Raw genomic sequence first — 288,358 nt, forward strand, 5'->3', positions numbered from 1 at the left:
TCCTTGTTTCCTCTTTGTCGACATATTTACAATAAACAAAAAACTGCTATAAACCTAAATAACAGTATACAATAACATAAATTCTATGAACTATATTATTATCAACACTATTAACACAAAAAGCAAAGGATAACTAAAGCAATACAAGATTTGTGATATACTGAAAACAATTGTCTTGTTGAAACTAATAAAACACTACAATAAAAACGCCACTATTATTTTCACAAAGTCGCAAATAGACAGTAGACACGTGTAGTAGATGTTTGTGGAACAGGAATATTGCAGTGAACAGCGCGGTGCGCATGCGCGACTGTTTCCCCTCCGCCCCGTCTAAGTACTTCAGCCGCCTTCTCCTGGCGTGACAACAGTAGTATAAAATCACATATAGGCCTAGGCTATATTATTTCATTACTTTATGGTCTTAATTAGAAGAATTAATTTTGAAGAATTTACAAATATGCTGAAATAATTTATGACACCTCTTATAGAAATGTAAAAATATGTATGTACATTTTGAAACAATGGGTATAGCACCACTTGAAAATGTTGAGCACTTTAACAGTAACTTGTAAATTGTTCCATCACGTTGTCTATAGTGTTCATTTAATGTAGCACTTTTAGAATGAACGTGGTTCACATACATAAGAAGAAATGACGATTGAATAAGTCGAAGACATACAGTTTTCTTTAATTTTTAGCAAATGATGAAGTTGAATATATACTGTTACTTCATATCCTAACATAAGTAGAGTTGCCACCATAGATGTAACACCTCCGTAACACCTGAAATGAATATAAAATAAATTAATGTATTGGTAATGATACAAGAATAAAAAGAAATTAGGCTAGACATAACCTCACAAAATTACAAACACATGCTAAAACAAAAAAAAAAAAAACAAAAAAAAAACTTTACGTATTCGTATATAATAAAACTAGATATTCTAGATATAATTTGATTCACACGATAACCACCTCAGCCTATTTCGCAGCAGCCATTAGTTACCAGTTTGAGGTGCATTACCTAATCTCATACTAACCTTGTTAAGTGCTCTTACCTAATTCACTGATAATTACGTAACAATACACAGGTCTAAAATACAGACAAATACACATTAATTACCTAATAAGTACGGCATGAAGGTAATTCATTACTTTTGTCGGTATTTTCTAAAAGAGAAAGGGAAAACAGTAACAACATTATCTTGAATGTTTACATCACGTCGTTCACATTTTCATTAGGCCTATATCAGTAATGCTTAGTAAGTGAAACAATGCATGAAATCATTTTACATTTCGGGTCACATCATTCGAGAGTCGGAAAATGCAATTCGCCACTTTTAACATAGCATTGCTTGTTATATGAGAGAACTTTAACATTTACCTTAACCTATAAATATACGACCTGTTGGTACAGAGTTCTTCACATAGCAAAACACAGACAATTTTCAAATATAACTTAGCTGAACAAACTTCAAATAACATTGTAATATGCTTGGCATATTTGTAATATTCGTACTCAATGAGTACTGCGCAATTAATCGAACTATTTTCACGATGCACAATGCTTTGTAATGGTACTATTCATCATTTCATAGGGCAGAGAGGCGAACCTAGCGGCAGAAATTGTCATGACTCACAGAGACCTACTCTCGATCGTGCTATGCGCCAGCTTGTGTAATCACCAACGAGCTAGATACTATAGAGAGGACAAAGACCTCAGAAAGTTGAAGACAATTGAACATTGGTCCGCCATGTTTCGGTTAGTCAAAACAAAGGGGCGTGGCTCGGATGTTGTAGGAAATGACTGTGAACTGAGCTACATATTAAGACTATGTTAATAAGTAAAAAGTAAAATACACACAAAACTTTACGTTTTATAACAGCTGTAGACCTATGTTTTATTAGTTTCACTAAATATAGCCCAGATATTAAATGACAAGCTATACTCGATGCAACCAAAGCAAAGCACCTAAAGACGGATGAATTTAATCGGCAGAAGAAAAATAAATAATTTTTTGACTTCGTCACAAATTTAATTACCTTACAGCTCTTCTAACCTAATATGAAATTATGTAATTCAGTGCTCACCAGGTGATTTCAAGAGAGACGACGTATGTAACTATTGGAGTAAAAGAGAGGAAAGGTAGTGGCGAAAATTAAAAAAAAAAAAATATCCAGTAATTAAGTTATTGAGAAAAATTCATTTGACATTGGAATTAACACAGAGAACTTTTGAAAACTGCAATTATTAAAACTACAAATAACCTCTTAGCATGCAACATAATAATTAAAGAATGACAATAATAGAAAGTTACTCGTGATCATAACTCACCACATTTATTGAAACGATAAGATACTTACGATTAACATTGTTATCAGAAACAACAGGAGCCACAGCTAGGTACACTTCTTTTCGCGTGATGGAGACATCGTGTGTCTAATATAATTTGAAACAAATATTGTCGCGTGATGGAGACATTGTGTAGTCTAATATAATTTGAAACAAACGTTCTCACACGTGTCTCGCAACTAGGCAGAGGCTTTTGCATCACACACAATTTGTCATTATTTTGAACAATAATGACAAATTGTGTGTGATGCAAGTGCTAACTTTCCTCTTTGTTAACAAAAAGAGCCCTGCGCATTAATAAAAAGAAAATTGGAGTAGGCCCTATAAACACAATAAATACTAAACTCTTGATGGTACAAACTTATTAATAGAGATATTTCGCTTATGCTCAGTCCGTCTTATCTTATAATTCTCTGGGGCAATGGTACCTGTATTGAGAGGGTTTAATTATCCAGCAACGAATATTATGATTTACGGTACACTTCATTTAAATCCGAGGGAATGAGACATTTTTGGAAATTTTAGTCTTAATTATTACTTTTTCATTTATAAATCAGCTTTTTACAAAACCTATAGCGAAATGTTTAAGTTAAATATTCATGTATCTGAAGAATATAATACATGTACAAACTCGTTGCAGTGTACCTTTGATAAGCACTCCTTGCGGAGGATGGCGGTACTATAGACGCCATGTTTTTTAGGGAACGATCCATAGTACTGTTGGCCTCCGCAGGGAGCGCTTATCAGAGGTCTTCAGCCTCTCTATAGTATCTAGCTCGTTGGTAATCACGTAAGCAACGGTGTGAACAGACTCGCAACATCCAGTTGCAACTTTTGCAACGCTCGAGTTGCGCAGCACGAAAAGTAGCTGCAGTACAAAAGTTGCGCAGGAAAAGTAGGTACGTTTGACCGTACCTTGGCTTCTTTTTTTTTTAAGTAGCAGCTGACTGGTAAGGATTCTGCTGTGACAGATCCGGAAGGTAGAAAACCTAACCTATTAAGTAGAATGTTTTCATTATTTCCAACATTTTCACAGTCAGTTAGATACAGCGGAGCAAATGCCTTTAGTAAGTCCATGATAAATAAACTTTGGACTACAAAATTATGTTAAATAATTAAGAAAAGTGTTCCCGGAAACTATAATCCCCTTATGTTGGATCCACTGGAATTCCATTAATCATGTAACTGCATTGTGTTCTAAATTGTTCATGCTGCTCAGCATAGTTATCTTACATTTATTCTTAAATTATTTCTTTGTACTAATTTTAAGACACGCTTTCAAATAATTTACAAATGTGGGAATTGCCATAATTATTCAAAATAGTCTTATTTGCAAGTGTATGTGATTATTTAACAAAATACTTGAATAATGTGCATTTATTTCAGGCAGCATATGTAACTACCAAACAATTTAAGCCTTGTAATGTTTGAAAATATTGAAGGCTAACAGTACTAGAAAATATACTTCTATGAATATCGTATAATAAAAACAAGTAATCAGATTTTAGCGAACACACTTGCTCAGTTTTTATTTAGGGCACACACACACACAATCTTCAAAATATAAACAATATAATATCAGGACTGGCTGGACAGAAACCTGAATACAAATTCTAACGTCACGTTGTTGACATGTAACATCGGTTAGCACAAGTAAACACTAAGAGATAGTTAAAACCGAATAATTATTCATCTTGATTACATAACTTTTAACATTATATCACTTCGGAATACTATGTAGTTTATTGCTTTCGCGTGTTAAATACTAGTCAACAAGGTACCGGTACTGTACCTAGTACTTAACAGGTGAAAACAATAAACTACATATTCCGAATTATTATTATTATTATTATTATTATTATTATTATTATTATTATTATGGGAGGATAATATTAAAATGGATTTGAGGGAGGTGGGATATGATGATAGAGACTGGATTAATCTTGCACAGGATAGGGACCGATGGCGGGCTTATGTGAGGGCGGCAATGAACCTTCAGGTTCCTTAAAAGCCATTTGTAAGTAAGTAAGTAAGTATTATTATTATTATTATTATTATTATTATTATTATTATTATTACTATTATTATTATTATTATCATTATTATTATTAAATTACTTTATTAAGATCTTGCAAAATATTTGAAGAGGCCCCACTTAAGCAACAGTCATGTAATTTAAGTAAAAAAGGTTGAGTTCACTAATAAGCAGGGTGCGAATTAAGATTTCTGATGGGGTGGGGGATGTAATCCTGATAGATAAGACCATACATAAAATTATTATTATTATTATTATTATTATTATTATTATTATTATTATTATTATTATTATGCTCATTCAATATGGCTCAATGCTTGGTCGCACTGAGTTGCTTGTCTTGCATCTTGATTATGCGAATAATTATATCCATGAGCAGGCTTAAGATAAGATGTGTAATTCTTAAGTTATTGATTGTTGTCAGCTTGCCGGTGATGATAATACATCAATATTATTTTATTTGCTTACTTTATACTGTACTTTATGAGGTATACTCGTATTAAAACAATTAGCTCATGTTTTGTGAAGAGGATAGAAGTTATCCCTGGAAGGGATGTTAATATGAATTTATAAGAGGGGGATATCTTACCAACAGCGGATCCATTCCCATCCCCCGTTAATTCGCACCCTGCTAATAATTCCTTAATAAGGGGATGAATTTTTAGACTAAAAAGTAAAGGGCCAGCCAGATCCCCTTGTTGGCAACCTGATTGAGACATGATTGTATCAGAACCAAAAAGTAATGTAGAATGGTGTCAACATCTTAAGGATCTGGTTTCTGTATTTGCAGATGATTCTGGTAAATGTATTCTATCTTCATTAATCTACCTATGCAATTTTCTGTTACATGACAACTTAGATCATGGGATTTGTCCTTATTTTATGGAGCTTTCCTCATTGCGATCAATAAGACCTATTGCCATTGAGAACACTTTCCGAAGATTGATATCCAAAATGGCTTGTGTTAGTATTAAAGAAGAAATTAGTGCATATTTTAGACCGAATCATTTTGGTTTCTTCTCTCCCCGCACGCCACCTGTTTCTCGTGCGTGCCCTCCCTTCTGCCGGACGCGTGTTCGACTCCCAAGGCAGTGAGAACTTTCCAGTGCGGTTGCCACAATATGCTCATTTTGTTGTTTATGTAACTATTGTTAAAATAACGTCCTAGTAAACGAGTTAATTTTAATAGTAGTAATAATAATAATAATAGTAATAATAATAATAATAATAATAATAATAATAATAATAATAATCTTAAATGTCTTGTAAAATATGACATTGTATCACATAGAATTTACTTAAAACTAATAAAATTCATGTCAGTTAAAGTTCTATAAAAGTGCTCATAGCCCTATATTACATTGCATTATATAATGTATATTGTATAATCACTTTAGTAAATAGATCTACAAGTATGAACAAAGATAAGAGAGGAAAGTTATGCCTGATGCAAAACGGTCATGCCATGTCAATTCATCCAAAAAATTCTGAAAATGTCACCCTATGTCAGGAATTTTTATAAAATCGTGTTGAATTGTGCTACAAGCATATATTTGGATAGTTTTAAATTTTGAATGGATTTTGCAGATTAGTTGCAGAGTAGTGACTATTGGAAGTTAGACTTAGGATTGAAAATTGTTACATGTTAACACACAAAAAATGTTCTGTGCATTCTACTGTTTTTGAGCTAGACATTTGATCTTTTGAAATGAAACTGGGTCATTCCACGAAAATGCGACATTTTCACGAAAAATAAAAATCTCACGAATCTCTGCTTGTTATATGTCATTTTTTTCGTTATGATCCGAATTTTTTAAATCTGATAACACTCGTTGTGTAACAACACGTGTGTGGGAGAAAAAGCGCCAAGAAGTCTGTGGTTTAAGAGCGCGAAATTATCTACTAGAAATCACATATTTGAATGCACATTTAAGCCAAATAAATCATTACTTCTGTATGTTAAATGCAATTAATAATGAAGTGCGGACCTTTGTTAATAATTACAATGCATAGAAACCGAAATACAATGATTAGTTCGTGCTTGATTGCAATTATTACAAGGAAAGGTTGAGAGTTCGTGTGTCACGCTCAAATGGACATTTGTTTATATTTCTTCAAAATCATTTAATTTTTTCATGTTTCATAAATGTAAAAGTGAGAAACATCACATAACAATCAACTTCTTATATGGACAACATTTTGATTTATGTACGTATTCTACAAGAAAAACACGTGACACACGTAACACAATGACGGTGACACACGAACAAAAATATTATGTTCGTGTGTCACTAAAGTTTATCCTAAAATCCAGTTATAAATTTTGTTGTTATTGGAAGTCTTTACGTCTAAACATAATTAGTAGTGGTATTTCAAATACTTATTGTTGGTGTAGATAATTGTGTGTGCGTGCATACGCATCTGTGCGTTTTTTTTTCAATATACATAAACTGTAAGTTAAACACTCTTGAAAATATGTGTTCCATAACACTGTTATAAGGGGGAAAGGAACTGGCCACGCTATCCCATTATCTCCTGGCCTAGTTGCCTCATAAGTGGTGCCTTCTTGGTATCACTTGTGAGGTTCACACCTGTCTTTGGACAGACTAAACAACAACTGTTGTAAAAATATAGTGTGTAGGCCTAAAATTCCATGTATGGTGGGTCCCTATCACCACGGCATGGCGCGTCCTCAGGTTGCGGATAGAGGAGACGGCCTCCAGATATGGAGGGTAGCTGCGAATATATTGAATAAGCAGTCGTGGACAGCCGATAAGGGGTGGTCTTCCAGCTTGGGGGTTGGGCGAAGGGCTAACAACCCATCACCGTAAAAAACAGCTTGTTATGAATCCCTACAATAAGCCTCGGAATAGGACTGATTCTCTGGCACGACCACAGCAAAGGAATAAGGTTTTGAGATTTGGCACTTGGAACGTAACTAGTCTTTATAGAACAGGAGGGGTAACATTAGTAGCAAAAGAACTAGCTAGATATAGAATAGACTTTGTGGGAGTACAAGAGGTTAGGTTAGATGGGAATGGCATATCACAAATAGGAGATTACTTGTTGTATTATGGGGAAGGAAACAATAATCACCAATTAGGAACAGGATTCTTTGTTCATAAAAGAATAAAATCAGCAGTAAAAAAAGGTCGAATTTATCAGTGACAGGTTATCATATTTAGTACTTAAGGGTAGATGGTGCGACATCATAGTTATAAATGCTCACTCCCCTACAGAAGAGAAAGACGACCATATAAAGGATAGCTTCTATGAGGAATTGGAACATACTTTTGATCAGTTCCCTAGATTTCACATGAAAATTTTATTGGGGGATTTCAATGCTAAAGTAGGATGGGAGGATATTTTTAGACCAACTATTGGAAAAGAGAACCTGCACGCAATTAGTAATGACAATGGAGTTAGATTAGTCAACTTTGCCACATCGAAAAATTTAATTGTCAAAAGTACAACATTCCCCCATAAGGATATACATAAATATACTTGGACTTCTCCAGATGGATTGACACACAACCAAATAGATCACATCTTGATAGATAAAAGGAGACATACTAGTTTAGTAGATATTCGAACTTTCAGGGGTGCAGACTGTAATTCTGACCATTATTTGGTGATTGGAGAATTAAGAGAAAGATTATCAGTAGCCAAGCGAGTAGAGCAACAAGTTAATATTACTAAATTCAATATTTTGAAATTAAAGGACGAGGAAGCTAAGCAAATTTATCAGGTCGAAATTTCGAATAGGTTTGCCACTTTAGAAAGTTCCGACGAAGTTGAGAAAGAATTAGATGTTAATAGCGTGTGGGAAAATATCAGATATAGTATCAAAATTGCAGCTGAGCAGAGCATAGGTTATTATGAAAATAAGAAAAAGAAACCGTGGTTTGATGAATATTGTTGCATGGTAGTAGAAAGAAGGAAACAGGCAAAATTGAAATTCTTACAGGATCCAGTTGAGGAGAAGAGAGATAATTATTTCAATGAAAGACGGGAAGCAAGTCGTACACTTAGGAATAAAAAGAGAGGTTACTTGAAGGAAAAACAGAATGAGGTAGAAACAAATAGTAAGGATAAAAACATTCGAGATTTATATAAGGGTATAAAGGAATTTAAGAACGGATATCAGCCAAGGGTAAACGTGATCAAGGATGAGAATGGTGACTTGCTTGCAGACTCTCCATCAATCCTAAACAGATGGAAAAAGTATTTTGCGCAACTACTAAATGTACATAGGCCAAATAGAAATGATCGGGACGAAATTGAAATACAAACTGCTGAGCCATTTATACCCGAACCCACGCTTTCAGAAGTCGAAATTGCGATAGAAAATCTGAAAAAGTACAAGTCTCCAGGTATCGATCAAATTCCAGCAGAATTAATACAAGAGGGTGGAAATGCATTATATAGTAAAATTTATAAACTTGTACTTGCTATTTGGGAAAAGGAAATTGTACCAGAACAATGGAAGGAGTCCATAATTGTACCTATTTTTAAAAAGGGGGACAAAACCAACTGTGGTAACTTTCGAGGAATATCACTTTTGTTGACGTCGTACAAAATTTTGTCCAATATTCTTTTGAGAAGATTAACTCCGTACGTAGATGAAATTATTGGGGATCATCAGTGCGGTTTTCGGCGTAATAGATCGACTATTGATCAGATTTTTTGTATTTGACAGATAATGGAGAAAAAATGGGAGTATAAGGGTACAGTACATCAGTTATTTATAGATTTCAAAAAGGCATATGACTCAGTTAAGAGGGAAGTATTATGTGATATTCTTATTGAATTTGGTATTCCCAAGAAACTAGTTCGATTAATTAAAATGTGTCTGAGTGAAACATACAGCAGAGTCCGTATAGGTCAGTTTCTATCTGATCCTTTTCCAATTCACTGTGGGCTAAAGCAGGGAGATGCACTATCACCTTTACTTTTTAACTTCGCTCTAGAATATGCCATTAGGAAAGTTCAGGATAACAGGCAGGGTTTGGAATTGAACGGGTTACATCGGCTTCTTGTCTATGCAGATGACGTGAATATGTTAGGAGAAAATACACAAACGGTTAGGGAAAACACGGAAATTTTACTTGAAGCAAGTAAAGCGATCGGTTTGGAAGTAAATCCCGAAAAGACAAAGTATATGATTATGTCTCGTGACCAGAATATTGTACGAAATGGAAATATAAAAATTGGAGATTTGTCCTTCGAAGAGGTGGAAAAATTCAAATACCTTGGAGCAACAGTAACAAATATAAATGACACTCGGGAGGAAATTAAATGCAGAATAAATATGGGAAATGCGTGTTATTATTCGGTTGAGACGCTCTTATCATCCAGTCTGCTGTCCAAAAATCTGAAAGTTAGAATTTATAAAACAGTTATATTACCGGTTCTTCTGTATGGTTGTGAAACTTGGACTCTCACGTCGAGAGAGGAACATAGGTTAAGGGTGTTTGAGAATAAGATGCTTAGGAAAATATTTGGGGCTAAGCGGGATGAAGTTACAGGACAATGGAGAAAGTTACACAACACAGAACTGCACGCATTGTATTCTCCACCTGACATAATTAGGAACTTAAAATCCAGACGTTTGAGATGGGCAGGGCATGTGGCACGTATGGGCGAATCCAGAAATGCATGTAGTGTTAATTGGGAGACCGGAGGGAAAAATACCTTTAGGGAGGCCGAGACGTAGATGGGAGGATAATATTAAAATGGATTCGAGGGAGGTGGGGTATGATGATAGAGACTGGATTAATCTTGCACAGGATAGGGACTGATGGTGGGCTTATGTGAGGGCGGCAATGAACCTTTGGGTTCCTTAAAAGCCATTTGTAAGTAAGTAAGTAAGGCCTAAAATTAGCATAAGACAATTTATGCCTAAAGTTCGTATAAAATATTTATTATTTTTTTAATTCCTTGAATTAAAAACTTAAAAAAATTGGTTTATGTTAATTTATTTCATATTAAAAACAAGCTTATGCAGTACATTTATATCGTAAACAGGTAGCCACCATACTAGGCCTGAGTATAAATAAATTGGTGTAATTATTTGCACATTAGGTAAATGGTACTAAATTTCTGATATTAATTTAAAATCGTTTTATTTAATAACATTAATTAATTTACCCTAGGTATCATTTAAGAATTCTAAAAGTTAGGCCATTTTAAATTTATGTTAGTTTTCTATTGATATAAATATTAATATATTTTGAACATTTTTTGATAGTATTTTCAAGAATTTAAGATGGGCTGATTACTTGGTTGGGTTTTTTCCGAGGTTTTCTCCAACCATAAGGCGAATGTCAGGTAACCTATGGCGAATTCTCGGCCTCATCTCGCCAAATACCATTTTGCTATCACCAATCCTATTGACACTAAATAACCTAGTGATTGATACAGTGTCGTTAAATGACCAAGTAAAAAAAAAAAGACGTCAAATATAGGCTACATATGAAGTTACAAAATCTTGTGGTGGCGAAGAATTTAAAGTGTCTGTGATGTCCAAGGAAGGAAAGTACTACAAATGGTTGACATATTGGTATATTCGTCACATGACATTACACAGGAAATATCACCACATATCAAGGTCTGTGGACGGTCGGTCGCTATCGCTCTCTAGGTCCCTTCATAACAGCCTTTAAAGAGAAAGTGAAGGCGCTGTAAATCTGTGACGTCACCACGGGAACACACTCCACTGTCATCCCCTTGGCTTGCGCTGCCTTTATTAGTAATTACTGGAATTTTCAAAACGCGGAGTGTGTTTTTGAGTTTGGTATAGACTTTGCTAATGTGCTATTTATAATAGGCCTATATTGTTACTATTATAGAATGCAAAATGCCAAATTGTGTGGTGAGCGAGTGTCAGAATTATAGCAGTGAAACTAAAGGCTCGAGTGTTATTTATCATACGTTTCCCTCTGATCCAAAGCTGCGAAAGATTTGGAGATTAAGTGTTACCGAAAGGATAAATTTAATCTTGAAACTGCGCGTAGATGTTCCGAACATTTCACGTCTGATTTCTATGAGCGTGATTTGAATACCGAGCTTTTAAACATACCAGCAAAGAAAAGAATGAAATTAAATGCCCAACCGTCTCTGATTTTACGAGTGTGCAATGTGAAAAACAGTGAGATAAAGAGTGCTAGAAGTAAACGTGTAGAAGAGAGAACTTGCAGAAAAAGATTTTGTTTGAGGTAAGTGAACAATAATTAGATGCAAAGACAATAGTGCGTCGGGACGTTCCATTGGATGTGTTATATTTCATCTGTTCATTAGAAAATGAGGAACTGAATCTCAAAAAAAAAAAAAGAAAATGAAGAAGTAAGTAAGGAAAATGAAAATCTTAAATTAGACATTGAAAAGTTAGAGTCTAAATTAGAAACATAATTTGACAAAGAAAGTGTTTAAATCACTTAGTAAATGGAAAAGTAAAACATTAGCTAAAGTGTTCACTCCAGGGCAAATAAAAATGCAAAGGAAGCAAAGATGGGAAGAACAAGACATGATCCCTGCATTAGCCGTACAATCATTTGAGATCACAGGTGGGAATTGCTCTACCAAGCGTTGCTACCCTGCAGCGTTGGACAAAAAAATTGCCCTTTTCTCCTGGTATTCTTACACCGTTACTGAAAATTTTAAAAGAACAGGGGTTGTCTTTGAGTCAAATGGATAAGTTATCAATGTTACTGTTTGATGAGATGAATGTCAATGGTGTCATTTGTTAGGATCGTGAGGGTCCTCACAGAAATGCTTAAATTGTAATGATCCGAGGATTGGCAAGTGAGTGGAAGCAGCCCATCTATTATGCTTTCGATAAAACAATGAACAGAGAGCTACTCGAAATTATATCAGAAATTGAAGCGACAGGTTTCAGTGCAATTGCAACTATTTCTGATCTGGGTGGCGACAATGGAAGACTGTGGAATAAGTTACAAATAAATGTAAATCAAACATGCTTTTCAAATCCTGCTTGAGACAAAAAATATTTGGGTTTTTGCAGATTTGCCCCACCTGATTAAGTTGTTAAGGAACCATTTTATTAACAGTGGGTTTCAATTGAATGGCAAATGGCAATGTAGTAGAAAAAAATGTAATTGGATGGATTATTAAATCCAATTCTTCGGAGTTGCAACTTTTCCCGAAATTACATTGGGGTCACATTACTGTGCAAGAGAATAATAGCCAAAGAGTTGCACCTGCCATGGAATTTTTTTCACATTACACTGCTGCTCTGATTAAATATTTGATACCCGAATGTGAAGAAGTACATGAATTTTTTCAACTCATAAATGACTTCACAGATGTAATGAACTCGGGAATTCCGAAAGGTCCTATACACAATAAACTGAAATGTGTCTTCGGGATTAATCACAAGGAACAAGTAGAGATATTAGATAGAATGGAGGAAACAATAAAAGAACTGAGAGTCAGAAGCAAAAATACTCTTCTACCTTTTCAGAATGGCTTCCTTAACTAAAGTAAGAGTTTGAAAGTGTTATATGTCTATAGCAATTTAAAAGAAAAAGGAATTGATTAGGCCTATATAATGACTAGGAAACTCAATCAGGACTCCCTTCAAAACCTGTTTTTCTAAATTCGTGGGATAGGACTTTTTATAATAACCCTCTGCCCGTCGAAGTGAAAAATCGCTTGCGCCTATTAATGTTAGGATGTCGCCTTCCCCACCCTACAAGTGCCCCAGTAGAAGATTCAGGTGAAGTAATAATAACAAAGCAAGTTTTTCAAGATCTCGTGGACATTTCTCATGAAAGCGTGAACGAAATCCCAGAGGAAATAAACCTATTAGAGGTAGATATTGATGATAGAATTGACATTACAGGTCTAATGAAAAGGAAAGAAATAAAAACACTCAGATATGTTGCTGGTTATATTCCTAGAAAATGTAATAACAAAAGTGCAGTTTTGGATGCTAATTCCAGTCAACAAACTCCAGGATGGATAGAGAGCGTTTCATTTGGTGGGCTGGTTTATCTTTCTTCTCAGTGGATGGCAACAATTTTATTGAAGAGTGTAAAGTTATATTTAGAAAATTTCATAAAAAATCAGTCAAAAGAAAAAAGAATGTAAGAGGCTGTTTATTTAGACTTTTGAGGAAAAAGCTTCCAAATGAAGATCCGGAATTATTGAAGTTATTTAGTAGAGCACGGACATCTTTTAGAATTTGTTACCTAAATAGAAGGAAACAGGACATCGCGTCCTTCACAAGATAAGGTGAGTCAGTTTAAATTTTGTGAAACATTCTTAAAATAAACTGTTCTATTTGTAAAATCAGTGTTAAAATTGGGATACTTTCATTCCCTGCTGGTATTGAAATCCCTCCTCAACCACTTCACTGAAATGGGTTAATTTACGAAGTATTTATTTAGCGCTCCTGTATAAAATTAATTATTATTAATTAGTTTTAATGCACACTCTACTCCAGTGTTATTAAGGGAACTTTAATACATTTTGCATGCGTAATGTAAATTCTGTCGTTCACATGTGTAGTTTTTATTTATTGAATAGTACTTTAATATAGGCCCAACTAATATTTTGATTAATTGATGAACTAGTGGACTTACTCGTGTTAAATATGTAATATTTGTCCGGCCGGACAAATATTACATATTTAACACGAGTAAGTCCACTAGTTCATCAATTAATTATATACAAGTGTTAAAAGTGGTGTACGCCAGTTTCAAAATGGATACTATTTTGAGGCTCGGAAACAGAAATTGAAGTGTAAAATAAACTAAATATATTGTACAATGCATATTCGTTAATAACTTTCTTTAAAATTGGATTGAAATATTCTACAAAGGTTAGAGATACAAAAGCAAGTACAATGAAGCATTCATAATAGTTTTTATATTGCTAAGAATTTGGAAAGTAAACCATCACTGAATTAAAAAAAAAAAGAGATATTGTAGTGGGAGTTATAACCCTAAGCCTTTATTCCCCCAGTGCACATGTGGCCCTAACAAATATATAAATATAGATGTTTAAATCACTTGGTTATCGCTAGAAAGTGCAAGCCGAGGATTGAAAATGAGTAGGCCTACAGTATAGTGTTCCTGTGGTGACGTCACAGATTTACAACCGTCTTGACTGTCCCTTTAAATGCTGTTATGAAGGGACCTGTGAGAGTGACAGCGACCGACCGTCCATGGACCTTGACCACATATGGTTGTAAACAACCGTGGATATTTCAATTTAAAAGTGTATTTAGTGTAATCTAGTGCTGTTTTGTTTAATAAGAACTGTAGACATAGTGTATAGTCTTCCACAAGAAGTGATGTATTTATAGTGCATTTAAAACAATTAGTAACCAACATGACAGAAATGTTCGTGTGTCACGTTCGTGTGTCACAACACATTTGCAATATTTTGTTTCTTAATGGCATTGTTAATTTTTTTTAAAGTTCGTGATTTAGCAGTTACATGTACTACACAAGTGTCTTAATTGTTTGGAAAACAATTGAATGCATTTATGTCATTTGGCACTATAGTATGAACATTTTCCATTTTGGTAATAAATCTAGTGGCAAGAAAATGTTCGTGTGTCACACCATACAATATTTAATATTTTTTGCATTATTAATTATTCCTTTTCATTAAGAATTTTTGTTTATATTTGGGAATACTTACGTTAAAAGACAGTAATGTCTTTTTCATGAATTACTAAGTATTTAATTAAATATCCTGTGAAGATCATAGTTAGGTACTTAAAAAATGTTACGTGTGTCACTATGGAATGACGCAACTGTAAAATGACCGTCTTCTGAATTAGATATGTAGTTTGCTAATTTGAGTTCGCGGTTTATGTAGTCAGCCCTCTGTACGTAAAATTTAATTGCGAAAGTTCACAATTTTTTTCTTTCATATTGCCACACCTTCAAATACCATGAAACGTCTATGGAAGAATAATTATGGGCTCATAAGGTTTCCACAGGAAAAAAATTGTTTCAGAAAAATAATGAGTAGTATTGGAATAGCATGTTTTCAGTAGAAGGGAAAATGTTAGTTACTATCGTCATAGTTTCATGTCTGTTGTCATTCTCTTTAAGCAAATTTGAAGATCATTGAATCAGTTGGCAGGACAGCCACTTTCGCTCTGATATTTGTGTACAAGTCAAGGAGTTGGCAAGATTGCCAATTTATCTCTCATATTATTTAGAAGCCAATATGTCAGATGATAGGTGTAAATATATGAAGATTTTCTCATGAAATTTCGGCCAGTGTATGGGACTGGCACCCACCCAGCATTGTGATGCACTTGGGGAGCTACGATAGGTAGCGAAATCTGGTTATGAAAGCCAACTATAACAGCTGGGGGGATCATCGTGCTAACCACATGATACCGCCATCATAGTTGGATGATCGTCCACCTCTGCTTCGGCATGTGGACGTGAGGTCAGCAGATGGCTGGTTAGTCATGATCCTTCATGGGCCATCGTGCCTCATATTATATATATATAAAAATATATATATATATATAAATATATATATATATATATATATGATGTGAAAATTTAATATAACACATTGTAAGTAGGCCTATACAGTATATACACATCAAAAGAAGTTTGGAACCAAACAGACTTTAAGAGCCTTTTCATGTTCCAGTATTAATTAAGTCTGAATAAGGAAACCCGGTGACTACTTTAACCATATATAATAAAATATTAAACAAAAATTACTTTTAACTTTTTTTATTGAGGCATAAATAAACAAAAGAGAAACATAGTACTGTAAGGAGAATAAACTGTCAGTTCAATTGCATGCAATTGGCAATATGGACATTAAAAAAAAAAACGTTTTAGTAATGCGTCATGCCTCCTCTGGTTCTGACAAGTGTCTGGATGTGTCTTGGCATGCTCTCAATCAGGTTATTGAGGCTCTGCTGATCTAGATGATCCCATTCCTGGATCACATCCTCTCTGAGCTCGTGGAGGGTTTGAACAGGTGATTGACGATGGTGAATGGCATTCTTTAGCTGGTCCCAAGCATATTCTATGGGATTTATATCCAGTGAGTAAGCAAGCCATTGCATACGGGTTATTCCAGCAGCCTGAATTCGTTCATTTACATACCTTCCGCGATGTGGCTGGGCATTGTCATCTTGAAAAATAGAATCTTCACCAAAATGTTCTCTATAGGAGATGACAAGACTTAGAGAATCTCTCTCCAATATTTCACTCCAGTCATATTGCCTGTCATAGGCACTAGGGGTGTTTGTAAGCCATGCATTATGCCTGCTCAAAACATGATACTTCCACCTCCCTGCCTGTAGTATTCTACGGGATGGTGGGTGGGTACTGCATAACCAGGTGTTCTCTAGATTCGAACTCTTCTGAATCAGGTCTCAGACAAATCCTTATCTCATCTGTGAATAGCACAGAACCCCACCTCTCTTGCTTCCATCTCTGATGCTCTCTTGCCTATCGAAAATGAGCTGTGCGACGATGGCGGTTGAGTGGAGGTATACACCATGGTTGCCTTGCATGCATGTTCAACCCGTGAAGACAATTTATATTGGTTTGGGTGCTTATGTGCTTCCCAGTGGTCCGAAGGAAAGCACTTCGTAGGTCTGAAATATTCGTTTTTGGCTCCTTATGAACTAGACATCCCAAATATCTATCTTCAGCTTGAGTGGTTACCTTCGGATGACCTTCTCAGAGTCTGTCTGCTACTCCATTTGTATCCAAATAACGCTTCCAGGTCTTTCCACAGCACTATGGCTAACACCAACATGCAGAGCAATCTGCCTATGTATTAGCCCTTCTTCACATAAGGTGATAATGCACACACGATAATTTACTGCTATGTGTTCAGGCATACTAAACTTGTTGTCAGAATGCCTTCAATATCTTTTATTTTAAGGGAAAAACTGTTTAATATTGTATCGTAGAATCAAATTATGCAATGTTATACATAATCCTGCAAAACAATAGTTTATTTATTAAAATTCGTACCATAGCAACATGATTAACTTCAATAGAGTGGAAAGGTATCTATACAATCAGTGGGATAACACAGATTTGTTTTAAAGGAAGAAAATTATATAAGACACTCTTGGTTCCAAACTTTTTTGACTCTCTGAAAACCTATATTTTACAACATATAACAATACATGGTTATTCTGTTAGTAAATACAGAATCACAACTTGTTTGCTCACTTCTAGGTAAATAAGATTGAAGGTAGCAGTTGCCCTTGCATTCTGAGAAACTTTCTTGGGATAGAATGCAGTGGTGGTTTGAAGGTATTGATACACGAAAAACGGGAACTTATGATCTGTCGTAGTCATATCCAGTCCATACCTCTAGATGACTCCGTTATTTGTTCAAAACACACAAATATCTATGCCAATTCGCATTCCATTGAAGGTTATGTTGTGACATTTTCAACATTCACAAGCATCTAATTAATTCAGCCCTATGTAAAATAATGTTGGAAGAAGCAAAGGCATTAAGAGACAGTGGACTAGCTGTGACTCCTGGCGAGAAACTCTGTCTAATGCGTAGAAAACACTTGTGTGAAGTTCGTAGCCCACACTCAACTCAAAACATAACATCGTCTTCTTCTGGTGAAGAAATTTTTTAGTCTACTGATTACTTCAGTTAGACATCTCCCCTATACAATTGCACTCAGTTCCTGGCACAGCTGATCATCAGCAGCACAAACACTTCAAACTAAGATCAGTAGGATTTATGATATTGAATTAGCAACCAAACCAGAACTAGAGACAAAGAAGAGAATGTGCAAGAGAAAGCACAACATTTTGATGAGTTAATGGGGCAAATTAAAAATAAAATTAAACATGTCAACATCCGTAAAGGAATCCAACTACTTACACTAGTACCACTGTCGTGGCCTAGAAATAAAGTTAGTGAAATGTTTGACATTTCTGAGTATATGATATGCCAGGCACCTGCACTTGTGACTGAGAAAGGTATTCTAGCATTGCCCGAACCAAGGAAAGGGAAGAAGTTGTCAGAAGAGACGACCAAGAAAGTGATTGATTTTTACTTGGATGATCAATCAATCTTCTTAATGTATCCAGCTGTTTGCTGACAATATAAAATCCACTATAGTCCACTGTAGTTGATTCAGTTGTTGTTTTTCACGAGAAATGAGGGATGTTTTGATCGGTGTTCATAGATACCTGTTGCTAGTAGCCAGAGTTGGGATGTAGTCAATATATATTGCAGGGCTGTTACTTGGATGATGACAATTCAAGAATAATTCCTAGAATGAAAGACAAAATAAGCATAAGTAAAAGTGTTTATAAGCAAAAACGGTTTGTTTAAAGTAATCTGTCAGAGTTTCTTTCTTTGTTCAAGACAACATTCCCTCACAACAAAATAGATTTATCTAAATTTGCAATCCTCAGACCTAAAGAGAGTATGCTTGCATGATCCTCAGGTACATATGCTGTCTGTGTGTACAATCCACCAGAATGTTCAGTTGCTTCTGGAAAGTATTCATATAAAAGAAACAACAAATCCCAGATGACTTTGATCGTGATGAACCAATTCAGTACAGATAATGGCTAACAACAGATAGAGTAAATATGATTGTTGAAAATAAGCACTTTCTCTGAATTTTGTGATTTACTAATACAGAAAATTGAGAAATTCATTCCACATTCATTTATAGAAAAATAACAGTCTTCTTACTTGAAAATGTTAAAAGGGAGGTTGGATAATGAATCAGCCATCATTTATTGGATTTCAGTGAAAACTACAATTTTGTAATTCAAGACGAGGCCCAAGTATCTCATTGGAACACAGATAGTTGTACACTTCATGCTGCAGTGGTATATTACAAGAAAGATGAAAGACTTTATTCAAAATGCTTGTGCCTAATTTCTGATGACATGGATCATGATGTATCTTTCGTTTACCAAACTCAAAAGATCATAATCAATTTCTTGAAAACAGAGCTCTTTCTCTCTCTTTCACATGTTAAAATTGTAGAAAACTTCTTAGATGGTTGTGCTGCTCAGTATAAGAACTGCAAGAATTTCATTAATATATGTAGGCCTAATCATGAAGCAGACTTTTGTATGAAATGTAAATGGTCATTTTTTGCTACTAGCCATGGAAAATCTTTTGGGATGGAACTGGGGGTACTTTGAAAATGATGGTTACCCAAAGCCAGTTTACAAAGACCATTTAATAACCACTGTATCACAAGTGTTCAACTTTTGTAAGGAGAATCTCAAGGTGATTACTGTGTTTTTTGTAACAAAACAGGAAATGGTTCATGTCCGAAATGATCTCACTGAACGGTTTGAAAATGCAAAAACCATTCCTGAGACATTCTGTATGCATCAATTTGTGTCTCTGTCTACATATGAAATTGGAGCAAAGCGATTAAGTCCTGATATGGACTACAGTGTGATACTTGACATATTTAAATCTGTTGTGAATCACATTTTAAGGTAAATTCGTATATTGCTCGTGTATATGAACCTTTGTGGTATGTAGGTTTTATTGAAAAAGTTAATTGTGAAGAAAGCGATGCTACAGTAAAATTCATGCATCCACATGGGTCCTCTCCGTCATTTTATTGGCCTGAAAATGACAGTTGTGAAGTTCAATTTTCAAACATTTTGTGCCAAATTGATGTCAGCACAGCGACAGGAAGGATCTGTGCTTTAAACCAAGATTCTTACAAGAGAATTGAAGCCAAACTGTCTCAGTCAGGGGAGGCTTTTGGGGCAGTGCCAGTGTGCCATGGCACCACCAATGAAAGAAACACAAAATAATATCCTAGAAAGGAGTTGTAGTTGTTTATTTCTACACATTTTATTCGTATTTCATCTGAATGAACGTACGCACAGATCGGGATGCACTCTTCCAGTGTTTTTCCGAATGTTGGAGTCAGTTTGGTGTGGTATTGTCTACGTCCATATAACACTATACAAAAGGCTACTGAGCCGATTTCAGTTTGACTTAGTAGTTAACATTCTGCCCATTAGAGCGCAGTAATGCAGAAATTTCGCTAGATGACAGGGTTATTGGAGAAGTTAGACAGGGAACCATCAAGCTCAGACTTGCACGAAAACACAAGTTAAAGTTCCGCTCCAAATCTTAATGCAATGTTACCAATACAAAACTAATGCATACAACTTGGACTTTAATATGTAAATTGTTATCCATTTAACTATATTGAATGCAGAGATAGTCAGTCAGTCATGGTTCTTTTTAGAAAGATAAATATTTTTTTCATATCATGTAACACTATTTGTTAATTTTGTGTAATATTTGTTTTATTTTACAGTAACTAAATATCGCTACACTGTTGCTAGTATTGATGCTTTTGTTAACAATACATGAGATCTGTGCAGGACATGAATAAGTGTTATTCAGGCTGCTGCCTTGGATATCGGTCTGTTTAAATAAAATGCAAACGTGTTCATTTATTATCTATATCATTGTTTATTTCGTGTGTTTTTGCTAGTAATTTTACTAGTTATAAAAGTTATTTGTATTTGACTTAACAATACTGAGAAAGTTTTGCATTATCTGTATTTGTAGATTTCGTTATTAGTTTCGGAAATGTTATTGTAACTGTTACTAGGTGCATTATTAACTGCACACCTGTAAAATAGCTGGTTTAATTAATGTTTTATTTAACATAATATAAACGTGAGCTGTGATTATCGCCTTTCACTAGGGTAATTTGCGTGCAACTTTTTTTTTTTTTTTTTTGGCACTACCACCAGACTGCCTCACCAGCTGCCACTGGTCTCAGTTGTAAAAAGAAGTTACATTTTGTTCACATTTTGAGAAATGTACCTTACACTTCTATATTTCTTTGCAAAAAGGTAAGTTATCATTTCCCCATTATAAATTTTTTTCTACAGATATATCACTATGTTCTCATTACTATACATCATTTTCATCATTTTCTAAGGTGTGACACTTTGGAAAAAAAAAAAGTTAATTTCTAATAAACGCAAAAAATAATCCTAAAAAGGGAAAAGGATCATAGTAATTTAAATGTGCGATTTTTATAGTCTCTAATATAGATCTCAGTTACAGAACAAGTTTAACAAAAATCCAATGATTACATTGGAAACTGTGGTATTATTTGTAATCTTTTCAACTCCTGTCATGATACTACATCCATAATAATATTACTATTTTCTGTTTCAATGACTTCACGGATTTCAATACAATTTTAAAGGAAGCCATTCACTGAGGTATGTAACACATATGCAAAGTCTCAGCAAAATTGGAAACAATGGGTGACATGATGAATTGACATGAAATGACCCAAAACATACAATAGATAGGCGTAATGGATTTTTTTAAAGGCAGCTTACTGACTTAAATCACTAGGTCTACGATAACTTATGTTGATAGTTATTCTTAATATTGTTTTTTTTTTAATATCCAAACTTATTATCCTGTATAAATAAATGTTTTTATATGTTTCTTTTTCTGTTTTCGCAGGATCAATAAATATGTCTGCCAGAAGTCTCTCTAAACTAAACAAAGATGAAGTGCAAGCTCTTTTTAATTCTGTAGACACAATATTAACAGACTGTGACGGTAAAATTTTTTCTTAAGAATTAAACAAATACTTTGTAATACTTGTGCATTTTCTTTTCTTTTTCGTCTTGCATGACCAGATCTCAGTGCCAGTAATAACAGTATTGGTGATAATGGGAAACATGCACTATATTTTTTTTAACTTGGGAGGAAAAAGGATTATTGTTTAATCAAAACACTTCCACAACACACTTGAAAACAGGCGTGACATCACAGCACACATTAAGCTCTATGCAGACCCTGTCAACCATGTTTAGTGTATGTTCGCTTTTTGGTTGTACTGTTGACTGCATTCACTTGTTAATTATTCTTGTATGAAAACTTAAATTGATGGTTAATAAGGATTCGGGAAAGCGCAATCTGATAATCTAGGTACCATAAGTATACAGGGTGAATACTAAATGCCATCTTCGAAGACCGGAGCATCGTAGAGGATATTGTGACGATGAAATTCGAGATAAAAAGTCATAGTATGATGATTAGTTATGAAGATAATAGAGGCAATACCCAGAAGTCAAATGGGGTAATAGTAATTACTTTTGATCCATAGCGCATAGTAATTGGAGTTAAACATCAAGAACACAACAATGATGTGATGTGTGCGACATGTACCTGTCCCTGAAATGGTCGGATTTCTTGACTTCAGCATAAGAATTGCGAGGAAAATAGCTGTAGCTGATTTGTCTTCAAGTACTGTACTGTGAGTTCTCTGTATAGTGTCCCAGTTCAAACTGATGTTACAATATATGTCAGTTTCACATTGTGAAGTAAGGTAAGCACGTGATGTTTACCTTGTGCATGTCAAGCAGGCACCAGTTTTCAAAACGTGCCGCGAGACCTACTCATCTGGCATTGAACTAAATCCTAGAAAACCTGTGTGGACGATGCTTGGAGTGACGAAAGTGTAATTTGGAAGTATGGGATATTCGACGAGGACATGTGGAAGCTTAAACCCGTGTATGCATAAGCATTTCCCACGGAAATAATACTTGCCCCACTAGACATTTAGAAAAAATTGCAAGATAAAGTATTGGTTCCTATCTTATTTATGCATATTTTTATGTGGTCTATTATGCCCTGGTCTTCGAAGATGGCATTTACTATTAACCCTGTATTTATTGATGGTAGCTTCATAGAAAAGAATGACTCTTTGTCAGCCGAAATGCAGCATCAAGGCCACAAGGTAAGCATTGTAATTCTGTTCATTATTATAATGTGAGACAATTGTAACAATTGTTTGTTTCTAATTGTAAACAGTTATGATCGAGAAAATTATGGGGCGACAATGTTGTAGGATATGTCCAAGTTAATCATGAAAACAACAAATGTACTGCAAAGTGTAGAACGTGTCCTGAGCAGAGATAACGAGAGTGATGTATTTCTGCACAATGATTCAATACAACAAACATGAACATGAGCTTTTTGTGCACCTTTTCAGTAGTAAATGGTATCACAGTAAGTTTCACTTAATTCGTTAAAATACTGTTGTGTTAACATGCAGTGATTTCGACCAGTGAAATATAACATTTTTGTGTGAATATGACATTTGTGATTTTTCTTCACATTTTAATTATAAAAATAAGATTGCACCACATATCCCATTAAATGAATACAGTTTCGAGGGTAAACTAAATATATGTATGTTTTCCATTGCAAGAAATAATATATAGATCTATGTCTATTTTCATATTTAAAGTTTTGGATGTTTATAACATTGAGTAGTGTTTGTATGGTATGTTAAACAATTCAACACAAGGTTGAAGCACTTATCACCTTGATTTGATGTTCTGCATGGCTGCTTGTTAAAATGTTTTTGGTATAGTTTAAGAAGAGTACTCTCTTTAATGCCATGTTTTGTATTCTTTACCTAAACTAGCGTTGCCAACCAGTTGGAAGTAAAACATGAGTCTTGAGATGTGAAATATATATATTTATAAAAAGGTAGTGATTAAATTCACGATATAGCTTTTATGAAATTGGGTTAATTTCCACCAGAAGTCCAGTAGTCTCTTCATTTTGTCTTTCCTCCCCCCAACCCATTTACACTGATGATTTTAGTAATGTGTTCCTTACCATTCAATCCAAAAATTGTAGCCTTTTTTATAGTCAGTCATTTTATCTAACCTGGTAACTATTTTTAATTCTTGTACAATTTCTTTTAAAGTGAAACATTTAAGCAGAACCCTAATGGATAAAATTGTCTCATTTTATTTTAATACAATGAAGTCACTTGTACCATGGAAACAAAAGTGGAGGCATTTTTTTCACATGGTTCTTCTTGCTCTATTCTGTATTTAATGTGCCTCAATGTTTTCCACACGATAGTGATGGAAATATTAGGTATATGGGTTATATAGATATACATAATATATAAAATAAAATACATTACAATACAATGATAAAGAAAGAACATACTGTATTTTATTACTTCAATTCGAGTATAAACAATACTCTTAATCATTGGGATTTCCTTAAGTCCGTTGTTGCTTTTTTTATTATAATCTGCTGAAGAGAATACTATAATTCTTAATATACAAGGTGATTCATCAGGAATAGTAAATATTTTAGAGGCTGGTGGTTTAGACTATTCTGAATAAAAAAGTTTAGAATTATAAACGTATGCCCAATGGGTATGGAGATACAGCTGTTTAAATGTTGTGTATAACAAGCCTTGCAAATGGTATGAACTAGCCAACCTATTATTCATAATAACAAAACACTAACAGATAGTAGAGATATAGCAAACGCATTTAATAAACACTACTCAAACTCTCACAGATTACATCCCAATATAAAAAAACTGACAAATTTATCAAAAGAGAATTACATAAAAATAATAAAAACAATATTACTAGTACAAAACCTGAAATATTTCATCAAAATTTTACTTCCAAAGAATTAAATATAGCTATACAAAATTTAAAAACCAAGAAATCTCCTGGCCCCGACAACATTCATTCCGAATTTTTTAAACATCTGGGGGTAAAAGCTAAGTCTGTACTTTTATCCATTTTCAATTTATCATGGAACACCTCAATTCCTGCAGCTTGGAAAAAAGCAATCATTGTACCAATTCACAAAAAAGGGAAACCTGCTCATGATGTTAATAGTTATCGACCAATAGCACTGTTAAGCATGATAACAAAAAACATGGAGTCTATGATCTCCAACAGATTAACAAGCCGGCTTTCAACAACTACACTCTACCAATGAACAAGTCATATGCCTTGGCCAAGAAATAAAAGATAGTTTTAACAAGAAAGAAGATACCTTGGCAATATTTATTGACTTTCAGTTAGCATATGACTCTGTTTGGAGAAATAAATTATTACTAAAACTCCAGAAATTAGGTATCTCCAGCAATATGTTCAGATAGATATTAGAATTCCTTAGTCAAAGATTCATTGCCACTAAATTCAATAACTCACTTTCTAGTTACAGACAAACATATCGAGGTCTACCTCAGGGCGCTGTCCTCAGCACAACTTTATTCAATATTTATATAAATGACTTACCCTCCCTATTAGAGGAATCAAACATGAAAACAGCACTATTTGCAGATGATATAGTTTTGTGGACTTCTGGATCTTACAGACATAGAGACAAAATTCAAAATTCTGCTCTTAAAGCTCTAAATCAACTACATGAATGGAATACATCAAATTTGATGACACTCAATTTAAGCAAAAGTAACTACCAAATATTTTCACTTGGTAAAAAAGAAAGAGAATTCAATATCCAATACAATGGCCAACACCTTCCTAGGACTTATGAATCCAAATATCTTGGAGTTATTTTCGATAGTAAGTTAACATGGAGCAACCACTTGAAATACACTTCTGAAAAAGCTCGTAAACGATTCTCCCTTCTAAAAAGACTAGCAGGAAAGAAATGGGGATGCTCTAGGAATACTTTGAACACTACGTACAAAATGTTTATACAGCCAGTGCTGACATACTGCGGAGAAATTTTAATTACTTCATCTTTCATAAACGACATAGAATATGTTAAAAACCAAGCTCTCAGACTCATTACTGGTGGAATCAAAACAACTCCAATAGATTCTATGAGATTCCTCACTAATATTAACAGCATCAAAATGACAATAGAAGAAAAAGCACTGATTCAATATGAAAAACTTATTAGATTACCAGGAAACAATTGGCATTCATACAGTCCTCTCTGTAGATTGAAAACTCAAAAAAGTTTCATATCCATTGTTCAAGAATTAAAACAGAAAATCAATATCCCGAATTTAAAAGAAAACCTACAAATTAAACCAAACCCTTTAACTCTATTAAATATAAAATATAATCTAAATTTAACAGAAGAAATACTAAAATCAGAAGTAAACACTGAAATACTAAAACAGTTGTCTTTAGAGACAATTAATATTAGGTACCCTCCACAAAACTGGCTTCATTTATACACTGACGGATCCTTGCTCTCCAGAGAACAAGGTGCCGGTGCAGGTGTTACGTGCTGTCTCTTCTCACTTTATAAATCTCTTGGGTATGGAACAACAAGTTTTGATGGAGAAATCATTGCAATAAGTGAAAGTCTCAGGAATCTTCTATGCCACATCAATAAATTAAAAAATGCAGTTATATTGTCAGACTCCAAAGCAGCTATTCTATCAATAGTCTCTAAACACACACCTTCATCTCAAACAGCAGAAATAACTAAAATGCTCTCTCAATTATTATCACTCAATAAAAGCATTGTATTTCAATGGATACCATCCCATTGTGGAATCCTGGGAAACGAGAATGCGGATGCTATAGCAAAGAAGGGCAGCACTGCTACTTAGAGACCTGTTACTAAATCTACGTATTACTCTGTGAAGGGATTTATTAAATCTACATACTTAGACTTCAACAAACAAAATTTGATAACACAATCTCAAGGGAAAAAATGGAACTCTCTGCATCAAAATCCACAGTTAATTCCCGATTTACCACGAAAATCGTCTGTAGCTGCATTTAGATTGGCAACAGGCCATGATTGTTTGGCCAAACACCTGCATAGAATTGGAATATATCAGTCCCCTAACTGCCCATTGTGCAACTCAAACCAAGAAATGGATTCGGAACACCTCAAAATCTGTGCTTCAGTGGCTGGCCATAATAATATATTTGAAAAATATTGGAGTGCAAGAGGTCAAATGACTTTATTGTCAAATGCCTGGCATTAGAAAACAACAACAACAAATGGTATGAAGGAACAACAAATAATTACATACTATTGACTACCTTTCCAAGGAATAGTATGTATCGTTCTTCTGAGGTCCTCTGATGGCAGCATAACGGAGCCCCTCTACATTTAAGCCATCAGGTGACATCATCTAAATCTCATATTCCCCAAATGATGTATCAACCATGGCAATCACGTGCATTGGCCAACAAAGTCCCCAGACCTTACTCCTGTCGATTTTTGTCTGTGTGGGTAGATGAAAGATGAAGTACACAAAACAAAGTAAACACAAGGGTCGTTCACATTATAGACAACAAGAGAACTTAGAAGAGGAACACTTACTGTTGTTAACAGAATGTAAAAGTGCATTGAACTGTTGAAATGTATTTACGCCAAGTAAATAAATAATAACTATAACCATTAAGTTTTTGTTGTTCCTTATTGCCACTTGTAATGCTTGTTATCTTTTTATGCATAATATGCATTGACAATTGGGCACATGTTTATATGAAAGTTTTTATCTAGAATAGTCCATACTACTATCCTCTAAAATATTTACTATTCCTCCTGAATCACTCTGTATATAAAAAATTAAAATTGTGAACATGCACTCCACAGTGCTATTCTAAGACATACGAATTAAAATTGAGAATATAACAGCACACTGAATATTCTTTACTGATACTCTTCTAAGAGTATAATACTCTAGTCGTGCTGTTTGAGTGAACTTTTTTTAAATTAAAATTTTATTTATTATTTGGGGAGGGGGGCAGGGTATTTTCCTTTTGTTAAGCATTGAGCTAATGGATTATGTATTACATAAAATTAAAGAATATCGTGACCTGCTGGGTTAATATCTGGTAATCTTGCAGGCTAAGTTACAGGAAAATTCTATTGATAACCAGGGTCGCCAGATTCTCTCATAAATCCAGGAATGGTGATAATACTGCGTACCTTAATGTGACTACACATTTGAATTAATTAAATTTGTAATACAACTGATTTTATTCGTTTCATGTGTTTCAATTTATCACATAGGACCTAAACTTTTAATTTTGCTACATTTTTACTAGATTATTAAATTTCCTTTTAATTATTGATAAACTGTGAAAAGAATGTCACATTACAGCCTGATATAAACAGAAAAAAATGCATGATACAGTGTTTAAATTCCATCAGTAATAAATTAACTTCCAAAGAGAGTAAAAAATATGTGTAGTTTTATTGAAAACAACTTTCTGAATTTACAGGTTGCCATTGACAAGATAAAAAGGGTTTTAATAAAAAAAGTTACAATGTAGCAAATCAGAATACAAACTCAGAGCTGCTGTATACAGCATTTAAGAGATGCTGTTATTTGTAGATCTATAAGAATGAATGGTGGACACATACAACATGTAGGATGACATGGCAATGGGTGGTGATGCAGAAAATCCCATTGTAATATGCCAGTGCCAGAATTAAAAAAATTGTGTAGAAAATGTGAGCAATTAAAGTTACCTCTTACTTTTGAAAAATCCTATATATCTCTGGATACCAATTTTGTAACAAATTCTTGGCAGATCATGTTGAAGTTGGTCAAGATGGCAAGCATACCTCGATAAGTTTCTGTACTCATTCTAGATATTTTGGTATGTTCGAATCATCTTCATTTATGAAAAGACCCTCTCCGCTGAAGCATAATGTCTAGAAAGACGTAGACATAATTCAATCAACTTCTGGACTTGCACATGGAAACCATTTTCTCAGAGAAAATTGAGATGATTTCAAAATAAGAAATGTTATCAAATAATCTGTTTTCATACAGTTCAAGTTCATCTACAACAAGTGATTAACATTTTCTTCAAAATGTTCTCTTTGTGGAGCAGATTTAAGCAATATGTATACATTCCATGCATTTGTATCTTGAGAATAAATATTCCCAGCACTGATTTACTCGACAGAATTTTCATAAAATCACAAGATTACATTGAGAACAGGAGAACTTGGACCATTATCTTCGAGAGAGAAAAGTAAAAACATGACAGCCAGTAGCATACGCAGAATTTTGTCATTATTAAAATTGTTTACAACTTACATTATCGGTATTTTAAATTTTGTGTATTATTATGTTATTATATTACAGTATATTTATTAATATTATTACATATTTATATTAAAAATATAAACTGTCAAATGCACAAAACGTTAAACAAACATTTCACAATAAAATCAGAACTCTAACGAATGGATGAATACCACTCTTAAAATGAGTTTAAAATCGACAATGCATTATATTTAACATCTGCACTGCGGAACTATCAAAACGATCTTTTCAATATGTTTCACAAGTTAAATTTCATATTGATCAGCTTCATTTTATTACAAGGTCGGTACTAGGTGGTAGGTCTCTATACAGGGTGATTCAGACCACCCGTAACATTTATTTCGGAAACTAGTACATTAAAAGTTTCGAGAAAAAAAGTATTTATTACTAAACCACATGTGAACTTTCACTTGAGCTTAATTTCATCAATCAGCTCTAACAGGAAGTAGGGTCAGTGGCGTATCACTTTAAAATTTCAAATGGGAGTCTGGGTGAAATAGGGTACCATTTGATAGCTTCAAAACAAACAACTTTCATAGGAAACGTTTTTATTAATTCTTATTCTTTCAATGAGAAAACATACAAAAAGATAACGTCATCAATATTAAGAAATGTTAAAAGACCAAAGTGTAAACAAGACAATTAATGTTGACATTTTACTGAAAGACTGGACAATTCCATTAATTTTTATAAATGTTCAAACTGTCTGCATTCTGAGCAGCACACATCCGTACTCTTCTTCTAACACTGTCAGTGACTCGTAACACTTCGGCGTGGTCAAGTGACTGGCAGGTCTCCCGGATTCCCTGTTTTATGTCATCTCTTATTGTGGGACAGTCTTGATAAACAATGTTTTTAAATCGTCCCCAAAAATAGACTTAATTGTCAGGTAAAATCCGTCACTTTCATCGCTGTATTCTTTGCATCGATGAAGCAATATTCAAGAGCAATGGCGATGTCAATATCCATAATGGTCGCTACTGTACTGGTCTCAAGTCAGTCCTCTCTGGCTGAGAGAAATGGACAACTAGCATAGGTGAGGTGTCAATGTCTGGTGTGGCATCTTCGGACACCAAATGATTGAACCTTATTTCTTTAAAGTTGTTCTTAATAGTGTCATGTATGCTGACTTCCTGAAGAACATCCTCAACCAACTCTTGGAGGACGTACCACTGGCAACACGAGTAGTAATGTGGCTTCAGCAGGATGGTTGCCCAGCTCATTTCTCTTTGGTGGCACGTGATACAGCCCATCAGCTCTTCACTGGGCGATGGATTGGGAGATGCGGTTCTGTGGCATGGCCAGCACTATCTCCTGACTTGAACCCTTTGGATTTCTATTCTTGGGGATGGTTAAAAAACATCGTTTATCAAGATTGTCCCACAATAAGAGATGACATAAAACAGCGAATCCGGGAGACCTGCCAGTCACTTTACCACGCCGAAGTGTTAGGAGTCACTGACAGTATTAGAAGAAGAGTTACGGGTGTGTGCTGCTCAGAATGGCAGACAGTTTGAACATTTATAAAAATTAATGGAATTGCCCAGCCTTTCAGTAAAATGTCAACATTAATTGTCTTGTTTACATTTTCGTCTTTTAACATTTCTTAATATTGATGGCATTATGTTTTTATACATTTTCTCATTGAAAGAGTAGGAATTGGTAAAAACGTTTCCTATGAAAGTTGTTTCTTTTGAAGAGCTGTATCAACTGGTACCTTATTTGACTCCAACTCCCATTTGAAATTTTAAAGTGATACGCCACTGACCCTACTTCCTGTTATAGCTGATTAATGAAATCAAGCTCAAGTGAAAGTAAATATTTTTTATGGAAAATTTTAATGCACTAGATTCCGAAATAAATGACTTGCGTGTGGTCCGAATCACCCATTGATTTTTCGAATGTTTTCTCATTGAAAGAATAGGAATTAATAAAAACGTTTCCTATGAAAGTTGTTTGTTTTGAAGAGCTCTATCAAATGGTACCCTATTTGACCCAGACTCCCATTTGAAATTTTAAAGCGATACGCCACTGACCCTTCTTCTTGTTAGAGCTGATTGATAAAATTAAGCTCAAGTGAAAGTTCACATGTGGTTTAGTAATAAATATTTTTTTCTCGAAAATTTTATGCATTAGTTTCCGAAATAAATGTTACGGGTGGTCTGAATCACCCTGTATAATAATAATAATAATAATAATAATAATAATAATAATAATTGTTATAATTCGAACTTGCCACAGCACCAAGCACAGGGATTATATTGAGGAAAGGGTAGGAGGACTATGTCTTATATCTATGTAGATTTTATTACTCTCACAGGGAAAAATTAGAGAAGGTAAAACGATTATGGATATAAAAAATACACAAATCTAAATATGTAATTTTTTTAGTTCAAGGGGAGGGGGTTCAAACCCAGTAACCCTCCTCTTTGCATATGCCCCTGACAACATACTGCTTACAAAATTGTTTTAAGATATCGAATGAGTTAAACATGAATGCAACACTGATTCAAATAATGAAACATTATGTAGATATTAAGACTGCCTCTAAAATATAGCCAAAAGTTAACAGACGGATTTGAAGTTAAAAAAAAATATATATATATATAATAGGGATGTTGCCATTCTCCCAATCTGTTTATTATTATAAGAAATAGATGAGAAAATGATAAATACCAGAAACCCCTTTATTCATTTCGTTTTGCATATGATCAAGTAAACATTTTTCAGCAGTATGAAGAAAGTGAATACATAAGATGGAAATTAAATGAAAAATACAACAATTAGGGTCTGTCGATTATAAAATAATGAAGCAAATTACGAGGGGGATCCAGGAAATAACGACCATTTTGTTGTAATAATTAAAAAAAAAAATATTTATTTGAAAAAACAAAGTCTGTTACATAATTGAAGCTTCCTTTACTTCTCTACATAATCACCACCTACATTTAAACATTTGTCGTATCTGTTCACTAGCTTTAGAATTCCCGTGTTATACTCCTCTGCCGCCAGTTCATTAAGCCAGGTGTTCACTGTCTTCTTCAACTCTTCATCACTTCCAAAACGCGTACCACCCAGAAAGTCTTTCAGCTTAGTGAAAAGGTGAAAATCGCTAGGAGCAAGGTCTGGACTATAGGGCGAATGATCAAAGATTTCCCAACCGAATTGAACCAGCAATTCTCGAGTTGAAGCAGCAGTGTGCGGGCGGGCGTTGTCGTGAAGAAGCACAACTCCTCTCGAAAGCATTCCTCGCCTCTTGTTTTGGATGGTTCACCGTAGTTTTCGTAAAGTCTCACAATAATGATTTGCATTGATCGTAGTGCCTTTTGGCATGAAATCCAGCAAAAGAACACCTTTGCGATCCCAAAAGACAGTAGCCATGACTTTTTGTGTTGAGAGTGTGTGTTTGAATTTTCTCGGTTTCTTGGGTGATGAGGGATGATGCCACTGACGTGATTGGCGCTTGGTCTCTGGGGTGTTGTGAGACACCCAGGTCTCATCACCAGTCACAATTTGATCAAGAAAGGCGTCTCCATCTGTGTGATATCGCATCAAGAATGTCAATGCTGAGGCCATTCTCTGAGTTTTGTGTTGGTCACTCAGTTGCCGTGGAACCCATCGTGCACAGATTTTGTGGTAGCCAAGATGTTGCGACACAATTTCACCAAGCAAAGAACGAGAAATGTCAGGAAAGGCAATATGCAATTCGTCGAGTGATGTGCGCTTCTCTTGCAAGATTCTGTCGTTCACTTTAGTCTTCAGGTCTTCTGTGATGAGTGATGGGCGTCCAGGTCGAGTTTCATCGTGGACATTTGTTCGCCCATTGTTGAACATTTCGCACCATTTTCTCACATTTCTTTCATTCATTACAGTATCACCATACACTTCTTTCAATTGCCGGTAAATTTCTGCAGGTTTCAAATGTCGGGCATTCAAAAATCGAATCACACTCCTCACCTCACAGTTGGTGGGATTATCAATCACGTCGTTCATTTTGAAGTAACACAAAATGCACAATGGCGACTTGTTGCAACCAGTACCCACAACATTATGAGAACACATGTTAAGGAAGCCAGTTGACCTTCAAACAAGGAAGGGGAGTCAGCTGCGCAGCGGGTATGCGCGAATGGTCGTTATTTCCTGGATCCCCCTCGTAACATTTGTGTATTAACGCAAAAGCGAACAAAATCATTTTAAATAATGAAGAATGTATAAACACAGTAAAGTAACTAATTAATTTTTTTATGTTTTTATTTTTTTTTTATTTTAGTAGGTTATTTTACGACACTTTATCAACATCTTAGGTTATTTAGCGTCTGAATGAGATGAAGATGATAATGTCGGTGAAATGAGTCGGGGTCCAGCACCGAAAGTTACCCAGCTTTTTGATGTTAAAAAGAAATTAGAATTGAATACAAGATATTGAAATAAGGAAGTAACACATAATCATAAATCCAGAAGTGCTTTAAATTCAAATTTGTAGAGCAAAACAATACTGATAACTAAAAATATAAACATACAAATATATAATACCACAATAAAATAAAAAGATATACTCACATACAGTATGTATTAAAAATTTTACAAATGCAGTTGTGCTGAAAATAAACTGGAGAATTTTCCTGGAAAGATGAAATCATAAATTAAATTAATATAGGAAAAAACAGTATGTTCGGAGAAAACAGTTATATTAGAAGAAACAGGAAACAATAAAGGAGTAGAACAGGTTATTTATTACTGGTGAAGGTAAATGTTTCTAACATACAAAAATTAACTAATAAGTATACCTATAATTCATTTTCCAATTGCATACCTCCTAGACACAAACCAAAAACCTAGTTCAAGCTAATATTTAAAAAAGATTTGACACATTAAAAAATGAACAGTCAGAGTTTATGCAAAGCAATAAGAAATGCTGTAAAGTAATTGGCAAGAAAGAGTGGGAGCTAAATTTAACAGTAATTGAAGTACTGATAACTAATAAATTGTATTGATAATGTTCTGAAATGAGTTTCAGCTGCACTTTGCAGTATTTGTGTTGAATGAGGGAGGGATGAGCAAAAGGGTGGTTATAAGTCAACTTTGGATGGGTGCTAGTCCACCAGGACTGTCTCAGGAGTGCAAATTGATGTAGACACAGGCATAGGGATTTTCGCTTCACAAAAACTTCCAGAATGACTGTGAAGCTTTCAGCTTCCTTATAGTATCAGAGATCTGTAAGGAAGAAATTCCTTCTTCCTGACTTGCTTGGACCTTCATAACTTGACATAAGGCATTCATTTTTTGCTCTCATTAGATTTCAGATGTAATGCAGTACATACATTTTATCTTTCCACACTAGCGAGAATAGAGTGGAAGTGCCAGTGCACAGCACAGCTGTCCACATGCAGCCTGCAGAGCGCTCGATTGAGTCTATAACACACGAGATAAACCGCAGAAAGGACAGTTTTTTACAATTTGAAATTGTGAAAGTGCTAAAAAAATGCTTACCTTTTCATATGTTAAAAATGTTCTCCATTTGCTGCAAGGCAGGCGTTGTTGCATCTAAATACATTTTTATTCGCACGTTGCAGCTCTGTTTTCCGAAATGTTGGCTATTTCTTCCTGTTTTTAGTAATTTTGTAGCATTATGTACTGATATATGACTGACCCGCACTTGTGCTAACTTTGTGAGAGACTTCTATGGCAATTGTTCTAATTGAACACTGATATCATCCAACTTTTCCTCTGTTAGAACATGATGCCTTCGTCTTCTTTTCTTGCCTAATACTGATCCCAGCCACTGACGTAGTTCAGTCGGCTGAGGTGCTTGCCTGCTGATCTGGAATTGAGCTCAGGCGTGAGTTTGATTCTCACTTAGACTGATTACATGGTTGGATTTTTTCAGAGGTTTTTCCCAACCATAAGGCGAATGTCAGGTAATCTGTGGCGAATCCTCGGCCTCATCTCGTCAAATACCATCTTGCTATCACCAATCCCATCAACACTAAAAACCTCGTAGCTGATACAACGTCGTTAAATAACCAAGTAAGCAGTTTTTAATTTATTCACTATTTTATGCACTGTACTCCTTTCATGTGGATCAATTCCAGGAAAATGATACTGAGCAGGTGATTGATTCTTTTCTTTTTCAAATTAAGGCAAATGAAAATTCTTTACTCTGTATTAAATTTTTGAACAAAGACTCAAGCAATAGACACAAACAAAGAAATAATGAAACTCAACATTGCACACAATGAGTCAGCAAGAAGCAGAAACCAGAGAGCTTTACAGGAGATTAAGCAAGGGAAGGTGCGGTTAGCTTTCAGAGAAGACGTCAGGATGTGACAAGGATGAGAGGTAAAGAGATTATGTTTTCGTCATCACAGGGCAGTATTTTATCGTGGATGGGTAGAATTAAGAGCCAAAAAAGTTACAATCTTAGAAGTTGGTGCATGAGCGGCATGAAATAAATAAAATATCAGAAAGGAATTGCAATAAAGTAGTTTGGTGATTTAATGTTGTAAATCGTGTTTAGTGTGATGAAAGTGTGTTTAGGAGAACTTGAGTACCATAGAAATCAGTTAGGAAGTTACAGAACTGAAAAGGATGTTAGGAAATTTAAAACAGTGGCAAGTTAATTAATATAGATATCGGTAGAAGTAAAGAAGTAAATTAAATCTTAGAAAATTATGTAGGGAAGTTCTGAAAGATGATATCAGTGATGGTAGTTACAATTTTTAAATAGTTTATTATGAGTGTTGCTTGAGGTTAAGGAATGGATGATCAAACTAAAGTGAACTTGATACTCATGTCAATATTAGCAATATTGTTATAATGATGTATATTAGAAAGACTATGATTTCTATGAGTAAAACCATGTGAAGTGTTAAATAGGAAATGTTAGTATAATGATTTTAAATAGGCAAATAAAATTTAAGTATGAAATTTTGAAAGAGTAATAATGATCAATACAGTATATTATCGTAAAGTAGAACGAGTAAGATGGGATGTAGAAAGACCGTGATTATATACAAATTTATGTAATAAGAATGGAATGCTAGAGGAATGTAAGTGAAGTGTGGAACTAACAGATGGTAGATATTTAAGATCAATAAAGACAAATTGACTGTTTGGAGTTCAGTTAATAGCGGGAGTAGAAGAGTTATTAGTTAAACAGACTGTTGAGATTGCATACTAATTGTAGGTACAATGCTATAGAAAGTTATGGTGTAACCCGTATACAGAAATGTGGTGATACACCATAACTAGTATAAATGTTGATGACAACACAAACACTGCACACAAAAACAGATGTACTGCTCTGACATTCAACTCATTACTGCACACAACGGACAATTTCAAATTGTAAAAAAACTGTCTTTCCACAGTTTATCTAGCATGTTTAGACTCATAACTGAGCTCTCTGTGGGTCACGTGTGGGCAGCTGTGCTGTGCACACTACTTCTATTAGTGTGGAAAGATAAAATATATGCACTGTATTTTAAAAAAAAACTCATTACTCATTATACCGGTACCTATACAGTTAAATTAAAATTGCCAACAATGTGTAGCCAATTGTAATTGTTTATCAAGTTAAAAAATGTGTAAATCAAACTCGTAATATTTTAATTAGGCCTAAAGATTAAATTTAAATGTTTAAAATGACACTTTTAATGAAATATTTTGAGATAAAAGTATTTGAAACAGTGGAAGACCCGATCATGTCAAGCTAAACTAAACACACATAAATTCCTTTATTAGGACATCTGACTGCCTTTGCAGCTGACCATAAAGGTCAGGAATAAAATGTAACAATAATTATTGCATAATCATCAGTTTAAATTAAAATAATAAAAAGAAAATTACTATGTAATTCATATACTTCTAATTTGGCTCTTCTAAGGGATGATGTAATAGTGGACTGTACCCTGTGATGAACCTCTGATTGAGGTGATAGTTGATATGTATATCGTGGGCTTACAAGGAAAAGGTATTAAGCCCAAAAAGATAGTATTGAGTTAAATCAACTTGAAAGTTTGAATATTTATGAAAGGTATGGTTTTGCATTTAAACTCATTTACTCCTTCTTGTTAAATAATACATGTATTAAGCTACATATTAGCATATTTTGCAGATTGCATTGGTTTTAACATAGCTAGGGCTGAATTGAATGAAACTATATATTCACAGATTTTGAACTTTATGATATACAGAGTGCGTTAAATGATCGATCTTTTTAGAGGCTAAATCACAAGCTTCCTAAGAGTCATCTCCAGAATTATCACTTATCATGTTCACTGTCATCGACAGCAGGTACTGGAACCTTGTCAACTGCAGTGTTGCATATTGGCAGACTGTCGTACTTGCCATGAAACTCTTCAGGAATGATACTTGCTCGACAGACTTTTAGAAGATTATTCTTCTTTGCTGAGCTTATTGGCAATGAATTTGAGTATTTTGCTAGCTGTTGTTTTGGACAAACAAATGGTCGTCCCTCTCCATGAATTTTGATTGCTCTATATTCATCAGAATCCACACTTATATTGCAGAAACCAAGATGTTTCTTTCGTGTAACTGAAAGACTTTACTTTGAACCAATTAACAACATCACCATTCTCATCTTTGGATTTCTTTTTCACCAACATTTTTGCCAAAGTTTACGAATATAATTTTTTTCTGAAAACACTGTATACCAGAAGCAAGGCAATTTTGACGGCTTCTAAACACAAAGGAGGAGGAATCATAAAAACAGTGACCCTCGTCAAGATTCTTACGATTCCTCCTCCATCATGGAGTGCTGCTGATGACTCAATGGAGAATGAATTCTTCTGCCGTCCACTATGTTGAACAAGCCTCCTTTTGCCGCTCTTCAGAAATGGCTTCAGTGCACTTAAATCCATACAAGTTACAATTTAGAGGTTTTAGGAATTTTAGCATCTTGTGATTTTTTTATTTTATATGTCAAGCTATCCCTACGTTAAATTTTTTCACATAGCGTTTCCATTTGTTGGAGTCCTTTCACTCCATCTACTTTCACTTTCTTGAGTTGGTTCCCCAGGTGCCGCACATTTTTCATTGTCTTCTGAATACTCAGAGCCAGGATGGTAATGAGAATCTAAACCTGAAAAATCACTTCCGAAAGCATTATAAATTTTCTCCAACACATCTCGTTCACTTATGACTGATGAGGTTCCTGCTGGTATTTTTTCTCCAACACATCTCGTTCACTTATGACTGATGAGGTTCCTGCTGGTAAATGATCATTTTATTTATTGCATCCTGAATAATAATTTTTGTTATAATAAATTAAATCATGTTTATTCTAGATGTTATGTATTATTTAATTTATTTTGCCTATCTGCAATTCCACACACTTCAAAACGAGTAATTCTATACTTTTGGTTATACCCTTCTCACAGTTCTATTGTGAGATCATATCAAATTTAATTTATTAATCAAACATTTTTAATAAGAGATGGAATATCCACAGTAAAATTTTTAATATTTACTACCTTGTTGTCATTAGGTGGTCTACATTTAGAATTTATTGTTTTGGTATTGTTCTTAATGTTATAATATGTTATTTAAATAGTTTTAATAATGAACCTACTGGCTTCCAAAACAAGATTAACCCATATATGCCCAGAATAATTTTTTGTTTTCAAATTTAATAAAATTGAATTCCTGAGTGCATTAGCATTTATGAACGTGGAATTTTCAGAAATTTTTGTTATCGCATTTCTAGTTCCTGAGATATGATGTGTTGCGAAAACGCATCACCGAGCACATAGGGTATCAATTGCTCACATTGTGTTTTTAATATTATGAATTAATTAAACAAGGCGACATATTTTGACCTAATCTATTTTATTACCATGCACAGAATATATTTTACATGATCTGAGACATTATTTCTCAAAATGAAATTCTTGAAAATATTTAACACTGGAAGCAACAAGATGAAAAGTTTTCATTTTATCTCATTATTTTTGAAAAAAAAAAAAAAATTCTTGGAAATATTTAACATTGAAAGCATCAACATGAAAAATTAACATTTTACATCATTAGAGACATTATTTTTGAAAATTAATTTCCTTGCAAGCAACACCTTGAAAAGTTTATATTATTTACATCGTTAGAAACATTATTTCTGAAAATCAAATTCTTGGAAGCATTTATCATGCAAAGCAACGTCACATTTTAGACATCGTTTAGTTGTCTGAGATTTACAAACAGCACACCTTGTTTTCTTTTGCTGAGTGACTATAATATGGCCCCTTTCATCAAATCGAACACTTGGTGCTACTCTGCTGTTGACAGTAGTCACAGTTAGACTAGGTCTTGAGTTCGGTGTTCCATATTGTCTCTGATAGCCCATTGCAATACTTCTACGAAATGACAGAAGATCCATGTCTTCCATATGACTGACTCTATAGAGAAGTGACACTGACATCTAACTCACAAAAAGAAAGACCACCACCACTTTTTGGGACGTATATTTTTTCGATAGGTACTCACATTTTGATCCATGAGATCAGTCCCATCCATATTTATATTGTAATTTGTGATGGCTGCTAGTTGAGAAATTGTCACATTCTTTTTCTGAGAGCTGGAATATCTTTGAACGTTACTCACTGGCATTACACTGTCACAGTTTGACACAACAGTCACGACAGAATTGTCATTCCAGCGACATATCAGTAATTTAGAACCTTCATCGTACTTCATATCAAAGGAACCTCTCTGTTTTCTTCATATCAGCCAGGTTTGTTAGTGGAAACTTCTGTCCCTGCAAGGCCCATACATATTTCTGTGTATCTATCTACAACGTTCAGTGCATTTCACTAAATGAGGAAAATGAAAATTATGCATACAGTAGGCAACACTGTGAGAGAATAAATCCAGTATTGACGAGGCTATGATACTTTATTTTGGAAGACATGGACTAAAACATTTTATGCGAGGAAAGCCAATTAGGTTTGGCTACAAAGTTCACTTTCTCACATAAGTTCATCTAGAAAGGGCCTCACCTTAGACAAGCTATTGCTCTTGTCAAGTTGTGTGTTGCCAGGTAGATGAAGGTTTCTCATTATTTCATCATATCTATTGCGTCTTATAGCTCTGACTATTGATTCATTTCTTGTGTCACTGCTCTCTTCCCAGTATATTCGATAGCGTGGGACTTCAGTATATCTACTTAGCTACAAAAAGAATCCCAAGGAATGTTTTGAAATTATTTTGGGAAATACTAAATTTATCCCTGCCTTTCTGCACCGCATACGCAACACTTTGGTTTACAATATCAAGTACAATATTTTCATGGAAAAATAATTGAAAAATATCAATTGGCAATAAGTTCTTTTCATGTTGGGATTCGACTCACAATTTTCAATTTCCTCATTTACTTTTGTTTTCAGTTAACAGTAACTTGGTAAATCACTCTTTTTCCATTTTCTTACAATAGTCCCTTTATCTCCTGACAGGCTCTGATATTTCACATATTTCTGCACCTTCTGTCAGCTATTCATTCTGTGCCTGATTTTATATTATTGTATATTTTTCCATATACTGAGGACCACTATCCCTTCAGCCCTCAATTGATGACAATTTAGATTATTTATGTTTCCGTTGAAGTCCTCGTCAGCACTGTCTTCATCGATATCACTTCTAGCTTCCGGTGGAGATATGAAAACATCTATAAAATCTGCCTGAATTTTTCGTTCTCTTCCATGATTGTCATTATTTCATGTGCACTCAGGCCCCTTGAATATAAAACATGAATAGAATAACTATTTCATGCGAAAAATCTAATTCCATAAGTAAATATATATAATTATTTCACTAATCTCAGAAAGACAGTTTTGATATTCCATGTGCCCGGTGTTGCAAAAACGCAACACCAACATTCAGGCATACATTACAGAAGTAATGTTTCATGCAATGTCCAGCTACTTTTACAAGAGTCTTTAGATTCTAATATATACAAGAAAAGATATAATAAAATTATAAAAATAAACAAAAATTACATTCCTTTATGACAGTCTGCAGACATTTCAGCACTTGTAATAATCACTTCTTTTCTTCTCAAGTATTGCGCCATCAATGAATCAGTTACCAAATATTTTCAATAAACCAGGTCTACCAACATCATTATAATAGATAATAAGTGCCATAAACTTAACAAATACTAAAAATCATATTTCACACACGTTTAATAGCAAAGAAGTAAAATGTTGCGAAAACGCATCACCGGGATAATATGGGTTAAAAGAATCATTAAGTACAGCATAAAATAGCAACTTCACCTCAAAATTTTAAAGTAATTACAGTATTTATTTGTTTTGGCTATCATGTATATTTGAAGAAGAATCACTTACTAGCAATCTGCAAAGCTAGGCCCATCTACAATAATTTCCTACCTCTTGTCATATAATTGTTAATGTTTATGACAAAAACATGTAATCGATTTTATTTTTTTATTTTAGTGGGTTATTTTACGACGCCGTATCAACATCTAGGTTATTTGCGTCTGAATGAGATGAAGGTGATAATGCCGGTGAAATGAGTCCGGGGTCCAGCACCAGAAGTTACCCAGCATTTGCTCGTATTGGGTTGAGGGAAAACCCCGGAAAAAACCTCAACCAGGTAACTTGCCCCAACCAGGATTCGAACCCGGGCCACCTGGTTTTGCGGCCAGACACGCTGACCGTTACTCCACAGGTGTGGGGAGCATAGATCACTGTGTACTTGATCAGGTTATGAGCTAAAATCATTCTGCCTATACAGATATTCTGAAAGTGATATTGAGGTGTACAGGCAAAAGGTATTAAGTGCACTTAATATTCTTTTCCTGTCAACATTTTGTTTGTAATGGACTTAATAATTTGTGAAGGTTTGATTACTAAGGAACTATAAGAGTTAAGACCTAATTCGTTTTCCCAGTAGACAGAGCACAATTTGTTGTACCTATTACCATTAATAACTAATTTTTCTCATTTTTGGACTTAACATCTTTTCCTTGTAAGCCCATGATATCTGTTACCAGCCAGTATATCACTTGATGGTATGTGTCGGAGGAAAAAATTGTTTGTATACATCTGATTAGTAGAACAACCCACATTATGCTTTATATTTTTGATAGTTATGCTTTATCATTTTTTAAAATTATGCTTTATTTTAAATTTTTTAAACATAATTAATACGTAATAATGTCTTTTATATCAATAAACTTAAGTCAGATACTGTTTATGTAGGCCTATATCATCAAACTGAATTTTTTTTGTCACTAATGTTAGTTTGCAGGATAGGTATTAAGTTTATAAAAGAATACACTGTAAGCAATTTAGTCATGAAATGAATGAAAATCTAGTCATCCTTGTCACTCGCACTTTCCAGATGAACAACATCCTCTTGAAGTTGATTTTGATTAATTGCAAGTTGTGAGACTGTAGATTTTCTTCTGTCAGACATGATCGTTTAGAATTTAAAATCCAATTGAGAGTAGAAAAGCTTCTCTCAACTGAAGCAGATAATGGAGAAACCATAATTGCCGTCATTGCCAGCTTACCTAAGATAGATATCTTGGTGAAATGTTCCTGCCAGTAGGATAAGGCAGACGTTGAAGACAAATTTTCTCCATGTACCATTGCTACTAGGCCTATGTTGATATTTCTTCCACTGGAACGTCAATGGCAGAGAAACGTTTCAGTTCACCTGAAGTAAAAATCGAAGAAATCTTCTTAGGAACAGCTAATGTTGGATCTAAATTCTGAACTTCTTTTCAGAAATTTAGAGCAGGATGACGTTTTTTCATATATCCTGCTAATGTTTTACACGTTGCACCTGAACTTTGAACCATTTGAAGAACTGTTGCATCTTGATTATCTGATTCCAAAACCTGTATTTGATTGCAGAGTCCATCAGAAATTTTAAATATAGCTCTGAGTTGAAGTCCAAGTTTTTTTATTTTCAACCAGTCGCTTTGTTACAGTAGCATTGTCTTCACCATCTTCCAAATCAGTCCAATGTTTGACTGCATTGAAATTGATGCAATGATATTTTCCTGCCTTCAGCCATGTCCCCCAGCGAGTTATTACAGGAACTGGAGGTAGAACAAATGTTCCTGTTTCTTTTAGGCAGTCCAGCAATCTCTCCCTTCTGGCCGGAGTTTTCACTAAAGCAGCCTTAACAGCTGCAATGAATTCATCAGCAATTTTTAGTGAAAATCTAATCTTTTTAGCACAAAGATGCAATATGTGAGCACAACATGTAGAATGTAAAAGGTGAGGTGCAACTCCAGCCAGTCGCCTCCCAGCAGAAAGCATATGAGGAGCATCGTTTCAAAACATATTAAGTCCCCTAGTGGACGAAATTAAATTTATTTTCTATTTATTTATCTTTCATGCTGTGAAGTCTGATGGTTCCAAGTCGTCATATTTGTAAACTGTGAAACCAGTACTTAAAAATGTTTTTGTGTATTGTTTTGAAAACTTCTCCGGTTTACCAGTAATCCAGTTTTTCGTTGTTCGTGTAAAAAAATTGTAAGTTGCACATAATACGTTTTGAAACGATGCTCCTCATATATGGTGCACTGTCTGATATTAAAACAATAAAATTGCTTCTGTGAACACCAATAAGATCTAGTATATCAAGTATTAGATTTACCATAACATCGGCATTACAGTGTTCAACAATTTTGGTTTTCATTCACAACACCCAGTGGAGCAACAAGAATATTCACCACTAGATAGACAGAATTTCCCTCACATTTTGACTTAGTTTCCTGGAAGTCGTCTTCAGCACACTTTGCAAGTTACCTTCTTAGAGTGGTTTCACTGCATACATGTAGCTGTTGCTATCCACTGACGAAATCGTTGGTTACGAAAGAAATGTGATGGAATACCAGCTTCCACAAGATTTTCATATTATTCTTGGATTTTTCCATATGCTGCCATACTTGAGGTGTCATACTGACACGTATGCTGCTAGGACCACCTGAAGTTGAACCCTGTCCATCACTCTTTTTCTGGGATCTATGCTTAAAACTTTCCACATGTTTCTGCACAATGGATTTTTTTTCGAAATTAATACACTCTGAACATAAGGTACACAAAAGTTTTCTCTTTTCAGCCACAAAATTGTCTGTACGAAACTCACAAACCCTTCGTATCACAGTTATAAATGTTTTTGGCATGCTGATATCAAAATAATTTGAACCCTTCTGATTCAGAGTGTGAACTGGTCATAAAACCGTTAAACTTGTGTAATGTTATTTTATTTGTTGTCCTGTTCCGCACAGAACTACAAATATAACTGTAGTTAAGAATTTAAAATATAACTTAAATTCTGAAGTTTGAAATTTCCATTGTTGAATAACTAGCTTTTCATTGTTAATGTGAATATTTTTAATATTAATTGTTTGTCACAAATTGTTATAAATAGTGCATTGAAGCAGGCAGTTCATTTTCCAAGAATTATGCTCTATTTTAAATATTATGCTTTTACAGTGTGCTTTATTTTAAAAAATTATGCATTATTGTGCTTCTAACATTTGTTTCATCGAGACAGTTTGATAACAAAAATCATGTTTGGGGTAGCAACCATATGTCTAAAGTGTTGTTATGCTTTTTTTGGGTTGCACTACTAATTAGTCTTTATGTATTTAGTCACCGATGTATGCAATGAAAGGAGGAAAGGAACTGGCCAACCTACCCCATTGTCTCCTGGCCTTGTTGCCTTCTTCGTGCCACTTGTGAGGTCCAGACTCTCTTCGGACAACAACAACCTTCTGATGTTGCGAATTTCTTAACATGTCTCCTTTTGAACAATAACCTAAGACATGTCCGAGTGTTTCAATTTCTTCACAACCTGGAAAGTGACAACATAGTGTTTGTAGTTCTTCCTGGCACGGATCTGACTGCAGCAGCATTACAGATCAAATTAAATTGCATTTATCCATTCTGAAGAGGAAAGTCTTTTCCTTTTAAACATCCATTAAGTCATTTTAGAGTATCAATTAATGATAAATATAACACTAACATTGTAGCCTCAGAGATAAGAACTTTAATAATGAAAAGTGTCGTCCATATTTGTATAACTTGGGTCAGAGGGCATACTGGGATAGTTGGAAATGAGAGAGCCGATGAATTGGCAAAGATGGCAGCCAACTCTGATGTGCCACTGTTGTACAATTTATGTCCGATATCATATATCATATATCAAAAAGTAGCCAAAGAACATTATATGCAAGAATGGAACGAAAGATGGGTCAATAGAGATAAGGGAATTCTTACAAAAGAGCTGTATTTTCCGACAGTCTATGATCGTAATAAATGTAAAGTAATAACGACAAATTTCGTACTGACACAGTTTTTGACTGGGCATGGAAAATTAGGAGAATACTTAAATAGATTCCATATTAAAGACGATGCAACTTGCATTTGTGGGGAGGAATCTCAAGATGTCAAACATGTATTATATGATTGTCCAGTCTTTTGCCATGAAAGATACGAGCTTGAGTTGTTACTGAACACTTTAAATTATACATTTACCAAACCGTTAACCAATATACTTACCAACTCCAAATCATATAAGCATTTCATGTCCTTCTTGAATAGAATATTCGTGAAACTGTAAAATGTTAAATTAATCCCGGGGAAAAAAACATCGTATTAGTTCTAATCAACTATAATGAAACTGTAAGTCTTCAATTTCGCATACTATAATATTGTATTATTGGTTTTAATTTTTATTTCAATTAGGCATTTGATTTCTAATTTTGAGCCATTTCTTGTAATACCTGATTATTGCCACTTGTTGCTACTAAATAATGTATTTAATTCGTAAATTTTAAGCCATCTCTTAGTATAGCTATTTATTGCTTCTAAAATAACATGTTTAATAGCTATTATATATATATATATATATATATATATATATATATATATATATATATATATTTTTTTCTTCCTATAACCATTAGATATAAATATAGAGACATGCCTTGAGGCTTTGTGATACGATCCATTCTTTCATTAAGGTGCATTCTTGTACGTAATTCATGTGAATTGTAACCTTGACCACAATTTTGTATTATAATTTATTATTGTTTATTGCTTATAAAATATGTATCTTGATACCAACTATAACCCTAATATATCTCAGGGTGAAATAGGGTTTATTAAATTGGATAATACAAAAAAAAAAAGTCATTTTAGAGTCATCCTGACACACCAGTATTCCTTCTCACTTATGTGCAAGTATGCTCCAAGCATTAAAACCGTTTTGCCATAAATATTTTATAATTTGGCATCTTGAATGTGGGGTGGAATCTTTACAATATATATATTATTCGCAGATTAGATTTCACTATCAAAGTCTCGATAACTGTGAAGAATTTCATTATCTGTGTGCTGTAAGTTCTTGGGACCCAATCCTTTCACATTTCTTGCTACATAAATCAAATCATAGCATGTGGAATATCTACAATTTCTTTCACAGTTAATCTTATAAGTCTATCAGTATCTTTCAGAAATGCGACAGGGCTCTTGTGCAATGACATAGTCTGTAAATTATATACAATTCCTGGCCACAAAAATTTATCAATTATATTAGGTTTTTGGTCAGGTTTTAATAATATGGAGATTGATAAATAATTTAAATCACTTTGCAACTTTCGAATATTTCTATTTGTATTTAGAATGTGATTCCCAGGTACTTTATAACTTCACCATTCCTTAAAAATACTATAGTTTCTCCAGAAGGCAATGTTAAAAATCCTTCTTGAATGTTCTCATTGCCAATATTTATGATTTTACTTTTAGATGGATTAACCTTCAATCTGTGTAAACTGTTAATAGCTAGATTTATTAGTTCCAGAGTGGACTCAGCATTATTTCCAATAACAGTTATGTCTTCTGCAAAAATTAAAGCAGAAATATTTTCCAATTCATTATTAAATTTAAAACCAAATTCTTGTGTTACTTTCTGCTCTGTTAATTTTTTTATTGCATCTACGAGAGCTATTCAGAAATAAACTTCCGATTGGCTACAAAAAAAAAAAAAACACAAGCAATGTTACAAACTATTTATTGCCTGGAAAACGTTCCCGGATAGTGACACTATTTTTCAACATAGTCGCGATATAAATTCAAGCACTTGTCATAACGTGAAACTAGCTTCTGTATTCCTTCTGCATAAAAGGACGCCACCTGTGTACTCAGCAGGTTTTCACTCCGTCCATGAGCTCTTCATTATTGAAGTGCTGAGTGACTAACCAGTTCTTCATCTTGGGAAAGAGGTGGTAGTTGCTCGGAGCCAAGTCTGGACTATAGGGGGGATGTTCGAAAGTTTCCCATGTGTACTTGTCCAATAAAGCCTTTGTAAGAGCAGCAGTATGAGGCCTCACATTGTCATGGAGAAGAATGACACCCTTGGAGAACAATCTGCGTCGTTTGTTTTGGATTGCTCTCTGAAGCTTCTTTAGCATTTCACAATAAATATCTGCTGTTATTATGGTCCCAGGCACCATAAACTCTGTCAACAATACTCCTTTTTGATCCCAAAAAACTGTAGCCATCATCTTTCGGTTCGAAAAAGTTTGTTTGAATGTTTTTGGCTTGTTCGGGGATTGGATGTGCATCCACTGCTTTGACTGTTCTTTGGTCTCAGCATTCACGAACTGTACCATTGTCTCAGCTCCTGTCACGAATCTGTCCAGAAATTGATCACCATCATTGAGGTAACGCTGAAGGAACATTAAGGCTGAGGTCATTCTTTGAGCTTTATGCTGGTCAGTGAGATTTTTCGGCACTCATCGTGCACAAAATTTGTGGAAACCTAACCTTGCCATAACAATTTCATAGAGACTTGCCCTTGAAATTTGTGGGAAATTTTCAGAGAGTTCAGAAATTTTGAAACGATGTCTTTCAATTTGTTGAACAAGTTCATCAATCACAATTGAATGTCGTCCTTGACCTCCCTCATTGTGCACATCTTCATGCTCATTCTTAAATTTTTTGCATCAGTCCCGTATAGCACTGTCATTCATAATGTTGCCATAAACATGACACAATCGACGGTGAATTTCAGCAGTGTTAACTCCTGCGTGAAGAAATCGAATAACTGAACGGACATCACAACTCGCGGGATGAGTAATAATTGCGTCCATTATCAACAGCTGTTTCTCACAGGCTACTGAACAGAAATGAGTGCGTGATGCATGGGAGCATTATTACATCTTTACTCATGACTAATGCGCAAGTGCCATCTTCCTGCAATGATTTAGCAATTCACAATTGACAATTGGAAGTTGATTTCTGAACAGCCCTCGTATAATTCATATTTGGAGACTAATATAACAAATTTGCCAAAATTAAAACAACATTGCTTAGATATATTGAACATTTACCAGAGTCCCAGAAGAAATAAAAATTAAATAAGAATTTCAAGAAGCTCGAAAAAAAATAGATAAAATTCTCATAAAATATAATAGCAATTTAGGAATTAATTTCAGAATTATCCAGATTAACAGTGGAATAACAATTTGTGAAGAGAGACTTGCTTGAACTTCACTGTGAACTCAGGAGCCAAGAGCATGTTTAGCTTGTAATATTGGTACTTTATAGTAATATATAACAACACAGAGATTATAAAATAGATACGAGGTGAAAACAACTTGGTCAGTTGATGGATTGGGCATGAATTGAGTAGATCTATCTACTTTCAATAGGGCTGGCAATGCTACTTATTACCTAAAGAATGTTGAAATTTGTAAGATTAGAGTAGTTTGGTTATAGTAGTCTAAATTCATTACAGATGCAAAAGTGTTGAGTCTCTAATACACTGAAATGATTTATTACAGTTAAAATTTGGAAATTTTAAATGGAATAATAATTTTAACATCCATAACTCATATCAGTTATTGAAATATATCTAAAATACAACTCGGTAACATTATTAATTTTGCTTTGCACAAATCTCCAGTAGGAATACCAGAACAAACACTTAAAATGTATTACTTAATACCTTGTATACTTTAGCTAACCTATTGAATTTTAAGTGGTAAAAATTAATTGTCGGTACTTCATCAACTAGAATAATAAAATTCAGATTCAGTTGCATAAGAACAATGCTACATTAACTCTTATTCCAATAAGATTCTGATTAATTTCATCACAATACTTGATTTTATGAAATTAAAAATAAGTTAATAAATATGAAGAAAATCAATGAATAAACAGAAATATAAACGAAAATATCCTAAAGAGAAAGAGTAAATACAAGATAGTAACAAAATTCGTCACAGACAATCTATGTGCAAAACTTGTTATACCAATTTATTAAAATTAGATATTAAAAAAAAAAAAAAAAACAGAATAAAATAAAATAAATTAGTAAGATAAAATTAATGAACTCAAATTAGATCTATATGATAAATTAAGATTAATCTAAATTTATTCAAACTTTTTCATGCTGTTCTTAACTGTAGCAATATTACTTATATTCATTTTATGGACAAGTAGACCTAATGTTAAGAATCTCATCTTAGTATTTAAATAAACATATCTGTTTTCTGATAATATTAATACACATTTCCTTTTTCTTTCATTTCTTTTTTTTCACCAATTCGTTCTCTCAGCTACTTCTTTCTTCTTTTTGTGTCATAGTACAAGTGTATGAATGTTAATTAAACATGTGTAGTGGGAAAGTCGGTTTCAGAACTTTCAAACTTTCTTTGTAGGTGTTTTGTGGTTGCATATGAAGGCACTTCCTGGATCTCCAGAAGTCTTGAACCAGTTTCGTGAAATGGGAAAGCGTGTGTTCTACATCACTAATAACAATGTCATCACTAGGGAAGACTTTCTTGTAAAGTGTGATAAATTAGGTTTCAAGTCAACCAAAGTTAGTGAATTTATTATTCTAGCCCTCCTTAACACTAATTATTTAAATTGTTGGGTGCATATCTTAAAATTTTGCAAATTCTATGCTTCTGCATGCTTATAAATAACTTATTTGTTTGTGAGCTATGAGTGTGAATAAAACAAAATCTTTTTATTTTATGGCTCTTAGTTTAGTCTTAGGATAGGATACAAATAGAGATGGATTAGATTAGCCTTGAATACATAGTCTTATTGTGTTTATTTCTGTAACTAAGGGCGGAACTAATTGAACAGTTTTAAAATCTTAATTATTTTCAGAAAGTGACTCACAATTCCTTTGCTAGAATGTATGTCAAATAATTTATTTATATCTTCTGAGCTTAATTGTACTATTATTATTATTAAATATCCGCGGAAAAGAACCCTAATTCACCAATTCACTAATTGTACTATTACATGCACTGATTACATGCCTAGCTACAAATAAGGCTTGGGGACACTGTTCATGGTTGAAATGTGTGCACTCAACTGTAATGACCAGCCATCACTGAAAACCATCAAATTATGTTCGGCTTACTAATTTACTTTCAAGTTACTAGTCTTTCAAAATTGAAATATTTTCACTGGCTAGTCTCTCTGTGTTTATGTTAAGAGATATATAATTAAATCCTAAAAACATTTCTTCAAATTTTAGCTCATGGAAGTACAGTATCTCAGATTTATATTTAGCTGTGCTTAACTGACACGTCAGTTGTCTACTCTTCCTAAATAGACAAAAAATCAGTTTCGTTTATAGCATTACAATTTTCTTTATTCGATTAAATTGTTCTGAATGTATCTTTAGATAGTACATAATGGATTTCTAGATGTTCTTCATGAAAGATTCTTCCATGATCAGAAAATTTGAAGTTTCTAGATAATTGCCCTTATTTGACATTTTGCCCTCTGAAAGCTAATTTTTGCCTTCCAAAATAATAAATCACATCAGTCAGTCAGTCAGTTGGTTGGTCAGTCAGTCAGTCAATAAATCAATCAACTATTCTTGGATTTCGCATAACATTTGCATTGTATTTGGGTTGTTTTTGACATGCGTCGTCCTAGCACATGAAACTTCTCAGAATTTTTATGTGAATTTTAGTTCCAGCATGTTTTGTAGCCTTAGTATCAAAGATTTTTTTGTAGTCGTTAGTCCTCCTATTCATTAAATATCAATGATAGGAGTAAAGGATACGTTTCTGTATACACACAGATGCTGTATTTATCGTACCAAATTTTTCGTGATAAATCTAAAGACGAATATACTTTTGTTTGAAGTATTAATAATATGACTGAATAGTTTAATAGAAATAAAACGGAATCAGAATTGTCACAGTTATATATGTCCAGAGATAAGCTAGAATGGTTAGTACTAGCTTTATTGACTTTATCACATCGAAGTTACTTAAAAAGAAAACATGACGTTAATGAATTCGTTTATAACCACTAACACAAGATATAACTCACTACGAAAGCTGAAATGCACATTATAAGAAAAAGTCACTAAACAAAATAGGCTATGTAACTTATTAGTGAAATAGAAATGCACACTTTTCATCTTCTTGATTGATCTGAGCATGCACTCTGCATTGGATAAACATATGCTTACTGGCTACATATAGGGTTGGGAATTGACTTCGAACACTCCTCTTCCACCTATCTTTCCGAATGAACTAAAAAGCTGGGGAGACAGGCTTGTACCAGTACAACTACTGTCTCCAAAGCAACTGGATTAGCTTTGTCTTACAAGGGAGGGATTTCAGTAGGGCACAATGGATTTGGCTGAAAGTGTTAATGTAGACTGACTTGAGGTTCCTGAAAACTATGGTGAAGGTCTCTCGTTTCGGAATTACATATTTTGAAAATACAGCAATTTTAAAAATCTATATTGCATGTCGTTCTTGTATGCAGCTTACCCATAACCTACTCACAGAGAGCACTAGAGGCAAGGTAACTACTTTCTTTCATCTCTGTTAGAAATCTACAAGTGGAATATGTTCACATTTAAGACGAAATGGATAATATTTAGGGTAAACTCACCTGTTATGTTCACACATGATAATGCGGGTTCACCAAGAAATGCTCAGGACACAGCATCATCTTTTCATAATACAGGCATCTTATTATGGCTGCTTCTTACACTTATTGACACGACAGACACTATTTTCCACATGCAACAGTGTTTGAAGTACATTTTTGAAGGAATTTATTTTTCTTCTGTATTGTATACTAATTTTTGTCAAGCATGTACTAACATGTCTTGTAGAAGAGGAGAGCAGAACTGATGATAAACAACTGAATGCAAATGTGAACATATTCCACATCTAGATTTCCAACGGGGATGGAAGAAAGTAGTTTCCTTGTCTGTAGTGCTCTCTGCAAGTAGGTTGTGAGTAGGGGGTGGATGCTGATGAAAAGTCATCTTCTTATTTTTCACATTAGGACAATGCCTATTAATATAGAAATACGTTCCATGTTAACATCAACGTAAAAAAAAAAATAATTTCTTACATTGCATTTTTTTTTAAATTTTTTGGCGTTTTTGAATAGGTCATTTTTATATTTTTTCGGCATTTTTTGGTCATTTTTAATACTTTGAAAAACTTTTAGATCATTTGGAATGCACTTTACTTTCTTCTTTACCGATAGGTCTGTTAAATCATTTTCTAAACAAATAGGTCAGTAGTAATTATCTACTGAATACGTGAATAACAGTGAAGTTTGAATTTTATAGTTTGGAACAGACTCATTCCACTGAAGGCTTCACTTCACACAACGGAAGTAATATAAAATGCTTGACAACAGCTTAGTTTAAGTGAGGGCTTTGAACGCTGCTGTTCTTTTGTCAGTACAAGGGTGACCATGTCTTTAGAATTTATGTTTGGAAGGGGGGAAACTTTCATCATATCCTGGACAGGACATGATTCTGAAGAGATGTTCACTGTAGTAGACAGTATTTTTAACACAAAGATTGCAAGAATGCATGCTGCGCCCACAATTTGTTTTGTCATTCACACTCCCTCATCTGGAAGATCTGGTAACAAAAGTGAAGCGCGGAAGGAGGAGGAGACAGAGAAAGAAGGTACTGACATGGACCACCTCAATTGAAACACATTGTAAACCCTCATTAAAATCTATAGTTTTTCCTTAAAACCTTCATTTTGTTGCATGCTCTTTTCCTTTATCTTAGATAAATTCCAGGAAATTGCCCCTCCTCTCTTCGAGATTTGCAGGCAGTCATTGAAACAAGGTGACTAATTTTTAAGAATTGTGGTACGAATACGGTGAATAATATTTAAATATAATTTTCTTTTAATTTCATATCATTTTTTCATTACTTTAAGAGAATTTTAATGATTATTTTAAGTAGTTTTTTAGGTCATCAACATCCGCCCCCTATTTATGAGCAAGCTGCGCACAAGAATGATATGCAATCCAGATTTTTAAAATTGCTGTATTTTCACAAATATGCAATTCCGAAACTAGAGACCTTGACCATCGTTTTCAGGAACCTTAAATTAGTCTACATTAACACTTTCAGCCAAATTCATTGTGCCCTAATGAAAACCCTCCCTTGGTAGTGGCGTTAAACACTCCAAAAAATTTAAACTCTCATTCAGAATTTTCTTTCTTATTTCGCTACACGAAATGATTTTACAGTCTACTCTGTATTCCTTGACTCTTTGCCACTGGACACAATACAAATAATAAAATGCTAAATATAAGCAATAAAGACTCAAGTGAGAGAACTGATTGTTACACAAAGTAGCTTCTAAATTGCAGGGATTATTCAGTATCTGTGAAATAATATGAGAATTACCAATTAGTAAACAGAAAGATGCTTGGTAGGATGCTGTTAAAAAAGTCACCAGGAACCTAACAACCTCAAATACAAAACCTGCATGATACCTTCATAATGAACCATTCTGTTAATAGCTAGTAATTTTATTTTCATAATATTTTATTAGCCAGTGATCCCTTTACAAAACATTACTCAGATGCACTCAACTATTATATTTTCATATATTAATTCAAAGTGTTTTCCTTAGGATGAAGTTCTTACTACATCATATCTTACTGCATGCTATTTGCAAGATATTGGCTTCAAGAAAAAAGTATACATTGTTGGTACAAGTGGAATTTCAAGAGAACTCAATCTCGTTGGCATAAGGAATATTGGAGTTGGGGTAAGGATATTTCATTCCAGTACAGAAAAACATACCTCATAAAAATGTTGTTTTAATGATTCACATGTGAATAAATGTAATATGATACATTTTTTTTTGGGTGTTAACAGTGTTCTTTCACATATAGGGAATATAGGCCTAGGCCTGAGTTTATGGAGGCAAATTGGTTGTGAAAAACAGCATAATATGATTAACATAAAGCGCATCTTATAAGACGTTCTGAATAGATCGTCCATTTTTTCCTTGAAAATTGTAAGTATGATACCAATATATAGACAACAGATTAAATTTTACATTGGATGGATACACTTAAGTGCGCAGTTTGACACTGAGAGATCATGACTAGGTAAAATTTAATTAGGTATTGTACCTTTTAGAAAAAAAATGACCAGCTGCCATGTGCTAAGTCCCCTTCAGAAGTCTTTGATTGATTCCATGAGAGCCTAGGTTTACATGTGAATGAATTTCCTATGCACAAATCCGCTCTGTTTTTCATTTGTTGTGTTTGTTTGTTGCTTTTCTGTCTGTTTATAGATGATGTGTTATAGTTATTATTTACAAACTGCCCTCCATTGAGGGTAGTCCTTACAGATTCAGTATACTCTAAAAAAATATACATATGTAAACATAAGTAATGAATAATAAAAGAAGAAACAAAGAAAAGGACATCAAAAATTACAATTGCAATAATGTGACATCATGTGATTACTGGGTAATTAGGAATTTACAGGATTTTTTTAAACACTGTTATCACACTGTCATCCCTAAAAAATGTAGGTAAAGCAAATTGCTGTCGAAATTCTTCGAGAAAAGCTGGGATAGTCCCTTGAGCACCTATGAGGAAGCCAAATACCTCAATGTGGATTAAGGAATATTTCAGCTTGAAATAGTTAATTGTAGGCTCATAGATCGACTTCTTCTCAAGGTGGACTTTGGCTGACTGATGACATTCATATTTCAGGATGTATCGTTGGGTCCACAATGATGCCCTGTTTAGTGTCAGCATTGTATGTTAAAATGTCTACTAATCTCGTTAACCCAAAAATATACTCACGGAGTAAATTAGGTACAAAATAAACATTCTTTTCCTAGTTGTGTGAACCATGCACTGCCCGAAGTGGACTTAGACAAATTCACACTACAGAAGATTGGTTATTTTTTGTGTCTAAGGCTGTATACCATCACCACCAACCACTCCCACCATCAATTTGACCTATTCTATGTATTGTGAGACTATGAACCAATATTGAAGGTAAATGATGATGATGTACATATAATTGGGTGACAATTAATGCTTAGTTGTATTTTTATCATAGCTTGAAGAGGAATGGTTAACAATATGTTATTTGATATTTTAGGTTTTCAAGGTGACCATGTCCAGAAGTAGACTTTGGATATTCCATCCTGTGCTGGAACGTAACATCTCCAATGTCTCGACACTAGATACAGGTTCCATCATCAGGTCCAGTTTAGAGTAGCCAAACATAACAGGCTCAACAGATTAGGTGATTCTTCAAATCGTACTAATTTTCTCTGAGAATGGAACCTGCATGTACAGTAGTTCTGAAACGTTGGAGATTGTTAATCTCAAGGACATGATGAAATATCCAAAAGTGTACTTCTAAATATGTTAAATACCTCAATTGCAAAATGATTAATTCGTTGCATAACCCATAAAATAAAATTCTGTTTAAAACTACAAAAGTTGTTGTCCCACTATGATTAGAGTGACCAGATTCACATCAATAAAAAAGAGGACACAAAGCTTCAAAAAGAAGGCCAGTGTTCGAAAAAAAGAAGACAAAAATTATGTATACCTAGATTTAGGCTTAGGCCTACATTATACTTTAAATTACGTCAATATCTATTTTATTACAAAATATTTACAGTACAGATTCAGGCTTATATCATACTTAAAAGTATGTTAATATCTATTTTATTACAAAATAATTATGAAAAAAAAACTTAATCATAATGATTTTACAGTTAGCTACATATGAAAGTCAAGGGAACTATATTATTAAAGGAACAGATAATATCTATTTAGATTCACATTCACACCTCGATCTCTCGATTTACTATCTACCTCTGAGCAACGACCATAACAAGAAAGAGCAAAAAGAGTTATGATCGTTGACAAAGAGTATATTCCGTCAATGCTGCTACTACTTACTTGCCAGATTACTTGAAAAAGACTTCAAATCAGATAATTTCAAAATATCAGGCATACAAGTTACGAAAAGGAGGACATTTCTTGATTTTTTTTAAAAACCCGCTTGGACCCCGGACAAAGGCCTGAAAAGGAGGACATGTCCGGACAAAAGAGAACGTCTGGTCACCCTAATTATGATATGATAATGATAATATGACTATCATGGAATAACGGTGCAGTAAGAAAGACCAAAACTCTGAGAAAATCTGTCCATTGTTGCTTTATTCGCCACAAATCTTACAATATATGCTGGGAATTTGTCTAGGACTTTGCAGCGAGTGAATAATCCTGTGTAATGTTTCTGTTTATGTTTATAGTTAAAATTACTACTTCCCCTATTCTTAAAATAATGTGAAAAATTTTAAGAGTTGACAAAGTACAATATGGTTATACTTTTGAATTACGAATAGCAATACAGTAGGACCTGGGTTATACATAACCCAGTTACACATAGTCCTGATTTGTACGTAATTATTCACAGGTCCTGCCAAAATTACATTTAATTACATATAATTAATTCAGAATTGTAGAATGTAATTCACTTTTGTAAATAGTACCTTTAAAAAATCGAGTTGGAATTACCGTATACGTATTTAGTTCGCTTTGATATGTAATATGGGTATTTTATCTTAAAATCTTTAATAAAAAACACAGAGAATTTAATATGGAAACACACATTGCCTTCATAGACTTCAAAAATCTTTTGATAAAGTTAATCACCATATCTTGTTAAACATACTATTAAATGATAATATACCATACTGCATTGGCCAAAACATATTTCACTTATACAAAGAAACTTAAATTGCAGTAAAAACTGGAGATACTTTATACCTTGGAAGGAAATAAATTCAGGTGGTAGACAAGGTTGTAGACTTCACTTTTGTTCAATATCTATGTAAATGCTATCATCATAGAATTTAAACTGACACAATATAAATATAAGTAAACAAAATAGAAAAGAACTCTGGCTGTTTGATATACTCACATCACCGAAGAGGGAGAAAACAATGTCAGAGGCAAGTAGATTTGTCAGATTATGATCCTTTCTGCAAATTCCATGGAGTCGTCGATGTAGACTTTGTATTTATCTGCATACTGTGATAGCATAAATAGAAATGGGCCTGAATTAAGGCATTTTGCTACAACTCAAAATACTGTAATGAACAGCTTTTTTTAAAATAAAGACATACACAAATATACATGAGCCACAAGAGGATACAGATCAATAATTTACTATGTAACTGTTAATAAAAAGTTAACAAATTTAGTAAAAGATGTAAGAGTACATAGAGGAAGCGATATAAGTTCAGACCATTTTCTTGTTCTTGCCAAAATAGCAATATTAGCTAGATGGAGGAAGGAATATAGAAGACGACAGAACAAAAATGAAGAAGTGTATAAAATATATTTATTACAAGATGAATCCATAAAAAAATCTATATCAACAAAGGCTACAACAATATCTACAAAAATAATCTACATCAACAAAGGCTACAACAATATCTACAAATTACAACAGAAGAAAATGTAAATAATGAATGGAATAATATAATGAAATGCATAAAACAAGCTGCAACTCAAGCTTTCGCAAAAAGAATAAATTTAGGAAGAGAAGACTAAGGATTTGGAATGAGGAAATAGAAGCTACAATAAAAGAAAAACAACAAAGCATATAAACAACATCTACAAAAGAACACAGAAGAAGCCACATTAAGATACAGAGAGAAGCGGAACCATGCTAAAGAAATAATAAGACAAGCACATCAAGTACCCTAGGAACACAACACAAACACAAAAAATACATCACACTAACATACGAAAACAAAAACACACAAGATTGCAACCTCATTCAAGAAATTAAATTACAACATCGCATACAGAACAAATAATACTCTACAAAAACATCTCAACACACAAACAAATACAACCACACAGGCATATACAAACTCAAACGTAACACCTGCAACAACTTCTACTTAGGACAGACAGGAAGATCATTTCAAATACGTTACAAAGAACACATCAAAGTCGTAACAAAATTACAAAACACATCCACATATGCAGAACACGTCACAAATGCTAACCACACCTACAAAGACATCAACACAGACATGGAAATTCTACACATCCAACCAAAAAGCCAGAAACGAAACACACTAGAACAATACAAAATATACAGACACACAAAAACACATCCAAATAAAATTCTCAACACACAACTCAATTTCAGAACACATACACTCTTTGACTCCACATTACATTACACACAAACACATCCCCACAGGAAACAAAACAAAAGGCACGAAGACCAGCAACAACCAGTTCTGAAGAAGGCCCATACAAGGTCGAAACATGTTAACCAGGTATGATAGAATTTAACACGAGAAAGACATATAATACACATTCCGAAGTGATACAATGTTAAAAGTTGTGTAATCAAGATGTATAAAAAATAGAACAAGACAAGAAACAAAGCTAAGTTTTATAAAATAATGGCCACACCTTTCTAACCTATGGAAGTGAATCATGGACTTTTTACCAAGAAAGAACAACAAGGGATACAAACTGTAGAGATGAAATTTTTAAAAAAAGTTGCTCATTACTGGATGAAATACGAAATGAAGATGTAAGAACAGAATTGAACTTATTTTCCGTTAAATGATTGCATACAAGAAAACTAACAACAATGGATACAACATATTGGAAGAATGAAAAACGATAGAATAGTAAAACATATACTATAATATAAAGCAGATGGAGATGAGAAGTGGGAAGACCATGAAAAAGATGGTTGGAGTGAAGCCAGAATAGGCTGCAAGCCTAATTCCTGATAGTGACACGGCCTACTTGATGAAAGGCCACCGTACTGAATATGGCAACGCCGCTACAATGCATTTGTGGGGGCCGACATCTGTCACATTATAGTCTGCTTGAATATAAAATCTTTTAAAATTCTATCATGAAATAAAAGTAGATTCTCAAATTTTGTTGGACATGTATTCATAAAACATTAACCATGTTGTATCAGTGAGCAAATTAAAGACGATTCCAGCATATAGCCTACTTAATATCTCACAAAAATTAAAGAAATAATTCAGTTTTTAATGCCACGTAGGCACGATATTACGCTTCATTATTATTGTCCGAAATAATTTTGTTATGAGCTTTACAAACAATGATAATAATAATAATAATAATAATAATAATAATAATAATAATAATACAAAATTGAGGTAACACAAGTCATTTTTCTTGCAGGTCTGCAGACTGAACTTAAAAACATAACATTAATTAATTTAAAAAAAAGCGTTGTCCGTAATTCTTACATTTTTATTTAATAGGGTTCGGAAACTCATTCAATCCAGAACAGATGGAAAAACTATTTTGGGCAACTACTAAAAAGGTACATAGGCCAAATAGAAATTATTGGGACGAAATTCAAATACAATCTGCTGAGTCATTTATACTCGAACTCACACTTTCTAAAGTCGAAATTGCAATAAAAAACCTGAAAAAGTACAAGTCTTCAGCTATAGATCAAATTCCAGCAGAATTAATACAAGAGGGTGGTAGCGCATTATCTAGCGAAATTTATATGCTTGTATTTGCTATTTTGGAAAAAGAAATTGTACCAGAATAATGAAAGGAGTCCATAATTGTACCTATCTTTATAAAAGGGAAAAGACTTACTGCAGTAACTTTCTAGGAATATCACTCTTGTTGACTTCATACAAAATTTTGTCCAATATTCTTTTTAGAAGATTAACTCTTTACTTAGATCAAATTATTGGGGATCATCAGTGCGGTTTTAGGTGTAATATGTCGACTATAATTGACAACATTTTTTTGTATTCAACAGATATTGGAGAAGAAATGGGAGTATAAGGGTACAGTACATCAATTATTCATAGATTTCAAAAAGGCATACGACTCGGTTAAGAGAGAAGTTTTATATAATATTCTTATTGAATTTGGTATTCCAAAGAAACTAGTTCGATTAATTAAAATGTGTCTCAGTGAAATGTACAGTAGAGTCGGTATAGGCCAGTCTCTATCGGATGCTTTTCCAATTCACTACAGGCTAAAGCAAAGAGATGCACTATCACCTTTACGTTTTAACTTTGCTCCAGATTATGCCATTAGAAAAGTCCAGGATAACAGAGAGGGTTTAGAATTGAACGGGTTACATAAACTGCTTCCTTATGCGGATGACGTGAATATGTTAGAAGAAAATCCACAAACTATTAGAGAAAACACGGAAATTTTACTTGAAGTAAAGAGATAGGTTTGAAAGTAAATCCCGAAAAGACAAAGTATATGATTATGTCTCGTGACCAGATATTACACGAAATGAAAATATAAAAATTGGAAATTTATCCTTCGAAGAGGTGGAAAAATTCAAATATCTTGGAGCAGCAATAACAAATATAAATGACACTCAGGAGAAAATTAAATGCAGAATAAATATGGGAAATTCCTGTTATTATTCGGTTGATTGAGTAGCTTTTGTAATCAGTATGCTCTCAAAATTCTGAAAGTTAGAATTTATATTTTAGGTTTTTACTGGTTGCTCTATACAGTTGTGAAACTTGGACTCTCATTTTGAGAGAGGAACAGAGATTAAGGATGTTTGAGAATAAGGTGCTTAGAAAATTATTTGAGGATAATAGAGATGAAGTTACAAGAGAATGGAGAAAGTTACACAACGTAGAACTGCACTTCATTGTATTTTTCATATAACATAATTAGGAATATTAAATCCATACGTTTGAGATGTGCAGGGCATGTAGTACATATGGACGAATCCAGAAATGCATATAGAGTGTCAATTGGGAGGCCGGAGGGAAAAAGACTTTGGGGAGGCTGAGACATAGATGGGAGGATAATATAAAATGGATTTGAGGGAGGTGGGATGTGATTGTAGAGACTGGATTAATCTTGCACAGGATAGGGACCGATGGCGGGCTTATGTGAGGGCGGCAATGAACCTCCGGGTTCCTTAAAAGCCATTTGTAAGTAAGTGAGAAAGAAAGTAAGAGTTCTGCAATATATCATGAAATTGTACACAATGTTTCTAATTTTCCCTCTTTGTCAGAGCAACTAGTACTTGCAAAATCATTTTAAATTTTGCAGTAGGCCTAACTGTTGAGTAGTATGTTACGACAGATAAAATTTGTTTACAAATATCGAACACTGGTTTCCCACAAGGGCAGACATCTGAAACGAGTGTACTAAGATTGTCATCCTCATGTGATCCTTGTTCCACCAATTTAAACTACACCTACCTTTCGTTAAAATATCAACATGTCTGAAATGACAAAGAATTATGTATGTGAAATTATCTCTACATACATAGCTACTTCAAGTAAAGATTAATATTACTGATGACAGTGATATCTTCTGTAAGCAATATTCCAATCTGTCACAAATCTGAGCCCCCATGTAGCGTTGCCACAATTACAGCGCAGTGGCCTTCCAATCAAATAGGCCGTGGATAGTGGAGGAGGAGGAGGAGGAGGAGGAGGAGGAGGAGGAGGAGGAGGAGGAGGAGGAGGACATTGTTCATCACAATGACATACTTACAAGCCATAGGCAGAACTTGGTTTATAGCTATTTCGTGAAATTGGAGACTTTCATGTCATCATGATAGTTGCCCATCTTCTGTTTTGATCAGAACATTAGCAGAGCATTTTTTACAAAGCCATTTTCTCCTCCTGCAAAAGCTATAATCAGTCTTTGTCCTTTTTATCAATAGATTGTGATCCCTGCTTCGATATGAGATTGCCAACATGAACCAACTGTGGTGAGCATTTAAATAGTCTCATTTAAATATTATATTATGTCTCTATTCTGTTGACGATTTTTTTAATTGCTCGGATGTAATTAGCATACAAGGAAACAATTTCGGGTTTTTTAATAAGAGGTTTATTCTTAACACACATTTCTCCTATTTGAAGGAGAATGAGTTTCCTCAGGCACTCCCTACTACATTTTAAACTTCCACTGTTCTGTAAATTAGCATTCAGTGCTGCCAGAGTTGGCACAGTTTTCTTTATAGTATAATAATCGTGTCTTTTCTTTCTAACAACTACCTTAGCAAAGTAATCAGTCTCCACTTTATTCTATATCTCTTCCTCTTTGAGGTTAAAAATTTGATCTAAACAGTGATTCCTTTAATATTCTCTTCACTCAGCTGATACAAACTCTCGAAGCTCCACTCGTCAATTGTATAAATATTCTAGATTAAACCCTATTTATTACTGCAAGTATTTCGTAACATTATAAATAATTGCCATAGCATCACTTTTCAGTGCTTTGCCAGCAACACTAGGCTTATGATTCATTCTCACACTTTAATTGAGATTGAATTACAAATAAGGAAGTATTAAGTATATAAAAAGAGATAATATATTTTCAGAACTTTGGATTCAAAAGAGTTGAAAGAAAGTTTTAAACAAATGGAAGGAAACTAGACACTACAAAAAAAATGATTTAAGATGAAGATGGTCAAAGGAAATTTTCTATTTATTGCCTAGAGGTTTACTAATAGGAAATGAAAAACTTAGCTTAAACCTGCAATTTATAAATACTTAGAATCATAAAATACAGTACTGTGTAAAAGGTACTTGATGCGAGCAACTCTATAATAGAAATCTCACCATATTTGTGCAGTAAGTGGTCTGTGGCGCAGGTTCTTTTTATCTTGTATACCTATATATATAAGATAAATTGACATTTTTCAGATGACTTAGTACTTTTAGCCTCTACATAAGATGACCTACGTAATTTGTAATAAATAGCAGCTAGATATTCAATGAAAATTTCTATCGATAAATCTAAAGTTATGGCTTTTTACGGAAAAGAACCAATACTAAGCAAAATTTGTATCAGTAATGAAATATTAGAATAAATGAATTCAGTTATCTTGGTTATAAAATATAATTTATTGTAGAATCAGATATACCAGACAAAATTCTTAAATTTAATTTATTTTTTTAAATTTTATTGGGTTATTTTACGACGCTATATCAACATCTCAGGTTATTTAGCGTCTGAATGATATGAAGGTGACAATACCGGTGAAATAAATCCGGGATCCAGCACCGAAAGTTACCCAGCATTTGCTTGTATTGGGTTGAGGGAAAACCCTGGAAAAAATCTCAACCAGGTAACTTGCCCCAACCGGGATTCGAACCCAGGCCACCTAGTTTCGCAGCCAGACGCGCTCTTAAATTTAATAAATCTATGGATTTCATCAACAGCCGTCATTAGTCCAAAGATATACACGCCTCCAACTCTATAAACCTTGGCGAGACCTGTTCTATGTTATGGCAGTGAGGCTTGGACTCTTCAAAGACATGATGAAAATCGAATTACTACCAGTGAAATGAAGTTCATGAGCTGTACAGCAGGTTATATGAAATGGATATATTTAGTTGGTTATTTAACGACGCTGTATCAACTACTATTTAGTGTCGATGAAATTGGTGATACCGGTAGTGAGATGGTATTTGACGAGATGAGGCCGAAGATTCGTCATAGATTACCTGACATTCGCCTTACGGTTGGGGAAAACCTTGAAGAAAACTCAGGCAGGTAATCAGCCCAAGCAGGAATCAAACCCATGCCCGAGTGCAACTCCTCTGGATTGACAAGCAAGTGCTTTAGCCAACTGAGCTATGCCGGTGCCCTATACGAAATGGAACAGGAAAAGAAATGAAGATGTTTTGAACACACTCCAAATGATACCTGTTCTAGATCACATATGTACATCATATCAAACCAATTGGCTCCAACATGTAAAACGAATATCAAACAATAGAATACTCAAAGCAATCCTGAATTGTAATCTAACAGGAAAAGGGTCATTAGAACATCCTAAGAAATGGTGGAATGAAAACTTTGGTAGACCATAACAGTTCAATGGATTACAACCTGCAAGGATGATGATGATGATACAGTAGCACTCAAAAGTATTTTGTAGTTAACGTTTTATGTTGTCAGTACTGTTTGCAAGCAGTTACAACAACGCAAAGCACACAGCTGTGTCATTCAATGAGTAGCGTTATGTTGCTGTGGTTATGTATCTAGGAAACAGACAAGTTCATAGAATACAATATAAATGTATATTCCATTAGCTCATAAGTATTTTTTGGTTTGATTTGGTGGCATGGTATATATTAAATATTGGTGTTTAGGTATTTAGACAGTGCTTGTTTATTTGTACAGACCATTGCAAGCATGCCAAAACAAAAGAAATACTCTGTGGATGTGAGACAAGCTGTTTTAAACATTTTGAAGAAGGGAAAATCGCAGTCTAACATTGCTAAAGATTTTGGTATATCACAACTCAAGTGTGTGGAGTCAATGGCAAAAACAAGAAGGGTCAGTAGACAATAAGGCAAGGACTGGTTGTCCTCGAAAAACAACAGTGTGGGCGGACAGAATGATTTGTAAGCAAGTGGTTGCTGATTCACGAAAATCGACTGGACAAATTAGGGATGATCTAGAGCAGCATCATGAACTGAACCTACAATTCTCTACTGCGAAACGTCGCCTAGTAGCTGGTGATTTAAATGGTAGACGACCATCACGAAAACCACTCATAAATCCAAAAAATAGGAAGGCCAGGTTAGAGTTTGCAAAAATGTTTCAAACACGGAACACTGCAGATTGGTATAAGGTGTTATGGAGTGGTGAGAGTAAATTTAATTTATTTTCTTCTTATACTGTGCAGTATGTATGTCGATCAAAAAACCAAAGAGGCAACAAAAAATACCAGGTAGGCCTACCGAACATTAAGCACTGTGGTGTGGGGATGTTTTTCTAGAAGTGGAGTTGGCCCTCTAGCTCAAATAGAAGGGAATATGGTTCGTTTCATATAAAAGAATATGGCTCCACATGGGAGGACGAATATGCCACGTAATTGTATTTTTCAGCAGGACAGTGATCCAAAACACACTTCCAGCCATTTAAAAAATTCTTCGCAGATTAAAAAATCAAACTTTTGGGTTGGCAAAGCCAGAGTCCGGATCTTAATCCTATTGAACATCTCTGGATGAATTGGATCGGTGTGTTCATTGCAGAAGTTACTCAAATAAGGATCAGTTCTTTGCTGCCTTATTGGAAGAATGGTCATAACTTCCACTCGAGCAATTGCAAAATCTTGTCGATTCAATGTCAAACAGATGTGCTGCTATGATCAAGGCTCGGGGGTATGCAACGAAATACTGATTTTTTTCTCAGAATCCAGACTATTTTTGTTTTATTCTTACATACTTGAACTTACAAATTAATTTTGATCCAGAAGAATTTTCAGTTATTTTTTATTCCGTTTAAACTAAATATATTTTCGTACTAAATGGATTAGAAATACATACTTTTGAATTATTTACTGGCATTTTTTCTATTCAATACCTATCTTTATGTAATTGTAACATATGCTTTCTACAAAACACCTTTGAGTGTTACTGTACGTACTAAAGTTTCATTTTAATTTCATATGATTTGCAAAGACTTTGAATATATTTTAATCATTTCCCACGATACTTAAGGTAAGCTTGGGATACAGGGGACATAAACCATGTGACTGTAAAGATTGCTGCCTCTTCACATCAGTGATCTCAAAGTTACCGTACTTATAAGACAGCAAACTCCCACAGCCCAGGCGAATACAGAGCTGGCATACTCCATCTTTACATGCTAGCTTATCTTCTTTCTCATGGGAATGTTCCAAGCATTTGAAAACAGTTGCAGGCTACTCAGTATCTATCTAGCAATCATGTGTGACAGTAAAAGAAAGAGCTACCAGTACTTGCTAGGAGATAAAGTTAGATTTATAAAATAAGTTTAGGCAAATCCCAATAAAACAAAAACTGAAAGTGCAAGAGGTTTGTATAAACATGTATAATATAAAAAAAATTGATGATTAAGTATCTTGAAGTCTGAGTTCATAATTTAAAAAAAAATTTCGTAGTCAATATATGTAATAATAATAATAATAATAATAATAATAATAATAATAATAATAATAATAATAATAAAGCCGTAAATCCCCAGTGGGGCAAGGCCTCCTGCTTGGGCAGGGGTGGCTCAAGTCTTGACCATCAGAAGAGCGACCTGATGGTGTAGTGAACATATATTAAACATTACAATTAGACAAGTTAAAAGAATCCTTAAGTACTCCCAGCTCTTTATGCTCTGTTAAACTTCTTCCTAGTCATTAAAAAATTATGTTATATTCAAACCTTATTTATGCATAATTCTGAGTTGTGCGTAATTAAAATCATACCTCTTTACTTTCGCACAACCCAGGTTTCACTGTACATATGATCACATTGGATTTGAGTATTGACCTAAGTGAGGGAGAAAGCAATGGTGAATTATTTAAAAGAGGTTAAGATTGGACTTTTTCCGTTGCTGGCGATCACATTTCGAAGATTGACTCTATTTTTGTCTTTAGGTGATACAAAATGGATTAAGAAGGAGTTCCTACTCTTTGGGGCCATTACAAATAGCTAAATCTGCTTGAGTGACCCAATTTGTAACAGCCCCAACCAGTAGGAACCTCTTCTTACTTCATTTTCTGATCACCTGAAGATGAAGATGAAATCAATTTTCGATATGTTATAATTTTATTATTTTATCACCAGGAATGATACAGTTCACTCTTCATCTTTTTTGGATCTCAGTGTTTGTGATTTTTGTGACCTGGAATAATATCCTTAAATCTTTTTTTTTATGTAGCCAGATCCTTTAGTTAATGATGTGGCAACATTGGTGATGAAGGATTTCAAACTTGATCCAGAAGTTGGAGCAGTTATAGTTGGATTCGATGAGCATTTTAGCTACCCAAAAATACTGAAAGCAGCAAGTTACTTAAATCACCCAGATTGCCTCTTCATTGCAACGAACACGGATGAAAGAGGCCCTAGTCGCATCAATGACTGTGTTATTCCTGGTGAGTTTACAGGCAGTCTATTCAATAATTATAAATATTTTTTTTTTATGGAATTATGTATGCAGATTACAGTGAATACAGTACAGCCATCTAGCATAGCTCGCAATAAACTACAACTCAAGAGACAGAAGACATTGAGGTCATCCAAAGAAGAGTTGGATAAATGGTGTGGGAACAGAGGAAAAACAAATTCTTGAGGATGATGGTGAAAACTGTAATTAGGCTTTAGATTATACACCTTTACATTTCCTTGTGAACAACACAAATTCTTGTTGTACAGAACAGATTTACTTCAGATCGTGGCAACAGTTACTTCTCCTCTGTGTTACAAAACCTTTAAAACAAAATATCCTGTATAAACTTTCCTGTGTTAATTGGAACTATGCTGATAATTTATCTTAGTTAATGACTAGTTTCGGCGTAGAAATCGGAAGATGGCTAAAATCAAGCCAAAAACTAGTCATTACCAACAATAAATTAGCAGCATAGTTTCAAGTAAAACAGGAAAGTTGTTTATATAACAAATTTACCGAATCTTTAGTGATAAAATTGTTAAAAATGTGTAATTAAGATGCATGATTAACACAATATCACGTAGGTATTTATGTAATGATAGTTAGATCATAAAACTTTAATGATCCAACAAAGACATATGTTTCTTATAATATGTAGGCCTACATAGTTTCATTATTGGTTTTTTTTTATTTATTCTTCTTTTTTTTTCTGACTTTCTGGTTTAGACACTTTTGTTTTCATTCACTGTTCTAACCATCTTGTTTGTGGTCTTCCCTGATCTCTTCATGCTATTGGTCTGTACGATCGAGCTGCCTTTGGATAACGAGAATTTTACTTTCTTTCAATGCTGCTATTGGCTTATTGAGGCCAATATATTTTTTCTTGTCTGTCAGGGTCCCTGTATTCAACAATGGACGAATTGGAGATAGATTTACTAAACAATTTATAATACATTGCATTTCAAAAGTCACTCACATTTTCTGCTACAGCTAAATGGAAATGTTTTTCGAAAAATGCTCAGACACATGAAACAGTAGTATATTTTAAAAGACACTTTTTCACAAAAAAACAATCATTGTTGTGGAGTTGTGACGTCATCGGAAATATTTTTAAATGACACCCTGCATTTTTGTGTGCACCATCTGAAAGATTTTACTATTCTCCATGGTTATACAAGCTATCAATTATTTTATACAACAAACGTTGCTATGGTAACAAAATAAGTAGTTGGATTTCCTGGTGTTATGGAAGCAGTTTATTCGTAAAAACTAACAGAAAATAACGATGTTATTAAGTGAAAGTGAGAGAATTGAGATTTTAATGATGATTGGATATGGTGTTAGGAAATGTACACAAGATGAAGTATGTGCACTTTTCAATAAAACACACCCAGATCAATCTCCTATTTATCAATCTACTGTGAGTAGAATACAAAACAAATTCAATGAAAATGGACATGTGAGAGATGTCCAAAGATCCGATAGACCATTATCAACTACTGAAGAATTGGAGCTAGACAGTTTGATAACAGTGAAAGATAATTCACATTCTTCACTTACTGAATTACAATCTACATTTGATGTATCGAGAACAACCATCCGGAGACTGTTGCGTCGTAATAAATATCATCCTTATAAAGCACAGCCCTTGCAGGAGCTAATGGAAGATGACAGAGACGGAAGATTACAATTCTGTGAGGCAGTGACCAACCTCTGCGATAGAGACCCCAATTTCGTATCAAACTTGCTTTTCTCTGATGAATCTACATTTTGTCTGAATGAAGAAGTGAATGGACAAAATTGCAGGTACTGGTCAGAATCTAACCCACGCTGGATGGTAGAAACTCACACGCAATTTCCCCAGAAGGTAAAATGTATGATCAGGAATTCTAGGATGCAGAGTTGTGGGGCCCCTACTTTCTAGATGATACACTTAATGGGGACCGGTATTTAGAATTTTTGCGTGAAGAGTTAATACTAGCCCTTGCCGTTTTTCACCCAAACCTCCAGGATTCAGATTTACCTAATGATTTCATCTGGTATCAGCAAGATGGGGCTCCTCCTCGATTATGCTGCTCCTGTATGGCAATATCTGAATGACGTGTTTCCTAACAGATGGGGACGAAAAGGATTTGTAGAGTGGCCTGCAAGATCACCGGATCTTTCCCCTCTTGATTACTTTCTATGAGATTATTTGAAATGTAAGGTATTTGCTACGAAGCCTGCTGATATTAATGAGTTGAAAAGAAGAATATGAGTGGAGTGTAAAAAATACCACCAGCAATCATTGAAAATGTTAAACAGGAATTTGTTCTGCATCTTTCACATCACCAGATCGTAAATGGGCAAAATTTTGAACATTTAATTAATTGAACATTTGCCTGCCTAAAGTTTTCCGTGGTTTTCCTAAGTCACTAAGACAAATGTCGGGATGAGCCCTGAAAGAAATGGCCACGGATCTGCATTCACATCCCCATGACCCCAGTAATTACTCTAAATTTAATAATTATTTTACATCTATGCCCTGTTGTCTATCTCATCCTAATTGAGTCACCATAGAGCCAGTTGGTTGGTCTCTATATTGACATGATTCAACAAGACTAAAGTCATAATTCAATCGATCCCCTACCTAAAAGCCAATTGGCTAGTCTCTTATATTGAGACGACACATCCTGCCTAAGGTATTTCCGTGCTTTTCCTAAGGTGTTAAGACAAATATCGGGATGAGCCCTAAGAGAAATGGGCCACGGACCTATGTGCCCTTCCCTCAAGTTCCCCAATTTCTAACAAAATGACGTAAATACTCTGGTTTAGAATCTGTAAAATACCCATTACATGGGCGAGGTCACTCATCTAGTCGCATTGCGGAAGGACAGAGAACCTTTCAATTTACAGATTTAGAATTCGCGGCATCTCTTCTGATGGCCTTCACCTGCCTTGTCATCAAACAACAGACGACTGAGTCTTCTCATCTCCATTTGCATTGCGAAATGGCAAAGCTCTTTTCAAAGTGCAAGGTTACTCCTGCCATCCGAACAGCAAACAAATGAGTCTTCTCGACTCCACCTGCACTGCGGAATGACAAAGTTCCTTTCAATGTGCAGACTTACACCTACTGCCATTCCTTCCTCGTTCTGTCCTGTGATCACTTTGATCACATTTCCCTCCCCTCGCATATGTGGTACCTAAGATGTTACGTCTAGAGCTCCTTTAGTGGAGCAGTGTAACCTGGAGTGAGACAAGTGGCCAACAGGCTTGGAGCTCATATATTCAGTTTCTTTCAGCTGTGAACCCTTTGCGAGAACGCGTTTTGCGTACCTTTAAAATTTCTCCTCCCACTTCTCTTCTCTCAATTCAATTGCTTCTGTAACACATTTATTTTGTTACCATAGCAACATTTGTTGTATAAAACAATTGATAACTTGTTTAACTATGGAGATTAATAAAATCTTTCAGATGGTATACAGAAAAATACAGGGTATCATTTAAAAATGTTTCTGATGACGTCACAACTTGCACAGCAATGATATCAAGAATGGTTTGTTTTTGTGAAAATTTGTCTTTTCAAATATATTACTGTTTGCAGTTTCTGAGCGTTTTTCGAAAAAACATTTTCATTTAGCTGTAGCAGAAAATATGCGTAACTTTTGAAACACACTGTATAGTAATATGATGATTAATAGGAAAATTGTGGAACAATGGTAAGAGAAATAGAAAAATACTGAGAAAACCTGCCACAATATATTTTCTTTTGTACAAAAAATTGCACATTACTCGCATAGAGATTTGAAACTGGGTCTGTAGCTTAGAAAGTTTATGTTCCTTTCGTGCTGCTTTTTCCTGTTTATTGATATTTATAATCTAGTACAGCAGTTCCCAACCTTTTTCGACTCACGAACCCCTTCCACAACGATCCGACTTGAGTGAACCACTGACTTTTAAATGTACATACAGTAGACATGCATAAAATTTAATTCCAAGCAAAAGGTTTAACCTTAAATTAACTTAACCCTTAACGGTTAAAACCTATATTTACTCTAGTTACGGCTTAAAAGTACCACAACGTGTAGGCCTAGTTGCAATAATAAATACAAGTTTTCATTATAATTACTCACCTCTTCCTTGGAATTCAGTGAGAAGGTTGCACCTGCTTTCCATGGCACAGAGTTTTGAAGTCAGGAACCACAGAAGTTAAATAAAGTCTCAAATCACTTTCAGCACAAAGTCTGTTTCTGTATTTATTTTTTTAATAAGCATGTGAAGAAAACGACTTTTCGCACAAATTTGTAGATGAAAAAGATAATAAAGCTGTTATTCGCTAACACTGGGAACTCCTTTAAACTGAACCAAAAACCAATTAATGACAAAGATTTATAACTTTTCTGTAACTGAAAATCAGTGGAAATTTCAATAAGCTGCTCTTTTTCATCTACGCTTAATGTAAATTCTAGAATTGTTGACTCTTCGAAGGGATTGCGAATCCAGTTGTTGTTATTGGACATATCATGGAAATATTCTCTGAAGGTTTTTCCAAGTCCTTTCAAATGTTCTTTAACCATGTTCTTGACATTTCCGTTCAAAGAAAGATGATTTTCCACCAGGAAGTCGTGAAGGGTATCAAAGCACTCGTTTGATTGCTATTGAAACATGTTTCCCAAAAATTAAGTTTTTTAATGAATGATTCGATACGGTCTTGCACAATATAAACGTTTATTTGAATATACATTTTCTTGAACCCTATTTTATCCGAAAGTACATTAGGGTTATAGTTATAGCCTGAGTTTATATTATTATAATGAGAATTCATTTGACGTGGGTAACCCAGTCTTGCTACTTAAAATTAACACTTACATATACTACAATAATTTGAATTATTTACAAGTTCTTAAATTAATTACATCTTACATATTACATTGACGTGGGTAACCCAGTCTTGCTACTTAAAATTAACACTTATATATACTACAATAATTTGAATTATTTACAAGTTCTTAAATATATTACATATAGACTTACATTGACGTGGGTACAATTGTCTTTAGAGACAATTAATATTAGGTACCCTCAACAAAACTGGCTTCATTTATACACCGACGGATCCTTGATCTCCAGGCAACAAGGTGCCGGTGCAGGTGTCACGTGCTGTCTCTTCTCACGTTATAGATCTCTTGGATATGGAACAACAAGTTTTATGGTGAAATCATTACAATACATGAATGTCTCAGGAATCTTCTATGCCACATCAATAAATTTAGGAATGCAGTTATATTGTCAGACTCCAAAGCAGCTATTCTATCAATAGTCTCTAAACACACACCTTCATCTCAAACAGCAGAAATAACTAAAATGCTCTCTCAATTATTATCACTCAATAAAAGAATTGTATTCCAATGGATACCATCTCATTGTGGAATCCTGGGAAACGAGAATGCGGATGCTTTAGCAAAGAAGGGCAGCACTGCTACTTACAGACCTGTTACTAAATCTACGTATTACTCTGTGAAGAGATTTATTAAATCTACATACTTAGACTTCAACAAACAAAATTTGATAACTCAATCCCAAGGGAAAAAATGGAACTTTCTGCATCAAAATCCACAGTTAATTCCCGATTTATCACGAAAATCGTCTGTAGCTGCATTTAGATTGGCAACAGGCCATGATTGTTCGGCCAAACACCTGCATAGAATTGGAATATATCAGTCCCCTAACTGCCCATTGTGCAACTCAAACCAAGAAATGGATTCGGAACACCTCAAAATCTGTGCTTCAGTGGCTAGTCATGATAATATCTTTGAAAAATATTGGAGTGCAAGAGGTCAAATGACTTTATTGTCAAACGCCTGGCATTAGAAAACAACAACAACAACATTGACGTGGGTAACCCAGTCTTGCTACTTACAATTAACAATTATATATACTATATATATATATATATATATATATACATACAGAGTGTTGTATTTCCCACATGTAGACAATCAAAATAGTTCATTACAACATGTGTCTGGAAATGCTTCATTTCCGAGTTATGGCCTTCACAACATTGAAATTCACCGGAACGTTTCTCTTTCCGCAGGTCGTTGTCATTACAGAAGATGTTCAAAATGTCCACCTCCTGCTTGAATACAGACCTCACATCGATGTCTCATTGAGCTGCGAACACGATCCCAAACTCCAGGAGTATTGCGTATGTCCTCAGAACATGCCACAATTCGATTCCGAAGAGATTCCAAATCAGGCACCGGAGACGAATAAACCAATGATTTTAAATGGCCCCACAAGTAGAAATTGAGAGGGTTCAGATCAGGTGAGCGTGGAGGCCAAGCAATTGGGCCACCTCTACCTATCCATCGATCAGGAAACTTTTGATCCAAGTACCGGCGAGCCATACGACTTAAGTGTGCAGGAGCGCCATCATGCAAGAAGTGAATGTGTTGACGATTGATCAGTTAAGTGTCTTCTAAAACATGAGGTATGGTGTTTTCCAGGAAGTTTGTGTACGCCTGCCCCGTAAGTCAGTTTACAAGTACATGGGGTCCAACTAATCGATCACCAATGATACTGGCCCATATGTTGAGGGAGAACCGCACCTGGTGATGAGATGGAACAGTTGCACGTGGGTTTTCATATGCCCATACATGCTGATTGTGGAAATTTGTTATGCCATCTCGTGTGAACTGTGCTTCATCTGTAAATAATACTAAGGCAGGAAAGTTCGGATTTACACCACACTGCTGCAAGAACCACTGACAGAACCTAACTCTGCTGGTGACAGGGCCTGAGGAACATTGACTTGCAACGCTACCCTTCGTGTGCTGATAGAAGAAGTCATGTTCACAGCCTCCAGAATCTCCTCCTGTACTTCTGGAGTTGTAGATCTTGGTCGTCCCCTTCCCAAACCAGGAGAGTTAAATTTTCCATACTCGCACAGACGGTAATGGAGACGTACAAATGTCTTCCGATCTGGACATTGTCGCTGTGGGTACCTCTCCTGGTACAAATGACGAGCCAGCGCAGCATTGCCGTCCGCCTTACCATACATGAAGTGTATCTCTGCCAGCTCTTGATTTGAATATATGTCGCACAGTCTAACGCCTACACAACACTGAATGTAATCTTCGCCTCGGAATGAACTGTCAGAGTGCCCTCTTAATGTCTCCTTTGACGGCAACGACCTGTGGAAAGAAAAACGATCCGGTGAATTTCAATGTTGTGAAGGCCATAACTCGGAAATAAAGCATTTCTGGACACATGTTGTAATGAACTATTTTGATTGTCTACATGTGAGAAATACATACCTGAAATTATGCCCCGTATTTTTGAAACACCCTGTATATAAACGTTTATATTTGACCCCTGGAGAAATAAGTTAACTGTTAATTTTTGAGAAAATATCTGCCAAATAAGCTGAAGTCTGAAGCCAGATTTCATCTTCCATGCACTTTGCTTGGTGAAAGGCATGACTGGTGAGAAAAACATAAACTTCGTCTTTAAGCTCATACAGTCTGGAAATAGTTATACCTCGAGATAGACATCTAACTTCAGTGTGAGACAATAAACACTTATAAATGCTTTCCATTTCCTCACAAAGCACTGCAAAGATGCGGGAATTTGTAGGGTGAGTCTTAATAAAATTAATTATTTTCACTGCATCGTCCAGCACATATTTCAATCCATCGGACATGCGTTTAGAAACAAGAGCCTGTCTATGAATGTAACAATGTGTCCAAGAAGCTACCGATTTCACCTTGGCAACAAACCCAGCATAGCACCCTGTCGTAGATTTTGCATCATCTGAACAAATGCTACACAGTGAGTCCAGTCTATTGAATTTTCGCGAAAGTATTCGCCAGTTAATTTATATATATCTCCTCTCGTAGTTCTCTCTTTTAAGGGTTTGCAGAATAGTAGCTCCTCTTCTACAGACTCCCCATTAATATAACAGACGAAAAGTAACAAAATGGCTAAACTGGCAACATCAGTCGATTCGTCAAGTTGAATTGCAAAAGAAGGACTGGCACGAACTCTTTCCAAAATGTCATTTTCGACATAATTTGCCATGTCTTTAATCCGGTGGTTGATCGTATTGCCGGACAATGGTACCATATTGACTTTTTTTGTGAAAGATTCTCCAAGCATGCACTGTACATCATTTATACATGGCCACACTAAATCTTCAGCTATCGAATGAGGTTTTCCAGTTTTAGCAATTCTGTAGCTAATGCGGTAAGACGCTTCAAGAGCATTCTCATTGTCACTGTTTGCAGCAGATACAAAAGTAATTAAATCATTTTTCCACTTGTTAGCTTTTCGTGTAAAAAAATCAGCAGATTTGTTTACGTGGCTGGGGTGTTTAGTTTCTAAATGGCATTTAAGTAGAGAAGGTTTCAGACTACTGTTAGCAAGAATGTCGCCACAAACAACACACTGTGGTCTTGGACAGTCCTTGTCACCTATATATGAAAATCTAAACCTATTATAATTATCATTGTACTTTCTTTTATTTACATATGTTCACTTTTGTCGGATTGACACACATCACTAGAAGCTGAATGACCTGTTGACACAACACTAACTTGCGATTTTGTTAAACCCTGTTTCCCTTTCAAACTTCCACTTTTCAACCAGTTATCCATTTTAGTGTGAATGGAAACGATTCTGATACACAACTGATAACTTACTGCATTTGCCACAAGGAAAGAAGAAGTAGACTATTGTTGAAAATACAAAATTAAATATAAGTTTGTTGAAATTCCACATTAACATCTAAAATCAAAGGCCTGACTGCCATGTAACTGTTCCTTAGTCGGGTTGTTCATTCATTCATTCATTTATTTTATTCCATAGATCTTACATGAGCAATGAAGCTTTAAGATGTGGAACATGTCAACATTTTACAATATTACAATTACAATTTTTACAAATTTTTATAGTTTTACAATTTAGTAATTTTCTACAATTTTTACAATTTTGTACAATTTTTTTACATTTTTTTACATTTTTTACATTTTTTTACATTTTTTTACATTTTGGCGAGATGTAGTGAGATGAGATGAGGTCCGAGGATTCGCCAAAATATTACCCGGCATTTGCCTTTTCGGTGGGGGAAACCTCGGAAAAACCCAACCAGGTAATCAAATCAAAGGGGGTAATCAAATCAAAGGGGTTGATGTCAAGGACTCGCCATAGACCATCCGGCTTCAGTCCCACGGCTGGGGAAAACCTCCGAAGAAACCAAAGTCCAAAGGGGGGTCCAACAATGTTGTTAGTATTGTTAGAACACAAAGAAGCTGGCAGACTAAATTTCCATTGTAGCGAAATCAAATGCATTCCTAACGTTGTTACGTAACCAGAGCGGGTAGAAGAGAAAGGGACGTTACTTCCTCTAGTTCAGTGGTTCGTCGCCGAGTGGCGCTAGCCCTGTTTTCAATGCCCAGTTTCAGGATCGCTATTCAAGTGAATGCAAAAGGTTTTTAAAAATAACCCATTAGATAAGAATGTATTGTAGAGTACTTAGTTACAATATTTTACTTCTTTAAAAATGTAATATTACTACATTAACAAATTGTGAGTTATATAACACAACCCTGAATAGTAAATATAATAATTAACCGAAAATTGGAACATTGTGCCGGCTTCAGCCAGAAATACGTAAAAAAAAGTACAGCATCGCAAAACTGAACATTTTTATGGCATTATAAAGTACGCATTGACATGAAATTATAGTTTTTATACACAAGAAAGAATGTAATATAATAAAGGAGATACTTTATTTTCACCAATAGTTTTTATCTACTATTTAGTCATTAGTTGCAGTTGTATCTGGTTTATACATAATTCAGGGGAACAAAAAATATTACGTGCAACTTAGACTCATAAATTAAGCTTCGATATTATATCTATGCTAATGTAAGTTTTGATCTTTTGAAATACCTAGGTTATTTTATGTTTTGTAAAATTAAAACAATTTGGTAGCACTGTATTAAGTAGTTGTATGCTACTTATTGGAGAATAGTAAATTAACGACTTTTCCATGAGATCTATTACTTTCTCATATGCTCGATTAGAAATCTCTTATGATGTGGAAACGTAACAAACAAATGTAATAAACTTGTAAACCAGATTAAGTTCTAGCCTAGATGCAAAGTAGAATTATACTGTACTTTTGTTGCCGAAATAACTTTTACGTTAATTATGACTAAAGTGCTATTATTAAAAATGAAATAATTAATAATTAAACATGCATATTTAATGAAGTAGAAGCTAGGTGCTTGGATTCAATTAGGAGTTCACAATTAGCACTTTAATACAGCACATTTTTTAACCAGCACATAGATTTAAAAATGTTCAGATGTAGAAAGTCTATGGTAATCATCACAAGATAATCATTTTCTAATTCCAAAATGTCGCTCTAGAGGATCCTAGTTAATTTTTTTCTGTCAGAATATTTAAATCTGCTATCCTACAAGAATTAATATATTTCGCTAGTGCTCTGAATTGTCACTCTAAATAATTCAAGGATTCTTTCTTAGGCAAACATGTTCTTTGTATTGTCAATTACGTGTCATATATTTTCTAAAATCGTGTAATGCTAGAATTCTTTGTACAGGGCAGACGAGGGAGTCTTTGAGTTCAGCGTATCTGCAAGGTCGTTCATTCACCTTTGAATTCTTTTGTATTTTCACTTTCCTCAAGCCCATCATAGTTTATGACTCTAAAAAATGTATCGATTTTGAAAAACTCACACTAAACACTGAAATGCTGGTCTGGAGTTCATTCACTGGAAGGAATTACGGTCAATGTAACTAGACATAATTTTGGGCATTCAGATGTGGAATAATGGCACATAAATGCATACAAGTGCGTGATTAGCTGAGGTGTTCTTCTGATTTTCGCATGTCACATCCAATTATTTTTTACTCGGATATTTAACGATGCTGTATCAACTGCTGGATTATTTAGCGTCAATGCAATTGGTCATAGCCAGATGGTATTTGGTAAGGGTATTTTGTTATGAGGAAGGATTGATGTCCTCTTCGTTGGATATTTTCTCTTCTTTTCTTTTTTTAAGATATCGAGGCAAGTTTGGGAAAATATGTGTTATGGCATACGGTTTTGGTCGCCAGTTCTTGCGTGGAAGTCCTACCTCTTTACTGGCAATAATAAATTTATCGGCTCTTACAATCAAAAGTCGCCCTCGGTAGCGCAGTTGGTATAGCGCTGGCTTTCTATGCTCGAGGTTGCGGGTTCGATCCCGGCCGAGATCGATAGCATTTAAGTGTGTTTAAATGCGACAGGCTCAAGTCAGTAGATTTACTGGCATCAAAATTCCGACACACCGGCGAAGCTGATATAACCTCTGCAGTTGCGAGCGTCGTTAAATAAATCATAGTTTTAAAAAAATCACAATCAAAACCGCAGAAAAATGGATATCACAGAATATATAAGAACGAGCATACAGTTTTCTGTGTTCGTGGAATTGCTCTACACCACTTCTGAAAAATAGTCTAGTCTATGGATGGATAAAAGAAACGTCTCTTCCTTACAGATTATACAGTATAATTGGATTTACGTCAAGAACAAAACAATTAGGCTTATTACTACTCGCTCACATAAACGGCACATTAAAAATCACCCGAACACCACAAGAAATATCTTCTTAATTCCATAGCAGAACGAGTTCTACCTGCTCTGTCCATAGTATTAAGAGGAAAACTCCAATCTTAGAACGATTGCCGCGTCAATGTTTCGCTCAGTTGCCGTGGCGACACTAGGGGGTTTAAAAGTCCCATTAGACCCTTGCCGAGTTACCACACTTTCTATTCTGAACGCTCTGACGTAACTGTAAATCAGGCATTCGCGGTAAATATTAATTTATTGTGGAACTAATGTGATAAATTCCTGCTGTTACACATATGTAACAAGGGACTTTATAGGGTTAATTTAATTAAAAAAAAATAATAATGTTATTATAATATATTATAGCCTATATAATAATAATAATAATAATAATAATAATAATAATATAATATATAATAATTGTCATATTATTATTATTATTATTATTATTATTATTATTATTATTATTATTATTATTATTATTATTATTATTATGACAATGCCGCAGAAATGAAGGAACGAATAATAGGCCTAACCTCGAAACCCGCCATTACAGAAAAGTTTTGGCGAACCCCTTGAAATATTTTTCGAACCCCCTGGGGGTTCGCAAACCACAGGTTGGAAAACGATGTTCTAGTACATGAAAGAAAGTCAATATTTTTCATTCTTTGTGAATGGTTTTTACTTTCTCGCTATACAATGTATGAAAGGAAAACTTTGAGATCCTGCAAAACGCAGATTTTGATATTTTCGCAAAAACAGATTTATACGTTTTTCAGTGGCGAAGTTAGTTGTAATTTACTGGGGAGTCTGAGGCTTACCTTAGATCTTTATGTAGACTAACTCCTTACGACGCTCTTTCCTCTTTGCAAATATCTACATCAACAACATGATCCCTGAAACTGATTCTTAGAAAGTTAATTCAATAGAGATTTCTCTATTGCAAGTGTACTCAAGTTGCTTAGTCTAGTGTTTTTCATGAAGTTCCTTAAGAATGTTTTGGTATGTTTTAATGTGCTCATACTTCTTTCACTGGAACATGTTGTCATAGGAAATATGAGGACTAAACGAATTAGACATGTCTCTTCATAAACCTTATCAAGACCATTATCCGAAATATATGACAATAGCATTTGTAGTGGTAGATGTTTGGTTTCATCAGAGTACACGTTCACAAGTTCATTAACTGTAATTGTTCACTCTCAAAAAGTCTCCAAAACTTATTTCTATCTGAATCACTATGTTCACTATAGTATCAATTATGGCCTATAAGTGTTGGTACTGGAAACGATTGTGATGCCATATCACTGTTCAATGTTATGGTGAGGTTGATATTTGTTTACTATATCTTCACTTTGTAGATTTTTCATATTTCATAATATATGGTTTGTTTTATTTCATTGTTGCAAATACGAGTATTTACATTAGATGTACATTTAGCTTGCAGTATTTATAATAAATGATCTGTGAAGCAAAATGTATTGTTATACGAGCACAGCAAGAAGACGAATGTTCGGTCCTCCAATCTCTTAACCAGTCCACCATTAACGGATTCCGCATTCTATTATTCATCATATCAACAATATGCGTAAGAACTTCTTTCAAGTCCTTGAAATGGGTCGCAGTTGTTGCTGTTGCTCTGGAGTGGAAGTTCTATTTTGTTACGCATGCTTGCCAGTGAAACCTGCATCTGTCAGGACTTGTTCTCTTTGATAACTTGCTGAAATACGTACGGACTGCAATGAAGAAATGCACCTTCTTTATTGATTTTGACCCATACAAGAGAACCAAATTTAGTTTATGTCCTTAATAATGAATGAACATTGCAAGTGGATACTCTTGTCTCATGATGCTTTGCACACCTCCTGCAGAACTCGCCATTACAGAAGCTCCATCATAAATCTGACAAATTAAATTCCTATCTACACCCCACTCTCTTTACATGCTCAAAATAACAGTTAATAGTCTGTTGGTACTTTTATCTTTCGAGACATCATAAAACCCCACAAACTTCTCTCTAACGTACAGCTAACACAATAGTGGAATGTTATGTTCATTTGGGACTGACAAGTGTGTGATCTGCCTGAACAGATACGAATTCACAAGTTAAAAGTTCTTTTCGTTTTTCTTCATTTACAACATGAGTTTATTTTGGATAGCACTGGAAGTTCCTTTAAATCCTGAAGTTGATTCCAAATTCTCTAATGAACTGTTCCTCTTGCCCAAGTAATTCAATATAATTGCCTTTATTCACAGAGTCATTACTCTCGCCATGCCCGCGAAAGGAAAGTTCTTGTTTGTCTGTGATGTATTACACCATTAAATTAATCTTCCAGTCACTAGTATATTGCGAGTTACTAACTCATTATGCTTTACAGCTGAAAGGCGTGCCGCTTCTGATAAAGCATGATTAATTCTGCATTTTCCAAGAAAATGAAAATGCTCACTATTCGATATATGTCTTTTCGAAATTTGATGTTTACACGCTCTTCTATGAACATTTTTAATGCAACTTTTGCCACCCTCACAACTTTCACTATCTCATCCAAATGCACACATAACAATATACTTTGCAGTTCATTACACTTGCTCACTTGCTACAACCCAAGGGTTCTCCCTGTTCCACTTTGACTAGAAAGTTCTTGTTTGTCTTCCATCCCTCTGTACAATATTCAGATGTGGTGTAGGTCTCTTACCTTTCAGAGCACATTTTTCCTCTAAGACAATGAATGATACAGGTGTTTTCAATAGCTGAACAACCAAATCATTAATTTCACTCAGTCGTATTAAATCACAAGAGAGAGAGAGTGCGGAAAGATAAACTGTGTATTGTAATTCACAGCCATTCACAAGAAACTGAAGTAGAGTTTAGACTCTGAAAATGTTTGCAGCAGGTGCAGTAACATTGAATAATAGAGGGAAGCGTTGGAGCAGTTGCTTGGCAACACATAGTAAGCTCCTCCCTCTTCACTGCATGTGCTAGTCTGGCATTCTCCAGACTCACACGTCTTGGAAATAACGAATGAATTGAGTCATTCAGGAGCATACAAACACCTGATTTTCGACTATTTAATACGTAATATTTACATCCCACATACAGTATATAACACAACTTATATTATAATGTATTTAGTTTGGGAAGTCTGAGACTCTTAGATACCCTTTCAGCTTCGTCACTGAGTTTTTAGCATACTGGTACTTGATAGGTACCGGTACTGAAAAAGTGGTTTCAGGCACATCATCTGTCTGTCTGTCCTTGGCTAGGTTTGAATCCGTGAATCTCTGATTCCACGACCAGCATTATAACCACAAGACCATCGAGGATGACTCATACAAGGTATAAGCACAGTCTAGTATATACAGTCACGAAACTTGAGTTTATGAGGGTACTAGGTACAATACTGTGCAGGTACTATTTCGCATTGTCTGTAATGAGGCAATAGTAGCGATCCTAGTGGTTAGCAACTATCTATGGATGCATATTTACTACGTATTGAACTTCGTGACTGTATATACTAGACTGTGGTATAAGTCAAATACCTTTTATGTGCAATCCAGAAAATGAAAATGCATCTTCTTATTTGCATGCACGTTAAATAATTTCATTTATGTATAGTTTTTTAATAGTTCAAAAAAATAAACAATACTATAACATAACGTAATAAAAAACTATATTGTTATGAAGTGTATAAAGAGAGTATGTAATTTGTGTATGTGTGCGTGTGTTTTTGTTTATATAAGCGTGCTTTCTTGTTTTCATTGAGTATGTGCTAAGTGCGTGTATTGTTATGGTGTGCGTGCAGATATTCATGTGCGATCGTGAATTTTGTGTGTACTATGAGCACGTCTTTTTGTATGGTTTTTACATATGTGCATGTGTTCTTTAATGTTCGTAAAATTTCATAATTGAGCAGCCGAACAATAAATATATTTGCAGGCTTTGTAAGCATATGTTTGACTTAAGATTTATTGTTTCATTGCGAAAGAATTGTAGTACCTTCATGTAAATATCCTTCGGAGTCACTTCTCACTAAAGAGAAAGAGGTCAGACCTGGAAGACTTTTAAGGGGATAAATGACTGTTGAACAGGTGCCTGCTATTTCAGTTTTCTTGTCCCAGGATTCCATCATTCCTAGAGTATCGTTATATCATATTACGGTCTTCAAATAGTCTCTGTAATAAAAAAAAATATATGTTATATAAATAAATAATTCACACTTACTACACAGAATGTTAACAAATGAATCCCATGGATATGTATTTGGTTTCCTGAATAGAACACTGCAGTAGTTTCTTTTTGCTATTCTACTGGTAACAATAATGAATATGAATTATAGGGAATTGGTGAGATCATGATAATAGAAACGGGATTATGCCAAGAAAACCTGTTTCAACATCATATCGTCTTTGAACCACCACAAATTCTGTTACGGATGATGGAATTTGAACTCGGAGCTCCAGCATTGGCAGGCTGGAAATCTAGTCATTTTGATAGTGGTACTCCAACAACACTTTATATTAATTAATGTTGTTTTACTTTTTCAGGCACAGGCAGCATGGTTGCAGCAATAGAGACTTGTGCTGGTCGGAAACCATTTTTAATTGGGAAGCCAAGTTCATACACAATTGACGCAATAAGAAAGCGATATAATATTGATCCTAAGAAAACTTTGATGATTGGAGACAGGTAACTCCACCCATAGGAGTTTTACCTCTTTTACGGAGAATTTTCAGTGGATAAATAATTTACTATTTTTATCTGTGTAAACACATTTCCTCAAAAATATTGGACAGACTGTATTTATACTAATGATTATTTTTACAATTGATTTAACTATGAAATGCACTGAAATATTTCAGCAGCTTATTAAAATTACATACGTATATGCAAACTTCAGAAATGTGAACATGTTGTGTAAATAATAATAATAATACAGGGAGAGTGACGGAGGATGAGGGAGAGAGTGGGAGATGGAGAGAGAGAGGAGAGGAGGGGAGGGGAGGAGAGAGAGAAAGAGAGGGAGGGCCTGCATGATGGTAGTGATAAAGGAGAAGTGTTGCAATGGTATCCAATGCCATATGAACGTGCTGGAATCTGAACTTAGGTCGATGTTCCAGCTGTTTTGCTTACAATATGTCTAGGTTAAACTGTTGCATTCTTATTTCCCTGCATAGAAACAGTAAAGTTGATAAGAAAAGCACTAAAGCAACATAACAATGACTAAACGCGAAAATATATCTTTATTGAAAAATATAAGGGATGAAATGATTTAGCAGGTCAAAAGTATGTGAAGAAACAGAGAAAATAGTGCTTAATGATAGAGTATGAAATATTAATGGTGGTGATAGAGTAGTGGCAGTGCAAAATGTTGGAAAGACGTTATATACCAATAAATTTTGTTGCATTTGTAATAACAATCAATATAAAGGACCAAAACAAATATGAATTGTGTTATTAGAAGAAAAATATGCAGTTGTTTCTCTAAAGCAGCCAGATTTGTATAATAAATGTCACTGTTCGTTAATAGAAAACCATAAATTTAAGTCACAGAAAGTGTGCACTCAATGCTGGGTCTCTGACATCTTGTCAGCCCACTTGAGGTATGTGGATGTAAAGGGAATAATTGAGTCTGAGCCTGGTAGAGTTCTTGGATAGCTCAGCCGATAGACCATTGGCGCTCACAGCCAAAGGTCGCGGGTTCAATATCTGGACCTGGAACAATTTTTCCCTTGAAATTATTCATATTTCATACTCACTTAAGTAATCTTTATTCCAGGTGTAACACAGACATTCTTATGGGCACCCGATGTGGTTTCAAAACTCTTCTGGTTCTATCTGGTGTTAATACCTTGGAAGACATCATGTACTGGAAGCAGTCCGACAAAAAAGAAGATCACGATTTGGTGCCTGATTATTATATAGACAAACTAGGAGATCTATTGTCACTGTTATCATAGGAAAAAAATGTGATTTTCGTCCTACAGTATTAATACGTTATATCTGAACAAGAAAAAATTATAGTGGGATGTTTTAATAAAATTAATTCATCCTCTCTGTTTGTTTGTTTATAGTATCTCCTATTTTACATTTCTTTGTCAGGTTATCATATTTCACTTGATATACAAACTCCATGGACACAGTGCTTCTTCCGTAACAGGAGTCAGTATGATGCTAGGTCGCCACCTAAGACAATACAGAGCCTTACACAATCATTGGCCAAATACCAGAACTTTTAAATAAGAGAGAAATGACTGGTGATTTTTTGCTTACATCCTTCCATTCAGAAAGGGGATTATTTTATGTGTTGTAAATATACAACAGAACCTCAGCTTTACTTTCACAGAAGACATGTTACAAATTCTTATCATCCTTAACAATCTATCACTTTTGCCAGCGTAGAAACCAATTTTCCTTTTTGCACTGTCAGTAAATGTTTACAGTACGAGTGTTAGAAAGATTTAGGTGCTGTTAATGATCTAGTGACACAGACTAAAAACTGGTATGCAAAGAGACTTTTACTTCCTATAGTCTGGTAAGATAAGTTTTGCTGCATTGTCTCTGAGATTATGTTGCCCATTTATCGCTAGCAGCCAACATATTACACGAAAAATGATCGTGAATTGTTCTGTTCTTTCCCAGTGTACTTGGTACCATTCCACCCTGCATTCTTCTTTCGTCCTTAACACTATTTCCCGTTTCAAAATCTGTAAGTCGGTACAGCACAGAGATTGGCAGGAAGTAAGGAGATTCGACTCTGAGAAGAGGCAAGGAATCTTTCTCTTTACCATAGTTTCCAGAATAACTCTTTGACAAATTAGAACCGAAGACTGTTCTCCTAAAGATAAGTGGCCAAAATGTGATAGTGTTCTTCTAATACAGAGGCTGTGGTAACACAAGAATTCTCTCCTACTTCTGATGAGCCTTTATGGCCAAAATTCCAAATACCTGTACCTTCTTATCCTGCTCTTTCTCCCCAGCCCCTTGTTCTTCTCAATCTTCTCCCTCTTCCTGCTTAACTTCCTCTTTGTTTTTTTGACGTGAAACATCTATGTTCGAGGTACAAAGGAGACAAATTGTAACATTTTGACATGAAAAGTTTACTCTGACTTCACTCATGGTATCATCGAAACAGAACAGTAAAATTAGTTTTTTTTAGTAGACATTATGTAAATAATATTTCCGTCTGTGGCCTATCTATTTCAAAGTATTTTATTGTAATTTATTTCGCTCTACTTCGAGCATCTTCAGGTCTTAACTTTGAACATGAAACAGGTTAATAATTTAATACACAAATAACACGAAAATAATTACATTAGGCATATTTCATATGTTTGGGAGTCAAAATTACAATATGTAATGTCAAAAAAATTAATCTAAACATGTACAAGTTAAAATCAAGGTTAAAATGTCTGGAAATGTTTGTTTACGAATATGTAATACAAGGTTGTTTCCAATCTCTGATAATGAATATGAATGACGTCATGTGCATCAGGAATCACACCGACAGCTGAATTGTGGCGAGAGGTGACAGACCAATAGTGAGTGATTTCATAATCAGAGTGCATAGTGTATCACAGTAGCAATGCCCAAGAAAATCGAGCCTTTTTGGGAAGGGTACATAACAACTCTTTCTGATGCCAAGTACAGTTACGTAAAAATCATAGGAGCCTGCAAAACACGTGGTTTCATTATTTCCAAAAAAGGCATCTTGTGTGTATCTAATTAGTCTGGCAAAACTCAGATGGGAGTAATTTCAGAGTCGAAATAGCAAGCAAATCCACCTCCCGTCACAAGTCGCCGCACTCCACGAGATGATACAAATTAATTCCATTCGAACTTTACCAATCTTATTAAGTACACAGAAGATGTCTTTCTTGGAAATAACGAAGCCTCATTTATTGCAGGCTTCTTTTATTTTCACTTAACTGTACTGGTTATTGGAAAGGGTCGTAATGTATCCCTCCCAAAAAGTTTAGATTTTTTTGGGAATTTCTGCTGTAAGTTGCTGTGCACTCTATGAGATCACTCACTACTGGTCTGTCACCTCGCGCCACAGTTCATCTGTCGTGTGACTCCTGCCGCACATGACGTCATTCAAATTCGTTATCAGAGATCGGAAACAACCTTGTAGTTTTAAATGGATGTTCATAAGTAAATATTTCCAGACATTTTAACTTTGATTTTAACTTATACATTTTCAGATCAATTTTTTTTTTGACATTACATATTGTAATCTTGACTTCCAAACATGGGCAATATGTCATATGAAATATCCTAATGTAATTATTTTCATGTTATTTGTGTATTAAATTATTAACCTGTTTCATGTTCAAACTTAAGACCTGAAGATGCTCAAAGTAGAGTGAAAACGTTTGTCACTATAAATACGTTACAATAAAATACTTTGAAATAGATAGCCACAGACAGAAATATTATTTACACAAGTGTAAAATTTGTACCTTGTGGTTTTCCACACTGTCCTTCTCGCTCCAATCTCTATTTAATGTGCCTCGAGATTTTCCACACAATTGTCATGGAAATATTGGGTATATTGATTATGTATATATATGGATATCAAATAATACAGTCCACACCTGTGGAGTAACGGTCAGCGCATCTGGCCACGAAACCAGGTGGCCCGGGTTCGAATCCCGGTCGGGGCAAGTTACCTGGTTGAGGTTTTTTCCGGGGTTTTCTCTCAACCCAATACGAGCAAATGCTGGGTAACTTTCGGTGGTGGACCCCGGACTCATTTCACCGGCATTATCACCTTCATTTTATTCAAACGCTAAATAACCTAAATGTTGAAAAAGCGTCGTAAAATAACCCATTAAAATAAAAAAAATAAAAAAAAAAAACAAATAATACACCACAGTATTAAAGAACGTACATACTGTACTTTATTACTTCAATTCGAGTATAGCTGTCTCACACAATCATCGAGATTTTCTTAAATCCCCTGTCTTTCTTTTTTTTTTTTTTTTACTATATTCAATTTTATTCGCTTCTTCTTTTTCATTCTTCTCTTGGCTCTCGAGCTCCTCGTCCCCTTGCTTTGTTCTTCTTCTCCTTCCCCTACTCATTCTTCTAGTTTTCCTTTTCTAACTTCTCGTTCTTTTTCTCCACTACCTTGTATGCCTTTTCATTGTTCTCCAATTCCTCCATCTCTTACAAGGAAATCGTCCCAGATCATGGAGCTTGAATTTGATGAAAATGCATATTTAAGCTAATTTTCGTTCATTAAGAAACGTGGTGCTATCACTTTTTCCTCGTTTACGAAATATATTGACTTGAAAATTGTTGCTACTTATGCTGCTTCTTGCGTACACTCGGATCCTCATAGCTCCGTGACACCATATCACAGCTCCTGCATTAATGCTCTAGTTTATTTTCTTTTTCTCTTAAATCACATTAATAGTCTATTTTATTTTTCTCTTAACTCACATTAATAGAATGCTCTTGCTGAAACACAAATTCAATTTTAATTTTAAATGTGTATTAAGTTTGTGATTCACTTTAAATATGATAGTGCAGATTCGAAATGAAGTGGTCGGAACAAAGAGATATTGAACAGTACAGTAGGCTGTTTTTTTATACTTTTCTTTAACATATACACCATTTCCAACATGCAACATTATTGCAATAACGTTATCAAAATTTCTCACATGTTTCTTCATCACATATCCACACCTCTGTCACGCGTATATTAGCATGTCTTTGAGGACAGGTGAATAAAACTGTTGATACACAACAGAATGCAATGTCATTATGAAGTCCCTGTCGTGTAATGTGTCTGGAATCTTTTTACAGATAATTTTATGTTTTAAATGTTCGTCTAGCCTTCAAATTACAATTTTATATTGCCTAAAAAAATACACATCTATGGGTTGCACATATCTTGTATCTTTTGGAGGGATCATTTGTGTTTTAATTGTCTTACCATGTAAAGTATGATTTACTCCTTCAAAAGTAAATATAGTGTCATCTATCTGACCACTCCAGGAATCCAGAAGTGTAGTGTCTTTTTTAACATCTGGGAGAAAAAATATCTTAACTATCTTCTTACGTGATTTTTTTTTTTTTTTGTCAGTTTACCAGAACTACTTGCATCGACCATGACATTAAATGACTTATCTTTGTTTATATTTTAGGTCAAAATTCCCCTTTCGGTTCTTGAAAGCATCGTATGTACAGTCGTGTTCCTAGACTTCCAGCTGCATACTTAAGGAGCCTGGTTGGTTACTGAGCTGGTCACTGGGCAGAAAGTTGGGGTGATCAGAACGAAGCTTGTTTGCACCTGCCAATCAATGTAACTGAACTTACTCTGCTTCTTCCAAATTGTCATTAAAAAACAATAACAATTTGTGAAAGTGCCAGGATGGATTGTATTAGTCTTCAGGATTTCCTAAACATACCTTAGATATTTGGGCACTTTCAGTGCAGAAGGAAATAATTCCACTTTTCTGGAAAGCGTCTTCTGTCATAATAAAACCCTTTCATTAAATCCCATATAGTTTCCTGATGCAAATAGAACATTGATAAAATAATATGTATTAATTGCCAAAAGGTCAGTCTGATAATTACACTGTTCTAAAATCGTTACTTTCTATAAAACATCAATTATTCATTTACAAAGTTATTTATTATTGGTATCCATTTCATACCACCTCATTGTAGTGCCGAGATCAAGACAGCATGAGGCTCTACCTCCATAACCCCCCCCCCCCCCAAGTGCCTTTATGCCATGTGAAAGGGCTGTTTTTTTCCTCTCTTGTACGGAAGAGGGACCCGAAGGCTTACACTGCAGCCTGAAGCTTATTGTGCTGAGGCTACCTTTACCTTTATTAGTATCCATTTCAACTTCTACTTCATCTCACAATAAGATATGGACTTCGATGGTCGGGTTGAGTGTGATTCCAAACGTTGTAAACATTGATTATCCTACCGAAAAACTGTTTTTAGAATTTATATCAGTGCATTATTAAATTTTATACATAAAAATCATAATATTTCGGATCATATATTCACAAACACAAAACCAAACGCATGAACACAATATATTTTTTTGAACCCAAGTGTTTAACGAGCACTGCATTCAACCATAGTACTAATATCGGCCCTACAATTTATAACAAATTAACTCTTAGAAGCCGGAAAACTTATATCACTATTGCACTCAAATGCCTAACAATCAGGGGTTCGTATACCTGCATGTTCGGGTAAATTCGTGTTGAGTTCGTTAGCCGAGCTGTTTAAGTCACACAAGATATGAGGGGCTCACAACCAGAGTGGACCAAGTCTACCAGTGGTCAGTTTGTGGATTAATACAATCTCGGATGAAGAAAACTTAGATTTATTCATTGCCATAACAAACAAAGTCCATAACTCATTTGTTACTCCACAGGGGGCAGCATTTCCTATGGAAGGTGAATGTTGCTAAGCGTGAGCCAGGAACTTTAAGACTCAATATCTCAGAACTATTCCAGATGGACTTGGTCCACTCTGGTTGTGAACCCCTCATATGTCTGGCCAGCATATCCTGCCTAAGATCGCAGGTTCGCATCCCGGCCACTACAGTCAATTGAGCCTGAGGTAAATGATGGGGAGGGCCATGTAAAATAAATCGGTGTAATGGTATGCATGGAAGCTGACGGGGTTTCAGTTGACTGCAGTTGAAATGATCTTGCTCCGTAAAACAAAATTACAAAAAAAAAAAAAAAAAAAATTATTCTTTTAATCAAGTGCAATGTCCTTAATGTTATATAAAATTAAAGAATATCAACGTATTTTATATGTAACATACAATTTATAATATATTATATTACGTCATGACCATAATACTAGCTGGCCACTATAATGGATGCACAGCTTCTAAGGGTTAATAAACGAATGCGTACATCTATTTACGTCCAACAGTTTGAAATTTAAAAATGTATGTAAACAATTTGTATATGTAATGATTAATTTTGAGATATTATTATATTGTTGCATGTACATTTATCATGTATGGAATCCTCCCCTGAGCATGAGAACACTCTCTTTTAGGGGAATGCTACAATGTTGTAAATTTACAATTTCTTTGTATTGCATTTTTCTGGCAATAAACAGTATTATTATTATTATTATTATTATTATTATTATTATTATTATTATTATTATTTGAAATTCAACTTTCACAATCCATTATATGTGTTGAAATGGATAGCAGTAGGCATTTAGCGCATGGAAAGTTCTATGGACTCACAGGATGCATGTGCAGTAATGGCATTTAGGTTGCTGGTAGCTGGAAAAATGAGAGGATCCATTCTACCAGCTACCAGTGGGCTAACACAATCGATCGAAAAGTCTTCGTCTTGCATATCTTCATTGCTTAACGTTTGGACATTCTTTCCAGTCAGGCTACCAACTACCAGCTAGCTCTGTCTTGTACGTACCCTATGGATATGGATGGTGTATGAATGAATGAAAGATGCCATAGATAGCACTACTACTGTATTAATGTGAGTTAAGAGAAAAAATTGACTATAGTATTAATGTGAGAGCTGTGATACGGTATCGCGGAGGTATGAGGATCCGAGTACATGCTGGAAGCAGTAGAAGTAGCAACGATTTTAAAGTCAATATATTTTGTAAACGAGGAAAAAGTGAAATGAACGACTATCACCATGCTTCTTAATGAACGAAAATTAGCTTAAATATGCATTTTCATTAAATTCAAGCTCCAGGACCTCAGACAGTTCCCTTGTTAATTTTCCTTTCTCACATCACCGTAAATTCTTTCCCATTTTCATTTTCTTTCTCCAGCTCTTCATATTCATTGTTCTCCTTTTCTTTTTTCTCATTTTCCTGCTGGTAGTTCACTCTATTTTTTTCCTCCGCGTTCTATATAACCATTTCTTCCTTCTCTTCCACGTTCTCCTCTTCCTCATCTTACTTACTCCTTTCTTCTTCTCCTCCTCTCACCATTTTTCTTTTTGTCATTTTCCTTTCTCTCAATCCTTGTTCCCATTCTCCTTCTCGTCGTTTTTCTCATACTCCTCCTCCTCTTCTTTCTGTATCTACTATTTTTAAACTTTTTCTATCTGCCATTCTCTGTTTCCATCTGCATCTCTCTCTCCTTCTGTCTCCTCTTTCCCCCTGTCTTCCCTCCGTCTTCTCTCACAAGATAAAATTGCAAACAGGAAGTGCTACATTTTCAATGGAACCTGCACGTTTTGGAGAGTAGATTCCAACACACTTTGGTTGTAAGCACAGACGATGAGCCATAAAAAATGGCTTCTTGTTACGTTCCTCGACTATTTCCTACACCAAATATAAAGTGGTTTGCCCATGAAAAGCTTCTTTGCTTCAGCCAGCTAGACTGCTACAATTTCACGTGGCGTTACAATCATCAAATACCAAGATTAATCATTGTCATACGCAAGGAAAAAATATTTAATTATGATACTAAAATACCAATAAGATAAAAAAAATAGTAGTTTAAAATATAATTTTAGAAAAAGTCTCCTCCTTCAGTTATTTTGGTTGTGAAATTAGTAGTGAAAAAGATAGACACGGATAAGAAATTAATAAGTATCAAACAATATGCGAAACTATACATAACACTTTAAGAAAGTGCTACTCTATGGATGTGAAAACTGGGTACCTATGCAGAAAACAATGACCAAACTACAGTGCTGCGAAATGAAGTTTCTGAGAAAAACTAAAGGATGTACGAGAAAGGACATGCTTAAAAATGATGACATCAGAAAAGAACTACAAGTTGAAGAAACTAATTCAAGAATGCAGAGGTATAGATGCAAGTGGATACATGTCGAGAGGATGGAAGATACCAGACTTCTGAAGCAACTTTCCATTATGCCCTCAGAGGAAGAAGTGTTGGAAGGTCAAGAAGAAGATAGACACTATGAAGGCGGAACAGACAACAGCCTAAACCATGAAGAGAAGAAGAAGAAGAAATACCCTATCACTATGGCTGGGTCGATACCACAATTTCTTGATACTCAATACTGATACCTAATTAAAGCTTTGATACACCATACTCAATACAACAAAAGTTGTGTGTTAAGTGTTTATTTGAGAATTACTTTATTACAGTTTTTTCGCCCTCTCGGTTAAGTCCCGTACTGAAAATAGCACAGTTACAATTGTTTGCAGTACTGGGTTATGTGCACTTAATAACTCTTTACTAATACACTATCTCTCTAAATTAAATCCCACTTTAATAACTTTTTTTATTCAAATACTGTTTTACCCTAGGCAATGTTGATGGCTCATATGATGCACAAGGTACCCAGGTTTTATTCCATTAGAGTAACTTGATGTGAGCACTTTGTGTGATGTGACAAATATCAATGTGATAATGCAACTCCTGTCTGACTCTGGATAACATGTCTGATGTCACTAAAGCTGCAGCTTCTTCAATATTTATTCGGAGTTCCTGCACACAGACTCTGTCCTTCATCTAACCTCACAAGAAAAAAATCACATGGGGTTAAATCAGGGTATCGTAGAGGGCATTTCATGAAAGCACTGTCGATGTTTACCGCTTGTCCTATCTGACATTCTAGAAGTGCACAACTGAGATAGTCACAAACTTCACAGTGATAGTGGGGAGGTGCTCCATCTTACTGGTACAGGTAATCATTAGAATCTTCATTTAGTTGCGGCATTAACCAGGACTGGAGCATATTGAGATAGGACATGTCACTGTGGCCTCCACAGTAAAAAGGAAAAAAGGCTCTCCAGTTTGTCATGTGACATGGCACAAAACACATTCAGCTTTGATGAATAACGTTGATGTTCAATGACAGTGTGTGGATTCTCAGTATCCCAAATTCGGCAATTGTGACAAAATTCACCCTTCCACTTACGTGGAATATTGCTGTCTTCCTCCCCAAACTCTTGAAAACTCCAGGCAAAGCGATATCTATCTTCGTTATTGGGTATGAGAGCTTGTGACAAAGTTGCAGTTTATATGGCTTCATATGCAAACGTTTCTGTAGTACCTTTCACACTTCTGGTGCAGTATTCCCAGCTCATGAGAGGCTTTTCACAAAGACTACTGTACAAGCTCAACAAATTTATTGGAAACTGCAGGACCTCCAGTCTTTTTCTGTGGGCGCAAACAACCAATCATGACAAATTGGTAATACCATTTTGTTATCGACTTCCTGGTTGTGCCTTCTTTCCATAGTTAGTTCGAAAAATGTATTCCACTTGCGTAGTATAACCATTTTTATAGAATTGCAGGATGCAAAAAGATTTTTCAGCACCATTAAACGCCATTGTACTGTTGCAGTCAACTAGGTCTAGGAAAATTAAAAAGCTTAACTTAAAAGTTAATGCAAAGTGAAAAAATTCAACACAAGAAAGGTGCTTTCTATGAGATGTCACTAATGAGTTGGCAACTTTGTAGACTGCTTTTGCATTGGTTGTGTCCTAAAATGCTTCATAATTACAGTATGTTATGCATTGGATACATGTCAGTTTCAGTTGTGTGACACAGACAAGTTACATGAGGTCTTAGGATCGCAATCCCTTATTTCCATTTTTGGCCTTTTTTTTTCTTTCACTCGAGGCCTAAGGGATCACTTCCTCTCTTTCTTATACTTTCCTATATCTTTCTCCTATTTTTAGTGCTGGTCTGCTACAGCACTTCAAACTGTTCTATGGCTGGAGGAGGGTATGATTGGTGATCATCACGATCTCCCAGGTAGGTCCAGTGGACCCGTTGACCAACAGCAGGTGCAGTCCTCCAGACATTCTGGGGGTTATGTGTGGATGAAGTAGCCACCAAAATGTTAAAACATGAGTCCACTTCAATCAGCTACAAGTTGCCATTTTGTATATATTGGAGTGTGAGAGGGACAATAATGGTTTTGCTGCCAATCATCCAGCATTAAACAATAACATATTCTTTCACTGATTCACCTACATTTAAACACCTTTCTTGCATATATCTGAATTTTCATATTCAGAGTTTGATATATACAAGAAATTTTTACATATACAAGTCAATAATAGTACATTATGCAACGAGCCTATAATGATAGTAATTAAGACGCGAGGATGTTTATGAAACGAGCGCGAGTTTAATAATTTTCATATGAGCGTCTTAATTACCATTATAGGCAAGTTTCATACGACTTTTTATGCTCGACCATATTTCTAACTTCAAATTATTCATAAGTATTCATGTAATTCTTATGTGACTGGGGAGCAAACTGACCTTGTGAAATCTCGTAAATTGTGAGATGTGCGCAGACGCGAAAGTGTTGATTTTTTCCGGGCAACGAATGTCGACGACCTTGATATAAATTCGAGAGTAAGATAAACGTTAAACTTGATATAACCTTGAAATTGAATTCGACATTGAAAAACGAGGTGACAAATTGAATTTATTTGAATATTATTTACAATTAACGCTAATTATTATAGTAACAGAATATAACCTTCTGCGACAGTATTGGATTTCCAGCCTGCGTGACTTTTTCTAGTTGTCTTTCGATTGCATATCCGAGAATAATCGAAAACCTGAACTTTAATGAATAGGTGTACTTTAATGACATGCATTAAAGGACTGCTACCAGGTGTATAATTACTACATTTCGGCATGGTTGAGCATAAAAGAATATAAATGTATTGGTAATATAAAATTACTGAACTGAACTAAAAACAATTAAAAAGTAGGAGTAGAGATAATTTGATTTTAGGACTCACATACTACACAGTAGAACCTCTATTATCCGTGGTAATGAAGGAGGTGGACTGAATGGCTAATTGAAAAAATCGGATAATCCATAACATAAAATTAAGTGCATAATACTCGTACTGTACATACAGTTTCGAAATATCCTCTGTGGTGTTGTGTTTAACATGCTAGATAGTGAATCAGAAGTTCAATAATTTAAGTTCTGGTTGTTAACGATGAATTTTTAAGGGCCAATCCTTGTGAAGGCTATCTGCGGAAAGATAGGAATAGTACAGGTCTCGTATTGTGGATTTACATACTTTAAACACTTTGTCCTTTTTTATTAAATTGAGCACAGTTGTAATACCAATCCCATATTCTGATGCGTAGGGTTACCATCCGTCCAGCAAAAGGAGGACATGTCCTCTTCTTTAATCATTTTATCCTGTCCGGCAGGCATTTAAAAAAAATTTGAAATGTCCGGCATTTCGCATTTCAACTAGAATTAGTATGAATACTGAATAATGTGCGATATTATGCATAAAATATTTAAACAAATGGTGAAAACCTATGAAAGAATTTAACTGCTTTCAATGGTTGAAGCTGGAATACATAAAAAAAAACATAGAATATGATGGATGACCAATTGACATGCATTGAATTCTTACATTCTAAAAATGTCACTATTTATGATTCTAAGCTATTTTATCAATTTAATTCTGCAATATAGAAAGATACGCCAATCAAGTTAATTTGGATAAAGATTTAAGTTTAGATAAACAAAGGTGCAAATTCTTCAATTCCAATAGTTCTGCGAGCACTGAAACTTTCTCAGAACTCTTAAAAATATATCAGTTCTATTTATTTATCAAAGTCACAATGGAAGTGCTAAGAGAGTATTTTCCCTAAATCTGCTCAATGGACAAAAGAATGAAATGGCATGCTAACGGAGACAGTCAGAGGTATCATCATGGTGAAGTATAATTTCAAGGACATGTCCTGTGAACAGTTCCATAGTTATTTGTTACAAGATATAAATTTGTCTCTTCAGGCTCTTGTGCACAAAGTGGGCTCCACCGATAAGTAGGGTACAGATGTAATACTGATCCAGCAACTAGTGAGAAAACTGACTAAGGTGAGCCATTGTTTTTATCTTTAATTTTGTTTACACCAATTTTTAAAAAGTCCTCCTTTTTTCAGCAATGTCCTCGTATTTTAGATTCCATGTCTTCCTATAGAATTTCTTCTCATGGTGCGAGACGAGTTTCGGTTTCCCTTTTCCCAAAGCGCTCAATTATTTACACTTGTCACTAGATGCGGTCCACTTCATACAACACGATTCAGGGTAAAACCATATTTGACAAAAATAGGGACTTGGGATGTTCTTGAAATCACTGTTTCACAAACACGTTTTCTTTTGACACTTGTGAAAAACATTTCGCATAGAAGTTCCACAGTACGGCCACAGGAACAGTAGGACAAGGATGGAATAGTGTATAAGTTTGCTATAAATTGTGCTGCGAAATTCTTGGTGTCATTTCTTTGAAAGCATATATTTTACACGTTCGGAAAAACACCCACAAGTAACTCTTCCTATTGGCAGGAGTGGCAGCAATATTGTGTAATGGTAAAGGCTTGTAATAACACGTTTCTTTCTGCAGCAAAAGAAAAAAAAAGAGAGAGCAAAAGAAAGACAGTCGGATAATCTGCCGATCAGTTAATAGGGTGACGGATAATCAGGGGTCTACTGTAGTCTGCAATATTAGCCACTCACCTGTGCCACTGATGGATTGCAACTGATGAATAGTCCGAAACCTAATGTCGGCACTGTTCTAAAGTAATTCTTACAATACCTAACCCTTTACATCTATAAACTAGGTGAATTGTAATCCATTATTATATAGTTTATTTAACGACGCTCGCAACTGCCGAGGTTATATCAGTGTCGCCAGTGTGCCGGAATTTTGCCCCACAGAAGTTCTTTTACATGCCAGTAAATCTACTGACATGAACCTTCGTATTTAACCACATTTAAAGACGCTACCAAGGCCGATAATTCTAATCTACTAGTTGGTGTGGCTTTCATCACAATATCGCATTTCGCATTCAAGACATTCCTTTGTTGCCAACAATAAGGGGACCGAAGTTATAATAATAATAATAATAATAATAATAATAATAATAATAATAATAATAATAATAATAATTTATTTAATGTGGCAGAGCTAAGGCCAGTTAGCCTTCTCTTCCGCCCGATCAGACTTCAATTCTGATTGAATACAATAGGCTTACAGTAGTGATTACATTCATATCTAGATCATACAACGACATGAAAGTGAATAATGAAAGTTAAATAAGTAATGTTAGCGGGACAATAATAAACATTGATAAAAAATAGTAACAGTAATAAGAATAATGGTAATAATAATAGTAATAATAATAATAATAATGAGATAATTTAAATATTTATCCTCTAATAATAACCATTAAACATTGAGAAACTTGAAACAACTATTATTGTTAACGAGAATTGTTTGAAAAATATTTCCTTAGTCTATTCTTAAATTGGTTTGATGTCTGACAGTCTCTGACATTACTCGATAGGAAATTCCAAAGTCGAGGAACAGCCACAGTGAAAGAAGATAAGTAGGAGGATGTTCAGTGGGAGGGAATGGATAATATTGAGGAGTGTTGTGATTGTGTGTCTAGATTATGGTGGTGGATAAATTTTGAAAATGAGACGCGAAATAGACAGAAATGAAGAAATGCAATAAATAAAAGAGGAGGGAAAGACAGTGGATTTTCCTATGATCTTCTAGATGGAGCCAGGAAAATTTCGAGGGATGATGTTACGTGATCAGCTCAGCGAATATTGCAGACGAAATGTATGCACATATTATGACCACATTGCAGTCTCTGCGCCAAAGAAATGCTTAGGTCAGTAAACAGAATATCACATTAATCAAAGTGGGGCATCACGAGTGTTTGCACTAAAATCTTTTTCAGGGGAAAAGGGTACAAAGTTCTTCAATCGCCTAAACGAGTGGATTAGTGAGAATACTTTTTTGCAAGTTTCTGCAACTTGAATGTTTCAATTTAAACTTTTATTTATAGGGATGATAGTGGGGGTAAAAACAAACATCTTTTGTAAGTGACAAAACTTTGGCAGATGCGCCGTTTACTATGTACGTAAGTGTTAGTATAATCCATAAGGAACGAGACTAATTGTCGTTTTAGAGGTGGTGTTCAAACTACCGTCCATTGAAGGCATTGCACAACTGGTACTTCGTACTATGAAATATCTGCAATACTCAAAAAGATCAACAATGTTTCGAATAACATGTGCAACTTCAACAACGTGAGCAACTAAGTCTCCTGCCTTATCGATCGGTGTCTCATACACAAGATGTTTATGTCTCTCCACAAAAAGAAATTCACTGGGGTTAGGTCCGGTGATCGGCCCACCTCTGCCAATCCAACAATCGGGGAATGTAGCATTTAAGTGGTTCATGTCAGTAAGCTCGTTTAGAGTGTACTTAACCATCTGTACTGTACAGTACACTACAACAAATGGAAACCATCATGTTGTACTTCCATAAACACAAATGTTTCAACATTGCAGGTATGCTGAGGCACGAGCATGAATAGTAGAATGCAAACATACTTAGGTGTCGTAGCAAGTCTTCGTTGACACTGTGATGACCCTTTTAACTTGTTGCAGACACAGCAGTACAAACAGAACTAACCAGTGTGTGTTGTGACGGAAGTCAAGCCATATACTCTTCAGGCCATCTAGCGGCAAAACAGTGCATCTGCTAAAGTTTTGTCACTTAAAACAGATGTTTGTTTTTACCTCCTCTATCATCCCCGAAACGTTGTAAACGTTATTTTTAACACCCTGTATGTATGTATATATATATATATATATATATATATATATATATACAGTCGGCCTCAGTAACGTACTTGGTATAGTGCTGGCCTTGTATGCTCGAGGTTGCAGGTTCGATCCCGACCCAGGTCGATGGCATTTGTGTTTAAATGCGACAGGCTCATGTCAGTAGATTTACTGGCATGTAAAAGAACTCCTGTGGGACAAAATTCCGGCACACCGGCAACGCTGATATAACCTCTGCAGTTGCTAGTGTCGTTAAATAAACCATAATTTGAATATATATACACCTAAGTTTTTTACTGTTTCATTGAAAAGAATTTCGGTGCCATTCATTTTAATTAGAGACAGATTTGGTATAGAAATAGTGCTTAATAAACGTGAATGACCCACAATTATTGACTGTGACTTTTCTAGATTTAGTTTATGTCCAAATTTGGTCAAGATCATAATTAATTTTAGTTATATTGATACTAACTATAGGAGGACTCAGGTTATTATTCATCCTAGAGATATTTTGCTGTAAGAATGCCATAGCAATGTTTCCTCGAATATGATACAGTTTTCTGGATATGTGGTAGATGTAAGAAAAAACAATAAAAAAGTGAAGGTAGGCTTAGGTTGGTGGAGGTTAGGGATATGGAAATTGAGAAACAGAAGAGGTAACACAGAGAAGGATATTTGCCGCCTTTGCGGCAATGGAAGAAGATACATTCCATATAATATTAGCATGTCAAGAAACAGACAATAGAAGGAAAAATTGGACAGATAAAAATCTTTCGCGTTTTCATAGATATCTAAAAAATATGTAGTACCATTACAATTAATATATGAGAGTTGAAAAATGTAGGTAAATTCTTACTGATTGTAGAGATAAAATGGGAAGAAAAGGTTAAGATCTAGTGATTAAATTGTTTTTTTTTTCCCCCTTATTAGATAGTATTGTGTGGTTTATGAGTATTAAGGTATAGGAGAGTGGTTTTTTAGATAGTATTTGAATGAATGTGTTATGTTTGAAAATTTTTCTTAGTAAATTAGTTTTATTGATATTATTAACGTGAGTTTCCTGTATGTAGAACCAAGGACCCGGGTTCGATCCCTGGCACCAGACCGAATTTTTCTCCTCAAATATTAATTGTCAATATTACAGATATTATTCTGTAGGACAAATTAATAAATCTATAATATGATGAAAATAGCCACGAGACATATGACTTGGCATACGAAACTAAAATTGTAGAGTAAGGCAGACTTGGGAAATATATTTGTTACAGGTCTGTCTTACAGAAATAAGACTGATTAAATAAGTAAAAATGATAGGGATTAATAGTAAATTACGAAGAAGCAGTGAAATGATGGCATGAAAAATTGAACTACCTGGAAAAACATGCCACAACACTATTTTAGTTTATAAATTCCACTTGGGTCCATTGGAGTTTTAATTTGGGTGCTGGAATGAAAAACAATGCACCAGCTTCTTGGCTAATTATAATTATTGATCTGAAACACATTGTACTGACCAGTCAAAGCTCTTAAATTTGTTCACCTTAAAAAAGAACACTGATATGGGAAACCAGTCAGATGTTATGAGGAACTCCTGCAATGATACTACACAAAGCCATAAAGACATTTTAATACACTACCAATGATTGATTCAAACAATAAGAATGCTTGTCATCATTTTATTGTATGGTGGGCGAACTACTGATATTGAAAACTTACAATGTGTTCTGAAATTTAAAACTGTTTCAATATCAATCTACTTGGTGTTATTTACATTGAACACGTCACTGAAACAACAATATCCACAGTTAATTTTACTAACGTATGAACTTATAACTTTAAAATTGCTGGTATATAAAATTAAAACACAATAACAAATGCAGAGGTGATTCATTATAAAGTACAATATCATCTTGAACATTAAAAATTAAGGAAGACACCAAAGCTAATACTGTGTGCTCGATAGTAAAACAATTATGTCTGATATATATGCAAAGATTTCATGTTCGAATTTAGGATTACGTACAGGATTTCAGAAGTCTCAGTTTTTACTCGTGTCAGAAAAATAAGATAACTGGAAAATACACTGAGACAAACTTCATTTAGGTATCATAACCATTGTGCCACCATAACTGAAGAACGTCAGAGCCCAGATCACATATAACAGACTGATCAGCCTTATGAGCTTTGAAGGCAACAACTTTTATCAATTTCACTATGCTGTCATCAGGCGACTGCAGAAGAAGTCACATTATAAATCTCATTTGAACTGCATGAAGCAACTGTACTTCTATGTAGCAGTAGTTATCAATAGACAGTGGTGATCCTGATGGCTGTTCTCTTCCACATATTACCATTTTTAACATGGGGATGGCCAATCTGTTATATATGTGATCAGGAGTCAGGGCTAACACTATAAATTTCTGCGGTTGCTTATTCCTTGGAATGTTTGCTGTAGCATCCTATGAAATCGGTATCATATATACAGCAGTTAATGTTTTCTGCATCACTGACAAATACGCTTGTGAACAAACAGTGAAATGATAGTCTTATAAAGAGGCATAACCCGAGAAAATCTCAACCCACACCACTTTCATCCACCAAAATTTAACCTGGACCTACCAGCATTTGTCCTGAGCCTCTGACATGAAAAAGAAAGGTAGCTTTCACACCGAAGTTGCATGCCACATGTGACGTGCGACATAGATACATGCTGCATACTTACTTCCTTAAAAATGGCTTTTAAGAAACCCAGAGGTTTATTGTCACTCTCACATAGGCCTAAACCCGCAATCAGTCTCTATCCTGAGCAAGATTAATCCAGTTTCTACCATCATATCTCATCTCCCTCAAATCGATTTTAATATTATCCTCCCATCTACGTCTCAGCCTCCCCAAAGGTCTTTTTCCCTCTAGCCTTCCAACTATATGCATTTCTGGATTCGCCCATACATGCTACATGCCCTGCCCATCTCAAACATCTGGAGTTAATGTTCGTAATTATGTCAGGTGAAGAATACAATGCATGCAGTTCTGCATTGTATAACTTTCTCCATTCTCTTGTAACTTCATTCCCTTAGCTCCAAATATTTTCCTAAGCACCTTATTCTCAAACACCCTTAACCTCTATTCCTCTCTCAAAGTGAGAGAAAAACCGGTAATATAATTGTTCTATAAATTCTGACTTTCAGCTTTTTCGAAGGCAGTCTGAATGACAATAGCTTCTCAACCGAATAACAGGCATTTCCCTTTTATTCTGTGTTTAATTTTCTCTCGAATGCCATTTATATTTGTTACTGTTGCTCCAAGATATTAGAATTTTTCCATCGCTTCAAAGAATAAATTTCCAGTTTTTATATTTCAATTTCGAGAAGAACAAAATGGATTCCGGAAAGGTAGATCATGTGCTGATGGATACTTTACTCTAAAAATGATAAGAGAAAAACAAGGAGCGTTTAATAAAGAGACACATTTGGCTTTTATCGATTTTAAAAAGGCTTTTGATAAAGTTAATAGAAAAAATTTATTTGAAATTCTGAAAGAAGATCATGTTCCAAACCAATTAATAAATGCAACCTATAATTTATATCGTGAAAATTTTATTTCAGTATGTAGGCCAACTGGAAACAATCAAACTGTGTGGAAATCAATTAATCAAGGTGTTCGACAAGGTTGTAGCTTATCCTCATTACTATTTATTATATATATGGATCACATGATTAGAAACTGGAAAAGAACAAAACATGGTAATTTGAACATCAGTAGAAATTTACAGTTAGAAAAAATGTTATGTTTTATTTAACAATGCTCGCAACTGCCGAGGTTATATCAGCGTCGCCGGTGTGCCAGAATTTTGTCCTGCAGGAGTTCTTTTACATACCAGTAAATCTACTGACATGAGCCTGTCGCATTTTAAGCACACTTAAATGCCATCGACTGGCCCGGGATCGAACCAGCAACCTTGGGCATAGAAGGCCAGCACTATACCAACTCCGCCAACCAGGCCGACTTTACAGTTAGATATATTACTGTTTGCAGATGATGTAATATCATTAGCAGATTCTGAAGATGACCTTCAACTTTATCTCTTCCAATTACAACTCATTTCTGAGGAATACGGGATGGAAATTTCAATTAATATAACTAAAGTAATGGGATTCATCGGAAAACAACATCTCTGCAGCAAAATTTGCCTTTATAATAAACCTATAGAACAGGTCTCATGTTTTAAATATTTGAATTATCATTTGGGCTATGAACAAGAAAAAGTTATTTCTACAAAACTGAATTAGCTACTTTAACTGTGCAATGAATACCATTAATAACATTTTCAAACCTTCCCTTGTCCAAAAACACACAAGAATTAAAGCCTATAAAACACCGGTGAGACCTGTTCTCATGTATGCAAGTGAAGCTTTGACCATACGTAAATGTGATGAACAATGAATCACTGCCAATGGAATGAAGTTTTTAAGAAGAACTGCTGGCTATACAAGATTAGACAAGAAGAAAAATTTGGATATTTTGAAAGAATTAAATATTGAGAGAAAATTCAAAATTATAGACAGAAATGGAAATCTCATATACTCAGGATGCCTAGAACAAGCATACCACGCCAAGCACTAATTTACTGCCCATTAGGAACAAGATCTTTGGGCCATCCGCTGAAACGATGGAGTGAGACCATAACAGGCTAGGGTTGCCAGATCTCTGAGCGCTGCCCGGAGAAATTGTGTTCGAAATGTTAATAATTAGCAATGTTGTAGTGAAAATTCACTGTTCATCATATAACTTGAAAAGTGAGTGTCGGTGTCAGGCTTACAATGACGCAAGCATGTAACTTTAAAAGTGAGCGTCTGTGATGTTTAGTACGCTTCTCTTTTCGCATATCAGACACTAGTCTCTCACACAACGCCAACAATCACCAACAATGAAAGATGACGTAAATAGATCATTGAAACAGATAATTTTGATATGATAATAATATATTTCAGAAATATGATTTCAATCAACTATTTTCAATTAACTTTTGCCATTGTAGCAATATTTTAACCAAATCTGAATGCACAACAATGGAATAATTCCAAATTTAAAGCTCAATATTCACTTCCTTGATCCTTCACAAGTCAGTTCTTACAGCTTTATAGTGCAGTGCAGTATGTTATGCGAAGTGCGGAAGTTTGTGCGAGTTTTATTTTGGTACTGTGTTGCGTTCACTTTGAATCCAGCAAAAGATACTTTAGTTCTTTTCGTGATGAATGGTTGACGAATGATAAGTATTTTTTTGTACGACTGGCTAGAAAAAAGGAGAGGATGAACTTTCTTGCTTGTGTAAAGTGTGCAAGGTTTCATTTACAGTAAAGTATAATGGCGTTAAAGCTGTTAATAAGCATTTGGAATCAGAGAGGCACAAAGAACATTGCAGAATACAAAGTAGGAATAATTCTATTCTGAAATTTATGCCCCAACGATATTCAATTGAACATGATAAAGTTACAGCAGCTGAGTTGACTTCAACATTTCATGGTGTAAAACATCACCACTCCTACAGTTCACAAGATTGTGGAAATAAGCTTTACTCTTGTGTTTTCAATGACTCTTCAGTAGCGAAAAAAAAAAAAAAGTTGTGTACGAACCAAAAGTGAAGCCCTAGTTACAAGAGTTCTTTTACCATTCTCACAGGAACAGCTTCTGAACGATTTAAAAAATACCCCATTCTAAATTGGTTCATATGCGTCAAATAAAGGTAACAAGAAGCATTTCCCATTAGTGGTGACACATTTTTCTGTAAAACATGGAAAATATAGCGATATTCTAGACTTCTATGAAGACAGTAATGAGAGTGCTGAGGATATTTCAAATAAAATTATATCAATTGTTGCAGAAAATGGTAAGTAACATTGTAGCTTATTCGGCTGACAATGCAGCTATTAACTATGGTAAATACAATTCAGTGTTCAGAAAAATGAAAGACAAAAATCCTAATATAGTAAAGGCTAATAATTGTTGTTGCCATGTACTGCATAATTGTGCCAAATTTGGTTTTAAATTCCGTAAGTATGATGTTGAAGCATTAGTCTTGAATATATATTCCGACTTCTCGTCGTCATGTAAGAATCCCGAGGAACTTAGGTATTTCTGTGAATTTGCTCAACAGGACTATTTTCAGATTTTGCGTCATATTCCAGTTCGATGGTTGTCCCTTCAATTAGCTGTTGAACGCCTTATTAAAATGTGGAGCACTTTGAAAATGTATTATTTGACAAAAGGTGAAGAAGAAACGCATCCTTTAATTTGGAAATTTGTATATTCACAAGAAGATGAAGTAAATGAACATTCATTGTCAGTGGCAGAATGTTTTCTGTATTTTGTTAATTGTACACTTCCAATTTTCTGTGAGGCGATTAAAATATTAGAATATGAAAATAGACTTTCAATGGAAGTGCACAAAATCATGTTGGGAGTAAAATCTCAAGTAGAAAGTCGTAAAAAGGACTCATTTTTCGGTTTTGAAGTGAATATGTCGCTTGTAAGTCTCACAGAGGCCGAAAAACAAACTGTAATGAAAGACTTCACCACTGTGTATGACAGATTGTTGCAGTATCTAGCCAAGTGGTACAATTTTAGTGACAATAACATATTCTCAGTTATATCTGTTCTTGATCTATCTAGCCCATTACTGTTCTCATTTAATGACTCAGTTCGCGTAGCAAAGAAATTGCAAATGACTTTCGAGTTCAACAGAAATGAACTCTACAATGAGTGGTCAATTTTAAAGGAAGTGATAACAATAATGATGCAAGACAAAGATAAAAATCAGTGTTGCAAACTTTAGGTATCTTTATCCGAAAAAGCTATGGCCCCTAAAATAATAATTCGACATGTGCTAGCAATTCCAGTAAATAATGCGTATGTGGAAAGGGTGTTCAGTGTCATGAACTGTTTGTGGACAAATGACAGGAACTGAATGTCAACAGAACTATAGTGAGAGCGGAAATTTGTATTAAAATGAACTTGAGTGTAAGCTGTCAGGAATTTTACAAAATAGCCTTGGAAAACAAGAGACTTCTAGAATCTGCAAGGAGCTCCAAGAAATACAAATTTTAAGGTAGACCTACGTCTATTCCTAATACAGTAAAGATTTGATTATTGCTGAATTTTTAACAGTTTTACATCTTTTTTATGTGAGGCTCTGAAAAAATTAACTAATATGCATTCAAGAGAGCATATTTTTCTGTGCCATGCCTAAAAATTTCACTATGATTGGATTTTATTTAACGAAGAAATAAATTGCTAACGTCTGCAAATCTGGCATTAAAAAAAGGAAGGAAACTTGTTCCCCCCCCCCCTTTTCCAAGATTTCAAATATTAATTAATTCATCAAATGAAATCAGATATTGTTTAATTTTTAACCGATCCTTTAACTTGCAATACAAAATTATTTTTAATAATAATAATAATAATAATAATAATAATAATAATAATAATATGCCCAATAATAGTAATAATAATTAATTTTATAGGCATCGTAAACATCCGGGTTTGGCGATAGTTCAACCTGGCAACCCTATAACAGGCCACCAGGCTTAATACGTGATAGGAAGAAAAAGATATTTCCATTTCGTACTATGTTCTGGTTACGAGACATAATCATATACTTTTGTCTTTTCGGGATTTACTTCCAAACTTCAAACCTATCTCTTTACTTGCTTCAAGTAAAATTCTCGTGTTTTCTCTAATAGTTTTTGGATTTTCTCCCAACATATTCAAGTCATCTGCATAGACACTGCATGCTACTCTTTTTTAAAACTTGCGTAAAAAAGTAAAAGTATTCATACTGAAGTAAAGTGGCAATAACACAGCTTGCAGAACGCAAAATGCAACTCACCATAAAAATCTGGACTTATTTTATACTATGCTACTCGAGATTGCACATCCACTCTGGTGTCGTTTCACTGAAGTTACATGCTGTGTCTCACTAGTGTCTAGAGTCGACAGCAATTCGGAATTCGGTAGTCTGCTAGCATTTGCGTCGAGAGAGACAGAGAGAGTAAGACAGCATACAACATTGTCACATCGTACTTCACACGAACGCGCAATACAAATAGCGCAGGAGAGAATTTAAATTATCAAAAGACAATAATGACCTTAGCCGTTGATTACTGTAAGCATGACACCAAAGAAATCCTCTTTCCTTCACTAACAATATTCTTTGCACAGTTCTCAGTCCCACATCACATGCTTCTGCAGTCGTTTCTTGCGTGTTGGCAACACTGCAGCCAGCATCATGATGGCTGGCAGCATTCTGCTGGTCGCGCGCGCGCGTGCGCACACACACACGCTTACACGGTAAATGTTACTTTTACTTATTCAATGTATAGAAACACTCATACGTGAACAAACGAACTCGAGAAGCACTTGCTACAGACTGATTCTGATTGGTTCTACTGTACAAGCTTGTGATGTCACATACCAGAAATGCCGTCAACTCTAGTCTCTGCACAGATTTCAGCGCATGTTCACTTGTTACCAAGTCATTACCTGTGTGTCCACGATAATATAGGCATGAACAAGATAAAGCCTAGAACAAAGTCGCCAAACAATTTTCCCCTTCATGTCAGTGAAATTTATTTTGTCATTCCCTTTGAGTGTATTTAGAATTTCTTAATAATATTCCCTGAATGCCAGCAGGTGACACATGGAGGGGGCTGGTCTAGGGATGAGGGGGGTTGCCTGTTCGAAACCTGAATATGCAGAGAACCTTAGTGTAGTCAGCTGGTGTAGGTTTGGGAACGCATCTAGCTTGAGGGTTGGCACAATAGATAATGAAAGGTCGCAATGCTGGGTTATAGTACTCCTTTCCCGAAAATTTCATTTCATTCTAAAGGGCCTTAATTTCTTCTCTGATAGTTTGTGCTGTATCCCTTTCTCTAGGGTAATTGGGACATATGCTTTCTATATATAAAATGTTGGTGTACTCGATTTCATCAACTACAAAAGCTGGAAAGAAGCAACTTCCAAGAGCTTAGGGATGTTGCTGCACTCTTTGCCGAACCTTTTACATCTGGTGGGTTTCTAATATTATATTTTGTCTTACAAACCAAATATTTTGTCTTGGAGGATACATAAAGCCTACCTCTTCGTCGAACCCTAAGTAAAATGGTCGAATTTCTCCTTCCACTAATACACTCAGGGACAAAAAAAACCGGACACTTCTATATTTGCTTGTATTTTGTTGCCAATTATTTCAAAATGAAACAAAACCCATTTAAACAAAATGTTTCATTTAGCACCTTATACGACAACATTTGAAAAAAAAAATCTCTGATGAGAAAATTTACAAAAAATTACAAAGGGCGTATAACTATGGCATCATTTGGTCTAACTGTTTTTTCATTTTATGGTGCCTTAAACATTAAAAACTCTTTTTAGTAACGGGTATTACCCCCTCTGGCTTGAATAACTGCATCCACACGTCTTGGCATGCTCTCAATTTGGTTAGCAATGTCTTCTTGAGGAATAAGTTCCCATTCTTCGCCAAGTGCTCGCCTCAACTCTTGTAATGATTCTGGTCTCGGTCATCTATTCTTAACACGCCGTCCCAGCATGTCCCACACGTGTTCAATTGGGTTCATGTCTGGACTCCTTGCTGGTCATGGAAGAACATGGATTCCCACTTCTTGGAGATAATCTCCGACTGCATGGGCAATATGCGGCCGTGTATAATCATGCATTAAAACAAAATTATCGCCTACAAATTGGCCAAATGGCACAACATGATCAGCCAAACATTCATTTATATACCTATTAGCTGTTAGTCTTCCATTTTCAACAAAAACCAACTCTGTACGAGCATCCATACACACTCCTGCCCAAACCATCACTCCACCACCTCCATACGGCACATTTTCGGAAATGCAACACTGTGAAAATCGTTCTCCCCTCCTTCTCCAAACTCTTTCACGTCCATCAGGTGAGCACAGATTGAAACGGGACTCATTGGTGAACAGAACACAGCTCCACTGTCCATTTCTCCAATCCCTGTGATCATTTGCAAAACACAGTCGTTCAACTCGATGCATCCTGAGAAGTCTGGGACCAGTTGCAGGTCTACTTGATATCAACCTCCTTCTAACTGTTTTGGCCGAAATTGGGCGTCCATGCATGTTAACAAATTGCTGGGCTACACTAGTAGCTGGCAGGTTGCGCTCCCTAAGAACCCTCAACACCATATACCTGTCGTCATTTGGATTTGTAGCTCTTGGACGACCCAAACCTGGTCTTCTGGTATATTCTAGGGTCTCTCTATACCGTTTTATGGCATCATGGGTTGTGTTTCTAGCCATATTCATAACATTTGCAGGTTATTTACAAGAAGTCGTCGCTGAACGATTCACATTATTTCCAGTTTAGTTGAATCAACTCATCTAGTGAACGATATAAATCTTTAAAATACTAGGTGTCTCTCTCCCTTGTTACTTGTGGGCCATCCCAAACCCCGACCTCTACCCCTAAGAGCGCCGGTCCTTATATACCCGTCAGTCAAGGCCTTCTGACAAATAAAAGCAATTGACAATAGATATCTCAGTCATGACAACCTCATAAAATATCTTATCAATTGAATAATCGATCTTGCTACGTACAACATAATTATATTATATTATTATATTATTACCCATTTCAGCGAGTACTGACGACCACTGCAAAATACGATAATTTGGTCCAGGGAGTATTCTCTTTTGGCACAAGGATGATTTATGTAACATGTTTCTAAATTATTAGTCTTTTAAATACCGGTACATTCTTTAATAAATCACTGAAAAACAAATGTGAATATAGGAAGTGGAGTGAGTACGAAATTATTATTTCTTGGCGCATCATTTTTACGTAAATAACGAAAAATAAAAAGGGATTATTAGAAAGTAAGTACACTGCGTTTGTCAAATGCGCATCACCATGCTTTCGAAAAGGCACTTTTAAGTGCCCGACACCCCGCTTTTTTTCATCATGTGCTACATGTCGGATCATCATCGGGGCTTGCAGCCCCGATACCCCGCTTTTTTCATCATGTGCTACATGTCGGATCATCATCGGGGCTTGCAGCCCCGACACCCCGCTTTTTTCATCATGTGCTACAAGTCAGATCATCATCGGGGGTTGCAGCCCCGATACCCCGCTTTTTTCATCATGTGCTACATGTCGGATCATCATCGGGGCTTGCAGCCCCGATACCCCGCTTTTTTCATCATGTGCTACACGTCAGATCATCATCGGGGCTTGCAGCCCCGATATCCCGCTTTCTACGTCATGTGTTACACGTCGGATCATCATCGGGGCTTGCAGCCCCGATACCCCGCTTTTTACATCATGTGCTACACATCGGATCATCATCGGGGCTTGGAGCCCCGATACCCTGCTTTTTACATCATGTGCTACACATCGGATCATCATCGGGGCTTGGAGCCCCGATACCCTGCTTTTTACATCATGTGCTACACGTAGGATCATCATCAGGGCTTGCAGCCCCAATACCCCGCTTGCTACGTGCAAAACAATTATATTATATTATTACCCATTTCAGCGAGTACTGACGACCACTGCAAAATACGATAATTTGGTCCAGGGAGCATTCTCTTATGGCACAAGGATGATTTATGTAACATGTTTCTAAATGCTACGTACAACATTATTTTATTATATTATTATTACCCATTTCAGCGAGTACTGACGTCCACTGCAAAATACGACAGTTTGGTCCAGGGAGCATTCTCTTTTGGCACAAGGATGATTTATGTAACATGTTTCTAAATTATTAGTCTTTTAAATACCGGTACATTCTTTAATAAATCACTGAAAAACAAATGTGAATACATAGGATGTGGAGTGAGTACGAAATTATTATTATTTTTTATTTTTTGGCGCATCATTTTTACGTAAATAACGACAAATAAAAACTAACATGCCACATAACATTATTTTAAGAAATACAAGAAACAAGCATGAACAATATTCACCATTCTTAATGATCGGGGGATAGAAAAAAAACCGTATGGAATAAAAATTACATACAAATGTGCGTGTAATAAACAATAAGCAAACCTTCTTCGATTAATAATTCCAAAACAACGTGAATATAGCGTGGATTGTGTAGGAAAATAATTTCTTATAAGTTGCTCCCAATGTGCATCATTGTTAACTTATGAAAACAAATGAAAATTAACATGGCATATAAACACTATTTGAAGAAAGATAGGAGATATTAAGTAATATTCATCGTTCTTAATGATCTTCGGATGGAAAATAACAATGAAATATGTATAAAATAGAAATTACATGCAGGTGAGCATATAAAAAACAGTAAGTAGAATTATTTATTTGATTAATAAGCTTAAATTACTCCAGGTTTAGTGCGTTGTGTAACAATAGACAATGGAATCGTTCACAGAAGTGAACTATAAATGATGTGAATCGTTCAGTGCATCCATCTTGTTGTGTAACAATACCCTAGAAGTGAACTATAAACGATGTGAATCGTTCAGCGACGACTTCTTACAAATAACCCATTTGCAATGTAACGTACACTACGTCCATCATCGTAAAGGGCTACAGCTCGAGCCACATCTTCAGGTCGCATCTTGTTTTAAGACAAATGTTACAACCCCACTTAAACTCAGAAAATGTAAAAATAGAGAAATAACGAATGATAACGATAATGAAGCACAAAATGGTTGAGACAAAATTGTTATAGCTGAGACTCTGAAAGCAAAATTGGAATATTTGGTTGTAATGGCTTGTTTATAAAACAAAAAACAATCAACAATGTATACACGTCTCCATAACAACAGATGGCTACCATAATATTGTATGAGAAGATAATGTTTTGCAAAATACCAGCAAATATTAAAGTGTCCGGTTTTTTTTTGTCCCTGAGAGTATATCAACAAAAGCAATTTCTGAATCTTTCCCCGCTTGTTTGCTACTAGAATCATAATCTAACTGCTCCAAACAAACCTCCCATTCAGAGCTATCACTATCAATTACTTCGTCTTCCTGAAACATTTCTTTTAGTAGTCAACTAATTCTCTTTTCTTGCTCTTCCTAAAACATAAACAATGAAACAAAGAAAACTTCTTGAAAGTCTCCCTTTCCATTCTGCAAAAATTCTAGAACTTCTGAAGACGTAACTGCAGCTGTTGGGGAACTACAAATGCACTGTGAATATCCACATTATCTCTCAAGTATGGATGAATCTGCAGTCTCGATCCTGTCCTCTTCTTCCTCTTCCTTCTTTTTCTAGCAATCACAGAACAAATTAAACCAATAGCTTTGACATCCTGATGGCAACTGAGACTGTTCACAAGGAGCACGCTACGTGAAGGGAAAAATGCGAATACAAAATTCTGAGCTGCACCAACTGATCAGCAGCGTGAATCCACATCGCATGTTGCACATGGCATGAAACTTTGGTGTGAAAACTGCCTAATGCTGTTAACAACTATTCGTGCCTCAACTTTGGAATATGTAGCAATGTATATGTTCTCCCTTTGTTGACACAATCTGTTAAAGTTATACAAAAACTCTCCAAAAATTAGTGTACTGGAATCTTAATGTGAATTCAGGCTTTATCAGATAATTTATGTTATTTAGTATTCCTCAATGAATTATTTCTGAAAATGCTAATAATGTTAAAACAGATTTATGTTTTGGTAGCCATTTCACGTAGAACATACATTTTCTTTTTCTAAAAATAGAGCACTTTATAATTACGAAATATATACCTAATAACGAAATATAATACTTATGAGATGTACTTTCCATTAATTTTTTTTTGCCGTTTTGTAGGTGCACATTATTTTTGTTACCTCTAAAATAAAGATATTTTATATATAAATAGAATTAGAAATGTTTTCTTAAATGTATAACTACATATAATTTACACATTCATTATGGAAGACTTAATATATCTGTATTATTCTTCAAAAGATCTCTCACAATAAAAGTTGTACCGGTATTGAGCTAGAACTCATTCTGACATAAGGGTGTGATGTCTGGGTAATTTAAGAGACGAAACAGGTTAGCATCAGTAAAACATTATCATCATGTATATATCCACGAGGCATACAATAGGTTACACAGTATGGGATCACAAAAGGAATGAAAAAATAATGAACTGAAGATAAACCTGTAATAAAATACCTGTACATAGGAACACAAACCATGTCAATAAAATTAGTAACAGCTTTTGGCGCTGTCCAAGAGGCAGAGAATCAATTAGCTGACCAGCTAGACAATGGATCAAAACCATTACATACCACGTGATTTAACACTCGCCTGGTGGATGATTACATTATTAGTGTTGTTGTTATTCAACTTGGGAAGACGCAACAGGTTCTATTATATCCTAGAAGAGATGATATTTCAAAGTGATCATGAATCTGTTCTCAGTCTATAAAAGATTAAATTTACTACAGTGAAGAATGCTGGCAATGAAAATCATTTTTACATCAGAATAAGTCAGCGAAATACCAATCAGAAGAGTTGAATTTTTTTTACGATTGATAAGAGTCACACATCACTATGCTGTCTTAGACATCACCAACACTACATCATGTAGAGGTTGATCTATACTGCATCAGAATGATGTTGACGCTGATGTATTGGTAATATTATTTGTAGTGATGGTGATTAATGGAGATATGGTAGCAGGAAAAACAATATCCCATAAAAATCTGTTCCATCTTCACATTTGTTCATCACACATTACACTCTAACCCACAAGGATTTAACATGGGTTTGTGGAAAATGTCTATTCCTTCAAGAATTTGGATTCAAGTAAGAATGATGAAGTAATTAAGACTGAAATTTTAACATGGATCATAACATGCTGTGTGCAATTGTTTGGAAGGTTTGTATTTTCAGCAGTGAAAATATAACGATTATATAGCTCTTTTATGTTTTGATTATCAATAGAAGTGGCAGTGCTCGTGTAATGTTTTGGTTATTATCTATAGATACACAAGACGGATCAGATTAAGTAATTGCCTACTCTGTACAGTTTCACCTAAAGTTTAGTGAACACAATCTGTCCTGTATATAAAATGAAGGAAGCAATTTCGTATCGAATTTAACATAATAAACTAATGTAACCTAGTATACCAGTAATGAGTATAATTGATTTGTAATAATATACGATAGTTACCTTACTTAAAATCCATTATTGCAGCCACTCTATGCGAAGTCACCTGATGAGATATTATCATTATTGCTGCAGCTACTATTGTCATTAGCATTAGCATTATGCACTGTTTCAGATTCGCTCCTGAAGTCAACACCCACATAAATTATTATTATTTCTAGTTCTTCTTCAATAAGTATGTCCTTATGCCAATTGCTATTATCAACATTTTTAACATTCACACATGCAAGAGACCAATCATATGGTGTTACTTCGTTGTGTCCTCTCTTAAGAGACTTAGGCTCAGGCTTCCCATATTTTCTGTTTTTCCATATCCCATACCAGTTCAATCAGCAACAGATCAAGTGATAAGGTGGTAGTCTGAGAACTATAAATTCATTGTTCCGAAGAATTCCATCTGCCCTATATATGTGGGTGGAGGTTTTAAGATTTTTGCAATTTCTAATAGTTCTGCTTTTGTCAAATCTTCTGCAAAGTGTATGTCATTTTTCTGAAGCCAGTCTGAATTTCAATTTTGCAGTTACTGTTGGATGGGGCCCTATTTTCTTGAATGGTGTGGTGGGAAGCAGTGTTGAAAACCACAATGGAGCCTTCGGGAAGACATGGAATTAATTTTGTCTGCAACCATTTATTGTAATTATTACCATTCATCTCATCATGATAATTTGCAGATTTTGTCTTCGAATCATAAATTAGTTATGCACCTTTAACAAAGCCCATATTGCCCCCTGTATGCACTATTATCAGCATCTCTCCACGCTAAAATGTAGGCCTATATATCCATGTTTCATCAATGGATAACAGATTTTTTGGGCCTGTTTTCATTTTGACTCAATGCTCTTGAGTATGCCATATGGCATTCTATGAGCACTAAATGGTTCTAAATTTGGTAAATTTGAATCCAAATCATTTATGATATTCCTAAATGTACTGTACTCTCTCTTGAAATTTTCTTATTGTTTTGCAAGTTTTCGAAAAGCTGGAATTTCCTTCTTCATTTGATATGGTTCCTGAAATTTTTTTTAATCGAAAACTTATTGAAATCATCGAGACTAATTTTACATCTTTGTTTGCTATTTTCTCGTCATTGAAATTTTCGATCCTGTTCTGCGTGCTTTCTCAACATCCTTAAGAATGTTATAAATATAATATTTACCTTTTTTAAACATATATTGCTGCTCCTTCAGTTTTCCTTTCTAGCAGAATGCACAGACAGTTTATCTTCTCAAATCCACAGAACTGGATTATACTGTACATATTAATTAATTAATTCATTCATTCAGTGTTCTGCCCAAGGGCAGGTCTTCCACTACAAACCCAGCTTTCTCCAATCTTTTCTATTTTCTGCCTTTCTCTTTGTTTCCTCATGTGATCCATATATCTTAATGTCATCTTATCATCTGATATCTTCTTATGCCCCAAACTCTTCTCCCATTCATCATTCCTTCCAGTGCATCCTTCAGTAGGCAGTTTCTTCTCAGCCAGTGTGACCCAACCAATTCCTTTTCCTCTTTCTGATCGGTTTCAGCATCATTGTTTCTTCACCCACTCTTTCCAACATAGCTTCATTTCTTATTCTGTCTGTCCACTTCACACGTTCCATTCTTCTCTATATCCACATTTCAAATGCTTCTATTCGCTTCTCTTCATTTTCTCGTAATGTCCATGTTTCTGCATCATACAATGCCACACTCCATACAAAGTACTTCACTAGTTATCTTCCTTAGTTCTTTTTCCAGAGGTCAGTAGAAGATGCTCTTTTTTCTATTAAAAGTTTCCTTGGCCATTGTTTTCCTCCTTTTGACTTCCTGGCAGCAGCTCATGTTACTGCTTATAGTACACCCCAAGTATTTGAAGCTCTTGCTCTACTGCCTCATTTAGAATTCCCAAGTTTACTTTCTTTATTTTTCTTCCTATGGCTATTGTCTTCGTCTTATTTACATTTATCTTCATCCATACTGCTCACAGCTGTCATTTAGCTCCAGTAGCATATTCCTTAGTATCATCTCCTCTTCTGCTAACAACGCCATATTATTAGCAAATATTACGTACTTTATTCTTCTTCCTCCTACTATCACTCCTCCCATGTTCTGAAAACAGTTCTTTACCAAATCCTCCAAGTAGATATTGAACAGGGTAGGTGATAAAGGGCATCCTTGACGTACTACTCTCCCAATTTCACTTTCTTCTGACATTTCTTCTCCTATCCTGACTTTGACTCGTGGTTTCATATAAAGATTAATGGACAGTTTTTTTCTTTCCAATCCACACCTATTTTCTTTAGGATCCCCATCAGTTTATTCCAATCCACTCTGTCAAAAGCCTTTTCTAGGTCCACAAATACTACATACAATTCTTTATTCTTCTCTAGGTATAGTTTGCCAATTGTTCATAGCAGTTCAATTGCATCTCTCGTACCTTTCCTCTTCCTGAAGCCAAACTGCTCTTTATCCAACTATCTGCTTACAATCCGATGTGTCATGAAATGAGGAGAACCCTCCGTCATTGAAACTCTTCACTCATACTGTTGTTACAAGCCTAACTTGAAGTTCTAATGCTTATTTTTGCTTGTCCCATACAGTACAACCATCCTTCCAACTTTCTGGACCAACTGGAGTAGTTCCAAAGTCTCCACCGGTAATCAAAATGTAAAAGGACTATACCAGAAGTTTTATGAGTATCATATGAAAGAGAGCACAATATTTTATACACTTCCTAAAAAATGACAATACATTGATTTTTTTAACATAGAGATTACATTTTTTTTTTCATTTTAATAGTATATCAAGCAAATAGATTGACACTTATAGGATTATATATTCCCTTTCTGTTAAAATAGTTTTATTTAGGTTTTTGAAACTGTTATAAACTTGACTAGTGTGCAGCAGCAGCAGCAGCAACAGCAGTAGGCTAATCATATAATCAGTACTTATGCAATCAAATCCTACCATCTCTTTTTTAAATACTACCTAACTGGAGAATATAAAACATATCATATAAAATAACAATACAAATAAAAAATCTAAATTATGTAAACTGAACTAAGAATAAAAGACTTGAGAATAAATACAAATCTCAAAATGTCACTAGAATGTTTTCTGTGCTTATCTTCTATATGATAAAAACCTGTAGGTGTACTCTACAGTCCTCGCCAAGCTCTGAAGGCCTCATTCATGGCTGAACCAAAACATAATAAATCAGACGTTCATGCTTTTTCCTACAACAAACATCTTAACACAGGTACAGTATACAAGTTGTAACAACGTCGTATTTGATATGCTACAGCCATTAATACGCAGCCACCTGCATAAGCATTTACAGCAAGATAAGCTGACCTCTCTTCTCGGGCTAAGACCGTCTAAGTTTGACGAGAATGTTATCTGTACTACTAGTATTATTAGGTTCCACAGTATTAACTTTCAAAGTGTGGTCTTCCTTTCCCAGAGCAGCTATCACTTACAAAGAAGTCTACTTGTAGAATATCAGAGTGATTGAAGTAGACTGGAGTTATCAGCTTTCACTATATTACCATTATAATTTATACACATTTAGGCATTTCAACTGTTTAGAATTAATTTAAACTTTAGAATATTAACAACAACAACATTACTTCTACGATATTCTAGGACTGCATACAATTATCACATATTTTCGTATTGCTACGTCATCTATTTACATGGAAAGCTTACACTACTTAAACACACTACTCTCTAAGGCAGTGGTATCTAATCTATATGCCATAGCGTGCTTTCCACAATTGTTTGGAAAATTGAGTTTTGTGACATTTCATTTCAATGCATGAAGTTAATCTTCTCAACATGTCAAAAGTTCCTTCATTTAAAATATGAAATAAATCAAATAGCAGTATAAAATCATTGTTCTAAAGCAAATTTAAATTGAACAATGGTTCCGGTTGTAATTAAGCAATTTTTGTAATCTATAGTGTGATCTGTTTGTCTTGAAATTATGAGCTATAATTAAACATTGAAAAGCAGTTTTATAAATAACATCATTTTCTCCACTGATATAATTTGTTACCATACTATAGGCCAGGGCTGGGTAGCAAGAGCGGATTTTACTCTCATGGGGAGCCATATGATTTTTCTTCATCCCCTTTCTTCCCTGCCGAACACTGCGCAGCACTGATTCAGTGATGAATGAATATTAAGCATCCCCGTTCAGAGTCTGGATCCACTCCCGATGCCCAGCCCTGCTATAGGCCTATGTTCTGTCTTTCTGAATGCTACAACACATTCTTTTAACTTCAAGTCAAAACATAGTAAACGTCTTGTATATTTTGGAAGACAGTTACTCACATTACATCTCTTAACTATGCTTTTAAACTGAAACACATTTGCAGTCAGTCCTTATTTTACATATCACTCTTTTCACCATTCCATTTTTAATTCTTGTAGTAATATGAGAATAAACGTAAACGATAACAAGATGTACATTGTGAAAATTACATTCAATCAAAATAAGTACAAATACTCATTCACAACTGTTATATTATAAGTGAGTCTGATTATACAGTCAGCCTTTCTTCTAGTTGGAAACTTACAAATATATCACCAACTATATATGATCACTCTTCTTCCTTTCTTTGTACTTTCTAGTATCATTCTTTATTTTTGTCTAAAAAAAAATTGTGCCTCTTTATGGCCTTGTTAAGCAATAAGAAATTTTATTTTAAAATAATTTCAAGAGAAAAAAAGTATTAGACTACATTAATTGTACGAGGGATAGGAAAACTTTCTTCTGTGTGCCATCAGAAAGTATATTTTATGCATATAACTATAGGAACAATAAAGAAGTGATTATATCGAATTTGAAATAATATCTACATTATTTTATTAAACAATGGTAAGTAAAAATTATTTCTGCAAATAAATGGAATCTCTCAGCTTTAAATTAATTTATGTTGTTCTCGATTAAAAACGATACAATTTTTACCTGGCAACAGGTCACAAAAAATAATCTCGCAGGCCATAAATGGCTCACAGGCCTGTGTTTCGCAATCCCTGAATTAGACCATTTGAATATGATATCCTTTCATTAATTTTATTAGACAACAAAATATTAAAAAATGTTGAATATTTAACTCTCTCTATTACTGTTAATCATTCTGTAGGTAAATAACATATACAACTACAAATGAAAATCATTCTGTAGATAAATGATATATACAACTATAAATGAACAATAAGTGATAGTCCTAATACTGAATTATAGTTTTTCGTACGATTCTTATATCATTTCCATTCATTTCATAGATACGCATATTTTTTAATCTGCAAAATATACGGTAGTAGTTTAAATACGAATAATGCATCTAGTTTACGTGCAACTATTGTGGTCAACAACATAATAAATGCTTCATGTCAAGCAAATGGTATATTTAAATAACATTCAAGCATTCCAACTAAAACCAGAAAATGGAAGGAATTTAAACCCTGATAGATAATATATTGATATGGCAAAATGTGTTCCTTCTATAAGATACAACTAATAGTTCATATCAGAACTAAGGCACTTCTTTTCTGAAATTAAACTAATGTCTAGAGAGGCCGCAATGTAAAATTAAAAGTAGATTAATAACAACACGCATAAAATTTGTTATACATGTTCAGAAAACTCGGACTTTATATATACATCAAGCATATCGCACCCCTAGAACAACATTGCCACAACTAAAAAATTGACTGTTTTGAGTTACGTCTATTTTCTGGTTCGTGGAATAGTCCTCTATCACAAACTTAAACCGTCATATTTCTAACTTGCTTCAATCAGAGGCTACGTGAGATAAATCGGTGTTAAAAGCTTTATTAATATCACGAATCAAAACTTTAAAATGCGATTATCTCAAAAGTGACTTTTTTGAGTTGTGGCAGTGTTGTTCTAGGGTTGCGATATATCATATGTGTTTTGAAGCAAGAACCGAACTCTCTTTCATTCAGCAATCCCAAGCTATTCATAACAAACTGTTTTTCTTCTCCAATGATCTGTAAATGGCTAACAGTCAAAAAGATGCATTAAACATAAATTTAAAAAACTTGAAGTATTAACAACTAAGAAGTACAAACAAAGAGTACAAGAGGAAAACAAAGTCACAGTTCTTTTAAGGATATTTCATCTTCTAATAATAATAATAATAGTTTTATTTTCCCTGGCAGAGTTAAGGCCATCAGGCCTTCTCTTCCACTCAACCAGGATAAAATCACATACAAGAACATACATACCGGTATACAAATATTAACTTAAAAATAATAATAAACATAATTAAGTAAAAAAGAGAGATTGAATACATATGCACAATCAGTATTAACTTTAAAATAACAATAATAAAAAAAATATATATATAATAAAAAAATACACTGAATACATAATCACAAACAGGAATATACATCTAGTATACAGTATTAACTTAAAAAAAAAAGAATTAATACGTATGAATATAATCTCACAACTAAAGGAATAGTAGAATTAGTATGATCAGCACAGCACGTGTTACATTGAGACAATCACAATTACCTAGATATAAGTGTTAATGGAAAAATAAAGTAATGACTGTGTAAAATAATAATAATAATAATAATAATAATAATAATAATAGTAATAATAATAATAATAATAATAAATAAAAATGATACCTAAAAACTAATTCTTTGCATTTAAAATATATCTAAACAACCTAATTTTAAACACCTGAGGACTAAGACTACCCCAGATTTCGAGCGGCAGCGAATTCCATGAGCGGGCCATGGCTATTGAGAAAGAACTTGAGTACAGAGATGTCTGATGACGTGGTATTGATAGCAACAGATTGTGCTGTGAACGTGTATTTCGATTATGATGTGAAGCTAGGAGAGTAAACCGAGAGGCAAGGTAGTTGGGTGTGGAATCATGTATAATTCGATATAGCAGGCAGGCAAAGAGAATGTACTAAACGTCTATCTTGCAAGCGGAGCCAGGAGAGTTGTAGAAAATATTCCGATATATGATCATGTCGGCGGATATTGGAAATAAATCGGACGCAGACATTATGTACACATTGAAGTTTTTGAGAAAGTTCAGCACTTAGGTCGCTATATAAAACATCACAATAGCCAAAGTGAGGCATTACAAGAGTCTGTACTAGAATTTGTTTGAGTTTAGTAGGAAGAAAATTTTTCAGGCGTTTCAAAGAATGCATGATAGAAAAAACTTTTCTACAGATATATCTGATTTGCGTATTTCAGTTCATATTACAGTCGAAATAGATGCCGAGGTTTTTTACAGTTGCACTGAAAGGAATTATTTTGTTGTTGAGAGAGACAGGCTGAAGGGTGTTCATATTAATGGAGGACAAAAGCCTTTGCTGCCCCAAGAGAATGGTTTGGGTTTTATCTGGATTGATATTTAGCCCAAATTTCCTTGCCCAATTATTAATTGACAAAAGATCGTCATTGAGGCTCGACAAACGTTCATTAACAGTATCAGGCCGAGAGTGTATATATACTTGAAGGTCGTCCGCATACAAATGATATTGGCAGTGCTCCAGAACTGAAGAAATGTCATTAATATATAGAGTGAAAAGCAGAGGACCTAGTACAGACCCCTGAGGGACACCTGCTCTCATGTGCCGCCAAGAAGAAGAACGATTAATTATCATGATATACACATTGCTGGCGGTCGCGAAGGTAGGAGTCCATCCATGTGACTGCACTCTCAGAAAGATGCATCTGTCTTAGCTTTGAAATCAATATGTCAATGTCGACAGTGTCAAAAGCTTGGCTGAAGTCAATTAGTGTCAATACAGTAATTTCACGTCTGTCTATAGCTTCACGAATGTCTTCAGAGATCTTGAGTAGAGCAGTAGTCGTACTATGGTGATTTCTAAAACCTGATTGACAGGTGTCCAATAGATTGTGTGTACCAAGGTAAGCAGTCAGCTGTTTGTAAACAATGCGTTCTAGGGCCTTTGATAGTGTGGGAAGAATGCTGATTGGTCTATGGTCATTTGCAGTCATTGGTTTGGCGGTTTTAGGGAGTGGATGAACGAGGGCGTATTTCCATTGTTGTGGGTAGGTAGAGGTGATGAGGGAAGCGTTGAAAATGTGAGACAAGGTAGGGAGAATTATATCTAAAATCAAATTTAACATCAAAATATTAATGCGATCTGTGCCTTGAGATTTAGTTTTAATCCTTTGTAATGCTATTTTCACGTCTAGATCAGTGTCATTAGTGAAATAAAATTTGCCGCGGTCTGGGATAGGAGAGGTTGAAAGTTCATCGATGACTTGTTGTTTCAGGTCAATATTGGGATGTGAAGTGGAAGCGGATGTAAAATGGTCATTAAGTACATCTAGGGGAATGCTGATGGGATCCGTTGGCATCTTATTCTGTCCTATTCCCATTTGTCGTAAGTTGTTCCATAGTTCACGTGCATTTGTGGACGGCTCGATTAGGCTATGGGTGTGTCGGAGTTTGGAGTTACGTATCATTGTGTGGTTTGATTTCTAAATTGCTTATATATTTGCCAGTTTTCATCAGTTTTATTGCGTTTAAATTTACGAAAGGCTTCATCTCTTCTACTCATGTGATCACGAATTGATTCTGTGAGCCATGGTGCATGACAGCGCTTCAGACGCTTTGTTTTTGTAGGTGCATGTTTATCGTACAACTGCAATACTAAAGAATTGAAAGTGTCGATTTTTTCATCTACGGTGCGTAAGTTCCAGATAGAACTCCAGGGAAGCTGAATGGCGTCGGCTGTGAGCTTTGTGACATCTATATTTTTTAAGGCTCTATACGTTAAAATTTTAGAGGTTTTTTTTCGGGCACTGCAATGAGTATTCAGCAAAGATTAAATCATGTGCAGATAAACCAGGAACAGGTAACTGTCTATGTTTCAGTATTCTCTGTGGCTGCGATGTTACAATTAAGTCTAGAAGAGTATCTGATGTGCTGGTATGGTGTGTAGGTTGGAGGGGGAGAACAGACATATTACAAGAATGGAACATATTTTTAAGCTGTGTGGCAGAGGTAGAGTTAATAATGAGGTCAGTGTTGAGGTCACCCATAAGAATGACGTGTTCATAGGAAGGTAGAATGTCGATAAGAGCATTTTCAAGATCACAGAGATAACCGATTTTAGGGGCTTTATATATAACACATATCAGACATCTCTGTACGCTAGTTTGAATTTCAATAAAAAGGAATTCTGGACTACCACAGTATTCAGAAGCAGACTGGCATATAACCCTAGGTTGCAGTTCATTTCTAATGTAAGCGGCTACACCTCCACCTCCCTTGCCTACTCTGTCATTTCGAACAAGAGTGTAGCCATCTAACTTCACAAGGGACGACGGTAAGGTTGGCTTCAGCCAGGATTCACTTACTAAAATGACATTAATTTGAAGGGGTGCGAAGATTGAATGGAATTTATGGAAATGACAAAGGATACTCTGACTATTGACGTGAGAGATTTTTAGAGAGGTTGGAAGAGCTGTGAATGACCGTCTCAGCAGGTCCGAGGTTGTTGGGTGTGGGGAAAGTAACGGGTCGCTAGAGCTGGCAGTGTGGTCTAAAGAACTGCTATGTGGGAGGGGAAAGTCAGAGAAGGGATTGCTTGCATCAGGGGTAGTCGGAACATTCCAGTTAACTAAGGCAATGTTGCCAATATAAAAACTAAGAAACAAAGTAACTAAAAGTAGCTGGTTAGTTAGGAAACAACGACTAGTATCTAAAATTAAATTAAAAATTAAAAATTCTTAAAATGCACTTAAATCTAGCATTAATAGTCTAAGAAGATGAAGTAAATTTATCAGTTCTAGTAAGGAATAATACAGAACTAGACCTTGTGTCACGTGTACTCCCGACATCTACATGTTGAGGTCACAGCTGCGGGTCACATGTCTCTTGGTTCCACCGATATTCACTATGATTGTTCCATCTAATGTCCACACGTTGTTCAGTCCGAACTTCATAATTGCCTCCTTCAGGATGTTGTGTCGCATTGCCGTTAGATCTTCTCTCAGCGTCACACCACTGCCTTTGAGCCTCTTCTTATTACTAAACATTTCACTCCTCTTGCGGTATGACACAAACTTAGCAATAATAGACCATGGTCTATTATTGCTAATGTCTCGCCTGCCCACTCGATGGCTTCTGTCAATGTCGTGAGGTTGGACGTCCACACCTATTCTTTGTGCCACCTCCATAACGATCTTGTCAGTGTCCTCTGTCGCTTCCTCCGCCACGCCAAATATTCTCAAGCACTGTCGACGCTGATATTGCTCGAGATCGTCGATTTTGTTCTCAAGCGCCTCAATTTTCTTATCACGAGTCTCTAATGTTGACTTGAGATCACTAATAACTTTGTTGTTGTCCTCAATCGTCTTTTGCAGCTCCGCTACAACTGCGTTGGTAACACTTTCCCTGATGAGGTTGGTAAGGACTTGCAGCATTGCAGCGTCTTGCAAAGATTCCTTCACCACGCGCTTGACACTTTCCTCCAAATCATCAATTTTCATGCTTTTTTTCTGCGACATTATGATTAAGATAACACCGTAACAGCAGAACACAAAATAATGAATGAAAATATAATACTACTAACACTCAGAACACCTACTGTAGAGTTGTAACACGGGAGCGTTCGTGATGCGTCTATTCACTATCCGCCATGACACTTGCCTCTAAGTCTGTATGCAAAATTTATTGCTGTTCCTAATGAAGTAGGAAAGGATGACTGTATCCGTGGTGATAATTCTCCTTTACCAGTTTCGATAAGAAAAACACTAAAGTTTTCAGTGATATATTGAATTAGATGATGACAGCACCCTCATGAGCATTGTGACTGTGACTGTTTTACCCGTGTACTCTTCAAATTTACTGAAATGGTAAAATTTATCAAATTACACCACACATTTTTTTCACTGATTAAATTTCTAACTTATTTACTGTGTTAATCTTCAGGATTTACCTTACTTGACTAGGCTTTGGACAAGAAGCACAAGACTTCGAATCTAGTCAAGCAAGGTAAATCCTAAAGATTAACATAGTAAAGAAGTTAGAAATTTAATCAGTGATATATGTGTGTTAAAAGTGTATATGGAAAAATGAAGAATCACGAAGACAAATTTTTTGTATGAAAAGCAAGAAATATTTATGTGCAATTCTCCCTTGATTATATGAAAATTAATTTAATATTTCTTATCTTAGTATTAAAATGAAGTTTAAAATCTTCAGTTTAGAAAGCATTAGAATAGAAGTTACAATGAATCTGTAACAAATGTTTCTTTTCGAATTTACCATCATTTTTACCATTATGGGAAAAGTACCTTCAACAGAATGATAATGTAATAGAAACTGAAAATCCTTTTGCATACAATATGGTCAAGTAGAAAATAATATAATCAGTATTAAAATAGCAAACAAGATCAATATGTTATGTATACGTTTCTTTAGTGAATTACAGAAAAATCTGAAAAAGATATACAGCATTTTGAATATTAAGATCTGTTGTAAATGTAATTTTAAAATTTATGATTTTTAAATCACCCACAACAACAGATTCACTGTATGTCTTATTTTAGTATGCTAGAATACTCTACTATTTATTAAATAATAAAACTGTATTAGGCCTTTATTAAAATTCTCCAAGGTTCATATCACAAAGTTTAAAAACATTGTTTCAGTCTAAATTCAAGGAATCAGATTTTGTTACAAGAGACCTTATTGAAAATGGATATTTGAAGTATTTATACAATTTACCATTGTTTCTAGGAACATAAAATACTAACTACATAATTTCACAGCATATACCTGGTGGGTTTGATATAATACATAATAATCTAATAATTATAACTGCCAAACTATGTTAACACAATAGAACAGAATGTAACATTATTATTACTATTAAAATGGTAAGTGGAACAAATCTTATTTGCTATACATATGTGAATCATGAAAATATATTATAAAATTAGTGACGTACATAATATTACGTATATTTACGCGGCAGTTGCTGTTAGGCAAAGATAAATATCCCAATTGTCCCTACTTAAGGTGCAGAAGGAAGAGAGAGGTAGAGCTCCCATACTTTATAGCTTCAGCATGAGGTGATGGTCAGCAATGAGCATATGTTTTGTTCACCTTCATTTCTAAAAGTAACTTCGGTCTCCATTCTGAGAGGAGGCTGAGGGTCCATTCTTAAAGGTGAGGCAAACTTATCTCCACTAGGATCATACACATAACCTGCCAGTCTATAACCCAGTCACTCTACCAATGAGCCAACTCTGCTACACTAAATATCTTCCTATGTGCTTTATAAACTTTCTTTAAATTAATTCAATGTCTTACTATTTAAATGGTTATACATTTTGCTGATTGTCAATGTTTGTAATAGAAACATACAATATAATAACATCTTTAAGTTTTCTGGACAGAGACTTGCAAAATGTTGTCTTTCTGTAGTGAGGATGGACAGAACTTGACTGCTGTATGGTAATGTAAATATCAAAGATTAATATGATATATGAATATATTTATTGATCCAACGCATTCAAAGAAATTTCCTGTTTGTTCACAGTTATATATTTGAATTCAGCATAATGCTACAATCAAGAAGATCAAAAGCATTAACTAGGTAATGGGCAAAGTAATAAATTCACTGTCACTTTTTTGCCAATTCTAGTAAGCAGACTTTGACATTAAAATGTCCCCAAAATAGGGTGGTTGTATAAAATTCCACAATACTCGCATTTTTAATTCATCTGTACCGCTATTCCATAATTTTATAAATACATTTTGATGTTTCCAAGCTTTCACTTCTGCTTAGTGGACACATGTAAGTATGTGATGAAATCCTAGTAATTCACGAAAGATTTAGTGAAATCCTTTTATCCGATATTCAAGGCTTCTGTTGAACTGTCCTAAATCAAGAATAATATAAGGACTACTTGCTGAAATCCAACTTCAAGGATGACTGTTTCTCCACTGTCAGTGTAATGTTGTGTGCTGTCTTAGACGCAAACCCAGTCCATCAATTAATGTCATGTCGAGAAAAAGGCCCTGACACGAATTAATGCTCTTCAAGAGCTGTAAGCACCACAGAGCACTAATAGCAACAGTCTCAGATGGGACTAAACTTTGTTGACAAGGTAACTGAATCATACACAGAAGTTGAAGCGGATGTAGTACAGAAATTTAAAGAATGTTTATAAGGTACCATATTTGCTAGTATAATTTGCGCATTCTATTTATTATTTAACAATTATTTTGGATTTTATTCTCACTCTGCGTATTTTACGCTCTAATATTAAGTTTTGCTTTCCATAAGTATTGATTTCATTGTTTTTAATAGGAAGTTGGGCAGTTGGCATCACAACATGAAGTTGCAACAAGAGTGCATCGATCAACTATTAATTAATTATGATCTCATTAATTACAAACTATTGAACAGATTATGGTATATACAACGCATTCATTATGATTACAATAAATTTATTATTGTCAAATTAAGGTTATGAAAACTATTTATTATTACAAAATAGAAACTGAATATATTAGACCTACACCTAATATCACGTACCGGTATATGATTTATTCAAAATTTTCAGGAGAGACATAAAAATGGTTTATTATTCATACATTCTATCTATTTGAACCACTGAAAAACACAATAATCAGTAAGAATATTACATTCTTACTGATTAATGTGCTTTTCAGCAGTTCAAATAGAGTGTATAAATAATAAACAGTTTTTATGTCTCTCCTGAAAATTTTGGAAAAATCACATAGGTGGTATTAGATCTAGGCCATCAATATTCTTGATCAAGCTAAAGAAACTACAATCAAACTTCGAACAAGACCTACATTAATACGTGTTTTTTACACACTCAAATTTTTAGTGGCCAAAAAAAGTAAAACAATTGTGCAAATTACACGAGCAAATACGATATTCGTTCAAGTATAACTATTTGGTCAGTCACTGACATTTATAGATATGGAAGATTAAGTTCCACTCCACATAATAGAATGGTTAGCATGATGACTAGCAGAGTTCAATTTTGAAGTGGCGAGACATCACTGGTAAATTCTGAGGCCTCTCATTCAGAAACAAAGTTTTTTCGTGTGCTATGTATCTGTAATATAGGCTTCCTAGAGATGTTTTCCTTCCGAACGAAGTCATGTTATGGCTTTCTATCATTTTCAAAATTCACTGTCCTACTCCAAGTTTGAATCTGCGAACATCAGAACTAATGGTAAACATGGTGACAACTCTACTACTGAAGACAGCATACAGACATACTCGTATTTGTTTACCATGAAGTGCAGAAGCTGTAAAGTATGAAAAGAAGTGATGGGGGGGATGTTACACTCTGTATATCTACAATTTACATTGTATCACTGTACATATACCAGTAATCACTGTAAAAAAATTATATCACAATAAAACTTGCATAAAACAAATTACATTCATATAAAAAGCAATAACAAGGAATACAATTGCAAATTTTAATTATATTCTCTATCTGAGAATGCATATAAATAACGCACTTAATGATAAAAAAACTTACTCAAGCACTTATATGCACAGAATATAAGAGCAAAATGAATGCCTTTGCACTAAAGATACGGTAATTGATGATGGTATTTGAAACAAAAATATCCAATACAATTTTTTTATTTATCCAAAGGTTTAGAAGAAAATTTACAATTTTTAAAGCACCCACATTTTCAGATATTATACTCGTATAAAAAGCAAATGATTGGGATTTTGAATACTTTTCTTAGACGTGTCTACTGTCATGCCATCTGCTGTTTTTGAGTAACATTCATGCTCCTGTTTAAATAATGCTCGTTTCTATCTTAACAGTTATAAAGTTTTTCTAAACCAGGTCAAAAAATATGAAAACATTAATCTTTTGGTTGTTGAGATTAAATGTGAAAACAGATACCTAATGTATTAAAGCTTTTCGTTTCAAATTCCTATCGCCCCTTAAAGCAAGACACTCAATGCTTTTACTTCCTGTGTATATGTATACTCACACACATACATGTTTACACACACATAAAGTATTTCTGATTTATATTTAAGTGTATTTTTAACTTAGGAAGCAAAACATTATATTATATGACGATACTGACATTTGAACTTTAATATAAAATATAGATGATTCTTTCAAGTTTGTCACATCCATAACCAACAAATTAAAAAACCACTATTTTAGAATAGTAAAGAACTGGTTAAAACAAGTAGATTTTATTGAATTGGACTGTCTAGAAATAACAAACTAGGTAGTAATGCATAGGGAATATAAAATTCCTATGGCATTTCCGCAGATTTTCGTCTATTCACGAGTAATGATGACATTCCCTTCAATGCACTTTTAGGCTGGCTAATAATATCCTCCATACTACTGGTATACAGGCTGTCAATGCAAGATTTAACCAAATGAATGAACTTAAAATACATTTCAGTCAGTGTCTTAAAAAAAAGGCTCATTTTGGAACTTGAACACAGAATCCTGTACTGAAATTCTTTCAATACTGCTCTTTTTGTATAGGAACTCTTGAAATTTATGCTCACTAGTATGGTCAAGTAATAAACGAACTAATTATTATTATTTTAAGTAAATTATATAAAAAAGACCCTTTACTTTAATATATACAATATACTGGTACTTCATGACAATAGGTAGAATAGAGTTTATACTAATAGTGGTGGTGTTGTTGCATTATTATGTTGGTTTGTTACATTGTTGTTATTCTTATATTGCTTCTATTGTATTTTACATTGCTGTTGTTTTACTACTGCTAATATACACAAGATGTACAAGATTTCATACTAAAATAACCTGCAAAATAATGGAACAAAATAGTTTATTTTTCTTTTAAAATGTGTAGAAATTCTTCAAGTTTTATTTTCTGCCTCAGCAAGTCTCAATGTGAGCACCATATGTAGCTCCGCAGACAATAAGACAATATCTTATTTCCTTACAAATGCTGAATTATGTCAGGCATTGTGATCAATGATCCTCTCTTTCGGACGATGCAGGTTACATTTTTTACACATTCCCATTTGAAGAAATGTGTGTGGGTGGTGATAATACACGATTATGCACCAACATGCACCACATTCACTTTCAGGTAACACAAATGTAATTTGCGTGAATTTCATATTCTATTATAGCATGCTGACTTGCCATGGCATAGAAGTGCCCCCTAAGTGGTCAAGAGGGGATGTGGTCGGTGGAGTTGTCTGACAATTTTCCCAGCTAGGTCACATGGACCAGCTAACTAGCAACAGGTGTGGTTCTCCAAACAGTTTGGGGGGTGTGTGAAGGTGATATAATCGCCATAATATAAAAATATCGTGCCTCATTACAACTATTGTATTTTTTCCTACATCACTCTTGATTCCAAGGAAAAGTGCAGTTGCATCCTTTCAATCACTCACAGAGCATGACTGTATGTTAAAACATTTGAAAAAAATAGGAATTTTTTCTTCACCACTTTGTCCATTGTGCAGTTTCCAGGAAGAAATGCATCAGAATCATCTTCAGCAATGTCCAGCCCTTTCCTCTAAACCCAATGTATCTGAGAAATATTGGAGAGCAAGAAAGTTAATGGCTGTATTGCCAAGAACTCAGAATTAGTCAACAGCATTCTACTGTAACAATTAATGCTGTCACTGATATGGAATGTAGCTTCATCTGTGAAAATTAAATGTTCTAAGCAGTCCTGTCATTAGAAATTTATTTAATTTAGCATGTAATTCGCAAATTCGACACTTTCGGAATGAACTTTGATTTTTATCTAATGTTTGAATTGAATCTTGGATGCATACAAACCTATCCTTCTCTCACTTCCTACAAACCCTGACATCACACCCACGGATATGTAGGGATAAATGAAAGACACTGTTTACTCAAAGAAAATATGTGACCTGCATCACTTGAAAGAGAGAATCACCAATGTGATAACAACTCTCAAGCCGGACATGATTTAGTATACTTGGAGGGAAATTAAGTATTGTCTTGATTTCTTCTGATTTCTCAGACCGACATTTTCTGTGGTAGGAAACAAAACTTTGATAGTTTCTACACATTTTGTTGGTTGAGTATGCAATACTGGGCACCTTTATTTCATGACTCCATATTACTGTGATATTATACCATAATCAAGACCGTATTTACACATCGGCCCAGGCCCAGGCCAGCAAATTAGTAAGAGCAGCAGTATTTTGAGAAAAGAAAAGAAATCAAGTGGAACATAAATTTTAACATGCTACTGCGCCTGCTTTAGATAATAGCACATGTTAAATTGTTGTCACATGCCACTTTTTTACAGTTTGACTGCTATATGTCTACGATTTGCTCAAGTTAATTGATGGGGGGCACAAAATTTCTTCAGGCTCATGAGTGTAATACTACCTAAATACAGGACTGGCCATAGTGATCATGATATTATTATTATTATTATTATTATTATTATTATTATTGTTATTATTACTACTATTATTATATCCGAAGACTTGAAGTAAATAAGAATCTAAGTGCCATTTTCATATTTTCTATAAAAATGGACTATTATTTACCTTGAAGCTATTGGCATATAGGTCTAAACATTTCACGATCTATGAAGACCTAATAAAACAATAAAGAATGATATATAGACTTTGATCTTTATTTATGTTACAGGGCTAGGTACATAAATTTTTATTCCAGTAAAAATACAATTTTCACAAATTTGACCCTTACACTTTTATTTACTTCCAAGTCTTCATCTGCATCTCATTCTTACAGAAATATATTCTGCGTCTTTTACAGATTTCGGTAATAACACACTGTAATCATACTGACTCGCAATGTAGTAGATTTTAAGCAGTGGGATTCTTTTGAAGTTTATAAAGGTGCCTATGGTTGAAATTATTACGGGTAGGTAGTACAGGCACTCTAATGACTTTCCACATCCATATAATTTCTTTATTACAATATTTTATACACCAATATCAGAATCTATTGGTCATTAGAGTCTGAATAACTTTAATTCTCATGATTACAATATATTTTGCGCAGAAGATTGGTGTATATCTGTAAATACTATCTTTCTTAATACATTCTGAATTTCTTACATTCTAGACGACATTTTTCTGTCAATTGGTGTATTTTATACTAGTTAAAGTAATGGTAAGCAAGCCCGACTTTGAAACAAGCAGGCCCGGGTTCAAATCCTGGTTGGGACAAGTTACCTGGTTGAGGTTTTTTCCAGGGTTTTCCCTCAACCCATGAGCAAATGCTGGGTAACATTCGGTGCTGGACCCTGGACTCATTTTCCTGACATCATTCAGACACTAGATAACCATAGATGTTGATATAGTGTTGTAAAAAAAAAAGTAGAGCTCTGCTAGTGATTTGTGTTCCTTGTGCTTTGCAGTATCTTGTATAGCTATCTTCCATTTAATTTCTTAAGATGTATTTTCGACATTTATTGATTGATTTTGTTATATCATTGTTCTCATTGTCACCATCACCATCAACACCAATAATAATAATAGTAGTAGTAGTAGTAGTAGTAGTAGTAGTAGTAGTAGTAGTAGTAGTAGTAGTAATAATAATAATAATAATAATAATAATAATAATAATAACAACAATAATAAATTAATTGCACCAATAGTTTACATTGCACCCATAGTTAAACATTAATAATTAAGGATATAATTGTGTTTAGAAACCATTTGTGATGTAAAGAATATTGCATAACATACTTTTCCTATGGCACACTAATTAATTTTGTGCGAGATCATGCGTATTTGCTTGTTCTCCGCACAGAACCAATACACGGTAAGTGTGAAATACCACATTCAGTATTCCCAACGTAACACACATAACAATTTCCCTCTTCTTACCGCTTAAGCGCACATTCATTTTACTGCTTTAGGCTTTTAACATATTATTTGTAGAGACGTTTAACATAGTAATAATTATAAATTGGAAACTTACCATTTCACCTAAATTGCAATGTTAATTATTGTTTTTAAATATTTGCAAAAATTAAGTAAAGTCTACTACTCCACGAAACTTATTGCATTCCTGATACAAGTAACATTAAGGAAGCTGTGAAAAAATCAACAAGATTCCAGATGCCGATGTTATTACTGCAATATGTTATATAAATAATATTGTTGAAATATTAAAATGAAAAATAAATCATTACATAACCTTACCGTTTGTTTTAAGTTCGCATTTATAGACTGGGGGGAAAAAAAGACAGACGTATATCACAGCCTGCTGGAGTATAGTAAACACAGAAAACATTTTATAGCAATAATGTTGAAGAAAGATATTTTGGTTTTCCGAAGTTGCTGTCATTAAACAGAAACCAACATGGAGATTTCATTGCAACTAATTAGAAATTCGTCTTTCAGGTATGTAATAAATGATCTTCGCACAAAATAATGTACGATACACGAGCAGTATGTTTGTTTTCATGTTCTTGGAAATTAAAAAAGCTCAACTACGTTTCGCTTTTTCAATCTTTTCCTCGAACATGAAAACCTCAACATACCGCTCTTGTAACGTATCTTACTATTTAATACACCCAACAACAATGAATAACTAAAATTTAAAAGTTCACATGCGTTAGAAAATAATTAAGGAGGTGAGTAATTTTTTTAATGAAATCCTCAAATGTGATAAAGAGTACCTCAGAATCTCACATTAACCACGACTAGTTTGATACCAACTGCTCTGAAAATGTAGTTTGAAGAAACTGATAATTAATTGAAAGAAAACAATTTCAAAAATGTTCTTTGCATACCAAAATGCGTATTCAACTACGACGATGACAATAATTAAGAGTAAAGGAAATGATTGAATGTGGTGCAAGGGAAACAAAAATATCCCACGAAAAGTTATTTCGAACACTTTGTCTACCACTTGCTGATATACAAAGCTAGGTCTCTGGTGTAGTGTGTTGACTCTCCTAGTTCAGTTAATTGTGTCATATTACTATTACAGTATTATTATTATTATTATTATTATTATTGTATTATATTTATTAACATTCCATGGTATTCGTACATGCTTCACAGCTAGAATATGGAACAAGTCAAAAAACTTAATACTACTATAAAGTCTTAATTTATAGTCACAGTCTAGTTGAAATATATACAGAAGAAATCTACGATATAGTCTACTATACAACAAGAAGTATTAGTATCAATTTCATTAAGAGTTGTTGAATATCATGAATTCACATACAGAATAGAAGGCGTGAGAAATTAGGTACTTCTTTAATTTGGCCCTAAATAATCTTATGTTTTGAGTTTCATTTTTTATATCCATAGGGAGGCTATTAAAATTGTTTACTGTCATATAACGCACTTCTTTTTGATAGCACGATAAACTTGCCGATGGAGTAATAAAGTCATTTTTTGAAGCATATTTATGCTATGAACTGTTGAATTAGTTACAAAGTTTTCACGATTACATATGAGAAAGATTTATTAATGAAAAAATATACTGAAAAAAAAAATATATATATATTTGTAGTTTTTTAAAAATAATCCTACACGATTCGCTAGATTTGGCACCTACTATTATTCTAATTACTCTTTTTTGTAGTAGGAATATACTGTTACTATCTGTGGAATTTCCCCAGAATATTATTCGAAAACTCATTATCAAGGGGAAGCACGCAAATATATTGTTTTTAAGGTATTGATATTTACTATCTTTTGCATAGACTAATAGCAAAACATGCTGAATTTAGTTTGGGGGTAATTTCTTTAATATGATTTTTCCAATTTAACACATTATCGATTTTTAAACCAAGAAATTTGGCTGTTGTTGTTGTTTCTATTAGGGACCTATTGTTAATTATTGTGCTTGTAATTTGCGAGGTTGAATTTGGACAGGATTTAAAATGAATTATGTTAGTTTTGTTACAATTTAATACTAATGTGTTGACTGAGAACCAGTCACATATTTTGAGGAGAATTTCCTTTGGTGAAGATTGGAATGTGTTCGAGTTATTGGCTGTAATTATTATACTTGTGTCATCTGCGAATAAAATAGGATGATCCCTACATCTTTTATTGGGGGGGGGGGGGTAAGATCATTTATGAACACTAGAAAAAATAGAGGACCTAATATTGATCATTGAGAAATTCTATTATTAATAGTTCCCCAAGTCGAGGTAGATTTCATAGTCGTATTTATTTCGACTTTCTGTTTCCTATCTATGAGGTATGAGTGAAACCACTGTTGTGCAACGCCTTTAATTCCATAATAATATAATTTGTCTAGCAACATTTTATGATTTATACAGTCAAATGCTTTAGATAAATTACAGAAAATCCCTCCAGCTTGTACTTTTATATTAACTGCCTACAGAATTTTGTCAGTTACACTAAATGTTGCATTTTCCATGCCTTTATTTTTCCTAAATCCAAACTGTTTTGGCACTAAAATGTTGTATATTTCTAGATGATAATATAATCTTTTTCAAAGATTTTGGAGAAGATTGGTAGAAGTGATATGGGTCTGTAATTTTCTGGAGACGTTGTTTCTCCCATTTTGAAGATAGGAATAACCACTGAATACTTTAAATTCTCGGGGAATATATCATTGAACATTGAATAGTTACATAAATAACTTAGTGGCCTAGTTATAATATATGAACTCGCTTTTAATATTTTGCTTGTTATTTCATCATACCCTGAGGAGCTTTTTCACTTTAGATTTTTAATAATTTCAATTATTTCTTGTTTGTTTGTTGGAAATATTTGAATATTTGGGAATTTTGTCGGAAAATATTGTGTTGAAGAGTCTAAACATTATCTTGGAAGATGTTGAGGTTATCAGTTATTGTAAGAAAACATTTGTCAAATATATTTGCAATTTCATTTGGGTCTGACGTTTTATATTGTTAGATATAAGGATATAGTTTGTTACTTTACTTTTTGATCGTCCACTTTCCTTTTTAATCATGTTCTAAGTTGTTTTGATTTTATTATCAGAGTTTTGTATTGTTATATTAAAGTGTAATTCTTTAGCTTTTTGGATCACTTTGTGTAATATTTTTTAATAATTTTTATAGTGTTGTTTTAAGTTTGTATCATTATTATTTCTGCTCTGTATGTATAAAGATCTCTTGGTTTTGCATAACATTTTAATACCTAGTGCAATCTATCTATTGTTGCATTTTTATACTTTACAGAAAAATTGGATTAAAAGATATTTAGAAATGTTTTATGGAACTCGTTGAATTTACTGTTCATATCACTTTGACTATATACTGATTCCAATGTTTCATTTTTAAGATTTATTTCAAAATTATTTAATGATTTCCTGTTTATATTTCTGAATCTCACTTTAGTTGTTTTTTGATGTGTTAATATTTATATTTAGGAGTTGAGCATCATGATCCGAAAGACCATTGATTATTGGGGTTGTTTGTGATATAGTACCTACCTATTCTTTCTTTTCCGATAAATATGTTGTCTATTGCAGTAGCTGAATCTCCTTGTATTCTGGTCGGAAAATTTACTGTGTAAATTAAATTGAAAGATGCTAGCAATGAATTTAGTTGATCTTTCCTATTGCTTTCTGTTAGATAATCGACATTGATGTCTTTGCAAATAATGCATTCATGTTTCAGTTTCTGTAAGTATTCCAGTGTCTTTTCCAATAAATGAATAAAATTTTCATAGTCTCCAGATGGCGCTCTATATAGACATATCACAATAAAATGTTATGTTTAATTTTCTAATTCAACAATTATTATTATTATTATTATTATTATTATTATTATTACTTTCATATCACGTATTATTATTATTATTATTACTATTATTGTATTTGTTTTTTTTAGTAGGTTATTTTACGATGCTATATCAACATCTTAGGTTATTTAGCGTCTGAATGAAATGAAGGTGATAATGCTGGCGAACTGAGTCTGGGGTCCAGCACCAATAGTTACCCAGCAATTGCTCATATTGGGTTGAGGGAAAAACCACGGAAAAAATCTCAACCAGGTAACTTGGCCCAACCAGGATCGAACCCGGGTTGTATTTGTTGTTGAATATAAGTTTCATTCTTCCTAAATATTACATACATACCAGTAATTAAAAGATTCAATTAGTCATTCAATTTTCATTTCAACAATTCCTTTTCTTTCATTTGGTTTTCTTACTTTTTCCTCACCTTTCTCATTTTTTCACAATTCTTCGATCTCATGTACAGTAGATTATTATAATGTAATGGAATTTAAACATAACAGGTATTTAAGTGAACAAGTTAAAATAGCTAATAAAATTTTCATATCGGAAAATACACATAACACACATCTGATGTCAATTTTATGGCTACTGGCGTCTCCTCACCACAGGAAGCCAGAGTTCGATCTGAGCTGTGAGATATGTGGTGGAGAAAGAGGTTGTGGGGTAAGTTTTTTCCAAGTATTTTCATTCTCCCTGCCATTTTACTCAACCACTGCTTCATTATAGCCATGTAATAATCTGAACAGCTTCTGTAGTTAAAAAAAAGTCAAGTAAGGAACTGCAATTTAACAATACTTTCAAGATACAACGAAATGTTCAATAACAAACTTTAATTTAACAACACTTTAATATTACAGAGTCAATGGAAAGGCGATTTTGTAATAGCAAAATAAGAATAAGGAAAATTGAAATACTCAGAAAAGGTCTATTCACTGCCACTTTGTCCACTACAATTGTCACAGAATTTGTTGAAAATTAAACCCAATTCATATAGCAGGAAGCTACAAACTAAGTCTTTATCTCGGAATCTTAAGTAAACCTGGGAAAGTACTTCTGCAGCTTCCAAATTATTTTCTATCTATGTGATAATTTAATTCATATAATTATGCTAACAACAAACAGCGTCTGAAGTTGAGTGTGTCATTAAAAGAAAACACAACAGTAACATAAAATTTATGATAGTATACATACAACTTCAACCATCGTTAATTTTCTAAAATTTCATTGCGAGGAAAGAAAAAAAAAAAAAAGAGAGGAAGAAGACTACTCTCGTCTGATTATTGCATTTATGTATGTAATTTTACACAATTTTTAAACAAAAGTTTTGTTTTCAATTTTTTTTAATGTCTTAAATTCCTAGCATTAAGAGAAGGCATATTAACATCTTCTAATGTCTTTTAATGTCCTACTTACATTTTACATGAAATTTTTCACGTAGAATTCCAACAAGATCACGTACATTTTAAAGTTGGTAAATATTTTTACTTCATTCTTACTTCGAAAGGAATTTCACTTAATAATTAATTACGTTTCATTATCTTCTCTTTCACTACTCTGCTACTCCATTGCTTTCTTTTAACTTAATTTTTTCCCTTCCACAAGTCTCTTATTACGTCAATGGATAAAATGTGGAATTGAGCAGTCCTTAATATAACTACAAGCATCTTATAATTATGAAGTTTTGTACTTGGGGTTGTGACACTGTAAATCTAACAATGCGAGGAAATACACTATAATGAGCAAGGGTATGGAACTAGTTTCTTGAGGAATAAAGAGAATGTGGGTTTATATACAATATCATTAACATTCTACTGCTATTTGGCATCTGACACATAACCATTCTGTTTCATTTTATCCATAACTTGAGTATCAAGTTTAGGATCAGAAAGTAATTCATGCCCACCATTCACCCACTGCTCAGCAAATAGAACATCTGCTATTATCCAACCTTCCCGGTTCATTCTGGGTGATGTGACTAAACATTCAGCTTCTGGAAATAGCTGAGCAACAAGCCTAAAAAAGAATAAAAGATCTGGTAAGTAATCTAATATTTCAACAGTTCAAAATATACTTCAATACATTTTACATTAACAGATAAAGTGAAAACAGAAGGTATTATTTATGTACTGTATATCTTGGAATAAGCAAATTCCTTCTGCCTGACCAAAGGCATCATGCAATGCAATGAGCAAGTAAAGCAAAGTTTATTTCTGAAATTGAGAGGAAGATATGTTCTCAAGACTAAAGATATGTACGAAAAAGCTTTAACAATCGTACTAGAAGTTAATTCTTAGCACAACATCACGAAATTGCTCTTCTCTACTCTCAAGGGACAGTTGTTTATAGATTATACAGGGTAATGACAAGGACAATAAACACAGATACCGGTAATCAAAATCAAGAATAATACAAAATACACTGAATAATGGTGCAGTAATAAAATCCAGAATCATAAATTTACTACATTACACAAAAATGTATGTACTTACAAATAGTTTATAGAGAACCCAGAGGTACATTGCCGTCCTCATATAACCCCGCCATCGATCCCTATCCTGAGCAAGATTAACCCAGTCCCTGCTGTATATCCCACTTCTCTCAAATCCATTTTAATATTATCCTCCCATCTATGTTTTGACCCCCCCCCCCCCCAAAGCTTTTTTTCTCTTTCGCCTCTCAACTAACATGCATTTCTGGATTCTCCCATACGTGCTACAAGTCCTGCCCATTCAAACGTCTGGATGTAAAGGTAAAGGTATCCCCGTAAAATGCCATGAAGGCACTTGGGGGGCATGGAGGTAGAGCCCCATGCTTTTCATGACCTCGGCACTAGAATGAGGTGGTGTAGTCGGCACCACGCTCTGACAGCCTTTTACCCCCGGGAAATAATGGATGTAATATTTCTAATTATATTGGGTGAAGAATACAATGTGTGTAGTTATGCGTACAAAAATGTACACTAATCTTAAAAAAAAGTAACATACAGTATCTGATTTGAATTAGTAACTCGAAAAAAATTAATTAGTCATTTTCTATGGTTTTTCCATTCATTTTTTTTATGTATATTTGGATGTAACTTACTCGGTATGAGTTCATCAGACAATAAAGAATTATTTTACTGTCCCAAGTAATTGATATCTTCATTCGAAGCATTCCGTCGCTGTCTAGAGGTTTAGAGGTACTAACTTTTTCCCCATTTTACAATGGTAGATTTTGAAGACAATATTGTTTTCTACATAAGTTTGTAACACTTGACATAAATGAATAAATCTGTCAAGTGACAAACACAGTACGTATTACTTTTTCATGTTTCAAGCTACAAGGAATTAAGGGGCATCAGAGTGAAAAGAAAGTTGTTTGAACAAAAAGAGAACAAGGTTCTGCTGATATGCGTTATCATTATCGGAGACAAAGAAAGCTCTATTCACAACGAGAGAGAGAGGGGGGGGAGGGAGGGAGAAAGAGAGAGAGAAATTATGGTTAATCAAGCCACATAATCCGACCTTGGATAATCGCGAGTTAACTGTAATATACTCAGAAGTATCGAGAAAGCAACATTCTGTACCATACCTGCGTGAAGTAAGGCATTATAAAATGAGCGAAGTTTTGAGTCTTCATGGGAAAAGAAATGTTCTCATGAAATTTCGGCTAGTTTAAGGGATTGGTGCCTACCCAGCATCGTGATAAATTTGGAGAGCTACAGAGGCATATAGGCCATAGGCACTGACTATACAGAAAGAAGTAGGCGTGTGCCCCTACGAAGTCAACGAATGCCCTCAAGAAACTCACGACTGCAGAAGTTGCCCCAAACATCATAAAATTATTTAACATAAAATATGTAAAGTTATTCTGTGTAAAAAGAATGCGAATTTCCTAATGATTATTTCACACAGTCTCGGTTATATGCACTCTGGGTATGTTTTATTATAATTCACAATGATTTCATCATTACACTTGGCTCTACAAAGATTTCTAAATAAACAAATACATAATATTAAACATTTTCGTCTTCTCATATCCTATTCTCCTACCTTACATATTCTAATAGTATATGAAATATTTTGTAGCCATTTACGAAGTATTATTCTTTCAAATTAATTTCATGTTCAAAAACTACACTCCGTGTCAGACCAGCAAGTTACCGTGCATTTGGAATAGAGAACTATGTTGCTTATTAAATAATAGCTCTTGGAAGAAATGTTTAAAGGACCTTTATATATTGCAACTCAGCAAGTACAGAACTGTAAGCTTTAAACCATCACTCCATCTTGATTGACAGTTACCGCTTGTCGCTGGGCTCGTGCAAACATATTACTATCCTGTTTGAAAGTGTCAATTGCCAATCTATCCGCTGTTGTAGTTTGTGTAAATATTGCGTATTTTTCGTATACAATTAGTTTTTAGTTTAGTTTAGTTTAGTTCATCTTCAAATCGCTGTGTAAGAATAAGTCATGTAGTGCCTTCAGTAAGTTTACTATTTGTATATATGTATCCATTGTTGTAGTTTTGTGTAAATATTGCGTGTCTTTTTGTATACAATTAGTTTTAGTCTAGATCATATATAAAACAGATCAGCCAAGCTTATATTAAATTTGGACGCAACTGGAAAATAACGGACGCTATGCGTCGCTAGTGTCGAGAAATGAGCTTGCGATAACAAACACTAGATGGCAGAGTACCTGAAAAGTTGTTGTTGTTGTTTTCTAATGCCAGGCGTTTGACAATAAAGTCATTTGACCTCTTGCACTCCAATATTTTTCAAAGATATTATCATGACCAGCCACTGAAGCACAGATTTTGAGGTGTTCCGAATCCAATTCTTGGTTTGAGTTGTACAATGGACAGTTAGGGGACTGATATATTCCAATTCTATGCAGGTGTTTGGCCAAACAATCATGGCCTGTTGCCAAACTAAATGCAGCTACAGACGATTTTCGTGGTAAATCGGGAATTAACTGTGGATTTTGATGCAGATAGTTTCATTTTTTCCCTTGGGATTGAGTTATCAAATTTTGTTTGTTGAAGTCTAAGTATGTAGATTTAATAAATCTCTTCACAGAGTAATACATAGATTTAGTAACAGGTCTGTAAGTAGCAGTGCTGCCCTTCTTTGCTAAAGCATCCGCATTCTCGTTTCCCAGGATTCCACAATGGGATGGTATCCATTGGAATACAATTCTTTTATTGAGTGATATTAATTGAGAGAGCATTTTAGTTATTTCTGCTGTTTGAGATGAAGGTGTGTGTTTAGAGACGATTGATAGAATAGCTGCTTTGGAGTCTGACAATATAACTGCATTCCTAAATTTATTGATGTGGCATAGAAGATTCCTGACACATTCATTTATTGCAATGATTTCACCATCAAAACTTGTTGCTCCATATCCAAGTGATCTATAAAGTGAGAAGAGACAGCACGCTGCACCGGCACCTTGTTCTCTGGAGATCATGGATCCGTCGGTGTATAAATGAAGCCAGTTTTGTGGGGGGTACCTAATATTGTCTCTAAAGACAATTGTTTCAGTATTTCAGTGTTTACTTCTGATTTCAGTATTTCTTCTGTTAAATTTAGATTATATTCTATATTTAATAGAGTTAAAGGGTTTGGTTTAATTTGTAAGTTTTCTTTTAAATTCGGGATATTGATTTTCTGTTTTAATTCTTGAACAATGGATATGAAACTTTTTTGAGTTTTCAATCTACAGAGAGAACTGTATGAATGCCAATTGTTTCCTGGTAATTTGATAAGTTTTTCATATTGAATCAGTGCCTTTTCTTCTATTGTCATTTTGATGCTGTTAATATTAGTGAGGAATCTCATAGAATCTATTGGCGTTGTTTTGATTCCACCAGTAATGAGTCTGAGAGCTTGGTTTTGAACATATTCTATGTCGTTTATGAAAGGTGAAGTAATTAAAATTTCTCCACACTGGCTGTATAAACATTTTGTATGTAGTGTTCAAAGTATTCCTAGAGTACATAGAGTAATACCACAGTCTACTATATAGTAGACTGTGGTAATACGACTGTGGGATGACTTTTTTACGTCATGCCACCTCCAAATTTCTTTCTCATTGTAATGTGAGGTCATGTTACAATAAGACTTTGATGTGTCGCTAACTTGTGGCATACAGAAGCTTGTTTTACCCAAATTCATCAACACACATAGATGACATTTTGGTACATGGCTGATATAATGTTGTTTGCGTTCAATATATAATCTGTCATCATTTGATGTACGATATCTAATTGTTTTTAAATTTCAGTATACAATACCTCCCTAGCAACAATTATCACAAAATACTAAAAAGAGCAGATTTGTCTGCATTTGTTGAATGCATATCATGATGCTCACGAAAAGGCACTAATTTATTTTGTGTGAACAAGATTACAATTTTTGAATATGAAGGAAAAGCAGGTATCCCTCTTCTGAAATTTATCCGAAAGGGGAAGAATTACAACTCCCTCCCCCCAAACATGTTTCCTCTTTTCTAGGCCTACATGTTTTCATTTTATAGGTGTATTATATGATGCGATATGGAAGCAGATAAATAATAACTGTATGTTTCTCGTCCATATTAAATTCAACGTGTTCATAACGTAGACCTGATATATTGCTTCATGTAGGCTACACAGCTGGCAGTGTTTTTTTACGAATAAGCGGTCGTACTAATCATTTTCTTTTCATCTGAACTATTGCTAGAATATGCGTTTGTGCTTGTATTTGCTCTGTATGTTGTTAAATAACTACTGAACATCGTCTTTGGTTAACAAATTGTTCTAGTATTCGTTTCATATCAGTCTTACGGTATTGAATTATGTCCATAACGTGGGCGAGATAATATCAGGCTGCAAAATTCGCTCTGAATGCATTTTTTTACACTATTTTCTAATTTTCAACAGATTTACGATACCCTGTGTGGTTTCTCTGCCAATGCAGAGTTAATTGCAATATACGGTAATTCTGTTATTTTCCTGACACTTTTATATATCCGTTCTCATAAACGTACTGATTTAGATTCTTTACCCTACTGTAGGTATTTTGCTCTTTACAAATCATCGTTAGTCAAATGAAATAGCCTATAATAGTTGTTTGTAACGAATTAGTAGACAACCTCAATCCCTCCTGACCGCTTCCCTTACGAATTTCTTTCTCACTTTAATCAAATTTACTTTATACTGGTCCTTAAATTACTGAAACTAGTGCTGAGGTAGTTACGGTGATTTCTGAAGTGAAAATCGTCCAATTTATAAGGGTGAAATCAAAAATAATTTTTGTAGCCTTTCCTTGTCCTTAATTGGAAATTTGAGTAACTTCATATGACGACCATATTTCTTCCTTCTTCTGCGGTTAACATAATCGCAGATGGACATTTCTAAATGAAGTTTGTTACACAGATACCTTCGAGACAATATTGACACTTGAAGTTCTTTATATAGTTCATCTATAAGAGTTAAACTAGCGCTGAGGTAGTTTCCTTCATACTCAGCTTATTCACCTTGCATACATGAGTCTGTAACAGGTTAGGTTTGGTCAGTGCTGTCATGGTAATTTTTTTCTTGGCCATACACCCCACCCCTTGTTTTCTCCCTTGAAATATATTTTACTCTCCTCTCTCTATCTCTCCAATTGTCATTTAATTATTTTTTTTTAACATTAAAGAAGAAGTAAAGAAATTGTTTTGCTTTACAATTTAATTGTACAAGTTTGATTTAAAGAATACACCATGTAGCACCACCATTGATGCACACTTGTCTCGATGAATCTTGGAGTGTATATTTGCAGCACTTCTTGTTTTTCAACCATTATTTTATATACTTCTGGATTCCATTGCTGAAGAGGTGGATAATTTTTGTTTATGAACATCAAACAAAATAGGCCTACTGGTAGGTACAGTAGGAACAGGAAGAGATGATCTAAGATCTGTATACATCTCCACATACAAAACTTAGGCACCCATATGCCGTATGGCTCCTTATAGACAAAATTTTCATTTCCCCATACGATTAATTAAAAAAAATTGTAGGTTCCATACGATATATGGCCTCGTGTGGCCTCCATGACAGCACTGGGGTCAGTTAGTTTAGGCACTTTTACACCTTGCATATACAATCAACTGCATCTCCACAAAAAAATTCCTTATAAATTGAACGGTTTTCACTTCAGAAATCACAGGAACCGCTTCACCCAGGTAAGTAGTTAGCAGTTAATCATTTCAAAGCTCTTGTTATATTATGAAATAGCATCACACAATGCTGCCAAAATAAATGTTCCCAGTGTTAAAATTACAGAGTGTAAATTTCGCTTAGGACAGTTTTTGCTCTGGAAAATTAAAGGAAACAAACAGTATATCAAACCAGCAGCTGAGACACAAAGCACCTGAAATTCGAAAGTGGTTAAAATTTTTTATATTTCGTTCTTTCTTATTTACCAGCAACAGAAGTACCGGTATCAGATTTTTTGCAGAGCTAATATCAGAGGCCCCTCCTATTAGAGAATGTTTTGAATATTATTATATTCTGGAAAACTACATTGGCACATCAACCTCCCCTCCCCCCGCCTGAATTCTGGGCTGAAGCACAAAAATTTCGAAATGTACAAACTACAGATGCGGCAGAATATTACCACAATGGTCTTCAGCAAGAATTTTGTAAGACATATCCAAATATCTTCATGGTCATTATATGTATTAAAATAAAACATATACTACATGTTGTTGTTGTTTTCTAATGCCAGGCGTGTGACAATAAAGTCATTTGACCTCTTGCACTCCAATATTTTTCAAAGATATTATCATGACTAGCCACTGAAGCACAGATTTTGAGGTGTGAAGTAAGCTTACCTACTAAAAATGAGAGAAATAGAAATGGGAAGGACAATAAAAAAAGTGGAATGGACAAACACTAAGAAACTATTCATCTTGAATCAGTATGAACAATAGGACACTTTTTTTTTTTTGGTGCTAGTGGTATAGAATATGAAATTAAGTTGCATCAATAAGTTTTTCGAGTTTAGCATTACTTTAAGTATTTATTGTCCCCCTGTTGGAAAGATGGAATTACTTTGTTTGAAACTTGATGAAATTTTATTGTACCTTAACTCAATTTATTAAGGTACAATAAAATTCAAAATAATAACTGCAGACCATTTTAAAATAAATCTGTTGGATGTAAATTATTTCTTAATTTATTAGGACCATAAAGGTATTGTTACAAGCGATAGATTGAATCATTTTTATCTTAATAATTTAATGTAGGATGATTATTTCGGGAATTGTTATGCTCTAAATTGTGAGGATATTTTAATACTTTTTTAAAATATAAATTTGGAATATGTTTCCAGTTAGTAAAGAGTAATTCAGAGAGACAGAGGTCTCAAGCATATTTATTGACACGTGCCAGAATTATTAAATATGAAAAAAAGAGTTCTTGCACTAACATACTGTTTATAAAGTAACCAAATCTTAAGAAATACAGTATATGTACTGGTATTCTATATAAAGGCATAGGAGTGAATATAAATCTGTTTTAAGGAATTCCTATTTAATATTCCTGCTATAGGAACATGACAAAATAAATACAACGCAGCATGGAAGCTAATTCAACTCTTATCGAGTATTGTTGATGAGATGTGTTATGAAGATAGACTGAATCATTCAATATAAATGTATAAATAGGACGAATAATAATAGATTAATTTCAATGTATGTAGTATCAAAACTGAAAGTGGTAACTAGTCTATGAATGATGTCTTAACAAGTATAAATAAAATGGACTCTTGACAATAGACACACATTTGGCTTCAGTAATAACTAGGACTTCAAGGAATTTATGGTAGCTCACCTGTCAGGCAAAACTCTGAATAGTCAGCATTGTCGAACTATAGAAGCGCGATTAAAAAGTATTTTTTTCCCCACCCATTACATATGATTGCTTTTTTCAAGTCCCGGTAATAACATTATTAAATTAATTATCCCACATATTTGGGTGGTGCCTTTCTTTGTTTCTGACATAATTTATGAGAGTTTCTCTTTTACACTTCAATAGAGAAATACAACTTTCAGTGGACAATGAACGTGTAACTCTAATGGAACTCTAAGAACCACAGCATTAATGTTTTCTTCTTTTCTTTCATGCCCTTTAGTTTTTGTTGCAGATAACATCATGCTATTGGATAATTATACATGCACCTTTCTAATAAAATTGGCATATATTTCACTGGTCTCAGAAGTAAAATTAAATGTATAATAGCTTCTCGGTGAAAAATATTTACTGAAAATTATTGTAGGATTTGAATAGAAATGCCATTTCTCAGGCAAGGTTATTCGTGGATGACTGTATAATATATAGAAAAAATTAGTGATAAATCTTATATCACCGCCTTGCAAAACTAGCTTGACGTTATTGAAAACTGGACTACAACAAATAAAATTAAAATCAATGTGAGCAAATGTAAATCAATATGTATCCTTCTGTAAAACACAAAATTAAATTCGTCTCATATACCAATTAAATGGATCACCAGTGCCACAAGTAAACACTTAGGTACTGTATATATTTTATTAAATCTACATACTTAGACTTCAACAAACAAAATTTGATAACTCAATCCCAAGGGAAAAAATGGAACTCTCTGCATCAAAATCCACAGTTAATTCCCGATTTACCACGAAAATTGTCTGTAGCTGCATTTAGATTGGCAACAGGCCATGATTGTTTGGCCAAACACCTGCATAGAATTGGAATATATCAGCCCCCTAACTGCCCATTGTGCAACTCAAACCAAGAAATGGATTCGGAACATCTCAAAATCTGTGCTTCAGTGGCTAGTCATGATAATATCTTTGAAAAATATTGGAGCGCATGAGGTCAAATGACTTTATTGTCAAACGCCTGGCATTAGAAAACAACAGCAACAACATATTTTAGTAACAAACTGGTTGAAATAAGTCACTAATATTACAAGGATAGCCTGGAAAACACTACATTTCTTTATGCGTATTCTTAAGAAAGCTAACCGAAAGTCAAAAGAATTAATGTACATAACCCATAATGGTAGGCACATCTGACCGTGAAATGAATGGGCCCGGGTTCAAATCCTGATTGGGGCAAGTTACCTGGTTGAGGTTTTTTCCGAGGTTTTCCCCAATTGTAAAGCGAATGTCATGTAATCTATGGCGAATCCTCAACCTCATCTCGCCAAATATCATTTCACTATCACCAATCCCATCGAGGCTAAATAACCTAGTAGTTGATACAACATCGTTAAATAATCAATTTAAAAAAAGACGTCAGATAAGCAGAGGAAGTTACAAAAGCTTGTGGTGGCGAAGAATTTAAAGCGTCTGTGTTGTTAAAAAAAGGGAAGTACTACAAATGGCAGAAAAAGTGGATAGCCTATATTGATGTATTTGTTATGTGACATTACACAGGAGATATCACCACATATAGTTGTAAACAACCGTGGATATTTTAAATCTGAAAGTGTACTTTAGTGTAATCAAGTGTTGCTTTGTATAATAAGAATTGTAGGCACAGTGTATACGGTAAATCTCTATATGCATTTGAAAAGATTAGTAATCAACTTGACAGAAATGTTCGTGTGTCACAATATAATTTGTAATATTTTATTTGTTAATGGCACTGTTATTTTTATTAAAGTATGCGATTTAGCAGTTACATGTACTACACAAATGTCTTAACTGTTTCGAAAACAACTAAATGCATTTATGACATTTGGCACAATAATATGAACATTTTCCATTTTGGTAATAAATTAAGTGGCAAGAAAATGTTCATGTGTCACACCATATAATATTTCATATTTTTTACATTATTAATTATTCCTTTTCATTATGATTTTCTGTTTATATTTTGGAATGCTTACGTTAAAAAACAGTGATGTGTCTTTCATGAACTCCTAAGTATTTGATTAAATATCCTGTGAAGATCATAGTTACTTCGAAAATGTTACGTGTGTGACTATGGAATGACCCATCAGTATTGTTAGTATTGTTACAAATTACAAAACCTGAAACTGTTAGAATGGGATCAGGAGTAGTGACAAAAAAAATGTAATGTTGTAGGCCTACATCAACATGACTATTTTAATCCAGTTTCTAATAGTTTTTAACGTTTGAAGGCCTTTTGAGGTAAACAGTATTGAACATGTGAGGGAAGGGCTATTTCTTGGTAATGGATTAGACCTGTATATTTTATAATATTATTAACTATATATTGTTAAAGTACCTAGTAAATATCGTAATATGTATATTATATAATACTGTAAACGAGACAATATCACAGGCTGCAAACTAGATTATTCTTGTTTTTGTATAATTATACGAACATGTATGAAATAAACAAAACTACCATTGGTTAGGTTAGGATAGGATTACTTATACACCGTGTTCCGCTTATAAGTATAATAAAAGAAATAGTTATAATTTCATAACAATGCATGCAAATGGGTTAAGATTGGTACCATTGTAAAGAGGAAATTGGGAAGTTTTAATCCATTGTTGTTACTTATTTTTAGAAGACTCACGCATGCGCAGATCATTAAATAAGAGAATTCGTATCGTATCTTTAGTCAGTCAGCATGTGGACGCCACAGCAGAAAGCCTTTTGTGTGCTGTCATTAGCAGAACATAGATCCATAATTCGTGTACAGCGCTTCTTTGCTGAAAAGACAGTCACTGCAAACACGTACCTGGATATGTTGCAACTGTATGCTGTGCCACAACTCCCAGATGGAGCAATTTTCCAGCAAGATGGGGCTCCACCACACTTTGCCAACATGGTTCGCACATTCTTAGACGAACAATTCCCTGCAAGATGGATCGGAAGAGGATCACCGTACATCACATGGCCTGCCAGATCACCAGATCTAACACCACCTGATTTTTTCCTGTGGGGGTTTGTTAAGGACCAGGTCTACAGGACGCCAGTACGTGATTTGGCAGACTTACAAGAAAGAATTTATGCTGCTGTCAACAATGTTACACCACAGATGCTTCATAACACTTGGGTCGAGGTTGAATACCGGTTGGATATTTCCCGTGCCACCAATGGAAGCCATGTTGAGGTTTATGGAACATAAGGTAACAAAAATTCCCAGTTTTCATTCTTTGTAGCAGTTGGTTTCAACTATATACTTGTATTAATTCAGAAGTTATAGCTATTTCTTTTGTTATACTTATAAGCGGAACACTCTGTATATTGTAATCAGGCTATATGCACAAATTTTCCAATATACTACTATCATAACTAAATAGGTAATGTTAACATTAATTTTCATACGTTTTTGTGGTGCAAGTTAAAATAATTCAAAGTAAAGTATAACAAAACTCCGACAACATTATAATTATGAACGTCAAATTCTCTTATTTTATTTATTTTTCAGTGTTTAGTCCCTTATTTCCCATTGTTCTTTGGATTTATCATTAGTGAAATATCAATTAACGGATAAATTATGATATACACTCAGTTGATAATATAAATGATATTCACGACAAATATATAAAAACAGAAGAGATAACGAATCATAATTTAGCCAATCGATAACTTTATAACATGGTCTACATATTCTAGGTACATTGGCTTTGCGCGAGACTCTGTATTGTATTCTATTCAATACAAAGGCGTACTTTATCTTATCTCTTCGCTTTGCCCACGTGACAACTATAATTAGCTGCCTCGTTCCGAACTTGCCAAGGTCATATAGGCCAATAATATTTATCCATGGTCATCAGTTGTCGACAGTACATACCGTTGCTTACGAGATTATCTCATAAGCAAGAAATAATCGATTTAGACCGACCAGACTGGTTCAGAGTTCGTGTCTCGTGATGGTGTTGGTCACTGTGCCATCTGTTGACGATTATTGAACTACATCAAGCCGGCCTCGACTGCAAACTTTAAAGCCTATATAAGAGAGCTATCTGTTAGTATATATGATCTAGGGTTTTAGTTTAGTTCATCTTCAAATCGCTGTGTAAGAATAAGTTAGTGTAGTGACTTCAATTAGTTTGCTCTTTCTTGTCATACTGAAACAATGGAGAAGTCGCCAGAATGCTTCCAAAGATTGTGAACCCGGAAAAGAATATTGAGTTCCGACGAAAGAACAATGGTGTTAAAGGTGTATTTGTACTTTCGTACCACATTTTTATTCAGTGTAACTGAAGCTGCTAAACATACCGCATCAACCACAAAATTTTCTTACAAACTGGTGCTAACAATAAGAAAGGAATTTGAATTGAAGGGGAAACTTTCAACACCCGTGAAAAAGAAAAGCCAGGCATTCAAAAGACTCAATGACTCAGGCTGCAATAAGGAGTCTTGTGTATTTTACAGGAAAAACACACTGCCAACATTAAAAAATGTGAAAGCAGCCTTTGATAAAGACACAGACATGCCTAACGTATCAATTTCAATGTTACAAAGGATACTAAAGGATATGGGATTCGAGTTTACTAGAAGAAAGAAGAACTCCATGCTAATTGATAGAGACGACATAATTGCCTGGAGATACAGGTACTTGAGAGCTATTAGAAGTCGCAAGCAAACAATAGGAACATTGTTTACACAGATGAGACCTGAATAAATGCAGGGTGTACGACTTCAAAATCTTGGGTGGAAAGTACAATTGCCTCTGTTTCACAAGCCAGAAAAGAAGATCTGACGACTGGTAATAAGATGCCCTCAGGAAAAAGTAGATATATAATATTAGTCCATGCTGGTAATGAGAATGTTTATTCCAGGAGTTCAATTAGTATATCACGGAAAGAAAGATGGCGACTACCATGATGAAATGACTAGTGTTATGTATGAGAAATATTATGTGGACAAATTGCTTCCAAATCTTCCTGCGAATAGTGTTATTGTGTTGGATAATGTGTCTGTAAATTCGAAGAAGAATAAAAAAATTCCCGTGAAGAGGAACATTAAAGCAGAGATTAGATCGTGGCTCATCTCTAAAGCAATTCCTGTTGGTGAAGACATGCATAAGACAGAGCTACTGGCGATGGTGGTGTCTGTAAAGTCTCGATATGAACCCAAGTACATAATAGATGAAATGGCTTGAGCACATGGACATGAAGTATTGCGACTCCCACTGTACCATTGTGAACTAAATCCAATTGAAGAGGTGCGGAGTCAAGTCAAGAGGAAGGTTGCGCAAGAAAATACCACCTTCAACATAAATAAAGTGCGAGAGCTGCTGGAATCAGGAATCAAAGAAGTAAAGCAACAGCAATGGACTAATTACGTGCGGCATGTACAAGATGCGGAATAGCACTTATGGGAAATGGATGGCCTCCTGGATTTAATCCACGACGATGTAATCATCAATCTTGGTGAATCATCTGAAGAAAGTAACAGCGAGGATGAAGATTTAGGAGTTGCTCCTCTTCCTGATTAATGGTGCGTTACACTAATTTTATTCTTTAATTCAATTAGTTAAATTGTGTGCGTGATGTAAAAAAAAAACATATTTTTAGAATGGATAATATACACAAGGAGCCAGTATGCTCTGCCGTACTTGCCCTTCCCCCACATCCCTGGACAATTACCATTACTGATTGTTTGGCTGTGGTGTGAGGGTTTGTTGTCACATAAAGCCTACAGTAACTTGCTGGTCTGACACGGAGTATAGTATGCATCGAATGTTCAATGAATTAAAACCATTAAAATTTCATTTAACAAGTGACTCTTCTCCTTTAGAGAGCTCTAAAAAGTTCCCATCCATGGGGATAAAACAGACAACACAGGAACAAATATCAGGGTTGTCAGATTTTAGATTTACCAAGGAGAGACATCCCTTTTCCATCATATACAATACTTATGTTCAGACTTCGGGCTGTAAGTTACATCAAATTTCTCTACCGCCTATCTGAAGTGCTTGTGGCAATATTATGCTATGCCACAATAACAAAATGACTTAATCGTAGTTGTGACTATCTCACAGATTTCCCAAAAGTTTACCCACATTTGACAAAGCATTCAAAACTCAGTGTTTATTAATTTATTACAATTACTTATAGAATTTATTGATACCTAAATACCTTGTATGTTGAGCATTTATTTTGTAGCTTTGCATATTACTGGCCCAAACCCATCATTTAACGTACAGGATACATTTTCGGAGCTTATACATACAGTAAAGCCTGATATAGCACAGTCCGATTTACCGTGAATTCGTATTTAAAGCAGGGAAAGTATGTCCCCCAGTAAAAAACATAAAATATACAATACATTTAGTGGAAATCAATCTTAAAGAAATCAATGTAAAAGATAATACTGCTTAGAGCATTTCTGTAGTATGACGTGCTGCATAAACAGGTATATGCATAGCCCTTAGTGAATAATGACCTTTTCTTCAGGGTTGTAAAACTGCATTCCAAGGGATTTTGCAGGCAAAATGGGAAACAATTTGTGCCTTAACAAGTCATGAATGCATTTTGAAATTGACAGGGGGTGCGTTGGTTTCAGAGTGCGTAACTGATGAAGATATCATGAATGTTATAGGGTCATTCCATATCAAATCAACAAGGCACTCAACCCGACCGACTCAGATTTCTTTCAAAATTTGAGGGTTTGTTTGACCTGCCGCGCTAACTAAAACTGCCGAGTTTCATATGTCCTGTGCTTTTCGTTTTCTGTCAGTGGCGTTTCAAACATGAAGAAAAATCACATTTTTGTAAGCACGCCGCTCAATTAAAATTATATATCTCAACAACGTCTCCAGATAAATTTACAAAAATTGGGTGATACATTCTTAATATGTGATAGTTTTTATTACTTATATCGTTTTCTGCATGTATTCAATTACACTAAAAAAACATGGTGAAACAATTTTCATATATTCATATTTAAAAATGCAGGGGTTCTATTTTAATGAAAAAAAAATATATAGTACGCCTCAATTAGTGATATAATGAACTGATAAGTTTCAACTTGGAATCTTCATAGGTTATAAAGATAAAAATTATTATGTCACAGCAAGCGTAAGCTAACCGTATAAGTCGCGATAATTATGTCCCACACATTCGCTGTATTTAATTATATTTGATCATATTCTTGAATGTCGCTATGTAATTTAACATGTAGTACATAATTGGAATTTTTAAAATTATTACCTGAAATAAATTATTGTCACATGGATTTTGTTAAACCTGAAGTTCTGTAAGAAATGCTTACCTTTCATTGCTGAGATGAAATAGCCTGATCATCTTTCCAGACAGGATGATGCATTGTTCAACTGCATTTTAAAACTGCTTGGCAAGTATAATACCCATCCTAAACAGCAGGACTGTATGAAACTTGTGTTCCAGGCACTGCGGTGGATTTTGGAAATCGAAGAGCAAGCATTTTTTCCTCTTCAGTATAGCCTTTTTTAGTCACATAAACGGTATTAATGTTTGGGAGATGATGCCTTGTCCAGTTGTACAATTCCCTAGGTGTAGTTATTTGTTTATCGGATGGTCTCTGCAAACTACCACAAGCAGCAAACCTTTTAAGTGTCCCACCTACAACGTCGCATGCTCTTTTGCCATGCGATATGCAAAAATAATGCAATTCTGTTGGAAATCCAAAATCTTCTTCATGTAATGTGAGGTTCAGGAAATTTTTTTCTATTTTTATGCTGAGCAGAGAATCCATCAGAGAAATACATAATTTTTGTGGTGAATTACAGATGTTTGTTTTAATGACTCCATTAGATATTTTTGAAACAGATGTACAGCTGTAGTGTCATATTTCGGGCAGTGTGAAATTATTGCCAGATTTTTAATAGAGACTGTATCGGATGACGATTCGTTATGATATATTACGAAAGTATGAATGGTTGTCTGCACATTAGTCCTGTGATATGACTGAATTTCATCTTGGATTACGAAATAATAGTTTTCAGCGAAGTCGCATAACACAACCAGCAGGCATGGCTGTAGAAATGATTTCATATCACGTAGAAACTTACTTTGTTCAGATGATATAAATGAGTGAGTCAGTAAATCACCAAGTTTCTCCAAGAGACAGTCGAAAAATTTGTCTGTGGGTTTCATTATAGTCTCAAGCGTTGATCGGTCAGTCGTCATCCACTGCTTGTAGGTCACTGATTCACTGCAGTTTTATACGAAACATTTCTCTAAACCCTCTCTTATTTTGAATGGTTCAGGACATTCTGTACATTTCCTGAACAAGCAATTTATATAAGGAGGATTGCACACCATAGTAGCCAAGAAATGTTAAGTTGGAAAGCATAAAGAAAAATTTTCTTGAAATCCACGTAGACCTGCAACTTTAATAAACTGCTTCCGGCATAAGTTTTACATTCTGATAGGACACAAACACAGACAGTATAGTCCACTAACTCCAGCTAGAATACAATTTCTTGGTCAGGGTTAGAATTTTTAAACACTGCATATAATTAATTTCTGCTCATGTGATTTACTCCCTGATTCTTTAATCACAACAAATATTTCTTACCAGGCATCATTCTGCTTATCTCGTCAGAACAACAGAATTCTTTAACTTTTTCGGCAACAGCCGCGAGCAAGGGTTTTCCAGGTTTCGGATTTGGTGAACACAAAATTCCCTTTCCCTTTGCCAGGACTTTGGCTTTCCGAATTATGTATTCGAAAGCTAAAAGAAACTCTTTTTTATATTATTTACGCTACAGCTTTTAGGTAGTAGTGTTAAAATGGTGATTTTCTCACTTTTACCTGAATTTTGAAAATTTTCCTGCAACTGAGACAAAATTTCAGAATCAGAAAGGTCCTGGTTCCTCGGCATCTTTATATCGAAGACTTTGTCTTTTACAATATTTTCAAATTTCTGTCTCTTATATTTCTCTTGTTGTAGCCTTTCTTGGTTAATAAGGAACACACCTTGGTCAAAAAGACTTGTATTTAATGAACTTACATTTGCTGTAGAGTCGATGTATTCTTCATTACTAGAGTCATTATGAGGATTCTGCGTAATAGTATTAGGCCTATATTATATTTTTATTTCTTTGCGACACATAGCGCACACCTTTTGTTCCTGTTTCAAATCAGGAAATACATTAAGCATCCACGATATAACACTTCTTAAATTTTTCCTCTAATTACTGTGCCTTAATTTCTCGAAGGGATTGCAGCAACGACACTGCACTTGAAACAGATTGCACGTTTTGTATAAATTGAATGACGGCCTGACAGATAGATGACACAGCTTATCAGACAAGTAGGAACTCGTGCGCATGCAGTGTTGGTGTAAGACGGGGTTAAGTGCTACAAACCAATACATTGATATATTTTTTTACTGATATTCCTGAAACGTTTCCAAAATGAAACTTACACCAAGGGGAGAATACTCTTACCTCTATAACATACATTTTTCGCGAAGTAATTTATGTCCCGCATTTATACATATTCAATGTTAAAATGTGTTTCACGTGACTATTCAATAAAGAATTCATTACTTTGATGCAAACCTATTTTTATTGAAATGTATGATCCCTTAGCTTTAAAATAAGCCTAAGTTTAAGATTCTACCTCAATTAGAAGAGAAGTTACGAATTATTTTTGTTGACATAGTATGCGACATTTTTACATTTTTTCTCGTATTGACAGAATTGCTGTACGGATATCGTGCATTATTGAGGGCTAAAGTTTTACATAATTACTTAACTTAAGGTTCTTTACCATCCTACCAAATTTAATGAAAATCTGAGGTGGTCGGGTTGAAAAGTCCACTTTTTTGTGTTGATTTGACATGGAATGCCCCTATACGAAATGAAAATGGTGGTGAAAATGAAAAAACGACGATGAAGATGGTGGTGATGAAAATGTTGTAGAAGAGAAAGACAATATTCCAAGAGTTACTGAAGTGATATCTCATCTAAATAATGTAATGTCTGGGTTGGAAAGGCAAAGTGAACCAAACAGTGTTTGTCTCTTCCATCTTGCTAATATAAAACAATACGCAGAGAAGAAACACAGTGATTTAGTCTGCCAAACAAAACTTACGGACTTTTTTAAGTCAGTGTAAAATCATGATAGTTTATAAACAGTAAAACAATGAAGTGAACTATTGCTAAAAACATTACAATAACAAGTTTTATGGAATAAACTACATAACTGGTGAGTATCTAGTTTATATTACAGTACAGTGTATAGAGTTATAGCGCATTAAATTACCGACTTTACCCATCTCCAGCTAATTTGTCATTTCTTTAACACACGGACTATAATCACTTCTGATATATAGCAGTTCAGCTATAACACGGGGGTAAAGTATGTCCCCCAACAACTGCACTATAACGGGCTTTTACTGTATTTATCACTGGACTTAGCAATTTCAACAAGCTTTTTTCGCCATTCTCGAAATTTAAAAATTGCTTGAACTCTTGACAAGACAAACAGAAATTGATTTTTACCAATAACTTACACTCAACGTTCTGAAATGGGTGCTGGGACATGCAGGGATTCGAGGTAATGACAGAGCAGATAAAGCTGCCGAAGAGGGAACTGAGATCCCCTCCATAGGACCTGAGCCTGTGTTGGGACTATCTCTAAGACCAGTAAAGCAGGTTATCAGAGACTGGGCTCTCAAGAAAGATAAAAACTACTGGAACTCAAGTGAGGTCTACAGATACTCTAAGGTCCTTATAAGAGATTTTGATAGAAGTAGATCAAGTGACTTGTTAAAATTGAGCAAGAAACTGCTCTGCTGGGCAGTTGGATTCCTTACAGGACACTGTGTTCTCAAGAACAACCTGCATAGGATGGAACATAACATCAACTCAACCTTTGCTCGTTGTTCACAGGGAGATGAGTCTGTGGCTCATCTGCTGTGTGACTGCAGTACACTCGCCCATCAAAGAGTTCTCATCTTTGAAAAACATTTTCCAAAGCCTGATGAGCTATCAACTGTCCCAGTCCATAGTTTAATTCAGTTCATCAATAACATCAAACTATTGGAATGATAGGATAGTATGATGAGGAAGCACAATAGATATTTCAGGTCGCAGTGCTAGGAGTATCACAGCCCCCCATTTAAATTAAATTCAATTTAAAAAATACCCTCGTTGTCTAAGCATAATTTATTTCTTTACTTTCTCAAAGCTCTATTCATCAAACTGAAAACTCTTTCTGAAGAGACATTAGAACGGGGTGTGGAAATTAAAAGAAACAATTTCCTCCAACTGAGGAGCTTCGTGTTTGAGGAAAAAAAAAAAAAAAAAAAAAACTGTACCCATTTTTGGTCAGTTTCCACCCTACAAAAATCTTCATTGACACAGTGATACAGAAAGTTTAGTTCCGCCTTAATTATATCATCTGTTTCTTTACTTAGACTATTGTTAAAAAAACTGTTCTTCTCTTTATACCGGTACCATATATTTCTGATAAACATCCAATATCCTTTTTTTTAATGTTTAGAAAGATCATACTCACCACAACGACCAACACTGTCACATTTGCCAAAATATTCGTTTTTTTTTTTTTTTCCATATCTAACCCAAAAAACTAGACAACCCTGATTCTCTAAATTTACACAGTCTTTCCTTTTCTTGCACATTGAGGGAAAGAAAGTTTCAAATGTTGTATGCCGTCACTGTGATTCGAAGGTGTGTCAATGTCACTGTCACTTCCACAAACACAAAAGTAAAGAACTCTGTTTCTGATCTAAGCTAGCAGATAATATTGAGCTCTCACTGCATAAGTCGAAATGAAGTCACATTTTTAAGGTCATGTAGAACAATAAATTCTTCTAGTCCTTCAGTCTTGCACAGCCACATTTATTCTTTCTCCTTGGCACCAACATATTGAAACTGTCATAGATAACTTTACTGTCATGTGAGTAGAAATACAATATGTCATACCAGTTTAAAAGTGTAAATGTACATTATTGATTAATTAAAATTTAATGTAATTATTTAGACGAAAAGGACTGCTAAAGGGTAGCGAAGTTCATTCCATCTAAAACCTCTCCTACCTACAGTAAATCCCATCCTCACCTTCACGTGGTGCAACCTGTTTATAAACAAACAAGGCTTTGGGGACCGAGTCATGGTGGTATAACCATTCCACCTATACTGAGGAAATGCAGTATTAAACAGCAGGTCCAGATGCTGAAAGATGGCAGCCCCATCACTGAAATTACCTCTTTCTGGCTAACAACTAGTTAGAGAGACATTTTATTGCTTTCAAGTCTATCACAAAATATAGCCAGACAGACTCTACCTATGATGACCAGTGCACAACCATGGACAAGAAATGGAAAAAAGAAAATATTATAAAATTCCCTACATGGAATGTAGCCCATAAAGAGGATTAGCTCGATGACATCCTAGCCAAAAAAGAAATTTCAATAACTGCTATATCTGAAATGGAAAGCAATTACAAGGTAATAGAGAAACTCAGAACTACATTCCATTTTATTCAGGGATGAAGAGGAATATTTGAGTGCAAGCAGGAATCATTGTTAATGATTCACAAAATGGTTTAAATCTATTGTAATTCCAATATACATATAAGAAAGACGATCGAAATAACTGTGACAATTATAGAGGGGTAAACAGGAATATTTGAGTGCAAGCAGGAATCATTGTTATTGATTCACAAAATGGTCTAAATCTATTGTAATTCCAATATACATATAAGAAAGGCGATCAAAATAACTGTGACAATTATAGAGGGATAAGCCTATTGAACGCGGGATATAAAATTTTTGCGAATATAATAAAAAATTGTTTTTACGGTTATTATGAACATATTCTGGGAGAAGAACAAAATGGTTTTCGAAAAGGAAGATCATATTGCGATGGATATTTTACTTTGAAAATGTTAATAGAAAAACACAGAGATTACTGGATTATAATTGGTTATACATATACAGCAGGCCTAGTCATTATAAAATTTATTGTTTTTATTTTAACATATTTTTAATTTCACTGGAAGAGTTGTTAATGCATTATCAGCTATAAATATGAATCGGCAACAAGCAAGAACTCAGCCAATTAAAAAACATCAGATCATATGCGGCCTGTGAGGGGTTTGGTAATATACAAAACGGCCCACGACCCAATGAGTTTGACACACCTGGTCTACAGTGTAATAAGTCATGAATATAATTAGGAACATATTCTTTTTTACTGCACATCCACAAACCCTCAAAGCAGCAAATAAAAGTCATCAATACTGGTCACACTAAACTCAGCTCTGAAACTCATACTGACCATGCCTGAATACTAACAACTAGTAGCAGATACCTGAAATGAACACTGATCAAAGTATCCCTCATCTGTTAGAAAAAATTCTAACTGAAGATTACAGTGGACCCTATGTTGTCAATATCCTGCTTGATATCTTAAGAAAATTAAAAACTGAGCAGAGAAATTTAAAGTAGAAAAGGGAAGTTATGCTACTGAATCAATTATAGCACTGAAAATGCTGTGTATAAAATATTATTGTAGAGTTACTTACTCGTACAATGGAATAACAATGCTGTCTAGAAATTGTATTTGCAATGTAGGAATGTAGGCCCTATCGCGATCCATTGCCTCAATAGGAGATGTGCCCATTGTCTTTTCCATATCTCCTTGGGTAAAGAATTCCTTGTATATAAGATCCTAAAATCACAAATAAGATAATTCTGAATATTAAAAACTCTAAGAAAATAAAATGTGTTTCATTCATTAATTCATAGTGTAATGTCCAAGGGCAGTCTTCATTGCAAACCCAGCATTCTCCAGTCTTTCCTATTTTCTGCCTGTAAAATGAGTTATAAACTTTAATTCCAATCAAAATATTTTTACAAATAAGTCATGTTATCTATTAACTAAGACAATACAATACAACTAAATGATTATTTTTTTTCTTTTTTAAGCTTGAAGCATCATCAGAACATTTAATACAATATGAAAGTAAATAATCCTTTGTTTAGTTCAACAAAATTCTGATTACTAAGAGAGATTAAGCTGTCACGATTACCACTGTCTTAAAGCCATTCCTTGAGCTTCATGTAGCCTTCTAGGCAATATGTAAACTTACACACTAAAAGTATGGACAAGTATTTAAAAACATTTGGTCTCCGATGATTTGAAATTCAAAAAATTTTATTGAATATTCTTAAGGATTCAATCCAAATATTACATTATCATTTGTGGTTCTATTGGGTTTGCATTTGTTTGTTTGTTTCGTTTTTTTTTTTACTCAACAATTCCTGTATTTAATCATTTTCGCCTTTCTAATCATTCTGTAGTGCTTTTTTTATTCTGGATCTTTATGGTCACCCTAATTGAGGGCAATTATTTTGTTGAGTATATATGTATGTATGTATGTATGTATATGTAATGGTTGACAGAGTATATGTGCAAAGTTTTGTGATGCTTGAAGACATGAAAAAGGTCGGAGAATAATAACATATCTTGAAATTAATTGTTATGTTGATGAAATACAAACACACATTATGAAGTAATTTTTGTTAAAGTGGTGATCATAAAAAAAAACTATAGCAATCAGTAGTGATTAAACAGCATACAGCATATCACTTCCTGTGGAAATAACTTAAATGCTTTTGTTTTCACATAACCAATGTGCTTCATTCCATTACTTGAGTTGTGACATAAATATAGGGAGATTCAGGATCTCTGCACCAAATTTGGAGGGATGTTAGGCCTTGTATGGTATCATTTTTTTGTCAATCAAAACATTTTCTCCGACATGTTATTTAAGAGGTATCAACCTCTAAAACGCATTACATTGTTTAGAGTGATGGCATTTACAATGTTCAACTGAGTCATCTCCTTTTCCTCACTCCTACTCGTACATCTGTTGCACTAAATTCGCAAGAAAAATTATGAAGCTGACAACGCTGTAATTTGCTTGTTATGATCACATCTGTGCCTACTATATGTTGTTCCTGAGGTCATAACCTATGTTTGAGTTTAGCATACCTACAGTGCATTACCTGAGCCTGAACAGAGCAGCTTACCTTCACAAAATGCCATTGTTCACAAAGAATGTATCCCTCGCAATGCGAAAAGACATGTGGTTCCAGCATGATAAAACACCACTGCACTTCATTCTTGCTGTACAACAACATCTCAACACCTATGGGGAGTGGGGTACCCATTGCGTGACTAGCATGATCGCTCAACTTAACGTCCCTTGATTTTTTCTTTGGGGACATGTGAAAACTGTGGTATACACAATTCCAATTGACACCAGGGAGGAACTGATTGTGTGGATACATGCTGCCTCTCACCAATTTCACCAGAGATCACACATGTTGATGAGAGTTCGACAACCAATGCTATAATGGTGTCATAAATGCAGTGAGGTTCAGGGTGGACACTTTGAATACCTGCTGTAAAATGTATCGAAGTAATTCATTGTGTCATGTCATAACCTAAGACTGAGTGGCTCCTAAATGATTTGTTGGAGAAAATGGGTTGTCTAACAAAAAAGGTCCTCCAAGCGAGACCTATCATCCTTCAAGATTGGTGCAGAGGTTCTGAATCACCATGTATTCAAAACATTTACACATATTAAACATTGATGACTATTTCGATGCATAAGGCAGTACATAATACTAAAAAGGGAACTGTTAATGAATTAATTTCGAAATCTAAAACTGCACATGCTGTTAAAGTCTGTGGAGCAAGAGAATAAAAACAAGTCCTCTGCGCAAATAATGATGGGGAATGGGTGGTTCAATGAAAGTGTGATGGAAAGGTTGCATGGAGGGGACAATTTAAATCATTAATCACAGCGATCCTCACTCTTTGCTTTTTGACTTCAAAGTAGAGGTGGGGTGTGACAGTGTTATACCGTCACAGCTCCAAACTGTGACAGCTTCGGAAAAATGGCTGTGACAGATAATACCGATTTTGTCACAGCGTGATTTTTGTGTTCGAATGATTCTTGGCAATTGTGAATGTTTCTCACCATGATACAATAGATGTTTATGTCTTTCTGCGAAAGACCAGTGCCATAAGTCTTATATCAACAACAACTGAATAGTGCACCTAGTATAACAAACATGCTCTGAGCTGTGTCATCGCGATGTGTGAGTGTGTATTTGTCCAAGAATGTTTATGAATGATTCACCGAATATTATTCACGGAAGAATAAAGTGAGTACATTCGGCAATGTATAAATGTAGCTTGAGTATCAAAGAGTTCCTGACAATCTTTTGAGTGGGATGATAATTAATTAGATCTCAGTTCTGTTGCAATCTTCTGACTTGCAGTTGTCTGCATTCTGGAGCTGTCACATAAGTATAGTCACCATTGCTAAGAGTCACATATTAGTCGGAGATGCAATTTTTTCGGAACTATAGTCACAGTTAGAACCAATGACAAATCTATCACAGATCTTCAAATCACACTCCACCACTACCTCAAAGTAGCCACCAGAAATTTACGGCAGCACACACTGCTTGACTCTGCCCACTGACTTTCTTTCATTGCTCCACAGATTCCTAAGATGAATTATAGATCTCCACAGCAGACAGACAAATATACAAAAATGGCTGCTCATACTAACTGTAAAGGTGTGAAAACTTGATTGAAATGTTGCACTAAGAAACAATGGCACGTACTTGGGGAAAGTAGTTGAATTTCCAATCCATGTAAACGTCTACCTTGTCATATGACACGGGAAATAAGCTCGTGCACTCAACATGCTTTGTCAGTTAAGTGAGCACTATGTACTGCTGTAGCAGCTTTTCTTGATCTTCCTGAGCAGGGATAGAGGGACAGAGGGAAGCAAGCGGGTGATGGGGGTGGAGCCAACAGAGTACAGTACTAGACCTATGAGCATGCTCCGCATCATAATCTCTTATTGAAAAACATAGAACTATTTTCTTCACTCTGTACCGTTGACCAACAACAGTGCAGCAATTATGGTAAAATCACACCATTGTGAAGAAAAAGTAACCCTGTTATCAAAAGCAAGAAAATTATTGCAAAATATCATTAAACATTGTGATGAGGAAAAATTAGATAAATGTTTGCTGGAACCTCTTGATAAGGCATATAAGAAAGCAGAAAAATACTCTGGCAAAAGTATTAGTTCTGTGAAGGAATTTAAGAAGGTTCAATTACAAGCAAAGGAATATCACATTATTCAGGGAAAGACTAAAAATGTAATGCTTAGAAAGTACAGTTGTAATGGTTATTGTTGTTGTTTAGTCAACTGTCCGAAGACAGGTCTGAACCTCACAAGTGATATCAAGAAGGCACTAATCATGAGGCAACTAGGACAGAAGATAATGAGATAGGGTGGCCAGTTCCTTTCCCCCTCTATTGCATACATCGCTCACTAGCTACATATTACACTAATCAGACTTCAGATGCATACAAACAATTATTCTTCCTCTAACACATATCGTCAAGTGAGATGTACTGCCTGATAATAGATGTACATATCAGTCAGAACCTCACTCAGAGGATATTTGTAATGGTTATGTTCGGTAATTTGTATATTTTTTTTTTATCCAATGCCACCAGGTTGTCTTTTCGACATTTCTGGTCTTCTCTCCTGGCTGTGGCTTAATTGTAACCCACTTCTGAGGTTGAGAGTGATATAATGAGTTATTAAATAAGTTATTATCAGGGTGCGGATTTTGATGACATCATCTTTTTTTTTTCTTTACATCTTTTGCAGGTAATTTATATATTGAGAGTGACATAATGAGTTATTCGATAAGTTATTATCAAGGCGCGGATTTTGATGACAGGTAATATTTTTTTTCTTTACATCTTTTGCAGGTAATTTGTATATTGAGAGTGACATAATGAGTTATTAGATAAATTATTATCAAGGCGCAGATTTTGATGACATGTCATCGTTTTTTCTTTACTTCTTTTCAATCAATCAATCAATCAATCAATCAATCAATCAATCAATCAATCAATCAATCAATCAAACTCCTGTATCTCCTCATGAGGAGCATAGGGCATTCACAAAGTGCCTCCATCGGACCCTATTTGTAGCAAACTTCTTCACTTTGCTCCATGTTTTCCCCTCCCTAGCAATTTCCTCCAAAACTGTTCTCTTCCATGTATTTTTTGGCCTTCCTCTTGTTCTACTAACCTGGGGGTTCCAATCCAAAGCCATTCTTTCTACTGCTCCATCTACTTTCCTGATTGTGTGCCCTATCCAATTCCACTTTCGTCTTTTGATTTCTATTGCGATTTCTTTCTGTTTTGTTATCTTCCATAGTTCTGAGTTTGTGATTATATCTGGCCATCTAATTTTTAAAATTCTTCGTAAACATCTATTAACAAATGTTTGCAGTTTATTTTGTACAATTTTACTTGTTTTCCACGTCTCATAGCCTATAATAAGACTGATTTCACATTACTGTTAAAGATTTTAATTTTTGTAGATCTAAATATAATATAAGATTTCCATATTGGGTACAACTGGACAAATGCACTATTTGCATTTTTTATTCGGTTCTTTACATCCTCAAAGGCTCCACCATCCTTGTCAATTATACTACTCAAATATTTAAATTCTTGAACAGTATTAATGTTATTATTATTTATTATAACTTTATGCTCGACCATGCCGAAATGTAGTAATTATACACCTGGTAGCAGACCTTTAATGCATGTCATTAAAGTACACCTACTCATTAAAGGTCAGGTCTTTCAGCCAATGACGACTCAGGTTACAACTGTTCAGCCAATGACAGGTCAGCTTTCTACCGTTATAAAACTGCAAATATCGATTATTCTCGGATATGCAATCGAAAGAGAATTAGCGAAAAGTCATGGAGGCTGGAAATCCAATACTGTCGCAGAAGTTTATATTCTGTTACTATAATAATTAGCGTTAATTGTAAATAATATTCAAATAAATTCAATTTGTCATCTCGTTTTTCAATGTCTAATTTAATTTCAATGTTATCTCTGTAGGTTCTTATGGCCTAGCAAGGTCAATGTGGACATCTGTTCCTCGGAAAAAATCAATACTTTCGCGTCTGCGCACATCTCACAACATACGGAACATTGCTCAATGTCAAATACAAATAAAATTAATAATATCAAGTTAGAAATATGGTCGAGCATAAAAAGTCGTATGAAACTCGCCTATAATGGCAATTAAGAAGCTCGTATGAAAATTATGAAACTCGCGCTCGTTTCATAAATATCCATACTCACTTCTTAATTACCTTCATTATAGGCTCGTTGCATAATATACTATTATCTGTCTTTTTACTATTTAATCTCATTTCTTTAGTTTTCTTTACGTTTATTTTCATATGACCCCCTTTTATTACTTCTAATAAAATATTAACTTTATTCTTACATCTTTTGCAACATCCGTAAATAAATAAATTTTGGATATGAGTTGCTGGTTACAGAAATGTAGAGTTTTTACGTCATTTTTCACTGTTTTAATCTTTTAAGTCTTTTATTTTAATTTTGAGGGCATTTTTGGCCATTTTTTAAATTTTAAGGTGACTTTTTTTATTCATTTAAGCTAAAGGCTTCAATGACAAACTAAAATTTTCCAATATAGGAAAACTCGCAAAATTAGTACTGACACTACCCTATTTAAATGCGGAATGTGAAAGGATTTTCTTGATAGTGTTGTCAAAAGGAAGAAAAAAACAGAATAGGAGATGAAGCTCTCAACTGAGTTGTTATACGCTCTGCCTTCCAAATGAAAGAATTCAACTGCAGCTTCTTTGAAGTCACCAATGTTCATTTTAGTCTCTGTTATTGGGATGCACTATGCTAGACATGGAAGTGGTTTGGTGAGTCATACATTTACCCCCTCTTTTATTGTAGTCAAACATTTAATTATAGCCCAATTAATTATTAATTGTAATTCATACTGTAGGTTGTGGGAAAATTTGTATTCGTGTGGGAAATTTTATACATTTTACAGCAATATTATAGTAGACAGTTTGGAAAGCTGTTAATTTAAGGCAAGATTTTTACTACTTATGTATAGGATTGTTCATTTTTAGGTCATTTCTTTCAGAATTCCTAACATTTTCAGGTCATTTTTAGGGTTTTTTAGGTCATAAAAATCCGCGCCCTGCTTATTATAATGCTGCTATGAGTGGGACTGCTCTTCAGGATTTATTAATGTTATTTATTAAACACAATGTACAACTTTTAGCTATTTTTTATTTGTTCTGTAAGCGTGGCTTGAGATCTTGCAGACTGATGGTGACTGTGGATTATTGGTGGAATGATGATAATGGTGAAGGGAAATGGGAGAACCAAGAGAAAACTCCCTTGTTCCTGCTTTGTTCACGACAAATTCCTCCATGACTCAGATGTGGATCAAACCTGAGTCACCACGGTTGAAGACAAAGAGGCTAACCACTTGACCACGGGTGAGGTGAGCCCCAATAAAACCAAGACAAAGGAATGTCGGGTAGACAAGCTTTTCGAAACACATGGTCATAGAGTCCTTCATTTACCTCCTTATAACTGCGACCTCATTACGATTGACTTGACTTGGGATAAGATGAAACACTACAGCTTATTCGAGCACATAATATAACAGGAGACATTGTTTTGTCTAATTTAGAAATCTTGACTATGAAAGAACTTTCCGCTGTGGTAGCAGAGGATTGAAATGGGTACTACAGACATATCACTGCATTAGAGGAAAAATACTTTCAGAAGTCCGGGCAAATGGATAATGCCATTGACAAAATGGCTAATTTTGGACCAAGTGACAATGATGATAACGATGATATCAGTAATGATAGTGAGTTGGCACTATCGTGACATTTGGCCGCCCATGACCTAATGTACAGACGTAAGTGTAGTAACTACGTGAATGTCGATAACCAACCTGGATGAGAGGAAGTGGTTACACAAGACCATATTTAAATGCCTGCTCATTACAAGTTAGTTAAAGCGCTTTCAGAATAAGAAGGCATATAAGGCGGAGCTAGTTCAGGCCAGTCTATCTCGACTAGCCAGTAACAGTGAAGCGGTGTTGCCTAGTTAAATCGTCGCGAAGTCTCGCTGAAGCATCGCGTATTAATTTATTTCTTGTGCGCACAATATTTATGGATATGAATGAATTTTAAGCTGTACCATTCGATAGAGCTACGAATTCTGAACTCAACAGTACAAGAATGACAATTATATGTCAACTGGTTCGCGTGTTATCGCTTTAAGACTAAACAGATATATCCAACCTACAATATACAGCATATTTTGCTCTGAAGTCCCTCTCTGTAAACGAAGATAGATTCTGTTTATTTTCAAATTCAGACGTGGATTAAAACATCTGTTATACGCAAAAGAATAATTCTACACTCACAGGTGAGGAGTATAATTGTATTTTCAGTATATACTGTTTATGATGCAGTGCGTGTCAGTTTTTCACAAACAAAGAATCTGACTGCAGAGGCGTGTGGTTTAGAAGTAAATGCGTTATCTCGTATTCTCGGACAGGGCAAAGAGACAATTCAAATAGGTGGTATAGCAGTATTTACCTCTCTTGGAAAATAACGCAAAACAAACGTGTTAATTATTTGGACGATTTTCAGAACCGTGTATTACTTCATCGTATAATAATTAAAATAGACTACATTAGTAGTATATGTTAGCAGTGCCATTATAGAACGTGGAAAGTAAGAAGAAAGCTGAGAAAAACCACAGATACGATTTTCATTTTTCATTGGATTATTATACGTGGTATAAGACGAAATATTGCTTAAACGTATGAGATATTTGGTTGATATTGTAAACGTAAACACCCCTGCCTCTTTTTCAATGAGTTATACGAAGAGCATTAAGAACGTTCTTCCTTAAGAGCATAAAAAAACTTTATAAGATAAGCAATTTAATTACATTTCACTTTTAAAATAATTACAGGCATGCTAGAAACGAGAAGATTTTACAATTCCAAAACTCAGTTTCTATTTTAAAAACCTCGCGTTATATATAATATATTACATTTTATACGTTTTTTTAATATACAAATTTACCTTCAATATATTAACGATATTATTGGGTTACGGTTTTCACATTCACTTCTATATAACTGCCTTCACTAGTAGGATATGCCACAGGCCAGAGTAATAGAACATAGAACCCTGGACCTCTAGGTAGGTATAAGCCTGAGGATTAAATTAAATTAGATAGGCTTTATTTAACAAAGTAAAAGAAAGTAATCTTCAATTTCAATATGAGTACTGAATAGACCTACCTATGAACAGATATGCTTACATTCTTATAGCCGGATTCTTATCCAGAATACAGAACCTTGGACCTCTAGATACGTAAAAGTTAGAGAATAAAATTAAATTAGATACACTTAGTTTTACAGAGAAAAATAAAATAATCTACAGTTTCAGTATGAATACTGAATTATGTATGAACACATAATTATTATGCTTACGTTGCATTATAGCCAGATTCGTAACCAGAATATAGAACCCTGGACCCTAAGTAAGGTATAAGCTAGAGAATTAAATTAAATTATATAGGCTTCATTTTGCAGAGGAAAAATAAATTACTTTTCAACTTCAATATCAATACTAAATTACGTTTCTACACACATGTTTACGTTTTATTATCGCTAGATTCATAGGCTGCCTCTACAAACAAACTGTATCTCATCTCTCCTCTGGAGAAATAAACAATAATAAATTGAGAACTGCTGTACAAGGAAGTCTGAACATTTGGGTAAAGTTTCTCGCCCTCAATTATTTCAGGAGGGAATTTCCATATATCAGATAGTGCAATACAATATGCAGCATTCCTTTTTTAAATGAAGACACTCGTCTGACATTAGCAAAGTAAATTTCTACATATCTGTCATTTTATTTCGCAAGTTAGTGACTCCAAGATCTACTGATCTGTGAAGTGAAGAATAATAAAAATTGGGATGAAAATTACTTCAGTAAGAGTAATAATATTTAAACATTACACACAATGAAGGAACGGATCTCGACCCGTCCTCTCGCTTGCAACGAGCAGCGACTGATAGTTTCTGTCCTTATCTGTTGTCTCTGTCTTCTACGTCTCGTACACCGTGCATCGTCTGACAACGCCGTATTGCTGCTAGCACTCGATTGGCATAGGCCATATGCCTTCTTATTCTGAAAGCCCTATAGGACATGCTACAAAATCATGTTTTCCTCTGAAAACTGGAGTGCCATGAGAAGATACCTAAATTCATACTGCCAGTAGTTGAACCAAGTTCCTTTACAGTAGAGGGCTCTGCAGTGAACGGACCAATGTATTCTGAAAAGAGCCACATTACCTGGGGAAGGGACATCCATGTTGTGCCATTACGTTGACCAGGACATGCCACACTGAGCAGTTCGAAAGACAAACTTAGGGAATGTAAGGTTCAAGATAAGTTGTGACAACAGTACTCAAGGCTGGGAATATTGAATTTTTCGATTATCTTTTACTTACGCTTTAATTTCTCAACCTTATAGTTAGTATGGACTTTTATTTATTTATTCATTCGTTTGTTTACGTATTTATTTATTTGTTTGTTTATTTAATTACCTCTTCTTCTTCTTCTACTCATTGTATAGGCCTACAGCCTGTTCTTTCCAGAGATTAGGAGTCTTTCCATCTTTTCTTTGGTTTTCCAGGCGACCTCTTTCCATTTGCTGGTAGAATTTATTTACTGATTTAGTTATATATATATATATATATATATATATATTTCTCTATCAGCTGTGGAGATCTAGCAATGTATGCAGTTTGAGGAGAAATTTCGACATGAGCTCACTAACAGTTCCCCTCCAATGCTAATATGGCCAAGTTCCTCAGCTGTGCTATCAAACATAATATAATGACTACAGACTTTATGTTCACTCTTCACCACTGACAGTATAGATGCACACCAGTGGATTCTCAAAGTCCAAATGGAGTGTATATTTAAGTGTTTATGGTTTCTTCAGATGAAAGTGTATGAGTTCAGATCACAGATATGAAGTGACAATTCAAATGTTTCTGTCTTCTTTGGGAGAGAGTGTGTATGACTCCATTTGATATATATGAATAAGTAACAAAGGAAGTGCATATTCTCATTATGTGTGATTTGCCATTCTAATATTCCAACAATCACTACTGAGCACTTCCACTACTGAACTCCATGACAACAGCAGCAGCAGAGCAAAGATGAATAAGAATAGCAACAATGGTACAAGAGAAAGAAGATAAAGAACAGGAGCATCAGCAGCAAGAGGAAAAATAACAAAAAGTAATAAGCAACATAAACAAGAATAAAAGCAACAGCAGCAACTGTGACAGAAACATCAGTTGAGAAGGAGAGTGAAGGGAGAGATACAAGAGAAGGTTCAGAAGGAAGAACAAGAAGAGATGCATTAAGAAGAACAAAAACAACACCCTCAACAAAACCAGTTTTTTGTGATCTGTACATGAACAATTAGGACTCGATCAATATGAATAAATGCTCTTTTTTTTTTTTTTTAATATGTTTGTAGAGTATAAATAACACACTTACGGCTGTTTTCCTGGCAACTGACCAGTCCTTGGTCTGATCACTAAGGTCACAAGCAGTCATCAAGAGACTGAGAAGAAGATGACGATGGTTTTCATCATCTTTCTCGAATCCTTCCAGCAGCTTCTGTTGTTCCTTCAAGGTTTTGAAGTGTGTTGCCAAGTCCGTTGCTGATGTTTAAATTAAATCAAGAAATTGACAAGATAATTAGGTGCAACGCAAGATTTTATTAATATTGTTTAATTACTACTACTACCACTTGTACTACTACTACTACTACTACTACTACTACTACTACTACTACTACTACTAATAATAATAATAATAATAATAATAAAACTACTATAAATTTCAAAATTTCCAGGACACAAACCGATCAGCCATTACCTCACATTTCAGTCATATTCAGAAACTGTAAAATGATACATGCGGTAGCCAAACAGTTGCTTCCTGTGCTTCAAATAGATTTTTCATTGACAATGATGTTTTTAGTGGAGTTCTTGTGCTAACTCATTCACAGAAATGACTGTTGATGATTTTATCATTTTTAGATGATATAGACACTATCACCTTTAATTTTTAACTTCACTCTAGAATATGCCATTAGGAAAGTTCTGGATAACAGAGAGGGTTTGGAATTGAATGGGTTACATCAGCTTCATGTCTATGCGGATGATGTGAATATGTTAGGAGAAAATCCACAAACAATTAGGGAAAACACGGAAATTTTACTTGAAGCAAGTAAAGAGATAGGTTTGAAAGTAAATCCCTCCCCCAAAAAAAGAATATGGTTATGTCTCGTGACCAGAACATTGTACAAAATGGAAATATAAAAATTGGAAATTTATCCTTCGAAGAGGTGGAAAAATTCAAATATCCTGGAGCAACAGTAACAAATATAAATGACACTTGGGAGGAAATTAAATGCAGAATAAATATGGGAAATGCCTGTTATTATTTGGTTGAGAAGATTTCGTCATTAGTCTGCTGTCAAAAAATCTGAAAGTTAGAATTTATAAAACAATTATATTACCAGTTGTTCTGTACAGTTGTGAAACTTGGAGTGTTTCTTTGAGAGAGGAACAGAGATTAAGGGTGTTTGAGAATAAGGTTCTTAGGAAAATATTTGGGGCTAAGAGGGATGAAGTTACAGGAGAATGGAGAAAGTTACACAACGCACAATTGCACGCATTGTGTTCTTCACCTGACATAATTAGGAACATTAAGTCCAGACGTTTGAGATGGGCACGGCATGTAGCACGTATGGGCGAATCCAGAAATGCATGTAGTGTGTTAGTTGGGAGGCTGAAGGGAAAAAGACTTTGCGGAGGTGGAAACGTATATGGGAGGATAATATTAAAATGGATTTGAGGGAGATGGGATATGACGATAGAGACTGGATTAATCTTGCACAGGATAGGGACCGATGGCAGGCTTATGTGAGGGTGGCAATGAATCTCCGGGTTCCTTAAAAGCCATAAGTAAGTAAGTAAGTAAGTAAGTATGTAAAGGCTATTTGGTATCTCGTGAAACGTGCCTGTGTGACGGGGGAAAAAGAAAGTGCACTGAGAAGCTTTCCTCCTTCACAATGCTTCTACTCATAGCAAGTGAGAGCTCCACCATAAGGTTATTACTAAATGCTGTGGCACACGCAAGCATTTGGTTTCACGAGATAACGAACAACTTATACAGATCTTCAATCTCATGAGCAAACTTGTGAAAATTAGTTGCCTCTTCCAAATGTTCTTTTTCCAAGCTTTCACCAATAGCATTAACCACATTAATTATATTAGTGCTTCTCTTCTTCTTCTTCTTCTTCTTCTTCTTCTTCAGATCAACATATATAGTTATTTACTATAGAGTTCTGTATATTATAAGACTCCAATCCCTGTACATTCTTATATCTATATTAAGTTTGACAGAAAAGGCAATTTAAATGAGCCTGTGTGACTTTAACCAACTCAAGTTCAATATCAAAGATTCTATGAATGATTCATAGTACATCACTAGTTCAGATATTAATAAAATATAAAATTAAATTAAATTATTACTACATTATCGAAATGTATTCTTAACTGCAAAAATATGTGAAAAATAATGCTACTCACCTAAGATCATATCTCTAATCAAATCCACACATTTTGTATAATCTTCTCGAGGCATTCCATCTAGTATGTTACATCCTGGTGTGTTCAGCATGCAAGCTGCTTGGGCAAAATGATGCCTCTGCAATCAAAATTAATTACCTCTGTTACACATCCTTTGAATTTTAATATGAATTTTATCTGGGGAAAAGGAAAGCACGCTGAATGTTTTCCAACTAAAGCTACAATATTTGTGCATATAGCTGTGATCAATTCATAACTCTAAGTAAAATTTCATTTTATTATTAATATCTCTATTATTATTATATATATATATATATATATATATATATATATATATATATATATATTTTTTTTTTGAGCGAACAATTGCAGATTGTATTACTAATTAATTTGATTTGTTTTCAGATGTATCCTATAGTAAACCAAGACTTTATAGAATTCTGCTATGCTTCAGTGTGCAGGAATGAAGACCAGTGGGTAAGAGGTACTAAGCAGAGACAGATGGAAATATAGCTTCAGATGTGGCCATACAGATAATGCTTCTCTGCCTTGCTTCAGAAGTATTGATAAATTTCAAACACAAATATCCCGAGCTTGTGCGGCTAAAACAACTCGTTTGTAAGACTCGTTTTCCATTTCAGAAATACAAAATAACATAACTATAGTAAACCATAGTAAAAGAACTCAGAATAAAATATATAAAAACAGGACAAAATGCACTTCTCTCAACAGAAAAAGATCTCCAAACAGATTGATGCCAATTGGCTCAAGCAGTCATGTGATTTTCTATACTATAGTGTATATAGAACCTCATTCACTTCGTTCTAACACTGTATTATTATAGTATGTTAGATATAAATTAATTTCTGTAACTGGTCATCTATAAGACAGAAATACAAACAGTAATGGAGTTACAAGTACAGTTGATAACTATACTAGCACATTGTTTACGCTTTTAGATACCAGAGGACATCATCAGGTGTTAGACAGCAGAGATATCTGACAGTAGGAATTGTATGTGGACAATACAAGGATTATTAAGAAAATTTTCTTACAAAATGAATCATTCAAATGAAGCAAGAGTCCTTCATATTAATGTGATATTAAAGTACCAGCTTTGTTTCCATTATGAAGAAATACGTAGGTACTTCAGATTTTTTCTGAGAAATCCAGTACATTCGGCCATGTATGAACCCAAAATACCTGAATTCTGAGGCAAGCGCAATAACCAGTAAATCACCAATGATGACAAGATTGTTTCACTATGGTCTGACCACAAACAGTGAACGTATATTAAAAAAAAAAGTATAGTCTAATATTCTGTTGTTGTTATTTTCTAATGCCAGGCATTTGACAATAAAGTCATTTGGCCTTTTGCACTCCAATAGTTTTCAAAGATATTGTCATGGTTAGCCACTGAAGCACAGATTCTGAGGTGTTCCGAATCCATTTCTTGATTTGAATTGCACAATGGGCAGTTAGGGGACTGATATATTCCAATTCTATGCAAGTGTTTGGCCAAACAGTCATGGCCTGTTGCCAATCTAAATGCAGCTACAGACGATTTGCGTGGTAAATCGGGAATTAACTGTGGATTATGATGCAGAGAGTTCCATTTCTTCCCTTGAGACTGTGTTATCAAATTTTGTTTGTTGAAGTCTAAGTATGTATATTTAATAAATCTTTTCACAGAGTAATACGTAGATTTAGTGTGTGTGCGTGTATTTAATGCCCTGGATTTAACAATGAAGTCATCATCCTTCTCGCTTCCCAATATTTTGATGGAAGATCTACAAATGTCCTAAGAGTTTCACAATTAACCAGGTGCTCCATCTCCATGTCCTCTTCTCTGGTGCACAGTAAGCATGTAGGTGAATTCAGTACTCCAATACGATGGAGGTGTTTACTGAGGCAATCATGACCAGTAATCAATCTAAACATGGCCACAGCAGATTTTCGAGGTATATCAGGAATTAGTTTTGGATCTTTGAATGATTCTTTCCATTTTGAATTTTGATGTTTTGCCTGTTCGCTGTTACTTATTCTTTTTACGACTCATTTTATTGATTCATATGGGAACGTGATATTTGTTTTTAAGTTGATTTTAGTTTCTTTCTTTGCTAACATATCTGCTTTCTCGTTACCATTCAGTCCACAGTGGGCCGGGATCCATTGAAAGACCACTTTTTTATTTAGCATTTGAATTTGTTTTACCATGCAATGAATTTCTTTTACTTTTTCCATTTTAGGGGATGTAGTTGAGCTGATGGACTGGATTGCAGCTTTGGAGTCAGACAGGATGATTATGTTTTTGCATTGGTTTAGCCCCTTGGGGGAACCTGTAACCCCTAGAGGACTCAAGTGGTGGATCAGGGAATGCCTCTCAGAAATGAGTGGTAGGAGATAAATGAAATATCTCCCGTGGACCAACAGGTAATTATCTATGCTAGCCTATCATAGCATAGACATGTGTCCCACAGGAGGCAGAGGTGGGAATGGTTGGTGGACTCAAGTAAGCCCTCCCAGCTAGGTCCGAAGGACCTGCTGACCAAAGACAGGTGTGGTCCTCCTTTCATATAAAGGGGGTTGAGAAAGGACAGTACAACTGCCAACTCTTAAAAACATGGTGTCCTTCATGAAAATGGTTAAAATCAGCTAATGAAAATGTTGCATCCCAAAGTAAAACATAGATTTAGTAACAGGTCTGTAAGTAGCAGTGCTGCCCTTCTTTGCTAAAGCATCTGCATTCTCGTTTCCCAGGATTCCACATTGGGATGGTATCCATTGGAATACAATTCTTTTATTGAGTGTTATTGAGAGAGCATTTCAGTTATTTCTGCTGTTTGAGATGAAAGTGTGTGTCTAGAGACTATTGATAGAATAGCTACTTTGGAGTCTGACAATATAACTGCATTCTTAAATTTATTGATGTGGCATGGAAGATTCCTGAGACTTTCACTTATTGCAGTGATTTCTCCATCAAAACTTGTTGTTCCACATCCAAGAGATCTATAAAGTGAGAAGAGACAGCACGTAACATCTGCACCTTGTTCCCTGGAGATCAAGGATCCGTCAGTGTATAAATGAAGCCAGTTTTGTGGAGGGTACCTAATGTTAATTGTCTCTAAAGACAATTGTTTCATTATTTCATTGTTTACTTCTGATTTCAGTATTTCTTCTGTTAAATTTAGATTATACTCTATATTTAATAGAGTTAAAGGGTTTGGTTTAATTTGTAAGTTTTCTTTTAAATTCGGAATGTTGATTTTCTGTTTTAATTCTTGAACCATGGATATCAAACTTTTTTGAGTTTTTAATCTACAGAGAGGACTGTATGAATGCCAACTGTTTCCTGGTAATAGTCTAATATTCTGTATAACTATAAAATGCACTTCAAATTGGAACCTTTGGTCGTTATACAAAAATGGTGCTGTACTCTAGTAGTAATATGCCACTTTCAAGGCCTGTCTGTCAAGTTTCAGCCTTTTTCAACATATGGCACACTAGAGATGTAATTCAAAACCCCGTGGCACACTCATATAATATATAATCTAAACCAATGATTCCTAACTAGGGGGGAATTTTTCTCCATACCATCATCATTCCATAGCATTCCCCAAACAACAGCTGGTGACACACGCATGAGACTGGCCTAGGGACGAGTAGGGTTACCTGCTAGGAACCTGGGTACACAGCGAACCTTAGGACCTGTTCACATGGTGCGGGAATTTCTCGAAATGGGCATTTATTTGAATCGTTTTCATATGGACAGCAGTGTATATTCAGTTCCACTTTTTCCCTATGCAACTTAAATTTCATTATGCACGGGAAAAAATCGAACCGTGTGTACACTGCTGTCTAGACAAAATCAATTTGAATAAATGCCCATTTCGAGAAATTCCCGTACTGTATTAACGGGCTCTTAGTGTGGTCAGCCGGTGTGGATTTGGGAATGTGCCTAGCTTAAGGGTCAGTGCAATAGATGAAATAAGAACGCAGTGATAGATTGTAGTATCCCTTCCCTTAAATTGGAATTAAATAATTCAAGGTTTGTACAATTTTCTAACCTTACTGATTTGGCAAATCTCACTGTGCGTCAGTCATTCTCTTTTCTGCTGATTGCACATTACTGGATGCTGACTTATGCTGCTTTCACTGAAAGTTGACTCTCGTGGTTTAGCTATTTTTACTACTCTTTTCACATTTATTTTTCCAAGCTTGCAACTACAACCTTTACTATTTTCATTTTCTCGTGGCACACCAGCAGATCATTCATGGCTCACTATTGTGCCACAGCACACCAGTTGAAAATGGCTGTTCTAGATGCTCTATCCTCTATACAAGGAGAGGATTATTATTCCTTTACCACAAGAAGGTTCTTTTACAAACACCATCTGCTGTCACCTGTTACTTGGCTGTTCTCTCCTGCAGCTATGAGTAGTCTACCAATATACTGTAACTCATTAAAAATTTCTTTCCTGATATTTTCAGTTCATTTATTGTTATTGTTAAGTTTCTTCAATAGATAACAATCATACATATTCAAATCACAAACCATGACTCGTCATAATGTGATCACCATTTACTATGTGAAATACTAGCAACATAATTATAATATATTATATTTCAAGAGAAAAAAAGGTCACTTTCACTGTTGCTACTGTTGTTTTCCATCACTTGTTATGGCATTACATTGCTCTCATCATTTCATTCCCAATGTTTATTATAATTTCATCTATATATGCAGTCTTTCTTCTACTACCTTTGCTCTAATTCTTTCACATGCCTGCAATAATATTACTGCAGTGCTTCATTATATTAAAAAAACTGACACCAGTGTCTTCTACACCACTCAGCAAAATGCAAAGTTATTTTTTTAATTGGTTATTTTACGATGCTGTATCAACAGTTATGGTTATCTAGCATCTAAATGAGATGAAGGTGATAATGCTAGCAAAATGACTCCAGGGTCCAGCACCAAGAGTTACCCAGCATTTGCTCTTAATGGGTTGAGGGAAACCCCCGAAAAAATCTTCAGCCAGGTAATTACTTGTCCCATCCAGGATTTGAACCTGGGCCCACTCTGCAAAATTATCTGGCCCTATCAGTACAGTAACTTCCAATAACTCATTCACGAACTCCCTACAAAATTTTTATGGCACTTTCTCCAACTTATGGTGCTGTAGGTTGAAAACCTATACATTCTAAAACCACATTTATTAATTTATATTTAAAAAAATAAATAAATAAAATGGAAATCGCCAAACTAATTCAAAGGAAACTAATTCTGATAAGAATTATACCATTTCCATTATGAATATTTTATAGCAAAAGCATGGAAAGCAAGAAGGAAAATATAATGTGTTATTAAATCCTGAGTACCATATACTCTCTCTCCCTCTCTTCTGGTATGAAGAAAAGGACAAGAATTAGATATTGGAATGTAAAGACGATGTGGGAGACTGGGTGACTTACAGAAGTTGTAATGAAGATGAAGCATTGAGAGATAGACTCAGAATAACGTGCAGAATCACAGAAAAAGGAAAACCGTTGGCAAGACCTGCATGGCAGCTTCCTAGCCCATCACATAGGCTTCCAAGCCCACCATAGTCTGCTGCACTGCTCAGCACTGCACTGACTCAACCCACCAGTTAATTGCTTTCCTGCTTGCACGCATTGGTTGTGCTTTTGCTTGGCGTGTGGCATGAGGATATAGTTACCCGCATACCGGTTACATTACAAAATTAAATTATTTTCCACTGCTGTTGAACACAGATTTAAGAACTGTCCCTAGGGTACTTTTTTAATTTCCATCCGACTCTGTTGTTTTAAACTCTCTAGCAGCTATTTCCTCCTTTATTACTTTTTCTCTAGAGAGAGACTGTATTTTAAAATGTATGCTTTCATGGCCAGTGTCTATGATGAAGGTTTTCCGTGCTGTGATTACACTATCAAAGTTCTTTGACAAAGATCTTTTATAAAATATACGACAGTGTAATGGGCTTTTTTTTTTTTTATAAAAGTTTCTTTGAAAAAAGATCTTTTATAAAATATAAGTGCAGCTTGTTATCTTTGATAAAAGATTTCTATACTTTGGAACAAATATGGTGGAACGGAAATATAACTGGACTGTTGAAACCACAAAAATTCTGATATCGGAGTATGAAGGAAATGAAATGTTGTAAATAAATAATTTTTATAACGTCGGAATGTGTATGATTAGAACTTTCTTGTGTTAGTGATACAGTGTTAAAAGTTGTGTAATCAAGATATATAATTTTTATAATATAATATTAATATTATATAATAATAATATTTTATAATAATTTGTATAGCTTTTCAAGTCCTCGCATTGTAGCTCTTTCAATAAGTTCTGATATATACCTCTCTTATCACGTCTTGCAATCCATGGTTTAAGGTTTAACCCACAGGCGTTTCTTTTTCAGCAACATGCATATTGTAATAATTGAACTAATTGTAGCTAAACAAGCATAATACTGATCTTCATACATGGGGTTATAAACTTAACACGTAAATATTAGTATAAACAAATCATAAACTTAACGGGTAAATATTAGTATCAACAAATCCTCGGAAGACGTGTTCACTGTTGTGGAACAAGTGTTAGGAGAGCTTTTGTTCCTAACTTTAGGTTATGTTTGATAAAATCTTTTATAAAAAATTTTATGTAGTGTAATATATCCCAAATCCTATCTTTTATCAAAGATCTTTGATAAAATATTTTATCATATTCTTTGTCAAAGAACTTTGATAGTGTAATAGTAGGCTCAGAGAGACTGCATTTTCTTTGCGATGCACATTATTTGAATTCATCTTGAAAAACAGAAATCAAAAACTAAAACGAAAATGTTTGAAACAGTAGCTGATCATTGATCGAACTGCATACACAAGCACAAGTTCGTGCATATTCAATTCATAGGTAACTGATAGAAGTGGAAACTTGGGTTTGATGCCTTGATACAAGCCCACTGCACAAAACCGCTCAGCAAGCAGTCCACTCCGACTCATGCGGTGATGCTGGATGACATCACGAACTAGTTCTGTGCGACACTGTGAAGCCCAGTGCAGTGCAGTGAGGAAGCAGCCCATGGACTGGGCCATTATGCAGGTCTCTGCTACAGGGAAGCAAAAGTTCTGATAAAGGAACAAAGGAATGAGATCAGTGGCGAGGTTTCATTGAGGCCCTATAATCAATCTTAATGTATCCAGCTGTTTGCTGACAACATAAAGTCCACTTTAGTCCACTGTAGTCTATTCAGTTGTTGTTTTTCACGAGAAATGAGGGGTATTTTGATCGGTGTTCCACAAGAAATTCAAAGACTTATATTATTATTTTCCAAGTTTTGAATGAAAATTTTTTGTTGTAGATATATCTCATTTTCACGACATGGCTATGCCTAAAATATGTTGGCACTGCAGCTCATAAGAATGGAGTGTTGACAGTGGGAGACCTTGCTTAGGAACATATGTTCTGCAATAATTAAAGAAATCCCTTATATTTCCACATTTGGTCTATCTTTAGATAGACTACCACGATTTAAAAACTGTAGAAATTAGCATTAATGAGTTTAAATGAAAAAGACAATCACGTCTATTAGGGTTAAAGTTAAGAAGTAGATGAACAGAAAAATGCAGGACTAGTGAATAATGAGATGCAGTGAATTGCGCGAATACATTTCCCTGATGTCTCTCTGGTTCCATTTTTCGGTATTATGGTTGAAAACATAACATTAAAAGAAGCACAAAAAATTCAGGAAAATAATTTAACAATTATATAAAATGAATTTCACCTTTGGCAACAGGAAGTTTATAATAGCTTTAAAAAATTATAATGTGTTACCTCCATAACAGAACCTTCAGAGCTATAAAGGTCAGCAAGTGCTGTGCCTGACTTTGTTTGAAATGAGTTTGTTGTTCCCCGATGATCCAAATCATGACAGACACAGGACACCATAAATGCGAGGGCTTCCAAGGGTCTGAAAACATTAAAATCTACGATATAAACACTCAATAATGCATTCACAAATGAAATAATATAAAAAAGAAAAATTTCCTTCTGAACTTTGGTGTATTTTTGAAACACTGTGATACTATATTTTTGTGTCACTACTTTCACATAACATTTCATTTTAATACATAGTGTTACTCACAAAAGAAGTTGTGATTTGGCATAAGTTTATATCATTATTATGCAGATTATACAGACCCTGCTTCAAAAAGTCACTAGCTATCTGGTACTGTTTGTATAGCTATGCCTAAAATCTGTTGACACTGAAGCTCATAAGAATGGAATGTTGACAGTGACAGATCTCATTTAGGAACATATTCTATGCAATAATTAAAGAATTCCCCTTATATTTCCACATCTGCTACAAAAAGTTTAGACTTCTTGGATACATTTGTAGTTTCGTCAACAAATATCGTAATAAACTGTGTATCTAGGATTTCCTATTTGAGTTCTTTCATGAGATAAACTATGCAAGGTCTTTTTGAATGTAGAGCTTTGGCCGGAAAAACAGATGATATCATCAAAGTAAGTAAAAATGTCTCACAGGTATTCAGTTTCTAACTGAATCTATGCCTGTAGAACTTGAGGTTTTCCCGGCATTGGATATGGAATAACTATGTTGAAGTGTTGCTTCCAAGCTTTCGATGATTAGCTCTGCCATCTTCTTCAGGGATTGAAGTGCAGTGTGATCATGTCTAGCTGGTATATAAGTGGTCAGTAGGGCCAATCAGGAGCTAGTTCCTAGTCCCGACTGGGACCATAAAACAGGATATATTATGCCATGCCCTTCGTATTCTCTTTTTCCTCAGCAGGTGGTTTGTCAGAGAAGGCCCTTCTGAGGACCAAAATAATTTCTCTGTTGCCGAAGATGTTCTGTTGGAACATCTTGCGCAGGTATCAGATCTCTGAAGAGTCATTCTTTTGTTCCGAAATCCCCCTCTTTCTGTGCAGATGAGTCGACAGGGCCATTTGTTTCTGTGCCAGGTGATGGTGACTGCGTCTGTTCAGGTATAACTTTATGTGTCAGTGTCCTGTATACACTGTGACCCAGTGTGTCATCCGACTTCTTGGAGATAAGAATGTCCAAGAAAGAGAGACAACCATCTTCTTCCACTTCTTTCGTGAACTGGATGTTCGGATGAATGCTATTTAGGTATTCTTGGAATTCCTGAAGTTTTGCTTCTCCATGTGGCCAGATGTCTGATGTGTCATCTACTGTACATAGCAGTAGAAGTGTTGGTTTTAACGCATGTTCTCCAGGGCTCTGTGCTCGAAGTCTTCCATGTACTAACTGGCTATGGCTGGCAACAGGAGCGAGCCAAATAACCAAGATCATATGGTGAGCTGATATTAATTCAAATTCTTTACTTTGCATAACATTTGATCATTATTAATTGTAACATTTTTCAGCAAATTGATTGTCTGGCATTTCTTACAATTCATATAGGCTATGTCTTTCAGGTAGTGGTAAATTAATACTATTCACCACCTGGTCAGTTTGTAATAACTTCCTACATCCAAAAATTTTCACGAGTCAGTCACTACTGGCTTCAGTTGGTTGGTAATAGTCATTCCATGTCAAATCGCACAAAATTATACAAATTTTGACCTTCATATTTCTGATTGCGTTTATATTTTTTTTACCAACTCTATGGGTCTAATAAACCAACAAGTGTATTTTATTTCCTCCTAAGTCCACATGTTTTTAAAATATTGCATGTTAAAATTCGTTAAAAATGTCGCACAATGCAATGTTTAAAGCATCATATTTCTGAGGATATTAATATTAATTTTTTTTTAATGCATTTAAAAGCTTATAGCACTGTCTTATGTTAAATATTTACTAACTAATTTTAATATAATTATTATAAATATTTTTTTTTTATGATTTCATTTTTAAAAGTTAGATATCAATGTGAAATAGCCGTATTAAAAATCTAAAAAAAAAAAAAAAAATGCCTACTAGGTGCACTGAAGTATTCTTAATAATTCCAGAAAAATCACAATGGGATCTCCAATAGTTTAATGGAAATTTAATTACTTACGAAACAATGTGTAGCGGTTGGTGCAGCAACAGTGGACGGGAAGCATTGAAGAATGCTGGGAGGTTTATCGGCACTGGATGATCGAGTGAATGTTGCAACATTACACTCAGTACAGATCAAGTCACTCGAGGAAACACTGCTAATTTACTTATTATGATTCTTAAAATACTTGTACATTATGCTTTTTAAAAGTTTGTTTTCATTTACACTACATTTTAAATTTTCATTTGCCTATCTTCTTTCTCGAAAGAAAATTGTTTTACTAAATCTCCAGCTTTTGATAATGGAATGAAAGAATGTAATTTTAATGTACCAGTTATTGGTTTTAGATTGTTGTATCTGACTTGCAAATTTTCAGTGTGGTTTTTGTGCTTATTCAATGGACAAAATATAAATGACACGTTAGAAATGTTTTTTGTGACCAATCAGTTTTTTTTTTTTTTGGTGTTGTTATAGGATCTTGTATAGGCTGGCTCTCATGGCAAGTCTTTTAACAGTTCCTCCAGTACCATATTATGGATCTTTCACATGCGACGTTGCAAAGTGTCATTCAGCGCTAATTCCATAATCATCTTCAGGTAAGCAATTATTTTTAAAATCCTTTTTGTTTTTGTATTGTGAACTTCATCAATCGGAAAAGTAGAGGATTTTTTTTCATATCGTTGAATTCTTGCTTTAAGAAATTGATTGCTTCGGATTGAAAAAAGTGATAGGAATTGGTGTCATGTTTCATGCTTTCTGAGATGACAACAATACTTTTGTGACAAATTTCTGTATCTTCTTTGAAATATAGTACGAAAGGATGTATTGTGGCTTGGCATTTGTTCCAATGCACACCTTGTACTGAATCTTGTATTACAAATGAATAATTTTCAGAAAAGTCTGCAATAACTATGTAATTTTGAGGTTGTACATTTTCTTTGCATTCCGTCAAAAATAAAATATTGCTGACTTTTGAAGGGATGACGATGCATCTTCTACATGAAAAACTTTACTTGCTAGGGAGCCTTTTACTTTTTGAAACTTTTCACGGGGGTATTGTTTTTGTTGTAGTTTTCTTTTCTTGATAGGGAATTCTATTGACATCAAACTCTTGTTTAATTCCTCAATATTACTGATTTCTAGTGCTGTATCCATATAACTGCTAGAAGAAGAACTGGGATAATCACTTTCTCTGTCCGCATTTTCATTTGATTCATATTTATTAATATCACAAGAACTACCGGCTTCACATTTTTACACCTGACGTATCCGGAAGTTGATAGATTATTTACAGAACGGATCACGTATTCTCACATTCAAAGACTCCTTTAAATTGAGCTTTATCAATAAATCACGACTTACGCGTTTTAGTGTAGTTTTCTTTTTAAAAGCGTGATTAGGAAGGTCAAATGGATTTAAACACTTGTTATATATTATGCAATCTTTACTGTCACACATGTTGCATAGAAGTGACGTCACTCCATGAATCAAATCCTGACTGATTATTTTTCTCTTCTATATTTTGTCTCCTGCCATCTGTTTACTGCCATATCCAGCCTTGCTATCGTTAAACACTTGGCTATATTACAGTATAAACATACAGTACTGTGAGGGGCTTCCCCTCTTAGCTAAGCTGACAATAATAAAATAACTTTAGATAAGATATTTACTGTTCCTTAAGGTATTAATAATTTGATGAATGAATATATTTGTTTTGTAGTATGGTGTATATGCAACGGTGGGTTTCGTAAAACTTTCCGCGGGCAGCCTACAGCCGCAAGCAGTTCATTAGCTGGGAATCGCAAGCGCGTGCATGCCTCTGGAAAATAAATTGTTACAAATGTATGTGTGCAGATCCCACATTTCTAAATGCAGTAGTTTACAGATAATACATCAGGGAACAAGTCTATATTTTTTTTCAGATTTTTAACTTGGCTATTTAATATAGTAATTTTGTTTTGAAAAAGAAATTATTAAAAAATTAGGCCAAATTTTTAATTTATTTTTGATAGGCTAAAAGTAATAAAAAGTGTTGTATTTAGTGTTTCAAATGCGCCAAACCACAAATCTCAATTATATGTAGATACAGGGTTCCAAGTGGGTTTATGTAACAGTGTGCGCATAATTTGCATAATTTCAAATAGTCATAACTACACAAATAATTAATAATTGTGAAAATAAAACAATACGGGTCTCCTTATTTCATGTCTGGAATTCATAAAAAAAAATTCGACCATTTACGAGAAGGTCGTGTTACCATTTACGAGAAGGTCGTGTTTTATTGCTGTGCGATTTGACGTGGAATGACTCTACTGTGGAAAAAAAAAATTGCAAAGAGTGTTCATGTTTCCTATGTGCTAGTTACTAAATCATTAAGTTCAGCCTGAGAAATCAAATGACATTCAGACAGTAGCGGGTAATCTGAGCTACCACTGTTACACCTTGAGGTCCAGGTTCGGTTTCAGGAGGAATGTGTGAGGGTTCATAATCTAAGGTCTCTACTTCAGGTGGTGCAAGAACTGGTACGGGAATAGTCATGTGGTACTACTCTTATAGTTGAGGAAAATTCCTTCCCCATGAGAACTCATATTGCAATTCTAGCATTTGAATACAGTTGAATTAAATGCGTAATTTAAAAGAAAAAAATTCTAAAAGTGATACAAAGAGCACTAAACAGCTGTAGGCTACCTTACAAAGACGAAAATACTGACACTGTAAGTTACTGAAAACTGTTATTTAATGCTATCTTCTATACACCCCAAACCTCTAGCATGCCATAAAGGTAGATGCTCATCTCGACAAAGCCGTAGTTCACCAGGTAACACATAATTAAACCATTTAAATTTGTTGCATTTTGTTTAAGAGTCTAAAATATGTTATAAAATCGAATAGAGAGTTAATTCTAGATACATCAGAGTCTCTGAAGAGTAAAATAATAATAAAATTGATAAATACAAAATCAACCGAAGTGAATATGAACAGGAAAAGCACGTATTATACCGAAACGATATTAACAATCTCAGTAGCGTAAGTCGTAATGGTATTGGCCTCTTGAGTGAGTTAATAGTAGTAGCTGAAGGTTCGAGTCTCCTACAATCTTCTTTTTTTTTTAAATACAAATTTGACATCATATATGTCTCGCAAAGCTATATTAAGTCGCGATATCTCTTAGAATATGCCCAAACTCTAATAAATAATAATCCTCCCTCTCTCTTTCAAGCAATGTACTCCTGTCTGTTAATAAAATGTTCTGTCTCGTCATTACGCTTGAAGATAGCAGAGAGACAACTCTGTCAACAAGGCCCTGGTTCTAGTAGGTTATTCTGCATTGATGGCGGCCAGAGAAATTGGAGTCCCATTTTCAACTGTTAAGGAGTGGGCTAAAGTTCTTATTGAGAATGATGAAGCTGTGAATCGTCCTATTCCTGGTCGGCCGCGCATAAAGAAGATGACGCCATGTTATTGAGAGAAGTTGAGAACTTCCCCTTTAGAACTGCCTTTCAACTCAAGATGGCATCCAACTTTCCAGGTTTTCCACACACCATGAGGAGACGTTTTAGAGAGCGTGTCATACGGTGTCGTTGAGCTGTGAGAAGATAAAATTTGACGATAGAGCATGCCGTGGACCTTCTAGCGTACGTTACTCTCCGACAGGACTTCAATTGAAGAAATGTAATTTTCTCCGACAAGGTAATTGTCTCCAGTAGCAACAATAGTCCTGCCCTAGTTATCGTATGGATAGCCATCGATACGATGAACGCTTCGTGAGATGACTTAACAGATCAGGTTGCGTGAGCGTCGCGTGTTGGGGGTGGATGTCATACGATGAGGCAGGACTTCTGGATAGCATCCACAGTTGGTTTACGGCAGAAGTCTACGAACACATATAGGCAAATGTAATGATTCCTTCTGTCCGAGAACAATATCCAGAAGGAACACTTTTCTTCCAGCAGGATAATCACCTGGTACACACCACCAACTGGATTCAAAGATGGTTTACAAGGAGGCGGTCGACTATTCTCCAAATTACCAAATATGAATCCGATTGAAAATTTGTGGACTACAGTCAAACGGATCCTACGCTCTAACTGGGCAGAACAACCATCTGTTCGGACAGCTGACGAATTGTGGGACAAAGTTCTAGATGCGTGGGAGAAGGTGGCCATGAATTTAACCTGTTCCATAATCTTGTGGACTCCATGCCGCGCAGAATGAGGGCAGTTGTTGACGTAGGTGGTTTGTGGACGAGATACTAGTCCCCACCACAGGTCTTTTTTTGTTAATATATTAACAAATTATTTTGTCTTTTTGTTTATTTAATTATTTATTTATGTTTGATATGCGTCCAGGTTTGTTAGGAAGTGAAACAAGTATTTTTGTTTATGCAGGCCAGGTCTCGCCTATTAATAGCCCACAAGTGATGGGCAATAATATATTTACAAGGCAGGCATAACGAAGTTTATGAACAAATGCCATTTCACATTTAAACTAATAAATTAATTAAAAACTAAAATTAAAAAATATATAATTTTATCGTACCGGGAGGCGAACTCACAACCTCTGCTATGGGTGTCAATCATCCTACCACTGGGCCACACACAGCTCGTAAGGTTGTCTACATTGTAGACGGACGACTTTCAATGAAGAGATACCACAGCAGTGCCTTGAAGTACTGTTTGTTTACACGAGTGAACCACACGAGAGAACTTAGCATTTCTATCAACCAGGAGTCGGCTCATTCTTTTTGCCATTAAGTGTACAATAATAAGTTTGGCTGAGAATATCTACAACATGTACGAAGCATATGGTTTGCCAAGAGGAACATTGCTGTGCATATAAACATAAGAAATCGATTTTCTCCTAAACTTTAGGCAATATCCAAAATGGATTTCACTTTCGAGATTAAGGCACAAATTATTCGCATGTCGTTTCGCTTTCTAACTCATTCTACTTGCGATTCACTACTCACTTATTAATTTACTTAGAAATGTAATTTATTTATATATCTATTTATTGAAAATACAGTACCTCATTTCATTTATTATATTCTACAGTTCTTACATCAGCATTGAAGCTTTAAGATGTGGAATAAGTCAAGAGTTACACAATTTCTTGGCGAGATGACGTAAGGCCGAGTATTCTCCACAGATTACCTGACATTTGCCTTACAGTTGGGGAAAACCTCGGTAATCAACCATACATGAATCTAACCCAAGTCCGAGCACAGCTCAGTATCAACAGACAAGTGAGTCTGCCGACCGAGCTCTACAAGAATGTACAATACAAAAGAAATAGTTGAGCTATACAAAAGAGTATACAATACATAGCAAGCAGTTGAACTATACCAAAACACAATACAAAGCAGATTAATTCAATTTATAAGCCGAGCCATACAAAATTATGCAATATATAGCAAGCAGATTAATTTAGTTTACAAGCATATACAATTCAATCAATTTAGCTATACAAAAATATACAATACATATTAAGCAGATAACTGAATTTACAAGCATAAACAATATATCAGTTGAGCTAATTGTCCTACGCGACTTTGCACAAATCGCATCTAATTATGAAAAGCAATGGAATGGAATGGAATTTTCTGGAGGGGGACACTATGACTCAGCAATGCGACCTTTCACGATCTGCTGTACTAACTCTCAAGCCAGATGCATTCCCAAACCCACACCAGCTGACTACACTAAGGTTAGCTGCGTAGTTCACCACTGTGGAGTAAAGGTTAGCACGTCTGATCGTGAAACGAGCGGGTCCGGGTTCAAATCCTGGTTGGGACACGTTACCTGGTTGGGATTTTTTCTGGGGTTTTGCCTCAACCAATTGAAGCAGAATTGTTGGGTAACTTTCGGTGTTCGCCATCATTAATTCTTTCATCATCCATACCATAGTCCAGGTTAAGTTCGTGGTGTGGCATGCTGATCTTGTACAAGAGTGCAGCCATTCAGCTACACATTCGCAGAATAGGAATGGTAAGCACAATAAGCCTCAGGCTGCAGTGTAAGCCTTCGGATCCCTTTTCAGTAGAAGTGGAAAAAAAAGTTTGCTGCATACTCAAGTTACGAGCAAGCCACTCCACTCGTCCCTAAGCCAGCCCCTCCGTATGTCACCAGCCAGCATTTGGGGAATGCTATGGAATGATGATGAAAATGAGAAATGTTGACGGAATGATGTAGATGCCTAATTGGGAAAAAGAGAAAACTTCAACTGGGATTCTGTCTGCCACAAGTGTCACCACGGATTTTTCAATGAAAAATACCAGGCCTAGCCAGGACTCGAACCCTGACCACTTATCAGGCTGAAAGTCTGACCACTCAGTCACCGCAGGGAACGTATCTAATTATACTAGACTCTGTAAATCTTCCATTGCTGTTTTATATTCCAACTCTTCCACTTCGGATATTCCTTCCTCTTCCATGAACTCAATGTTGTCACAATATTCGTCACTGCTACTGCTGTCACTGCTTGATACCTACTCTTCTATTAGATTAGTTTTCTTCTACTTGTAAACCAAGTTCTTTTACAATTTGTTGTAATGCTACTGACACTGCCTTAGAACCTAAGTATGTCTTAGTTTTTTGTTGGACTATTACCTCCTATGTGTAAAAATTCCGAATAGTATAAATACGTCATTTAGCATATTAAAATTTATCACATCTCTACTGTTTCAGATCCCCAGTTTTTTAAGTCACTCCAAAATTTGACACCATGACCAAGAACAAGAACAACTTCGCCCTCTCATTTATTAGATCATTATACATTATATAAATAATCATAAAGACTATTTCTTTTTTTTTAATTTGGCTTGGGCTGAATTGCCATTGCACTTATAATTTATAATAAAACCCATTAAATTGTAGCTATAAAATATTACTTTTATTTATACAATTACAGCACAAACAAGGAATATTCGTATGAATAAAATTCGACTTACGGTTAAGTGAAATTACTATACAGAGATGGCATGACGAAAACCACTTTTCCCAAAGTTGTATTTTCGTGAAAATCGGGTAATATAATATTTCGTAATCTTCGTTTACCCTAATCATACAACCTTCAACGCAAAGATGGTGCATTTAAAGTCAACAGAAAACGTTTGACTAAGAAATTATATGTGAACAAAACTACTTTTTTCGTTGCGATTTTTCTAGCTTTTATAATCCAAGTGTAAAGTACAACATAGCAGCTATAATAGACTAGCGGTGAAAAATAGGGGAGACTGGCTCATTGTCCAAGTGATTTAAATCTTCAAAGCAAGTTCTCATATTCATCAATTTCCGTTTTTTTTTTTTTAATTGAGGTTTCTTGCCTGGTGAGTGGAATGATGATATTTCTGTGTGCGTCTTTCCGTTATTTAAGGTTCTTGAAATCGAACTGTTGAAGATTCCTGTTGTTTCTGCAACTCGTTCTTCTACTTTGAGTGTTTGTTATGAATCTTTGGAAACATAATTCGACACTATTCACTTATTTTCACCTCTCGCTTCACGAAGTCATAAACATTAGCAATACTTCTTGGTTCTGGCTATGTAATGTTTTCCATTTTAATTAAGAAAATATGGGAGACATACCATACCAGTATATAAAATCATTACGAACGAAAATTGCTTACAGCAAGCTATTGAATCCACTCGGACTGTACTATGGTGTGGTTCATTTGTTTGTTTCATAATAATGATATGAGTGGAAGATGTGAAAATATAAACACGGGGAGCATTATCGCAACTCATTCATACAGGACAATAGTGGATCATTGACTGACACTGTGAGCAAGGTTGTATACCAAAATCTATGCTTTCAACTGAACACTGTATTAGAAGTGTTTAGAAAATGATTATATGGTTTACTTGAAACAATCACATTTTTATCATCTGCAAATAAAATTACGTGAGATAAATTATTTACGATTAAGGCTAAATCATTAATATAAACTAGAAACAGTAATGGACCTAAAATTAACCCCTGTGGAGCTGCATGTTTAATATTTATAAATTCTGAGTAAGTAACTATGTGACTATTTGGTATATTTATTTCCACTTTTTATTTTCATGTGAAGTAGGAAAATAAATATTATTCTTGTTGGTGAACTTACGTGATGTATCCCAGATTTATAAGGTCCAGATTTTTAATTAACAAGTATGCAAAATGAATAGTGCTGAAGGCATGCCTCCAGTTGTGATAAGGAGTGTCCCGGTAGCCTTTCTTTACAAAGAGAATGAACCTGAAAAGCAATATGCAATTAAATTATATAAAAAGACTTAACTATTGTATTAATGAATATCAACAGTAAAATTACTTCATATAAAATGACAATATTACTAAAAATGATGCATATGGCTAAAGCTTAAGATTATTATAATGTAAGACTAGTCCTGAATCATATGAATTCGTTGCAAATACTTTAGGAAATGAGAACTGCATAATTATAACAAATGGTATAAATATGTAATGAACTATATTATCTTATCTTTAATTAAAGTAATTTTACAAAGTGTTACACTTAAAAGTGAAAAACAGTAGGTTCAACATTCGCCACTTTATAGATTGAAGAGTAGCCTACATGTTTGTCAAAATTTCATAACATTCTCTTTCACGGCTTAATGAAAGCTTTTTCTTCCTATTAAGCTGTAAAATTGACGCATCATGAGATATTTTGTATGTCATAAATAATAGCATATATTAAATTGAATAAAAAAAAAAGTTGACTACTACCAGCAAAGTGACACTGAATTCTTACCTCTCTGCTCACAAAAATATAATAGCATAATGTACCTAGCATTATGAATCTATAAATATAAAAACAAAGAATATTTTACATTATACTGTAGTTTATACAGTATAATTTTTCAGTTATCTTTATCTTTTTTTGGAATTATAAGTGTTAAAATGAATGTGATTTAGTTTAATATATTTTGTTTTAATATATGAACTATGTGAAGAAATTGTTTAAAAATTATTATATTATTTTTTGTTACAGAATAACAATACTTTAGAGTACAGGCAATTTCCATTTAATAGCTAATTACTTACAAAAAAAATAAGGATTGTGAAGTAAAAGGTACACCAGACACTTCAATTGCAATTATAATTCATTAGTTCCAACTAGATTCCAACATTAATTCCTATTTGTTATTCCCAACAATTCTTTCCCTAAAAGTGAAAAAAGAGCCTGGCACGTGATGCTAACAACTTCTAGTTTAATGTCAAGGTCAAGAAAGCAGATATCTCTGCCTTCCTACAATCCTTTATATCTTCATGACATATATACAGTGTGAACCGTAAGTAATGTCATTAATTGTGGTGAATGATTCCTTTAGTAAAGGGCAACATAAAAGTCAAATACCATTTTGATGTATTTTGAATAGTTTTTGCAGAAAAATGTGCCTTTTAAAATACATTAATTATGAGATCGTGGAATGCTTGTAATCAGCAGGGAGTGTATATAAGGCTGTACTGCTCTGAACAACCCTCTCACTTGGCTTGTTATGAACAGAGAAGTTGAAGGTCATTGTCACATACATTGTTTTTAAACTCTTAAGAAAAAATACAGATGATATACTGTTTAATTTTTGTGTTTAATCTATGTTACAGAGCAGAGAATGAACACTGCTCACTTCACGTTAAATAAAATCTTGGAAAATTTAAAATAAACTCTACAACGTAATTTTAATTAAATGTTCAGAAAATGCAAACAATAAGATACGTTTATTTCAAAATAAATTTAAAACATATTTCTATTCTCCACATTTCAATTGAAAATTCTAGAGAACATAAAAATAATGATGCTTATGCCACGTTATAAAAATAAAATTTAAAATATTTAAAACTCTAAAGAAAAAAATAAAAATATGATATCCTTATTTTATGTTAAACAAACTAAACTAAAAATGTTACTTTTAAACTGTTCGATTTATTTTTAATTAAATATTCGGTGAACATAGACAACAAGAAAAGCTTATTTTACATTATACAAAACTAATTAATGATTAAAAAAATCTCCGTTTGTCATACTACAGGCATTTTCTTCAGCCAATTAGAAAAGTTCTCTGACACTTTAATTTTTAAAGTAGCAACCGGTAAACTTACATACAAGAAATCAAATTTCCCTTCAAAGAAATTTGTGTGTGTTACATTTACATTTCTCGTTGTCTAATCCATCTCTTGCATTATGCGAGTTGCATCTCTCCAACAGGCAATAACCTTTACAGGGTTGTCAGAATGCATCAAGTTCTAAAATTCCTTTCCAGAACAAAATGTTACATTTGTTCAGATCAAATTTCTGCATATTTAAAGAACAAAACTAAAATTATTTCAACCATAATCATCATGATACACTGCTCTCTTAAATTGACTGTGCATATCAGGAATTAATTCAATAGTTTTCCCAAAATACTCTATGAAATGTTTCATATAAAATAATTTTTTTCTCGAGAAGTAAGTAAAAAACGAGCAAAATTGTATTAAACTTTTTTGTTTGAAATATCTCAAAGAATAATCCCTTGAAATTAATGACATTACTTATGGTTCACTCTGTACATATAGAGAATACTGGTAAGTTTATCTCGAAAATTGGCCTTATTTTTATCCGAAGTAGTAAGTGAAGGCCTAGGGAAAAACCCATATGAGAACATTTTGGTTCTAGTTTTAAGCAAACTTGCAATAGAATTAGCTCAATTACTGAAGTGAATAGAACTATACTAGGGGTAGAAGAAATAGGCGAGTATGGTGAATCCCTCATTCACTACTCCGACTCCTATACCCCTCAGAACCTGTTTGGAGTACGGTCCTGTCCCAAAAAACTTACTCCTCCATTCACACGTTTTGCACTATAGGAAAACTTAAAAGAACAAATAAAATAATAACGTGATTTCTAAAAATAATCCATAGCGCCACAGCCCTTGAAGGACCCAGACCAACCAGCAGGCTGCTGGCCTCACGTTCACATGCTGGAACAGAGGTAGACGATCATCCAACCAGAATGGCGGTATTGTGTAGTTAGCATGATGATCTTTAGTAATTAGAAATACCTGATTTACTGAATATTGTGTTTTGTTTAGTCAACTGTCTGAACACAGGTCTGAAACTCATAAATGACAACAATAAGACATCACTCATGAGATAACTATGCCAGGAGCTGATGGGTTATGGTAGTCAGTTCTCTTTCCCCATTCATCACATAAATCGCTGAATAGTACCATATTACACTAATTAGACTTTAGATGATATTATCATTTTATAATATTTCGCAATTTGTCCATTTCACAAGTAATAATTATTATAATGTAAATGTTAAATGTTATGTTTTATTTAACAACGCTCGCAATCGCAGAGGTTATATCAGCATCGCCGGATGTGCTGGAATTTTGTCCCACAGAAGTTCTTTTACATACCAGTAAATCTACTGACATAAGCCTGTCGCATTTAAGCACACTTAAATGCCATTGACCTGGCCTGGGATCGAACCCGCAACCTTGGGCACAGAAGGCCAGCGCTATACCAATTCGCCAACCAGGTCGACTTATTATAATGTAAAGTAAACCTAATATGAGAAATCAGATATTTAGCATTACATACAAGTATTTTATTTTATGTGTTTTCAGAATATTGTATTGAAATAGTAAATACTAATTAATGTTTATACAGTTATCAACTTTATGATAAAATTAAAAATTAAAGTGAGAAAATTAACATTTTTTTTTACCGTGTGTAGAAAATGTACACGTTGTTATAACATGAATGAGTTTCGTTAATAAAAAAATATTTATGTACTAGAAGCACACTTAAGAATGGCTTAGCTCAACAAAACAAATAACACAGTAAGTATGACTAAAAAAGATCGTTCTGCACATATTCTCTGAACCGATCATAGAGAAACACCACACGTCTTGGCAGTGGCTGTCTGCATTGATGATAGGACACTTTTAATGTCCTCACAATCTTTAAGTTCTTTCAAGAAACAGCAAACTTGATAAATAACGCCTTTAGTATGACTTATGATATCAGGCTCGACTGAGACATGATAGTGATTACTTGGATGATTAGTATTTATTATGAGTGAGTAGTATTTAAAATACTGTTTATTATACACTGTATATTTGCGACCAAGCTGTAACACAGTAGTATCACAGACGAGCACTTGTCAACAACTAAGATTCGAATGCAGCAACAGAAAGGTCTTTTTGTTCAGGTCATAAACTGCTAAAGAAAGCGTGGAGTGGTAGTTTCTGCACAAGACCAAAAACCCGCCTATTTCTTCTGCCTTTACTAAAGAGTCAGCTGACAACTACTCAACTACGTGACAGCAATTCAATCCTCGGCTGATTGTGAAATATTTGTGGTAGAGAAAAAGTCTATGGAGCAGAATTTTGACGAGTACTTTGGTTCTCCCTTTCACTGTCATAGTTTCAGTACCTATTGCCATATTATTATTATAATGCCCTTGAAGAAAAGAAATGCTAGATAAAATGAAATACGAAAATACGATTATAATTAACGAGTGTGAGTTTGATTTTAAGAGAAAGTATAATCCAGTTCTGAAATGGTGACATCCACTCAGAAACCTATTTTCGTCTTCCTTAGGGATGATCCTACTTTTTGAGGTAGAATAGGGGTGTATTATGAAGTTGGCTGTCGTGCTGTGAGGTTGCCTCTCAAGCTATGTTACTACCCGACTGCAAAATATCAGTTAGCTTTCTAGTATTATATTATACTAATATGATTTTGTAATTCTCAATTACTGCTCTTTTATTATTTATTAGGGTGTATCGAAAATTTTTTTTTTTTTTTTTTTTTAATGAAGGTGGCTAGTGCGGAAAAGTTGCGACTTGTGGCAGAAAGACTGCAGGAGAAAGAAAATTAAATTTAATCAATATCTTGTGTCTCCGCATCAATACTGAAGATTCGAATTTATAACGCATTCTTGTAAAAATTATTATGACGACAGTCTGCATACCTATACAGCTACCCCTCGTTAACCAGATCTTTTAAAAGTTAGCAAAGATAGTACAAGAAGAGAAGTATCTGGCACCAGTATCTTCTTGTGAAGTGAGAGAAGAGAGGGATGCTGGCAGTCAGGGTAGAGTCTGCCCAGCAGTCGTATTTGGTAGGCTATGCTGGCCAGGTTTGTATCGCTGTTGTTCCTGTGAATCGTGTATCATATCAATTGTTTGGTAGTCCACGCAATAGTTCTTATGCATCGTGTTGTCATGAGTAGAAAAAATAATTCCGTACTCGACGTACTGGGCTGAGTCCTTTGTTCGATATACCAGGACCGATAAGAGAGTTGCAACTTCCAACCTATAAAGATGTGATAACACTTTTTTTTTGGATCAGAGGGTTAAAGACAAACGAACTAGGTGGAAAACACCTTTCAGTAAAAGACATCGCTCATGTTACTGCCGACAGACTTATCGAGGTTTTTAGAACAGCAGGCCTTCCTACCATCAGCAATCGTAGAGTAGTGGAAAAGATGAAATAGTATCATAGTAAATATTAGAATATTCTGAAATCGCACTAACGAAGTGGGCTAACCTCAAGGGCGCATGAGTAGGCTTTTATTAATAAAGGTCGAAAATTGTTTGATATATGCACTTGTAAGTGCCCGGACCCGGAAAGTCTCTGTGAATGTGAGTTAAGTAGGAAAGTTCCATTGATAGGAGTATCCTTTCTAATGGATCAGAAAAATTAACGAAATATGATTATTGATAATATCAACATTGTAACGACGAAGACACTATTTAAAAGTGAAGAGAGAAAAGCGAAGAGGCCCATTCACCATCGATCTGAAGAAGTGCGACTTGAATTCCGAGGAAGAGAAAAACAGACATCAGTTACAAGCTCTGAGTCTTCGCCTTCGCACCACTCGGAACAGGAGTGAAGGAGTGTGTATTCTGACTTCGAATCGAAGCCTTCTGGTGCTCAGGCTCGCTTGCCTCTACCAAAATTATCTTCAGCAGCCTTCAGATAGGCACCTCGAGGAGAGATGTGGCTCTAATTGCGACAGCTATGCTATAAGCGCGAGAATAATATCTACTAGGAATAGATGATCACGAGAGAAATGAAGATTGTAGATAACATTCAGAAAGAAGAAACACCTAATAATAAGTTCATTCGAACAGTATATTTTAATGGTCGAAAGTACAAGGCACTAATACAGGCGAAAAAGAACAACCGATTATATCGCCGAGAAAAAGAAGAGGAGCATAATATTATAACTTTATTAGAAGAACCACATTCAAAGTATATTCGATATGTCTCCCCTTCCTCTGGACATGGACATCAGATTTGAAGAGCGTTCTTCAATTTTTAAAGGCAAGTAAATTAGATGTATCGCCCCTAGCAGCACTTGGTTCTGATGGAGCCCCTAAAAATACAGGAAGAAAGAACAGATCGATGGTGTGCATCGAAAAGGAAATCGGAATGCCACTTCAACGAATAATTAGTCTTCTCCATGTAAATGAACTTCGACTCCGCTATCTCATGAAACATCTCGCTGGTATCACTACAGGTCCAGAATCACGTTCTGGACATTTCGGAGAAGAGTTACTCCATTGTGAGACAAAATCATGGCGAATTTCAAAGTTATTGAAGTACCCTGGATCAACAAAATTAACGTGGAACGGATCTCCGATCTTAGTAGGCCTACTTACCAGGAGTATCTTCTGGGGATCTACCAAGCCGTTCATTCTGGCCATTGTCCGATAGAGCTTGAAAGGAAGAAACCAGGGCCAATTGTTCAATCTCGATGACTTACAACTGCTTACAGGAATCTCCGCTTGTATGTGAGCTGTAGTAACCCTTCACATAATTTAGTGAGCATAGCTAAGAAATGCCATGCTTCGTAACGAAGTCTGAGTATGCAGCATAAATCAACATTTGACACCGGAGTATACTACTAAGGATGGGTGGAGGGATGGGGCTGGAAGTGCAACCACCTCCTCGTAGTGAGCCCTGGGTTATTTTTGAGTGTAAATTTAAAGAAATAGGCAAAGAGTTGCACTACGAAACAAAATTTGAAAACAGACATAGAGCATTAAGCTCGCAAAACTTTAGAGCTGATGAGGAGACACAGGATATTGTCGAATTACTATTTTCTTTTTTCCTACGTTCTTTCTGCCACAAATAGCAACTTTTCCGCACTAGCCACCTTCATTTTTCAAAAAAAGTTTTTTTTCGATACACCCTATTATTTATTTCATTTCATTAATGCTACATGCATGAAACAAAATAAATCTTACAATTTGAAACTATAAGTCAGGTTTAGGGAACCATGTTTATAACTTAACAAAGCTTCCAAATGATCCCACTTCCTTTTGATCATAATCTGCTAGGAAAAGAGAACTACTTACAATAGTCTATTTCTACCAGTTTACTTGTGTCACGCAAGCGAGTATCATCAGTTTAGAGCTGATCCACAAACATATATTTTTCTTCACAATAATTTCCAGAACAGTCTCAAGTAGGTACCAAAAATCCCCCCCCCTCCCCACTTCTTTTTTTCGAGATTATCTAGCCTGCCATTCTATCTGACTTCATGTCATGAAAACAGATTGTCTTTTTAGAAAGTAAAAGTGATTATTTTATTTAACAATGCTTTTCATAGCAGAGGTTAATAAGCTAAGTATAAATCATATAAGTTGTCATTGTGACTTCCTGGGTATTGCAAATATTACTGTATTTGTAGGTCTATTTTGTTTCAGTTTTTCTACTGTTTTCTGCCTTGCCTGTCAAAAATTTATGTGGTCTCATGAGGTAATGACCCATAGAGATATGCATAAAGCAGGGAAACTTAGTGAAGTGCGGAAAAGTTGGTTGATAGTTTTGCCTGAGTCATTGTAAAAACATGATACAAGACTTCTACATTTACTTCCCTTCTGAAAGAAATCCTTTATCATCCCTTCAATATTCATTGTCCTCGGATCAGTTTGATCTCAAGACACTTGGATTTAGGGCCAAGTTTAGTAACTATTAGGTCACCAAGAATAATTGCATAGGTTATCTGGGGTCAGTGAATTTTTGAAATCGATAAAAAACAGCTCGTAAATTTTACCTGAAGCTCCCTCATTCAGAGACAATTGGTTTTTTACACACTATATATCTTCTAAGGAGCCAAGATAAGGAATATTATCGTCCTTAAAATTTCACTATCTCGGGCTAGATTTTAGATTGCAAACCTCAGATCTAGTAATGTAATGGTAATTACTAGTCCACTGACGTAGACTGGTGGAGTGAAGGAAAAATTCAGAAAAGACTGCACATCAGAGAAACCAGGATTAAGTGGAGACTGCCTGAAATCAGGTCGTTGACAGTAATGTGCTATGAACTCTGTGTGTTGAATAAATGTTGAACACATAACACGTTTGCCAACATAATCACCTTGCCAAAGTTTCACGTTTTATGTTAAACAGGACGTCAAGTTGCAGATCTTGGAACATGAGAAGAGTATAACAGGCCATCTCATCCCATGGCAGAGAGCGAGGCGAGAATCCGAAGTCACTCAAGTTGGGTACGTCATGATTATTGGGGCAGTTCAACAGATGCTCAACATCCTCATCACTCACCTGGGGAGTAACAGCCACACACCAGCGTTCTTACAAAGAGTTATTCTGTATGCAGTAAGTCATTATAATTTACTATAATCAATGGCGAAATATGTAACACTAGATGCAACAACCCAGTAATTTTAGTTATCACAGGAATTTTAATCGGAATCCAATTACATCTCACACAGAATCGTTGTTAACAGATTATCAGCAATAAAATTTGTGACATTGATTGCTGCTACTTAAAAGTTATTAGAAATACCGTACTGTCAAATTCTCTCTTGAAATTGCTAAGTAAAATTGTCGAAAAAATAAACACATAAGTAAACATTAAACGAAACTGCACTTTGGATATAGCAGCACAATTATTTTTGTAGAAATTAGAATAACTTTAAACAGTATTGAGAAGAAAGTATTAAGAAAACTTAAAATTTAACAATTTAGAAGTGAAGTTACTGTGCTTTAATAAGTTAGAGATAAAATTAATACTGGTTGTTACTATCAACCTTTTTCTAGTACTAGAAAGGATATACATCAATTTTCTCTTGCTCGCTAATACTTCCTCTTTGAAATTTGGCAATGAGTTTCCGGATTTCGGGATCTAAAAAGGGGAAATGGTTGAAATTCATAATACATTTGGCAATTACGGCTGTTTACCACATTCATTTTCCATACACACCTTCATGTGATAAATCATGAGCTCATTAATAAGCTGGTTTCTCGCCTGAGCTTCCTGGATCTTCCTGTACACCAGACTGTGCATGATGCTGATTCCACAGTAAATACTGAAAGCCATTGCAACTTCTTCGTCAAAGACATCAAAATAAAGGCCATTCTTCTTATTACACAGTTGAGCCACGCCGATAATTTCGTCATCTTTACGAATGGGGAAGCATAATATATTCCTTAAAAGTAAAAAAAAAAGATCTTCAATTTAGAACAACCATGGTTATTGTTCTGATATAGTAGAAAGGCACTGCTACTTATTAAAACAATTTCTGTATAAATGAAACTTAATTTTCATTGTTTTACTTCTTACTTCCCTCTCAGTCTGTATTCAGTGCAAGTTATTGTCATATACATATGATGCTGGTGCTAAAAACAAGAGAATAGGTTTGTCCAAAAAGCAATTCAGAACGCGTTACGAACTAATACCGAACATCTTTCGACACATGCATCAGTTGAGTACCTTCTCGGAACTATTTCGGGATTTTACATTGTTGGAACATTTCTTTAACTGTTTTTTCACGGTCTTCTGAGTATCTTCTCATATTAAAATTATATTCATCTTCCGAACTTAATTCTTTGTAAGATATATCATTGTCAACTTCCAAATCACTCATGATCAATTACTTAATTTTAACATGCCTAGTCTCGAAGTGTTTTAACCTTAACCTCATATTCAACCATCTGCGCATGCGTCAGGAGTTTAGAATTCCCCAGTTCCTGCTCTTAATCGAGAACCAATTTCACTCATTCCAAAGCAGTTTGGAGCAGGAAATTGGGAGTTCAGAATCGATTCTGAATCAGTTCAAGTCTTGTTGGAAAACACATTGAGTTACTGAGCATGAGAGGCAGTTCAGGATCTATTCTGAACCATGCTGAACAAATCTAATCAATATAACACTGTGCTGTCTTACAGAGTTGCCAATTTCATTATTTCTTCTCAAGATAAGGAAATCCTGGATGTAGCTGGTCTAAATCCAACTAAAAAAATGGACTTCGTTGACCTTGCTATCAGTATCCAATTAATGACTACTTGCACAAAGTCAAGTCCACCTTTACAATGGCATCAAAGAAAGAGAAGATGAAAAATAGGATTTTTAATTCAAAGAAAGTAACTTTTTTTATCTATTTTTATGCGCAGATTCAAAATATGATATTACAATTTCTACTCTGTCTCAAATTTTGATGTGATATGGCAAACTATTCCATCTTCACAGCACACAACAGGTATTTTTTCTATTCTGCATTGGAAATATATCTTAATACAGATTAAGACAGAAATGGAAGCACTTTATACGAATATAGAACAGTTATTTATTCTAGACATCTAATGAAATGCTGTTAAAATGAAAACATTTCCATTTAATGCGAAATTCTTACCTTGTCTTAAAACCAGTTCTCTCATCAATACCCTTATAAAACAATGGATGTGAGTACGCATTACGAATATTCAATACTTCTCCTGTAGTTGCTACATGTCCTGCTATGCCTTGGTTCTTAGCTATGCGCATTTCTTTTAGCGTCTGCAAGAAACGCATAAAGATTAATAAAGTATGCCACAGGTATAACGTAATAAGTTACAGTAAAATATAAAAAAAGTGGAATATAATTTTATGAGCATCTGCGACGAATGTCAGCTCAGCGGCTACCGAGAAAGATTCTAGACTAGACATCACCTGAAAAAGGAAAGAGAGGTCATCCCAGAAGCAATGGAAGAGATGGACTGGGAAGACATAACAGAATGGAAGAAGAAAATAAAAGTAGAATGAACTTTGGACACATGACTTATTTACATTGTATACCTGTTCATAATGATGATACTATAATTTAATGTAGTTAGTACAAAACTTGGTCTTTATATTCTATATACAGATTTGTAACTATCGTCATTTCTACTCATACTAAATCTCATTTTTTGCTACCATTATATTCGATTATCATCGAAATTCAACTAATCATCGTTTTTCTGGATCATATATCGAAATATTCCTGCTAGATGACTAACAATCACATGACCTCGAACATCACGATTCATGGAGCTGAATGTTTCATAATCGTATTACACATGTGGCCAAGCCCATAACTGAGGAATCACAGATGAGACCGTCAAAAGGCAGTCAATGAAGCTAGTAGGTTATTTTTATGCGAGTGATGGTGTAGGTTTATTATACACAAAATTGTTCCAAAGAAAAATAATGTGTGAAAATATTCATTCCTTTGAAGTTAAATTGTCATGGCTATTCATTAATGTAATTAATAAAGATCAACATTCTTATATAATTTTATCTAAGGTTATAACCTTATTTAATTACTTATGGCTTTTAGAGAACCCGGAGGTTCATTGCCACCCTCACATAAGTCTGCCATCGATCCCTATCCTGAGCAAGATTAATCCACTCTCTACTATCATATCCCACCTCCCTCAAATCCATTTTAATATTATCCTCTCATTTATGTCTCAGTCTCCCCAAAGGTCTTTTTCCCTCCGGCCTCCCAACTAACACTCTATAAGCATTTCTCAATTCACTCATATATGCTACATGTCCTGCCCATCTAAAATGTCTGGATTTAATGTTCCTAATTATGTCAGGTGAAGAACAAAATGTGTGTGTGTGTGTTGTGTAACTTTCTCCACTCCTGTAACTTCATCCCTCTTAGCCCCAAATATTTTCCTAAGCACCTTATTCTCAAACACACTTATCCTCTGTTCCTCTCTCAAAGTGAGAGTCCAAGTTTCACAATCATTCAGAACAACAAAGGTTGTAACCATGTAAGAAAAATCCCTAAGTAAGGAGATGAAATTTCGGAATGAAATGTCATACAAAATTTGTTTAAACGGTTCAATTATCATCATTTCACTGAATGTAGTTTTCAGAAGCAAATTAGACAATAATCGAAGTTTTGCTGCAATGAATCTGAAAAGTAGAACAGTTAAATAGAAACAAATATCTCGTAGCTATTCCGTTGTTTATGGAGATCCTAGCATTGCCACTAAAATGGAATGTGAGCAAAGCAATATACACCAACTGACTCTAGGCTTCCATGAGTAAACTGTTGATTGAAAATTATGAAAGGTGAAAGCATATTAAAGACTATTTGAAAGGTACACGTCATGTGAGATTTACAGTATAAACAGATAAAAAACGTTGTTTCTTACCTCACTCGAAGTTTCCCCATCGAAGATCTTAGCTACCAAATGATCATGATCTGAATCCAGTAAAAACAAAGAACATCGTTCAGCATTGGTAAGTTTACGTGCCTCTACCATTATTTCACGTAACAAATCAGCTAAGTCGCCTAAAAATAAAAACAATACCTGTATTTATTAAAATCGTAAGTCCAAATACAAGTAACGAATAGCCAATTCCCAATATTAATGGGTATTTTATATATTTTCGTTTCATTCAATTATGTTCACTTAATAGTTCAATTTATATTCTGCATTAACTCAATTTTTATCTAACTGCATTTACATATTCATCTATATGATTCCATCAGATATTGAAAATGTTCGTAGGGATCTGGAACAATATTACTTACAAAGTGTTTGGACAGTTACAATATTTGGCGGTACAGTATCCAAAACATCTCATAGGTATTTAGTCAAATTTCCAATAGTGAGAACTGAGTTGTTTCTATAGAGACACAATACGCAAAACAGCCAGCACATCAGTTCATTTGTCTCTCTGGAAGTAAGATCCTTTCCTATTCGGTCTTGTCACATTGCTTCACGTTACTTCAAGTCAATCAATCAGAGAGAGAAGAAGAGAAAGGGAGGGAGGGAGAGATAAACATATTCCCTCTCACTCATTCACGTACCAACTCACCTCCCTACCCACCTACCACTTATCCATTCACTCACTTAGGCCTATGCATTCATCCACACTTACATAAAGTCACTCACTCACTTGACTGTCACTTGCACACTCACTCATGTACAGACTTATGCTCGAGCATGTGCAATATGTTATAATTGGAACTTGGAAAATTCAAGTGGCTCAAATTTTGTTTCTGGGTCTGTACCAATCCAGCTGTCTAATTACCTACTTACAGGACCATATTTACTCATGGACCACATGGACCCAGGCCTCAGGCAGCAAAATTTAAGAAAAGAAAAAAAAAACTGAATTTAAATTAAATTTTCGATCTTTTTCTACTTCGCAGATGTTAAATTGCTGCTTCATGCCACTTTTTTTACAGCTTGACTGCTAAATGTCTAAGAATTGCATAAGTTAGTTAGTAGAGGGGAGGGAGCAAAATTTTTTTTGACCCCTGGGGATAGTACAACCTAAATACGGAATTGCCTACATACCTACTTACCTCCTTCCCTATTTATCAATTATCCGTTTATTTGCACTTACTTCAAGTCACTCTTCACTCATTTCATATTTACAAAATCACGCAGAGGGAGTACAAATAAATTTTGTATCATACAAGTAATTAAGGCAAGAATTAGCTAGTTAATTTGATAGATAAATATGTATACAAATACAGGACTATTCTAAATGATTGTTGGGGTTTTAGAAGATCACTAGACATAGTATAATTGAGATAGGAATATGAACCTTTTTTTATTTTATAGAAAAACTCTCAAAGTTCTATTCTTGACTGCTAGATGTGTACATGTTAATTGTTACGATGGAGTTCAGTTCAGTTGTTCTAAAACTCTCAAAGTTCTATTCTTGGTGTGTGTATGCAACAAGATGGCGGCCATGCACGCACACACAAGTATTTATTTATTTATTCATAGTATGAGTCAACCCTGGGCCATAAGCTTGAAACGGTGGAACCAAAAAGGTGTACCAGTATGGCCGTAAAATTACAGATAGTTCATCCCTTTTTCCAGTGTGTTTATCAGCTGTTTTGTGGTCACAAATTGTTTCGTGTTGTTATGAATATTTCAAAAGTGTAGTCAAGTTCAGCAAGTGTTATTTTTTTTATAAATAAGCTAATATTCTGTTCAGCTCAACTATAGAATATGTCCATTGATATGTCCCTCCATGCTTTAACATATGAAGGAGTGCCAACATCCTTCTTGATAAAAGAAAGAATTTGGAAATGAAATGTTCAGTCCATGTCACAACCATAACACTTTTAATAAATATACAGTGAAATGTACATTGATACAATAATCTACTAATAATCCTGTTACCTCCACATCCATTCTAAACTATTTATGTATGACCGAAACCGATAGTAGCAATTGAATATTTAGCAATTGGCGGTATTTCGCAGAGAATTATGGGGCATGGAAGGTATAATTTGACATCATATCTGTCACATCAATTTCAAGCATATTTGCTTAGATTGCTCCTTCCTGTGTTTTTATCTTCTCAGGTATGAGTTATATAATTATATTATTATTTCCAGTTTACTAGACCTTTCCATTATCTACAGTTCATTCAAATATCATATTACAACAATAAAATGATATGTCAGTTCATGTTACAAACAAATAAACAATAATAGAGTTCAAAAAAAAAAAAAAAAACTTTATGATATGAGTAAGAGACACTTTTGTGCGATCAAGTAAATTCCTCCCAAATACTTTTCTTTTTACTTGTTATTCATTAATTATTTTGACAGTACTCTACTTATTTAAAGATGTACATACTACATTGGGAAAAGATTAATTACGTAATTACGAAATTTACCAATAACTTACCCAAATGAGAGAAAATATTCTTGGCAACAGACAACATAGATTGACATTGCAATCTCATTTGTTTCTCTTCCTCATAAGCAAATGTGTTGAGCACAGTCCCCAGGCAATATCTGCATGCAAGTCAATAATATAAGAATTATTTACATGTTTATCATCCATTTTTACTGCTTTTATAGTCCTTAATTTTGAAGAACTTTGCAATCCTGGATCCTATCTTACTATATTATATATACACCAAGTTACAAATGAATCTAATATAGATCTGGGAAATTGTATTCTTGTATACTCGTATTAGTAGACAGTTCTTATTCTTATTATTGGGTTATTTTACAATGCTGTATCAACATCTGAGGTTATTTAGCATCTGAATGAAATGAAGGTGATAATGCCAGTGAAATGAGTCCAGGGTCCAGCACCAATAGTTACCCAGCATTTGCTCGTATTGAGTTGAGGGAAAACCCCGGAAAAAACCTCAACCAGGTAACTTGCCCCAACCGGGATTCGAATCCGGACCACCTGGTTTCGTGGTCAGACATGCTAACCGTTACTCCACAGGTGTGGACTAGCAGCAGTATACAGTATGGGCTCCAACCGGGATTCGAATCCGGACCACCTGGTTTCGTGGTCAGACATGCTAACCGTTACTCCACAGGTGTGGACTAGCAGCAGTATACAGTATGGGCATGGCATAAAATTCAATTGCACAGTAAGCATGACTCTTCATGCTTTTAGTCTGAGCTGCGATAGGAAGCAATCTCTTTTAATAAATTACAGCGAGTTTAAGTGAAAAAATATACTGTGAAACAAAATAAGTTTTATAAAATATTGTGCAGTATGCAACATAGAAAAGACATCATAGAAAATATCATAATTACACAATACCATTTAAACCTATGATTCACAAATTAGTGGCAAGAGAGACACAGAGAGTGAAAAACAGTGAAATTTGGAGTTAGATGTGTGATCAGCATGCGTTAAGTGTTTGGAATAATTTTTTAACGAATAGTAATAACTTTACTATTCTGGTAGATAAGTGCAAATAACTAGAATCTGTATATGCATTTTTTATAAATTAATAGATCAGTAGAAAAAGGGGCCCACTTTTTGCATAATAATGTATTACTTGAAAAGACGCATCTATTGAGTGGAAGGGAGTCCCACAAAACAAACTGGAAGCACTCTAATATTGGGTTTAAAGTTTACATTGACTGGAATAAGGTCCCAAATCCAGGAAATGGAACTTTTTCTGCTCAAACACTGATGCACTCACTCTACTGTTGTTTCTCTTGCCCTCATTTTGTCCCACCATTGTTGATTGCTGCTGACTAGTAGCCAAATAATAAGTAATGACGGGAAATTAAGGAAAGGGATATTTGAATGTATAAATTTGTTCTTCGCATGCTTATTGTGCCAAAATTGTGTTATTGTTAGCTGCAGAGAGAGAGGAATCGGTTTTAAGTTCTGTGTTTGATCATTAAGTTATTTTGTGGTTATTAATAACAATATAGATAGTTGTGACGAAGATTTTGAAATGACGCTCGTACTCTAGGCTGGCCTCAGCAGAGTTAATATCACACAACCCGTAACAATACAAGATGTTGGTGTACTCAGCATTAGTATACACAGCCATCATTAAAGAATCCAATGGATTATAACCACAAATCTGTACAGAAGCATTTATACTAGAGTCTGTAGGAAAGTTGCTCGTATTTACTAATAGCTGCATGAGGCAAAACCATAATCAAACTACGAGTATGTTGAAATTTTGGCTATCTCAATTTCTTAATGGTAGATTTAAAGAAATAAGACATCATTTTCTTCAACGTGACCACAGTTATTTATCCTGTGAGTACCTCTTTGATATCATAGAAATAATGTAGCGGGAAGAGGAAAAGGCTGAGCATTATGAGGAATGGATGGCAATGATTAATAAAAAGTTCAATGTTGTCGATGTAAAAGGATTTATGATCAAAGATAATGCTTCAGCCTTTGATGTCCAATATTTAAATAAAAGTTGTAACAAAGAAAGGTTATAAAATTCAAATCACCAAATATAAGTTGTTTGTATTTAATGAGCAATGTGAAGATAGTGTAGAAGTGTATACTTTCCCTGAGGGAGAGAAATTTCAGTTATTGAAACAGTACTTTTCCTGACACAGGTTTTGAATGAATACCTCCATGAGCATTTAAAAGTAACATGAATGTTAAACTACATTATACCTCGCTTCTATGCATAACAAAATAATGTGTTTACAGGAGGGACTGCAATGAGTCGACTGTAACATCACCTCATTTATCACTTTATTCTATGTAATACATAAAAAACACGAACAAAATTATAGTCTGTTGATTCTTGTAAGTGCATTGCTATTGTGTGTTTTTGGTTCAAAACATTCATTAATTTTCTTTTATAAAAATTTGTTATATGTAATGAAATGAATACAGTATGAAAAAAATGCGTTCAAAAGTTCAGGAAAAATTGCTGTAGACAGACAGATAGATAACATAATTAAAAATACTTTTTCTGTACCAGAGATGCTGAAAATGTGTCCGCAAATCTCGAAATCGATTTCTTGCAGCATCACAAAATTTTTCCTTTATGTTCCACACAATAAGAGAAAAAAAAAACGCAAAGGAAAGAAGAAAAGAATATAACATCAGTTTACAAGCAAAACACATGAAGTCAAATATATTACTTCTGAGAAAAGGCCATATATAATGTACATAATATATGTGCATAAACTTAGAATTGAAAAATAAAATACACATAAAGAGAAACAAATTACTAAAAATAATATTTTGAGGAAACAGTGTCAAGAACTTTCAAACATTTTTTCCTCAGAAGTAATATTTCTGACCTAATGTGTTTTTCTTGTAAACTGACGATAATTCCTTTCATCTATTCCCTTGTATTTATGCATACTTATGAAGCACAGAATGAGTAACACAATGTTCAAATGTAAGTCTGAGAATATTCGTGTTCATATATAGTATGTAAACATATAATGAAAAACTGCTAAGTACTAACTAAAACTTCAATTTAAGCTACTCCAACCTAATGTAGGAAAACTACTATGCTTACAGCAAGAATAGATTACGTCTGTTACTAGTTTATATAGCAAAATGAACTCATAGGATAATGGAAATCTATGCAAAAACAAAAAAAGAAATAAATAGTAAGAAAAATGTCAGTTCATGAAAAACTTTTTATATTTCTGGACATACAGGTATTCTAATTATTGAACTGGTGACTTATACTTCTTTAAAAATAATTTATCTGCCTGTAATATTATATTCCATATGACATACAGAAGCAATTAAGTAATTTAAAAAGCTAACCGAAATAGTTCTGTCACCAGCTGAGTACATGTAGTTTCAGACATCCCTTTGTCATCATAGTCAACAAGGCAGACGACCAGAACTGTGTAGTGCTCTTCAGGATGCAACACAGGGACATTCAAGAAAGTCCTGGGTTCAGGGCTGATAGTTGCACGAAGATTCTTCAAAAGTTCCAAGTCTAGTTCAGAAGGAGTTCCTTCAACTGAACACCGCCGTTTTACTGCTGTGTTCAGAACATTGTCTGATAACTGTAACAGATCCTGAAATCTTATAAAACACCTCCAATATATTTTATGAGTTCTTCTATTTAAAATAAACTTGATTCTACAATTGCTAATGTTACACCATCAATTTTTATTAATACAAATTTGAAATAATACAGTATAAACTTCAGACTGATACAGCTATTGTCCATTTATAATAATAAAGTTACGTCATTTAAAGATAATGGATCAATAAGGGAAAAAATATTCCTTGAAGAACACACCATAATACAAGTAATTAAGTTACCTAAGATGAAATACAGTAATCTATCTCACAACAGGTCAAATGACGCTGAAAACAAAATATGTAACAGGTATGATACCATGAAAATATGAACCCTACACAAAAGAATAATGTAGATATTTTCAACAAATTTTATAATATTATGACAATCTCTGTACTACAGTAATCACAAGGAAATACTCGACTTCTGATGTCTCTAGTAAAGCACGTGGAAGATAAAGGACCAGAGTCCGACATTGCAACTAGCAACCCCTCTCCTCACCTTGATGGTAGACAGATAGCAGGTGCATGAGAGAATGGATGGGTAGGCAGAGATTTTGTGTTCATTATTGATAAGCACCGAAGGAAGGACATACCAGTATGTGGCAATGCCATCTTCAATTCTTGTGTGGCACCTAAAAGGTAAGTGATGTGATAAATCCAGTTCCCAATGACTGAGAGATGAGACCAGGTGAAAGGGAATTCAAAAACAGATATTATGGAGCTGTCAGAAGCCATTTCCTTGGCTATGGGAGGTATAATATATGATTCAGAAACCTTGTATTTTAACAATACCAACAAATATAATAGTTACAAGGTCCAGACGGATAAAAAATAAAATTATTGTAAAAACTATTTTTAGTTTTTTTTTTTTTTTGTTTTACTTGCTTATTAGACTCCCTCACATACAAGACGTCAGCAAAATGTAGAAGAAAAAAATATATATATACATATCTCTGCATACTAGTCGACGATGCATGCAATGGAAGTGGAAAGTAACTGGCCATCCTACACCATTATCTCCTGGTTTAGTTGCCTCATGAAAGATGCTTTATTGTGTCACTTATGAGGTTCAAACCTGACTTCGTATAGTTGACTAAACAACAACATATTAGGAATTGTATTGAGTTTCCGGGCTTGTGTCGCGTTGTTTCAGTTACTAGAGCTAACGTTTTGATCATTCTACTGTGATCGTCCTCAGAGCTGTGCATAAGAATTGTTAGTGTGCAGAGATATTAATTATATAGTGGCTCTTGGGTTTCTGCCCAACGCTGGTTAATTGTATTATTATTATTATTATTATTATTATTATTATTATTATTATTATTATTATTATTACAGATAATAATTCAACCACTGTCGGGCAGGAACTAGAGATGAGCAATGGGCCATCCTTCGGCCCAACTTCCTCTTGGTCTTCCATTACATGGCTAGTGAAGTTGCGTCATCATATTGTGTAGGCTTGTACTGTCCATTGCTCTTAATTCGTGGGCTAAGTAAAGCACACTGCATATCTAAAAGGGGCAGCTTATCGATATAGAGCTGTAAATTCAGTAGTATGGACAGTAACACATAAAAGTTTCCTTCACAGTACTTTAAAGTGAACAAAAGGTACTTACGTGAAATATGCTAAATTATTATTACATAGAACGAAATACCGTATTCACAAATAAAAAAAGTGTCTACATAAAAATTCAGTTTCATGTTGTGTTAATTATAATTAATGTTGTTAATGTTCTGTATTTCCTTTTCAAGCAATGTAAGTTAAAAAGCAACATTATTATTGCGTATAAAATATGTCTTTACTAAGCGTTTGTAAATAAAAAAACAGTGCTGGAGTGATAATGATGTGGAGGCCAATAAGAATAAAAGATGACTATAACGATGAGGAGAAATATTTACTACCACAAGTAACAACTTACTTAACCACAATTTTTCGTTCACAGATACAACGTCCTCTCCACATTAGAACGTACGTCCATTTTATTAGCTGTCTAATGTCTGTAAGTAATAAAATATCTCCTCAAATTTTATAGCTAAACAAACATAGTCAATGGAATTTTGTTTGAGAAAATTTTTCCAGTTATACAATAGACTTCTATGTACTTTCCGTTAGAAAAGATGAAAGTATGTAAAGAAGTATATTCCAGCATTTGAACTACAGCACAAGGAATAAACTCGGATTTAAAGCTACAATTAATCTTAGTGAAATTCAATATTAGTGCAATAAAAAAGATATGTTAAAGGGATATCTATTTCTTTTTCGTTAAAACATTTGGCAACGTCATTTAGTAAATCTCGGACTTCGAGAACAAATGATGTCATTCGCATTGACTTTCGTCACCTTCTGATCTTTCCTCTTGTTTCATTGGAAGATGTAGAAGATAAATTAGATCAAATAGTAGACAGTTGTGAAGATGATATCCAAGATATTTTTGCATACATTGCAACAAATACACTGTCTGCTGGATCGCATCCTATGGCTGCATAACTGCCTGCTTATTCCTCTTTCTTAGCATTGAGTTTCGCGTGGAGCATTATTGTCCAGTTTCGACACTAGAGCACAGCAAGTAACTGACGTTGGTTTGGGTTGTGCTAAGTGTGCAAGTGAATTATAATACTTAACTTGAAATCTTAGAAGTAATTACAGTGTATGTAAGTGATTGTTTATTAATTACATGATTTTTTCTTTAAAATATATTGGAAGTAAGAAATACTCGAGTTAAAATACATTTCATTTAATGTTGTTTTCTAAACAAATTTTTTTGTAGCAGATATGAAACTTGGTTTCTTAATCATAACAATATTAATTATAATATATTTACAATGGTGTAAGTTTGCCTATTACGATCTTAATTAAGCTAATTTCTTTCATTTTAAGTGTAACTTATATGAAGAGCACAGGAAAAGAACGTGCTTTGTCCACTTTTTTTCAAAAATGAGTTATGCATGCTATGAGATGCAGGATTCCATGTAGTTTAAAGTTATTAATCGACCAATGTGATAATGTGAATAGTCGAAGTGCTACAAGAGATTTTAGATTTGGCGTACAGGGAAAGAACGTGCTAAGTCCTCTCACTACAGGGAAATAATGTGCTCTGTCCTCTGTTTCTGTGATTTAATTTTTAGTTTCCTTACGGATTGGCATGCATGTTATAGCAGGAAGAAGGGAATTGGAGTAAAAATAATATTCCATTGTTTTTCATTATTGTTATAATGAGAAAATTCGTTCTTGCTGCATAAACTTTATGTACAAGTATAAATCTTTTTAGTTTGAGAAATTCAGTTTAGAAGTATAAGTGTTGTAAATTTGTCACTTAAATTTTAATATTATTATTAAATAATATTATATTATTGAATGTTGAGTACTTCACCTGAGGATGGAACTCAGAGACCTTCGACTTCTAACAGTGTTAAGAAAAAGAAAGTACGAGGGAGAATGACTGCAGTCATGAAGAAATTAAGGGTTCAATCACATGAAGTAGGAGAAGACTGCAACTGTTAGTTAAAGTGTTTCGAGGAAGTAAGTGCTGAAGAAAGATCAAGTATTATAAGGCAATTTAATGATTTAGAAGACTGGAATCAACAATCATTACATATGACTGGGCTCATTACAATAATTCCAGTTTATCGAAAGCGACCAGTCATTACAGCAATGGAAGGACCACTAAATTGTATCTCCCAGAAGAACTATCAGTGAAAAAGATGTATAAAATGTTCAAGAAAAAATACCAAAATTTAATAATTTCATATGAAACATACAGAATAATGTTCAACACCAAATTCAATATAGCATTTGGATATCCAAGGAGTGATACATGCATGTGATAAGTACACAGCTGAGATGGAAGTGATGAATGCAAGACTGACTGAAAATAATTTAGATGGCAACATGAAGAAACAAGTTTTGGAATAAATTAATAAGATCACCAGTAACAACAAGGTCCATAAACTCAAAGTTGAAATATTTTATACCAGAAAGAGGAATGCTCGTTCAAGAAGTCGGAAGTTTGAAGAAACAGAAGCAATTTTCATGGACTACGAAAAAATGTATGCTTACCGTACATTAGTATCAATGATGTCTATTAGTATTACAGAAGGCAATTATCTGTTTACTCTTTCAATATTCATCAAATTTCAGATGAAACTTCAGTGTTTTGTAGTTGTACTGAAGATAATGGTAGAAAAGGAGCCAATGAAGTCGTATCCTTTTTAAATCACTTTGTGACAGGAATAATGGACAACAAAGTGGATATCTTGAAAATTTTTGTGATTCATGTTCAGGCCAGAGCAAGAATTATATTGTTCTGAAGTATCTTAATTATCTTGTGAACGAATTGAAACTTATGAACAGAATGAAACATTCGTTTATGGAATGTAATAAAATATAGGACTAACTAATACAAAAGCAGTAACAGAACTTCTAATGGGTTGGGTGCGGATCATGGTACAAGCTCGAAGTAAACCTACGCCTTTTGATGTTGTGGTGTTCAATCAAAATATGATGGGAAGTTGGGAGTCATTTCTGCAGAAGAAATATTTATGGAAATACTCATTTCTTACAAGGCCCATCAGAGGGGTAATCATCACAAAAGAACACCCTCACCTCATTCAACATCGTGATATGTGTAATGGAACTAGGATTTCATCGGTGGTGAGAGCTTCACTGCGATTTCGAGAGCAGCAATCTGAAGAATACCCATGTCCTGCTTACAGAGGCAAAACACAAATTATTTTGAATAATTTATTTTATATCTGCTAATAATTTAAATATCGGTAACATTATTTCTAACAAAGAAACTTTTCTGGTAATATCGAAGGAAAAGTATTAGGACCTCCAGATTTTGAAGGAATTTCGTGGACAAGAAGATAGAGTGTTTTACACAAACCTTCCACACTAGACTGGGCTGTGCATTTTGGGACAAAAGTGATTTTTATTGTTATTAGGTCCTGTGCAGTTTGGAACAAAAGTGATCATTGTTATTATTATTATTATTATTATTATTATTATTATTATTATTATTATTATTTTGCTCTGTGCATTTTGAGTCAAAAGTGAGCATTATTATCATTATTATTATTATTATTATTATTATTATTATTATTATTATTATTTGGCTCTGTGCATTTTGAGTCAAAAGTGAGCATTATTATTATTATTATTATTATTATTATTATTATTATTATTATTATTATTTGGCTCTGTGCATTTTGAGTCAAAAGTGAGCATTATTATCATTATTATTATTATTATTATTATTATTATTATTATTATTATTATTATTATTATTATTATTATTATTATTATTATTATTATTAGGCTTTGTGCATTTTGGGACAAAAGTGATTTTTATTATTATTAGTTCATGTGTATTTTGAGCCAAAAGTGATCTTTATTATTATTATACCTTGTGTGTTTTGGGACAGAATTGATTTTGTTTTATTTTTGTGAGGCCCTGCGCATTTTGTGACAAAAGTGATCATTATTATTATTATTATTATTATTATTATTATTATTATTATTATTATTATTATGCCCCACTCCACTTCATTACAGAAAAAGTTAAAAAAGGAAAGAGAAAATGTTTAACGTTATGTTATCATTTAAAGGTTTGTCAATCCCGTGATTTTGAAATTCTGAATTCAATATTTCTATACACACAATACGCACAAACACACATACAAACACGTTTCCGGAAGAAAACAGCTTTACTTGTAATATTTAATCTAAAATTAATTCCTCCGTACATAAGAAGCACGTTTTTTCCCTGTAACTTAGGGCATTACTTTACGTAAATGTCAATAAAACTACAATTTCCAAAAATAAGGATGCAAACTTAAATTCAAATTCATTCAGATAACCTGTTCTTTCATACTGACTTAAGTGTTCATTAATACCTCCGTTAGTGTCCATGGAATTTGGTTTCAAACTTTGAAATTGCTCTCCTGAAAAATTTGATAAAGTGGACAAAGCACGTTCTTTTCCTGTGCTCTTCATATGTTATCCACGGTATTACAGCAACAAGAAGTGGAAAGGATCAGAACACAATATCTAGCAAAACACATAGAATTATAACTTAATTTATCCGATACTTTTGTAACTATTATGTGTTTGCAGTATTTTACTCAGCATTTCTTTTCGGGGGGGGGGGGGGGGGGTTAATGGGCGCATAATTTATCACACTTTGAATAAGCGTTTTTATATATGGTGAAGTTACTTTCTGGCAATACTGAACTTAATAAAACAGTAGGCCTAGTGTCCATATAACATTTCCATGGATTGGAAGAAACTGCTATTTTACAAGCGGGAAGTTACCACCATACTGTCGTTAATTCGAACCGTGATTTCCAGTAATCTCTTAGCTCGGTTACAGGAAGCATATATTTTTTCGTAAATATGTTTAAACTTGTTGACATTTTTTATATCAGTTTCAGACATTTTTATTACGTTAATTTATTTTAATAATAATTTTAGTAAATGCCTAAAGTAAGCATACTTCTATAATTGTATTTATGTGATACAAAACCGTTAATTAGAAGTTGTGTTTGGATGTAGTATAGCTTAGAAGAAAATAAAGTTTTAAGTTCAGTATTAATATTATTACATATTAAACCATGCAGAAGAATCTGGACAACCTGGGCATTGTTTCCATAAGCCCTTGTCTCTTCTAGTACTTAAGGACGTCGTAACAATAGTTATTTTAGGGTACTTTGTTATAATGTTAATAGTGGTGGGTACTACCTGCCACCTAGCAGCAAAATAACTTTTTTCATTACTCGCACATAAGCGCTGATTGAGCAGCCAGTGTAAGCAGCCATAGGATGCGATCCAGAAGGCAGTGGACAAATATATATGTAAGAGACCGTCTAGCAAGAGGCAGAAGAGGGCTACCTCCAAGATTTTCACTCACACTTTGGAATGTCTATGGCTAAGAGACAAACAGAGTGCAGAGTAGTAATAAATTATGTGGAAGGGTGGCACTTCCGTTTTCAAAAAGTCATTATAACACATCAAACATTGGAACATTTTGGAACAAATTGAAAATAGACCGTTCGGAAATACAAACGGCGATTCTATAGTTATTTGCGGGACACGTAAATATCAGATATATTGATGAAAGATGAGTGGAACAGAAATATCACATGTACTTTGGTACATCATAATAATATCAGATATATTGTTAAAAAGATATTCTACATCCTGAAGCAACGGTCACTAGAACAAATTGTGAGTACGGTAGATACCAAACATATTGTAAACATAACATTAACCTGAATAATTTCGAGGGAAAAATTGTTCCGGAGGCGGGTATCGAACCCGGGACCTTTGGTTTAACGTACCAACGCTCTACCACTGAGCTACTCGGGAACTCTAACCGACACCGATCCAATTTTTCCCTCTATATCCACAGATCTCAAAGTGGGCTGACAACAGTCAAGCAACCAACTTCGAGTGCACACTAACTCCGTGTGACTTAAATTGTGGTTTCCTGTTAACGAACAGTGACGTGTATTATGCAAATCAAGATTTTCAAGTATAACTCCCTGTAAATCAGCTTTACAGGGAGTTATACCTGAAAATCTTGATTTGCATAACATTAACCTGTATTTGAGAATCATAAGTTACAAAATTAAATCGTATTCAGTAGAACCACAATGAGAAAGAGAACATTAATAACTATAGACAAATCTTTTGATGAAGAGACGAATATACTTAACATGGAATAATAATAATAATAATAATAATAATAATAATAATAATAATAATAATAATAATTCTAATTATTATTCACAAGGTTTTCATAACATGGACAAGAATAACTATTTTTATGTAATTTGTATGTCCTGATTACGAATATGGCATTGAAAAAGTGCCTACACGTCACATTTTTTCAGAAACTTATATTTTTTAGTTAGCGACTCATATAAAAATGTGTTAAAACCTAGCCACTTTGAAAGAGGTTCTTTTCTTTAACGTAGATCTTTTACACAATTATGTATCATTTCCGTTCTTTTAAGGTACTATTTGAAACATACTTTCACTTTGTGGGTTGAATGAGTGTTATCCTTACCGATGGTTTATTGTTTTATTACCCTTATTATGCAGCTCCACGGAGGGTAGGTCACATCTGGCTATAACTGACTAAGGGAAAGGAGGAAATACGGTCGCTGTTGTATTGTGAGACAAGAAATGAACAATTTAGCGATTAGTTCTGATTGTGGAAGTGTTGTGAGCGGTACTAGTTATTCTGTAATAGTGTTAAATGGATAGCAATCGTCGTTCCTGTAAAAATTTTCCAAATAGTTTCTGCTGTGTTAAATTTGAAATCACAACGTCGATAAATAACAGACAATGTAAAAACGGCATATTTCTTGTATTTTGGCTATAAAGTGAGTGGACAAGACAAAAATTGGGCACCATACGTGTGCTGTGTAACATGTTACGTGAAGTTAACAGAGTGGTTGCGGGGGAAAAATACTAACATGTCTTTTGCTGATCCAATGATTTGACGACAGCCCACCAGTCATCTGGAAGATTGTTACTTCTGCATTATCAAACCACAGGGATTTTCAAGGAAAACTAAAGATAAAATTGTGTATCCTAATTTCCCACCAGTCATAATACCCGTGCCACATTCTCCTGAACTTCCTATCCTTATCTCTCGCCCAGTGTGGAAGATTATGTCATTCCAGAGGAACATGAACTATCAGAATCCTCAGACCACCCTTCAACTTCCGCTGATCCCACCTACATTCCCGAACATCATAGAACATGTTAACATGTTTCGACCTATTTTCGGTCATCTTCGGAACTGGTCGTTGTTGGTCTTGGCACCTCTTGTTTCCTGTGTGGGTGCATTCGTAGTGTAGAGTCAAAGAGTGTATGTGTTTTGAAATTGAGTTGTGTGTTGAGAATATCGTTGGGATGTGTTTTCGTGTGTCTGTATATTTCATATTGTTCTAGTGTCTTGAGTTTCTGGCTTTTTGGTTGGATGTGCAGCATTTCCATGTCTGTGTTGATGTCTCTGTAGGTGTTGCTGGCATTTGTGATGTGTTCTGCATATGTGGAGGTGTTTTGTAATTTTGTTAAGGCTGTGATGTGTTCTTTGTAACGTGTTTGAAATGATCTGCCTGTCTGTCCTATGTAGAAGTTGTTGCAGGTGTTACATTTGAGTTTGTATACGCCTGTGTGGTTGTATTTGTTTGTTTGTGTTGTTCGTGTGTTGAGATGTTTTTGTAGAGTGTTATTTGTTCTGTATGCGATGTTGTAGTTTAATTTCTTGAATGAGGTTGCAATTTTATGTGTGTTTTTGTTTTCGTATGTTAGTGTGATGTATTTTTTGTGTTCTTGTGTTTGTGTTGTATTCTTCTGTTTTTTATGGTTTTGTTTTGTTTTACGTATTATGTTGTCTATTATGTTGGGGTTGTATCCGTTTTCTTGTGCTATTTATTTGATTGTGTTTAGTTCTTCGTTGTAATCCTGTTGGTTCATTGGTATGTTGAATAGTCTGTGTACCATTGTTCGGAATGCAGCTTGTTTGTGTTGTGTGGGGTGGTTGGATGTGTTGTGTATGTGTGCTGTTGTTGTTGTGGGTTTTCTGTATGCTTTGAATATGTGTTTGTTGTCTACTTTTGTTGTTGTGATGTCTAGAAAATTTATGGATTTGTTGTTTTCAATTTCTAATGTGTAGTGTAGTTTTGGGTGTATTTTGTTAATGTGTTGATGTAGGTTTTGGATCTGTCTTTTGTTTCCTTTGTATAGTATTAGTATGTCATCTACGTATCTGTGCCAATATATGATGTTGTCTGCGCGTTTGTTGTTGTCTTTGTTTAGTATGTATGTCTGTTCTATGTGGTGTAAGAATATTTCTGCTACTATGCTGGAAATGGGTGATCCCATGGGTAGGCCTTCGGTTTGTGTGTAATATTTGTTATTGTATGTGAGGTAGTTTTGTTTTGTGATGATGTCTATGGTATGGATGATTTCTTTGATTTGTTCTTGTGGTGTGTTGTTTTTGAGCATTTGTTCTAGTACCTGTAGTGTATCTTTTATGGGTATGTTTGTGTATAGGTTAGTTATGTCGAAAGTTGCTAATGTTGTACTGTGTGGGATATGTTTGTCTTTTATTTTATTTACTATGTCTATGTTGTTTTTTATTGTTGTTTGTTTTTTTAATTTTATGTTGTTCCTTATGGTTTTGTCCATGTATGTGGCTAGTTTGTGTGTTGGTGCTTTTCGATGATTGACTAATGGTCAATAGAACAATATGAAATATACAGACACATGAAAACACACCCCCAACGATATTCTCAACACACAACTCAATTTCAAAACACATACACTCTTTGACTCTACACTACGAATGCACCCACACAGAAAACAAGAGGCGCCAAGAACAACAACGACCAGTTCTGAAGATGACCGAAAATAGGTCGAAACATGTTAACAAGGTACATTAAAATTTAACACAAGAAAGTTCTTATCATACATATTCCGAATATATTTGTACCTAATCTATTTGCATCTTCAGAGACAGTAGAGCAGTACTATTAACCCCGAGCAAAAACAATATTTTCATAGAATTCTACAACAGTTTCAAACAACTATCAAGAGTGTTCTTCCAATTAAATGGCTTGAAGAACACTATTGTAACCAGAGCAGTGGAAAATCAGATCAGTCTACTCAATTGATCTGAGAATAAATTTTCAGGGGGCCACAACCTGCAGTTCTTATCTATCTGATAGCAATCAACAGAATATTATTACACAAAATTTACGAACACTAACGAACAAAATCAGTTGTCAACAAGGAAGAGTTCTGTAACAGCACCTCACCATGACAGTTAAAGAACTACATTCATAATGTAAAAAATCTATAACTAATTGAGCGCATTTTAACAGGTTTTTGTACCTGTTGTGCCCGAAGGATTATGACAAGTATCATACCTTTTGTTATGACCATAAGCACCATATTTTCATTGTGTTTAAAAGTAATGGAATTATACTTTATTCATAACGTATTATAACATTCAATTAAGTAGCTTGTAGAGATACACTTATTAAAAGTTAACAAAGCTTCCTGTTTCAGCACATAGCAACAGATTAAAGCTATGCATTTTAGCGACTCAGCAAGTATCAAAGTCCAGTCCTTGAGGAGACACGAAATGCATGTTAGCATTTCTCATAGTGTCATTCTTACGCAAATCGCTGATCTACGTAATGAAAAACACATAGATTATACATGAATTATTACAATCAACATCTCTCACGAGATGTAAAGAACGTGTTTTATAATTGGTGATTATCTGAATTCAGATTTTCTATTGGTTCAATTAAAACAAAGACGATTCAAACCTTGATTATTATGAGAGTCCCTTAAGCCTATATTGCCCCAAGTGATAACAGGAAATACCGATTTCAATCAGTGGTTAAACAAAGATAGTGTGAGTAATCTTTTAGTGCAATACTCAGTCTTTCGAAGATTTGCGGGCAAAATAGCACCTCTATGTTAAGTGACAAGGGTGCAGTTCGAATAAACTTATAAAATGGACATGAAGCATCTAAACATGGTCATTAGCAGTGGTCATAACAATGCTACTTCCAGAAGAAAGGTAGAAAATGACATCATCTCTGAGTGGCACCATGGTTCGCACTACAGTAAACTGTAAGCATAATTTTCGGTTGTCTGTATTTTACTATAATATATATTAATGTTATTGTCTCAATAAACTCTCTTCAATTTTGTAAAATATTTTGTATAGCCGAACTGAACCGCACGTGAGCACAAGCTTCTGCTCTTTCGGCCTGCAATCCCTATGTAACTGAAATCTAATGTATTAAATAAATAAATTTCAAATTTTAAAATTAATTTTCAATTTTCGTACTTTACATTTAACTATCCCATTTTGATACTTTATAAATAACTGTTCAATTTTTATACTCTTATGTTGTTGTTTAGTCAACTGTCCGAAGAGCCTCACAAGTGATATCAAGAAGGCACCACTTATGAAGCAACTAGGCCAGGAGATAATGGGATAAGATAGCCCCTCCATTGCATACATCACTCACTAGCTACATATTACACTAGTCAGACTTCAGATGCATACAAATAATGGTTCTTCCTATCGTCATGTGAGATGTACTGCCTGATAACATATGTACATATCAGTCAGAACCTGAATCAGAGGACAACTCTATGTTTAATGGTTCTATTTTGATACTTCATATTTAACTGTCAAATTTTAGTACTTTACAAATAAACTTAGTAATAGTGAATATTTAAACTTGTGATTATTTTGAAAGTTTGAGATTACATCTCTGAAGCAGGAATCCCTCCTATCCATAAGCAAGTGTAGTATACAAATCTTGTTGGAGAATTAGGAAGTTACAACGTAGTGTCCAATCCGTTTGGGTTATCTTGGTAAATTTGCTGACATGGCTAAAGGGCACAACATACCTTAAATAAGCATGGCTTCACTGATAATTTGACTGTCGCAGATGCAAGTGAGAACATGTTCTATGTCACTAACCTACAACCAAAAAAATTAAGAGGATCTGTGCTCAGAAATTTTTGATCTGACACAGATATCATTAGCACAGCAATTTTGAGCACTCTCATGTTCATCTACCATCTTAGCTCAGATGGCTTGATGTACAAATCATTTATAGTGGTTTCAGAATAAGATAGGACATGGCCTAAGCCAATTGAGTGCTAGCAACAGTTCGACGTTGTCACACAGTGCACGGTGCACGAGACATGGAAGACAGAGACAACAGATAAGGACAGAACATATCAATTGCAGCCCTCTTGCTGAGCGAGCGGGTCGAGACCTGTTTCTTCATTGCGTGTAATGTTGAAATATAATTACTCTTACTGAAGTAATTCTCATTTCAATTTTTATTACTTCTTCGCTTCATAGATCAGTAGCTCTTGGAGTCACTGACTTGCAAAATAAAGTGACAGATATGTAGAAATTTACTTTGCTAATGTCTGAGAAAGAATGTTTTAATTCTTACTCAGACTTCCTTGTACAGCAAAGCTGAATTTATTATTGTTTATTTCTCCAGAGGAAAGATAAGGTACAGTTTGTTTGTAGGGGCAGCCTAAGAATCTAGCGATACCAAACGAAAACATATCTGCAGATACGTAATTTAGTATTGAAGTTGGAAAGTATTTTATTTTTCCTCCATTAAATGAAGCCTATATAATTTAATTTAATTCTCTAGCTTATACATACCTAGGGGTCCAGGGTTCTACATTCTGGTTACGAATCTGGCTATAATGAAATGTAATCATAATGTGTGTTCATATATAATTCAGTACTCATACTGGAACTGTAGATTATTTTATTTTTCTCTGATAAACTAAGTCTATCTAATTTTATTTTATCATATAATTTTTACATATCTAGAGGTCCAGTGTTCCATATTCTGGCTAAGAATCCGGCTGTAAGAATATAAGCATATCTGTTCATATGTAGGCCTAATTCAGTACTCATATTGAAACTGAAGATTACTTTCTCTTACTTTATTAGATCAAGGCTATCTAATTTAATTTAATCCTCAAGCTTATACCTACCTAGAAGTCCAGGATTCTATAATCTATCACTCTGGCCTGTGGCAATATAAACCTACGAGTGAAGGTAGTTGTACAGAAGCAAATATGAAAACCGTAATCCAATAATATTGTTAATATATTGAAGATAAAATTGTATATTAGAAAAAATCGTATAAAGTGTAATATATATAACGAAAGGTTTTTAAAATAGAAATTGAGTTTTGGAATTATAAAATCTCCTTGTTCCTAGCATGCCTGTATTTATTTTAAAAGTGAAATATAATTAATGTGCTTCATTTTATAAAGTTTTCTAATGCTCTTAAGGAAGAATGTTGTTAATGCTCTTCGTATAACTCATGGAAAAAGAGGCAGGAGTGTTTATGTTTACAATAACATCAAAATATCTCATATGTTTATGCAATATTTCGTCTTATACCATGTATAATATTCCAATGAAAAGTGAAAATCGTACCTATGATTGTTCTCAGCTTTCTTCTTCTTTCCACGTTCTATTATAATGGAACTGCTAACACATACCACTAATGTATTTTAAAATATCGTACTATGAAGTAATACACGATTCTGAAAATTGTACAGATAATTAACATGTTTGTTTTGCGTTATTTTCCAGGAGAGGTAAATTCAAGTAAGTTATACCACCTATTTTAATTTCTCTTTGTCCTGTCCGAGAATATGAGATAACGTATGCACTTCTAAACCACACATCTCTGCTGTCAGATTCTTTGTTCGTGAAGAATGGACACGCACTGAATCATAAGTTAGTCCTTTAAAAAAATTATATACAAAAATACCATACTCTTCGCTTGTGAGTGTTGGACTATCCCTTTGCATATAACAGATGAAACACCAGAGCCAATTGCAATCCCTTCAAGAGACATTGTTACGGTAAGTTACACATCACACAAGAGAAAACAGTCCACATATGAATTTGAAAATAAACAGATTCTATCTTCGTTTACAGAGACGGAATTCAGAGCAAAATATGTTCTATCCTGTAGATTGGATATCTGTGTTTAGTCTTAAAGCGATAACACACGAACCAGTTGACATACAATTGCCATTCTTGTACTGTTGGATTCAGAATTCAGAGCTTTATCGAATGCCATGGCTTAAAATTCATTCCTAGCCATAAGTATTGTGCGCACAAGTAAGAAACTAATACGCGACACTTCAGCAAGACTTCGCGACGATTTAACTAGGCAACACTGCTTCACTGTCACTGGCTAGTCGACATAGACCGGCCTGAACTAGCTCCGCCTTATATGCCTTCTTATTCTGAAAGCGCTTTAGTATCTACTGAGGAGATAGCATAGTGGGCTCATATCAGAGACTTACGTATGTGTGAGTTTGTCTCACTCTTCACTCCTAGTAATCCAAACCAATCCCTCCAGAAGTTTTATGATTTCTTCAAATATGTATAAGTGGATGTTTTGTTACATCTTTAAGAAGAGCAGTTTACTTTCAATGTCTTTCTATCATTATTATTTAATTCTGTATCAAGTCCTAGTCACATACGCTCCAGTACCATACCTAAAGTACTCTGACATATACAAGATTCCAAGGCTAATATGAAACAAATAGTTAAACCATTCACTTCTGTTGTTATTCCACTTCATGTCTTCCAAAATAAATAATTTCGTTAGTGGACAACAACACCTACATGTATGAAGACGACCCAACTTCCAATGAGACCACGCTGAGGAGATATGTTGCCAAGTGTGCTGAAGAAATCAAGTCAAATTGTAAGGGAAATTCTGTTTATCTTGTGGTTGATGAAACAACATATATAAAGAATAGTAAGTTGGTGAGTTGCTTCATTGGGTGTTCTGACCGAAAAATTCCATCTCACAAAAAAAATTGTTCAACATTGCAATGCGAATGAACGTCATCTGCTGTAAGCCTCTGAAAGAAAGTTCAGAATTTAGTTCCAACATTAGTCGAGTCTGAGTAGATTTCTTCCATCTTTATTTCAGGTGAACTGAAACGTTTGTTTACTGTTAATGTTCCACTGGAATAAATATCAACAAATGCAGCAAGAAAATTTATTTTCTGCTTTATCTTTCTGGCAGATACATTCCACTAAGATGCCTACATTAAGTAAGCTGGCAATCATTGCTTCAGTTGAGAGAAACTTTTCTACACTGAGCTGGATTTTGAATTTGACAGAAGAATATTTTGAGGATCACTTAAAACTTGGAATTAAACGGCCTCTTCAGGGTAATACAGATGAAGACACTGAGAGAAATATAGCGTGACTAAAACTTTCGTAAGCAATGTTTTCTTATTACTGCAATGTATAATTGTATAGGCTAAGTGATAAAATGATATTTCAAATAGCATTTGAAGTCAATGTAGAGTATCCACCGCCCACTGAACGAATATTGGTTAAACGAGAGTTGAGCGACTTCCGCCGATTTTGGAATAGACACTGAAGCGGTTAGGTTAGGTTAGGTTAGTTTAGGCTTTTATTATCCCGTCAAGATGAAGGTGAAAGCAATTGAGTGTGGTTTTTTGTTTTCTATGTTGGTAGTTCAAGTGCGTCGATGTCTATTCCAAAATCGGCGGAAATAGCTCAACGCTCGTTTCACCCGAATATTTCACACTTTTATCACTGCCAATGTTGCACTATAAACCAATTTTCGCAAATCTAATGTAAAAGACTGCCTACACAAGCAACAAGTTATAATAAATGTTTAGGATTAGTGTAAAACTGGCCTATGTCTCCTATAGTGGGCAGGACATAAGTAACATTCACAGCATTTTGATTTAGGTTTATAGGTATGAATGAAACTTTTATTCATAAAATTGATAACATTAATAAATAGATAAATAAGCTGTTTAGAATATTTGCGTTCAATTATGTATGTTAAACACAAATTAAAATAAAACATAAAATTTGCGAAAATATAAAGCATAATTAAAAAAAAAAGGCTACAGTATAATTTCGGTTGCTCTACTAAGAACCAATGTTTTTGTTGTGGCATGCATGCATGGGAAATCCTCCATCGCTCCCTCACTTCTCCTGCTACTTTCCATTCAAACCCCTTGTCTTTCTCGTTAGTCACGCCCTTGTGCTGTGACGGTGCACAAAGACAGTAAAAACTGCGCGACATGTAACTGTTATTATAAAGAGTTGTAGTCTGTATTTTTTTTTATGAATTCTGTTCATTTGAAATTTATGAAAGTCATATTAACACATATTCAGATTTTAATATAACAAAAATAGATTTTGCAAGCTTAGTCATTGGAATGAAACATATTGCCGTATTAAAAAAAATTGACTTACTGGAAATCTCATCTGCTGATTAAGTACATTTTCTCCAATTACTTGAACAACGGCTTCTTCTGTTTCTCTTAATAATGGCACCAAGAAAACTGTAGATGATCCAGTCTGTTTCCTTAGCTGTAGAAAAAAATCATTGTATGTAACATGGGATTTCAGAGCATCGAAAAACTGTAATAAGGATGAGTAATTAAATCAGAGTCATGGCATTTCAATATGTTCCACACTATTTCTTGTCATCAAACATTAACCTCTAACATACTCCTTATGGTTTCTTTTACAATAACAAAATACATTGAACTGGTTAAAGCTTGGAGGAAATTCCATGCAGAGAACACAAAGTGAAGTTATATTAGGCCAATGTAATCTTTATGTAAAGTGTAAACCATTCAAGTGTCACTAATGAATGACAAGTTCTATACTGCTCTCAGTAACTTACGTAATTATTAATTTTTATTTGTATTTCTGAAGCACTTTTGTCATATAACGCTGAGCATAATTCTAGAATGCAAGTTACATCACTTGCTACAAGACTGTGTGTTGACGAAGCCATTTTCTGCAGTTAAGGTTATAAACAATGAAACTCTTAAAATCGTATATGTTACGTCACATTTTAATATTTTATAGGCCTCTTTACTTCCTTCCGCCAAGATATTATAGGTGTTGTGTTTATTATCTGAAAACAAAAAAAAAATAAAATTGCATAAATGTGTTAATATCACAAAATGTATGTTCAAAGTTATTACGTGTAATTGTTACTTAACCGGACTTTTCATCCTACATTGCATGACGTCTCACCTACATTTTTATTTACTGTCATGTACATACATATTATTTTATAATTGATAATATTTATATAGACAAAAGATAAGGAAATATAAACACTTGAATAAGATACTAAGATTGCCACTCCCCCATTCCAGGTGTGTTAACAGAAACTCTTGTCATTTATTATTTATGACTTGACAAGATCTTCCTTAAAACTAACATATTATCGTATTTATTTCTCAGAGCAAATGCAGTAAGAAATAACAATAAATACTAGTTTAATTGACAGAGAATATTAAATTTGATAAACACATAACATTATTAAACAAATGAAAAAAGATACACACTCAATTGGTGTTATTATGAGTATTGGCAAGCCTGAATACCCAAGGTTCTTTGAAGCAAAGTGTGCATCTAACAAAATTATGCATAAATGTAATATACTTAACGAAAAATTACGTAATAAAAATGCCATTAGTACTTTGAAAGGATGCATGTTGTGTGAAATAGACACATTAAATTTAAATTACACACATAATTTAGCGACAATATATGAAGAAAACTGACTGCATAGCATTCGCGAAAGTAGTGGCAAAAATAATGCAGGTGTCCGGAAGCATAATTAGCAGGGAACGGATTTATATGGACTAAAAATATATGAAATATGTAAATATATATGTAGTTATTTTTACCAAAATATGGAATTAAATATGGATTTTTACCAAAATATGGAATTAAATATGGACTTAAAATTATAAAAAAATGACTATGTACGTTAAATATTGGTACATTTTAATCAAACTAAACAAAAAATATAATGGACGTACCTTATCTTTCAATGTAGTTTCAACAAAACACAATTTTTATTGTCTGTTACCATAACAATAGGTTACAAACATTTCTTTCAAGTGCTGAAAAGTGAATCTTCTTCTATTGTCTCTGAGGATAGATTTATACTGACTAAAAGAGCGTTCGACGTCACAAGAAGTAACTGGTACATAATTCAATTTCACAATGTCTGCTGGGGATAAGTCCAAGTTAATCTTCACTGTTGATTCACCACTCATCACAGCAACAACCTTTTGTAGTTCTTCATATCCAGGGTTTTTTGAAAGTACAGTGTCCACCTTAGCTCTTACTGCATCTGCAACTTTACCTCTACCACGATTCAGTTGTTCCACAGTACTATTTATAATTTCAAAACTTTCAGATAGTGAAAGGTGCCTATTTTGGAGACTTTTGAGCGTTTTTATGATGCATGAAAATGTATGCTGAATGTGAGCTAAGTCATTCTTCACACTTATGTCACAGGTAACTGTTTTCGCAGTATCAATTGAGACTGCATCTTCAGAGTCCAATGCAAGGAGAACATTGTTAATAGAGTCTATATGTTCGGCATAATATTCAACTGCTTCTAGCCATGTACCCCATCTAGTTAAAATTGGCTTTGGTGGCAATGGAATTTCAGGGTACATTTCTTTCAACACGTTAACTCTACTGGGAGCTTTGAGAAATACTTTTTTCACTGATGAAATCAACAAATCTACTTTAGGGAAATTGTCTCTGACCACTTCTGCCACACGATGAAATGCATGCGCCACACAAGTAAAATGAGTCAATTTAGGATATACAACAGATAATGCTTGTCCAGCTTTGACCATATAAGGGGCAGCATCGCTAATAAAGAATAACACATTATCGTACATAATACCCTTTGGCCACAGGATACCCATAGCTTCGTTGAACAGTTTAACTATAGTTTTGTTATTGCACTTTTCTAGAACATCACAATGTAAAAGAATTCGTTCAGAATATTGTTCACTTAACAAACCGATAACTACATTACCAACAAGTCTACCTTCTTTGTCGGGAGTCTCATCAATGGAAACCCAAATTGAACTATCTTTAATTTCATCTCTTATCTTCTGTATTGTCTCATCGTAGATGGATGGAGCATACGTCTTCCTAAGTGTTGACTCATCCGGGATTGTATGTTGAGTATATTTTTCAAGGAATTCCCTGAAGACCTTATTCTTTAGTTTGTAGAGAGGAATATCAGCAGAGATGAGAGAACGGCACAGGTCGATGTTAAACTCAGATCTTACATTCGATGTTGTTGGTTGTGTTAAAAACAATTGTCTCTGCTTGGAATTTAGTTGTTTGTTGGCCTGATGTTTACTAGTTGTAATGTGTTGTTGCACCAGGAACTTTTGTGTAGATGATACTGCACACTGACACAAATTACAAAATAATATTTTATTGTCAGTTGATAAACCATCTTCTTTAAATTCTGAAATGTAACTTGTTAGTTTTGATTTTAAATTGACTGAATGACGTACTTTTGGCATATTTACCGTCTTTATAGTATGATTTACAAAACTGAACCTATGTGTACTCTGACTGGCATTTAACTGTTGAGCTGCACAACTGAAGTCTGTTAAAAATTTTAAATTAAATTAATACAGTTTTGTAACTTACTTTCCCATTGTTGATAGGACTGCTAATTTTCAAATAACTCTGATGTTAAAGGGATTACTGAACATGTGTTTAAATCTCTATTGTTGAAATGTATTTTTAAAAGTTAATGGAATTTTGTTTTGTTTTATTGTTAAACCTAATATAATATGGACTGTTTTATATGAAATATGGAAAATATATGGAAATTAACGAAAATATGTACTAAACTCTAAAATATGGAAAAATATGGAAAATAAAAGTAGGATTTTTCAACCCTACACATTGTGAAACATAAAGATAATGCAAAATATAAATTATATTAGCTTTATAAGTAAATATGTATTTACATATAAATCCTTTCCCTGATAATTAGTAAGATCCTCTCTTATCACCTACACCACGACCTACACGCTAGCTCTCCTCAGTGGCGTATACTGGTTAAAGGGTTTGGGCTACCACTGACCCTATTATTACACAAAATATATTTTAAAATCCCTATAATAAAATTCCTTACATATTTATGTAAATTCCAGACGTCTTGATTGGGACGAAAATACGTTGATGACTTCGTCATTGAAATTACAGTTGGGCCACTTGCAAACTTTCTGTAGAAATGACTTTTCAATGGACATCAGTGCCAAGCCGGATAAACGTTCTTGTGTATGAGTTGATCTACAGTAGGATTTTATTCTCTTCAACGCAGAAAATGTTCTTTCTACCGATGCTGACGTAGCTGGTATTGTCACAATTAATGTTGCCAATTTAAGGACTTCAGGAATAACTTGGTTCAGCTGGTTTTCATATATAGCAGATAATATTTAATGGATAGGTTTGTTCGAAAAATCAAAGACTTCTGCTGAATATATTACACCTAATTCATTTTTCAAACGTACTTGATCAAAGTGACCGTTATAGGACTGAAATAATTTGTTTAGTGCCTCATTCGGGAAGTTTTCTCTATAAGCAGAAAATTTTTGAGAATCTAGAAGATATGTGAACTGAAGCTTTCCATAATCAGAAAATCTGCCAGTAATTTCCATGTGCATACGATCTAGTATGCTGTAGTACAGCTGCCTGTATTTCAATTCACCATCTCCTTTTCTTCGCTTTAATGGTGGTTCCATCGTATTGGCTGCAGAATTTTCATTTTCCATATTACTCCATATGGACGGAAACCCACTACGTCTGAACTCGGATATAGTATTTCTGGTAATTTGATAGAAGACGGGCACTTGGTTGAATATAGTAGGTATTACCAACTTTTTTATTTCAGAGTTAAATGTTAGTGATCTTTTAGTGACTTTTACATGTTAGTTCTAGGTTTTTTATACTAGGTGTCGTCGTGATTTTCTTTTAATTTGATTGGTTATAGTTGTCATTTGTTGTAGAATTTTCGTTAATTTTGAATGGATAATGACGTTATCATTTGTTCTTGGTTGTTTGACGTGAGTGGTGTTATGTTGTGTCTGATGGATAAAGCTATTGAAAGTTTGTCATTTTATGATTTTTGTGATTTTATTTCGATTTGATTAGTTATAGTTGTAATTTATTCTAGAATTTTGATTAATTTTGAATGGATAATGACGTTGTCAGTTGTTCTTGGTTGTTTGACGTGAGCGGTGTTACATTATAGATTTGTCTGCATTTGTCGAATGCGCATTACCATGCTTACGAAAAGGCACTTTTCAGTGGCAATAATTTATTTTGTGTGCACAAGGTTGGAATTTTGAAGTAAGAGGGAAAGGAAGGAATCCGTGTTCTGAAATTATTTATTAAATTTTGTGTCGATTTTGGTTTACTTCTTTCGCTGGTGAATGAGGATTGTGTTGAATGTGAGAAAACTGTTTTTCTGTGGTTTAAAGGAATTATTTACTTAATATTCTGTAGAAGTTAAGATGTAATAAGTGTTCGAAGAGAATTTCATTTAGCGTAAAGACGTGGTTTATTTATGCAAAGTTGACTGTACGACAAAGTGTTGGTTTAGTTCTTTGTTGCTTGCATGGTTTAAGTTTAGATTGCCTTAAAGCCTGTGTCATTTGTACTGGAAGTGAAGTGGTTGTCGGTGAAGACGTCAATGAGAATTGAATTTTATTTGATAAGGTGATAAATGATTATGTTTTGTGTTTTAGTGATTTTTGGGAGTAAAGTGCGGACGAAAACTGCCAGAAAAGTACTACCAACTATGAAGTTCGAATGCCACGAAACGCCAAAAAAATCAAAGGCGAAAAATTAAATATATTTTCATTTTTTTGGAGGGCTTGTTCTTCTTTAAAAATATGAATATACATCTCATTTTTCATCTTTGATTTTGCGATGTTTGGTGACATCTGGACTTCATAGTTGGCAGAACGCTTTTGGTAGTTTTCGTCAGCCATGTTGGATTTTGCCCGTCTTCTAGCAAATTACCGTATTTTTTTTAACTTTGATACCTCTTGCAAGTAGTATGCTATGTCTAGACTTTTTGTCTGAAGAATATTGTAGAGCACATCTGTATGTGCGTACACTCTAGCATAGACTTTAAGAAGAAATATATTCTGCAACTGTGTGAAAAAATTCAAATAACCTTGAGCCTGCACATTTACAGCAACATCCCAGTTTTCTTCAGAGTCATTACAAATTATATTTTTAAAGAAAGCAGTCCGTTTTTCTCTGTATTCCTTTACTGTAATTACAAGCCGAGATGTAAAATTCAATCTTGTTGGTGCTACTTTTGGGATTTTCTTGTTCATAAATTCCATGAGTTTTCTGATCTTTTAGGAGATGATGAGAAAAATGCAGCTAAACCCGACAGTGTTTTGAAAAAAAATGCGGCATTCTGGAATGGATGAAGTAGTTTGTTGCAAAACTAAGTTGAGAACATGGCTATAACAATGGACAAATAGTGCTTGAGGATATTTTTCTTGAACTTTTGTTTTCAAGCCATTAATATTTCCCGCCATAACTGAAGCACCATCGTATGTCTGTGCAATTAACTTATTGCCGACATTGTATTCTGATGTAACACCTTCCACATGCTGAAACAAAGCAGCAGCAGTTTTGGCCGAACTGATATTTGTGAATCCTATAAACTGTTCTTGAACATTGGCAGTACTGTCGACGTATCTTAAAACAGTGGACAATTGACTCTGATTAGAGCAGTAACTTGTTTCATCAACAACAATGGCCACAAAAGGTTTTATTTTCTTTATCATAACCCCACTTATAGCAAATATTAATCATTCTGAATTGCGGGAGAAGTACCACGAAATACTGTTGAACTCTCAAGATGATTGGCCAGTAAATGGTCAAATTCACTTAAGGAACTTAAATATTCAATATAATTTGCTATATTGTCTGATTCCACACTCTCGTTATGACCCCGAAAAGCCAATTCTTGTTTTCCTAGAAAGCAGACTGCGTTAATAAGATGCAATAAAATCTCCCGATTTTTTTTTTTTTTTCACTAGAGCATTGTGTCGGTTGATATGTAGAGCTTTTTGCTTATCTAGCTGTAAATCAATTCTTGTCTTCCCAAAGTTTGCAAAGTTCATGCTACTACAAATATGAGCTTTTGATTTGTCGTATTCTAGGACTGCCGTTCGAAGGGAGTTCATATTAGAAAACCCCTCTTTTGACCACACATTAGTTTCGCGGCTAAATAACGAACATGGCCAGCAAAATAGTTTAGACAGTTTAGAAGTACCACACAACCAATTCCACTTACCATATGATGTTGAAGTGAAATGGCGTGTGTACTCTCGCTGTTTTTCTTTTACGTCCATGGACAAATTTAACTCAGGAGTTGGTCTTTCCATTTTCACAATTTCAACTTTCTCGTTGTTATGTACGACGGTTAAAAGGCACTTTTAATAAACCTTTTATTACACAGTCATTTTCAACACAAACCTCTCCAGAAACTTGTTCTGCCATATTTTTCACAATATCACTTAATTGGGAAATTAAAAACTTAATAATTCACAATTAATATAACTCTTAGACACTCGAACAAATCACAGATTTAAAATAATGCACTGCAAGAACACAATCACATTCAATTGCTAGCGTACTAAGCGTATTGCTGCTTCGCGCCTGCGAAGAAACCGATCACGAGAGCGGCAACTCACCCGCCTACACTGCACGATGGTAACGAAAGGGAGCGGGGGGGGGACGGGCAGTTGTGCGACGGAACAGCGTGCGCGGTACGGTCACAGGCTACCTCACGTAGCAAGCGATTTCTCCAGCGATGCCGCCATGACAACTTGTTTCTTTTCGAGAGCAGAGAGTGCATATAAATCTAACAATTACTTTAATTTTAATTACTATGGTAACACTAATAATACAAAATTATTACATTATGTTATATTATAAACTTTTTCTTTTGTAATTTCCTTGGGCTACCGCCGGTAGCCCCGGTAGTCCGCAAAATACGCCCCTGGCTCTCCTGGGATCTTTTAAGATGCGAAAGAGAGAGTGGTGTGCGGAAAGCAACGGGAAGCTACCGTATTTGAGGGGCCCGAGATCAAAATGGGCTATGTCATCCAAAGTAAGTTTTAAGAAAAAATGCAAAAATATCCTACATATCATACAAGAAAGATACAAATTCGGGAATGGTTCTAATTGATGAAGACATTAGTAGTAAACATGTCTATCATGTTTATTGAAATCATAATGTGCAAATATTCGTTTTGTAAGAAAATTTAAATTTTGATATCCCATTTTGATGCATTTATTTTGAAACTCATTACTCTAATTTTACTTTACTTGATCTAATTATGCTTTTGAACATGATTTCATTAAAATAAAGATTTCGAAATACTTTTATTTTATTTTTAATAGCACTATTCCCAAAACAGTCGTCGACCTGGTTGGCGAGTTGGTATAGTGCTGACCTTCTATGCCCAAGGTTGCGGGTTCAATCCCAGGCCAGGTCGATGGCATTTAAGTGCGCTTAAATGCGACAGGTTCATGTCAGTAGATTTACTGGCATGTAAAAGAACTCCCGCGGGACAAAATTCCGGCACATCCGGCGACGCTGATATAACCTCTGCAGTTGCGACAGTCGTTAAATAAACCATATCATAACATTCCCAAAACAGTCACAAAAAAACTTCAAGAACTGAAAGTGTTTTACTCTATAATTAGAGTAATTACATGGTTTTACGAAAATTGTAAAAAATCACTCTTCAAACATGTTCACAGGAATCTTTAACAAGGAAAATATCCGAGTGTTTCGCATGGGACTCGCATTCGGGGGGTCCGTTGTTCGATTCCCAGACCAACTAACCTGAATGTTGCTTAGCCAAATGCCGGGTTGGAATTTTTATTGCAATGTTCCATTTTCTCTTCCCCTCCCATGTAGAAAAAAATTAGATTTTCATATCAAATCATTCATCTTTCTCATCTCATTCAATAGCTAGCCGTTCTTTGGTTCCCACCCTTCTGCGTTTTTTTTATATTTTTATTTCAGTAGGTTATTTTACGACGCTTTATCAACATCTTAGGTTATTTAGCGTCTGAATGAGATGAAGGTGATAATGCCGGTGAAATGAGTCCAGGCTCCAACACCGAAAGTTACCCAGCATTTGCTCATATTGGGTTGAGGGAAAACCCCGGAAAAACCTCAACCAGGTAATTTTCCCCGAGCGGAAATCGAACCCGGGCCACCTGGTTTCGCGGCTAGACGCGCTAACCGTTACTCCACAGGTGTGGACCTTCCGCTATATCTCTGTCAGGATTCATTCCTTAAGAGCATTTCCAAGGGCACTCAGACACCTTGGAAGAGCCGTTGGAATGACTCCTATGCTGCTTGGTCACCTTTTCGGTGTGAGTGTAGGAGGCCTCCTTTGGGTGAGCAGATGAGTGGTGACATGCGGCCGGTTGGCTAGTACAATCTCATCCTCATTCATCCCATAAATTCGGGGTGCACAATAGATCTTAGTATGACCGATGTGCAAAGGGTCGTCCTGACCGCCCGTAGCCACCGTGACGTGACCTAACCTAACCTAACCTAACCTGACCTAACAAGGGAAAAGCATGTGCAAAGGCCATTAACGTCCTCTTCTCCATCTTGTTCGTTTGTTGGCACATTCCTGGTCATAAGAATTTGCAGGTTTATCTGCGAATGGTCTTCTCCTTCCCAGAACAATCTAAAATGTTTCTACAACAATCCTTCTACATCCATGATGTATCGATGTATTGATAACCTACAGAAAAATTTTCCTCGTTTGCACAGTCCATATGATAAATATTGTTTGCTCTAAAAGCGTAAACATGCTTGTCCTTTAAATAAGATGAAGAAAATAGATGTTTACATTCTGAGATCTTAAATAGAATGGAACTGGTCGGTTTCACCATGTCTTTTGTAAATTTCTTTCACTTACGGACTGGACATTCTTCATTGCCAACCTTGATTACAGTTGCATGTTTCCCAGTGATAATATGATATCCTTTTGGCAACACAATTACCTCCTATTTTTTAATCTGATTCTCCACTTTTCCGAATATATTGTCGCAGGGTAGAAAACTGTGTCGAGGAAGAGGGAATAGAATCCCGTCATATATCAGGGATGATGGAACCACAGTCTAATACTTACAGTCACGCAACTCATACGTATAAAATATGCCAACATTTGACAGCTGGCGCGACAGTAGCCCTCTAGCGGCAGGCAAGTTAACAGTGTGCACACGACATATGATAACACATCAGAAAACGGGTTTTGCGTAATGTATTTTATATTTTTATGCTATACAGTAAGTGTATATGTTCTTATTAATTTTACTTTAGAATCCTAGAAGAATTTCACACGCAGTTAATCTACAAGTTTCAGAAGCTGGGAATAAACGTAATTCTTTCTGCTCCTTACAACCGAATCTTGGCCCTGATCACGTATCATGCTTTGAAATAATATAATTGTTCGTACGTGTACGGTTAACTCAATTCATTCCTAAATATATTTATGAATCATTGGAACTCTATATTTACTGTGAGAAGAGTCAAAATTAGTAGATTCAAAATTGTAGGCCATATCTCGTAGGGTACATCGCGTGGTGAACTCCTCTCCCTATTTCCTGAGAAATTAACTATTTTCCATACCGAAAATTGGGGTAAACTCGGCCGCTGAGGTAAACTTGAAAATAAAAAAGGGGAGGATTTAAACCTTAATATGACATTGATTTATGAAGTTAATTATTTTTCCATTTCTTAAGAACCAGTATTTCCTTTATTATTTTGAGTCACAAATAGTGCTGATATTATGGTGTAAATTTTTATGGCAAGTTTACCGCATTCTACATTACATTTCCAGTTTTCACACATGAGCTTAATTTTAACTTATCCTTTCTATATAATACGTAATTTACATGCACTTACTGTTATTATGACGTAGGTGAGAACAAATAAATGAACACACAATTTTGTTGAAAAAATTGTAACTTCAATATTAACTCAGAAAATGTAGGCCTAATTTTATTTTCAGAGCAGAAGTGGTGTAAGTCAGAAATGGGTAATGAGGGTTAAAGTAAACATTCTGTAAAATACAGCGCAAAGTAGCAGTTAATATTGAATTTATTTAAACTATTAGTAGTCAGTGAATAGCACGAAGGATATATTAATTGCTACTTTGCGCTGCATTTTACAGAATTTTTACTTTAAACCTCATTACCTAATTTTGACTTACACCACTTCTGTTCTGAACGGCTCAAATAATCACTGGGAATGTAAAATCAACACCAATAACAGTTAACAGTCATGCAAATTATTACAGAAAAGATTGCTTTTTATATTAAATTTAAAAAGGCTCTTTTATTCCTTGAGAACTTAATACGTCTGCAACATGAATCTACACCAACACATCAGAAATTTTATCGACACAGTCCGGATTTATTCAAGAAGTGAATATTTCGCAAAAGGATTACAATACGCCATGAATTCTTGAAAAATTAACACCATGATCCCTACTTGAATGCAATATAACATTCAACTTCTAAAAAATATAAAGAAATAAACACGAATACAAAAATTATGGAATTACTTGCATTAAAAACTCTAGATACATTATCCAAAATCGGAATGGTTACACATTTGCACATATGATCTCTGCAAAAACTAATATATTGTTACAGGTATTTACTTTGACATACAAGTAGGTAACTGATAACTAATAAATGTTTTATAGATCACAATACGTAGGCTACCTACAACGTGGATTATTGGTTATGACTAATTTATGATTTTCTCTTGGTCTTTAGGGAATCTGAAGAACGACAAATTCGGAGATTTAAACATGTTGTTACTACAATTTTCGTCATTGCACACATGGCCTTTATTCCGACGCATGATTAAAACGTTTATAACATCTCGCATACCTTTAAAGCACGTGCTGGCTGAACGAGATTGTATCAACCCTATTACCAGTGCCTTGCCTGCCGCTTGGGCGCTAGTGTTGAGAATGTTGGCAAAAAAAGTGTTGAAGTTGCGCGACTGTAAGTATTAGACTGTGATGGAGCTTCATTGTAGAACCATCAACAGATCATCAATATTATAGTAGCATTTTTGTGACTCTCATCCATTTGAGACCAAAAGAATTTTCTCAATTCCATTCATATCATTACATATTCCTTCAGAATTTCCTTCAGAAGTTTCATGTTCTAGCATGTGTAAGAAAATGCATCATGTCTCAATATTTTGTCCTATCTCTGCTCAACTACTGTTTCATTGTACATGTAATATTGCTTGGTTAGAAGACGTGGAAATTCCAAATTTTGTTGACAATCGTAGATCAAAGTGAGAAGGTCTGGAGACATCTCATTCTTGATTTCATAAAAACTTTTCACTCTTAGCAGATGAATACGTTGAGCAGTCATAGCCTGTAATCTTCTGTCTGACGTAGTATTACCACAGTCTAATACTTACAGTCGCGCAACTTCAACACTTTTTTTGCCAACATTCTCAACACTAGCGCCCAAGCGGCAGGCAAGGCACTGGTAATAGGGTTGATACAATCTCGTTCAGCCAGCACGTGCTTTAAAGGTATGCGAGATGTTATAAACGTTTTAATCATGCGTCGGAATAAAGGCCATGTGTGCAATGACGAAAATTGCAGTAACAACATGTTTAAATCTCCGAATTTGTCGTTCTTCAGATTCCCTAAAGACCAAGAGAAATCATAAATCAGTCATAACCAATAATCCACGTTGCAGGTAGCCTACGTATTGTGATCTATAAAACATTTATTAGTTATCAGTTACCTACTTGTATGTCTAAGTAAATACCTGTAACAATATATTAGTTTTTGCAGAGATCATATGTGCAAATGTGTAACCATTCCGATTTTGGATAATGTATCTAGAGTTTTTAATGCAAGTAATTCCATAATTTTTGTATTCGTGTTTATTTCTTTATATTTTTTAGAAGTTGAATGTTATATTGCATTCAAGTAGGGATCATGGTGTTAATTTTTCAAGAATTCATGGCGTATTGTAATCCTTTTGCGAAATATTCACTTCTTGAATAAATCCGGACTGTGTCGATAAAATTTCTGATGTGTTGGTGTAGATTCATGTTGCAGACGTATTAAGTTCTCAAGGAATAAAAGAGCCTTTTTAAATTTAATATAAAAAGCAATCTTTTCTGTAATAATTTGCATGACTGTTAACTGTTATTGGTGTTGATTTTACATTCCCAGTGATTATTTGAGCCGTTCAGAATAGAAGTGGTGTAAGTCAAAATTAGGTAATGAGGTTTAAAGTAAAAATTCTGTAAAATGCAGCGCAAAGTAGCAATTAATATATCCTTCGTGCTATTCACTGACTACTAATAGTTTAAATAAATTCAATATTAACTGCTACTTTGCGCTGTATTTTACAGAATGTTTACTTTAACCCTCATTACCCATTTCTGACTTACACCACTTCTGCTCTGAAAATAAAATTAGGCCTACATTTTCTGAGTTAATATTGAAGTTACAATTTTTTCAACAAAATTGTGTGTTCATTTATTTGTTCTCACCTACGTCATAATAACAGTAAGTGCATGTAAATTACGTATTATATAGAAAGGATAAGTTAAAATTAAGCTCATGTGTGAAAACTGGAAATGTAATGTAGAATGCGGTAAACTTGCCATACAAATTTACACCATAATATCAGCACTATTTGTGACTCAAAATAATAAAGGAAATACTGGTTCTTAAGAAATGGAAAAATAATTAACTTCATAAATCAATGTCATATTAAGGTTTAAATCCTCCCCTTTTTTATTTTCAAGTTTACCTCAGCGGCCGAGTTTACCCCAATTTTCGGTATGGAAAATAGTTAATTTCTCAGGAAATAGGGAGAGGAGTTCACCACGCGATGTACCCTACGAGATATGGCCTACAATTTTGAATCTACTAATTTTGACTCTTCTCACAGTAAATATAGAGTTCCAATGATTCATAAATATATTTAGGAATGAATTGAGTTAACCGTACACGTACGAACAATTATATTATTTCAAAGCATGATACGTGATCAGGGCCAAGATTCGGTTGTAAGGAGCAGAAAGAATTACGTTTATTCCCAGCTTCTGAAACTTGTAGATTAACTGCGTGTGAAATTCTTCTAGAATTCTAAAGTAAAATTAATAAGAACATATACACTTACTGTATAGCATAAAAATATAAAATACATTACGCAAATCCCGTTTTCTGATGTGTTATCATATGTCGTGTGCACACTGTTAACTTGCCTGCCGCTAGAGGGCTACTGTCGCGCCAGCTGTCAAATGTTGGCATATTTTATACGTATGAGTTGCGTGACTGTAAGTATTAGACTGTGGTATTACCGTAATTAATAAATTAACGCCTATTACATTAGTTTAAATAAATATTTTTCATCGCAATACAGTCCTTGCCTCATAAATTAGAACAGAATTGTAGAGGTATAATTACTGTGTAACTAAGGTCTAAACCATGTTAGTTTTCTGAAAAATCTAGCGGAAAAACTAAAATCACACAAACTTTGGCAAACATAGACCATTCTGTTTCATGTGCTCTGGAAATATAACGTAAAGATATGAAATATAGCCCATTTTGATCTGTTCAAATAACGGCTGGCATATCCCATTTTGATTCATTCATTAATAATAACATATCCCATTTTGATACAAGTACTAATTTTCTCCATGCATTTTACATGTCTAAAATAAACCATTTTGAAACTGCACCTTTCACAGTGTAAAGTCTTCAACCCAAACTTACCAATGACATCAATAACTGATTTTCTGAAAAAAAGTCACATAGCCCATTTTGATCTTGGACGCCTCATTTATTTTTCCTAAGAAAAACTGCAATCTGCATGATGAGTCTTTCCACGGTAAAAACTTCGAACTAAACTATCACCCCATTTGGATGTCCGGGAGGGGGATACTGGTGAAGGACAAGCCAATAGAGAGAAGAAAAGAAGATTGGGAATTTGAAAGTGGGATGTAAGAATTCTTCTATAAGCAGGTAAGTTGGAAAACTTGAAGGAAGAAATGAGAATAAATAGAGTGGATGTGATGGGAATATCAGAAGTGAGGTGAGAAAATATTGGTGAGTTGGTGAGTGATGAATTTATGTTGTTTTATTGACAGACTTAGTAAAGAAATGTTTTCAGAACATGGGAGGATTGACAGTAGGAAGAAGAGGAATAAAGTTCATGAGATTTGCTGATTATATGGCGTTGTTAGCAGAAGATGAGATAATACTAAGGGATATGCTACTGGCGCTAAATGACAGCTGTGAGCAGTAGGTGATGAAATGCAATGAAGATCTTGGCCATAGGAAGAAAAATAAAGAAGGTAAACTTGCAAATTATAAATGAGGCACTTCTATGCCCAAGGTTGCGGGTTCGATTTCGGGTCTGGTCGATGGCATTTAAGTGTGCTTAAATGCGACAGGCTCATGTCAGTATTGAATGGTTTCTTCCTAGGTTTTCCCCAGCCGTAGAACTGAAGCCGGATGGTCTATGGCGAGTCCTCGGCATCAACTCCTTTGATTTGATTACCTGGTTGGGTTTTTCCGAGGTTTTCCCCAACCAAAAGCCAAATGCCGGGTAATCTTTTGGCGAATTCTCGGATCTCACTACATCTCGCCAAAATATTGTAAAAATTGCACAAAATTGTAGAAAATTACTAAATTGTAAAACCTTTGAAAATTTGTAAAAATGGTAATTGTAATATTGTAAAATTTTGACTTGTTCCACATCTTAAAGCTTCATTGCTCATGTAAGATCTATGGAATTAAATGAATGAATGAGTAGATTTACTGGCAAAAGAACTCCTGCGGGACAAAATTCCTGCACATCTGGCGACGCTGATATAACCTCTGCAGTTACGAACGTCGTTAAATAAAACATAACATTTAAATGAGGCAGTGAACAAGTGAACAGCTTCAAATAATTTGGGGTGTAGGCTACTATAAGCAGTAAAATGAGATGCTGCCAGGAAGTCAAAAGGAGGATAGCAATGCCCAAGGAAGCTTTTAATAGAAAAAAGTGCATCTTCTGCGGGCCTCTGGAAAAAGATCTAAGGAAGAGATTAGCGTTGTGTGGAATATGGCATTGTATAGGGCAGAAACATGGACATTACGACGAAGCAAAGAGAAACGTATAGAAGCATTTGAAATGTGAATATGGAGAAGGATGAAACGTGTGTAGTGGACAGACAAAATAAGAAATGAAGCTGTGTTAGAAAGAGTGGGTGAATCAGTAGCGGAAGGTAGGCCTGAAAGTTGAGGAGGCCAAGACATGACCGACGAGAATATAAAAATACAAGGCCTGTGACGTACCTCATTACCAAGCGCAGAATTTATAGGTTTTAAGAAACTAAAATTAGGTTTTCCACTTTATGTTTTAGGATTTTAAATCTTATATTTAGGAATTTATATGATTTTACGGGAAAAAATAAAAATAAACAACATAATGTTAATATAGTATATTATTACAACGGCTTGGTAAAGATTGCCTCCCTTTAGGACACTTTAAATCTTAACCTGCGAATTAGATCTTTTTAGGTCATATTGAATTTAAGAATGTTACTCTTTGCTACATAAAAGAGTAAGAAAAACAGCATTTCGAGAGTAACGAGATAGCAACAAAATTGATTCAAACCTAAGAATCCGGGGCTTGCTCATTACTATTACATAGTCTAATTTTACAGCACATTAACTCCACGATCCTCTTTCTTCGCAAACCGATCAATTAGGCCACACCATACTGAACAACTGCTACTAGAAGAAGCTAGAGACAAATCTGCATTTGTTTCTAAACTCTCGATATATTTAAAATACTGTATAAATAAATATATCTCGTAACACAAAATAATAAAACAACAGGAACACCCACAAACAAGAGAAAAATCTAACAACATAAATGAAAACTCTTACGCAGGGAGAGAAAACTAACACCACGTGACTTAATTTTCTAAAACCAAGAAGAGAGAAAGGGAGAGAGAGAGAACTTTCCATTACAGCCGAAGGCAGCCATGACTATAAGCAGTACAGCAGTACAGTTGTCAGCGGTGGGTAGGACGTCTCCAAATTCGGCTCCCCTCGCGCGTTCTAGTCAAGTTTAAACACTCCTCTAACCAGCGGTGTTGTCATGGTTACCAGGGAGTAGAGTGATGTAGCCAACTCAAAGACGAGCCAACTCCTCTCTCCCGCTGTCGCATAGACAATGCAGGCTGTTAGATGTCGACTATACAGGTTACAGCGCTATCTGTTACTTTACGGTACGAATTATTTGTACTGTATAAAGTATAGCGAGCGGACATCACCAACTGAATGTGGTTGACTTCACACAAATACGTTGTAGTTATATATCTAGACCAAGAGGAGTAGAATACTATTTCCACTCCTCTTGCCTACACCCGAAGATTCTGCAAAGTGAACGACCGGCGGTTGTCGCGAGGATATTGTTATACAATAAGAAGCTTCTTTCAGCAGGAGCATACTAGAAGAGTGATAGATCACTGGCTGTTAAATATTCTTGTATTTGCGCTGTTTTAAAGCTTTCTCCTGAAAGTACTTCAACTATTGTTCAGAAAGTCTTTTATCCTGAATTTTTGTTTAATACATTTTTAATTTTCATTGAGATCTTTTCTTGATCAACCACACTGTTCAATTTATCTTGAACATTCTTAACCAATGCTATAGAAGTTTCCAGAGCTATGCCCCTTTCTTGAAGACGGTCGATGGTTGATGATAAAAAGCCAAACTTTTCCTTAATATAAGACGTAGAAATTCTACATCTGTAGCAAGCAGCTCGTATCCAGGATTTTTATATTTACGGGCATTGCAGAGGATGTAAAATAAATATGACATATCAAAATCCGCGACATGATAATAATGTTTCGTAACATTTGGTTTCACTCCGATCCTTCCATATATTAAGTTTACTCTTGGTAGTCATTCCAGGTTGGAGAGTTCAGTGCGAGGGGCTTGTGGCAGAAGCGTCTAAAGCTGCGCATACACTATACATAATTCATGTTTGTTCATACCATGTTTGATGCTGATTACCCATACACCATCATACAAGTGTGACATACATAAAATATGATAGTCACTCTTGAACCATCAAGGGAAAAGGTACAGCGAAGGAGAGGCTATTGACAAAAAGAACAAGAGGAATGAAAGATTTTGGATTAAAACGGGCTCCAGAAAAGAGCCTGTTTCATGCATCAGTATATTTTGAATAAATTAGGTCTACTGTTGATCTGATTACAAGAACTAACTTTGAATGGACGATGTAGCATATAACAATGGTTGCGCCTTACATTGAGAAACAACACATTGTGATGAGGGCACTATACTGTACATATATCATTCGTCATGCACATTGTGATACTTTGACTACTTATTGCACATTCGAGGACAAAATATGTCACTCCTATCGCTCCGTAAACGATCGGATGCCTAGTGATCGAAACTTGTGAAGCGATCATTGCTACGCTGAAAGAGAATATGAAAGAAAATACAATATATCATCGAAACTATTTTTTATTTAGTTTCAGTTTTCTCTACATCTTAAGTCTATTGATTATCACAAAGAAAATCAACTAGAGATGAGCAAAGTGGTACCGAGTTTTGGGACATTTTCAGAACTATTGAAAGATTCGGGGGGGGGGGGGGTTGAGTTGAAAAGTCAAAGGCGTGCTTGTCTTCATGTAGGGACAGTAGTGGTTGGTATTAAAAGAGTCGCATTGGAATGTGTTCATTCTTGCTTCGAAGAGAATGTCATTTATGGCCTTATCAGCATGTACATATTGTTCAGGAGATGATTAGGTAATTTGAATTTCCTATGCTCTTACTACGATGTATATGTGAGACGAAGTTTTTTAAGACGTTCTCGAGGTCGTTAAAGTACTACAGTGTTGGTTTGTTTATATTCTCCCATTTCCTACTAACTTCCACTTTTTAAATTTATGCCTGTCTGTCGATCGCAAGGAATTTTTCTTCTTTTTTATCAGGCAATACATTTCACTTGACGATATGTGTCAGAGGAAGAACTTATTGTTTGTATACATCTGAAGTCACACTAGTGTAATATGTAGCTAGTCGGCGCTGTATGCAATGGAGAGGGAAAGGATTGATCACCCTATCCCATTATCTCCTGGCCTAGTTGCCTCATAAGTGGTGCCTTCTTGGTATCATTTGTGAGGTTCAGAACTGTCTTCGGACAGTTGACTAAACAACAACAACGTTTTGTATTGGTGATAATTTACTAGCATGAGGATAGTCTGCTTGAAAAATCTAGGTTAATTTCGTGGTAACACTCTTCCTTTAATTGTTTATTTTTGTAACAGTCACTTTTAACTTTACAGAGAGGAAGCATATGTCGATATTTGGAGATAAAATCATATTAATGTTGTTTGTCCGTCATGTTCACGCTACGAAGAATGTACCTCAAGAATGACGGACAACGTCGAACATCTCAATACATGTTCAAACCTGCATGAACGAACACTCGATGTATGACACACAGCGGCTAAAAATCAAATGTTTTGATTTCCATTATACATGACATGAGTCTAGTGTGTAAAACAATGTCATACAGTGCTATACACGGTAATTTGGAATGTCCTACATCAAATATCTCATACATTACCGTGAATGGGCCGCTTAAAGGCATGGCTACGACCTTGACTCGCAAGCTTCAGGGGACTCGGGTGAGTGTATCGATTCGCTATATCTCGGTACGAAACTCGGCTAGCCTAAAAAATAATACGTTGCGCTATATTTGTGTTCTGTGAATACTCTGCGTTTTTTATTGTTAGTTTAATGAAAAGTATATGCGTGTGTGTGTTACATATTAATTTTTGTGTTAAATGGCTCATACTGAGAGAACATTGAAGTCATTGTTTGTAGAATTAAAAGAGGAACAGTTTTCAAGTTGGACGCATGAAACAAAATGTGCTTACAAAGGTAAGAGAGCGACATTACATTTGTATATTAAAATAGCGGATGGAGGAGGACAAAATAAGAATTTAAATTTTCATTGTATAAGAATATCCTTGTTATACTTATATTCTGTTTAAAGTGAAAATGAGTTATCATCTTCTTGTGGGGTCTGTGTCACAAGAAATGTTAATAGAAAACTTGAGAAACGTCTACTCTATAAAAATATATACGGTAAGCAAACTTTTTCGGCCTACCCAGTATTTACACCTTAGCTTCACCACTGAAAACGACTACATGACACAGACATTCGAACCACAGACAAATCTTGCGGGGAGAACGAGGTATCGTGACATGGTGGAGGTGGAAGAGAACATTTTGTAGCAGTTGGTACAACAGTCATCAATGAGCACTCATACTGCTGCCACAACAGTTGGCGTAGGTCAAAGCACCGTGTGGCGTGTACTTCATGACCTGAAACTGTAACCTTCTCATAATCAAGAGATGCAGTATTTCACACCAGCGGACTTTCCACGGAGACCAACATTCTCCTAAAGGTTTTACAGCAGTTTGGGAAAGTGTCCCATTTCATCAGTAGGGTTTTGTTTATAGATGAAGATACCTTCACTTAGGACGATGTATTTAATGTCCACAATGAGCATGTCTGGGATAAGGAGAACAACATGCCACTCACAAGCGTCATGTTCGGTTTGCCCTAAATTGTGGTGTGGACTTACGTGGTGTGTCTAAAAAGTTCGGTGAATGGTGTCATATCTGAATGGCAACTTGGCGCATGTGCTTGCGCATACACATGGTTCTTCAGAGACTTCGGGAGAATCGATACACAGCATGCAATGCATGTGACTGGCAGTGTAAACAGACTGCGACCAGTTGAACGTAGTCAGTGTGAGAGGAAGTGTCACAGCGCAATGGAGCAACGTGTAAACATCAAGTTCTGCTACAAATTGGAGAAGACTGCAACGGAGACACATGGAATGATGGTGCAGGCGTACGGGAGGAAAGCCGTGAGCAGAAAATGTGTTTACGAATGGTTTAAACGCTTCCGTGAAGGGAAGGAAACAATTGAGGATGAGCCACGTTCAGGTCGGCCATCGACAAGCAGAACCCCAGAAATGATCGAGAAAGTGCGACAAATGCTGGCACAAGATCGGTGACTGACTCTAAGATTGATTGCGGAGGAATTGGACATTAGCAAGGACACCATCGTCCGCGATGATTTCGGTAAGCGGAAGATCTGCTCCCGATTTATGCCGCACAAGCTCATAGACGAGCAGAAAGCAAAACGGAATGGAAACTTCTGGTGTTTTTTATTTCCATGTGTGACCAGGATCCATTGCTTCTGAAAACCATCGTCACGGGAGATGAGACCTGGTGCTACCAGTTCGATCCGGAATCAAAACGGCAATCGATGTCATGGTGTTCACCAACTTCCCCGTGACCAAAAAAAGCCGTCCGCAAAAATCCAAGGTGAAAACACTGTTGATCGCCTTCTTCGACAACAACGGCATTATCCACAAGGAATTTGTTCGTGCAGGTCAAACCATTAATGCTGCATTTTACCAGTCCGTTTTGAACCGATTGCTACAGCGTACCCGGCGGGTTCGGCCAGAGTTGCACAGGACTGGAAAATGGATGCTGCTCCATGACAATGCCCCTGCACACTGTGCGATCCGTGTGCGCCAATTCCTGGCTCAGAAGATGGTAACTGTTCTTGAACACCCTCCGAACTCCTCTGATCTGGCTCCTGCGGACTTCTTCCTGTTTCCCCGCTTGAAGGCGGCCATGAAAGGTGAACGTTTTGTAGACGTGAATGCCATCAAAGATCGTGTGACAGCCGTTCTGCGATCGATTCCACAGGAGGCCTTTGCTGATAGTTTCCAGAAGCTGTACGAACGTTGTCAAAAGTGTGTTGTAGCGGATGGCGACTATTTTGAAGGGCAATAAAGGAAATTTGTTTGTATCTTTGTTTTGTTTGTTTTCTGATAGCATTCACCGAACTTTTCCAATTCCTGGCTCAGAAAATGGTAACTGTTCTTGAACACCCTCCGTACTCCCCTGATCTGGATCATGCGGACTTCTTCCTGTTTCCCCGCTTGAAGGCGACCAGATCAGGGGAGTACGGAGGGTGTTCAAGAACAGTTACCATCTTCTGAGCCAGGAATTGGCGCACACGGATCGCACAGTGTGCAGGAGCATTGTCATGGAGCAGCATCCATTTTCCAGTCCTGTGCAACTCTGGCCGAACCCGCCGGGTACGCTGTAGCAATCGGTTCAAAACGGACTGGTAAAATGCAGCATTAATGGTTTGACCTGCACGAACAAATTCCTTGTGGATAATGCCGTTGTTGTCGAAGAAGGCAATCAACAGTGTTTTCACCTTGGATTTTTGCGGACGGCTTTTTTTGGTCACGGGGAAGTTGGTGAACACCATGACATCGATTGCCGTTTTGATTCCGGATCGAACTGGTAGCACCAGGTCTCATCTCCCGTGACGATGGTTTTCAGAAGCAATGGATCCTGGTCACACATGGAAATGAAATCACCAGAAGTTTCCATTCCGTTTTGCTTTCTGCTCGTCTATGAGCTTGTGCGGCACAAATCGGGAGCAGATCTTCCGCTTACCGAAATCATCGCGGACGATGGTGTACTTGCTAATGTCCAATTCCTCCGCAATCAATCTTAGAGTCAGTCGCCGATCTTGTGCCAGCATTTGTCGCACTTTCTCGATCATTTCTGGGGTTCTGCTTGTCGATGGCCGACCTGAACGTGGCTCATCCTCAATTGTTTCCTTCCCTTCACGGAAGCGTTTAAACCATTCGTAAACACATTTTCTGCTCACGGCTTTCCTCCCGTACACCTGCACCAACATTCCATGTGTCTCCGTTGCAGTCTTCTCCAATTTGTAGCAGAACTTGATGTTTACACGTTGCTCCATTGCGCTGTGACACTTCCTCTCACACTGACTACGTTCAACTGGTCGCAGTCTGTTTACACTGCCAGTCACATGCATTGCATGCTGTGTATCGATTCTCCCGAAGTCTCTGAAGAACCATGTGTATGCGCAAGCACATGCGCCAAGTTGCCATTCAGATATGACACCATTCACCGAACTTTTTAGACACACCACGTATTTCCGACTACCTGATTGGCCCCATCATTCTGTAAGTAAGTTTAACAGGACCTGTTACCATGACTTCCTATTGAACATCTTACTAGGACTGTCCGAGAACGTGTATCTCTGTGTATGACAACGTATATGATATGATATATAATATATAATTAACTTATTTGTCGATAAGCATTACTTCCTGCGAGATGGTACTTCACATATTTTATATACAGTGCCATCCTACCTTATTACATCACAATTTATGCAAGTCATAACTTCATTCTCTCTTTCACTCATGTTCCCTTTAAATGTATCTTTGTCACCTCTCGTTCACCAACATATCTATCTATTATTTCCCCACTTCTCCATTACTGACCCCCACAGTTATTCTCCCCTCACTTCACTTGCTATTGATATTCTTGTCTCCCCCTACTATCTAATTTTTCTTTCGATTTTCTGTCACTACTTCCCCATTATACCAACTCCTTAAGTCATGTCCCTTTAAATGTATCTTTGTCACCTCTCGTTCACCAACATATCTATCTATTATTTCCCCACTTCTCTATTACTGACCCCCACAGTTATTTTCTCCCCTCACTTCACTTGCTATTGATATTCTTGTCTCCCCCTACTATCTAATTTTTCTTTCGATTTTCTCTCACTAGGCTACTTCCCCATTATACCAACTCCTTAAGTCACAATGTTTCTTCTTACTATTCACCTCTCTTCCTTCATCACTGCCCCCTGGATCCGTTTCATTCTTCTTCGCCTGCCTTATAGTTATTTTTTCCTGACGCTGAAACTCTCGTACTCGCTTTGGAATCGTCCTCCAAATGCTGACTGCACGAAATCTGAAGAGTTTGCAAAATTCCGCGACATGCTGATACTTCCTCGTCAAATGACGTTACTGGCTTCTCCCGATCGCTTAAGGTTTCTTCTTTCCGCATTCAATGTGTGTGGTGTTGAACTCCATGGAGCGCTTACCTTGCTATTTTAATTAATGTTGCCCAGGCTGATATCATTCTCAATGCTCATCGACACTAATCCCCTAATTTTCTCCTTCAGGACTCTTCTATTTCTCTCCATTTCTTTCGAACTGCCTTAATGGTTCCGAGACATTCTTCTACACTAAAGATCAAATTGTTAATCTTTAATTTGTCTCTACACAGTTTTGCAAATTGACCTCTTCTCCTAGCTTCTTTCAGGAAAGGGACCAAAATCCGTCTTCTACTCCTTACTTCATAACTCCAGTCATTATTCATTCTAATGGAAGTGTTCCATAGCAACCTTCTGTTTCTCACGATCTTAACCTTCGTTATCATGCTCTTAAATTTAAATAGTAAGGTCTACTTGATCTGGATTACTATTTAGATTTCTTCTAAATACCTTCACAATTTGTCTGTCATTCAAATCTATTCCAAAACACTCCCAAAACACTCCCATTATCTTCTCGTATGTTTCACCACTATGTTCGTTCTCCTTTTCTTTTACTCCAAAAATATCAAGTTCTTTCTCTCTTTTCATCCTCTAACTGCTCCCATTTGCTTTTCAAACTTTCATTTTCGTGATGGTTTTCTTCCATCTTCTTCCTCATCTCCTCTATGATCTCCTTCAATGCTAGCCTACTAAATCTTGTTTCATTTAAATATCCACTATTTCACTCCGGCTTCTTTCACATATTACACAGGCCAATGCCTTTGCTGCGCTACTTCCTCTGACTTGCACAAATCAATCTTAATACTCGCCTGCTTGCTTAAGATTTAGTGACATATGGTTTCAGCACGATGGTGCACCTCCACACTTCAGTTGCGTGGCTACTGCGAAATTTGGAGATTGATGGTTAGGAAAACACGGTCCGATATACTGGCCCGAAAAATCATTCGATCTCAATGTCTTGGATTTCATCCTCTGGGAACATGTACAGAGTAGGTTATCAAGTGGAATGTGTTCCACCTAGGACAGCAGCAGTCTGTGATTACCTATCTACGACATTATTAAAGACATTTTTGAGAGAGTGCTGAGTCAATGAGAAGACATTGTTAATTCTGCCTACAAGTAGGACATCGACACTTTAACAATTGAGTGACAGAATAAAATAATGGCCCATCCCAATATATGTTCAAAATTACAGGTTTAAGTGAAACACGTAAAATTTAGGCTATTAATTAACCTAGAGCCTTATACATTTTCGGGTATAAAGATTGATGTAGGCCTATATTGTACACAATATCATGTCAAGAAAAAATGTATAACTTACATATTTATAAACAGAAATTAGTAATATTATAGTTCCGAAAATTTACTGGAATTGGGATGGGCCCTTATTTCATTCAGCCACTTAATTGTTGTAAAAAAACTAATCACAAGTGCAAGATAAAACATCTTATATTAAATAGTTAAGTTAAGAAATTATATTAAAATTGTAGGCGTATATCTATATATAAGAAATTATAAAATATGTAATGTAAGGTTTCAATGATTATACGTATGTATTTTTTTGTCTGTGAACTATAATAAAATATGACAGATATCACTATAATTGTTGTAAAACTGGCAGCCGACAGGAATTGCTAAATAAATTGTATCGTACAATTGTAGAGTAGTTTTCTTGTACTGTGTGATTTCGTTTGTGTAGTGTAATGTTTCAGTGATGTAGACTTATTTGAGTTATACGTTCACACAGTTGACTCGTTCACGCATTCACTTACCTGTTACATAATTACGGAATAATAGGTAGCCTACTGCATGCAATGCATACATGAATATACGAATACAAAGGTAGGCTACTTCTACGAGTTAGCCAATGTCAAAAATGCCAGTTATCAGTGACCTATATGTTGAGACGCGTGGGCAATGAGGAAAGATAACCTATTGAGCGAGGCGATAATACTGCTATTACACATTAAAAAATAGACTTAGCATTTAACATAAAATAAGTGCATGTTACTGAATGAAAATGCATTGTGCACAAGTGTGTGTCCGAAGTGACACCTTTCCGTCATACCCAGAAATACCAGTGACACCATTTCCCTTATACGTTGCATGCCATCTCGTCAGCTTATAATTAATTTCGTTCCATAATGTCTGACAGGAGATGTTAACATTGTCGGCAGAGGTGGAGAGAAGTATAATTGCTATTCAACCAATGGCAGAGGTCTCATTCCACGCTTGTCTTGAAGTAAGGAGGTCTGAAGCGTTTATACCTCCACCCAACTTCAAGATAAGCATGGAATGAGACCTCTGCCATTGGCTGAATAGCAATTATATTTCTCTCCACCTCTGCCGACAATGTTAACATCTCCTGTCAGACATTATGGGACGAAGTGTAGAGTCCTGCGTTTGGTTACTTTGAATACAAGTTAGATGTACGTCGATCATACTATAGGCTATACTTCACTTGGTTCGGAGAGAAAGTTGTGAGACAACAGTTCACGCTGCGGTCACTCCCCGCACGTTCTCGTACTGGTGTTTACATCTGTTTATTCGTGTACATGTATGCGTAAGTCGATGGACTACAGGAATAATAGGTCTACTCTTGTACAAAATACTACTTGGATTTAATAATAATGATACTACTACTACTACTAATGATAATAATAATAATAATAATAATAATAACAATAATAATAATAATAAAACTTAAAATTGTTTAACGACACGTTAAAAGTGTTATGTACTTTTTTTAAATTTTAACACATTTAACGTGTCGTTAAACAATGTTAAGTTTTTTAAAACAAAGTGTTAACGTGAACCAGAATCAATGAATAATAATAATAATAATAATAATAATAATAATAATTTAATAATAATAGTAATAATAATAATAATAATAATAATAATAATAATAATAATAATAACGAAGTGTTTATATAAAAGCAGCTTATATGCAATAAATGCAATTTTTTACCACAGTTAGACAAAACTAAAAATTTTCAGAAGCCAGTCCCTTCATTTTCAAGAACCACCACATTTTGCCCACACATGCAATGAGAAAAACATTCGAGCTAAGACGATACATTTACTGAAATAGATTAAACAAGATTACATAAGCTATCTATGCAATGCAAACACACGCTCTCAGAGACGCTCTGTGCTCTCCACTGAAGCTATGTAGTGACAATATCTTGAGATGTGCAACAAATGTAACAATATTAATCTAAGAAGCACATTCGAATTTCTTGATAAACCGCTTTTGTTAACAATATGTAGGCCTATTAGTCGTAGTGACATAAAAGAAATCGAAGTCTTAAAAAAAATTAACTCAATAAACTCAGGCTAGAGATGGTGGAAATAATTTAAATACCGATATATTGATATTGCAATATATTGCACACTTAATTTCGATAAACGATATATATTGCAGAAAATATATCGGTATATCGAAACGGTTCGATATATCGCTATTCCGTTAGCAAATTAATAGATACTAATACATTTGCAGGTGTACATTTATTACAATAAACTTACTTACATTTTAATAGCCTATTCCTTATTAGCATTGAAATTAACATAACAGTCAAAAGATTAAATGTAAAATTGGAACGAGAAACAATATATTTTCAATACCATAATTATTAAGTAGTTCCTAACCTAAATCAAAATGATGTAGAAGGTAAGATGAGCTTAAATGATACAATGGGAAAGTGTTAAGTGAACTCTATATGGATCAGTATTTGATATTGAAACATTCATTCATTCAATCATTCATTCATAGTGTTCTGCCCAAGGGCAAGTCTTTCACTCCAAACCTAGCATTCTCCTGGCTGTCATATTTTCTGCTTTCCTCTTTATTACATATATATATATATATATATATATATATATATATATATATATATATATATATATATATTCATAGTATTCTGCTCAAGGGCAGATCTTTCACTGCAAACCCAGCATTCTCCAGCTTTTCTTACTTTCTGCCATCATCTTTGTCTCCGCATATGATCCATATATCTTAATGTGAGTCCACACCTGTGGAGTAACGGCTAGCGCGTTTGGCCGCGAAACCAGGTGGCCTGGGTTCGATTCCCGGTCGGGACAAGTTACCTGGTTGAGGTTTTTCCGGGGTTTTCCCTCAACCCAATATGAGCAAATGCTAGGTAACTTTAGGTGCTGGACCCCGGATTCATTTCACCAGCATTATCACCTTCATCTCATTCAGACGCTAAATAACCTGAGATGTTGATAAAGCGTCGTAAAATAACATACTACTATCTTAATGTCGTCTATCATCAGATATCTTCTTCTGCCTCAAACTCTTCTCCCGTTCACCATTCCTTCTAGTGAATCCTTCAGTAGGCAGTTTCTTCTCAGCCAGTGACCCAGCCAATTCCTTTTCCGCTTTCTGATCAGTTTCAGCATTATTCTTTCTTCAATCACTATTCCAACACAGCTTATTTTCTTACTCTGTCCATTTCACACGCTCCATTCTTCTCCATATCCACATTCCAAATGCTTCTATTCGCTTCTTTTCACTTCGTAGTAATGTCCATGATTCTGCCCCATAAAATGCTACACTCCGCACAAAGCACTTCACTAGTCTCTTCCTAGTTCCTTCTTCAGAGGTCCGAAGAAGAAGAAGAAGAAGAAAAAGAAGCAGAAGATGATGATAGAATTTTTATGTACTAAAATACATAATAAGAAAACAATGTGAGTACTAGGTTGTGCATAGAAATCCTAACCGTAAACAAATCTCAAACCGGTATTATATCCTTGTTTCTCTTTCCATTTTAAGACATAGAAATAAAAGTTTTGAAGTCAGACGGTTCCTTTTCAGAGTGGCAGTTGCTCCTGCCTTGGAGAACATTAATACTAAAACAGTAGTAGATAAACCTCCCGTCTCAGTCTCACGTTCGGATACGTTGCATTTTGAATTCGGTAAAGTAAAGTAAAGTAAAGTAAAGTAAAGTAAAGTAAAGTAAAGTAATGTAAAGTAAAGTAAAGTAAAGTAAATCCATGGCGCTACAGCCCATGAAGGGCCAAGACCGACCAGCCGGCTGCTGGCCTCATGTCCACAGGCCGAAGCAGAGGTGGACGATCATCCAAACAGAATGGAAGTATTGTGTGGTTAGCACGATGATCCCCCCCCAGCCGTTATAGCTGGATGGGCACCGGTCCCATACACTGGCCGAAATTTCATGAGAAAATTTCTACCCACATGAGGATTCGAACCAGCGCGCATTCCGTAACGCGAGTCCTAGGCATGATGCCTTAGGGCCCTTACACACGAGCGACTTTTAGCCGCCAAGGTCGACTGCAAAAAAGCAGTCAACCTTAGCGGCTTGTCGCGGGGATGCAGTCGGTAATGTATTTAAATGGAAAACGCCGGTTGCTTTACACACGAGCGCTGACCCCGACGGCAGACCGACTGCAGCCGCTGTCTTGCAGTCGGTCCCCGCGACCGGCAACAGCGTTTTCTGCTTACACACGGACGACTTTTAGCCGCCAAGGTCGGCGACACGCAGTGGTCCAAACGTAAATCTAGCTGGATATAATTAATATATTTTCTCCTATTTAACAGATTATCATGTAACTTTGCAGTAGTTACAAGTAGTGCATTTTTTTTTGTATACAAACTCTGATTACGTTTGTACCCGCTATAGGAGGTGCTTTTAGAAAAAAAAAAACTTTCTCCTATTTAACAGATATTCATTAACCTTCGTACAGTAGTTACAGGCACTATATTTGTTTTGTATACAAACTTTGATAACGATTTTATAAGGGAAACTACCCCTTATGGGGTGCACCTAAAGAAAATGAATAACTTTTCTCCTATGTAACAGATTTTCATAAAACTTTATGCAATAGTTTCGGATAGTATATTTGTTTTGTATACAAACTCTGATTACGTTGGTACAAGAGGAACTATTCCCTAAAGAGGGTGTATTTAGAGAAAAATTAAGAACTGTTCTCCTATTTAACAGATTTTCATGACACTTAACAGTAGTTTGAGGTAGTATATTTGTTTTGTATAGAAACTCTTATTACGTAACCCTTATAAGGGGTGAATTTAGAGGAAATTATATCTTTTCTCCTATCTAACAGATTTTCATTAAAATTTGCACAATAGTGATATATAGTATATTTGTTGTGTATACTAACTCTCATTACATTTGTGTAAAAGAAACTGTCCCATTGTAGGGGCGAATGTAGGTAAAATTAGTAGATTTTCTCATACGAAACAGATTTTCATCAAAAGTGTACAGTAGTTAAGGGTAACATATTTATTTTGTAACAAGAGGCAAAGCTTTCTTAGAAGTTAGTGGAATAGCTTTTTATGACAGTTGACATGTACGCTCTTTTTATTTTGTGGCACGTTTCGGTGTAATAATTGTAATTTCCTTGACAAAATTAGCAGCTCTTTCTTTCCCTGATCATTCAAGCTTATCTGTATAGAGAAGTTACTCCTTGATTTGAGACTGCAGTGGGTTTTTTTAGTTGGTAATCTAACGACCTGTATCAACCACTAGGTAATTTAGCTGTCATGGGATTTATGATAGTGAGATGTTATTTGGCGAGATAAGATTGAGGATTCGGCATAGATTACCTGACATTCGCTTACGGTTGAGGAAATCTCGGAAAAAACTCAACCAGGTAATCAGTTCAAGCGGGAATCGAACCCACGCCCGAGTGCAACTCCGGATAGACAGGTGATCACCTCAACCGACTGACGCCGGTGGCCTGCAGTGTGTTCCTAGCTTTCCTTTTCTCAGAACTTTCAGAAGATTCAGAAAAAAGTTTCCTAGGACTGCACTGTCTGTCACTTTTTTCAACAGATGATCGAATGATAACCCTAACATTCTGAAGTAGTGAAAAAAAATTATCTTCATGGGCACGAAGCTCGTGAAAAAGGCAGTGAAATTGGCCATATGCGCTCATTGAATGAGAATCCGTTGTACCCAGTATTTTCTGTGTTTAACACGTCTTTTTCTAGGACGGAGAAGAAATAATAAAAGTAGTTCTTTCTCGACGTGCATTATTATAATGCGAGTGAATAAGGACACACCTTTTGCAGTTCGACTGCCGCCGGAACCGACGACATACAACGCCCATATCGACTGCAGAGTCGCTCATTTCGACTGCTTCTGCCGTCGAAGAACCCCTCATGTCGGCGGCAGACCGACTGCTTTTTGCAGTCGACCTTGGCGGCTAAAAGTCGCTCGTGTGTAAGGGCCCTTAGACCATGACGCCACGGTGCGGGACTTTTGAATTTGGTACTGCATATTAAATAGTTTGAATTCGCATTCCAGACCAGCCAATCAGAGAAAGGCATTGATTGGATTGGATATTTCAAGGTTGCACAATTATGTAACTGCCACTTTCATTAACGCCATCTCTTAGGGAATTATCGGAGTTAACTAGTGTAGATTTTGTTGTTCATAATAGGCTAATTCAAAAAAAAAAAAAAAAAAAAAAAAAAAAAAAAAAAAAAAAACCTATAAATTTTTGAGAAAACCGATATATTATACGATATATTGAATCAAAATTTCGATATCAATATATCGATATATCGAAACGAAAATATCGGTACTTCGTAAAAACCGATATATCGTTCCCATCTCTAACTCAAGTACCACATAAAACATTTTAGTCGCCATGGCTACATGCTGCCCGGAATTTGTCTATCTCTGATTTTTGCAATAAGTAAAACGCATTAAGATACTTAAGAGTTAATTAAAAGTTTGAATTAACAAATGAAAAATCATAAATGTCAGCACAAACTTAGAAAAAATTACGAGTGCGTACTTTACGTGTACACATTACGAGGAATGACTGGTAATAAGTGTTTCCAATGAAAAATTTGTCCTTCTTTCTGATAAAATACATGTTCTTTCCTAATTAAATGATGACTACCAATTCCTCTATTAGAGCACTGGTGTCGAAGCGCCATTTTTTTTTTTGTTTTCGGATGTTCACTGAACAGCAGACTTGAACTGTGTAGTAGGGTTGGGTACTGCCGATCTATACACCATAATACCAACAATGTTGCGGGACGCTTGGAGGCTTTAGGTAACCAAACGCAGGACTCTACTTACATAACTATAGGCCTACACACTGTAATTCTGCGCCGCCTACTAATGGTGTCTTTGCGTCCTTGTATCTCTGGCACTGGATGCGGTCCTGAAGCTCAGATTTTAGTTTCCTACTAATCATTTGAAACGATCTACATCTACAATATCTGGGAGCATTTCGCATTCATTCTGAATCATTCTGTGTAACATCTAAGAGATGACCGATATGCTAGTAGATGTCACACTCCATCAATATTGTAGGGTTACCAGATGGAAAAAATGAAAAGTAGGTCATTTTATCTGAAAAAGCAGATTTTCCACAATAAAACAAGACAATTCGTTGTGATAATTTGACACGTGACGATCATTTTCAATATTTTTATAATAACATAAATTGCTAATCTTAGTATAAAATTAAAATTGGTACAAAACTGTTAATAATAATAATAATAATAATAATAATAATAATAATAATAATAATAGTAAAAGTAATAATACATTTAATTAACTATTAGCTGTACCAAGTATAACATAAACACTTAAGGTTATATCATCTTTAATTTTCTGATTGTTACTTTTCTGGCGATCCAGTTTATTTGAGTAAGAAATGTTGTTTAAGTATCATTCAGTGAATATTTGTGGAAATTCACACAAGATAAATGTCATAAAATAAATTTCCTAAAGAAGTCCATACATAGACAGTTTCTCTCCTTAGTCCAGGGAGAATTGACGAGAGAGAATTCAAGCCGATTTCTGATTTTCTACAATGCGCGGCCGAACGCAGGATACACCTAAAAAGCAGGACATGTCCGGCGAAATCTGGACGTCTGGCAAGCTCAGCCAGTTGTCAGCGTAATATTGCCTGCTTCAGGTCGCCCAATAGGCTATGCTGTGATTTTTTATGTATTGTCTTTCCCCGCGCCGAGTATGGGCACCAGTTCCGGATCCATGGTGAAACAAAAAAGGACATAATTTCAAATGCTTACTCGTACTGTAACAACGCTATGAACCACAACCGAATGCTAATATTATTAGTAGTTAGGCTATGAACTAATGTAACTTGTGTGACCACGCCAAATGACGCTATGTTCCCCCATTACGGGCATGAGAGCGCCGAAGTTATCGCGAATTATGCAATATTAAGTGATAACAGACACGATGCATTTTGAGTGGACCATAATGAAAAATTTGTTGTGAGCTAGGACTAATGAAGCTTGCAGTTTTAACTGTCTTTTATGTCAATTTATGTAAATCGAACATTTGTATTTAAGAAAAGAGGAAATTAAAATCAACACACACACAAAATAGATCGCATAATGTATAATCTTTGCCCTACATAATGTGAGAAAGATAATTGTCAGGTTTATTCCATTACTCAGAGTTTCAAAAATCAAACATAATAGGAGTTCGAATATTTTATCTTATGTATTAATTTCATTTTATTTGACCCCGCTAAAGATACAGCTGACTTAGTGTCGACTTCCGTCAAGAAAGTGGAGATCTGTTTATAGTCTCGTATTTTCTCACTGTTGACTTAAGCGATTACTTGTATCATGCTCACCATATTATGATCAAGAATTTCAGTTACTTGTGAGTTTTTAGCATTTAACGAAAATTTTCTGAATCTGTGTCGATAGGCTACTTGAAATATGTTCATATGCTTATGGTATTATTATTATTATTATTATTATTGTTATTATTATTACTTACTTACTTATGGCTTTTAAGGAGCCCGCAGGATCATTGCCGCCCTCACATAAGCCCGCCATCGGTCCTATCCTGTGCAAGATTAATCCAGTCTCTATCATCATATCCCACCTCCCTCAAATCCATTTTAATATTATCCTCCCATCTACGTCTCGGCCTCCCCATTATTATTATTATTATTATTATTATTATTATTATTATTATTATTATTATTATTATTATTATAAAAGTGGAACAATATGTAGATGATGCTGAAGTGGACTGCGAAGAAAAGGAGAAAAAGAAGAAAATCAAGAGAACAATGGCTGAATGGCGTCAGAGAGGAGTAGAAGAGAACTTACTGAAGAAGATATTGAAGATAAAAATATATGGAGAAGCAAAATTTCTTTGAGTGAAGGATAACTACTGTATTATAGAAAAACCCTAATATTATATTGTAATTTTTATACTAAGCAACAATGTAATTTTATTCTGACAACAATAACTCTTCACTTTCTACAATTCAATTCTACTCCCGTCAACAATGGGATTTGCTCTCCACACAGTATTCGTTAGTGCACTCCACAGACGACAATGACAATTTACTTGGACTATTACGAACAACAATGAACTGTTAATCTTAACTAATATTCACAAAGCACTATTTACAACACAGAACTGTCAGTTCTCAGTTCACAGCTCGTTTGCCTTGGCTAGTTCTTCTAGCTCAGTCACTCGCGTTCACAGAATCTCGAACCCCAGACCTTCAAAGACGATCTGCTGAACTTCGAACTCAGGTCCCCCAACTGCGGTCCACTGCACTCGAACTCCGGGCTTCAGGCTCCACAGTTACGGACACAACTCAAGTCGCGCTCTGGTCTCGAAGCTGGCTTCACTGCTACACAAGACTAACTCGCTTACTGTCCAAATCTGCCTGTAACAACACTGGCTTACTGACTGACTGATTGATTCACGTTCACTTGCGCGTTGTATTTATAACTAAGCCATAGTTTCTGGAGAGTTCGCGGTCGGTCGATAGATGTCTAGAAGATAACGGCTATCCAGACTTCTCTGGATCTTTCTCCTCACTCCACCCTGCTCCGTAAGCCACAGCACATGCCACAGGAAGCAGAGGCGCGGCCGATCTTGCACTTCCTCCGTCGGTCGTGAGATCGAATCTCGCGTAGCCGTCACAATATTATTATTATTATTATTATTATTATTATTATTATTATTATTATTATTATTATTGTTCAGATTATTTATACTAGACAATGTATTAGGCCTTAATTGTTAAATTGTTACAGGAATGTCTTCCTAATGTATGCAGAATTATTGTATAGGTTACACAAGCACTTTTAATATGGCCTTAGCTCTACATTCAAAAGGACGTCTGAATTAATTACTACGACCAAGACTGTGACAAAATATACGTACTGTACATACAGGTTTATGTCTGTCATGACAGAAAGTGATAAATTATTAACGCGTTGTTCTTAAAGATAAACATCCAAGGCCTTCATTACCTTTTAAAATACATAGTATAAAATATGAAAATTGTAAATGATACACCATCGCAGCTCTTACAACACGAGCAAAAAATTTCTTACTTAATTATCAGATCATCTTGAAGCATTTGAAGTGTTCTTTGTTTAGACAATGAAGTTTCGACGTTATCCTTTCGAAAAGCACACACATCCGCAGTTTTTATAGTATCATGTTGCAAGACCACTTATCAAAGAGAAAAAGACAGCCTCATAACCTTATTAAGTATTTACGTGCAGTTATTGACTGAAATGAACAACGCAAATTGTATCTTAGCAGATACTCATTAACGCAGTTCATTTGCCTGTGACCCATCGTCATGAAATGAGTTCGCTTTTTGGTTCTAGTGGAAACTGAAGTCACTTGACAGCTTAAAATAGGCAAGTAATAGAAAACGATAGTTAAGTTTAAATTGCAGTTGGATTTCTTTATAGTGAAAGTTGAAAGACCCAGCCGAACCTTAGCTGACAATTTCTGTGGTGCATTCTTGTTTAGTGTCTTGGTTTCTTCTGCTATAATCAATCCAATATTGCTCTATTATTGTATCTGTCATTTCATCATATTATATACGAGTAGCTTTTGCAGTTTAAACGGAACGTTAACAATAATTTAACCTGCAATTAGAGATTATCGAAGTCCCAAATAGAGTACGAAAACTAACTAGCTGAAGATAAAACAAAATAGGTATGATATTAATTCATACTTTTTCATTATAGGATCTATGCCTATTTCAACAATTCGTGTCCTAATGGTATTCCTCTTTACTGTGCACTGAAAAAAGAAAAGCTTTATATTTCTGCATTAGGCTATATGGGAAAGGCCCTCACTTCTTATGTTACAAAAAAGCAAAATATTTAACGCTGTAAATAAATGTTACTGTTTAGGCTTAAACAGATGTATGTAATTAATTTTACACAAATTTACCTAGATAGACATTTGTATATTGCAATATAGCTTCTAATAGCCGCATGTTATACCACTTACTGAAATCCACGTGTTACTTATTTAACAAGTAACCAGCAGTACTATGAAAGCAGACCGTTGGAGAAAAATGTTGTTATAATATAAACATTCATCCACGCGTGTCAAAATTTTCACAGTTAGTGGCGACGTGTGAAAAAAAGCATTTCCTTTTTTACTACGAGCAATTCCGGATAGTTTTGTGATCCTGTCTGGCTTTTAAGTTATTTATGGCGGGGAACAATAATTACTGATATTTTGCATTCTATACTGAAAAATAACATTTTATCAAAATAATATTGTCTTTATTTCTATGGATATATCAATTTCTTAAAATAATTGATATAGTTAAAGTGTATAGTGTATATCACAGTGACCTAAAATTATGTAACGAAGTTTTCAATTGTAGAATAAATATTTTCTGAGCTTTTACAGAAAAATATTGTTTTCCTATATTTCCAAAACGGTGAATTTACGAGTTTAGTTGTACAAATATTTTAAGTATAAACTTTTTTTTTAAAGAAGTTTCTATTTGTAGATATAATTGTGTAAGTAATAATTCCTCCGACACGAATGAATTCGGAGACATACCTTGTACACCATTACACTTGTCACTTTATTTTGTAAATAAATAAATAAATAAATAAATAAATAAATAAATAAATAAATAAATAAATAAATAAATAAATAATTGGAAATTGGAATCAAGTTTAATTTTACTTTATTTAGTAAACACATTTTCTGAACAGATGGAAAAACTATTTTGGGCAACTACTAAATATACATAGGCCCAATTGAAAATGATCGGGACGAAATTGAAATACAAACTGCTGAGCCATTTATACCCGAACCCACACTTTCTGTAGTCGAAATTGTGATAGAAAATCTGAAAAATTATAAGTCTGCAGGTATCGATCAAATTCCAGCATAATTAATACAAGAGGGTGGAAGCGCAACCAACCAACCAACCAACCAACCAATCACATGACGTGACGCATAACTTTAGTTATGCAATTTGTTTCAAGTAACACACCTTCTTTAGGTGTTTGCCTTGTCTGAATTTCATAAGAAACATGAGGAGGCCAGCCTCCAAGAATACAAAATCATTTGAACAAAAAAAGTTACATATACACAACAAAAATTATTGGATCAATTGGCTAGTAAAGCTTTTGGACGTCTGTGTGGGCCTATGATGTTATAATTTCCAAGAGCGTTGAGAAGTGGATTTGGATGCTCTTGTAGATATCTGCCGTAGAGATGAGTGATGCGTCGGATTATGATGCTTTGGATGGTTTCGAGACCCAGGTCCTCGTGAAGTTGGGCGATGCGAAGTCCACGTGGTGAGTTGGTAGTCATTCTTGCTGCTCTGTTTTGTACACGTTGGATTTTTAATAGATGAGTCTTGGCAGCAAAAACCCAAGCTTCGCAGCCGTATAAGATGGCGGATCTGATGAGTGAGTTGTAAAATACTTTCTTTATTTTGAGTGAAAGATTAGAGCTACGGTATAGTGGATAAAGTCTGAAAAGTTTAACATGCGCTTTGGCTACAATCGTGTCTATATGCTGTTTAAACATGAGCCTTCTATCTAAATGAATACCCAAATATTTGACGCTAAGTTCATAATTGATGTAGTTTCCGAATACACTGATGCTTTGAGGTAGTTGGACTCGTCTCTTAGAGAATATAACGGCTTGAGTTTTAGCAGTATTAATGTTAGTTCTCCATTTCGTAAACCAATCTTAAAATTGACGAACATAACCTTGAAGAATGCGGATTATAAAAGGAAGACTCTTAGCAGAATAATACACCACAGTGTCATCGGCGAAAAAGGCAGTTTCACAAGATCTGTGCAAAGGAAAATCAGCCGTATACAAAAGATAAAGAATAGGGCCAAGGGCAGAGCCTTGAGGAACTCCAGCTTTGATAGGGGTAATGGGTGAAAGTTCATGTTCAAGGTAAACTTGAAATGAATGAGAAGTAAGATAGTCGGCAATGCAATGCACAAGAGTGTCAGGAAAATAGAACTGAATGAGTTTACAGAGGAGACCATTATGCCACACTCTGTCAAATGCCTCTTTGACATCTAGAAATAAAGCGACTGTATGCTGTTTACGTTGAAATGAGGCTGTAATATGTTCAACAACACGTTGTATTTGAAGCACAGTGGAGTGACCAGGACGAAAACCAAATTGCTGATGAGGAATAAGTAGATGTAGATTGATATGTTCCAGATACGTCGAAGTAAGATACGTTCATATAGTTTACTTATAGTTGACAGTAGGCTAATTGCTCTTAGGGTTTGCGTATAAGTAGGATTTTTACCAGGTTTGGGCAAGGTGATGACTTTAGCATTTTTCCAACTTGTAGGAAAGACTGCCGCTGAGAGGAAAAAGTTAAGTAAAAATGTGAGTAGTGTAACTGCAGTAATTGGAAAGTTTTTTAGATGTAAGGTCGTCACACTATCGAAGCCTGGAGATTTTCTTGAAGGCAGTCCTTTAATGAGTGAGGTTACTTCATGTGGAGTAATATCTTCTATCACAGCAGTAGGTGGTTTTAGAAGATAACGATGAACTCGAAGTTCAGTATCTCTGGTGAAGTTTGGATCTTCAGGATAAACATTTGGCCGAAATCTTGTTTCGAGGAAGTTTGCTATTTACGCTGCCTTTTCACATGGAGTATACACAATCCCATTTGATCCTTGCATGACCATAAGTAGTGGCTGTTTCTGTTTTGTAAATTTCTTTGTAGTTTTCCACAAAGCAGACGGATTTGATGCTTCCTGTATTTCTTTACCAAGTTTATCTTCTGTTAGAAGGTAGAGTTCTTTCTTGATCCTCTTTGCCAAATTTCTACATAACTGTAGATCAAGACTTTCACGATGCAGTTGCCATCGTTTGCGTGCAGCTCGTTTTAGACGAAGGAGTTCTCGTAATGTTTGGTCTTCTTTAAAGGAGTTTGCAGGTGAAGAAATTTTAGTATGTTTGCGATATATCTCACGCAAAGTAGAAGTGTAGACGTTTATAGCCACTTGAGCGTCTTCGACATTAGCAGGTTTTGGAAAGTTTATCATAATAGTGTCATCCTTGTATGCATTCCAGTTTGTGGGTATAAGAGGATAATGAGGCCTGCTGTTAGCTGGAGAGTAGGTTACCGAAAGTTCAAGAAGCACTGGTGAATGGTCTGACTGTAGCTCAGGTAGAGTGTAAGTGACTAGAGGCGGTAGTGGACACTTCAATATGGCAAAATCAATAATGTGTGGAAGCGCATTATCTAACGAAATTTATAAATAATTGATTAAATGGCGATCTTACTCGTGTTAATTGTGTAAGCATGTGCGGCTTACAGCTGTTTCGACGTTTCTTCACACCATCCTCAGAGCCTACTAGATCTCGGCGTCATCTCGAACTTCGCTGCCTGTTTTGTGGGTGCGTTCGATTGTTGAAAAGTGTTGAAATGTGGTGTCAAATAGTGTGTGTGTTCTGAAATTGATCTGTGTGTTGAGAATTTGATCAGGGTGTGTTTTAGTGTGTCTGCATATTTCATATTGTTCTAATGTGTTGAGTTTTTGGGTTGTGTGTGTAGGATTATTGTATGTGTGGTTAGCATTAGTTATGTGTTCGGCATATGTACATGTATTGTGTCCTCCGGTTATTGCTTTAATGTGTTCTTTGCATCGAGTTTGGAATGATCTGCCTGTCTCTCCAATGTAGAAACTGTCGCAACTATTGCATGTGAGTTTGTATACGCCTGTGTGGTTGTATTTATTTGTTTGTGTTGTTTGTGTGTTGAGATGTCTTTGTAGTGTGTTTTCTGTTCTGTATGCTATGTTGTATTTCTGTTTTCTGAATGAGGACGCGATTTTGTGTGTTTTTGTTTTCGTATGTTAGTGTGATGTATTTCTTGTGTTCTTGTGTTTGTGTTGTGTTTTGTGTGTTTTTGTGTTTGTTGAGTTTTTGTTTTGTCTTCCTTATGATGTTGTCTATTATGTTTGGGTTGTAATCATTTTCTTGTGCTATGTGTTTGATTATGTATCACTTTTGTTGACGTCGTACACAATTTTGTCCAATATTCTTTTGAGAAGATTAACTCCGTACGTAGATGAAATTATTGGGGATCATCAGTGCGGTTTTAGGCGTAATAGATCGACTATTGATCAGATTTTTTTGTATTCGACAGCTAATGGAGAAAAAATGGGAGTATAAGGGTACAGAACATCAGTTATTCATAGGTTTAAAAAAGGCATATGACTCGGTTAAGAGGGAAGTATTATATGATATTCTTATTGAATTTGGTATTCTCAAGAAACTAGTTCGATTAATTAAAATGTGTCTCAGTGAAACATACAGCAGAGTCCGTATAGGTTAGTTTCTATCTGATGCTTTTGCAATTCACTGCGGGCTAAAGCAGGGAGATGCACTATCACCTTTACTTTTTAACTTCGGTTTAGAATATGCCATTAGGAAAGTTCAGGATAACACAGAGGGTTTGGAATTGAACGGGTTACATCAGCTTCTTGTCTATGCGGATGACGTGAATATGTTAGGAGAAAATCCACAAAGGATTAGGGAAAACACGAAAATTTTACTTGAAGCAAGTAAAGCGATCGGTTTGGAAGTAAATCCCGAAAAGACAAAGTATATGATTATGTCTCGTGACCAGAATATTGTACGAAATGGAAATATAAAAATTGGAGATTTATCCTTCGAAGGGGTGGAAAAATTCAAATATCTTGGAGCAACAGTAACAAAAATAAATGACACTCGGGAGGAAATTAAAAGCAGAATAAATATGGGAAATGCGGATTTTTATTCGGTTGAGAAGCTTTTATCATCTAGTCTGCTGTCAAAAAATCTGAAAGTTAGAGTTCATGAAACAGTTATATTACCGGTGTTCTGTATGGTTGTGAAACTTGGACTCTCACTCTGAGAAAGGATCATAGGTTAAGGGTGTTTGAGAATAAGGTTTTTAGGAAAATATTTGGGGCTAAGCGGGATAAAGTTACAGGAGAATGGAGAAAGTTACACAACGCAGAACTGCACGCATTGTATTCTTCACCTGACATAATTAGGAACATTAAATCCAGACGTTTGAGATGGACAGGGCATGTAGCACGTATGGGCGAATCAAGAAATGCATATAGAGTGTTAGTTGGGAGACCGGAGGGAAAAAGACCTTTGGGGAGGCCGAGACGTAGATGGGAGGTTAATATTAAAATGGATTTGAGGGAGGTGGGATATGATGATAGAGACTGGATTAATCTTGCACAGGATAGGGACCGATGGCGGGCTTATGTGAGGGAGGCAATGAACCTTCGGGTTCCTTAAAAGCCAATTGTAAGTAAGTAAGTAAGTAAGTAAGTAAGTAAGTAAGTAAGTAAGTAAGTAAGTAAGTAAGTATGTATTTGATTATGTTCACTCCTTCACTGTAGTGTTGTTGGCTCATGGGTATGTTGAGCAGTGGCGTAGCATGAAATTTTGAGCAGGGGAAACTAACTCAAATTGTCTTCCATGTACATATGAGATAACGTATTGGAAAAATATAGTCTTAAAATAAATAGTAGTCAATGTCAAGTCAGCAGGCCGAAGATTGGTTGGAACCTCGTAAGTAATACCAATAAGGCATCACCTCAAATAGTACGTAGTAAAATATAATTTCATGGTTTACACATATCTCTAACAAATAGACACGAATACGTATAATTTAACACTAGCTCACTCTCTGTCATATTTAGAGAAATCACAATATTAACGGTCAATAAATACAGTATTAGTAATTACGTAAGTTATGCGTCTGTCTTGGTTATGTCCTTCATTAATAGAAAGGGAGTCGGTCGTTTGTTTGTTTTTTAAATCACACTTTTGTTCATAAGTCAGTCTTGATAATGGAATTGTCCTAAAAATTCAAGTAAATAATTGTCAGCAACAGTTATTTCACTCATTATTTATTATATCAGCCACAATGCACACTAACACTTCAACTAAACACAACCCATGAAAGGGATAACTCGGAAACTAAATTCTTTTCAATGTTAAAGCTAGCTTCTTGCGAGCCTTGCGACCAGGGTAGTTTTGTTAGAAAGAGATGGAAAATCTGCTGGTAGGGTATACAGAAGAATGAGGGATTGGAAGCTGGTGTGTGCAGGCTTCATGTTTACTGCTGCATCACAAATCATCCTAAGCTGCCGCATCACAATATTTAACGCGTAAATATAAATTGTATTAAAATTAATAAATAATTTTGTTCATAAACTGCAGGTTTGTTATGAAATTATTATTAACTGGGGAAGCTGAGCTTTTTAGCTTACATTGACGCTACGCCACTGATGTTGAGTAATATGTGTACCATTGTTCTGAATGAAGCATGTTTGTGTTGTGTGGGGTGATTAGATGTGTTGTGTATGTGTGTGGTGGTGGTGGTGGTGGTTGGTTTTCTGTATATTTTGAAGGTGTGTTTGTTGTCAACTTTTGTTATGGTGATGTCTAGGAAATTTATGGAGTTATTGTTTTCTAGTTCCAGTGTGTATTGAAGTTTTGGGTGTATTTTGTTTATGTATTGGCATAGTTTGTGTATTTGTCGTTTGTTTCCTTTGTATAATATGAGTATGTCGTCTACGTATCTGTGCCAGTATATTTTGTTGTCTGCATATTTGTTGTGTTCATTGTTGAGTATGTATGTTTGTTCTATGTTGTGTAAAAATATCTCTGCTAGTATGCTGGATATGGGTGATCCCATTGGCAATCCTTCTGTTTGGGTGTAGTATTTGTTGTTATGTGTGAAATAATTTTTCTCTGTTATGATGTCTGTGATTTGGATGATTTCTTCGATGTGTTCTTGTGGCGTGTTGTTGTCTATGAGCATTTGTTTTAGTATCTATAATGTGTCTTGTATCGGTATGTTAATGTATAGGTTAGTGATATCGAAAGATGCTAGTGTTGCACTGTGTGGAATGTGTTGTTGTTTTGTTTTGTTGACTAGATCTATAGTGTTTTTTTATTGTTGTCTGTTTCCTGAATTTTATGTTACTTCTGATGATTTTGTCCATGTGTGTGGCTAATTTGTGTGCTGGTGCCTGTTTGTAGTTGATGAGCCGAGCTCGACGCATCAGTTAACCATCTAATGCACCATCTTGCCGACAGAGTTCACTTCAATAGTATATCATCCAACGAGTTAGATACTATAGAGAGGACAAAGACCTCAGAAAGTTGAAGACAATTGAACATTGGTCCACCATGTTTCGGTTAGTCAAAACAAAGGGGCGTGGCTCGGATGTTGTAGGAAATGACTGTGATGAAGTTAATATTATTGTCAATCGAGTTACATATTAAGATTATGTTAATAAGTAAAAAGTAAAATACACACAAAACTTTACGTTTTATAACAGCTGTAGGCCTATGTTTTATTAGTTTCACTAAATATAGCCCATATATTAAATGACAAGCTATACTCGATGCAACCAAAGCAAAGCACCTAAAGACGGATGAATTTAATCGGCAGAAGAAAAATAAATAATTTGTTGACTTCGTCGCAAATTTAATTACCTTACAGCTAATCTAACCTAATATGAAATTATGTAATTCAGTGCTCATCAGGTGATATCAAGAGAGACGACGTATGTAACTAATAGGAGTAAAATATAGGAAAGGTAGTGGCGAAAAAAAAATCTAGTAATTAGTTATTGAGAAAAATTCATTTGAAATTGGAATTAACACAGAGAACTTTTGAAAACTGAAATTATTAAAACTACAAATAGCCTCTTAGCATGCAACATAATAATTAAAGAATGACACTAATAGAAAGTTACCCATGATCATAACTCATCACATTTATTGAAACGATAAGATACTTACGATTAACATTGTTATCAGAAACAACAGGAGCCAAAGCAAGGTACACTTCTTTTTGCGTGATGAGACATCATGTAGTCTAATATAATTTGAAACAAATATTGTCGCGTGATGGAGACATCGTGTAGTCTAATATAATTTGAAACAAACATTGATCTCACACGTGTCTCGCAACTAAGCAGATGCTTTTGTAGAATAAAACTGTTCTTACATTATTTTGAACAATAATGACAAATTGTGTGTGATGCAAGTGCTAACTTTCCTCTTTGTTAACAAAAAGAGCCCTATGCATTAATAAAAAGAAAATTGGAGTAGGCCCTATAAACACAATAAATACTAAACTCTTGATGGTACAAACTTATTAATACAGATATTTCGCTTATGCTCAGTCCGTCTTATCTTATAATTCTCTGCGGCAATGGTACCTGTATTGAGAGGGTTTAATTATCCAGCAACGAATATTATGATTTACGGTACATTTCATTTAAATCCGAGGGAATGAGACATTTTTGGAAATTTTAAAGTCTTAATTATTACTTTTTCATTTATAAATCAGCTTTTTACAAAACCTATAGCGAAATGTTTAAATTAAATATTGATGTATCTGAAAAATATAATACATGTACCAACTCGTTGCAGTGCACCTTTGATAAGCACTCCTTGCGGAGGCTGGCGGTACTATAGACCGCCATGTTTTTTTAGGGAAGGATCCATAGTACTGTTGGCCTCCGCAGGGAGCGCTTATCAGAGGTCTTCAGCCTCTCTATAGTATCTAACTCGTTGATATCATCCATAGCGCCATTTTTTCCCTCTTACTTTCTCACCTAAATTCCCATTGGCCGGCTAGTATTTTTTAAACAAAAGAGAGAGGGAACCGAGGTTTCTTGGCTATGCTCAGTAGCGGATCAACTTCACTTAGGAACCCGCGCTCGTCTAGTAAGCGTCACTCAGGAACCCGCGCTCGACTAGTAAACGTCACTTAGGAATCCGCGCTCGTCCAGTAAACTTCGCTCAGCAGCCCGTCTTCGACTTTAAACTTCACTTAGGAAGTTACGTTCAACGTGTAAGGTTGCTCCGAGAATCATGATATAATTAACTTTACTTAGGAACGTACGCTCGATGTGGAAGGTTGTTTGGAGAACATCTCGGACAGTTAACTTCATTCCGGGATTCAGTTGTGAAGTATAAGGTTGTATTGGTTTTATCTTGGAGTAGTTAAGTCAAAATTACGAAGTTATTTTGGTATTTCCTTACATTTGTTTACGATATATTTAGTGAATTGGATACGGAGATGATTCGCTAGTGATAATGTCTTGGTTTGTGTATTAGACATTGCGTGAGGTTTTATAGTTGTGGTGAATTACATCAAATTGAAGTTCCAAGGCAGTCTGGCGAAATTGTAGTGATTAATGATCTTCCATGGTTATATCGTAATAGAGTATGTAATGAAACTGCAGTCAAATTGAGGGGCCCGAGATCAAAATGGGCTATGTCATCCAAAGTAAATTTTAAGAAAAATGCAAAAATGTCCTACATATCATACAAGAAAGATACAAATGCGGGAATGGCTCTAATTGATGAAGACGTCAGTAGTAAACATGCCTACCATGTTTATTCAAATCATAATGTCCAAATATTCGTTTTATAAGAAAATTTAAATTTTGATATCCCATTTTGATGTATTTGTTTTGAAACTCATTACTCTAATTTTACATTACTTGATCTAATTATGCTTTTGAACATGATTTCGTTAAAATAAAGTTTTCGAAATACTTTTATTTTATTTTTAATAGCACTATTCCCAAAACAGTCACAAGAAACTTCAAAAACTGAAAGTGTTTTACTTAATAATTAGAGTAATTGCATGGTTTTACGAAATTATAAAAAAACACTCTTCAAACATGTTCTCAGGAATCTTTAACAAGGAAAATATCCGAGCGTTTTGCATGGGACTCGCATTCGCGGGGGTCGGTGGTTCGATTCCCAGACCAACTAACCTGAATGTTGCTTAGCCAAATGCTGGGTTGGAATTTTCATTGCAATGTTCCATTTTCTCTTCCCCTCCCGTGTAGAAAAAGAATTTAGATTTTCATATTAAATCATTCAGCTTTCTCATCTCATTCAATAGCCAACCGTTCTTTGGTTCCCACCCTTCTGCTATATTTTTTATTTTTATTTTAGTAGGTTATTTCACGACGCTTTATCAAGATCTTAGGTTATTTAGCGTCTGAATGAGATGAAGGTGATAATGCCGGTGAAATGAGTCTGGGCTCCAACACCGAAAGTTACCCAGCATTTGCTCATATTGGGTTGAGGGAAAACCCCGGAAAAACCTCAACCAGGTAATTTGCCCCGAGCGGAAATCGAACCCGGACCAGCTGGTTTCGCGGCTAGACGCCCTAACCGTTACACCACAGGTGTGGACCTTCCGCTATATCTCTGTCGGGATTCATTCCTTAAGAGCACTTCCAAGGGCACTCCGACACCTTGGAAAGGCCGTTGGAATGGTTCCTATGCTGCTTGGTCACCTTATCGGTGTGAGGGTAGGAGGCCTCCTTTGGGTGAGCAGATGAGGGGTGACATGCGGCCGGTTGGCTGGTATAACCTCATCCTCATTCATCCTATAAATTCGGGGTGCACAATAAGTCTTAATATGACCGATGTGCAAAGGGTCGTCCAAACCGCCCGTAGCTACCGTGATCTAACCTAACCTAACAAGGGAAAAGCTTGTGCAGAGGCCATTAACGTCCTCTTCTCCTTCTTGTTTGTTTGTTGGCACATTCCTGGTCATACGAATTTGCAGGTTTATCTGCGAATGGTCTTCTCCTTCCCAGAACAATCCAAAATGTTTCTACAAAAATCCTTCTACATCCATGATGTATCGATGTATTGATAACCTACAGAAAAATTTTCCTCGTTTGCACAGTCCATATGATAAATATTGTTTGCTCTCAAAGCGTAAACATGCTTGTTCTTTAAATAAGATGAAGAAAAAATATGTTTAAATTCTGAGATCTTAAATAGAATGGAGCTGGTCGATTTCATCATGTCTTTTGTAAATTTCTTTCACTTACGGACTGGACATTCTCCATTGCCAACCTTGATTACAGTTGCATGTTTCCCAGTGATAATATGATATTCTTTTGGCAACACAATTACCTCTTATCTTTTAATTTGATACTCCACTTTTCCGAATATATTGTCGCAGGGTAGAAAACTGTGTCCAAAGAAGAGGGAATTGAACCCAGTCATATATCAGGGATGATGGAGCTGCAATGTAGAACCATCAACAGATCATCGATATTATAGTAGCATTTTTGTGACTCTCATCCATTTGAGACTAAAAGAATTTTCTCCATTCATATCATTACATATCAGTCTATTCCTTCAGAATTTCCTTTAGAAGTCTCATGTTCTAGGATGTGTAAGAAAAAGCAGTATGTCTCAATATTTCGTCTTATCTCTGCTCAACTACTGTTTCATTGTAGGATTGCTTGGCTTAATATGTTGCTTGGTTCGAAGACGTGGAAATGCCAAATTTTGCTGACAATCATAGATCGAAGTGAGGTCAGGAGACATCTCATTCTTGATTTCATAAAAACTTTTCACTCTTAGCAGATGAATATGTTGAGCAGTCATAGCCTGTAATCTTCTGTCTGAAGTAATATTACCGTAATTAATTAATTAACGCCTATTACATTAGTTTAAATAAATATTTTTCATAGCAATACAGTCCTTGCCTTATAAATTAGAACAGAATTGTTGAGGTATATTTACTGTGTAACTAAGGTCAAAACCATGTTAGTTATCTGAAAAATCTAGCGGAAAAACTTAAACTACACAAACTTTAGCAAACATAGACCATTCTGTTTCATGTGCTCTGGAAATATAACGTAAAGATATGAAATATAGCCTATTTTGATCTGTTCAAATAACAGCTGGCATATCCCATTTTGATTCATTCATTAATAATAACATATCCCATTTTGATACAAGTACTAATTTTCTCCATGCATTTTACATGTCTAAAATAAACCATTTTGAAACTGCACCTTTCACAGTGTAAAGTCTTCAACCCAAACTTGCCAATGACGTCAATAACTCATTTTCTGAAAAAAAAAAGTCACATAGCCCATTTTGATCTCGGGCGCCTCAATTGCTCTTTTGGTTATTCTAGTACATTCTATTCCAAATTGATTATCATGACTTTCTACACGATTCTATTTATGAATTTTGAGTGTATTGAATTCCAGTTTGGTATTTAAATGAGTACGCGAATTCGGAACTATTTTCGTTTTGCTCGCTTTCTCTCTCTCTCTCTCTTTTGGGCATCAGGTTTATCGTGATAGTACAGAGATTGTTACTGTGTGTAAATTCTAATTAAGATCCAATCTTTAATTAATTATGTGCATGTTGATAAGGTGTGTGACTGTTTCACATTAGGTTATTTCTTTGTAGTGTATTGAGTCAATATATATCTTGAATTTATTACTTGCATTTTTATAGCAACTTAAAATCTAATTGGCCATTTACTGAAAGTTGTGGTAACGGCTGGACATTCATGTTAAAGACTCATGTGTTGTTAGACATGTTGTGAGAATGTTCCAGTGGGCAGATATTTTTATAGGTCAGGAATTTATTATTTGGAATTTGTCAATTAGGTTGAATTATGACTTGCAAGTATATTGGCCCATGTTGTTTAAAGTCTCGACGGTTCTGTAATTTATTGTTATATTTGAGGTTAATTTAGCATATCGTTCCTTTTCATTTAATTTCATATTTGAATGAAATGAAATGCGCACAATGTGCATAGGATTTGTAGGTTAGTCTTTGCAGAAGTTTGTGAGCGAGGTTTTCCTTTCTCGGCAGTTTTCAACGTGATATCGTCCACATGGCTTCTGACACAGTTCACACACACATTCGTCGTTGGGTTCGTGGTATCTCTTGGTGGTACAGATCTTATGGTGAAAACCATGTACTGCGTAACGGGTCAATATGTGTCTCAGTTCGTAGTTTGTGTTTGCCCAGTCTCTGGTTGTCATGGCGTCTGTTATGTAGAACTCGGTCCAGATGGCGTTCTTCTTTCCTCTGAGTACTTCCAGGGCTTTCTCGTATGCTGGGGTGTTCGGCATGCAGAGTTGTGTTCTAATATCTTCGATGAAGAAGCGTTCCTTCATTAGTTCGTATGTTAGTCTCGAGAGAGTTGTTCTTCCTACTCCTAGTACTCTTTTCATGGAGGATGATTTGACTCGTTCAATTTTTCCCATGTCGCTGACTGTTAAGTTTCCCCATATGATATTTAGTCCGTAGGTTGCTATTGGTGCTATAGCTGACCTAAATAAGGTCATTGCCGTTTTTGTTTCTAATTGTTGCAGATTCTTAATATTGTAGATAGCTTTTATTGCAGCGGCTGCTCTTTCTTGAATGTGGATTCTGTATGATTTTAGTATGGTTTTAGTTTTAATTTCATATTTGTATGTTTCTTTCATTGAATTATTTATGTATTTGTTATTCATTATTTGTTATTATAAATTCACACTATTTATTCTGTAAGTCTTCCACTGCGCACATCCCAATCATCCCAGGCACCACTCTACCTGGCGAGTAACGTCCCGGTATTCTCGAATTTTGAGAAGAGAGATGTTTAGAGGGTTAAGTTTGGGATAAAAGAGCCCCCCCCCTTCATTGATTAGAGGTCTGATTGGTATGTTTTCTTTATGTATCTTGGGTAGTGCATTCAGTTCAGGTGCTGATGCTTTGAAACAATCAAATACATAGCACAAGAAAATGGTTACAACCCAAACATAATAGACAACATCATAAGGAAGACAAAACAAAAACTCAACAAACACAAAAACACACAAAACACAACACAAACACAAGAACACAAGAAATACATCACACTAACATACGAAAACAAAAACACACAAAATCGCATCCTCATTCAGAAAACAGAAATACAACATAGCATACAGAACAGAAAACACACTACAAAGACATCTCAACACACAAACAACACAAACAAATAAATACAACCACACAGGCGTATACAAATTCACATGCAATAGTTGCGACAGTTTCTACATTGGAGAGACAGGCAGATCATTCCAAACTCGATGCAAAGAACACATTAAAGCAATAACTGGAGGACACAATACATCTACATATGCCGAACACGTAACTAATGCTAACCACATATACAATAACATAAATACAGACATGGAAATCCTACACACACAACCCAAAAACCAAAAACTCAACACACTAGAACAATATGAAATATACAGACACACTGAAACACATCCTGAACAAATTCTCAACACACAGATCAATTTCAGAACACACACACTATTTGACACCACATTTCAACACTTTTCAACAATCGAACGCACCCACAAAACAGGCAGCGAAGTTCGAGATGACGCCGAGATCTAGTAGGCTCTGAGGATGGTGTGAAGAAACACCGAAACAGCGGTAAGCCGCACATGCTTACACAATTAACACGAGTAAGATCGCCATTTAATCAATTGTTTCTATTCAAGTGTTAAAAGTAGTGTACGAAAGATTCAACATGAAATTTATGAGCTTGTACTTGCTATTTGGGAAAAGGAAATTGTACCAGAAGAATGGAACGAGTCCATTATCGTACCTATCTTTAAGAAGGAGGACAAGACTAACTGCAGTAACTTTCGAGGAATATCACTTTTGATGACGTCTTACAAAATTTTGTCCAATATTCTTTTGCGAAGATTAACTCCATATGTAGATGAAATTATTGGAGATCATCAGTGTGGTTTTAGGTCTAATACATCTACTATTGATCAGATATTTTGTATTCGACAGATAATGGAGAAAAAATGGGAGTATAAGGGTACAGTACATCAGTTATTCATAGATTTCAAAAAGGCATATGACTGGGTTAAGAGAGAAGTTTTATATAATATTCTTATTGAATTTGGTATTCCCAAGAAACTAGTTCGGTTAATTAAAATGTGTCTCAGTGAAACGTACAGCAGAGTCCGTATAGGTCAATTTCTGTCAGATGCCTTTCCAATTCATTGTGGGCTAAAGCAAGGAGATGCACTATCACCTTTAGTATGCCATTAGGAAAGTGCAGGATAACAGAGAGGGTTTGGAATTGAACGGGTTACATCAGCTGCTTGTCTATGCGGATGACGTGAATATATTAGAAGAAAATCCACAAACGATTAGGGAAAACACGAAAATTTTACTTGAAGCAAGTAAAGAGATAGGTTCGGAAGTAAATCCCGAAAAGACAAAATATATGGTTATCTCTCGTGACGAGAATATTGTACGAAATGGAAATATAAAAATTGGAAATTTATCTTTTGAAGAGGTGGAAGAATTCAAATACCTGGGAGGAACAGTAACAAATATAAATAATACTCGGGAGGAAATTAAACACAGAATAAATATGGGAAATGCCTGTTTTTATTCGGTTGAGAAGCTTTTATCATCCAGTCTGTTGTCAAAACATCTGAAAGTTAGAATTTATAAAACAGTTATATTACCGGTTGTTCTTTATGGTTGTGAAACTTGGACTCTTACTTTGAGAGAGGAACATAGGTTAAGGGTGTTTGAGAATAAGGTGCTTATGAAAATATTTGGAGCTAAGAGGGATGAAGTTACAGGAGAATGGAGAAAGTTACACAACAGAGAACTGCACGCATTGTATTCTTCACCTGACATAATTAGGAACATTAAATCCAGACGTTTGAGATGGGTAGGGCATGTAGCACGTATGGGCGAATCCAGAAATGCATATAGAGTGTTAGTTGGGAGGCCGGAGGGAAAAATACCTTTGGGGAGGCCGAGACGTAGATGGGAATATAATATTAAAATGGATTGGAGGGAGGTGGGATATGATGATAGAGACTGGATTAATCTTGCTCAGGATAGGGATCAATGTGAGGGCGGCAATGAACCTCCGGGTTCCTTAAAAGCCAGTGAGTGAGTAAGTAAGTAAGTAGACACATTTTCATTTTCGCGCAAAGAATTACATTTTATGATACATAATTACAGTTTATTTGACTCGCAGGTATTGAATAGGAACGAAGACCATCCTAGGTATAGATTAGGAGAATAGCTACAAACGGACAGAGGCGACATGTCGAAAACCATGCATTTCTTTGAACATATCGAAATAAAGGCAGCACCACAATACTCGCTGTTTCTCCTCTGAATAATGTGGAAGTAAAGATGCGATTATGTGGTTTCCTTCAAATCCTGTGAGATTTCTTGGAGAAAAAAGGGGCAACAAAATTGATTTCAATAATGAAGATGATAATGATGATGTTAAAAGTACCACTGGTAAATACAATGATAGTAATTTACGGTTGTGATGACAATGGTGGTGGCAATGTTGATGTTTGCAGTAGTGACAGCGATGTTAAATTTTAGTGGTGATTACAACGTAGATTAAGATTACCATGGCGATGGTGATGTTTGCGTTATTCGTTGTTATTTGCCATAATCTCCCTGTTTATTGCCCTTGTGTGGTGCGTTAACTACTAGTAGCTATATTAAGTACCATACACTTCCCTCCTTTTCACCAATTCTCTGTTACACTGTATAACAGTGGAATTTGCAGCTGACAAAACATATATTATTCTAATGTATCTTTTATGGCCTAATTTCGTCCGTTTTGCGATATCATCTGAAGTTTTGCAGAAAATCAATTATGAGCTGTTATCGGCGCGTCAAACCATATGCATTGCATTCTATATGTTGCAGATAGCTGTATGTTCTAGGCGTGGTGGACTACGTGTTTTACACATGTTGCAAATAGCTATTCCAGACATAGTATCTGCAGTATTTCATACATGCTTTGTGACACTTAGGAGTGTAGAGTGACAATAACAACATAATTTCAGTAGTAGTCTCGCGTTTGTTATTTGGCTCTCTCTGTCTGTATTTCGTAAAACATTAATTGTAGATTTTGTGCATTTAAACTGTGTGTTTAATTTAATAATTGTGTTCAGATGACAGCAGTATTTTTAAATAGTGGTAAATTGTGTATGTAGCTATAGGTGTGACGGTATTTATTGATTTATAGTTTATAGGGTTACTACTAGGAATGCAGTGAGGTTTCATCAGATTTTACCTATGTCTATGAGAGTGGCACAGACATCTAAGCAGAAGCATTATGAGGGTAATAGAGTGGCCTATAATGTACGTACGCTTTGGCACCAGGTGAAATTAGTGTCAAATATGAACCATTAATTAAGAAAGAAAAACATTTTCTTCCGTCGCTTCTTATTAAATTTAGCTTAATGAGAAACTTTGTAAATGCTTTAAACAGTGAGGGTAGCGGTTTCCAATATTTGAAAGAAATTTTTGCAAGATTAAGTGAAGCTAAATGTAAAGAAGGCATGTTTGCTGGTTTACAAATCCATGAAAAAATGTAAGACGGAGTGTGTGTGCTATTGGACAATGAGAAAACAGCATGGGTGAGATTCAAGACTGTATGCAGTAGTTTTCTAGGAATTGTAAGAAATGTAAATTGCAGAGAAATGATTGGGGATATTGCTAAAGGCGTATACAACTTTTGAGTACAGTATGTTATTGAAAATACACTTTCTAAATTTCAACTTGGGACTTCTTTCCTCCCAACATGGGTGATGAATACGGAGAACGTTTCCACCAGGATATTGCTGTAAGGAAAAAGTGATACTCAGTAAAAGGGATAGGTGCCTACTATGTTGTTCGACTATTCTTGGCAGCTAATTTATTTATTAATTTATTTAAACTTCACTTCCAACAGAAGCAAACTTCCAATTGTTATAGGTGGCTTACATTGATACATATGCAAAATACATAACAGTGAAAAAAACAAAACAAGCAACACGAAAGAAAGAAAGTAAGAAAGAAAGAAAGAAAGAAAGAAAGAAAGAAAGAAAGAAAGAAAGAAAGAAAGAAAGAAAGATAATAGATGCTAGAATATGAAGAGCACAGGAAAAGAACGTGCTTTGTCCACTTTTTTTCAAAAATGAGTTATGCATGCTATGAGATGCAGGATTCCATGTAGTTTAAAGTTATTAATCGACCAATGTGATAATGTGAATAGTCGAAGTGCTACAAGAGATTTTAGATTTGGCGTACAGGGAAAGAACGTGCTAAGTCCTCTCACTACAGGGAAATAATGTGCTCTGTCCTCTGTTTCTGTGATTTAATTTTTAATTTCGTTACGGATTGGCATGCATGTCATAGCAGGAAGAAGGGAATTGGAGTAAAAATAATATTCCATTGTTTTTCATTATTGTTATAATGAGAAAATTCGTTCTTGCTGCATAAACTTTATGTACAAGTATAAATCTTTTTAGTTTGAGAAATTCACATAAATTTTAATATTATTATTAAATAATAGGCTATTATATTATTGAATGTTGAGTACTTCATCTGAGGATGGAACTCAGAGACCTTCGTCTTCTAACAGTGTTAAGAAAAAGAAATGAATGACTGCAGTCATGAAGAAATTAAGGGTTCAATCACATGAAGTAGGAGAAGACTGCAACTGTTAGTTAAAGTGTTTCGAGGAAGTAAGTGCTGAAGAAAGATCAAGTATTATAAGGCAATTTAATGATTTAGAAGACTGGAATCAACAATCATTACATATGACTGGGCTCATTACAATAATTCCAGCTTATCGAAAGCGATCAGTCATTACAGCAATGGAAGGACCAATAAATTGTATCTCCCAGAAGAACTATCAGTGAAAAAGATGTACGAAATGTTCAAGAAAAAATACCAAAATTTAATAATTTCATATGAAACATACAGAATAATGTTCAACACCAAATTCAATATAGCATTTGGATATCCAAGGAGTGATACATGCATGTGATAAGTACACAGCTGAGATGGAAGTGCTGAATGCAAGACTGACTGAAAATAATTTAGATGGCAACATGAAGAAACAATTTTTGGAATAAATTAATAAGATCACCAGTAACAACAAGGTCCATAAACTCAAAGTTGAAATATTTTATACCAGAAAGAGGAATGCTCGTTTAAGAAGTCGGAAGTTTGAAGAAACAGAAGCAATTTTCATGGACTACGAAAAAATGTATGCTTACCGTACATTAGTATCAATGATGTCTATTAGTATTACAGAAGGCAATTATCTGTTTACTCTTTCAATATTCATCAAATTTCAGATGAAACTTCAGTGTTTTGTAGTTGTACTGAAGATAATGGTAGAAAAGGACCCAATGAAGTCGTATCCTTTTTAAATCACTTTGTGACAGGAATAATGGACAACAAAGCGGATATCTTGAAAATTTTTGTGATTCATGTTCAGGCCAGAGCAAGAATTATATTGTTCTGAAGTATCTTAATTATCTTGTGAACAAATTGAAACTTATGAACAGAATGAAACATTCGTTTATGGAATGTAATAAAATATAGGACTAACTAATACAAAAGCAGTAGCAGAACTTTCAATGGGTTGGGTGCGGATCATGGTACAAGCTCGAAGTAAACTTACGCGTTTTGATGTTGTGGTGTTCAATCAAGATATGATGGGAAGTTGGGAGTCATTTCTGCAAAAGAAATATTTAAGGAAATATTCATTTCTTACAAGGCCCATCAGAGGGGTAATCATCACAAAAGAACACCCTCACCTCATTCAACATCGTGATATGTGTAATGGAACTAGGATTTCATCGGTGGTGAGAGCTTCACTGCGATTTCGAGAGCAGCAATCTGAAGAATACCCATGTCCTGCTTACAGAGGCAAAACACAAAATTACAGTTAATATTAGTGCCAAATGTCAATATAATATGCAGAATTATTTCAAAATTAAAGCAAAAACCATTGTAATACACTTATCCATAATTTAAATATCTAAGGAAATATAGTTATTTTTAATATTGTATGAGATTTTTAAACTGATAAACTGAAATCTAATTGAGAATCACTGTTTAAAGACAGAGAATTGTAAGTATTACACATAACAAACAATGGAGAGTTCGTGAAGAAAACAGTTATACAAGGAATTGAAATAACAAAAGGTTACCTATGACGTAATTCTGTTCTTTTTACATTGAACTGAAGGAATTTCAGAAAAATCACAGTTATTCAATATACCGTTAACAGTGTTATAGAGTAAAATTTGGCTATTTATTAATCGTCTAGATTTTAAAATTTTATAATTAAATTTAAAAAAGTAACTGATTATATGAAATTCGCTTTTCATAAGTCGACACATGATGTTTTTTTTTTTTTTTTTAATATAAGTAACGTAAAAATCTTTTCTGTATCCTTCATATTTGCATCTGATGGGACTAAGGCCGTTCCTGATGTGAGCTACAAGTGGAAGTCTTCTACTATTTCTTAAACTGTGAATAAAATTAAGCGTTTTCTATTTTTGCATGATAAAAATAAAAGTTTTCGTTATAAGTCATCCTAACTGAAATTGTTGAATTCTGCATCACAAATAGTTACGATAATATTTAAATGTTATTATTTCTGTTTCATATATTTTTTGTGACAAATATAAAAACAAATTTTCCGAAAAATCAATACGTGACAGGAAATTGAGGACTTCAGGTCTCAGCACAGGCTAATTACTCAAAATTGCCAATTTTCATTAGAGTGCAGAACAAAAAGTTGAAATTTGTTGTCCAGTTTTATTTAATACATCTGGCTTACCCAAAAGAAAAACTGTTTCCCTCATCTGCTAGGCCGATCGAGCTAATAGTTGAAGGGTGGTTGCTATCTAGTATTGCCTAACAAAATGAGTTGCCGGCAGCTTTTCTCCAGCATGTGTTATTTTCTATAAGCCTAAGTAAAGAATCTACAGTTGGATGCTAAGAGGAGAGAAAATTTTGGTATAAATGCCACTAATGATGTGACAAATTAGAAATAGACCTACGCGTTAAAGCATAAAGATACATCATGGCGACACAAGTGAGAAGGACTAAATATTTTCTCACTTCTTACTTCCTTCAAACGGCCACTTCTCCCATCATCAGGAATGCAGTTGTAAACAAGATGATCCACCAGCCTTCGGGACCACTCGCTTGCCGGAAGAAATACCTACATTTTACTAGTTTGCTCCTGCAGCACCTGAAAATCACTTTTTGTGGCCAAGTCTCAAACCATCTATTACGGTACTTCATCGAAGCCTACTATGCTTGCCTCTCTTTTGGTAATGCCGTATTCATGCTGTTCCTCATTATGCCAGTTCTCTCTCTTTTATTGAGTATTCCTACCTTCATCAGATCCCAGTGCTCTTTCCACTTTCATTTTCCTCATCATCCCATTTTCTTCGCCTGAACTAATCTGATCACCTCCTCTCTGTCAGAAATAATCAGAAAATGGCTGAATTTTGCTAAGACATCACTTCCTACGTCTTCTATTGGTAATGTCCAGGCATTGACTGATTTCTCTTTTGGTTTCGTTACGAAATTTCTTCTGTGTCTCTCTGTTGTCTGCCCTGTTGTTGCAACGAGTGTAAGGTGTGTTTCTTCCATCGAGTTATCTCTCTTCTATCTCGTTGGTTTCTTCCGCTTGCGGCCATTTTGTCGATCAACAATTCCCCCGCTTACGTTTACATGTATCACTACTCGCTTGTCAGTGTGCAGTTTTGATATAAATGTAATTTTGAGTATTTCTTTTCTTTCGTGTTACTATAGTTTTTTAGTGCTAAAATGTTATTACTCATAAATTTTGTTAGTGAAGTAAATTGTAGTTTATTAAAATGCCACCATACGATTTGACTAACACTAGAATAGAAAACAATTAAATATGATACTTATGTGATAACAAATTCATGTAGAGAACTGTATAGGCAATTTCTAGAAAAATTCCCTGGCGAGTTATACTGAATGCCAGATAAGAAAAATATTGAAGCAAACAAACATATGATGCGCAATGTATTATGCCACTGTGATACGTTCGGTACACTTTGTTAATATGGAAATTAGTTTCCGTTACTATGAAGACAGGCATTGAATTCTGTAAAGTAGTGTTTTTTTTTATAATCCCTTGTTGACGGTTAGTCCTATTTTGACAGAAGAACGATGTGAAGGTAAATAAACATGTGATAATTGTACGAAAATTGTATTAAGCAGTCGTCTTAATGCTGCTGCCTATGCAGTCCACCACGCTATGGCACAGAATCCGATCTCTACAGTACCATGTGTTTCTGTCCATTATTTATGTTCAACATGTAATTTTTTAGTTGGTTTCTAACGACGCGTATCAAATACTCGATTATTTAGCATCGATGGAATTGATGATAACGATATGGTATTTGGCGAGATGATGCCGCGGATTCGCCATAGATTACCTGACATTCGCCTTACTGTTGGGAAAAACCTCGGAAAAAACCCAACCATTTAATCAAGCGGATATCGAATCCGCGCCCAAGCACAACTCTGGATTGGCAGGCAAACCTTAGCCGACTGAGCTACGCCGGTGGCCTATTCAGTCTACTATTAATAATGTACCTATGTAATGTGCTTAGGCACGTACAGGAGAAATAATTTTGTAGGGTTACGAAAGAGCGAGACAAGTCTCGGTATTACATGATATAGGTTCTATTTGCATGAAATGAAACTGCACGACCTAAAGGAAGACCGCATATTTTAGACAGTTAATATTAATTTTGTGAAATGGATTTGCGATAACTAGGCTGCGGATTTATATGCACTAAAAATCGTGAAAATATGCATGCAAATATGTTAAATATTAAGAAATTATGCATTAAAACCTGAACATATGCAGTCAAAAGTATTTTATTTTACAATAATAAAGTAATGACTCACTAAGTTTCATCTATATAGTGGAGGATGTAAATTTGCATTAACATTAATCTTCATTGCCTATTGGTATTATAATAGATTACAATATATTTCTCCAAAATTTCAGATGTAAATCTCTTTCGGTTATCAGCAAGTATGTTCTTCATAAACAGAGAATGTTCTTTCAACTTCATATGAATTTAGGGGACAATACTTAAAAGCTGCTATTTCTTTAGGTGTGTAATTCTGAACAGTCTGGGGCTCACCTTGTAGAATTCCACTAATCTTTTTCACTGTTTCCAAACCTGGATTTCGTTCCTCAATTTTCTTCATCTTTTCTGTTAGAATTCTCCCCAGTGATCCTGGTAATTTGTTGAAAGATGCTGTGACAGTGTTCAACAAACTCACTGCAGTAGTCAGCTGAAGACCACGTTCCTCAAGTTTGGTCATTGTTTCAGGAATTGTCTTGATGTATGCACCTATGTACGAAAGTTCACTTTGAATCCCTACATCATCTGCTGCCAATACTGCTGAATTAATACAGGCTGCATCTTCTGGATTCAGTAAATGAAGCACCTAAGAACAAACATATAATAAATTAATTATGAAGAAAGTAAGGACCATTGTAGGCCTGCCTCCTAGTATTAAAATCTAGTATTTCAATATATTCAAGAAATTTATTATTGAAATTCAATAAAAATAAATCGCTTTTATCTAGTAAACAAGGAAAATGTAAACTAAATACAGTGTAGTGCATAAAAATCCTTACTATTTAGTTTATTTATAATTTATCTATTTAAATTATAAAAATGTATTTACAGTGAAACTTGGATCTACGCATCAATGAAAAACACAAATATCTGAACTTAAATTAGATAACTGGAAGACCTAAAAATAGGTGGCAAGAGACCGTAACAGACCCACAAGGTCTAATACATGATGGCGAATGATGATGATGATGAAATTAGATAACTAAGAATACCAACCTTCTTAATATCTTCAATATGCGAACAGTAGTAGAGTGTAGCATTGATCCAGATTCCCCATCTAGTTAATACAGGCTCTGGTGGGAGGGGAATTTCTGGTAGTTCTTCTTTGAATAGTGCAGTCCTTGCCGGAGCCTTTACAAACACCTTTTTAATCGAAGAAATCAAATTGTTAGCCTTAGGATGCTGTAAATGAATCTCTTCAGCAGCACGATGTAGGCCGTGGACAATACAAGTAATGTGGATCATTTTGGGGTAGAAAACTTGAAGTGCCCCTGCTACTTTCAGCATATATACTGCACTGTCAGTTAAGAATGCTAAGAATATATTCTCTTCATGTTCTTTGGTTGGCCAGAGTAAACCTAAAAACAAATTAAAATTTACACTCAAGTCATTCTCTGATATCTCTATTTCTTCAGTCATTTTCAGGATAATATACTTACGCAATGCATTTCTCACTGTCCTTGCAATAGTAGCATGATTGGTTTTTTCTAAGACAGTGCACATAATCAGATGAGGAGATCCAGCGTCTATGGAGTCCATTTTCCCCACAACTATATTAGCTACATACCTCCCACAGGAGTCTGTAGTTTCATCCACGGAAACCCAAATAAGTGAATCTGCTATGTGGTGTCTAATTTCTTGGAGGATCTAAAATATAATTTATTCTAAATAGTTATGAAAACAACTATTTTAAAGTACACATCAATTACACAAATGTTTTAAGCAATTGACTTTAATAAAAATTATTAAATAATTGAACTTACTTTTTATACAGCGGATCCAAGTAATTCTTTCTCAATGTGAACTCGCCAGGAATTTGTCTTTTAGTGTATTTCTGCAAAAATCCACGAAGTAATGAATTGTCCAGTTTCCCCCAAGGCAGTGGCGGTTCCTCGGGGGAGGGAAGAGAGGAACGTCCTCCTCACATTTTCTTCTTTTGAAAGTAAATATCAAATAAAATATGTGCCTTGAAATTCTAGGAAGATTCGATCATTTTTAAGTTCACAGCTATAAGAAAAACTCGGTTGATCGAGGTTTAAACGACTCGTGCTCATGTG

At 34.9% G+C, this 288,358-nt stretch overlaps 3 protein-coding genes and 1 long non-coding RNA gene across 8 annotated transcripts in view; 1 reads left to right on the plus strand and 3 right to left on the minus strand.

Annotated features, from left to right (window-relative positions):
• Positions 1-396: 396 nt before the first annotated feature.
• LOC138715400 (uncharacterized) lies at positions 397-1,679 on the minus strand. Its single transcript, XR_011336290.1, has 2 exons — positions 1,385-1,679; positions 397-783 (listed from the first exon to the last, which is right to left on the minus strand). It is a non-coding gene; the product is annotated as an uncharacterized lncRNA (long non-coding RNA).
• A 1,462-nt stretch (positions 1,680-3,141) lies between these two features.
• LOC138715398 (glycerol-3-phosphate phosphatase-like) lies at positions 3,142-91,274 on the plus strand. Its single transcript, XM_069848258.1, has 7 exons — positions 3,142-3,248; positions 21,879-21,977; positions 49,979-50,139; positions 54,203-54,340; positions 67,302-67,515; positions 83,697-83,838; positions 84,929-91,274. The coding sequence occupies exons 2-7, from the start codon at positions 21,890-21,892 to the stop codon at positions 85,107-85,109; spliced, it is 924 nt and encodes a 307-aa protein (XP_069704359.1). The 5' UTR covers positions 3,142-3,248; positions 21,879-21,889; the 3' UTR covers positions 85,110-91,274.
• A 10,131-nt stretch (positions 91,275-101,405) lies between these two features.
• LOC138715401 (cGMP-dependent 3',5'-cyclic phosphodiesterase-like) lies at positions 101,406-228,830 on the minus strand. Of its 4 annotated transcripts, none has more exons than XM_069848261.1 (15): positions 228,549-228,829; positions 228,186-228,422; positions 227,750-227,866; positions 210,618-210,865; positions 207,279-207,388; positions 204,771-204,910; positions 202,994-203,136; positions 201,567-201,792; positions 200,721-200,905; positions 192,439-192,567; positions 182,140-182,275; positions 174,279-174,396; positions 172,174-172,340; positions 161,176-161,321; positions 101,406-139,720 (listed from the first exon to the last, which is right to left on the minus strand). In XM_069848261.1, exons 2-15 carry the CDS (start codon positions 228,297-228,299, stop codon positions 139,522-139,524), a joined length of 2,178 nt encoding a protein of 725 aa, XP_069704362.1. In that variant the 5' UTR covers positions 228,300-228,422; positions 228,549-228,829; the 3' UTR covers positions 101,406-139,521. The 4 variants fall into 4 exon arrangements, with proteins under 4 accessions (XP_069704362.1, XP_069704361.1, XP_069704360.1 ...); XM_069848260.1 differs by having other exon boundaries at positions 228,545-228,829; XM_069848259.1 differs by having other exon boundaries at positions 228,511-228,829.
• A 54,961-nt stretch (positions 228,831-283,791) lies between these two features.
• LOC138715402 (uncharacterized) overlaps positions 283,792-288,358 on the minus strand; it is an 8,536-nt gene continuing 3,969 nt past the window's right edge. Inside the window, exons 3-6 of one of the 2 annotated variants that reach the window (XM_069848265.1) lie at positions 288,065-288,358; positions 287,741-287,948; positions 287,298-287,659; positions 283,792-286,887 (exon numbers count right to left, since the gene is read on the minus strand). The exon at positions 288,065-288,358 is cut by the window's right edge and continues 1,764 nt beyond it. In XM_069848265.1, coding sequence (XP_069704366.1) covers positions 286,459-286,887; positions 287,298-287,659; positions 287,741-287,840 — 891 coding nt within the window. In that variant the 5' untranslated portion in view covers positions 287,841-287,948; positions 288,065-288,358 and the 3' untranslated portion in view covers positions 283,792-286,458. Of the gene's footprint in view, positions 286,888-287,297; positions 287,660-287,740 lie in introns of both variants that reach the window. The other variant, XM_069848264.1, reaches the window with a different exon arrangement.

Source organism: Periplaneta americana, chromosome 15, assembly GCF_040183065.1.
Source record: "Periplaneta americana isolate PAMFEO1 chromosome 15, P.americana_PAMFEO1_priV1, whole genome shotgun sequence".
NCBI lineage: Eukaryota > Metazoa > Arthropoda > Insecta > Blattodea > Blattidae > Periplaneta > Periplaneta americana.

What these genes read in the sequence shown, in the direction of transcription:
- LOC138715398 (XM_069848258.1), top strand. Translation starts at nt 21,890, where the DNA reads ATGTCTGCCAGAAGTCTCTCTAAACTAAACAAAGATGAAGTGCAAGCT. An exon ending in TAAGGAATATTGGAGTTGGG is followed by an intron (nt 54,341 to 67,301) that starts GTAAGGATATTT and finishes TTTTTTATGTAG; the next exon opens with CCAGATCCTTTAGTTAATGA. An exon ending in CAATGACTGTGTTATTCCTG is followed by an intron (nt 67,516 to 83,696) that starts GTGAGTTTACAG and finishes TTACTTTTTCAG; the next exon opens with GCACAGGCAGCATGGTTGCA.
- LOC138715401 (XM_069848261.1), bottom strand. Translation starts at nt 228,299, where the DNA reads ATGGCTTCGTCAACACACAGTCTTGTAGCAAGTGATGTAACTTGCATT. An exon ending in ATGGGGAAACTTCGAGTGAG is followed by an intron (nt 203,137 to 204,770) that starts GTAAGAAACAAC and finishes CGTTTCTTGCAG; the next exon opens with ACGCTAAAAGAAATGCGCAT. An exon ending in AGAACTGGTTTTAAGACAAG is followed by an intron (nt 201,793 to 202,993) that starts GTAAGAATTTCG and finishes TTTACTTTTAAG; the next exon opens with GAATATATTATGCTTCCCCA.